Source organism: Pyrgilauda ruficollis, unplaced genomic scaffold (genome assembly GCF_017590135.1).
Source record: "Pyrgilauda ruficollis isolate IOZ18807 unplaced genomic scaffold, ASM1759013v1 scaffold10, whole genome shotgun sequence".
Classification (NCBI taxonomy): Eukaryota; Metazoa; Chordata; class Aves; order Passeriformes; family Passeridae; genus Pyrgilauda; species Pyrgilauda ruficollis.
This window is the reverse complement of record NW_024508101.1, coordinates 5,597,328-5,841,120: the sequence shown is the minus strand read 5'-3', so window position 1 is coordinate 5,841,120 and position 243,793 is coordinate 5,597,328. Positions and strand designations below refer to the sequence as shown.

At 45.2% G+C, this 243,793-nt stretch overlaps 2 protein-coding genes across 2 annotated transcripts; one reads left to right on the top strand and one right to left on the bottom strand.

The window, feature by feature from the left end:
• Positions 1 to 608: 608 nt before the first annotated feature.
• On the top strand, positions 609 to 83,048 carry SLC25A26 (solute carrier family 25 member 26). Its single transcript, XM_041460588.1, has 10 exons — positions 609 to 741; positions 3,964 to 4,120; positions 5,663 to 5,772; positions 19,155 to 19,259; positions 20,457 to 20,504; positions 57,781 to 57,825; positions 68,732 to 68,801; positions 76,652 to 76,716; positions 78,080 to 78,153; positions 82,602 to 83,048. The coding sequence occupies exons 1-10, from the start codon at positions 709 to 711 to the stop codon at positions 82,696 to 82,698; spliced, it is 804 nt and encodes a 267-aa protein (XP_041316522.1). The 5' UTR covers positions 609 to 708; the 3' UTR covers positions 82,699 to 83,048.
• Positions 83,049 to 85,470: 2,422 nt separating this feature from the next.
• Positions 85,471 to 178,146, bottom strand: LRIG1 (leucine rich repeats and immunoglobulin like domains 1). The gene is made up of 19 exons (XM_041460577.1): positions 177,648 to 178,146; positions 142,834 to 142,905; positions 137,997 to 138,071; positions 119,943 to 120,080; positions 118,867 to 119,010; positions 116,524 to 116,667; positions 115,665 to 115,808; positions 110,895 to 111,038; positions 106,646 to 106,726; positions 101,584 to 101,655; positions 100,232 to 100,303; positions 97,993 to 98,156; positions 95,768 to 96,088; positions 94,461 to 94,742; positions 93,092 to 93,511; positions 91,694 to 91,816; positions 90,973 to 91,119; positions 89,583 to 89,879; positions 85,471 to 89,343 (listed from the first exon to the last, which is right to left on the bottom strand). The coding sequence occupies exons 1-19, from the start codon at positions 177,812 to 177,814 to the stop codon at positions 89,114 to 89,116; spliced, it is 3,237 nt and encodes a 1,078-aa protein (XP_041316511.1). The 5' UTR covers positions 177,815 to 178,146; the 3' UTR covers positions 85,471 to 89,113.
• Positions 178,147 to 243,793: the final 65,647 nt, after the last annotated feature.

Genomic DNA, 243,793 nt, shown 5'->3' with positions numbered 1-243,793 from the left:
AAACACTTTTGTTTCCAGAGGAAACATTGTTTATTCCACACAGAGTGCAAAGCGGAAGTTTCCACAAACCAAGCACCCCAAGGGGTAAAATGTTACATCCATTATATAACAAAATTAACACGAACCCGCGTATCTAATATATATTCTCCACCTGCCTGATGCATTTTTATTTGGGTAATATGACCTTACGCCATGCTGGAAACACAAAGTTTTATTGTAAAGTTATCTGAAGTCACCAGTTACATTCACAAAAGGGCAGAAAATTCATCCTGGAGACAGAAAAATCCGCTTTTCAGACATCAACACCAACTGAGGAAAAAGTCGATTTCAGGATTTCAGGACTCTTTTCCCCTCAGGATTTTATTTTTTTTCCAGGGCACACGGAAAATCTGCTTTCCAAACAGATCCCATGCACCTGTGGCGCACGCACCAGCACCTCAGGGGCTTTAGGAAGAGCCGAAAGCGGCTGTGCCGGTATTGCACAACAAAGCTCCGCTAAGCACGAACTAATTAATTAACTCATCGCTAATTGCTGGCAGCTGCCCGCCGTGCGCATGCGCCGGCTTCCGCGCAGGCGCAGAGAGCGCAGCGCCCACGTGACCGCGGGCCGGGGCGGCAATATGGCTGCGCCCATGTGCGCACACGGGGCCTGCCCGGAGCGGCCCCGCTGAGCCCGGCTCGGCCAACAGCCCAGCCCGGCAGCCCTGCATGGAGCCCCGGGAGTCCTGGGCGGCCTTGGCGGTGAGTGAGCGGCCCGAAATGTGTTGTTTTACCTCGGTCCACAAACAGAGTAGGGGTATTTTTAGGGAATATAAATTATGTGTGTATATATTATATATGTATATACACATACATTGATATGCAATATATATTTTTATTTCTACATACATATATTTATGTATATACACACTTTTTTTTAATATATACATACACACACACACGTATATATAGATGTGTGTATATATATATTGTCCTTGTGCAAAAAGGGTCGGTGGCTGTCAAATCCACAAAAATCCAGCACTGCCACCACCAAAACTTTTCAGTATTTCAGCCCTTTACTGAATAAAAGCATTAATGTTCATTGGGTACATATTGCACAGGTTCTCTTCTTAATTAGTATTGTATCTTCTGATGGTTGACGATTCTCTGGCTTGCCATGGTAATTAATCCACAGGCTCAGTCTTTCTCTGCCTTTGGGTCAGTGGGTTTTCTCTGATGTGCCCCTGCTGGAATTACCTTTTACCCCATGGGAGCTGATTCTGCTCAGTTGAGGAGCTGCCTTTATTAGTTTCTTCCTTTTCTTTGGGGTTCTGCCAAATGTCCTTGTGGCCCATAAATTCTGCATCCTTTGTCTCCACCATCAGTGGTACATCCATATTCCCAGCATTTGTTAACCTCCCTCTGGGTCTGACGTTATTGAAACATGCAGCCCTGAACTTCAGCAATTCTACTGATAATTCTGTTTTTGCTTTCTAACAGTGGGCATCACACAGAGCCTGTTGGTTCCTCTGTTTCAACAATTAAATCTCCTTTGTTGTTGATCAGGTTTGAAAGTTACAAAGCTCTAACATGAAGGAAATCCTTTTTTAGGAAAAAGTTTACATATTCCATGTTTTGCAGATGTCCTGCCTGAGCATTGCCAAGGTGGTGAGCTGAGCTGAGGGGTGGCCACAGTTTGTGGATTCAGCAGCCACTCCAGAGCCACAGGGAGCCCCTGACCTTGTCTGTGAGGCATTTCCCACCCTAAAAGCTGCTTTTCCATGGGCTCAGCAATGGGGTGAAGCCCAGTCACCACAGCTGGGCCTCCCTTGGAAACAGCCAGTGGGTTCTGTGTGGAAAATCAGAGCTCTGGTGCCTTGGGGATAGCTGCAGCAGAGGAGGGTTCAGCTGCCTGCCCCAAAGGCTCTGAGGCAGATGGATGTGAGCAGGCAGGTCGTGGCTCCAGGTGTTGGAATTAGGTCCTGGTTTTGCTTGACCATTGTATGGAGTTTATGGGGTTGTTGAATTTCCTGAGTTGGAAGGGACCCACAAGGATCATCCATCGCAGCTCCTGGCCCTGCCCAGGGCACCCCAACAATGCCACCCTGTGCCCAGGAGCATTGTCCAAACCCTCCTGGAGCTCTGGCAGCCTCGGGGCTGTGCCCATTCCCTGGGGAGCCTGGGCAGTGCCAGCTCCCTCTGGGGAGAGCCTTTCCCTGATCCCAGCCTCAACTCCCCTGGCACAGCTCCAGCTGTTCCCTGGCTCCTGTCCCTGATCAGAGAGCAGAGCTTGGAGCTGCCCCTCCACTTCCCTTGGGATTCTGATCCTGCTCCAGCTCCTGGTGAAGGTTCCTTTGATAACCCTGCTGTTACTGACAGCTGGGGGAGGAGTTGTGCTCCAGGTCCCTTATGAACCAAAAGCCATTTATTTCTCTTTTCTGCAGTTGCTGCAAACACACAGCTATTGTCACCCCCTGGCAGGTGCTCTCTTGAATACCTCATGAATTTAAATGACATTTAAGATACAGAACTTTGAGAACTTAAAGAAGCAATTAGTAACTTTTGATTCGTGTTTTAACAGATGGCCAGATTAAATCTGATTAAATCTGATCAATGCTATTTTGAGCAGATAAGGATTTTGATGAAAAAGACTGAAGAAGAATCAATGCATTCAAAATAGCCAACTAGATTAAAAGAGTAATTAACTTATTGATTAAACCTTTAGTGGTAGATAGTGAACACCTCTCTGAATCCTCTGTTACCCTGAAAAAAATTACTGGAGCAACACACATGTGATTTGTTTTCAGGCAGAGGTAAAAATCTGTGCAGCTGTTTCTTGGGTGCTGATCTATATGAGGTAGCCTTCAAACTGTGTTTTCTGAATGTCTCATAATGGATTCATGTTAACTATTGATGGTGTTTTATTTTGAATCAGTTTTTCTGTTTATTTCAGTCTTTTCCTCGTGCTTTTGTGAAATAGTTATTTTCTACAATCAGCCATGTCATGGGGTAATTAAAAATACCAAAAAACCCATCTAGAAACACAGATCATTCAGGCTTTTGTTTTATGAATAAAAACCTTCCCCTTTTCTTTATGACTTTGAAAACTCCTTTATTTAATATGATTTCCAGTACCTTAAGGGAGTCTAAAAGAGAGGTAGAGAGAGCATGTGGTGACAGGACAAGGGGAAGTGTCTTCAAACTGACAGAGGGTAGGTTTAGATTAGATATTAGAGAAAAATTATTGACTCTGAGGGTGGTGAGGCCCTGGCACAGCTGCCCAGGGAAGCTGGGGCTGCCCCATCCCTGGAATTGTCCAAGGCCAGGTTGGATGGGGCTTGGGACAACCTGGGATAGTGGAAGGTGTCCCTGCCCATGGCAGGGGGCTGGAACTAGATCTTTAAGGTCCCTTCCAATCTAAACCTTTCAATGATTTGACCATTTTTTCTTTCTATAGGCTTTTATTAAAAAAGAAATGAAAAAAGAAAGCTTACTTCAGGCTTTGTTCGACAAGGCAGTGAGGGAGTGTGAACACTTTATATGAAAACATCTGCTGGAAAAATGTGAATGTGCTTTCTAGAGATGCCTAAGGGGGAGGAGCAGAATTGCTTCAGTCTTTCCCTGATTTTATCACACAACTGCTGGAGGTGTTGGTCATTCTGTGCTCTCTTCATAAGTGACATCCACTGTCTGGCTTTTCTGTGCATAGGGAGTGTTCCATTGCTTTGATTGCACTGTTCAAAACACCAAGATTGTTTTGAAAATACCTTAAAAATGGTTTAAAAGTTGTAATATCTGTTACTTTCTTTTGTTGAGCCCTCCTTGTGAAAGCTGTTGGGTTGTGTGCAGGACCACCAGTTTATAAACTGATCTGAGGGAGGATTGAGTCAGCAGTGCTTTGGGTTACACATGCCTCAGTTACTCACATAAGCACCACTGATGTGACAATATTCATGCACTTTTCTCCATGGTTTTGTCTTGTAGGCTGGTGGAGTTGCTGGTGTGTGTGTTGACTTGATCCTTTTCCCCCTGGATACTGTAAAAACAAGACTTCAGAGTCCTCAAGGATTTAGGAAAGCTGGTGGTTTTCGTGGCATCTATGCTGGTGTCCCTTCCACTGCAATAGGATCCTTTCCAAATGGTAAATTTTCTTTGGATTGTGCTTTGTCTTTTTTAAGTAGTAATTTATGTCACATGGGACATTTGTGTCTGTGGCTTCCTCTCTTGTGGGTGCCTGGGTTCTGTGAGTCCATGTCCAGCTGTGAAGAGCAGTTTCTAGAGTTCCAGGATTGAGCAAACTTGAGCAAGACTGGGGTGAAGGCTGCTGCAGGCTTGCTCTGGAAATCAACCCTGATTCCTTGGAAGCATTCCTGTATATAAGCCTGTCCTGACTTACAGGAGCACATAAAGCATTTCTAGGTGCTGAGGAGGGCTTGAGTCTTGCTTCTCCTGGACGCTTTTGTCATGAGCCACTCTTTCCTGGCACTGGAAATGAATGGAATTTCAAAGTGCTTGAGCACTGCAGGTGTTTGAGTTAATTGCCCTGGGGATGCTCTGCCCAGCTCCCTGAAACAGCAATGCTTAAATTGTAAAGACATCAGGAAGGCTTTTGAAACTAAGGCTTTACAAAAGTAGATACTTTTAGTCCCTGCAGAGAAAAGGCATCTGAAATTCCTGATGCCTTTGTCCATTTTGTCTTTGTAGGGAGGGATGAAAAAACAGCAGTGTGTGCTGTCGGATGTAAATGTTAGGAGAACTTTGCTGACAAATCCACTGACACCTTCAGATGTTTGATGTCCTTCATAAGGTGATATAAAAAAATTCAGTTCTTTATCTTGGCTGCTCTGTTATCTCCTTTTGAGGTGATAAGCATCTTTTGATTAGTAGAAGGCAATTCACATGGCCCTTCTCCACAATTAAAATCTGTTCCCCCCAAGACATGTCATTTTTTCAGTATTTACATCTCCAAAATCTGCACTGTAGTTTTATCTTTCCAACGTATGACTGAGAACTGAAATTATCTTTAGGAAAAGGAATAACCCTTAAGGTGTAAGTGCCTTTGTAGTTGACTGTTGCAGTGAATAAACAGCTCAAGTTGCTGTGCTCAGTTTAGTTTTGTGCATTTCTTGTTCACTGCACAGAACTTTTACAAATCCTTCAGAAGTTCGGAAAAAATTTTATGGAACTAAATTCAAAATATTTAACTGACAATAACTAGGAAGAAGTTATTAATAAACTGCTACTGAAACAGTTTTGCACATTGCAGGATAGCAGAACTGTACAAATTTTTGCTTTTTGGGTTTGTTTTTCTTTTCAATTAATCAACTGATTTGTTTTTTTTTTCCCTTCCTCCCCCCCTCAAAAAAAGGACCATTCATTCAATTCAACCAAGAGACGATCCCTCTCTATCTATGGATATGGAAGATACCAGTTTTCAAAATGTGCTGGACATCCATGGCTAATTAACACATCTTTCTGTAGCTCACTACTAATTGTGGCCTGGACACTTTTGATATTAATGGGAGGATTACCAGGGATAGCCAGAAGCATAAACTTCTGAAGGAATTCTCTCACAGATTCTGTTGATACTATTGTACTGTTTTGGTGTAAAAATATCCTGGTTTTAACTACAGCCATGTGATGGAGGAACAGTGCAATGATTGCATGTATTCTTAAATTTCAGCTGCTGCTTTTTTTATCACCTACGAGAATGTGAAATCCGTGCTGCCCCATGGATCTTCATCTTACTTGTCCCCTGCAACACACATGGTGGCTGCCTCCCTTGGGGAAGTGGTAAGAAGGAAATTCATCTGTTGTGTGTCCAGGGGAGGGGAGGAAACCATTCAGTTGTAGAAACTGGTTTTTTGTCATATCTTGTGACAGTTCTTACAGCAGCTTCGTTTCTCACTGTTGGCCCAGTGCCTGGGGCTGGGTGTTGAGCTCTGAACACCCCATGCTGTTCCTGCCAGCCCTGGCCACCTCTGCTCTCCTGTTTCTGGCACAGCATGTCCTGGCACTGCACTGATAAAATGAGGTGTAGGTGGTCTCTGCAGATTTGAGGTAAGGAAATGGGCTGTATGGAACTAAGAAGGCTTCTCTGGCCCTTTTGCAACTCAAACTTAGCCTATGGCATGGTGCAGAAAAATCTGTTGTGTCTGTGGTTCCATACTCTGCTTTTATTAACTGACTTTTTTCTTTTCTTTCCCATGGGGGCTTGGCTTAGCTGTATGTTGGTTACCAGGAGTGTGGAGATGCCATTTATTTCAGCTGAACAGCAGGTGCCTCACTACTACAGCAGCACAGCCTGGCTGTTTCCTATGGGAAGCAGCTCAGCTCTCCCTGCTCTCTGTGGGATCAGCTTTCACACCCAAGTAATTTTATTCTTCTGTAGAAATGTTGCTGATTAGACTGAGTGAGATTTAGCCAGGAAACTTAATTTAACATACCAAGTACATGAAGATAGGTGAGTGCAGCACCTATAACCACTCTGGTAGGGGTAGATAGAAGGTGATAGAGGTAGGGCTGGGTGGGATTTGTTTGTGTTGCTGCCTCAGGTGGATTCTTTCTGAGCTTGGTTAGAGCCTGTGCCGTCAGGTTGTAACTTCTAACTTAAGGCAATGCACAGAACTTATTTCCATGAAGATTCTCCAAAGGCTGTTAGAAATCAGCAGGAGGTTATTTACCACCAATGCACAGCCCTAAAACTCCTTGTTTGCCTGACGTGTCATGGAACAGCAGAGCCAGGAGGTGTTTTGAGCTTCTCAAGTGCTATAGCAGAATCAAGCAAAATGACAGTGGGGCTCATGAAGAGGTGCCAGTGCTTTGCAATAAAATTTACCAGAAAAAAAAAAAAAAGTCTCTTCTTTGTGGAATAGGTTATTTATGGTACCTGTGAGTATCCTGTGGGAAAATTACAGCCCAGTAACTGAATCAGCAGTAGCCAAAGCCCAGTTGGCTTCCAAGAGAACCTGTTGCCATTTGTTCCCTGTGCTGGTCTGTGACCTTTACAGCTCAGGCACTTGCTGCTTTCATGCTGGGGCTGGTAGAGGTGGTGCAGCACAGGTAAATGAGCTGCTCAGGGCTGTCTCACCTGCTCTGGCTGCTCTAAGGCCAGAGAAATGTATAATGGTAGCCACTGAAATGGCAGAGTGGCTTTATCATGTGGGAATTACAATGTTGTAACAGCCATTTTCCACCTAATTTTCCACATTTTGATAGCTTTTCTTCTCCTCTTGGAGTGATGAGTGTGAGGAGAGAAATAAACTCTAAAATAACTGAGATAGAGATTTGCTACAACAAATCTGCAATAAAATAGCACAAAGCAAGACCTTCTCATGTATGTTTTATGTAAAGTCTTAGTTGAGCAATAGAAATATATAAACTAGTCCAAATTGCATCTGGCTGAAAGTTATAATTACAGTTTTATTGATTAGTCATTAAGTTTCAATCAGGGCATAACCACTAGGACTATTATTTTGTCAGTAGTTTTTTTGATATGTACTTTTTTTCCATTTTATACTTCATGATTTAAATTGTTTTTAATGTGAAGCATTAAGCCAAAGACTGTCCTGTTAGGATTCTTAAGGCATATCTTTGCATTTCCACACTGGTATTTTACAAAACAGGGAAATAAAAATTTAGAGCCAGGAAGTGTTGATGGATTTCTAGGTTTGCTGTTCCTTCACTGGTGAGTATAAATGAGTCAGATACCTTCTTGTGCATCAATAAAATGTGAGTATGTGCAAAAATTAAAGGTGTGTTTGTGCTGACTAATCTGTTTTGAATGTGACCTGTTAAAAATAATAAAATAGGTAACTTAAAGGTGTGTTTGTGCTGTTTTGAATGTGACCTGTTAAAAATAATAAAATAGGTAAATAGGAAGAGATTCAAAGGTTGCTTCAAGATATGATAAAATGGATGTGAGAAATCGGTCAAATGGGAGCTTTTCATTTTTATAACAGCCACTCTCCTGTACTGTTTACAGGCTGTGGAAATTTACAGGAGAAACAGTCCCCTGGAACTGGTTTGGTCCATTTTTCCAGTTCCAGGCTGGGAGAGATAAAGCCAAGCAATAAAAAGACAGGGGTTGTAGCAGTGTTTTGTTTTGTTTTTTCCTTTTAGGCAGGAGGAATATAGAAAGCTAATCTCATCTCCCAGAGTGAGATAAAGAAAAGTACATACAAAATCTCACCCTGTTATGCATAATTATGTTATTTTTTCCTACAACTGAATCTTGCTGTACAGGGACTCTGAATACCCCATAATATATTAAAAACTGCTTACAAAGGCACATCCAAAACTCTAGAGGGCAGATACATGGTGTATCATCTCATCAAGGAAGGAGAAGGTTGAAGGATACATGAGTTGCCAATGGGGGAAAAGCTCTTATTACACCGCTTGTGTAACTGAAATCTGGAGATGGAAAACACAGTGCATCCAGGACTTTGGAATTTTTCATCTTGACTCTGCTTTGCCCTGTATGTTTAGTCTGCCTGTATCTTCACAGTGAGCTGCCAAATGTGCTTGGAAAACGTGATATCATAGGGAGTGGAAAGGAAAACCAGATGTTTCTGAAATGTTACTTTTAATATTCTAAGGTGGTATAAGTAACTCTGAGAAGGAAAAGTATTTTTAAGCTCCTAGTGACCAGGTGTGTCTTGCAGGCCCAGAGTTAACTGTACAGATTTTTTAATGTCAGTTTAATATGAATGTGTGTATTAATGACAAGAAATTCTGCTGAAGAGAAGTTCCCTGTCTGAACCTCTCCCACCAAGCTCCTGCAAATGTGGTTTTATGGGACAAGTTTAAGATTGTCCCTGTTTGACCAATGAGGTTTCTCTCATTGCCAAACTGGTTGGATTCAGCAGAGCTAATTTGGATTCAGCAGATCTAATTTGGATTCAGCACAGATAATTTTACATCCCTTTTCCATGGAGGTGAGAATAAAGTTTTTTGGCTCATGTTCCAGAGAAGGGAGCTGACAACAGCCCTTTCCCATCTAATATTTAGATATTGTTATGGTTACAGTAGGAGCTTTGCAAGATATTAGTGAAAGTTTTGGGTTGTTGCCTGTAAATTGTGAGTTCACTCTTATCTTTCTGACCTTTTGTTCTTCATTGGCTATTTTTGATGACACTGTCGTTCTTTTTTTTCCCTACTTTGCAAGGCAGCAAACTACCTTGACTTTCAGAGAGGAAGTGAGGGGGAGGACTGAGGACCAGCGTGGGAGGGAGATGTCCTGTTCTTTTGGCAGCTGATGGGAATGACTGTGCTCTGGATCTCCACCAGCTGAGCTCATCGAGCTGCTTTTGTCCTTGTGCAAGTTTCTAGAGTACTTTAGGATTAAAAGTCTGGAGATTTGCAAAGCTCAAAAATTTGTCATTTCAGTGAGGAGAGGGAATCATGTGACTCCACGGGGCAAGGTGAGGACAGGTATTTCAAGGTGAAATTCCAAGCTCACTTGGAATTCCAGTGTGTTACCACTTGAGGTACTTCTGTGATAAGAGCAAAGTGTGTGGTTCATCTATGATTAGCATCTGACCCTTCATATTAATAACTTTGGAATTTTTTTATCTGCTGTTGGGATGTATCAAATAAGAAAACTTCTTAATGCAGGAATTATCTTTCTGGGGAATTCATTTACCCTTCTCTTCTAGTACAAACTTGTTTCTTAGAAGAAGCAAGGTCAAATGCAAGCAAGTTTACAGATTTACAAATCATGATTCTGTAGAATGACATTTTAAGTGTGTTTTTAATTCAAATAAAAGAGGGAATTGTATGTTTTATTTTACATGTTTAATTGTATGTTTGTGGGGGGTGTTTTTCTGCATAAAAAGAGGCATTCTAGACATGATGGACAACACTGTTGTCCCTCTGTCCACAAATCAGCTACTTCATCCCTCTGCCCTGGTAGCATTGCTTGAAACCTTTCATTAGTTTCAGTTTAAGAGAAGAGTGGGAATCTCCAAAAGGATATTGGTGTAAATTCCAGGAGAGTTACTGACTAGGTCAGAGAAGAAAGTTGTTATTAATGCCTGTTCTGAGGAGAAGGCAGAAGCATGAGTCAGACAAATCCGCAGAGTAATGGAATGAAAATCTCCAGCAGGATAATTGGCCAGGGCTTTGCAGATGGTAAGCTCTGGAAGATCAGCTTGCAGGAGCCCAATCTAACAGAGACAAGACAGCTACTCACATCAGACATGAAGTTAAGATTTCAGGTATTTCAAACTCTAAAACTTGCAATGTTGGAAGATATGACTTTTCAGTTCAACAGGAAAATTGGACGCTCTAGGGAGAGCTGATTTTAGTTCAGCAAAGAAGCAATAAAGTACTTATGTATAGACTTTGAGCTAATGGCTTTGAATATTTTAGCTATCCTTTTTCTAAAAGCTGAACTAATAAATGGACAAAACTGTTCTGCGTTTTGTGCTTTGCATCCTATCTCCTCTCAGCCAGTGTGGCATGTGCTGGCAGATCATAGTATGCATAAGTAGTGTGCAAATGACAGCAAAGTATGATGGGACCTTTTCCACAGTACTGAAACTTTTTTTTTCTCTTTTCATTGTGTCTGTCATTTTAGCTGTGACTGTGCCTTTTGTGCTGTGCAAATCTGGCTGCACACAGGCTTTGAGAAAGGGAATACTCCAACCCTGGCAAGATGAGCAGTGGCAGGGAGTGCAGCAACCTAGGTGGTCTTCTGAATTAATCGTGGTGGGGTTTGAAATATTCATACATGAATCTATGTGAGGTCAGGTCTGCAATACAGATGCTGTGGAATTTTTGCCAAATCCTTATGCAGAAGCAGTGGTTAGGAGATGATTGGGAAGGTGAGACTGCTGCCTTTGAGAGGTAGTGGAGAAAGAACAGAGGACGGATGGAAACTCAGAGCAGCAGTTGGGAATTGGTTGTAAATAAAGATGAACAGAGGCATGAATCCACAAATGCTGCCAACAAATTCATCATACAATTAGAGGCTGAAACAGCAAATTAAGAACTGTCAAATACCTAGCCAGCCACCCATACTGATCTTCTCTTGTATGCTCCATGCTAACTGCATGTAGTGCATCTTCTTCATCAGCTGCTCTCCCCACACTGCTTTGTGTAACCTGCTTAGTTCAGGCCTTAGAGAATATGCTGCTTTGCAGTACAGCTTGATGGTTGTCGTGTCTTTTGATCACAGGGCTGATAATCAGTGCATTTAGAAGTATTTGTAGCTCAGAGTGTCTTCAGAGGAAAGCAAATTTGGATTAAAATTATAAGCGAGAAGTAAATAATTTTAAAGTACTTCCTGATGGATTTCCTGACTTGCTGTACCAGTCAGCTTTGGAAATGTTTGAGACACTTTGGAATAAACTTACCTTAACCAATGTTCTATACTGAGTTTGTCAGGAATAACTCTGAATAGCTCCATATGTGGACAAGACCATAATTCTTTAAGTGAAAAGGCTGAAGGAAAGAGTAAGGTATCAATTAAAGGAAAAATACTTAATAAAATACAATGTAGTTGAAATTTCCATATTCTGGGCCAATGTAACCCCAAGAGAGTGAGCAAATTGCAAAATACTAGTCTTCTTTCAACAGGAGACTTAATGTGTTTTCAGAAAATACTGCCTGTGTTCTCTTGCCTGGAATCTCATTACTGTCTGTCCTCCTGTAACTCAGCCTGACCCCACTTGGCTGCTTGGAAGCAGTTTTATGCTGGATAGGATGCACCACACCACTTCTGCTGAAAGAATGGTTTGGCTGCTGGATTTAATGAGTTTCTTAAGCCTTTTAAAATAAATTTAACAGACTTTCATGGTGAAAGTGTTGCTGGAATAGATTGGATCATGCAGATGGTTCTGTACATTGACTTAAGGGTCTATTTTTCTTAGGTTTTAAGGATTTCTGTCTTTAAATGTGGTAGTAATTTATGACTCAAGCATCCACCAGGTTAAGGAAGATTTTTTTTCAAGTTATTCAGCTGCCTGATTTTGCTGCTTGAGTTTAAGCCAACTGCTTGTGATTGTACTGAGGAACTTCAAAATCTCTGTGACACAGTTTGTGCTGGAGTATAAGAAGTGTTTAACATCAGGCTACTTTTGGTAAGTTTTAGGTCTAGTTTTAAAAAGGAAACAAAACTCTACATTGCTTAAATGTTAAAAGACCAATTGGTTTATGCAAAGCACAGAAACTTTAAAAACATCTGCACTGAGAAGTACTTCTGCAAAGAAATTTTTAGTGTCAGACTTGTCAACTTCACAAACTTTCCCTGTTCTCTGCCTGCCAGCTGATGTAACTGGAGTAAGAGTTTCTCCTTGCTGTGAACAGAACTTGGCACAAATTCCCACTGCTGGAGGACAGAAGTTTTCTGAGGTGTATCTGACATGGCTAAAGGAAAGGTAGGCAGGGAACCCACAGCAGGATTTGCTGGGAATAGATCTGGGCAATTGAAGAGCCATGTGTGGGGAAGGAAATCTGAGAGGGGCAGAAGCCCAGTAGCCCTGAGAGGGCTCCTGAAATGATGGATGAGGAGCCAGCTGGGGATTTCAGGCAGCTGAGGTGAAAAGGCTCAGCCAAGATGGCCATTGTGAAGGAACAAGTGTGTGGTGGTGCAGATGATGCTCTGAAGCAGGAAGGAGGCATCTCTGGGAAGGAATAAAACAGAGCTGTCATAGATTTGAAAATGACAGGATGAAATAAATCTGCAAAACAGCTCTGCAGATTCCAGGTAAAGTCATCTAAGGTGGGAATGTGGAAGAAGTTGAAAGTGTTTGTGCAGAAACTCCAGTTTTCCAAATGCTTGTGACATTTGGTCCCTGTGAATGGTCTCATCTCTGAAATAATATGTTTTTAAGCTCTGGGAGGTGCTGAGATCTGAGGGATCTTGCTGGGTGAGATTGTTCTTTGAAGAAATGTTTCCTACCAGCATACAGGGGAACTGCAGTTAAATTAATGAAGACCTTGTTGTGTCAGTCAGGAAAAGATGGGACAAAGAGCTTGGCATTGTGTAAACTTTCCCATCCAGAGCCCATTAGTCAAAACTTGTTCTCTCCACAGGGTTTAAATTAGGAGTGGAGTCACCTGTTGATGACCCCAGCAGCTTTACACAGGACTGAATTTCACTGTGCAGGAAGGGCACTCTGTGCTGTGTGTGGGGAAAACAAGACTTGGCATATTCTGAGGCTTTGTGCTCAAGGTGAACACTTTCCCTGGGGCTGGCATTTAAAGGCAGTGGACAGTACATGTAGGGGGCAGTTTCTGCCACCCCTGGAGACAATTCCCTCATTAAAACAGGAGTTAACACTTCCATTCTGTATTCTCTGTGCTCCAGCAGCTAGCACAGCCTGCTGACAAGCACATGTGCAAGGACTTGTTCACAGCTGCAGTTGTGACCCACAGTGAGTTACTGACCACAGAAACTTGTGGTTTTGTTCTGTCTTGGTCAAAAGGGCAGCAGAGTTCTTTAGATGAAGGTTTATTGGTGGTTGAAATGTTTTGGGTCTGTGATTGCAGCAGTTCAGGTATCCAAGGAATATAAGAACCATATATATGAATATGAGGATATTTCATGTTCCTCCTCTTTTCTGCTCCTTTTCCTGGTGGTGGGAAGGGTGAGACAGTTCATCTTCCATCTCCAGCTCACAGCTCATGCTCCCTGCTAGCTAATGTTTCCAATCCAAGAGCTGTGACCACAGTTAGAAGCAGTTATTTGGAGGATGAAATACTTTGCTAATCTCATAATATTGCAGTCATTTCCCCCTTCTCTTGAAGAGGGGCATCCCAGGGAGAGCTGAAGAACCAAGCATAAATTTTACAGGGTTTGGAGAGGCATGGAAAGCTGCAGTGCTGAATTCAAGTTTTGTTGAGAGCCTTTGACATGAACCCAGAGCGAAATTTCCGCTCTATTCTCCAGATCCAAAGGAAATCAGTGCAATTTAAGATATTTTGATTTTAAACTCACCTATTATTTTAATAATTCAGTTATCTGAGAAAGGAAAAAGGACATCTTTTATGTTTCAGATTAAAAATAGTAACTTCCTACTTGGAAGGGAGCATCTGATATAGAAACAGACATTCAGATTATGACATATTAACCTAATTGGGAAGCAGCATTTTTTTTTTAATATATTAAAAAAACCCCAGAAACAGAACACACAGAAAATCAACAACAAAGCAAACTTGAGCTCCAAGGTAGCTTTTGTCTGCAGCAGTATAGTCAGACCTAATGCAGGTTACACTTAAAAACCCCAAAAATACCAATTTATTGCCACTTCTCTTTGAACAGGGTCTTGGAGTTGTTCTATTTTTCTTGCTTATTTTATATTCTGTTCAGCAGGCAATCGTTCTGACCTTCAGAAATTGGGTGAGAGATTAGGATTTTGTTAGCAGATTGACTGCAGCCTAAACATATGTCCTTTGATAAATCATAGCATCTTTGTTGTTGTCATTTTTGTGAAGCAGCTTTTCCTCCCTAATGGGTTAGTGATTATCTTGCACAGGTATTGTGAGGTTTAGCCTAAAGTTTCTGCTCTCTGGATGCAAAATTTTGTAGTGTCATAAATTATATTCTTACTTGATTAAGAATAAACTTATGCAAATGAAATTTAAGAGAAACTGTCCCCAGGCATATTCCTTTAGTTTTGTGTTAAGTATTGAATTAATATGGTGAACATCAATTAAAGCTTCCTAGACAGATAAGTCCTTAAAACTAACTTCCTGTTTGAGAAATTTAAATATTAAAATCCTTTAGAAAGGGTTGTGAAGGGTTTTAAGCTGCAACTAAAGAAAAGTTTTCTGGAGCTTACTCCATGTTTCTGTACTAAATTTTCAAGTAGGCTGAGCCATGCAAGCCAGAGATTGGCTCAGAGTCACTGAGTGCAGGTTCCTAAATCACCAGCCACTCACAAATTCCATAGCAGGTCTTTGTCCTCAGACTACCCTTCTCCTGCTGTGGAACAGAATGGCTGGCTAATTAATAAGTGGAAAAATATTTGGTCTTGATGCTCACCTAAGCCCAGTGTAGAGAATAGTCCAGCTCATTAGTCAGGAGCTCATCAGGTGCCAGAAATGAGGCTCTTGCTTCAGTGGGCTTACAGCAGGGCTAATGTCTGTCTCTTGTTAAAGACAACAAGTGCTCAGACTCAGTGGCTCTGGCAGCTTTTGGGAGTGTGTGAGTCAGATCATCAGCTGTGCAGGGTGCTGCAGGAGGAGATAAATGCTTCCTCAAGCTGCTTTCCCCAGAGCTGCAAAGCTGAAAGTGTTGTACCAGCTGTGTCCCTGCTTCTGAGGAAACCTGTGCTTAAACCTGTGCCCCAGCCCAGCTTCAATGCCCAGCCTAAACCCTTAACAGCCGTGATGGCACCTGCTCTGTCCTCTTCCAGATGTTCCTGGGTACAGCTCGTGCACAGCTCACAAGGTTAGTGGTCAAGCTCTAGTGGAGGTGCCTAAAAACAAATCTCTGTGTTATCTTTGATTCTCTACCAAACCCTACAAATCCAGCCAGAGGGAAAACACTTTGCCTGGAACACAAAGGGTGGAAGGAAAAGGCTGCTAGTCTGAATAAGATATGTTAATATTTGGATCATAACACAGCACTGGAGACCAGGAATTGTTGTGTTCTTTTCTGAAGATGTTGGCATTGTCCTTTTGCACTGAGCCTCTGTGTAACAGGACTATGCCCCCTCTGTTCTTCTTTATTATACAAAGAAAAGCGCTGGGTACCCCAGTGCTGAATTAGATGAATCTGCCTGATGCTGAACAGCTGCTCCAGCTTTAGGTGGGATTGGCCCTTATGCAGAAGTTCCAGTTTTAAGATCAGGTGTTTCCAGTAAATGTAGGTGAGCCCATAGGAAAGGCGGGTTCCTGGTGCTGTTCCTGGTGCTGTTTACAGCAGATCTGATTTTCTGTTTGCTACAGCCACATTCATACTGAAACAAACTGTTTAAATTGGTGTATATATGACGTTTCATGGCACTTTGGAGACTATTTGCTCTGGTCATTCTTCACAACAGCCAGGACAGTCTGGTTCCAACATAAATCCACCAGGAGATGGCAGCGTTGGCTCGTGCAAGGAGTACCCGAAAGTTAGAACGCTTTTCCCTCAGCTGACAGAGGAAAGGAATTACCTTAATTTAGTTAGAACATACACGGTCTTAGCAATACATAGATAAATGTTAATGAAATACATCTGTTTTTAGCTTTTGTTCCTGACTGGCAAATGCAAGTAGGTAAATTAAAATAAAATTTAAAATACACGTAGATTTTTTTTCTAAATACTGGAGTACCCTCTGACCCAGTAAATGATTTGAAACAAGGATTTTGAAATTCAGTACCCTCTTGCTCAGAAATGGTCATAGCATTAAAAAGCTGGAAAGGTAATAAGTGCTAATATTGTCATTTCTGCACACCTGTTCTGTAAACTATTCATAGCTTTGCTTGTAGCTGTAAAATCAGGTTTCCCTATAGCTTAAATTGGAAAATTCTTGAGCTTTTGTTTCAGTATTATTGTTTTCCTGCCCTTGTGGTATGTATACATGTGCATTGACACTGTTTTACCTGACCTGGTAAATAAGAAAGGAGCTTATAGGGCAGCACCTGAACTTTCCGTCTTGATTCTGTCTTTTTGCTCCCATCAAAAGCTGGGAATAGCAAGCTCCAGAGCTTGCTTGGGAAAAAGTGTATGGCCCCTGTCAATGGGGTGCTGTTGTCTGATGCCCTCATGTCAGCTGGGGTGGCTGAGATTCCCCACTGCTGGACCCTCTCCATGGCTGGCTCTGCAGATGTTCAGCACAGAGCTGATTTGTCACAAGGTCATCCCCAAATCCAGCAGGATGCCCCAGGAATGGCCTGAGCTTGGTGGGCTCTATTGTGCTCTTCTGTGTCAAGCAACAGGCTGTGTGAACAGCCAAGAGATTAAAAAGCAATTTCTCCCTGGGACCTTGGTGACTGGGGAGCTGATAGGGCCCCCTGTGTGAGGCCATATCTGAGTTCTGTCTCTGTTAACCCCGTGGTGGATGCAGGTAAAAGTGTGGGGCAGCTGCACACTGCATCCCTCACTCTCCCTGTGCCATTTGCTCGTAGCTTTCACACCTGAAAATTGAAGTGTGGGCTCTCTTGGTGCAGGGTTACCATACTGGTGGTGCCTGAACACCCTTGTCCAAGAAGGCAAAGCCTGGAGAGGTGCATTGTGTTCTCTTTGGCAGGGTTACCTGGGAGGTGCTGCAGTGATTGGGATCAGAGCGTGATGGAGTTGAGATTCTTCTGCACCCACCAGCCAGGCTGTTACTTTTTTTTTAATAAGACACATGTGAACTTAATCTTGCATACTCTCCTTCAGAGCCCTGTTCTCCACATCAAAAGCCTGCAGGGGTTGTTGTTGACAGGAAGGTGCATGTGTAGGAACAAACAAGGTACCACGCTGTAAGTTCAGGAGCTCAGTGAAAATGTCACCGTGCAGTCTGATGTTGGCAGCTGCAACTCGTGGCTTTTTGAATAGCAGCAGTGCCCTATGGAACCAATCTGACAGCACTGCCCAGGTGACATGAGCCTTTATTTCCTTTCAGAACAGCACAGTGTAATCATTGTTTTTGTTCTTGTGCAGCCACAGAGTCCCTTGTAAGCACAGATTCAAATGGAAGAAACATCAAAGTTAATTTGAAATGAAATGCGCCCCAAGTAGTCAGGGGGAAATGGAGACATGACTTTGTAGCCACCCTTCTCCTGCCAAAACTGCAGCACCCCAGATGTCAGGAAGCCACGCTGAGCTCTTTGTCTGGTCTTGATTGACTAGATTGTTTTCATCCCAGCCTTTTTAAAGCTTTCCTCATGCCTCCATATTTTTAAGGAATAAAAAGCTAATATAAGGACATGGAGTGTTATGAAGCATGAAGTTCTATAAATATTTATGCTGAACTATCAAAAAAACTTGACAGTTCTTATTTTCTTGACAGATTGGGGTCACTTGTTATTTTTGACCCTGAGAATTGAAGAGCACATGGAGTTAGATCTGTTTGTAATGACTTTTGGATATTGTTGTCCAGTAGACTTGTAGGAATATAACAGGATAAAAGATTTTTTTCTTGGTATCTTTGTGAAAATGAAACCTAAACCCTGTACTATGTTACTCAAAAATGACCACTCAAGTTACTGTGCCTGTGCAATCTCCAGTGAATTCCTGTACTTTCTTTGGCACACATGGATTTCCCAGTTAGCTGCTTGGTTTGCCACTTAAGATGGACAGCTTTCACCTGGGCTGCTCTGCACTGAAGCACTCTGTGATCACCTTTGTCTAGGAGCTACAGTGTGTTCCTGAGCCCAGCACAGGATGGTCTCAAGGCAGGCTAAAAATCTGGCAAAGGCCTGTGGGTTCTGCAGTGTTTTGCCAGCAGTCCCATCACTGCTTTAAGTATCCCTGGAGCCAACTGAAGACAAACTCTGCTTAAAATTTTAAGTGCTGATGAATAGACATTTTCTAGAGAGATGAGAGGCTTGTAACTCCCACACTTCAGGATCCTCATTCTGTGAAATGATGTGCACACAAGCTTAATTTAACCCCTACCTCAAGGTGAACATTTAAAATCCAAGCCTGGCTTTTTCAGCAAAGCTGGAGCTTTGTGGCAGCAGCCACGTTATTACGTCCAGCTGCAGAAATTCATTCTGCAGGAAGGGATCAATCCAATGCTTTACCTTGAATGAAGCATGGTGTGTATTTTAAGGTAAAGCTTGGAATATGTCATGTCTAAAGCTGGCCGGAATGGCTCCTGCTATCAGTCACTAGAGGGCACAAAGGAATTACCAAAGAAAGAATTTTGTTGGTCTTATAGTCCTGAATCTCCACTTTAAATCTGTGAAAGTGGGGGGAACAGTCCTGTGGAACGGGAACAGTCCATTCCTGTGACTGCCAAAAGACAGGATGGATTAAAATTTTGGTTTTATCAGTGATTTTCTCAACTCAAATCTACTGCTGCTTTCAAAGTAAAAAATTCCAAGGGTGCTTCCATGCTCTTGTTAGTATAATTTTATGATCAGAAAGTACATGGCTCTCAGAACAAATACATAAGCTGCTCATGAGCACCTTTTAAGTCCTGTAATTACAGACCTGATTTCCTCATTTGTGAGGTTTCTGTTCTTGGAAGCAGTGTTTGCTACATGAAGAGAAGCCAGCAGTTGCTGCCTGACCCCCAGTTCTTTTGCAGGTTGCCTGTCTCATCCGGGTTCCATCCGAGGTTGTCAAGCAAAGGGCCCAGGTTTCTCCTTCCTCGAGCACTCTCCGGATTCTCTCCCACACCTTGTACCATGAGGTGAGTTCAGAGCAATATCCCTCAACATTTTCATCCTTCCCACTCAGTGCCATACACGTCCAGAAGCATTCCTACAACTTTATCCCAGTTCTGTGCTTTCCCAGCACTTTTCCATCTATTCTTCTGTTCTTAAAAGTGATTGGCATGTTATGATTGAGGAAACCAAACCCACACCTCCCCCTGGGGCAAGTTTCAAGCAACTTTTTTTCTTCTCTTTTTATATGAGATACCTATATTTGAAGATGATTGGAAAAAAAAAAAAAAAAAAAAGAGGATTTAGCTTCCAGATTGCAAAGCTGTGCTTGTATTTATGCACACAGTCCTTGTCTGGGGCAGCAGGACATTGAGTCTCTGTGTGCAATTTGCTGAATGGTTCCCAGCTCTTGAAGCTGGCTTTGGAGGAGATGTCTAAAAGGCAGCATTTCAGAGAGGCTCTGGAGGAGCCAGGAGGAGTTCTGGAAATGAGTGCTCATCCAGTATTAGTTACTTTTGAAAAATAAGGGCCTTTGTCTTCTTTTCAGGAGTTGTGCCGATCCCTCCTGTGAAAACCTGTTCACGTCTGTTTTAGCAGAGTTTCACAAGGGGGGATTTTCAAGCTGTGTTCCGTAAGAGAAAGCAGCTCCTAAAAACAGTGTGGAGAAAAATAGTATAATACATTTTCTAAGTGTAAAACCCAGGGAAAGGAAGACATAAATATGACCTTCAAATGATCCACTTGATTTTTATTTGCTTTCCAATGGAAACTGTTGTGATAACCCTGCACCCTTCTTTCTGTGACTTGATTCTGCTTTTAAAGCTGATTCTGTCAAAACCATATGTTTTTCCCTTTCCATATAGCTGGCTAGAGAACCATAAGCCTTGCCAAACACTTGAATTAAGTGCCCTGTAATAATAAACAACATAATTTTATATGCATTTATAAAATAAGTTTTAATTGTTTTGAGTATTTTCAGCTGGTTAAAAATATAAAACATTTGTCTTGATAAAGGCTCTGAATCAAAGCTAAGGAGGTGAAAATAAAACCCTGTGGCACTGTAAATAATGGAATACAGTATACAGTGTTATAATCAATACAGTCTATTTGAAGCTGAGGTGTGACACTTTAGAGCTGTAATGCTTGCCTCATAATCACCAATAAATTGTGGTCTCTGACAAACTCATTCCCCCTGGATGATGCTTTCTTTTGTTGCTTTGCAGGGTATTCAAGGCCTTTATCGGGGTTATAAAAGCACCGTATTAAGAGAGGTAAAACACTTGTCTTTTCTTCTTTTATTTTTTTTTTCTCAATTGCTTCCTTTGCCTCAGTTTTCTCACAAGAGATAATAGTACAATTGAGATCAGTTGCTCTAACCTTAAGCTCTAAATCCCAGCATATTTCATTCTAGGTAAGTTACCAGCCTGAAATTGAAATAAAACACTGATAATGAGCACTAAGAAAACCTTTGATTCGTACAAAAATTCATTTGCCATCCTGTCTCCCAGTTCTGTTGCTGCTGAATTGAAAAAGGACAGAAAGGTATATGTTAACATGAGAAAACCATAAATTAAAGTACTGGAAACTTTCTCAAGTCTTGTGATTGCTTCATGTGAACTATATATGCCAACAATAGTGAACTGGTGGCATCAGGCCAAGTTTAGCACAGACAGATTTAGGCTTTCTTTAAATATATTCGTCAGCAGATGCCAAGGGATTATTTGTCATCTGTATATAGAGAGGATTGTGCTCTCTCTAATTTTTTTTTTAATGTGTGAAAGAAATGCATTTAGTCACCCAGTCTGCAGATTTGATATGGCATTACTTAACTTTAAATCAGAAGTATCAGGAAAAAAAAAAAAAAACCGCTAAAAATATTTTGGCCCACTCAGAAGAAAATAGTTCCTAAACTAAAATCTTTTCATAAATGTACTGTGAATTCCAGGATTAGTGTCATGGAAGTGCTTGATATGCTGTGTGAACTGAGGGCAGATTATAAAAGAAGTAGAAAAATATACCAATAAACTCCCTGTCTAGAATTGTTTCAATATCAGATCCCAGGAGATCATCTTTTGACAAAACAGAAGTTGCCTTCTGTACCTGAAATGGAAAGATCAGTTGGTTCATAGGAAAACATAAAATCACAGAAAGGTTTGGGTTGGAAGGGACCAAAAAACCCATCTTGTTCTACCCCCCACCTTCCACTACCCCAGGCTGCTCCAAGCCCTGTCCAACCTGGCCTTGGACACTTCCAGGGATGGAGCAGCCACAGCTTCCCTGGGCACCCTGTGCCAGGGGCTCCCCACCCTCACAGGGAGGAATTCTTTCCTGGCATGACACAGCCACTGGTGTCCAGGAAGGGCTCTCCATGGGACATTTTGGATCTGCTGTGGGTTTGTCTTCTCCTCATGTAACTCAAGTGGATAAAGGTTAGGTTTGGATACCTAAAGGTAGGTTTGGATCCTCCCTCTTCTGTTTTAAACACGGGCTCAGATCTGTTGTCTGTGTTGCCATTGATGATAAAGCCAGTTGCAGAGGCTTTTTAATCTTCATTCAATAGCTCTGCTTTTTAAAACCTTTCTTCATGCTGCAAACTGTTTTCAGGACAGTTATGTTGGCCAGCTCTTGTTACAAGTACAGAATAAAGATGGGTATTACCTAAAACAAGAAACACCAAATTTAGTGTTCCTTAAAGTGCTGACAAATGCCAATGCACTGCAGTTTATTTTAGCAGTTCTGAGAGTTTAAAAAAAGTAGTTATTAGTGCAAAGATGACACCTGCTTTTCTGAAATGTAACCCCACCATAGCTTTGTCCTGTCCTTATTTTCTGGCTCACTAAACGTGTTATTCACTCAGATTTCATTTGCTGACTGGCAAAAAAGGCGAATGAATAAGAATCATTTTGATTTCTCAGAGGGGTTCTGAATAAATGAATAAATTTAGATCCCACTGAGTACAGATTTTGCATACTAACAGGTAGATAAAGCACATGGTTGCTACTGTGTGCTATTCTCCTTAAAATTTGTTTTGACATATGTCAGGGTGGTAATTAATTTGCAGACCATATTCATGGCACAGTGTGTGACCCTGCTGAGATAACTTTGTTTACTCAAAATGGCAACACTTTGTTGGAAATTTAATGGGAGTCCTCTTCATTTTGTATATTCATAAAAGATCCTTCAGAACTGATTTCAGTTGAAGTATTGCTTTTTGGAAGAATCTGTCCAATAGAATGAGAAATAAATGATTACTAAATGAAATGTGCTTTCTCTTAAAAATGAAGCAAATCATAGGTGATGTTTAAAAAGAAAAAAAAATCTTTGAATTTAACACTGTTAAGACTGTTGCATTTTTCTGACACTAAATTGCAAAGCAATGTCTGCTTGAGTAACAGCTTTTTGCACCTTCATCTGGAGCTGTTGTGAGCCTGACATTTAATCTTGGTGTTTTTCCTTCTCTTTGAGTACACTTCTTCCTTTACGATCTTTATTTTCAGATAAAAATCTGTATTAATTCATTATTAGACACATCCTGGTAGCTACATAGCATATATCACGTGGTACTTAATTCCAGCAGACTTTTATACTTACAAGGTTTTTTTACATGCTTTGGTTCTCTACCTACACAAACCCCTTTGTTTAGTTATAATGGAGTGGGAATTTTTGGATAGAGGTCTTCAATACATGATTTTTCATTTGAAAAATATTGGAAGAGGCTGGGAATATTGATGCTTTTCAGATGATTATATTCTTGTGTTGGCAAAGTTCTTGAGCTGGAGTTTAAGAAAGGTTAATTTTAGCTGTATTGGGATAAAATTTTGTGTATTATATCAAGATTTCTGGACAGGGATCTGTTTGCCAATTGATTGAATTTCAGTGAAAAGAAGTCTGTTTATAAATGGAGTGTGGTGTGGAAGCCTCATCTCTCATCTTCTTGCTTCAGTATAGATCATCTTTTCAGGACAGCCTTACTCTGCTCCATGTAATTGGCTTTAGCTGCTGTGCTGGTGCAAGGTTTCATCCTTCAGTTTTGATTCTCACTCTGACTTATCCCCTTTATCTTCTCAGAATGCTTTCTGAGCAGATGGATATTAGAAGAGAAAGATGATGGCTAAATACATAATGCTTTTGGAAATAACTTTGAGTGAACCTCCAGGCTTGAAAGTTTTGGCTGTGACTCTTTTCACCTTTTTGGTGCCTCTTCTCTCACATCTCCATTACATTTTGGTCTTTACCTCTTCCTTTGATGGAGTTACACTGAACTAATCCTGAAATGGAAAGGGAGGTGAGGTACAGTGCCTCATTCTGTTGGCAGCAGAAGCCTGAAGGACATCTGTGCTCCAAGAGGAAGGCTTTTGTAATAAAGCACAAAGTGGGAGTGTGGTTATTAGGTTGCTCAATGAGACTTTGAATAAATGGCAGAAATCAGAGGCTGTGAAATGATGTGGAATTCCCATGATGTCATTTCCAAAGCAAATCCAAGTGAGAATTGCCCCTTCCTATGGCTGTAGTGTACCAGTGTGCAGCACTGTGGAAACTGGATCATGCTACTAAGATCAGTCAATGAACAGGTAAATTTATTCACATTTTCCACAACAGAGAAAAGTTAACTGGTAAAATTTCCAGCCATCTCATAATAAGGCAGGAGCAGACTATAAATCCACTGCAAATCCTTTAGAATTCCTAAATGGGAATGGAGTTCTGCTGCTGAGATCTTATATAGGCAAATGGAGCCAGATTTTTAATTCCTGCATAATTCATTTTATTAACTATGACCAAGTAGAACATCTGTTAAAATTCCATAATGTTCAGTTCATGGGAAAAAGAAAGAAACCCCTGAGTTCCCACTGGAGCTCTTCCATTTCCCTTCCTGTTACAGGACTCCAGCAGATGTCTTAGAGGACGTTCTTGTAAATGAGGGGACAGCCCAAAAGAAAAGGAAGTGCTTTGTCCAATTTCCCTGTGTACAGTGAGTTACTTCAGTGGCATGTCTGTGTGCAGGTTGCAGCTTCTCAGTAAATCTGGTGTCCCTTCTGTCCTGAATTACCATGGTTTGGAAGAAGTGAGGGAGTCCAGAGTGGGTGTTCCGTGTGCTTTTAATCCAGTTTGTCACTTGTGAAAGTACTGCAGATGGCCTGGCCTCCAGCTTGGAAGTAGATTCAAAAGGAGCTAAATTAATATTGAACTTTCTTTAAGACAAAGGGGATGGAGAATGACTGGCTCTCTGTAACTCACAGATGTCTTGGAAAGAGACTGAGAGTCACTTTCAAATGTCAGTCTTGGCTGTGCAGGTAACCCTGGCTGAGCTTGTCCTCTTGGACTTTCCTGAGACAATTCAAACTCTGCTTGTGTTGGCCTCCATTCAGGTGGAGGTGGCAGTGATGCTTTACTTGTCAGTGTTGTTTCAGATCTCAGAGCTCTGAGTTTGAAAGGAAACCCCTGACAAAGCTGACCCCACTTGGGAACCACACGCTCCTGGCTTTGGTTGAAGTGAGGTAGCCCAGTTGTCACCTTGGGCAGTCCCAGCTCTTTAAGGCAGAGCAGCTGTGGCTTGGTTTGAGGTTTGTGATTTTCCCTTCAGTAAATGCAAGGCAGAGCCCTGAGTGAGTATAGGCACTGCTGCTGTCTTGGGAAGGAGGGAATGGTAGAATAACTTTGGGAGGAGAGGGACAGCCAGTTCAAGGTGTGCCGTGGCAGCAGTGTGGCAAACAGCAGCAGATTCCAGAGAGCCAAGCAGAAGTAACATCTCCTGAGGAGGAGGCACTGCTTGTTGTATGTGTTCCACAGAACTGCTGTCCTTTTACAAGGTGTGTCTCAAAAGGGCTGAGGGGGACCTGCAGTGCAGCCTTTGCAGATGAGGAAGGAGCTGGAAGTAAAAAAAAAAAAAAAATACCAAACCAAAACCAAAGAAAAACCCCACCAAAAAAAAAAAAAAAAAACAAAAAAAAGCACAAAAAAACTCTCTTTGACAACTTACTGTCTAGAATAGGAAAACTAAAGCAACTAGCAGCAAAATGGGCCTTAAAGGCACACCTGCTTGAGTTTTCCTAATTTTAAAGGCTTGGTGAACAAAGGATGCTGAGGGGGTTTGTATAAAAATGTAAAACCCAACTGAGATATGTTGACCCTGTTGACTGAGGGTTGGAGGGGATTTCTGAGGGCTGAGCTCAATAGGGCACACTGCAAACAGGGAGTTTGTTTATCCATTTAAGGTAGTTGTGCATGCTTTTCTTTTGTTAGGACATCTTTATATAAATATCCTGTTCTCTGAGCTGTTAGAGAGGTTTTTTTTTTAGTTTATCTCTGTTGCTGTAGGACAGAAAGAATGTTATTAATACATTCTTCCACTTGCACAATTAGAACTTTGATCTTTTGTCATTCTCTGTGTATTACAGAGCAGATGTCGATAGAAACAGGCAAACAGGACACTATCTTAATACAATATTTGGAAAAATAAACATCCTCCTTAGTGAAATATGTGCAGTATCTGTCTTTTGTTACCTTCTGGAAAACCAAGCTGGCTTTATGTTACTTTGTGACTCTAGATAGGTTAGGTTTAACCAGGAATTTGCCAGGCAGGAGCTGTAACACTGGTTTTTGACTTTTACTGAGCAGCCAGCCTTTCTTTGGCTTGGGTGTTTCCATATAGAGCATCAGCAGTCTCATGAAAGGGATAGGGGCTGTAAAATGGATTAAAGAGCTTTGTGGAAAATTGTGCAGAGCTTATATGACTTCAGGATTAATGGGAGGAAGTTGAAAAATAAGTCCCTGCTTCCCTCTCTAACATCACTTTGTCTTGGAAAGGCCATCACTGGAGTTCTATCAGCTCCTGTACCACTTTTATCATCCTAGGTGTCAACATTCAAGGGATTTTCATTTTGAGGGGGCTGTGAGGTTAAAGGGGATTCCTGAGGGGTGGGAGCAGAGACTAGTCCATGCTCTGGGATAAGTCCTCAGGCACACCCTAGTTTGTGACCTGGAGCAGCAATAAATGGGTAAAATGAATAACTCTGCTGCTGTAGGTTATGCTCATACCTTTTCTCTGCAAATGCTGGAATAGTACTTGGAGATGAAAATGGAGATCTCACAAAGCAGTTGTAAATTACTTTTACAGGCTACAAAATAACCCTGGTTTTCCTAATTTACCAGTTGTGGGAAATAGGTTTTGTGTCACGTCTGAATGGTGGACAGAATCCTAAAGCAAATTCCTTGACTTTTGGGGGGAAGGAATGAGGTTTTTTTGGCTTTTTTTTTGGTTAAGCATGTTTGCAGCCGAGATATTCTGGTTGAACACTCTTGCTCAGGCCAGGTGCAGCATCCATACAGACTGGCCAGAAGCAGGATTCAGCCACCCTTGGTGCCAGGGATGTGCTGTTTACCAGTGGAGCACACGGTCACTGCACCTCTCTGACATCAGGGGGTACATTCAGATGAAAAGAATTCCACATATGCAGAGTATTCCTGTATTTTGAAAGCTACAGCCTTACAACTGGGATCTTTGAAGAGAAAACCACTTGGAAAGCCATGTGCACTCAAAGCACAGGCTGTGATTTGATAATGCAGATTCTTTCCAGCTCAATGTGGGTGCAAGCAGAGTCTTGCAGGAAGCGTGTCCTGCTCCAGGCTTCCAACAAAGATAACATTTCCATACATTCTCAAAGCAGCTTGCTAAAGTGTTTCTGCAAATGCAGCATTCATGGTGTAGGAATGTGTTTTGTGGGTGGGTAGCAGCACTGTGGGCAATAATAAGTTGGGAGGAAAATAATAGTATGAAGAAAAATTTCTGATTTTCTTTGTGCTGTAATATTTTTGTTTCTTTTGTTGTTTTTTTTTTTGTTGATTTGTTTTTGTCTTTTAAATAACCTAGGAACTCTATTTACTACACTGATTGCTTTGATTTCTACATGTTTCAGAATGGTTTGAATTTTTGGCTGAGTGGTGGCTTTTAGTTTTAATTCCTCAGCTGCATTCCAACACAGACAACTGTATTTTGTCTGCGTAAATACTTTCTGTAGGTCTCAGTTCCTGTTTTGCTAAGTTGTAGATCCATCCTGCTGATGGCTGGAGGTTTGCTGGGCTGTTTTTGGTGAAGGCGACATTTCAATGGTGGGAGAAGCAACTTCTGCATGTGTGTGCTGAAGTGGGTAATTCTCTAACCCCAGAAAGATATATATGTGTAGGGCATATGTTTATATCAAATATGTACAAATATACATGTAGACACTTCTATATGTAGAATATGGTATAGCTTTTAATAATTTCTTGTCCAAGGGTCTTGGACTCTCTGAAGCAACTAGTCCTGTAAATGTGTGTGATTGGTCTGGAACAGCAAGCAATTTAGCAATTTCCTGAAAGTACAGGACTGTTTTTCAAGGATGAAATTCTTGCCTGAAGTAGACCAAAACATGATTTTACAGTGGAAGACTTCCACTTGCAGGATCACGCTGCTGTCAATTTTAATAGCACTTAACCTGGTTTTTTCATACTTAGGGTACTATTTTCTGGTTTCTCTGCACCTGCTAAAAGCAGAAGCAGAGTTAAAACAATCAGAAATCCGATACTTGAACCTGTACCCAAAGATTATGCTGAAGGTGTGAAAACGAAATGAGATCTATGGCAGAGAGCTTATGTAATTTATCAATTATGCTAATGATTGGAAGAATGGCAAGAGAAGCACTCGTGAGAGAGTGCCACAAGAACAATTCTTCCAAGTGTTTAAGACACATCATACTTCAATTATTTTGAAAGACTACCTGCTTATTATGTAGCAGGAAATAGGAATTGATCCCACTGTTTTGAGTGCTGGAGGAGTGCCCCTCAAAAGAGAAAATACTGAAAGCCATACCTCGCTTCAGGATATTTTAAGGGCCAGAATTGGCTGATTTTAGCGGATGGAATAAATGAAACAGCTTTCTTAGCTTGGTCAAAGGGGAACCTCGGGAGTGCGGTAGGAATTCACCCTTGCAGTAAAGATTTAGGGCAGGAAAAGGGAAACGGGGAATTGGCGTGGCTCCCTGCCCGCGGCACTGCCCGGCTCGGCCAGCAGAGGGAGCAGCGGCGCCGGCGGAGTTTGGGGCGAAATCCGCGGGTCCGGGGGTGCCGCGTTCATCCCGCGTTCATCCCGCGTTCATCCCGCGTTCATCCCGCCCGCAGAGCCAGCTCAGCAGCTGAAATTGTCCATTTGGTGCTGGGAACCAGCCCTGTGGAACTCCTGGGGACTAACTTGTGTGAGGCTTAGCTTGGGAATGATTTTATGCGCTCCTATTTTTTAGCTCTGATGAGGTTTTCATTTGATGTAAATAGGTTATGTAAGATTTGTAGCCCTCTCCATGTATTCCTGCCCTTGGAATAATGCCCATGTGTCATGAAAAAGAAAAGAGAATGTCTGATCCCAACACCTGGCAGTATGTGTGCTGAGACTTCATGGGCTGTGTAATCTGTTTCAACATCTGTTAGTATTCTGCATTTCTTTAGTTTATCTGTTTCTAAGAAAAATGCAACTAAATTTATAATCTTTGGGATAATGTGGTGTGTGCCTTAATTTGAAAATCTCACATCATTTCTTAGTGATAATATAGTTGCAAATGCAACTATATTGCATTGCATATTCTGGGAGGTGGAGCAGGGTGGTAACGTGATTTTCATAATTTTTATAGAAACTTAGGCAGAGCAGGCCTGGTGTGTGCACTGCAGATGGAAATAGTGCTGTTAAACCAGGCTCTTATCTCACTTTTATTTTTCTGTTAATTTTATGGAAGGCAATAAAGCATAAACTCTGCACATTTTCTTATTATGTTGGTTGAATATGTGAAAATTGTGTTCTTGCTTTTCAAAGCCAGCAGGTCTAGAGTTTGCCCTGAGTGTTTTGGCATGACTCTGCAGTGCTGGGGTCCCTCTGCCAGATCTGGCTATCCCAGGCTTGAATCTTTCCCAGTTAAAGGCTGCTAGTGATGCACAATGTGTGACACAGCTATATTTCTGTCCTGAGGAGACTGAGGCATCTCAGTGCTCTTTCAGACAGAGCAAAGCTTCAAAAAGAGAGAGAATCATAAACCAGGATACTACCCCTGCTTTCCCATGGGAGAACAGCCAGTACATTGTATTCTGTGGTTGCATTTGGCATTGGACAGTCTCTTAATGTAAAAGAGAGGGGCAAATAAAGAAGGTTCCGTGAGCATCAGAATAAATAACATGCTCATACCTCAGTGGGAGGCTATCTGCTCCCTTCTTGCTCTTGCTGATACCAAGTGCAGTAAAACATTTCAGGAGGCTCATGAAATACAAAACCATAAGGCACTCAACTGAATCTTGTCTTGCTGACTTTAATGTACTGAATGCCAATTAAAGCAAAATTTAGCCCATTATTAATTTTGCCTCTGGCTACATACCTCAAAATTTTGGGTGGATGTTTCTTGCCCCAGCATTTTGCCTCCTGGCCTGTGCAGCTGTGCTGCTGATATCCTTTCTATTTCTGGAAATGACCCATGCAGTTAGGTCAGTTTGTTTTAGCCTCACTCCTCGTTGCTGAAGTAGAATAGCACATTTCCCCTAACTGCATGAAATCCAGGGTAGACAGTCTTGATAAATATGATTAATGGCCTCTCTGCTTTGCTGTGCAGCTGAAGGCTTCCTGAGCTCCTGTGTCAGCTGGGCAACAGCTCCCCAAACCAACCTTTACATAGAAAGGTTCAATTGTCTCTCTGTGCCTCAGGTTCAATTATGCTGTTAAAAGTATTCCCTGATTTCCCTGATTTTGTCTTTGCTATTGAAATACAGTAATAAGAGACTGAAGATGTATTATTGGCAGGAAAAGCAGTTCATAAATATGGGTGAGTTTGGATTTCTTAACTCAGTCCTGTTACCTAGAGGTTTGTTTGTTATGGTTCCCAAGACAGAATTGAAATCTGGGGTTAGTGAGGTGTTGAATTCCTTGTCCTGATCAGCAGGACAGGAACTATGACAGGAGACAGTGACAAGTGGTGGCAGCTTTGAGTCAATTATAACCTGTCAATACTTGGCATATATTTCTAAGTTACTGTCATGTTTATCTCCCATATCGTGACTTAAATATGATATTCATGGAATTTGACAGAAGATGCTTTCCAAAGTATTGTCAGAAGGAAAACCAAATTAGTATCATATTATCTTGGTGAAAAATGTTACCTAGAGACTCCAGCAGTTATGCACCTCCTTCACAAATGAAATTAATACGGGGGGGAAAATCCCCATAAAATAAAATGTGTGATTGGTATTAAGGAACACTGAGCTTGTACCTCTCTGTTAATCAGCAAGCTCTCAAATTTGTGAGGGTATTCTGCAAGTTATCCTTAAAATTCAGAGCCCCTGCATGTGGGAATTGCTGGCTGCAGCTCAGGCTGGATCCATCCAGCTTTCCTGATGACTGCTCTGCCATTGTAATTGCAGCACAGCAGCACTCTCAATAATTGAGTACAAGTCTTAATAGCAAATAATCCTCTTGAAGTTGTTCTCCCTCCATTGCAATCAGAGGAGAGCTTTGTTAAGGCATTAACGAACAAATTAGCTACTAAATAGTGGTAATAACCTATTTCCCAAAGATTGCTTTTTAATTATAGCCTAAGCTGTGTGATTCCTGAAATCACTTCTTTGGCAAACCAGTGTTTGTGATAATTTCCAGCCACAGTAAGTAATTGCCAAAAAAAGTAGTTTTTAAGTCTTCACTGATATCTGAACAGACTTTGCTTCTATATTCCTGCCTGCAGAAATACTTTATCAGTGTTTCTTTTCACTGCTGCTAGTATTTTAATTTAAATGTATTAGGCTGTGCTGTGAAATTACTGTTTTACTTCCATGTACAATATGTGGCTTTATTAGATTTTTAGATAGTGTAGATATTTTTTCACTTAACCATTCCAAGAAACTTTTCCTGTGAGGGAGGAGGAATTAACCACTTTATTTTTTTAATGTATTGGTTAATGCAAACTATTTATTTTGCTAATCTTTGTCACAGTAACTAATTAAAAAAGTAAATTATGTTTGGGCATTGGCAAGAAGGGATGTTTTCGGTATATTGATTATTTTTCCTCCCCAGATTTCAGTGAAGGCTGCGCATCTTCCAATATATCATTCCACTTCCCTTCAAACCTGACTTTTTTATAAGGGAGCACAGCCATCAAAATTGGCACGCATTAAGCTTGATAATTAGTTCAATATAGTGACCAATTGTGTGAATTACGAGTTCAAAGCAACACATGGACATGGATGAAATCAGATTTTGGCATTTCTCACTGAGATTGTTTCAGGACACTGCTGGAGCTTCTTTGATCTGTAAATAACAACTGTGGTTCAGTGTCTTGCTTAAAATACATCAAACGCATTCATGACTTTTGCTTTTACATGTAGATCTGACTTCTAGTTCCAGTTTTGGATCAGATTAATAAAACTGTTCATGTTTTGAGATTTCCTAGAGAAAGCTACTGAAGAGAGCTCTTCTCATTCTTTATATTTTAAGAAAAGCAGCAAAGACTTCTCTGGTGTGATGTGCACCCCAGACTAGATCAACAGATGCTTTGTGAAGTCAGAAGTGACCATTTCCTGTGCTGCAGATCCTCTACAGCCTGCTGGCAATGTGTGTCTTCCTCTCCTCTTTCAGCTAAAACAAGTGAACCAAGGCTTTATTTTCTCTGTGCCGTATGGTAATCTCATTTCCCTGCTGTATCTTGCACAGACCAGTGTTTTTGCTAGTTCTGACCTTTTCTGGGGTTTGAACTGTGCTGTGGCAGCCAGCAGACAAGTGGCTGGAGATGACCAGGCAGGCTCTATTTGCTGCTCCTTAAAGATACCCACGGTGCTGCCTAGTCCAGTCAAGAGTCCCTGCCTTGCAATAGCTGGGTATCTGCACTGCCCTGGGCTTTTCAGCTGGTTATAAAAGAGCTGTGTGATTTCTTAGTAGCAAAGGAATGTGGGGAATTGTGGCTTCTCAGTGTTTTACCATCAGCTTTCCTGCTGAGGAACTCCATTCCTCTAATTTGACTCCCAGTGTTTGGCTTAGAAAACTTCAGCATTCAGGGGTGCTGCAGTGGGGTTTTCCTGCTCCAGAGTTCTGTAATTGCTCAAGTTTTCCACACAGACAGAGTAGTGTGAGGTTTGGGGTCTACTGAGGTATAAAGTTCTCCTCCAATACAACCCCTAATACACAGCTCAGTGAAAATTCAGTGCAACCCTCCAGCCCCCTCAAAAATCATAAGCCTGAAACTTAGCTGAAAGACAAGCTTCTTGTCTAAGCACCCCTGTCCCTTTTCTGATTATAATCCCTTGATATCTCACACGTGGAGCTTTTATTTCTGTGCGTGGCAGGAGACAAAACCCAAGCAGGCAGCTTAGATTTTGCCTGATGGGATTAGCCTGTGCAGCATCTTGTCCCTCCCTGGGAGCAGCTGTGGAATCCTCGGGGGAGGCAGGAGGTGGGAAAGGTGCCCTGCTGTGTTTAAGACTCACAGCTGGCAGCTGTTAGAAGACAAGCATTCAGCCCCCCTTCAGTGAGTCCTTGTTCTTACCAGCACCCCTGACAAAATGACTGCAGAAATAGGTACTACAAATCCTAAACTTCCACATTAACCCTTTTAAATGGATGCAGCTGGCTTAGAGTCTCCTTACAGCAATGACTGATACTTTGAGGGGGAGGCAGCTTATATTTATTATATGAGAAAACAAATTATCCTTCCTAGTTATTCCCCATCTCCCTTTCCCTTCAACACTCTGCTCCAAAACGCACTTATTTATTTCTGTATCCTGCCTTGCAAAACATGGATAAACTTTGAATCTCTGAGAGCCCAAATCGTGCTCCCATCACTGTTCTCCTGCTGATTTCCTTCTCAGCAGAGCTGTGGGTGACAAGTTGGGTCAAAATGCAAACCCTGCATGGCAGAGGCTTCTGCAGTGTGGCTGCAGGATGGTCTCTTACCTTTGTTGCAAAATCTTTTGAAAATCGCAGCTCATTGTCCTGAAATAATGATCAGAAGAACTTCTAACAAAGCTGTGGGCAAAGATGTTTCAGAAAGAAATTCTCACCATGAAAATTCTTGGCAGCTTTGGCACAGCTTCATCCCACAGCTGTCCTGCTTGCAGCAGAGGTTTTCACTTTTGTATCAGGGCAGGTAAAAAAGCTGTACACATCCAAAACCCCCTGAGTTATGGAGGTATAGTGTGATATTCCCCAGAGTATTTACCTTTTTGGTGCTCTGAAAACTGCACATTTTCTGTGTGCTTCCAATCCATCCTAAAGTGATAACTAGAAATTCCATTTTGGATTCACAGCTCTGTCACCAATGCTCTTTTATTGTTTTTTCACTTTGCTTGTAAGTCTAGATGTGTGTTTAGTTTGTTCATTTTGAATTTTAGATAGTTGAGAGATGGTTATTCTGAATATTTAATGGTACTAACTGTTGTTTTGAGGGCATGTAGTGTCTGAAGGAATGCAATTAGAAACTAAGCCCAGGAATTTCTGTGGCAGGTCAGGCACTTCTGGCCTCGGCTGTCATTGACTGGAAGAAGAATAAAGCTCACAGTGCCTCTGCAGATCACTGAAGCATCCCCTTCCCTGATGTTATGATACAGGTCATACACTCTGTTGAGAGACAATATGAATGTGCCTGGTGGATGAATGTTCTCTGGGTAAACTTGGATGTTAGTGTTTCTTCTCACCTTTTATGATCCACATCTCTCGGACTGATGTGAGTATGTGAAGTATGAGCTGCTTTGAAAAAACAGAAGTGTGTATACATCTGACAGCCATGGAAAAAATGTCTGAGGCATGAACTGGATGCTGTGGTGAAGCTTCAAACACCAGCCAACAAAAGAGCCCTGATGTGTTTGTTTTCATTCCTGTACTTTTCAGAGCCTGTTTCATGATTGTTGATGCTTGATTCAGAATTTTAGGAGGGTGTTTGAAGAAGGCAGTATAGTTGTGTGGCTTAAGAGGCTGATGAACCACCACGGCCTCTGTGACTGAGGGCAAACTCACCTTGCCTTAGTAGTCCAGACACCTGTGAGAGAAAATAAATGAGGAAAAACAACAATTTGAGAAGAATTTTAAAGACAGTTAAATCTAAATTCTTCAGGTTGGCAAACCATAGGGAGAGAATTCTGCCCAAGTTCCCACTGGGCTGTGCCTTGTTCAGAGAGGTGAAAGGCAAGATGCAAAAGATCTTTAGTTCTTTGTTTTACTCTAATATTTGAGTCAATGTGTGGCACAGATCCACGGGTCAGGTGAACATAAATTGTGCAGTTGGAATTTATCCGGGCATTAAGTTAACCTCTGACTCACCCCAGCAGTGGTGCAGCATTACAAATGTAGCCTTCAAGGAAGGATGAACGAATTTCCTAAGCCATTGGGCACAAACAAAACCTTCAAAATCAGCCAAGAATATCTCCTTGTTCCACTGTTCCCTCACCCCTCATGCCCTGGGATGTATTTATTGTGGCTAATGCCAGGAAAATTCAATCTGTCCATTTGTGCTCAGAGTGACTCAAGGTACCTCTCCTGGTTTTGCCCAGCTCATGTTTAGTTCTGTGTCCTAGAAAAGATTTCCAGATCACCAACTGTGATGAATCTCAGCCTAGCATATGAATATCAGTGGTTTGACAAATTAAGCTCTTTTGTTAATATACTTCAGTAGAAGGGAGCATAAGGAAGGGAATGCAAAATCATGGTTTTCTTGACAGTCCCAGCTGTTTAGGAATTAACTAATTCAGGCCACAGGAATCTTGTGCATTACTAAGTGACCTGAAAAGAATGTGTCCTCTCATCTGTGATTTTATTTTACCTTCATGCTTTCCCAAACTCCATCAGACACACAGCGCTCACTAACAGTGAGGGAGGAGCTTAGAATTTCCAGAAACAAATACAGCTCAAGTATATGAGTTGGAAATGGATCTTGTGTGTTTAAGGGAACTACTCTTATTTATTTTCCTAACAAAAGAATTTCCTTTCTCTGGATTTCCCCCCTCTTTTGAATTTAGAAGGGGAGCAGAGCTGAGTAGCAGTGGCAGGAAGAAGCCAATCAAGGATCCAGTAGGAACTTTGGAAGTTAGCTGGAAGTTCCTTCATGGGTTATGGGGTAGACGCTGAACCATGGGACTTCTTGCTGAGGTTCATGTTTGACCTCTCAATCCCCGTGGAAGTGATGGTCTTAAAAGAAGATGGTCTAGAATTACTTAATGTATTTATTTTCCAAAGGCCCATGAATTTCCAAAATACTCCCATGAACATAGGGAGTACTTTTACTGTAACAAAATACTGTGTATTTAAAGACAATTCCTTTCTTTTGAGGAGAAATATGACCTTGATTAAATTATTTCTATTTTTAATCAACTTTAAGGTCCCTGGAACCTCTGAAGTTCTCAGCAGCTGTTCCTCAGATGTCTCATGGCCTCACAGATTTCCCCATCTCCTTGGGAGAACTGAGGACTCTGAACATCCTAAACTGCCAGAGATAACAATTTGTGGCCAAGAACGACTCAGTGGTGCCCTGAGCTCAGGAAAGCACTCTGTAAATGGTCTCCAGAGCTTCCCCACAGAGGCTGTGTGTTAGAGAACCCTGCTAAAGAGCACTTCAGCCTCAATAGTTGTACACTGATCCCCAAACACTGGATCTTCTTTCTGCTGCCAGTCTTGCTTTTGTGCATTATGTTTCCTCTGAGAGCAGAGTGCAGGCAGAATCTCTTTGGCTCTTGCTGTGCTCTTTAATCCAGCACCACAAACCAGGAATCCTCGAGGTTTAAGCAGCTTCACCATTTATTTACACAGGTCTGCAGCAGCTTTTTGTTTTCTTCGCTGTTTCATCTGTGGTTTTCCCCTCTGCTGTGTTTTGGATGGTTCTATATTCTGGAATTTTGTTTAGGAAATTTGTAGGAAGTTCTGGAATTTTGTTCAGCTGCCTGCATGCAACCTCCCTGTGCATCCAGCTCATCACTTCTGCACATGGTGCAGTGCAGGACCAGCATCCTGCTCCCAAAGCCACCCTCCCTTTCCCTTACTGCTGTAGCTCTGCAAACAGCACAGCCACAGCTTCCTGTGCATCTGTACCCACAGCACCTCTGCCTCCCTGTTGTGCTGACTCAAGCTCTGCTTTTGTGGCCCCAAAACTCCCTCCTGCAGCCCCGAGCTGTTGGTGGAGCAGATGGTGCCAGATGCTGGGCACTTCCCCAGGTGCTGCTTGCCAGCCCAGCAACACCAACAGCTGTTGACTCCTTCTGCACTCTTTCCTGCAAAATGAGGCTGCCAAATTGAGTCTCTTGGCTCAACCAAGATGCCTGCAGATGGGTTTGAGGCGTTTCTTTGATGTTCACATAAGTTTTAGGAGCTCTGTGTTCGCTGCTGTCCTGTTTGCCTAAAATCAGATGATGAGTTCAAAAGCTGAGGAGGAGGGAAAAAGAGGGGAATTCATGCACAACTTCAATAGCACAGCAGTCTAAAAATGGAGCTCTGTACACTCAGAGACAAGATTTCAGTAAATATCCCATTGAATGGCTCATGTTCCATTACTTACTGATACAGCAGTGAAATAATTAGTTTTAGAGCGAGATTATAAGCATATAGTAGAGATGGAAACCTTAGTATTGATTAAGTATTATTATCCCAGTGGTTAACTAAAGGTTTACCATCCAGACATTGTGTAGTTGCAGCTGATGGAAAGCAAAACCCAACAAGGCCAGTGAAATTTTCATCAGGACCATGTAATAATAGTATTGCTAATTGGCAAAAGCATTGGGTTTTACTATATGAACCAAATATTGCCATGTATTGTGTGTCAGGGATCCATTAAAAATACATGGGCTGCAGTCCAAATACCTGTGGAGATTAACAAGTTGAAGTTTAGTTCAGGGGACTCCTGGAACCACTGAGGTATGAAAAATGAGGAATACTTGTTGGTGCAAAATGTCCTCAGACTTCACCAGTGCAGATGTCCTTTCAGGAGTTGTTATAGATAGTCTGTGACCTAACCATGATGCACATCTGAGGCACCACTTTCCTTTTCCTGCTAAATATGAGACTTTAATTGAAGATTTAGTTATGGAATTTTGTCTGTATGAGCAGAATTCCATAGTTTATTATAGTGAAATGCCTGAAATAGCAAAAAAAAAATTAGCCTATAAAGGAGGATCAGGAAGTCTAAAACCAAGATATTAGAGTTGCATGGTGTTGTGTGAGCATTGGGTTGTTGCCTTTAACCAGTGAGAATCAGACTTGCAAATGCTGTGTGCTTGCAGAGGTGGAGTTTTTCCATTGTTGGTTTATTTACAATTAATTGTATCCATGCCAGATAACAGTCACAGGTACTTGAATGGGATTAGATTTTTTTTTTTTTTCTTTTAAGAGATAGCTGGTACTTTGCTGCTTTTAAGCTTTAGCACAGTCAGTAGGGTTTTATGTAAATCTGTCAATGTCATTTCCACCACTGCTGATCTTATTTCTGACTGCAAGCACTGCTATTTCATTCTGTCAAAGGTGTTTCTGTAATTAAATTTATATTGAAGCTTAATAACAGTTCAGAGAACATAAAGCTGCCAATGTGTTTTAATTCTATTTGGAAATGGATACCCAGGCTAGAGCTTGGATCAGAAACAGTGAAATTGTATAGTGTTTTGAGACCCTAAAGTTTTCTGTTCAATCACACCTTGACATTTCATGTCACTGGGTTGGAAAAGATTTTCATACAAGCAGGTTTTGAAGAGTTTTAATACATTGAGAGAAAAAAACCACAGTGAAACAGAACTGTTGGCATTTCTGTGTATCAAGAGCTGTTCTGCTCTCCCAGCTCCTGTTAACTTCAGTGTGAACTGCTTGACTGAGATATTTGCAGGGTCAGGCTGCTTCCAGGCATGGAGATGGAAGATATCCTGGTTTCCTTACTCAATGCAGCTTGTTGAATTATCAGGAAATTACCAGTTCCTTGTTTCTCTCCTTCTTGTATTTTTCCATGAGAATAATCAAAAGATAAAAGAAGTTTGTTGCTTAGCAAAGAAATTATTAAATAGTCCTTTGACTATTTAAAATAAATTACAGCAATAGAAAATCCTGTTGACCAAAAGTATTTTTCAGGTTTTAGGAGCTAAAGTATCATGAATATGGACATAGTGCAAATGCCCAGATGCCACAGCTTGAATAAACTTTTTGATCAAGGATGCAGGTGTATTTTTGGATGAAAGAATGCAGCATTGAGCATTGCTTCCTTTTTAGCCTGAGCTTTACCCCAATATATCCTTTAATGCCTGTGCTCAGACTAACAGAAAACCTTTGATTACTAGTGCCTATAAAGAGCAGATGGTATCTTCTGACTGTGTTTTAATACGAGTATGGATTGAGACTGTGCATATTTTAAATCAACTGTGTCTGTAAACTCCATTCAGTGTTACCTGTGCTTTGAAGAACTTCAGATATTTAATATGGCTACAGACATCCCATAAATTCTTATTCACCCCACCTGCTTCCATGTGCAAAGTTCCTGCTGTTACAAGTAGAGCTTTGATGAATATTTCGATTGCACTATAAAGTTCTTGCCTTCAAAGATATGGATTTTCCTCATGGAAGAAGCTTTGTTTCTGTTCAGAAACACAAGGAGAAAAGGACTATCTTATGTCTGCAGCTCTCTGGCATTGCAGGTGGGGTGGGAATGAATAGTTATTCCTAGAGCTGTAAAGAGCAGCCAATAAAGGCTCCTATTACCCAAAAGACTGGTCAAAATCCCCCAAATTTAGTCTATGCTTTAGATTTTTGGTCCTAAAGGCATCTCTTTCCATAGCTCTGACATGACTGCAGAGTTGCTCTGTGTTTGTGACATACTTGTTAATGCTGTGACCTTCCTCCTGGCTCTCCTCCACCTTTTCAACCATCCATCAGAAGTCCCAGTTATAGGAACCTGGCTGGGCTTTCTTTGTTTTCCCTCTCCAGGAATCAGCTCTTTAGAAGGAGATAGAGTTTTACATATGCAGCTGTGTGAAACTGCAGCACCCTTTCCTGAAAGGGGATGTTTTACTGCCTCATTAATACCAGCTAGAAGTCCAGCTTTGCAGCATTCCTCAACAGGAGCACGGTGGAAACACGAGTAACAGCACTGGGCTGAAGTTTCATTGGTGCTTTTGAGTGTTGTTCCTGTCTTTGTAAAGCTGCAGGGTTCTTGGGAGAGCTGTGTGCCCCATATCTGGCTAGGAGGTTTATAGAACTTTAGATTCATCAGTTATCATCTTGTCTTTCTTCACAAATGACCTCTTTGTGAGGCTCTCCAGTAGAGAGCTCTTTGATCAGAGTTGACTTTGTGAGGTCTCCCCTAGAACTTCCTGGCAGACATCATAATTTAATGGTTTAATTTATGGTTTTATTTTATTTGGGTTCCATGGAGAATCTCTGCTATGTGTGTACATACACCCCTGTAAGAGGAAAGCTGAGATCTTGCAGCTATTAAAGATGTTTGTGCTACAATGTCAGGATCTGACCTTTTACCGTCCTGATTGAGAGCTCGAAAGAAACCTGGATCACATTCTTGCTGGTTTAGGCTTCAAAACCAAACTGGAAATTTGCAGGCATAATATGAATGTTTCCTGTGCTGCTGGCAAATAAGATCCACAGGTGAGATGTATTTTTAAAGAAAATGCTTGTCCAGAAGGTTTTTTCCTTCAGGGAATTAATGCATCTGAGTGCAGCAGTAATTGTGAACGGAAAGGGGTTGTGTTCTCAGGTGGATTTCACGTGTGTTCTCATTGCACATCTGAGCTGGCACATTATGTTTGGGTCCTTCAGCCACTGCTGGAATATGAATAATCCACAGAAATCTGATCAAAAGCGAAGCCTTACTGTTAACTGACTGTCCTCTCAGCAAAAGGTCATCTTTGAGCTGGTGACCTTCTAGTCCAGTGGACAAGATGAAGGGACTGTTTTTCCCAGATGTCAGATCCAGAGAGATTGTGTGCTTTGCTTGAGGATATGCTGTGAACTTCCTATGCAGTTGGGGAATTCTCCTCATTGCCAGAGCAGTTTCAGAAATGAAAGACCGTCCTGCTGCCTCACTTGAGGGTTTTTGTTGTGGTCTAACAGTTGAGCACACACGTGGCATTTTGCAGGGCACTGAGGGTGCAGCTGTCACACTGGCTGACTCTGCTGATGATCTTCTCTGAAATTCAGCATACAGGTGTGGGGACTTCTCTCCTGTTCACTTTTGAGCCCCAGAATAACAAAGCCCTGTAGCTCAGGCTCCTGCTCCACACACAGAGTGCCTCAGACTACACAGGCTTGCACAGACTCTTAGGACTGTACTTGTTTCCCACAATTTTCTGCGTGTTTGTCTCTAAACGAGCCATGAAATGATTCAGTGCCCGCATGTGGTTTTAATAACAAGCGTATGTGGGCAAATGACAAAATACAGAATGTTTGACTGTGGAAGTTTCCAGCACACACAATGGGTTAAAACTGAAGTAGGTTTGTACTACAGTGTTGTCAGAGCTGGTTAATTACTTTGGGTTAGATGATATTTTAGATTATATGTTTCTCTCTAACCTTGTAACAACTGTTGAGTGGTGGAAGACTATGCTTAATTAAGGGCAGCTTTGGAGCAATAATCTCCAGCTTGATCTTTACTGGGATCTGATTGTTTTGCTGGGAAGTTTGTGTCATGTTGTTGGTTTTTCGGCTTTTTTGTTTGGCTGCTGTTGTTGATGGTTGTTGGGGGTTTTGGCTTTTTGAGAAAGAAAGAAAGTGCAGCATGTAGCTTTCTGATTGTGTTTAGCTGCCAGTTATGTCAAGGGCTTATGCTCCCACATCTTGAAAACTACAACTGTTGTAGATCCATCATGGCTACAGGTGGTCTTTTCATAGTCCAGAGCAATCCTCCCTTTGCCATGCATCCTCAGCTTTGCAAAATGCTTCTGAAAAGACTTTGTGTCCCTCATTATTATTTTGTTAGATTGAAATAGGTTCTGAGATTTTTGAACTCTGTTTTTCTGTTCTCTTTTCCCACCTCAGAACGTTCATCTGTGATGTTCCTTCTTCCACACTTTACTGAAGGGACATTTACATCCCACTGCCCTGAGATCAGAAGAAATTTGTTGCCATCAGACGAGAGAATCTCTCAGACTGTTCCGAATTTCTGTTTTCTTTTGCTCCCAGACTTGAAGGGTTAATGTTGGTTTAGACTTAAACAGCTTTTTCTAACAATCTGACTTAAGCTTGCTGATGAAAAGCACAGTGAGAATTGCCTTTGGCAGTCTTTGATGTCCTTGTGCAGGAAAGGGGGGCAAGAGCAATGGAAAAGCCACAGGAAGGTAAAATGATAAATAAAGACAAGTACTTGAAAATTTTCTGCAAGCAGGAGAAGAAAAATCTGTTCCTATGCCCGTGATGAGGAGGTGAAGAAGTAATGACTTAAATTGCTCTGGGGAACTATCCAACAAAGCAGCACCTGAGCTGATCATCTGTGCAGCCCATCCATCAGCAGAGGCTGCTAATGCAGGTTCGACAGCCTGGCTGGGAACAGGCCCTGCCCTTGGTCAGTGGCCTTCAGATCTTATTTTCTCTATCAATGTAATTCCTCTGAAAGGCAGGTGCAGTTGTGAGCGAAAAAGAAATGCCAGGAGCAGAGCAATTCCTCTGACATCTGTACTTCAGGTGTCGTGTAGAATAAGAGACTTAGGTAAAACAGGTGGATAAAGCCTTTAGAGTTTGTTAAATCCCATGTTTCTCCACTTGTGTTGTTGGAAGAGTTGTTTTTCTCTGGGAGTTTTTCCACTGTCTTCAGTGTCCAAGTCCCTGTGAGTGTAGAGGTCCCTGAACTTGGTGCATAGGTGTGTAGGTAAGCTGTGCTGCCTTGGCTTCTTCCCAGTCATCTTGGAGCACCAAACCTGCTTGCAAAGAGGAGCTACATGAGTGTAGGTCTGCTGGAAGCTCTGCTCAGTGTAGAGGTTAGAAATGACAGCACAAAAACTGTGGTAAAATTTGCTGTAAATCCTTCAACCTCTATGTAGCTGACTTCAGTAAAACTTACAAAAAGTGTTCTTGGCCCAGAATTTTGAAACATCTGGGCAGCTGAGCTGGGAAAGGCCCCGTGGTGTGTGTTTTTGGGGGTACAGAAGGTTTCAGGAGCACACTGAGCTGAGGAAGAGCTGTTCCCACAGCTGCTCCTGCTTTCTGTGGAAGTGGATCCAACCCCAGGCATTCTGTGGGACTTCTCACGAAGCAAGAGCTGTAGCATCCAGGCAAATACTTGCATGTTCCAGAAGGGAAATGCACTTCTCTGAGGCACAAACATCCCAAGGTGCTGCAGATGATAACACCTGTATGCAGTTATTTTATCTCTGGGCTCATCGGGCCTTAGGAGCGGAGCCATACCTTAAAGGAGCTGTCACAGCAATCCTTGTTTGCCCCCAAGGTGTCTCCTGAAGTGCTCCTGCAGGTAATTAATCACCTAATAAAACACACTCTTTGACAGTAGGTGGAATTTGGAAATTAATTTGCACCCCTTAAATGAGGCTTCTAAAACTATAATTATCACGAAAGAGAGAAACGAGCTGTGTCAGGTGTATAAATGATTTATTTATCAATAATAAACTGTCACCAAAGTGGCACTTAGCTTGCAGTGTCTGTGCTGCATTTCTTTAAGGTGAATTAAGCAGTGACATTTGCCTTCCTTCCCGTATTTGCAGGTCTTGGGGCAAATCTTCAGTTGTTTGTGCAGTGTTTGGTACAAAAATGACCTGTAACAATATTATATCTGTCTTTCTTTAATATGTGATCACTTCTTGCTGCCCCATCAATCCCTGCTGGATGCCTTATCCACTGAAGAGCCTCTGGCCTCACCAGAACTTGTTCAGCCCAGCTGGCCATTTGGATTTCTCATTATCTCTCCAAATGGTGGATTTTGTGAGTTGGATGTTGGTAGCAACAGGAAATAGAAAAGGGAGGAAGTTTTAACTCGTTGGCTGGACTGCATATGGAATAAGTTACCTGGAATAAGAGGAAATCCAAGATATCTGATTCTCTCTCTCCATGGTTTTTTTATGATACAGGTTTAAAGATGTAGGTTGTGAGAGAACAATTCAAAAAAAATCCAGATAAATGTGAGAACAGTAAGATTTTAAAAGCAAATAGTTTACAAAAGCATTTACCTTCAAAAATACCCTTTCAAAAATGTGTTACCAAAGTGTCTGACTGTGCACCAGAGCATCTGAAGATTTATTTTAGCTGCTTGTGCAAAGGGGGCATGAGCTTCACTGCAGCCTTCCCTGCAAAATTGCCACTAACAACTGTGCTAGTTGCTCCAGCTGAAATATATTTGTTGCTGACAGTGGAACTGGCTGGCTTCAAAGGGCATACGGTGCAGGTCATCTGTGGGACATGGAAGAAAATTGTCTCATTATTACATATTAATCTTACATTATTGGTGCATTTATTTCTGAAAAAGCCCAAGAGGATTTCTATTCATTTGTGTCAGACTGGTTTCTCTAATGCACAGCTCCAGGGAAGGGTCCTGCCTCATTATTTCCCCCATACTTGTTTGCTTGAAGTTGAGTTGACTTGAAAAAGGGGTGAAGGTGCTCAGCATCACTGGCTTGGTTCAAAAGTTCTGCACACAGTGAGATTTCTTGAGTTAAAACCCCTTGAGAAAAAATGGAGCAAGGGTGCAATCAGTTACTGTGCCCTTTTGATTTACATTTTAGCTGTGCCCTTTCCTGCACCACAAGTGACTTCTGCTGCAAAGCATCACAAACACAAACAAAACAGGGTGCCATTTAAAAAAAGCCCCTGTGATTGGATTGGCAATGCCATATTGTAGCTGTGAGAAGTGACAGATTGCAAACAACTCGTGTGAGCAAAAAATACTTGTGATGCTGACTCCTCACTTAGGGGTGTGAGTTGGAATAATGCTCTGCAACATCCTTTCAGTATAAACTAACATATTTCTTCTTTTAAGTTTTACCACAAGGTGTTGTGCTGTATTTCAGAGGTTTTTGGAAATGTACTGGAAATATTTTTCATGCAAACCAAGTGGCAAAAATTAAACGTTCAGGAATGCAGCTGAAGGGGCAGTCCAAGCACCCTGAGCATGTCCTGGTTTGCTTGAAATATGGTTGCCCTTTCCAGGCACTCAATTCATCTTGAGGCCAATTTTAACAGTGCTCAGTGCAGAAATGGCTGTTATGACATGCCCTGAACCAGCTCTGGTTCAGCTTGTGTAAATTCTACATGTGGGGTGCTTTTGGAGCTGACAGGTGGAATTTTATTGTGATCCTATTTAACTATTCTACCACAGTAAAGGCTTTTGGAATTTATCTTACTGAGTTGCTCTGTGTTGCAAAGCAAAAGCACGAGTTTTTTAATTTTTTGTTGTTATTTTTAATCACATCTTGTAAAGGTTCTTTGTCAGGGTGGGATCTCCCCAGTGTTCAGCTGGGCACTCTTCAGCTGGTCTGTGGGCACAAACCATCATGTCAGGGTCTTTTGTGTCTATGGGAAATTTCCAACATAGCAGGCTGTTTTCACCATGTCCATCAGCGTTTCAGAATGAGTTTGGGAACCTCCTTTCCACCTCAGGTTAGTTCTGGGCCTGTGACAATAATGGAAATTCCATGCCCATGGCAGGGGGATTGGAATGAGATGATCTTTAAGATCACTTCCAACCCAAACTGTTCTGTGGGTCTATGACTTCCAGACAAGCTCAGGTCATTCACTGGCATCAGGTCAGCTGAGTTTTTAAAACTGCATGTGAGAACACAGAATCTGCTCAGTTCTGCAGATTTCTTAATTCTTTTCATGATCCCAGAGCCCACTACCAGCACATGGTGATACTATTTAAAGAAAGGTGTTAATGGAATTATATCCTTTGATTGAAAGCCACAGTTGATTTTTGCTCTTGTATGAGTTCTGCAGATTTTGGTTGTTTTGTCTGAAGTGGTCTATTAGCACTTGCCCTGAGATAAAAATTGCTTTTTAAGTGAAGAAAGGATTTTGGCATGAGTCAGAAAATCCCAGGGAAGATAAATGAAAAGTGTAATTAAAATGCCTTAAGGTTGAAACATTACGGGAATTGTAATGTATAGTTTGCTAATCTCATTAGAAAAAATCCTGGTTTAAGTCACCTGGTTATATTATATGCTGCTAGCACCAGCCTGCTCCTTCTCAACCCAAAAAGTTACAAAATTATGCTGTAAAAGGCACTTGCTTTGACATCAGCAAAGCAAGTGTATTAGGCAGTAGCATTTCTTTCCTTCCTTTTCTCTTTGGTTCTTAATTTGCTTGGTAATTTTTCTTTACTGCACTGCCTGGTGCCCAGTTCCCTGAGTCCAAGCTGCACTGCGACTTCTGGGACAACATGTCTTTGATCAGGATGAATATTTTTTATTTCAGATGACACTTCACAGTTTTGTTGAACTAATTTAGGCAGATATATCCCAACCAGGCTCAGGGTGGAAGGAGCATTTTCAGTGCAGTATGGAGATTGAGTAGCACCCAGAATAAGGTATCCAATCCATTCACGAGGCTGCAAGAATAGAAACAGTTCTGGAGACCTAGGGGTAGGTTTCCCAACCCTACTGTCCAGTGAAAAGGTAAAATTCCAGGAGATTCCTCATGGCTAGGGAATGTCTGACTATTTCTCCAAGCAACATTTTTGCATTCATTTTTCTTTCCTCTCAAGTAATGCCTGTTAGCATGAAAATTATTTAATTGCTGACTGCTTCCCAGCTGGAAAACAATTGGGAAGACTGTGGTTCAAATCACATATATGTAAATCCCATTGATTTTGTCTGTGTATTGCAGTCAAAATCCCGCACCTACCCACACAACCTGAGCCACTGCACTGTGAGTTTTGTGAATGTACCTGTGACAGCAGGGAACTGGCAAATCTGCTGTGATGGGCATTTGACATGGCTGCAAAACCAGTGAGGAAAAGAAATCATGCCTGTCAAACCTTCTGGGTGCAGAATTTAAACGAATTGAAGCTGTGAGAGCAGCATTTCCCATCCCGTGGCATTTCCCATCCCGTTCCCTCTGGAGGCCATGCTGCAGTGGGCGTGCGGCTCGGCTTTCTCCTTCTGGTGTCAATGTTTTCCACAGAAGGAGGTTCCTTAAAGGGACCATCAGTGCAGCAGATGCTGTGCTCAGACCTGCTGCGTGAGAGAGGCAGTGGTGGGATCTGATCCCATCCTGGGGCCCTGGCAAGGCACTGCTTGGCTGTGATGCTGAAGCTTCTTGGTGGAGCTCCAGTCATGTTGTTCCCTTGGCTTGTCCTCTCTTGGGTGTTTGAGATCACTTTGGGCTCCTCACTGTGTATCTAAAGGAACACACAGAAAAGATTAGACTGTTAGCTGGCTTTTCTCATCAGTCACCTTGTTGGTTGCAGCCCCAAATTAGCAGAACACTTTGTTCAGGCTTCAGCTCTACAAAACACTTTGGCCCAGCTCCAGCTCTGGAAGAGCTTTTGGATTAAAGGGAAGTTGGGAGTGTGAAGAAGAGCATGGAGTTTTGAGAACTTGTGTTTGGTATTTAACATCTTTAAATGTTGATCTTGTCCCCATTCAGCAATAGTGAAGGCTGTTGTCATGGTTTAACCCCAGCTGGCAGCTCATCCCCACATGGCCACCAGTGAGATGGGGGCAGGACTGGAAGAGAGAAATTGAGAAAACTTTTGAGTGGATACAGACAGTTGAACAGGTACAGCAAAAGCTACAGAAGGGATTCATTCCCTGTGAGGACAGGCAGGTGATCAGCCATCCCCAGGACAGCAGGGACATCACACCTAATGGGGACTTGGAAGAAATGCTGAACATCCCCCCTTCCTGCTTCTTCCCCAGCATGACGCCACGTGGTCTGGGATGTCCCTTGGGATGATTGGGGTCAGCTGTCCCTGCTGTGTGTCCCCTAACTCCTTGTGCACCCCCAGCCCTCTCTCTGGTGGGGTTAGGAGCAGGAAGGGCCGTGTCTCTGTGTGAGCCCTGCCCAGCAATAACTAAAACATCCCTGAGTTATTAACACCATTTCCAGCACAAATCCAAAACACAGCCCCGTACTGGCTGCTGTGAAGAAAATTAGCTCTAGCACAGCTAAGCATGTGCTTAAGTGCTTTGCCAAATGTGGAGGGGATGATTTATATGGTAAAGTGGAAACTTGGTAGCATCTACTTTGGTGATCACAGCTCCAAGCAGGATTTCACAGAAGAAGCATGAGCTGCTGTCGTGCTCTGCAGTTCAGTTCCCTCAGGCCCTGCTGATAGCCCAAAGCTGCTCCTGGGCTGTGTGAACAGGACTGCTGGGTGAGCAAATGAAGAAAATAAGCGTTTGTGTGTGCTGGGATGTTCCAGTTGTTTAATTGTCTTGCCCACCAAAGCACCCTTGTTCCCCTTGATCTTATTCCCAGGCTTTTGTAGCCTGGCACACTTTGCTCCCATCTGAGCTGGGTAACCAAGTGTGAGAATTTGTTCTGGTTTAGCTTTATGGTTAAACATTGTGGCTCTGAGAGATTCTCAAGGCAGACAGAAATGAGGTGCCTGTATAAAGTCATGCAAAGGAGCTCAAAGGCTTATGATGAAAGCATCTCCTCCATAACTGGATTGAAACAAATCACTGAGAGTCACGGCTCTCATTTCCACAGTTCTTACACAGGTGGTGCCATTCTACAAGGAGGGTTTAGGCTCCTTTGAGGCAGCCTGCAAGAGGTTCCTGAGAGCAAAGCCTCCCTGCTCTGTGCTTGCATCCAGCCTGGCTGAAGTTTTTTCCCAGCTTGCTGACAGCAGGAAGTTGGGGGATGCCGGCTTTCCCAGGGGCTGGATTGCCATGGACGAGGCTGCACGTCCACACCTGGGAGGGCAGCAGGTCCCAGGTGGCCCAGCAGTGTCCAACCCAACATCCTACAGCTGCTACCTTGGGGTGGGGGTGGAAGAAATGCTCCATTAGGAGCAGAGTAACTCTCCAGCTGCATCAGCAGGGAGGTCTGCTGGGTCCAGGGGGCTTCCTGTTTAAATAGTTACAGAGTCTGCAGAATTGGTTAAACTGTCAGAAAAGAGTTATAGAGGGTAAAAAAAAAATAATAAAGGAACCATCCTTCCTGTATCTGTACATGCATTGTCTAACTGCTCCTTTGGGATCAGCCAAATGCTTGCTGGGATTTTTCAGTTCACTGTGATGAGTTTTAGATTAGGTCTTTTGTAGTGTAGAATCAGATTAAAGTTTGTAGAATGGTAGCTATAGTGAAGGGAAGTTTTAATATGACTACCTTTGTCATAAGGTAGTAGGTCATTTCACTTCTGCAGGATCATGTCCTGTAGTTGGGTAAAAGCAATGCAACTGTTTATTAAAACAGCTGAAAATGGCACCCACAGAAGGAAACTTAGCAAAGCCCCATTTTGTGAGGTACAAAATTCTGAATCTGAAGTAAAATACCTTTACATGAACAGTATATCCTGAATTTGACATTAGTCTGCATTCTTTCTCTCTGCCACATGATGGAGATAATGGTGTAAGATACACAAACAGTACTGCACAGGCCTTACACTCCAGGGAAAGTTTCAGCTTGGTTTATAGTAGTTGTTCCATTAATGTTGGTTTTGCACTACCACTGATGGAGTAGTTTTCTCAATAGTATCCATGAAGTGTTTTGTTTAAAAAAATGTTTGCATATTTTTCTTTTTGGTACAGTTTGGGTTTTTCTTTTTTTCCTTCTACAAGGGCAAAGAAGCAGGAATACCCTTACCAAATAACCAAGGATGGTGATGCAGCAAAATGCCAAAGTCTGTATTTAGTAAAACATTCAAAAAACTTTGGTTAGCTTACATTAACTGTATTGGGATTTAAAATTGTCCTTAAAAGTTAATGGTTTGAGCTCAGATATAATTAAGGCTGTTGTGCATGTTCTATGAAAGCAAGGAATTTGCAGCAGTTCCTGTTAAACAAGTTTTAAAAAGGGACATCCTAGAGCCTGCTCTCGCCATGAGTGGGGTCTGTGCATCCTGGGAAGGACATGGTAGAATCCAGATTAGTTGATTTTTGTGTTGTGCTGTAGAACCTTTGCATCCACCCTCTCCTCTTTTCTCCACCTTTAGCATCTGTCCTGATCCAGAAGCTGTCAAAGCCACATGTGCAAAATTTCCAGCGATTTCAAGGGCCTTTGGATCAGGCCAATATGCAAAGGCAGAGATGGATTTCCTCTTGGAAATTTTTTTAGTGATACTTAGAAAACTCCTGGCAAAAGATGTAATTTTTATGGTGAGAGCTGCTGTGTGATATTTGTAATCATAATGTAGACATTTTTAACAAAACTGGTATAGGTTGAGATATATCCAAGATGGGAGAAACACATGTTTCTTCCCAGTCTGGTTTTTTTTTGGTTTTGTTTTTTTTTCTTGTGGCTGTTACTCTGAGGACAAGAGTTCCTTTGCTGATGTCAGTGCAATTACAGCTGCACTGTTTCCCAGTTTCTTAGACTGAATATTTGCTGGATGAAGCAATGCTCTCACTCCTCTCCACAGATCCACCTGCCTTGTGAATCAAACATGCTGTCTTTGAGTCCAATCCTGGGTTCAGTTTTGGGCTCCTCACTACAGGAAAGACATTGAGGGGCTGGAGCTTGTCCGGAGAAGGGAAAGGAGCTGGGAAAGGGTCTGGAGCACAAGGAGTGGCTGAAGGAGCTGGGGGTGTTCAACCTGGAGAAAAGGAGCTCAGGTGGGACCTTCTCACTCTCTACAACTCCCTGAAAGGAGCAGCCAGGTTGGGATCAGTCTCTTCTCACAGGTGACAAGTGCCAGGGGGAGAATAAAAGGCCTCAAGCTGGCCAGGGGAGATTCAGATTGAACAGCAGGTAAAATTTATTCCCTGGAGGAGTTGTCAAGCATTGGAAGAGGCTACCCAGGGAAGTGATTGAGTTCCCATCCCTGGAGGGATTTAAAATGTGGCACTTGGGATGTGGTTTAGTGTGTGCTTGGCAGTGCTGGGTTAACAGTTGGACTCAGTGATCATAGAGGTCTTTTCTAACCTAAATGATTCTATGATTTTGTGAGTCTTTGCTGCTTGTTTAATTCCTTGGGCTTAGGTCCTTATATAACCTGTAAAATTTTCACTTGAGGAATTGTTCAACTCTGATACTGCAAATCCATCACTCCAGTGCCCACTAGCGAATGGTTTTTTCTTTAGTTAGAGTTTCCAAGTTTGTATTTAGAGGCTATTCCTTGATAGATACCTTCCATAAGGCATTTAAAAAATTGTATTTACATTTAAAATGCCCCATGTATGAAAAATGTCCATTAAAATGCTCTCAGAGTCAGGGAAGTGACATGCTGCCCAGACTGTGTGTGTGCACCCACGGGTTGTTGTAATAGTTCCTCCAAATGTTGGAAGTTTTTCCTCAGAAGACTTCTTCCAGAAATGCTGCTCTCCATGCTCTTGGGTTCTGCTCCTGTTTCTTTCATGAGAACAAAGATTAGTCCTTCATGCTCCTAAACTCAATGCATGTGCATGACTTAAAGGCATTACCTACCAATAAATAGGAGATTAGCTGCGGCTTGTGCATTTCCTGATCAGTTCAGGTTTTTTCAGATGGCTCGTTGTTATCCCGTTTCCTTTAACGATGGGACACTTTAATGAGTTTGCCATCTGACATACATCTGCTTCCTGTTAAACAATACCTTCATTCTTCTGGAGCTGCTAAACTCATCTTTTATCCTACAAGATTTTTATCTGTGCCTTGAAAACAGCATGTACAAATCGGTGTCAGCATATTCATTTACTTGCTGAGAGGTTTTCTTAATATGTTGTTGAAAATTAATAGCAAAACAGGCATCTCCTTTAATGCTTATTTGTTGGAAAATGGGAGAACATGGATATTATTTGTGTAATTAGGGGCTGGTCAGTCCAGCTCACATTTGAAATCCAATAAAATTGACTTTGTGGCTGACAGTATACAATCTCTAATAGTTATTCTGTTCTCCCAGCAGAGTAAGAAGGGGTGTGGGGTGGAATGTGAGGCTGTTAATGTTGTTTCTTTGAGGAAAGAGCCTTCAATAGCTCAATGATGGTCTGTCTCACGCGTGTGCAAAGTTAGGGCTCTGTGATCATCAGGATCTCTTAAATCAATCCAGCCTGCATTGAGTTTGTGCATCTGCCTCAGTGCCTCTCTTTTTCCATGTTTTGGAAACATGCAGTCGTGCTGGATCTCTGGCTATGTCTTTCCCCTTCGCTGGTCAATATTGCCCCTGCAGAAAAAACAGTTTTTGGTTTATTTTTCTTTGCTTTTTTAATCACAGAACCTTTTTCTCATGGAAGAAAAACTGAATTTTCCTTTTACTTATCTTTACTACATAATATGCCCTACAAGTTGCTTTTACAAGGAGTGTGTGATGCTATTTAAGAGGAAACGTGGATGTGAAGTTCTGCCACGCAGGTCCAAAGGACATCTGTGAGAATGGCTTGTAACCAAATTAAGCAACCCTGTGGGGCACATAATGTTTTGTCTAGGAAAAGAATTTAGTTCCAGCCATTCACATATGCCAGGTGACAAGTGGAAATACTTTGGAGTTAGAGCTGGGAAACGTAGGAAGCAAGGTGCAAATATTTATTTGAGAGTTAGCAGATTCCTGAACCAGAAAAATTACTATAATTCAGGAATTTTGTATTTCTTCCTGTTATAGCTTGCAGTTTTCTCCCAGCTCACACAGGGTTAATGTTATTTGCTTGAAAATGAGGGACTTGCTGATTACTTCAGGTGGCTGCTGGTGCATGATCTGAAACCTTTGTTTTAATTATACTCTTGGCATTGTTGAGATTGATGTTTCTACCACCCTAAACGCCATTCCTTTGCCCCTGGCGGTGCTGCAGAGCTGGTGCTCAGCGCTGAAGGGCTGTGAAAAGTTGTTTGTTGCAAATGCAACTTGATAGTTTTCCCCGTGATGGCTGAGCTTCCCATGGGGTTGCACCTCTCTGGCTTGGTGCAGTCTTACAGGAAGGTGCTGTGTGTGAACTTGGTCCTTCGCTGTTTTCCTTGAGGAGTGAAGCCAAAACCTCTTCCCTAGTCATTGCTATGCCAGCGTTGTTAAACTCGCCTGAAAAGCTTTGTTTGTTTTTGCATCAGTGTTTATTAACAAAGCCCTCCATCATTTGTTTAACATATAAACTTGTGCATTCTTTCACCACGCTCCCAACCTTCCATCTCTCTCACAGAGCTGCAGGAACACAGCTGATGGCTTTGACAGTCTTTCATTCATGTTAAGATTACAAATTACCTTCTTATAATTCAGTTCCTTGTGGAGTCCGCAGTTTTTCAAGGAGGGCCTGAGGGACAATATTAATTGAAGCTTTGCAAGAAAAGAAGTGTACTTTGTCAGCTCTAGGGTATCCCATCAGTGATGAGTCTTAAACACCTTCACCCTCAGTCAGTAGAAAAGCTGTGAAACCTCCAAATCTGCTTATTGGTGGCTATTGCTATGACCTCTGATGTGACCAGGGGCCAGGCTTGCCTCATTTCATGCTGTCTTTTCAAAGCCCATCCTGGGGAAAGTATATCTATAGCTGGAATATCAGTTTATCCTGATCCAGATGTATTGGGCAAGTGTGTGAAGAATTTTAGGAGGGCAAGACACTGAACCAAATTTGCTGGGTTTATTGACAGAGATTTTTAACACCAGTGGGCTGACAGGGTTGTTTTATTCTGCTTTGACTTGAACCTGTTAAAAAACCCCTCTATCCTTTATAGAGAAGCTAGAAAAAATGAATTGTAAAAGGGACTTAAGTAAAGGGAAGATTGTTCTGAAATTTGCTGCCTATGTATCATTAGAAAACAGTATATTTTTGCTATTCAGAAGTGGGTTATTAGACTTTTCTTTGCAATTACAATGGAGAAGGCACAGTTTGGCACAGCAGCTCAGTATTCCTCATAAATACAGCCTTGGACAGTGATGGCCCCTCTGTCCTTGTCATGATAAATGCAGGTGACATGTTGGGTGCAAGTTTGAGAGCTGCCCCTGGAGGATGAAATGGGTTCTCCCTGAATGAGCAGATGTTCATGCTGCTGGCCTTTGAGACATTCATACTCTAAAAATCCTCTTCAGAAGTGTTTGCTTTTCTCCCATTGCTGTTAATGTAGGGAACAGTGGGGGTGTGGGTGAGAGCAGTTTCTGGGATGGAGATGCATTTTCAGGGACACTGAGAAAGCTCTTACAAGGTGAGCCTGTTCCTCCTCGGGCTGTTTATGCCAATCTCTCCTGCAGTATTTATTCTAACGTTTATGAAAATAGATAAGTCTTCTGGAGAGCAAAGCCTGCTGAACTGGGGACAGGGAAAACCTGAATAAACAAACATGTGCCACAGATTAGTAAGAACATCTGTAGGTTTTATATTGTTTTGAGAACACATACCACAGTTTTTCAATTCTTGTGCTTTTCTAGTTTCTCCCTTTCTTCTGTCTCTCTCTTTTCTTCTTTTTAAATATATTGCTAATAAAGGTTGGAGGTAGGAAGCACAGCTGGACTCTGCATGACATGCCACTGTTTAATTTCTAGCTCGGAGGATGAGAAGAAGAGTAGTTTTATTGTATCCTAGAAGAGAATAAAGCCACATGCAAATTCCAGCCATGGACATCTGTTTCCTCTTTGTGTGAAAGAATTCTCATATTTGGAAGGGAATCCCAGTTCTGAAGGGGCTGATGAGGTTTTGTTTTTTGCTTTTGGTTCTTTCCCCCATTCTTTGCCACTCCTTCAGCTTGCTGTCCTTGCTCTGGCTGCTGTTTTCCTCAGGACAATGTCAGCTTGCAATTTACCATCAGATATTGAATGGGTGAATTTTCAGTGTGTTGTATACACAATACTTTAAAGTGTTGTTGTTGTTGTAGTTACAAAGAGCATTATTAAGTTCCTCCTTAAATTTCTTCTATTTAATTAAACAGTATTTGGTGGGAGGACTTTTGCTCTGTCATCAATCTTCAGTACTTACAGGTTGGTATTTTTCTTTAGAAGTGAGATGTGTCTGCTGCTCTGGTGGGGAAGTGCAGCTATTTCTAAAAGTAACTTGTTAAACATAATCATTTAAAATACTTTGTATCAGGGGAATTAAGTAGATGTGTAGGAATAAGCATCTGCAAAGTTCATTGCCTTAAGTTAGGCATCAGGTGCTAAGGACTACAGGGACCAGAGTAAATGATAATTTCACCAACCTATAAAACATTTTAAAATAATTATTTGCAGCTGTCTGGGGGCTTTAAATTTGCCTTTTGTGTGTGTTTAAGGGCTGACTCTGATGAACAAACAGCATAGTTATATAACATTAGGCCAGACATGAGAACTGGTACTCTCTGTCTATTTTATATTAATGTCGAATGAGAGGTTGGTGGAGCTTGCCAGGGTTTCATATTTGCTGGCAGCAAGTTACCCACATGTGTGGACCACATTTTTATTGTTGCCTTAGCCTATTTCAGGCAGAAATATCTCTGCCTAACAGGGTGTGATTCTGTTCATTGCTGAAGAGCTTTTCTTTTAAGAAGCAAAATACAAAAAGGAATGAAATGCTCTAAGTGTTCAAATTAAGAAGTGTCCCCAGACTGCAAGATTTTGTCACGTCTGCCGTGGTGGAAGAATAAAGGGCAATAAGCCATCTAAAGGCTTTTTCATGGTCGGATGAGCTACCCTCACAGAGCTATTTCTTTTTGCATATATTAATGCTACTTTTGGGTGTGGGCTGTTTAGTCTGGTCTCTTAGGGAGACAAGGCTTATGCAAGCAGGGTGTTTGCACACAGGGACACACAGCAGCCTGCACAGCCCTTCCACATCTTGACCACGGAAATGTGCGCAAGGGCAGAGGCTGCGAGGATAAACAGGAGTTCTGATAACTTTCTTGAGGGGAAAATAAAGGTGATTAAAGGGTTTGAGGGAAGGCTTTCAATAGGAGCTGAGCTTTCAACAAGGGCTGTGGAATAGATCTGGAAAAGAAATGTATGTGGTGGAGGTCCCTGTCATGGGAAGATTGCCGAAGGCGGCTTGGAAATGATTTGGCTTCAGAGAATCTGATGACAAAACCCAAATCCACATGAAGACAGACTCCCTTTCATTCCAATACCCATGAAATTGCTTGTGTGGGTTTTGTTTTTAAGTCAGGATGTCAGACAGGATCCAATGGGTGACTGCAATAAATGTAGGACATCTCCTTACGATTTCTTCGTGCAGCAAAGATGCTGCTGCTCTGCTTGGTGGTGCTTCCTATTTTGTCTGGAATCTTTAAACTCTAGTAAAGTGTGACTTATGAATGTTTAGAGCCTTATTCTGCAGCCCTTTTAGAGACGAGGGAGCCCAGTGTCTGTGCAGATCACCCTGACACACATCTGAAATCTGCATCCCATGGGGCACGTGGGGAAAAGGGAAACCCATAATCCCCATCCAGCCCTGAGCAGGACACAGAAAGCAAACACCACTAACCCTGAAAATCAAACAGCACTTTTGAACAAGTTTCCCCTTTGATTGAAATGCTTCTAGCTAAGCGATATAAAGGGAATTATGTCACAAGCTTCCCTTGTTGTCTTATTAACAGCTGCTTAATTTTACCACTCATTCACAAGCATAAAAAAAGCAAAACTTGGAGGCTGTGTTTGAAAGCTTGTTTTGTTTGGTGTACAGCTGGATACAGAGCGTTTCCTTTTCTCTTTTTTAACAAATTTGAAGCAAATGTATTGGTTATTGTTACTTATTTTTCCCTATTTTTTTGGTCTAGATCAAAGATTATGTTACTTTTCATTTAACATTGCAAATAAATCATTCCATATAATGTCAGTTCAACAATGCTGCAGTAGCATGTGGGTGTGTATATATCTTCTCATAAATATATTACCACACATTACTGTCAAAGAGCTGGGCTTTTTCACCCAGTATTAAAAATGAAATTTAATTGCTACACTAAAGTTTCAAGACCCTGATAAATAAGAGCCATGTCTGACCTTTATTGCAGGGCTCTGAGATGCCACCAGGGATATTGCTCGTTGTCCAAGATGACAAACTTCCTCTGAGATTTCAGTTTGTCAGCTCAATGTACAGCAGTGACATTGATTTCTTCTCACTGCCATTTCCTGCCTGAATAGATAACAAATTTTCTGTGGCAGGTGTCTGTCAAGTTTAGTTTTGCCTGGCAGATTAACTTAATAGACTCATTTATTAATCATTACTTGCAGCACAGAGAAGCAGACAATACTCTTGTCTCCTGTGATGTTGAATGGATGTTCCATTTCAGATTCCTTTGTGTAGCCTGAATTTGGGTTTAATAAGCCATTCATATCTCTAGTGAACGTTTTTAACCTGACATCACTCAGAGCAAAGATATCTGCATTAAAGCATGATCCATTTTGAGTATCTACTCCTTTTCATGGTAAAAGATGTGTAAGTGCTTTCTGAGACTAAATAATTTGATATATGAACTGCCAAATCAGCCTAAACAAGGGGGAAAATGAAGAAAGATAAGGTAGTTATCTTAAAGAAGAAAACAGGTAGTTGGAGGAAGATTTGAGCCTGGGGTTGACTGGCTAACAAAGTGGAGGGGATAATGCAGCTTTAGGAAGGGGCAGAGCAGACCTGCAGATGCAGCTGTAGGGCAATCCTAGGACAGGCCAGTGCTTTCCTGGAGACCCTATTCTCTGAAATATCTTGGGAAAATACTCAGCCTGGAGATAGCAAAGGCAGAGTTGGTACCAGAGGTAGGTATTCGACAGGACTTCTCTGAGCGGTGAAGGACAAGGAAGAATTTAGTGGAGGGCTTTGCAAAGGAAGAAATACAATAGAAGGCATGACCTTGGAAAGTGATGTCTCTTGTTGCACAGTGTTTCAGTGTGTTCACAGTGAAAACAGACTGATGAGCTGAGGTTTTTATCAGGGCAGGATCTGTGAAGGACGTGGAGATGCACAGGCACTCCTGGGACAGGAGGCAGCAGGAATGAGCCTAGACAGAGATCCAGGCTGCTGCTGGGCAGGAGAACCCCGTGTCACAGGCAGTGAGAAACACCAAGCTTCTCCCTTTTAGCTGGGCTGTGGTAGCTCCTCACAACCTGCTTTTAATTCTCAAGGGACCTGGTTCATGGGAGATCATGGGACATGTTCAGGAACGTTTTTGCAGCTGATGCCCAAGTGCAGAGCCCTGGTTGCAGCGCAAGAGCTCAGCATCTGTGAGAGTCTGCACTGCTGAGGATGTTTTTTGCCAAGCTGTGTTCCTGGCCTTGGGAACGTGTTTCTTGAGCCATCTTTATGGCTTTCTTGGCTGGCTGACAAACCAAGAATGTCCCTGCACTAGATCACACTGCTTATTGCACTTCTAGGCCACCCTGGTAACAATACATTAACCTCTCAGCAGGGAATGTGATAAACAAAGTAAAACTGCTTTAGTGAAACCAGTCATTTAATGGCAGCATACATAAAGTGTCCGTAAAGATTTGTAAGTGTAATAAGCTGCAGTTCACTGGGAGAACAATAACTGTTCCTAATTTAGCCAGTTGAGGAACATGCTAACCCAATTTACTTTTGTAACATTATGTTGTTGTTCTTTTTTTTTTTTTTCTTTTCCCACCTCTCCAGATTCCTTTCTCTCTGGTACAGTTTCCCCTCTGGGAGTCCTTAAAGGTAAGTTCTCTTTTAGTGATGGAAATAGAAGTTATACATTTTGCAAATGCTTTCCATGGTAACTTATCTAACTCCATTATTGTGATTGTGGGTATGTTCAAGAATCAATAATTACGTGCCAACCTACCTGTGCATGTGAAGATCATATGCCTGAATATCTGAAAAATTACAGGGAATATCTAACCACTGATCTATGGCATGCAGGCTAGATTTTACTCCCAGCATGCCAGAAATTTTATCTTCAGCTCTAACATTTTTAACTGCTTAAAAAGAGGGGGAACCACCTTGTGGTGTGTGATATTTTTTTTTTAAATTTTTTTAGCATTTTGCTCTTCATGGTAAAAGGAAATTGCAAATGAGAAAACTGTTTCAGCCTGGGTTTTGTAAACATCGCTGAAAAGATATTTTAATTGGCTGCGTGTACTTTATTTTAAGGTCATTTAAAGAAGGTGTCAATGATGATGTTTTAAGAGTGCAGTTGTTACCATGGTCAGAGACAGGATCTAGATTTGTGAGTGGAGGATTGGATTTGAAGATGTAATTTTTCCATCCCTCTGTATTTCCTTGAACTCACTGCAAAAGATGAAAGGAAGGGTTTTTCAAGTCCTTGGAGGTCCTGGGGTGGAAGCACAGAGAATTATTGCAGATCATTAAAAACATTGTAGCAGAATATATTTATAAAAGAGGAGCTGGAGAGAGAAACTTTCTTCTTGGTAGGAGTTCTGGACTCCTGAGCAGGCTCAGCACAGAGACCCAGAGTGGGACCTTGAGTGTTGGACAGGGACAGCAGCTTGTCCTCTTGCTGTGTGTCTGTAGCTGGGGCTGTTTGGGGGGGACAAGCCCACAGTGTGAATATTTGCATGAAGAGGCTTCAGGGAGTTCAATTTAAAGGTGAATCCTCAGGCGGGAGGAGCATGAAAATCATCAAGAGCTTTGTTAGAAGTGAGCTGTGCGCGTGGAGGGTTCTGTGGGTGCTCCATGAGCTCAGCCTGCTGTGGGGTCTGGGTATCATCCCACTGCTCAGGGGAGCTGGGGCTGCCTTATTAGGAATCTGCTTTTGTGGCAGTGTCCAGGAATGGCTTTCTGTAAACTCTCTGGCCCAACCTGCTCGTGGTTAGTGCAGCAGCCGTGGGTGGGAGCAAGAGGTGGCAATGCTTAAAGGGGAAAAGTGTGGTGTTCATGCCAAAACCACATAAACCAGCAACATCTTGCAGAATGTAAAGTTGTTTTTACTAATGTCCACGTAGCTGTGACAGTAAAATGTATTGTTTACATTACAGGCTTTAAAGAAGACAGTTTGAATTTAGCTAACTACAGGAGTGAGTCACTCAAGATGAGACATCATGTTTAATCTAAGGAGGTCAGTGCAGATCTGAAGAGAAACAAAACTTGTGTCAGTTTGTTCCACAAACCTGTTGCATTATATTCTTCTGATGTGAAGTCAGGAGTGGAAAACTGCAAAAATTAGTCTGGCATACTCAATCACTTTGGCTCAGCACAGGGAGAGAGCTCAGGGTTTGTCATATCAAAGCCAGGCAGTGAAAGCACAATACATTTTGTTTATCTAAGGGAAGCTCTTAAAAATTGTCCTGACAGTATAACAAAGGAGAAAAATCATTATGGTCCCATCAAGAGGCTGGATGTGGCCAGTAACATCACTGGAGTATGGTTGAGGGTGTAGGGCTCTTCACCTTCTCAGGGGTGCACGAAGGGAGCATGAACAGACAGTAATTACAAAGAAATAGAAATGCAAAGGACAAGAGAAAAATGGCACAAAGCCTGAACAGAAAAGAGTTATTGAGATGATGCCTGAGGGACTGTTCTGCACTGGATTAATAGGATTACTTGAGAAAGTAGCTGTGGGAGCAGTTGTGTATGATGTGTGTGGGCCATCTCACTGAGGAGAGTAGAACAAGAGCTGTGGCTGTGTCATTTTTAAAACCATTACTGTGAAGTGACATAAGCTGATGGAAGAGACTCAGTCCTGATTGCCTGAACAAGCTAATCACCATAAAAATGAGGAAAATCTTCCTACTGTGAAAGGACAGTTAGAGAGGCACATAGAAGAAGAAGAGAGGTTCCTTTTCCTTCAGATATGTGCTGACTGCAGCCAGCAGCAGCATGTTAAGCTTAAAGAAGCCTAATAAAGGCTTGTCATAGGTAGCAAATGGTGTGTTTCTATATGCCACTTTCTCTATCTGCTTTACTCCAAGCTGCTCTGGTTGTTCCTTATGCTTTAGTCACAGAGTTTACATGCACAGTTTTCTCCTGTCTGTGAATGTGCACCAGCTGTCCCCTGTGAGAGCAAACTTGCATGCCATGCACTGAACTATGGTAAAAGAAGAGAGGGCATTGTATAGATTACTGAACTATAGGGTTACACTGGCTGTGGGTGCTGGCAAAGGGAGGATTGCAGTAATTAATAAGAAACAGATACTGCTTCAAATGCAGGCATTACTGATAGTGACTCAGGTGAACACACAATTTAGGAACAGGCAATAGACTCCTTCCTTAGTTCACAGTGATTCAAGAAGCAACAATAAAGAAATTGCGGTGTTTTCAATATAAAAAAGTATTTTCTTTTTTTCTTTTTTTAATTTTTTTTTTTTTTTAGGTAGCATCCACTGCTATATAAGGTGTGCTTAATGTCCTTCCCCTTCCCAATTCTCTATTTTTCCATATTTTATTTGAGGCACAGATGATTGCTATCAACCAAAAGAGAGAAGGAAACTGCTATGGTGTATCAGATTTCAGGACCTTGTACTCTCCAACTAAGTTGAGTTAGTGTAGCTCTTTTCTGTCTCTTTAGTCCAAGCCTTACAGGTAAAACAGTCTTGAATTCTTCTCAGAGTTCAGGGAAAGAAAGGATGTTACAAATTTCATTTACTTTCTGCTACACCAATCATCAGAAGAGCACCATGGTTGAATATTACTGTGACAGTTTGATCAGGTTTAGGTTCTTTTATGTGGGGTTAATGCTTCTGATGCCATCTCAAAGCCAGGTGGCCCTGAAGAAAGGCAACAGAGCGTAGATGTGGTGTGCTTCCCAAACACCAGCCAAGCACAGAGCCTTCCATATTAGTTCAGGTTTTGGAATTAATGTTGTAAGATACAGTCCCCTTGTTTGCTGCCCTGGAATTTCCAGGGTGCCTCAGTAAATTGCTTTGGAAATAGTATATGTGTGTTCCTTACTGTGGGAATTTCACATTGTGGGCTGTGTGTTTGGCATGAAATTGTTGTGGGTTACAGGAGGCTGGTGCAGCTCCTGTGTTCACCCTGCTGCCAGGGCTGTGCAGTCTCTGCTCAGATGACTCTGGCCATGTGGAGCCCATCCCTTCTGTCTTATCTTTTATTCTCTTCTGTTCAGACATTTTATTCAGTGCTTATAATCATCATATCCGAGTTCCTACCAGCAGCACATAAGTGATTTATCATTTGTTTCGTGTTTTAATCCTTCTCTTTTAGAACTAATTGAGAAAAAATAAAACTTTCAGTTCTACTGGGGGGCTATTACAGACATACAGGGCATCAGGTGTTTTGTTTTGGTTTTTTTTTCAATAAAATAGCATTTTAAAACCCTACAGAAAATCAAGAGCCTCTGGTTAGGTTTGAGTCCAGAAACATCTTGTCAAAAATACCTCTTTCTTAAGGCTCAGTGGCAATGGTCAGATCCCTCAGAGAGCAGTGCTGTAAGATAAACCCTTCTCAGGTGAAACAAGACTCAGTCCTCTTGGGTTTTATATTTCTGCATGTTGGCTGTGCTTCAGAGCCTCTGAGAGTTACTCAAATGCAGCTGTACAGGGAGAATGGTCTCTTTATAGACCAAATGTATTGTGTGTCTGCAGAAAAGGCTTTGGCAGCCAGAGAGGAGGGAAGGAGCAGGCAGGACACAGGACATAGGTCTCAAATGAGTTGACTTGAAAAACAAGGGGGTTTTTGTTTGTTTAGTTGGTGGATTTTTTTTAAGGAAAACAAACCTACTGTCCTGGAAACCTTTTGTCTTTCTCATTAGACAGGTCTGACTCTTAAGAGGAGACACTTGGACATTGCTAAGACTGTGGAACATCAGGGTCACTCACTGCCCCTACAAACCCAACCTCTCTGGGAGGGCAGGCACACAGTGTGCTGCTCTCCTGGCCCAGGAGCTTCAAAGAAAGATAAAAATCTTCAGTTGACCATGCTCGAGGTGATGTCTGACTCTTCTGGCACTCAGTAGGGCCAGGATTTCCCTCTTTCAGTGCTGAGCAAAATTTAGAGCTCAGTTCTAGTGAGCCCACATGTTGTTGTTTGTTTTTTTTTGTCGCTGGTTTTAGCAATAAAATAATTTTCTCAGATCTGTAGGTCTCACAAATTAAAAGGTGTTATACAAAAAGTGAATGAGGAGAATCCAGCTGTTCCCCTGTGAGGCTGAGCAGGATCAGAAAATTGGTTGGGTCAGAACAGGAGTTCCATGGGCTGGTTCTGGGCTGGTTTCTGCCCACACAATGAAGAGCAAGTTTGGGATTAGGTCCTTTGTTTTCTGTTCAGGTGCAGCTGTCACTGTAGGCACAAGGCACTTGTGTGGAGGGGATGTGCTGGTGAACTGAACCACGGATCTGGAGGGAAAAGGCTCCTTTCCATGTGCTCCTTTCCTTGGCTCTCTTGGTTCCCTTTCCAGAGAGCTCATCTGGGGGGGGCTGGGATAGGCAGAGGGTGTGAGCTGATTTTAGGGTCAGCTCAGCCTTGCTCTTGGCCATCAGTGCAGATAGATTTTGAGATACATCTTGAAGCTTGCTGAGCAAAGACTGCTTGATGGCTTTCTGGCGAGAGTGAACACTCTAACCTTGGTTGAAGCTCATCGCACCTGATTTTTAAAGTTAATAAGAATGAAAAGTTTACAGAATACTTCTGCCCAGGCAGCTGGGGCTCTCAGCAGTAATATGTGTTTATAACTCCACCATTGAATCCATAAACTACATGCTATTTCCCTCCTAAAATTTACAGTCAGATCTGTTGCTGCTTAACAGGGCAAGCAGAAAATCGAGGCATGTAGCCAAACTGGGCCTTAAATGGCTCTTTCCCTGCTCTACAGGTAGGTGACCATTTTCCTTTTTTCCTGGAGAAGCAGTCTAGTATTTCTTTCCTCTGTGCTCAGCTGCATATAAGTCAAGAGTAAATGAAAGCCAGGCCCAGCTTTAGAGCCATTTCCTCCAGGCAGTGCAGTAAGTGTTCTACCATTCCTTGCTCCCTCTTGGAGTAAGGGTTGGGCTGATTTTGGGATTAAGTCCTGGTGGTTAAATAACACTGTCTGCCATTTGCTTAGGTGCTGAATCAGGAGAACAGCTTTGCACGGGGTGTTGGGGGCGGGCTGTAGCGCGTCCATGCCATGAGCAGAGCGGCTGCATTTTTCTCACAAAGGAACAATGCACCCAACAGCTGTTGAGCAAACAGCCCTGGCTTTATGGCTGCCACAATAAGTGTCATTCACGCCGTCCTGGGGCACAGCCCGAGGAATGCTGCACACCATCTGCACCAAAGGCACAGAAACAAATGCAAGCCTTGCTCACAGCACTGCAGGCACGTTTGGGAAAAGTCAGATGGCCTTGGATCATCAATACAGCATTTCAACAGGGCAGAGGAAAACAGGCTCGCACAGTCTGTGGATACAGAGCCAGATTGTGATGCCCTCTTGGTCATGCCCAGGCCACAAGAGGTTCTCTAGAAGTTGCTAAGCTTGCCAGTGACATCTGGGGATGTTTGAGTATCAAAGATTTGATTTGGACATTGGTTATTTGCTGAAGAATCTTAGCAGATTTATGTAATTCTTCCATGTCATTTGTTCACACACACCTATGAAGCACAGATCTATTAGGTAAGAGCAGTGCAGGTGCTCAAGAAAAGCCCTGCTGCTTTAAAGTGATTTTTCAGAAGTGCATTTTCCCTCCCTATATGTCCCTTTGTGCCATGGAAACTGAGTGTAGCTGTTCTGCCTTGCCATGGGAACACTGCTTCGAAGAATATTTCCTTTAACCAGGCTTTTAGCACATCCATTTTGATTTACATCCAAATGGGTCACAGACATCAATGCAGTATTATATGGGCAGAAAAAAGGAATGAAATGCTTTTAACATGAAAAATATGCTCTTGCATATAGGCCAACTTTTGTTCTCTTTCAATTTATCTAGGATTTGGGTGGGTTTAATTCTAGGACTGAATTCAGTACTGGCATAAGTGAGCACAACTCCATTAGTGCAAATGGAGTCTCAGCATTTATGTCAACAGTGAACTTAGATCATTGAATTTTTCCCATGTTTGGGCTTGCATGTTTCCTGCAAGATAATATACACATGTACTTGCCCATATGCTGCACATATGCACATAAAAATCCACCGAGGAGGACATTTGGCTCTTTGCTCCATGTTGACTTTATGCATAGAAACAGCAATCAGCTTGTGAAGTTTTTGCTTCTCCTGTAGCTAATGTGCCATGCATCTGTAAGGGTCAGCCATGCAGAATGCCACATTGTGAGTAAAATCCCTAGCAGGAAAGGCAAACATGAAAATTGCTTTTCTTTCCTCAGTCTGCAGGACCTCACATGCACAAAGATCCATGTGATTCATTTGTACTGATTTTTTCTCCCCTGTTACCATGAAGTTGAACACTGTTGTGAACAGAGGGGTACACAGAGATACTATAGATACTTATCACTGGAATGAATTGTAATATTTATTCAGCTGCAGGCCTCAAGTGTAGTGTATGCCATGAGTTCTGCTTGAAGAATAGCAAGGCCAAGGCAGAGATGTCTTATTCCCTGCAATGCTTCCTGCAGCATTGGCGGCGTTGGGCTGGTCATCAGGTTTGAGAGGCGTGGGTATTGCATTTTCCTGGATTTCCAAAGCTTGGATGTCCTGAATATAGACCATGACCTGGCTGTGTTGAGAACACAAAGCTGACAGCTGATTTTTGCCACAAACTTTTCCTATAAATGTGTGGCAAAGGTGACAGGCATGCACAGGTAAGAGTTGTGTGCACTGGTCAAAGGTTATTGGCCATCTGGAGGCCAGGTGCCCTCAGCAGTGAGGAGTCCGTATTTGTGGGCACCGAATGCTTCCCCCCAGTATTTAAAAGCAAAGGTAATATATTTCCTTATTTGTTTTTTTTTTTTTTCAGATTGAAGGGCCTTTGGTATATCTTGAGAGTAACTTTTCCAGTGCTCACTCTGCCCAGCAAAATGGGATGTCCTTGTTTTCTCAGTATCAAAAGACTAAATAACATTTGTGGTGAGAATCTGGGGACACTGGCCTATGGAGCAGGATGAAATGGGATCTCTAGGAAGAAAAGTAGGGCTCTGCCCACGTATAAAACTTGACCCTTCTCTGTGAACATTATCCCTGTGAATAATTGGAAATATGCAGCCAGGCTTCCCGCTGTGTGCCATCCCCTGAGGCCACACCCGCTGTATTGCTTTACATGGTGCAGCAATGCACAGTGAGATTTACATATATATCACAGAAAAGTGTTTACAAAAAAAATTACCATGTGATTGAGCTGGGAAGCTGCAGAGGGCCCCAACTGTATGAGTTTCCATGCACTTCAGCCAGAAGATTTATTTCCAATTTGTTATTCATAAGGGAAGAGAGAGAGAGATTGGGATGGGGTCCTTTGAAGTGGAAAACAAAGTCTTCTATTCAGCCTTCAGCTTAATAGAATACACATGACACAGGCTTGGCATGGCGGCCGCTTTCATGTAATGTGCTCCTTGTCATTTTGCTTTCCTAGGCTGTGAATGCTAGTGGGAATGGGTATTGCCCTGGAAAAGTCAGGTTGTTCCCTGCAGCCTTCTGCTGCAGGAGCACAGTGTGAGCAGGTAGAAGCCTTTTTGGTGATGGCAGTGGGGGATCCAGGCTGAGCCAACTGCTGCAGTCGTGCCGCTCGTAATTCCCGGGTTGTGTTTCATCCTGCAGGAGCACGTGGGGAGAGAGCAGTGTTGGGATTTCTGCAGGCATTACATGGGCACTTCTGCCCTGTTTTGGAGCTTCTGAGCTGTGCCCCTTGGGCTCTGAGCTCTCCCCAGTATCCCCCCGAGTGGAAGGCTCTTCTGCTTCTGTGCAGCATCTAGGATGGCAGAGTGTGCCCTAAGCACTGCACCACTGCAATAGCCAGCAATTTTTTTCAAAGTCAGTGTTTTAGGGAGATATGTATATGGATCCTCTGTTTTTTTTCCAGGAACAAGGCCCTGGTTTTATAGTAATCTAACCCCCTTCTGTGCTTTGCCCTGTCTTAATGGTATTAAAACCTGCTCAAAGGGCGAGTGTTTTTGAAGAACTTACAGGCCTGACTTACCAGCCCTGCCCATTAGTTGGTCCATGGGCTATGAGAGAAAACACGTGTGACCTCCAGCACGTCATCCTGGCCCACAGCATCGTGTGGTTAGAAAGAATTTGGACAGGAGTCCTGCCGGTCCTCTTGGCCCTGTGACACTTGTTCCTCTTGGCTTCCTCCAGGATCATGTCCTCGTGCCCTGCTTCCCTCTTGCTCTTCTGCATGTTCAGGTTTGGAGCCCTGGGTGAATCACCGAAATTGGAGATGGAAAGAAACACATGAAGTCATCTCATCCTGCCCTTGCCAGTGCAGGATTATTCCCCACAGCACAGTCTTGAGTGCCTTCTCCAATCTATTTTTAAATGACTCAAAGGAGAGGGCTTTCCTCTCCTCCCTGGGGAGGCTGGCTCTGTGGTTCAGTAGACCTCACTGTTGGGGAATTTGCTTCCTGTTCTCCAGCCTCAATTCTCCTTTTCCCTAATTTAATTGAACTGTTCCTGGCTCCACCCTTTTAAAGCATTTTCCATATTGCATGACTGTTGCAAATACCTGTTGTCAATTTGCAGGCGTAATGGATGGGAATTCATCACCGTTTGCCTTGCTTGGCAGAGGCTCTTTGTGCAGAGCTGCCCTGGTCAGCCAGGCTTTATCAGAAACTAGATTTTAGAGCTACATGCCAAGAAATCAGAATGGCCTTTTCCTTCTTCTTCGGACAATGACATTAACATAAAACCCCATCATGACTGAGAATAGGCTGGGCTTCTGGCAAAGCCATGAATGTCTGTATTAATGGGCTGGTTTCCCTCTTAGTCCTCCAGCAGCTCTTCCACAGTGCATTTTTACATGGCAGCAGTAACTGTTCTGAGTTCTTGGCCTTAGCTGTAGATGTACAGATGTTTGGAGAACGTGTAATTAAAAAAAAAATACAATATTTCTGTTTTTATCAAAAGAAAGCTGTGGCTCTAGTAGCTCAATTTTTAAACCCTGGCTTTCAATTCAAGGTTTCTTAAGCACCTGAAGTGTCTTGCAGATGGGTGCTGAAGGTGGGATTTATGCTTTGAGAGTACCCAGATAGTCTGGAAGGTAGTTTGTCTATGGGAGTGTGTCCTTCCATCAGGATGAGAACTGTATGTCCAAAGACTGTAAGTTATTCCAGAAAAGCATATTATGGTTTTGAAGAATTATGATTCTCTATTTATTTATTTATGAAATGAAAATCAGTTTCTGCTGTGGGTGATGGCAGAATAGCATCCCATACCAAAAACACCAGGAAAAGAATGGCTAGCATTAGAGAGGCTGGAACCCCTTTAGTGCTCTCGTACAGCAGAGCTGCAGCTATTTAGCTGTGGCAGGGTACCAAACAACATTGTGGCTGGCCATTGTTGCTTGAACAGTTTGATTTTTAAAACATTCAACTGAAATATAACCGCCAGCCAAGTTGGAAGAAGCGAGTCACGAGGACAGCATGTTAAATGAAGAGTCAGCAAACGAGAGCAGAGCTCTCCTGCTCCAGTGGAAAGTGCCTGTACTGCAGACCAGGAGCCCAAGAGCAATAATCTCAGCCTAGCACTGCTATCCAGTTGCTTCTAAGAAAATTTTATAGTACAGAAGTAATATGACTTTAAAAAGAAGGAGAATGCCACAGCTATAAAATAAAATTGCTGATTTCTCGGTGGTGGGCATCAGAAGGGCTGTGGATCCCATCCCTTTTTGCTCAGTACTGATCCTCACATCATAAAGCAGAAACCTCCTCCAGAGCTTGTAATGGGAAGTGTCTCAGGAGATGAGAAAGGGGTGATGGAGCAGGGTGCAGGAGGGGAGGACACAGTGACTGTAGCTCCAGGGAAAACCTCTCCCTGCAAACGCTGGCCTTTGCTGCTGATACTCATGGGGCTCATCCAGCTGTGTGATGTGACTTGAGAGGTGGTTTTGGAAGGCACTGTTCTTGTTGGGGCTTTAAATGTGTGTGTTTAAGTGCTGCTGTGAGGAAATGGACGGGAGCAGGGTGTGTGGGAGCCATGGAGAGGAGGGTGTGTGGTCCCTAACAACGCCAAGTGAAAAACAGAGACACACCTGCTTTGGGATATAATGGGAGTGATAAGAGTCATTTCTTAATGATGGGGTTTTTTGGTATGAGGGGAAGGGTTGGTTGAAGAAATGTAGGGGAGCAAACAGGATTTGTGTCTCGTGGAAGTGGGAGCTGTTCAATTTAAATGGGAGCCTTTTGTACATCTGGGCTGAGCTGATATTGGTTCTTGCATGCCGCCCTCACGCTCAGTGTTTTGCTTTGTGCTGTTTTATCTGCCAAAAAGAAAATAAATTCACAAAATATTTGCAAAGTTGCATGGCCACAGGCTTAAATACATACATATGAATTCCCTGAAAGCAATTTGCTTCAAGTCCTCCTCAGTTCCAGACGTCTTTCTCACTCCATCTGCTTGTTCAAGTACACAAGTTCCTTGGGAAAAATCACTTATTACATCACTCAAAAATGCCACAAAAATAGCTTTTCACTTAAGTTCCCATCCTCAGAGTTAACTCACATGGGGATCAGATAGATTCAAACATTTAATAACTTTTTATTTTCCTTTCTCTTTAAACACAGGATCTCTGGTCATGGAAGCAGGGTCACGTGGTGGATTCTTGGCAGTCAGCAGTCTGTGGAGCTTTTGCAGGTGCAAAGGATTATATGTTATACTGGGAAAGACTAAAGAAGAAAGGGAAAAAATGTGCAAATCTATTAAGTATAGCAGAACAACATTCCTTTGTAATTCAAGTTTGTTTAGAAGAAAACGGATCCAGTTGTTGTTTGGAAATGGGAAAGTCAGCAAAGGAAAGAGAAGAAGGGAAAAAAAAAAAAGACTCAACCAGGGTGTCTGTTTGAAAGACAACCAATTTGTTTTTGACAAATTTCTGTTATTTAAAAACTGTGGGCCTGTCAGTCAGGCTTTGTGATTATTTCAAAGTTGATTTGTAAAATCCTCATCCAGGAGAAACTTCGTTTGGGTGGGGGTTTGTGCAGCTGTTCGCTCCGAGCACTTCCCCAGGGGCTGAAGAGATTGCAGAGGCCGTGATTCACCATTCCTGTGACAGCTCTGACAGCCACCTAGATTAACTGGAGGCAGGAGAGCAGAGGGCCAGCACTGCTCAGCCTGGAGGCAAAAGCCTTCTGCAGCAAAAAAACCCAGAGGATGAAACATCTGGGCAATCTCCAGACACTACAACAAGAATAAAGGGTGGCAGAATACAATACTGCACTATTTATTACCAAACAAGCCAGAAGTTAATTGAATTCTTCAGTAGGCTTCTTGCTTGATTTTATCCTACTGTACTTGTTTCCAAAAAAACAAAAAGAGGGAAAAAAAATCAATTAATGACTCATCAGTATAGCTGACAGTTTGAAGGAGGAGAGATTCAACTGCCTTAATAGAAAAAACAGATTAATAGTAAAGGAATGGATAGCCAGAGCTTTTTCCCCAAGGAGCTAAAATACATTTTGAGATTCCAAACTAGTAACAGAATATGTGGAAAAAATAAATCCTGTTTAAAGAGAAATTATAGCATTTCTTGAAATAGAGATTTTCAAAAGCAAAGCTTGTTCTTTGATAACTTACAAACTCGGAGCCATTACATTGTATGTATTTTTTTAAAATAAGTTCTGTTGGGGGAAATGAAGTATTAATAGCAGCAGAATTCCAGCAGACACTGAGGCTTCGTTTGGAGGGCACTGAAACTGCACAGCTGAGGGGAGGCAGCGTGGCTGTGGCTGCACAGAGTTAAGCAGATCGGGTGTGTGAGCAATGAGGGAAGGGTTGAGGTAGAGCTGATTCCATTTTGGGGCCGAGGGAATATTTTAGGTGACCTCTTGTAGTCTTGTCCAGCTGTATTTTTTCTGTTTATGCTGATGGGAAGGGAGTTTTATTCTGCTTAAGATCCTGCTGTTGGATTTTACACTGACTTCATCAATCAGTGCAAACAAAGTAAGAGTGAATGAAGCAGGTCGTTCATTTTCCTTTTGAAACAAATCAAACTAACAGATTAAAATGCTTTAAAATGCAATCTGTATGTCTGCAGGTGTGATGAGGCTCATTAATTTAACACTGTTGAGTTCTTTACAGTTAGATTGATACAAAAACTGTGTTCAGGCTTGTTCAGAGAGCTGGAAAGGTTATCTGATTTACCCAAAGCCTTGCAGAGTAATTTCCTGAGGTCAAATTTGGTGCCTTAGTAGGGAATTTAGCCCAGTGCCTCCAATTCCTTCTCTGTGTCCTGATTCTGACCAGTTGTGCTTGGACTTGCTACTGTTTAATAGATGTTCAGCAGTGTCTGCTCCTTGTCTAGCAGAAATCTTGCAGAAGGAGCCTCCAGAGGCCCAGCTGTGCATGGACGTGTGCTCACTGTCCTTTGCACATGCTGGGGACACCAACACTTGGTGTTGGAGGAGACACCAGGTCCTGGAGACTCCAGAACAAAGACTTCCAGGTCCAAGTGGTGGTAGATGAGACCACCTAGGCTCTATTCTCCCCAAGGACAAATCTTTGCAGAGCAGGAGTCTTATTTTGTAGCTCATTTTGTAATTGGTGAGGATAAATATTCTCTAGGTTACCCTTCCTCCAACCCAGTTTTCCTTCTGTGTTCTTTGTCTCCCTATTATTTCCTTTTCACCAGCAGTATTGTAATCTTCCTTTCTCATGTGTCCTTTGAGGACCTGCTTCAAAGCTCAGGAGGCTGAGCTCTTTTTGGATCAGAACCTTCCCCTCTGTCTCCATTATCTCCCTCTGAGATATGTTAACAAGCTGCCTCTGATATTGATCTGTCTAGTACTGCATCCATTCTGTTTCACTGAAAATATTTAGCCTTCTTGCTGAGGGGAGGTAGTGGAAAATAATTTCCTGCATTCTGAACAATAGATTCCAGAGCTAAAAATTATTAACTACCTACATGTAGCTTCATATGAGGGAAGAAAAGGCCAACCAAACTCTTTATCCCTTTCCTTCCATCCCAAAACAAAAAAATTAAAACATCACCAGTACCCTGTGAATGAAATGAGATGGATGTGTGCATAGAATTGATTTTAAATCATTATGTTATTATCCTTAAAAGGAGAATGTTATCCAAAAAACAACCTTTGCACACAGATATGCCCTCAAATGCCACCATGGTGGTGAAATCACACAGACAGGCTTTTCTCCTGTGTTCTTTGCTTGAATTCAATACTTTCTAAAAATATGTTAGAGGTCCTGAGGGGCAGGGTAATAAGCTGAAAGAAACTGAAAGAAAAGTCCTGTTTAGCTTCCCTTTATGGCACACACACATGTGTGTGTATGAGTTGGTTATAACTATTTGGTGGAGACAGAACCAAGAGCAACAATCTGTTGAATTCCATCCCCAGTGCCTGTGAAATGGCAGCAGTTTCAGCCCTCATATGTAAAATGGATGTATGTGATCCATGGGCTTTTTATGGAAATGTAATAGGCATGCATAAATATTAGAGATTTGGAATCCTCTCTGACTCATAATAATTTAATCCCTCAAGGCCTTGTCCAGCTTTATCATCATCTTTGGCGTTTTAACAGAGGTGTTTGGAGTATTTGGGGAGTGGGAGAAGGTGATACCTGAGCAGCTGGTGGGGAAGAACCCAAGGGTAGATCTAAATGAGACTTCAAGCCTGAGGTTGTGTTTGAACCAAACCTCAGGGCTTAGACTGCCTGGCTGGACCACCCCAGCCCTGCAGAGTACCAAGGCAGGCTGTCCCAGGACAGCTTCTGGGTTTCCTGTGTTCTCCATGCAAGTGGGACAGTGGCAAGGAAATCCTGCCACTGGGTATTAGCTGTTGGAAAAGAAAAGCACTGCCCTGGAGCAGCAAGGTGATCCCCAGCTTGTCAAAGAACCTGAATATCCGTTTAATGGGACTGCTAATTGCCCCCGTTAAAATGCCTTCTTTCTCACTGCCATAAGAAAAAGTGTGGCTTAACATTAATAATTAATGCTCTGTGGTGACAGAGTCACCAAGAATGGAGGTGCAAGTCCAGTGAGTCATAATGCACCAAGGAGAGCTTTTTGCAAATGAACAGGGAGGATTTCCCATCACTTTTGTTTTGATCTAATCGGCTCTGACAAGATTACACACTGTGTCTAAAAGCCTCTTTAACTCTATAGCTCTGAATAAATTTTTGAGTAGTTCTCAAGATTTCACTGCAGAGTCTGCCTGGAACATGCTCCTAGCCCTGAATTGGTTAAATCTCTGGAGGGAGCAGTGCTTTGTCTTGGTATTTCTGCTGAAATCCAAAGAGGTTCTTGGATCACTTTGCTATAGGCAGGTGTCCTTCCCACACCGATAAAGGACCAGAATAAACTTCCTCTTAAAAAAATTCAACATGATACCAATAAAATAAAAGTTCAAATAAGAACTTATTGATTGAAGAGTTCTGAAAAAGACCATTTGTGAACTTGGAAATCAGTCAGTGTAAAAGGATGCTATGAGGTTTAGTGTTGGACCTGAGCCACTCAGTTTTTCAACCCATGTCTTGGTTTTGAGACAAATTTCAGGAGAAAACGCCCTGGAATTAATATTTCCTCTAAAGAGAAAGGCTCCAATAATCCCTTTTTGCCAATGAGAGAAAGGAATACCAGGGTGGAAGTGAAAAAAACCCCTGTTTATTAACAAAAAACAAGGTCCTGGGTAACCTCCAGGTGTCAGTATAGAAAATTATAATGAAGAAAGCCAATAGTGCAGTTTGACCTGAATCATTTTTCTTTTCCTAAGATGGGCTAATTCCAACAAGGAACAAATTCCTGCTTCTTGAAATGAGCTTGACCTACAGAACAGGGCTGGTATTGCAGAAGAGAGAGCAGAGGTCTGGCCACATGACAGGAACTCAGACTCAGGGAGAACCCTGTAATGGCCAGAAGGATTCTCTGAACCCTGCAGAAAAGGTGAGGAGAAGTTAAAATGGTACAGAAAAGCAAGATGCCAAAACTGCATGAGAACTTGTCTTCCTCCCTTCACAGGATCTTATTTGAGGATTGTGTCTAAGTACCTGAGAAACATTTTCCTGTAGCAGCAAATTCTAGAGGCTGTGAGAACCTAGGGTTATGTATTGTTCCCAGGTGAAGTATTTCACTCAGTTCTGATGCTTTTATTTGGGTATGACAGCCAAAATGGTAGAAAATGCCAGCAGCAACCTAGGGGAATATTTTAAGTCTTCAAGTCTTATAAGTCTTTTTATTCTTATTGCCAAATAAAGATAAATCATGCTCTGCAGATGTCTGTCACCAGCACTTCCATCAAGGACTGGTCACTGGGAAAGTGTGAGTAGCAGGGGGATTTTCTGTTTAACACCCTGACTTGGTAAAGTGTGAATATACAGTGACCATTGTAACTTCTTGGGAGATGGGTGATGAAGTTTCCACTGCTGCATGAAGGTTTATTTTCCCAATAGAGGAATTTGTCACTCTGCTAGAAGTATTAATGAGCCAAGAGCCCTCTCTCATGTGAAACTCCATCTTTAAGCCTACTTGCTGAGCCCAAGTCATCCCCAGCTCTGTCTAGGGCAAGGGAGAGAGGAGCCTTCTCCAAGAAAGGGTTGGTGAGTGAGCCTGGACACAGACTCACTGCAGAGCTGCCTTTTTCTCTATCAGCTCTGCAGAGAAACCAGGATGATTTAGGAGTGGGAGGCTCCATGTGTCTGGGCCTTTCTTGTCCATGTGATATTCTGATGCTTTTCCTGGTTGCTGATTAGTGGAGCAGACTCCAGCATCGTGTGGCAGCTCTTGGTGAGTTCAGTGGCAGCAGGAACTGAATAATTATTAAATTAATAAGTGATTTAAAGATCTGTTGGGCCCTATTGTGGATTAGTGCAGTGCACAGCCCTCCTATTTTCAATGAATAGACTGGCTTTAACAGTTTATGTCTGTTGTGTCAATCTGGTGATTGGAACAATCAAGTTTTAAGTTCCTTTATTCTCTTCCGGGATACCTGTGTACTAAGTTTAAGAGGTCACTCTAAAATTATCTTGGACGTTTAGAGTTAAGGCTGGAGAACATTCATTTTGTCAGACTCTCTGCCTTCAATAAAAAGCAGTCCCCAACAAATGCTAGCTTTAATCTCATGTTTTTGTCAAGCATACACAAACTTGCTTTTAATTTAGCCGCTATCCTGCTGCTTGTTGTGCTTATGAAGCATTTTATTGTTGCTGTTGCCATTCTGAACTGATTGGTAAATCTGTACCAAATACTTCCCAGTGATGGAAAAAGAAACATTGAAATGTTAATAATGAAAGAGTAGGGAAGATCCAGATGTCAGCTGGGAAAAAAATGAAAACCAATCAGCCTTGATTAAACTTTTCAGATAAGAATTTGGGAACATCATGTCAGGATAAATTGTGTTTGTTCTAACCATTCTATCAGCCAAGACTGAAGCTGCTGCCAATAAGAAACTCTCAGGAATAAATTAATAAAAAAAGGTACAGAGATCTGATAAGGGACATAAGTTAACCTGACTAAAGTGTTGCCATCAGAGCTGGGTGATGCTTTGAGATTTTTTTGCTTGATACAGGCCTGACAGCCATGTGGTTCACTGTTTAATTTTAGCTTGGTCTGTGGGCAAAGGAAGGGCTTCTACATCCAGACTTGTAAAGCCACTATTTTCCATGGAGATTATTTTTACCATTCTAAAAATACATTGCTGACATGAGTACCAAAGTTTCTATCCGGACCATTCTCAAAGCCTTTTGGTCACTTACGCAAAAACTGGCTCACAATAAAAAGATTTTCTGACCTTAAAGAAGGTCCAAGAATGGAGTGGAATTTAGTTTAACTTGCTCATAGTTTCTGCTTTGACTTCTTGAATACAGCCCATTTTTCTGCTCTTTAGTGAGGTATCACTGCTAGAAAGCTTCCGGCAGAGTGAACCACATGGGCCAACCCTAAGGGAGTGGAAGCTGCTCCTAAAACCAGGCATTTTGGGCTGCTCACTAACTCAGCTTTCCTGCTATTCTTGTTTGAGATCCAGGGGACTGCACATGTGCCTTACTGCATCTCCTGAACTGTCATGGGACGTTCTTTAATTAACTGTAAGAAGTCAAGTAAGGTGCCAGCTGGCCCAGCCTCCTCTGTCGTAAAACAGAGGTTTAATATGTTCAACTTAAGGTGCTTGAGAAAGAGAGATGCAGGTAAAAACACAAGCCAGCAGGGATTTTTTTTTTTTCATTACTTTACAGATTTTAGAAGAAATGCTTTTTTCCCTTCTACCATCCCACAAAAAGAGAGATCAATTTTTCTACATTCCATAAAACTTGGAACAGAAAATAGATTATTTTTAGCTTATTCCCTGGGCACTGTGCAGGCTTCAGTCTTTGGAGTCACTTTGTTCCCGGCTGTAGCAGATACAGGATTTATACAAGCTCCAGAGAAAAGAAAAAATTAGGGGGAAGAAGAAAGACTTCAGAAGAAGTCTCTTGCTCTCTTTTCTTCCCCCCGCTTTCTTCCCCTTTCATTCTTGCATTTTAGAAGTTTCCTTCACTTGGCTCTTCCTCAGCATGAATTACTCTCTTGAAATATTTTGAACAGATGAGGGAAAGATTAGAATTGATTTTAGGATGGGGAAATAAGGGAAAGGAATAAAATCCTGGGAGGAAAAGCAGCAGAGCTGGTCCCTGGATTGCACAAGAGGCCTGGCTGTAGTCACAGGGTTAAAATACAGAGCCAGACACACAGGTTTGGGGGCGAGACATGCAGATGGATAAGCTGAAGATTTCTGGCTTTCAGGAGGAAAGCCACATCTGAGCTGGCTGTGGCAAGTGACAGTAATGAGCTCCAAGGGTGAAGTTTGGGAGAGAGTAGAGAATAAAAATGCCCCTGAGGGTAAGATGGCACTTGAGACAGCAGACTTCAGACAATTTCCTAAGACCCTTGGGCAGCTTCACATTGTTGTTATCCAAAGTGGAGCTGATTTAATCTGTTGGAGATGAGCTCCATCCCAAACAATGACTTGTCTTTTTTCCTTGGAACAGTCCCAGATCCAGTCTGTGTGTATCTAGTGAGGAGCCCAAGCATATGTGTTTCAGATACAGAGCATGGTTCTGTCTTTCCAGCATTTAAATGGTCAGACTTTAATTCTCTAGGCAGAACACAGTGTGACTGGTTTATTTTCCCATCTCTGCAAATGAGTAAGCAGTTTTTTCCTTCCAAACTTGCTGTGGATGTTGGAAGTGGAATCTGCTATCCTTACAACCTTCCTATGTTCATATATGTACAGAGTAGAGAACAAAATGACAGTAATGTCCCTGGGGATGTTTGGATTTACAGTTTAGCAGCAGAGAGCTGTTTTCTGAAGTCAATACACAGTAACAAAAGGTGTGTGTACAGACCTTGGACAGGCGTACCTGGGCTCTGACGTGAGGGAACCTGCTGTAGGCATTAATAACAGAGCAGTGTTGACCACAGCCCTGGGAATTATAGGCAGTGTGGCATTCATATTCACACAACAATGTCTCACTTGTGCTTGGTGTTTTAATTTTCTCAGGTGGATTTGCAGCTGCAGTCACCACACCGCTCGACGTAGCAAAGACAAGAATTATGTTGGCAAAGGTAAGAGGGAAGGAGGCCACCAGACAGGCCAGGCAATGGTCTGGGCATTCCTGTGTTTCTGTAGGGTCCTTACAGAATGAAATCCAGCACCTATTAATAATCATTTCTGCTCTTGTCCTAGAAGGCAGGAGTAGATGTGAACAGGCGCTGCATGCAGAACTAATGAAATTGTTGTGTCCCTTTCCTGTGAATTCTTCTCTGGTCCCTTCCCAAGGGAGCTGGCTGAAACAGACTTGGGCTTGTGCTCAGCTTCTAGACTCTCATGCAGTGTCTTTAGAAGAAAAGCCTTGCAGAGTCAGAGTTAATTCAATGTTAAACTGCCCATCAGGGATTTATTCTGCTGTTTTGATAATTCAGAGTGTGTGTATGTCTTTTCTGAGGAGGGCCTGGTACTGGATTTTCTGCTGTAAAATGTTAAACTATAGAGATTGTGATGGCCAACTTCAGCCAACCAGGGCAAAAGGGAGATTGCTTATAAGATCAGTAAGTTTAATAAGTTTAGAAATTGCTAGTGAGTCTGGTGTTCCCATCATTATCTCACTGACCCAGGGCAGAGCTGACAGCCACGGAGCTGACCCCTCAGCAGGTGGATAAAGCCTTTCCCAGCCCTGAAAAGAGCTGTTGTGTTGGTGAAGGATGGGCATTCTGGACTTTCTGTGGGTGTTTTTTACCCTGTTGCTCACATCTCTCAATTTGGAGTGTTTCTTGTTGCTAACATGCACCTCCCCAGCTGAGTCTCATCTGCTGTGTTATCTGTCATTGCTGGGCTGTGTCTGCTGCAGCTTCTTTGTCTTTGGATAGTGTTGGTGATAAACCTGTAAAAACTGGGTTTCGTCTCTCCTCTCCTCTCTCCTGAGCGACCTGGTAAAGAAATGAGGGTGCTTTGAGACCATTCTGTTTCTATTAGTCATTTCACATTAAGAATTCACACATGGAATTTAAGTGTCTCTAGTCCTGCTGTTTGTCCTCTGTTTTGCACTCAAGACAATTTTCACATGCAATACGCTACTCAGGGTTTTTTTTGTTCTTTTAAATCTGAAGGAGCAGCAGAGTCACTTGGTGCTTTGAGAGTGTTTTTATTAAGGTCTAACTGCAGTGGCAGCTGCTGGATGTAGAGCTGAGTGTAGTGCAGAAGGGACTGGCTGCCCAGTTCTGAACTGACCAGCTCTGGGACCTTGATTTTGGTTCACTTTCCACCCTTTTTTCCATTCCTGGAGATGAGGAGCTTTTGCCTGTGCCTGGGGTAAGGAGGTTATGAGGATGTCTGTAATTCCTGTCATGTAGCACTAACCAGGCACAGGAGCTCAGTAAAGAACTAAACCTCTGCCAACATTTCCAATCTCTCTCTCTCTCTGTGGTGCAGGCTGGTTCCAGCAATGCCAGTGGGAATGTTCTGGCTGCCCTTGGTGGCATCTGGAGGACACAAGGCCTGTCAGGGTAAGGACGTGCTGCACCTCAGGGGTTGTGTTGTCTGTGTGGTTTAGGGGCTGTGAGAGGATGGGATGGGATCTGTTTCTGTTTAAATACTGGCATACAGAAAAGCCTTTTGATTGCTGCACACCTGGGCAGGGAGCAACAGTCAGGGAGCCAAGAACAAATCCCTCAGGGATGTTGAGTGTCCTCACCTTAGCCCTGGCTGGGGGCAGTGTCCAGGGAAGAGTACAGAAAAGAGGCATTGTTGGGAGTATATCCAACCTCTGAACCCAGCTGCAGGTGTCAGAGGCAAGGCTGGCTTTGTGTTAATAACCCATGATGGACTCTTCCCTGTGAGCATTTGTGATTTATATATATTTAAATCCAGGCACATCTCATGGCAGTTTCAGCAGTTTCATTTGAGGGACGTGAATCCCCTCTCCTGAGGTGCCAGGGAAGGTCAGCATAGGACCCACAAGCCCCTTATGGGACAGTTTTTCCTCCTCCTGACAATTTCTTGCAGATTTGAAAGCACCAGCAAGGTCTCCTCTGTTCAATTCCCCATTCTTGTTGTGGAGCACCATGTGAGCAGGCAGTGCCAGCGTGGTGCCAGCAGTGGGACAAGCTGAAGCACAGAGAGGAGCTGTGAGCTTTGAATCTCCTCCTAGAGACCTTGAGCACGTGCCCCCAGATTTTTGCAGTGTGGAACCCATTGCAAAAGTGCAAGTTTCCTGAGCCAGGCTTGAGTACAAAGAGTAGGTGTGAGCAGCCACAGAGCAGCTCTGCAGGGCTTTCCTGCTGTAGCCAGAGTGTAGAAATGTTCTGGGCTTTCCTCTGACCGGCTGTGGAAGGCTGAGGTGATGTCCATCCAGTCTCTTAAGTGCCTCACTTTGTCCAGTCCTGAGACAGAGAATTGCTCCCCTGACCTTGGAGCAGTGTGGGAACACAGAGCCTTCTGCTGGTGTTTCTAGAACATTTGGAGGTGTCAAAATTATTGATTTTTACTGACACTGCTTCACTTACACCACCTTGTCCTCTTTGAGTGCGTGTCTTATACCAGTAGTTGGCCTCTGAAAGTGAATGTATGTCTTAACTTCTCCAGTCCATGAAGCTGATCCTGTGCTGCCTTCAGTAGGGCTTGTGTCTCACCTGTCTTTGGCCTGGAAGAGAAAATCAGGGATTTTTGGAAGGTTTGGGCTTTTCCCCGGTAGTTTCCCCTAGATTTTCAGTCCTCTCACTCTTTCAGGGCACTGTCCTGACCTTTGTTGCACAACACAGCTTTGCAGGGGACAGCTTTCTCTGAACATCTGATCTCTGCTTGCCCAGCTAATGAAAGTTCAACCCTCTTTCTACACATGTGGGAAATAATTCAAAACAAATTGCAGGAAGTTCCTGAACACTGATTCCAGGAAGGCATCCAGCTGTGCCCCCCGGCAGCACTCAGGGATGGGCTGTCTCAGGTTTGCCTCTCGGAGGGGACAAGGTGATGTGGCAGGGGATGAGTTTTGGGCCCTGCGTGGCTTGGTGGACCCTTAAGGCAGGTTTTGAAAGGGACTGGGAGAAGTGAGGCCATGTCTGCTGCTAGTTGAGCTCTGAAGGGTGTGAAGAAGCATGGATTTGACTGAGGAAACCTCCCCCACCCCCCGGCCAGCAGCAGAAAGTAAAAATGTATGTTTGTGTTCTTTTCAGGGTGTTTCAGCAGTGCCCTTTTCTAAACAACCCAGAATTAAACTCTGCCCAAAGATAGCACCAGTGGACCAGGACCAAAGGGAACACAATTCAGTTGAAATCAAAACAATAAGAGATCTGGAGAAAAAGCAACATGTAAAGGAGGCCAAGCTGCGTCAGCTGCGAGGAAAAGGAAGAAAGTCTTGGGAAAAATAAACGCAGAGGCTGCCATGCCTGCTGCCAATTATAAATCTATTAATCAAAACCAATAAAAATGTCGGGCTTTTTTGGCCAGTTACAACATGACATGATTTATGGCTCCTCTAATAAATCTCGTACTTGAAGAGGAGGAATTCTGAGGGCAGAAAGACGCATTGCTTATTGCCACCTTATTAAAACCAGAGCACAGGGCTCAGCTTCCTGGTCTGCACCTAGTAAATCCCTCTGCTTCACGCCAAGAAATTCCACATCCCTTTCTGTCAAGGGAGAGCCAGGACTGGCAGGGGTTAGGATGGGGATGGGGTGAGTGGATCTGTGAACCTCTTTGCTCTTGCCAGGGGAGTAGAGGAATCATTCACAGGAAAGGGGGTTTGCATCTTGTCTAACAGCTTTTCACAAGGAGATAGTGGTGTTTGAAAGCCATGGATGAAGCTTCAGAACTTATTGGTGGGAAACATGAGGGTTATTGGAGGGGTGGTGCTGGTGAGGTGGCTGTGTAGAGCTGGGGATGGAGCTGGTGGTGTTGCACCAGGTGTCCTGTTCCTCCCAAGAACATCCTGGTCAGAGCGGGATTGGCACGTGTGAGGTACTGATTTAATTTTGCAATAGCAATCCCTAGACATTGTTTAGTTTTATTTGTTGAAGTGTAGGTTATGAATCTCAATTTAGTGGAAAAATACCAGAAGGGCACATGCCTCAGCAGTAAGAGCACATGCACAGAGAAAGCCTCTGTTGCTGGGCAGCCCCTCGAGGGGAGGAGAGCAGAGAATTCTCTTGGGGGAGTAGAGAAGGCAGAATTTTACCTGGCAGCCAGGCAGGGTGGAGAAAGCCTCCACCACTGGGCTGCAAGTTACACACAGTGCTTTTTTCAGCACTGGCCCCTCTGTGCTGTGTCCAGGCCCTGCATTGCTTTGCCCTGTTTCCCAGGGAAGTGGTAGAATCAGCATCCCTGGAAGTGTTCAAAACGTGTGTAACTGTGGTGCTTGGGGACGTGGGTTAGAGGGGTGCTTGGTAATGATGGGTTATTTTGGGCTTGTCCTTTTTCAACCTACATGATTCAATGATCCAAAGGGTAACTGCAGGGGTCCTGTTAGTCTCCTGTTAGGAACTGAGGAGTGGCAGGGTGCCAGGTGAAATCTGCAGACACAGACCAAATCAGCTCGACAGCAGACCTCTGCCCACCAGAGCGGCTTCTGATGGGGCCAGCAGAAATAAACCAAATTTATCTCATCTGCTGATGGAGGCAGGCGGAGTCCAGCAGAGACCAGTTTGGATCAGACCTGCCACAGAGCTCTGCTCTTTGGATTTGGGACCTCCCTGCAGCTGTGCAGCTCTGCCCTCACACAGAGAGGGAGCCCATGGGGGAAGCGTGGATTGGAGAGGCCACGGGTGGCAGGTGGGAACAGGAATCTGGGAGAAGCAGGGCCAGGATTCTTGGAAGTGATGGTTAGTAATGGGGGCTGCCAGGGATGCAGCTTCTGGGTAACTCAGTTATGGGCCCCTGTTTGTGTAATAGCTGTGTCTCGAGTGGGCTGTTCTGGAAATGGATGTCTGCCCCTGCTCCCGTAATGAGGCTCCCTAATGCAGCAGGAGAGGGATGCTGTGTGCTGCTCCCTAGGATTTGCCCTATCAGTGCTCTGTCCATACATGCCTTGTACAAATTACTCTGTTTTAAAGCTGTCATTATGGTAATAGGCCCAATTGCTGTCTAGTAAAGCCATAAAATGTTTCCATCTGCCTGTGTGCTCCCGGCTCCTTAGCAGAGCTCATTACTGCCAGAGGTTTCCCAGTGCAGCAGGGAGCTCCTGAGCAGCCAGGTCTCTCCAGGAATTCCAGCCTGTCCCACTGCGGACACCCTGTCAGCAGGGACCATGCAGTGCTTGGCAAAGCCAGGGACAGGATCCCTGTGGAGCCCAGCCAGGCTGAGTGCCATGGATCTGGAAGGGGGGTGGGATGCCAAACAGATTTGAGTTTAATCCTTGCTTGCCACAAAGGAAGCCTGTAATCCTCTGGGAGGATACCCTGGCCTGTCCTGAAGCTGTTAAATCAACTGTGAGTTTAGAGGTGTCAAGCAATTGGCTTTGCACGAGTTTCCTGTTAATTTTTATGAAGATCAGGCACCTAAAAAGGGTGGCAGCTGAAGGTGGAATGGAATGGAATGGAATGGAATGGAATGGAATGGAATGGAATGGAATGGAATATTTCTGCTCCTCACGGCTGTTCCTGGGAAGGAGCCACTGCAGTGAGCAGGGCTGGCTCTGCAAGGGGCAGCCCTGGCCTGAGGGGCAGTGGGGGACAGGATGTCCTCCCCTGTCTGCAGCTCTGTGTGGCCTTGTGCTTGAGCTCCCCATTCCAGTGGCCCGTAATGGCCTCTGCCTTCTCCTTCTGCACCCGAGCAGTGTGGAGAGGGGTTAAAAACCACAAACCTTGGGAGTGCTGTGTTAGGGAAGTCCAGACAGATTCCTGCAGTGAGTGGTGGGGTGGGATTTAAGAAAGCAAGAGAGAGTTTTTCTTGGCTTTGTTTCCCGAAGCCCCTGCATCCGCTCCCTGCTCATCCTCTCAGAGCGCCTTTCCTTTGCCTCCAGCTTGTTCGCAGGTGTTGTCCCACGGATGGCAGCCATCAGCCTGGGAGGCTTCATCTTCCTGGGGACATACGAGAAGACTCGGCAGCTGCTGCTCTGAGGCAGCCCGGCCCGTCCTGCAGAGGGAGAAGCCGGAGGAGGAGCCGGGCTGGGAGCAGAGCCTTCCTCCCGCATCCCTCACAGCAGCTGTCCCGCAGGCTGAGGGCCACTCTCCCTGCTAGAGAAAAGTAAATCCTCCAATAATCCAGTTTCCCAAACATGAAATTTTCCTGCATGGAAAGTGGGTGAGGTAATTTTGAAGAGTTGTGCCAAAAAAGTAATGTTTGGGGGGTAAACAGCTAATTACGGTGGCTGCAAAAGGCATTATTAGAACTCCTGCAGGGAAAGTGTTTTGGAAAGCTCTGGCTTGGGGGCTGAGTGGGGAGGCTGAAATAAAGCAAGTTTTCATCATTCAGTGGCACCTGCCTCGTAACAGGGGAGGGGAAGGGGCTGATAGAGTTACAGCCTGCTGCCTTCCAACAGCACCGAAAGGATCCTGGCTTGGGAGAACTCTTTGTCAAAGACAATCATCCATTTGTTTCTGATTCGAGCTGTATTTATGGAAGTTTATATTCCTGTTTATACCTACAGGTGCTCAGCAAGCATTCCTGTGTGGGAGCCAGTGCAGCTTTATTAATCACACTCATATTTCTCCAGTAAAAGCACAGGCTTGTATTATTTTACAGCTGTGCTTGTGCAAAGACACGGAGCTCTGCCTTCTTTTGGTCTTCATCCCTCAGCAGCAGGAGAATGGCAGTGCTGAAGCTTGGGAGGGCAAGGCAGGGAGAACAGCAGAGTTCTGCTGATGTAGGGGTGGATCCTGAGGGCTCTTGTGGGGCTGCTGGCAGGCAAAATCCTGCTGCTGTTCTCATATAGGAAACACAAGCTGCAGCAGCCAAAACGGTGTGGGGATGAATGAGATGAAAAGACCTTATTGGAATTATTCAAAATTATCACGGTGCTGGGGGTTTACAGCGCCGGCTTGGCCGTGTGGTGGCTGGCAGGTTCAGCTGGGGAGGGTTTGTGTGGGCAGCAGAGCCAGGGGGCTCTGGGGGTGATTGATGGTTCCCTGCATGGCCGTGGGCAGCTCCTCACACGGGGCACAGGAGTGGGTGCCACAGGGCCCTGGGGCCATGCCAGGGCACTCGTCCTGCTGGCACTGTCCCTGCCATCCCAGCACGGATGTGCCAGGGGGGCTGTGCTGCCCTGGCTGCTGTAATTTACCTGTGAGGCTGTTCCCCTCATGAGGACAATGAGTTTGGAGTCCTGGGAGAGGGAGGACAAATGCCAGGCCAGGGCAGTGGCCTGAGCAGGGGACACCAGTGACACCAGAGCCCCTGCCCAGAGTGCCTACAGCACGGGCTGGATGGCTTATTACACTGCTATCCATGACAGAGTTGTAAGACTTTTCAGAGGCCAAAACTTAGAAAATAATTGGCAGACAAGTAAAACATACAGAACAAAGGACATAATTCTTAAAAATAATCTTCAATTAAAATGGGGAATTCGGCCAAGTCCCACATTGGCTGGTTGGTAACACTACTCACTGCCATGGCTTGGTGTAGCTGTGCTTCCTGCCACTTTGAGGCTGTCTCTTTTTATGACATGCTATATATATATACATTTATCACATTCAATTTTAGGGGCTGGGAAGGGAGGGAGATTTATTACTCTGTCTCAAAAAGCTATCACATTTTCTCTTGAAGCTCTTTAAACATGGTGAGGGGGTTAGCACTGCAGTTGATGCATTTAATTACTTGAGCTGTAAATAATCATCTTTATATCACTGGGTCCAAATGGTGCATTTTTTGTTGTTTTTATTTAATATTGCAGAATCAGTTTTTGTCATCACTTTTTTTAAAATTAAAATTAAAAACCCTAACTAAAACCCAACAAAACCCAGCCAAGCAGCCAAATTGTTTTAGCCAACCTGATGGTGGGAGGGGACAGACCTCAAGATTCCCTTTCCCCTGTGCCAGTGGAGCAGCTCTGCACCAAAGGCCAAAGGTACCTGAGAATGGCAGCAGGCAACTGACAGCCCCAGCAGGAGCCAGGGCTGCTCTGCATGCACCAGTTTGCTTAATATGGATGAAAAGGACATTTTTAGTTTTGGGACTGTGGGGAGAAAAAATAGACCAAAAAATACATGGATTGTCCTATGACTGTTTGCCTTAAGTTTTAGCAATGTTTTATTTCAAGTTTACCAAATTTAATGTAGCCCATTACATGGATAAAGTGGGATAACAAATTTTACACCAGGCACCAGCCTCTTAAAACCTCTCTCAATTTTAAAAAATTTTAACTCCTAGATGTGTTAAGGAACTTTGAATATTCTCAGACAACTGCTTTATACCCAAAGTGATAATTTCAAGGGGGAATTAGTTTTAATTTTTTAGAAAAATACAGAAACTGAATTGAGATTTTTAGTTAAAGCAGGAATTCAGGCTTATCTCCAAAGTTACCTGTGGAATTTCCACCCAGGGTGGGGTTGAGGTTTGGGAACAGCAGAGGTTTTCACCACTGCAGCTGGGTCTGGTGCTGTCCTGGCCCTGTTTTTACTTACACACACACCCCCCACCTCATCTTGTTCTGTTCTCACTGCCAAGATAGGGGGACTTGCCAGACACTAAGGCAAGCTGATATATTGGAAATGTATTTCTTACAAGTCCTGTATTGTATTTTTCCATCCAGCCCCAAATTCCACCCCATCCACAGGCCAGGCTGTCAGAGCCTCACGCTGTTCCCCAGGATCTCATGGCCCAATTTCAAGAGCAGGTACTTTGGCAGTTAACCTCCATTTTCATGACAGAAAGACAGAAAAGAGATATAGCAATGGATTAGAATTTTATTTAATTTTCAACTGAAACTCCCAAAAGCTCACTCTCAACAGATCAGCCGTAATATTATAAATGAACCTTTATTAAAGACACTTCAATGCCGTTTGTTAGACACTTCAATATCTTACATGTTTTTCAATGTACAACATTGTACCAAATTCTCTAATAAATAAATAAATTTGTACACAAAAGTAATACTTCCTCTTTCACATTGCCTCTTAGAAGCAGCAAATTCACATATTTAGTGGAAGTCATAACATTAGGCAGTTAACTTTATTCAGAACCATTATTTTCAATGTTAACATGACAAATATACTTTTGTATCTGCACTGGTGATGACATTTCTGCCAGCAAAACGAGCCCATTGAATCATTCCCATCTTCCCCATGTCCCTGGTTCCATGAGTTAGTTCTGGAGCACTTTTCCCTTCAGCAAAGGGAAAACTGTGCTCGGTTTATAATTTTCTAACATCCATTTCCTTTGCTTTGAATAAACTTGGCACTCAACATAATTCGCCACCTGTCTCAAAGTGCAAACGTGTCAATAGTCAGGGACTGGGACAGACAGGTACTGGCTGAATTATGCCTGGCTTCATCCAGGGGCAGCTGCTGCTCTCCCTGACCCTCAGAGCAGGTCCTTCCCCTACAGGAGCTAAGGCTGGGTAGGACCAGCTTGTGATAAAACCAAGGGGCAGCCTGCAGCCACTCCCTGAAACCCCACAGGTGCAGCAGCACCGGGGCAGGTCCCTCAGGGATGGATCTAAAGTGACCATGAAGTGTTTCTGCCCTTATCCCTGCTGCTTGTTCTGAACCACAGTCCTGGCAAAGGTGGATTCCCAGACTCGGCCTCAGTGGAACTGGTATTTGAGTTGCTCCTAAGGAAAAAAGTAACAACACCCCCCTCCCACCCATGATAAACCTGCCCCAAAGTAGTCATCACCAGAGTTAGCAACCTCATGTTAGCAGAACTCAAATCACAAAGAACTGGGAGTCCTCCATCCACAGGTACCAACAAACACCAACAGAAAGCAACCTTTCTATAAATAAAAAGCGTCATTGTGAAGTCAGAAGTGACAAAGATCTGTTTGACTGAGGTGGGCATTTCTTTATCCCCACTCCATTAATGGATGAACTTAAAAGACCACATAAAAACATTTGGGACATCTCCATTTAAATGTCTATTCAACCATGAATCCACAGTTTTCCTTATAAAACAAGTGTATTTCTGACTAGCCCAGAATTGCTACACAAGGCAGCATAACTCACTTGAAGGTGATGTTTTCATATAGAGAGTGTGGCTGTTCAACTACAAAGTGTAATATTGTGTTGCAGGGAAAAAAAAAGTATTGGATGAATTAGTGATACAGCTGTCCCCTTAGGAGTACAGTTTGGTTTTGTTGTCCAAACAGCTCTATGGTTTCAAACCCCCAAAACCCAGATGTGGTTTTGGGGTGTGAAAATGCATTACACTGGCACAGGTTATTTTTTCTAAGCAGGGCAAGGCTGGATTGCTGCACACACCTCAGACAGGTAGAGCTGGGTCCCCTTGGGAGGGGAAGGGCCTGTGGTGAGGGCTGTGGTGCTCAGAGCTGTGCACACATGGCAGGTAAAACCTCTGTGATGACGTGTTTGAGAGGTGCACTGTTATGAGACCACCCCTGGTTTACTGCACAAGTTATTTATTTTGGTAACAACTTCTTCCCAGTCAAAACAGCCTTTTCCTCTGGTTGTTTTGGGGCTCTGCACTGTTGAAGAGTTATTTAGTGCCTCCTGTGTGGTCCACTCTAAAGTCTCACACAATCACAGTTTAAATACTAATTTTTATGAAGTTTTGAAAAATAATGGAATTCAAGTTCTTCCACCAACAGGAAAATATCAGGTTGCTCTGTAATTGCCCACTGCTTTTTTTCTTTATAAATTTCATTTGACACAGTTGAAGATCTCTGTTACTAAATGTGTTAAGTACAATAAATTTCCAAGGGGAACGAAATTTGTGCTAAGTAATCCAAATGAATCACAGAAAATCTTGGGTTGGAAGGGACAGAACCACAGGATTAACTAGGTTGGAAGAGACCTTTGAGATGATCAAGTCCAACCTTTGACCCAACACCACCTTATCATCTAAACCATGGCTAAGTGCCAGACCCAGTCTTTTTTTAAACACGTCCAGGCACAGTGACTCCACCATCTCCCTGGGCAGCCCATTCCAATGTCCAGCCACTTTCTGTGAGGAATTTTTTCCTAATGTCCAGCCTGAACTTCCCCTGGCTCAGCTTAAGGCTGTATCTTCTAATTCTCTCAGTGATTGCCTGGGAGGAGAGCCTGACCCTCACATTTCAGGGAGCTGTGCAGAGTGATAAGGTCACCTCTGAGCCTCCTTTTCTCCAAGCTGAACACCCCCAGCTCCCTCAGTCGTTCCTCACAGGGTTTGTGTCCCAGCCCCTCACCAGCCTCGTTGCCTCCTCTGGACACGCTCCAGCATCTCAACATCCTTCCCAAGCTGAGGGGCCAGAACTCGACGCAGCTCTCCAGGTGTGGCTTCACCAGTGCTGAGTACAGGGGAAGAATGACCTTAAAGATGACCCTGTTCCAACCCCCTGCCATGGGCAGGGAGAGCTTTCATTAGTTCACATTGCTCAGAGGTCCATCCAGCCTGAACACTACAGGGATGGGACATCCACAGTTTCTCTGGCAACCTGTACCAGTGCCTCACCACCCTCACAGGGAAGAATTTCCATTTCTTCTACATCTAACCTAAATTTCCCCTTTTTCAGTTTGAACTCATTACTCCTTACATTGAGAGCACCAGAACTGTGTGCAGAACCCTAGGTGGGGCCTCACCTGAGTGGAGCAGAGGAGCAGAATCTGCTGCCCACAATGTTCTAGATGCACGCCAGGACATGGTTGGATGTCTGGGCTGTGAGCACACATGGCCAGGGCACATCCAGCCTCTGATCCACCAACACCCCCAAATCCCTCTCCACAGGGCTGTTCCTGGTCACTTTTCCACACAACCAGTACCTGGGATTGCCCCAACCCCGCAGTACATGGTGTAAAGGAACTTCCACTGAAAAGAGGACGATCCCTTTGGAACAGTCTGGCTTTTAGAAGTTATGTTTATGCATTTAAGGCACCAGAATTATTTCTCTCACAAAGTTAAACAGCAACCTGATACTGAAAACAATATTGCCAAAATTGTAAAATTTCACTCAGTTTTCCATGCACTAAAGATTAAAATAGCCTCTGTAAAAGATATATATATATTTTTTTATATATATATTTATATATGAAAACTCTTATGTACAATTGTATCAAATACTTTTCTCTTTACACAATAATCCCTTGCATTTATGTGCTTCATATGCAAGTTGACTTTTGAACACTTCATACTTCTCAGGGAAGTTTTAAACTATGTACAATCAGATGACGCTCGAACAGGAGTTTGTTCCCCATACAAGCTTGTTTCTCATACCTCAGTTGGTTGCCTTTGTCAGGCCATCAGTTCAAGATTTGAGGTAGAAGTAAGTAGCCTATATACTCTGTGCAAAAAAAAAAAAAAAAGGAAACAAAAAAACCAAAAAAACTTAAAAAAAAGTAATAGTGTGTTTGTTAATTTGCACATGGCAGTCAGTCTGTGCTCTCAGTCCAGAGACCTGTTGGGCAGCTTGGGCTCGTGAGTGGAGTCGTGGGGCTGGGCTGTGGTGCTGCTGGCCAGGAGAGCCTGCTCCACCTCTGCTTCCCTCTGCAGATCCAGTAGTGCTGGGGATATTTCAGGAAGCACGTTCAGTTGCTTTAATGACCCTCCTGCAGGCGAAGCTCTCACCAAATTAAGGTTGTTAAGCTCTGAAGGCTTTGCTGCTTGTGAAGAGCCTGCAAAACCCCAAAGGAGCAGCATGGTTAGGTGATGCCCAGCCTGCCAAGCACTCCCATCCTCCACGGCCCTGGACGTCTTGCCCAACCTCAATAATTCTATTCTATGCCCAAACCAACCCCACCGCTGCCATCCACGCCTGTGAGCTGGTTGAAAAGGCTGAGGGGAGCATATGGGGTGGTGCTACAACCCTGCTGGTGGCCCTGGGGATCAGAGGTGACCCCGAGGAAGTACGCACCGTGCGCATCCGCGAGCAGCGCGCCGGCCGTGCCCTCTGGCCTTATCCTGTCGTGGTTGCTGGGGTACAGGGTCCCGTCTGTTTCCATCCTCTTGCCACTGGCAATCCCGTTGCAGGGCTGAGCATGAAGAAGGCTGGTGCCTGCACTCCTCTTCCTCTGGTGCTCCCTGCTGCTCAGTGCATTGGGGTGGGTGCTCTCCACAGTCTTTAGGCTCTGGCAGTCCTTGGGGTAGGAGCGGACGGTGACGCTGTCCGTGCTGCCGCTGCACTCCGTGCACACCACGGGCAGCCCGTAGCCTGTGGGGCAGGAAGGGAAAATCAACAAGGTAACAGGAGCAGATGGAAGTGGTCAGCACTGGAGCACACAAATCACGGGAGGGAAGGGCAGCTCTGTGCAGCTCACTGGGGGAATCTCTCGCTAAATAACGTGGACACTTTGTGGTCTCACACAGGGCTATCACACACCCACCATCGCTCAAGGTAGGCCCAACTAACAGCTTTAGTTAGTTAGGGATTCATTTTCTCTCCAAAGTACTTGTAACTTTTTTTTTTTTTTTAAATAACCTATGTATTTATTTCTTTTTCCAGACTTTCTAAATTGGGTAGAAGTGCAAAGTGGAACTTTACTGTAGCTGCTTTAAAATACCAAGTTATCTTTCTTATTTTTGTGCTGCTGCTTTACAGAGAGCAGTAACAGCTTGCATTTTTATCTCAAGATATGTTATTACTGGTAGAGGGAACAACAGATAAGCAGAATTCAAAGCAGCAAGGAGTTTCTGAATGTTGAAAGTGAATTTCCTTAGTGCACTCAACAACTTTGCATTATTAAACTTTACATTAGTTTCTCCTAGAGAGAAAATTTGTTTCATTGGCTGATTTTCAGTGGCTTTTACAATGCAGTGGGAGAACAGAAAGCACATCCTAAAAATAGAAAAGCATGAGTGGAACACCATAGAAATTGGCAAAGAGCAGAGGCAGGTGTAGTGCCCAAAACAACCTTTAAATTTTGAAAATAAATGAAAAAGCTGAGCTTTGAAGTCAACAGCCCTTTTAAAAGAGCATGAAAAAATTTAACACTTTCAGTTTTGAAAGTGCTCTCATAATTTAAGAATACTTAAAATCAAAATTCCCATCAGCCAGCTGCACAGAATGGCAACTGGGAGCTTTACTCTGCCTCTTTCTGACAGTTCCTCAAATTCCAATTATCCAAGCTTGAGAGAGGATCAAAGCAAGCAGGAGAAAGTAAATTTTCTGTGCTTGCACCTGAGAATCATTCTGAGCTTTTTTTTTCTCTGAAGGTAACAATTCCTTGTGATAATGCTGTCTGACTTGGAGGGTTTTGTGATCTGTACAAACACGAAATGCCTTCCCAGATTAATGGGTTTTGTACCTGTCTTATCTGGAACAAGCATTCCATCGGCCATGTCCTCAGTTTTCCAAGTGTCTTTATTATAGCTGATACACAGCTTGGGCTGTCTACAACCTACAGCAGGAGCTTCAACATCTGGACACCTTCCAGTGTCAGCCTGACACATCCCTGTAACAAACAAACCATCTGGGTAAAGATCACAGCCATCTGCTCACACTTAAATGACTTGTTGGTCTTATTTACACTGGAAATGGGAGAAAAAATAGCAATGGAGATAAAAGATAATTTTCAGCAAACATTTAACAGAATAAATGCTGCACAATCTCAGGAGGATCTTAGTTCAGAACTCCTTCCTAATGTGCTGTGTTTAAATAGTGTAAAACCCCAACATTTAATTTCAAAGCCTGAAGGCAGGGACAGGCAATGTTAATGCATTTTCTAGTATGACTGTGGGTAACTCTGCTGCCAAAAGAAGAATCCAAAATTAGCAAAAAACCAGTCCTTAGGGCCTGACTGAGCAGTTTCTGAGGCAGTCAGCTTGTAGGAACACTTACTCCTGGGAGAGGAGAGCTCTGTGAAGTCAAACACAGATCCCTGCTCTGCATAAATGCAGGAGTTACATTATAAAGATCTCCCAGATAACTCAGAACAAACACAAACACAGAAGTACTCTGGGCTGAGATTTCTACCTCCCATATGAAGTTGAGATCCAGCATTACAGAATAATGAAACCACTGCTCACCATTGCTGTCAATGTGCCCATTGGGCTGCTGGGTGTCCACTCCAATGGCCACTTCCTGGCGCTCCGAGAGAGTCCCTTGGGAGGACAAGTAGCTTGGCACATCAGGAGGCACAATAGTCTCATCTAGAGCAATGGGAGAAGGGAAAAGTCAGCTCCCAGCGGATTTTTCAAAGGAAATTCATAGTTTCAAGGGGGATTTGGGACCAGATCTAGAAGTGGTCATTTTCTGTAGGTGCACTGGAAACTGAACTGCATAAATATTCCTTTCCCCTCAGAAGCCCATTCCTGACTTTTCAAAGCTTAAAACTGTGGGAGAGAGTGCTGATAAAGGCACTTTGAGTGCTTGCATGTGCCATGGTCAGTACATAATAGATGGAGTAGAACTATTTATTCAGAATAAGTAAATCCTTCTCTTTCCCCTGAAGTTCAGTCCCTCCTTTGACTCAAGTCTTCTGCCTCCTGAAGTCAGGAGTAAAAGTATTCTGCATAACAGGGTGTTTGATTCTCTTAAGCAGGAAATAAGTCTTAAGCCTCTTGGCTTTCTCCATTTTCTATCAGGCAATTTCAGTTTCCCTTGCCACACAAAAGCAAGTGAAACTCAATTATATCAGGCACGAAGCCCTGGATTTTGAGGACTAAAAAAGGGAATTATAAAAGAATCCCACTAATACATCACACTGCTAATAGGCTATCCAAGACTTCCTACCTAGCCCATGTTTTTAAAAATCCTTTTGTACTCTATCTAAAGCTAAGCATAATGTAGGAAGGCTGGAAATTCCAAGCAGGCTGGGAAAGTCTTAGTCTGGTTCTTCCATACTTCTGTTTTGTTCAGAGGCTGCATAAGGAGGGCAGGAGACTTTATTCTCACTGCAACACTTATTTCAGACCAAATTACCCCCTCTGAGTATCAGGAGAAAGCAATAAGTGCTAATTCTTCCTCTAAAAAGCCACAGATACCTCCCCCATCACCAGGGCTAGCTCTTATACCCAACATGGAAAAAGGGATTCCAGCTTCTAAGTCTAATTTTTCAAGTTTTGACTTCAAAGTTTTTGAAAATACAGATTTCCAAAAACCAAGACAGGTTCCCAGCATCACGGACATCACCCGGACTGTCTCAAGAGTTATCATTTATGGTCATGGAAAACCAAAGCAGCAAAGCAATGGCTGGAACTACAGCCAAGTGGAAAAGACCTTCCTGAAGAGCAAGCCAAGGGGAGAAATGCAGCTCTGAACATGCTTCAGCAGCAAGTGAAAGGTGGTTCCAGCCCAGGAGAACCAGGGAGATAAGCCAGCTGCAGTTCCAGGGGATTGTGAGGCTCCCTGACGAGCCGGCTCAGCCTGGGTGGGATGTCTGGCAGCACGAAAGCTTAGAGGGGGCCTCAGGATGCTGCAGCTACCTGTGTTGGTGACACTGTACTCTTCACTCTTCTTCCTGGTCTGGTAGATGATGCAGACCCAGACGAGGGAGGTGAGCACGATGCTGCAGACCACGGCGATGGTGATGATGCCCACGGTGGTGCGGTCCTTGCGGCAGCCCAGCGACTGCAGGATGCTGACGTGGCTGTGCGCGCGCTCCGTGCCCAGCGTGTTGGACATCTCACACGTGTACTTCCCCGCGTCCTCCAGCACCACGTTCCTGACGATCAGCAGCTGGTTGCCCGAGGTGAAGTGGTGCCTCTCTGTCACCACCAGGGGCTGGTCGCCTTTCAGCCAGGTGATGCGGGGCGGGGGGCTCCCCGTGGCTTTGCACTGGAGAGCCACGGTCTCACCGACAGACACCACATGATCTTCCAACGGATGGACCAAAGATGGTGTCTCTGCAGGAGAACAAACACAGAAATTGAGTTTTAAGGGACAGTGTAACAACAGATTTAACAGCGCTGGATGTTCCTCGTGTTCCTGCAGACACAGCATTGTGCAAAGCAGGAACGTGCTGAGGAATATGGCAGCTGCGCATCACAACAGATCTAGCAACCAACTGGTGTTAAGTTTTCCCAACAAGAAACTTCTGAGGTTGTGGGCCAACAGCTGAAACGTGAATTATTTCACAGAGTGAGAGGGATGAAGTGCAATTTCCTTTTGAAGTCGTTGTCCAAGACAGCAAATAGACTGTTGGGAGGGGCTTCCTCAGCACAAGAGGAGATGCGACTTACAGCTCCTTCTCTTACTTTACAGGTATTTTTCATTAGTGAACTACAGTGTAAAAGAATGAAACAAGACTGACTACCAGACCATTTGACTCTGTCTCTCTTTTATCTGCAGCTGATAAAGAGCTTAACGGCCATCCCTCCCAGTTCCTACTTGCACTTGGCCTCCTGGGGCCCTGGTGATGCCTTTTTGGGACTACCTAACAACAGAGGCCAGACAAAATTAAGGGAATAAAAGCAGTTATATTTATTGAAGGGCCTTCAGGTTCATTTAGGGCAGATGAAGCGCCCCCAGGGACTGCACCCAAAAATGGATGATGGGTCATGGGTTTTCACACTTTTATCAGTTTGATCCATTTACATATTGGGGGTTAATCTTCCAATTTCAGCTTCAGGTAATGAAGTAATTTACCCCAAGTTTGCTTCCCCCACAAGTGACTGTTGTTTCCATCTCTCAGGGCCTGAGGTGGCATTGATTCCCAGGCCTAGAGAGGAATTGCTTTTTCTGACCAAAATGGGAGAACAGCAGCTAACACTCTATATGGAGTTTAGAGTCGTACACTGAAGAACCGCAGGATTACAAACACATGAAAACCATAAAAGCTAGAAGGCATCTCACCCAGCACGGTGAGGGTGGCGTTGGCGAGCACGGAGCCCGCAGAGTTCTGAGCCGTGCAGCTGTAGACCCCCATGTCCTCGACCTTGACGTCGGTGATGAAGAAGACGTCGTCGTCGGGCATGACGTGCATGCGGCGCTCGCGGGCCGCGGGGAAGTCGGTGCCGCCGTCCTTCTGCCAGGCGATCTGCGGCGGCGGGTGGCCCTCGGCCGCGCACTCCAGCCGCGCCGTCGTCCCCGTCCGGCTCGTGATGTCGTGGGGGGTTTTGATAAATGATGGCAGCACTGAGGAAGGAAAAACAAACAAAGGGCATTAGTGATTCCATGGGGAAACGCTGTCTTCTGGGCAGTTCTGTTCTCCTTCCCACAGAGGGATTAAGGTGACAGTTAGCCACAGGCAGGAGGATGGCCACGTGCTTCTGTGGGATAGCTCTGAACTGCTGGGGAGTGACTCCGTGTTTCTACAGAACACACCTGTCTGCAGAGCCCATGACACCCCCAACTCAGATCATTAGAGCTGGGATCAAAGCTAATTTTCTTCTGTGAAAACTTGGGAAAAAAAATCTGTTATCTGTCCTACAGAGAACTTCCAACTGCTACACCCCCCTTCTTTGCATCCTTTGTATTTTTGTTTTCACTGGGCAAAGAATCTACCTGAGCAGCCAAAGAGCAGCAGTTCAAGCTGCTAAGAACACGCATGCTGAAGTGCTTGGCTGGATGGCAGCCAACCCAAAATGGTGTGTGCTCCTCACAGGGCATTTCCCAGCATCCACTGAGATACAAACAGCTGCTGTGCAGAGGCTGAGAGCTCACCATCAGGAATGGACCCTCGGGAGCAAGAAATTGTGTGGCATTCACATTCTCTGGAAAATCCCTTCACCCAGGATTTTTCTCCTGGGAAGCTGAGAAACCTCAGAGAAAAGGGAAACAATTCTTATCTCATTTGCTTCTCATGTGTTTTGCTCATCTGGAATGTGTTTGGAGATTGTTTACCAACAGGTAATTGTTCCATTGGATTCTGCTGTGAGTTGTTTTGACTCTGGCCAATCAGTGCCAAGCTGTGTGGAGAGATTCATGAGTTTTCATTATCTTTTTAGCATTCTGTAAGTATCCTTTCTATATTCTTTAGTATAGTTTAGTATAGCGTTTTTTAATATATTACAGTACCATAAAATAATGAATTAGCCTTCTGAGAACGCGGAGTCAGATTCATCATTCCTTCCTTCATCGGGGCACCCCGCAAACACAACAGAATTGTACCACACCTGAGCTCAGGCTGGGGAGACGAAGAGCAAGCAGTTCCCACTCACCATTGACGGTGAGCCGGGCCTTGTTGGAGTAGGTGGAGCCGAAGTGGTTGGTGATGACGCACTGGTAGCGGCCCTCGTGCGCGAAGGTGACGTGCCGCAGGTGCAGGATGGTGGTGCACTCCATCACCTCCCCGTCCTTGGCCCGCACGTGCGCAAAGTTCTCGATCTCGGCGTTGTGCAGCATCTCGTTGTCCTTCTTCCAGGCAAACACCATAGGGGAGCTGCTGCTGCTGGCCGCCAGGCAGGTGAAGCGGATGTCCTTGCCGAGGACGGCCACCGTCGTCTCGGGCTGGATGATGATCTGTGGCTTGGGGAAATCGTCTGGGAGGAAACAGCAGCAACAGTCAGTGCTGGACTCTGAGGGGAGACTGGAGCAAGCCAAGAGGTGAAATGAGAAATAAGCAATGCCCTGTAGAGCAGGTGTGCCACGCACAGCTCCACTGAGTCGTTGGTTTATGTGGGATTGTGGTTCCTCTGGTCCCTTCAGGGGGCTGAGATGGTCACTGAGTGACCTCAGACACCTACAAGACACCCAGCTCCTTCACCAACTGAATCTGAGAAAGATACTATGGTCTGAAGAAGATATTCAGACCATATTCAGGTTGTCCTTCCTTGTACAATCCAAGCATGAAGAGCACGACTGAACTTAAAACCTCACCTCCAGACCTGTACTGGCATGAAGTAGGAGGGGAGAGGGCACTTAAAAGGCTGCAAGTGTCACCTCCACGGAAAATTGCCCACAGGAGGTTTTAGTGAGGTGGGGATTGGTCTCCCAGACAACAAGACAAGACGCAATGGCCTCAAGTTGTGCCAGGAGAGGTTTAGATTAGCAAGTAGGAAACATTTCTTCCCCAAAAGGGCTGTCAGGCACAAGAACGGGCTGCCCAGGGAGCAGGGAGGTGGTGGAGTCACCATCCCTGAAGGTATTTAAAAGATGTATCAATGTGGTTTAGTGGCGTGTTTGGCTGTAGGAAGTTAATGGTAAGTTAAAGTTAAAAGATCCTAGAGGTCTTCTCCAGCCTAAAGGACTCCATGATGCAGCCCAGGCTGTCAAAGCAGAAGCAGCTGTATTTGCCTGTCACCCGACCAGGGTGGAAAGCTTTGCACACTCTCTCTCTGCCCTGAAGACTGTTGGTTTTAGCAAGGTTCCAAGCAGATTCATTTATTAGGTTTCTACAAATGGTGTAATTTAATATTTGACTAAGGTTTAATTAAACAGCCAGGCCTCTGGAACCAGGACTACTAGTGCCTGGAGGACTTGGCAGGCACTGGGAAGCAAAGCTGCTTTTGCTTTGTGATGTTGCTGTGGGGATGGAGCTTTCAGGATCTCTTCTTCCAGATGAGCACAGCAAGGCTCCCTCCCAGCCTGCTCAGACAGAGGCCACCTAGGCAGAGCCTGTCACTGGGGGATCAGGAGGGACACTGGAACAAAGCTTCTGCTCCGTGTGCAGTGCAAGTCATGCATTCAGCTCAGTTAAATAGTGTTTGCAAAAGCTCATTTTTCCTTCAAACAGCCATGTGCAGCTCCACCCAGGATCCTCACTGGCTCGCTCCACTGCACAGGGCTTGGCTCCCAAACCAGGCCTTTCTTTTCCCCAAAATCTGGATGCCTGAGCAGCACTGATCTGGCCTCTTCTGATGATTTAAATTTCTTTTTCATTATGAGAAAGGCAGTAGATGTTTATGTGTGCTTTGAAACCATAGCTCAGGTGCAGAGTCAACTGCAGTATTTGGGTGGGCCTTACTGGCCCCAAAGAGGCAGCTTTGATGGGGGGATTCTCCTCTGGGTTTTGTTTTTAACTCTTTGTTGTCTCCAAGATGGAGAAAGGATGGGTGAAGAACACAAATCCACAGAAAAGCTTAGAACACTGCAGAAGGAAAAACATTACAGCTGCAGTCTTGATACTACCAAACACAGAGGACTGGGGAAGTGTTTGTGCAGCCCCATCTGGAAGTGGAACAGGCCTTAGTCCCTTTTGATTTAATATTCAGGGAGCCCTGTAAGGAATACTCTGGATGCAAGCAATGCACTGTGTGGTTTTAGTGGGAAATAAATTGTAGCCAATGACAAATTTTTTAAATGCAGGCTTGGGCTTCCTTTGATCCCACTGAATAACAAAACAAAACAGAAACCCTCTCGTAATAACATGCTGGTACTCAAAGAAAATGTTTCCCAAGTGACTCCTACCCTTCATACAACCTCAAAACACGCAGGCAAGACTTACCACACACAAAACTCTCTGGCTGGATGGCAAAAATGCTCTTGCTTTTCAGTGACTCAGGATGGGCACAGGTGGCCACCACAAAGGACTGCAGCTCCTTCTCCACCAACCACTGGGGCAGCCACTTCAGCTGGCAGTCACAGAGGAAGCTGTCGCTGTTAATGTGGCTGCAGGGAAACAAAACCAACACCAGCCTGCTGTGAGTCCTGCACGGAGGGAAGGCTGGGAAACTCACAGCCCTTTCATGTTGAACACATTCCTCCTGCCTCCCCAGCATGGGTGGAAGGAAGAAAAAGGACTGCAGGGATGTCCTTGAGGCACTAAAGATGTTACAGGCATGACACATTTACGCAGCATTTCATCTCCACTAGAGAAACCCCCTCCTGTACTGCAGTGACACTCTGCAGCTCCTGGTAATTATTAACAGCTCCCAGAGTGATCCCCAGGAACAGACAAGACACATCAATGGGCTCCTGCTCTGCCCCTGTGGTTTGAGCCTTTGGTGGGGACCAAATTCAGCATTTAACTGCTGACCAGAGAGAGAGGACACTCAGCTCCCACTGAAAGGCCTCGAGCTCCCTCCATGGCAGAGCAGTAAGCAGAGAGACCCTGCCTTCCATAAGGTGACCCTGGAGTTGTGTTTACTGATTAGAAGCAGCAGTAGAGGAGAAATGACCAAATGTATTTGTGTAAACCCCACAGAAACAGTAACTAGTCTGGAAAACAAAACACATAAACATTTCTCAGTATCCTGAATTCCAACCCCACCATTGTAGGATTCTGTAATTCTCTGATCCAACACTAGCTTAGCACCTTCCGTTAGGAAAAGAGGTGTGGAAAAGGAGCAAAGAACAGGGGAGCTTTGGGATTAATGTGGGATCCTTTTAATATTCTGGGCCAAATTATGGCTCAGCATAGCTCTAAGGCCAGTGAAGAACTGTACATTTACACAAACAGGGCATTCATACTTTGGTCTGGTTTGCAAAACTCAGTCTGATCCTTGGAATTGAATGGGAGGATGCCTCAGAGACTGGGAAAGTGCTCCAGAGAGAGCTCCTGTCCTGCAATCCTACAAGCTATGCAAGAGCAGGGTATCAAGAGCACAGCAGAATCCCAACTCCAGCACTGCACTATAAGATGTGAATATCTTGCTAATTTTCTACCCAATACCTCAGGAAATCCTGAAGTTCAAAATGAGCAGGGAAGGGAAAAAGAAAGAAATTGACTGGAGAGGGAGGGAATATAGGGATTTGACTTTTCAAAGCTGTCCACTTTCCTATTCTAGAAAGATGTGTAGCCTCTAACACATATGATGGCATAAAACCCTCCTGGCTACTTGGGACAGGTCAGGAGATCCTTCAGCACAGTGCATTCTGCATGTAAATGTCCTCTAGCTGAACTTCTCCAGTTTATAAACATTCCTTCACACATTATCTAGGATCTCACTATCTCTTCCTAATAGGATCAGTCTTTCATCTCAATTTTGTTGCAAGTGCCAGTGCAGAAGATAACGTTTTTAATCACACAACAGACACACAGTGTTTATCTTCTTCACTGCCTGTCACTAGTATCAAGTGTCACTACCAGCAGTGACCATCTGATTCCCATTTCCAATGTCAGGAGCAAGAACCTGTACCTGCCCAAATACCAAATAAATGATTTTGTGTTCCACAGACACTGCACTACTCTGGGGCATACCAACACACTGACAATGGATTAAATATTCATGGGGAAGAAGAGAAAAGGAAACCAGGCAAGACTGGAAACAGTGTCTGATAACAGTGCAGAGCCCCAGCCTGGAGCACAAGCAGCAGCTCTGATAACACATCTGTATTTTTACACCAGAAGGCTGAATGACAAGTGGATGCAGTTCAAATGGTGCTTATCACTGCAGTATCAGTCCTGTGTGTGAACCCTAAACATAGGAGCAGCAAGGGAGCAGATGGGAATTAAATCCCTGGTGCTCGTAGCAGGAGAGCTGGCTAACAGGAGCAGGGCTGGACTTCCTGGAGATGAATAATTGCACAGGCACAAACCTGCTGGAAGAACCTGTCCCCATGATCTAATTTCACTCACTATTACATGCAATGACAGCTCCTCGTGTGTAAAAACACCCCACAGAGGAGGATGCAGGCGTGGGGGAAATGAATGAGTGGCAATGTGGATAATGTGCTGCTGCTCAGGTGCAGGGCCAGGAGGATCCCTCCTGCCCAAGGGGGGTGTGAGCAGGGCAATCACTCACAGCTGCCGCAGGCTCCTCATCCTGGCAAAGGCATCAGCTTGGATGGAGCGGATGGCGTTGGCCCCGAGGTTCCTGCAGGCACAACCACAGGCAGTGTCAGCAAAAGAGATGCCATGGCTGGGACAGAGCCTCTCCACACTGATTTAAGCAATAACTCAAGTAAAAGGTGATTTGGTAGCTCCTTGTTAAGGCCTTCAGCACTTACAGCACATAGAAATGTTCCTCGAAACACCTTTGTATTAATAAAGCATAGCTGAACAATAGCCAGCCAACAAAAATTACACTTAACTGAATCACTAAGTCATTCCCTACCCCATCTTCTCACTGCATTTTCTCAGTCTGAGCTACCTCCATCATCCATAGCTCAGAAATTCCTCAGCCCCCTCAATAACCAAAGATAGTCAGGAATGTGGTACCCCAGGCTAGACCTTCAGCAAACATAAAAGAAAGCAAATACTTGCACTAAGCAGCATCTGAGGAATTATTTGAAAGTGACTTGGAGAGGATACTGTTTTAAAAAAATCCCAGTATCTCCAAAGGAAGGGGTTAAAGGCTTCCCTTACAACTATTGCTAATTAAAAAAATTGTTCTCTGAAAAAGCACAGTGTCAGATTTAGGGCTGAAGTTTACTGAGTGACCTGTAGGGCAGATGAGCACTGCCTAAAGAGGACAATTTCAGTACAGAATTAAGGGCACCTTTATTTGGGAATGTACTCCCAGTCAGGCAGCCCAAATCTTTCAGTGTGCTCTTGATGGCCATAACATTTCATACAATCAACAGCCAATAAAACATGTAGAGCACAGTCACATATACTTCAACTTGTCTTAATCCAAGAAAGGAGGTTATTCATGAATCACTGCTGGAGTCATCAGCCTTGGGACACAGAAAAAAATTACACAGAGGCAGCCAAAATTTACTTCTTGCAAATGGCTCTAAGGGGGTTGTGCTGAATGGGCATGTTCAGTGGGGATGCATCAAACCCAGTCATCTGTAACACGTGTCACTGCCAGAGCCTGGGTTCAGGAGGGAGCTGGGGCAAAGGAGGAGAGAGTGCTATGCCTGCACCAGCCTCTTCATGGCTAACAGCCTGCAAAGCACTAATGTGAAAATCAAGGTGATACTCTCAAAAATTAAGAGCATGCAAATTTCCCATATGTTCTATAACTTTGTTCCTGGCACAAAAAAAGGCCAAAGTTGAGGTGGACTTATAATGAGAAGGAAGCAGGTGGCCCCTACAAATGGACTGGCTTCTCAGTTTACAAAGACACTATTAAATTGCTAGCAGATTTCTCAAGCAGCTACTTTTGGCAGACCCCCCTTCCCAAACTCTGAGGCATGGTGGGTTACTCACAGGTGCTCCAGAGCCTCCAACCCTGAGAACGCTTTCTTGGCCACCGACTTGATCTTGTTTCCAAACAGAGTTCTGCAGTTTCCAAACATCCAGTGCCAGATAAATGAAAGAAAATGGGGGGAGAGAGGGGAAAAAAAAAAAAAAAAAAAAAAAAAAAAAAAGAAAAAAAAAAAGGAACACAATTAGTGTGGCTTTATCTGATATACACACTCAGTGTAAGTCCTAGGAAATCTGAACTGCACAGAGATTAAGAGGGCTGAAGCACACTCGCTTTCCTGCTCCTGAAATTAAATCCTTTTATCTGTATTTGAATTTAATAGTGATGACAGCGCAAAAGGGAATGTGCCATATCATGTAAAAAGGCAGGTTTGCTCCTGTGCTTGGGAACCAGCTTGCTGAGTAACAGAAGGTCCCCTCTGTTCTTCACAGGCTGGCTGTGGACAGGATTAAGTGCAGTGACAGTTTAACAAGATATTGGTTTCTCCCCACAAACTTTTCATTTCTGACTTCTACCCAGACAGGAAGGAGAGTGGTGATTTATTCCCTGGTGCTTGGCCCGAGCAGCTATCAGCACACAGAGCTGAGGGCTGCCCCAGGGCTGCACATTCACACAGCAGCTGACTTGGAGGCACTGCTCGTTCCTTCCTGATAAATGCAACAGCAAAGCAACATGGTGCAACAGATCAGAGCCAAGGGATAACTGCAAGGAGAAAAAGGCAGAGCAGGTAATGTGCAGAGCAGAGGAGTGGGCTTGCTTGCATCTGTGACCAGAGAGCATTCCTCTGAATCAGCAGTGGCACGAGGGGGCTATCAGCAGAAAACAGCCAGCTGGAGAGATCCCAGCCCAGCTGTCATCTCCAGAGCAACAGTTCTCCATAAATATTGACCAGTGCTGATGGCCAGGGGCAGGGCTTGTGCCAAATGGATAGTCCTCTCACCTGTTTTAATAAAACATCAACCAGTGTCATTAATTAGGAACTGCTTTCTTCCCCAGGCTCCCTCTAAGGTTTATCCTCCAGGTGCATCTGTTATCACCACGTGGTGGTTCAGGGCACTTCAGATGAAAAAAGGGCACATCTGGTGCTGCATTTGATTTTGAGTTTTCATTCAAGAGCTGTCCTTCAGTATAGGGTGTGAAGGCACTATCAGCACCCCAAAAAGACTTAAAACTATGATGGCCCCACTGCTTGCTTACTGGCCAGGGAAAGGAGTACAGGATGGAGCATGTGCAGCCATTCCACAAGCAAATACATTTCCATGAACTTGTCAATGCTTTCCACAAAGCACTTTTCAAATGTCAGGATAATTTGGTTATATACTGGATGCAGGAAAGCCCAGTCTCAAATACCCTCAGCACCAAAGGATGTGTGCAGTCATGTGTGTCAGCATTTGGTAAAAGGGATGTTGCATTAATGAAGGCTTTGAAAAATCCATTAGAATGATTAATACAGTAAATAATTTATTATATGTAAACTCTGATCAAATGGCTGCATCCATACATACTGATTTCTGCAGCCATATTCCTGTGATATAAGGACAAGGTAAGGATAAAATAAGAACTAAAGGAAATGGCCTCAAGCTGTGCCAGGGGAGGTTTAGATTAGATTTTAGGAAAAATTTCTTCAGAGAAAGCATTGTAAGCATTGAACAGACTGCCCAGGGAAGTGGCAGAGTCGCCATCCCTGGAATTGTTCAAAAACATGCGGATGTGGCACTCCAGGACATGGTTTAATGATGAACATGGTGATGGTGCTAGGTTAATGGTTGGGCTTGATGATCCTAAATACCTTTTCCAACCTTTATGATTGTAATGGAAGTTAGATGGGCAACTGCTGCTGAAAAAATTATGCTGAGCTTGGGTTTGATAGCTGCAGATTTCTATTACTGTTCAATAGATTTTGGTGTTTGAAAATTGGAGATACTGCAGATATCTGTTCAGTTATCTGTGCAGAGATAAGGAGTGCACCTGGGGAAGGGAATACACAGCTACACCACTTGTGTAGGTGCACACAGCACGATGCCTGGACATGAGAAATACCTAACACACACAACAAGTCAGGCCTCAGCAAACTCATTACTCCTTGCAACTAATTTCAATTAAGTGCCTCTAGAAATCTGAGAGTTTGAACCTAGAGGCCCCCATCAAAGGGCTGTGAAGGCTGGAATGTGAAGGCAGCCGAACACAGCCACAATTAGCCATCCCACTGCTGGCCTGAACCTCCTCCACGGGGCAGAGCCAAGCACAAGCTCTCCTGGAGACTGCACCAGGGTAATTACATGCCAAGCACACAATTCATTGCAGTGTTTTCTCCTCCAGCCAGTTTTGCACCTGCAGGAAGATCTCGCTGAGTGAGCCATCAAAAAGCTGGTTACATTTAGCAGCTTGAATAATTAGGAACCTCCTTGTTCCACAGTGATTCCACCGGTGCTTTTTATGCTTCAGTGCTTCTCAACTCCCTCTTTCTTCAAGCAACATTTTAATTTAGGCCTGTGCTCTCCATCCTGGAGAGCTTCATATATAATTCAGAGAAGGCTAAAGTGACTGGCCTCTCCATCTCTGTTTAACACCTTCATGTCAGCGAACAACCCTCTCTGTGCTAAATCCTTTCAGAGGCTAATCTGTGCCAGATCAAAGGGGAATGGCTTTTAAGGCAATCTCCACAGAGCTGAGGTGATTATTAATTCATTGGAAGGTCTCCTCTGAAGTGCCCATTTATTTTTTGTATGCTAATGCATTTAAAGAGGCTGACGGTTTAAACACAGGCCCTAAATCACACAGTGAAATGTTTGCTGAAAGGGCTGATCTTTTATTTACAAAAAAATCCTGATACTCAGTTCAGCCTTAGAAATCACCAGTCTGGGATTTATGTGCTGATAAGCTAAAACAGTTCTGAGGAGATCCCTTTAAAAGTGACCACTCACAAGTATTCTCAAAACGCCTCCAGAAATAAAAATAAAATAATTTTATGTTTAAGTGTTTTTTAGCCTTACATTCTGGCTGACAGTGAATAATCCCAGCAAGTTGTCTGTCCCACAGCAGCTCATTCTGTTAAGTAATCAAACCACTCCTCTCTGCCCCAAACCAACCTGATCCACATGCTCTTCCAGGCTAAGAAATGTGCTGCAATCCCTGCAGAAACCTTCCCTGCACACATCCCTCCGCCAGCCTCACCTCAGAGCTGGCCTGAGTCCACGTGCAATGACAGGCATCAGTCAACAAAGGAAAGAAAGACATAAACCCAACTCCCTTAGACTTGCACAAGCCCTTAGTGCATCCTTGGCTACTGGCAGCCCAAGCCAGGCACCTTTTGGAGGTGCTCCCTGTGCTGGGTGACAAACATCACATCAGGCCACGGCATTTCACAGGGGAGAGCAATAGCTGCTGTGCCCAGAGCTCCCAGCACATAACCCCACAGGCTGCCCCTGCTCCCTTCCTTCCTCCTCCTGCTCCTTGCTGTTCCTCCTGGCCTCTGCCTGACCCCCACACCTCATCAGGGCTCACTGCTCCTGCTTTCCAAGTCAATCCTTCTGCTGAGCTCTTTCCTTCCATGCTGTCTCCTCTGGATTTTTCACCACTCTGTTATCTGCACCCAGCATTTCTAACGATCACTTGGGATCAGGTTTTGCTGGTTTTGCTCCCATGCCTGTGGCCCTGTTGGAGGGATGCACCACCAGGACAGCTCTGTCTGCTCCTTTCCACCACCTTCTGTGCCCTGTCAAAGCAGTACTACAGACGCAGAATCCTCACAGGCTGCAAATCCCACTGGACAGAGTCTCTGCTCCCCTCATCCTTCCAGCTGCTCACATGGTCTCACTCGTTTCTTCAGACAAACCAAACACTTCAGTCAGGCAGCCAAGGACTCTTCTACCCACCACATCTGCTCCTCTGCTTTTTTTCTGGCAGTCATGGGAAGATTCCCTGACTCTGCATGCACAGCAATTCTTACTGACTTTCCTCTCACCCCCACACTGCTTCTGCTTCCCTGCCTGGCTCCCCCTGTCCTTAAATCCTCCTCTGCCTTCTGCCCCACTTTACTGGCAGCTGCAACTTGGTCCCCTCTGCATGGACCCAGCGACTCTCTTCAGCAACAACCAAATGCCATCTCTGTCTGTGATTTCAGGTTTGTCTCCTCTAAGCACTGCATCCTCACAATCCCTGCCATGGCTCATCCTGCTCCCTGAGGAGTCTCTGATGAGAGTGTGACAATATCCCTCCTCCTGCCAGGATTCATTGCAGCCATCTGCTCTCCATCGAGGTGCTTTTACTGCACCTCTGGCTGTGCCATCCCAGCAGCACAGACAGCGGCACGGGGGGCACTGAGAACTTCAACAAAGGCAAGAGGTAATGATTAGAGACTCTTGATTTGTCACAAGCCATCAGAGACTCCTCTGACAGGGCTGATTTATAGCACCCATTTCAAATGGAACGGGGATTGCACAGAGCAATGTGAAACCCTGGCGAAGGCCAAGCAAGCCATAAACATTTGCAAGGCGCATGCTTGCCTTGGGATTCTTTTTATCTCTTCAAGAGCCTGTGCCCCATGGTGCCTTTTATTGTCACTGCACATGGAACTGAGCCCAAAAGATCACTCTCAGAAAGAGTATCCCACAGAAACGAGTCCTGTTTCAATCCTCTGCTGTAACAGGAAGTGGGGTGATTTTTCTCTTCTGTTTATTGTTATTTGCTGCATCAATCAGTGCCTCACTGGAGATTGCAAAGGGGTCGTTTTTGGTCGCTTGTTTGCTTTTAGAAGTGAGGAATGGTTGAATTTTATACATGAAAACAGCTTAAGTTTCTCTCTGTGTCTGAACTGCAGTATGTGGCACCGTCTGTTCACCATTTAGAAAGGAAATAATTGCCCCATACCTGCTTAAAAACATCAGTGCTTGAAAACCACATTTGCACTCTTGCAGTGAGCCTGCAAAACTACCACAGCTCAGATTTTTTGTTGCTCTTTCTCTTGTTCCAAGGTGAGAGAGGCTGCATGAAAAGGGACAGACCCAACCCCACACAGGCACACAACAAAACTGGCTTGCAGAATTCAAGCCCAGGGATACTCACAGCTTGCTCAGGTTTTCCAGGCCTGTAAAGGCTCCATTGGTATCTTCTATTGTGCCTGAGATGTCGTTGTGGTCCAGTTCCCTGGGGAGAGGACAAGAGAGAGCTCAGAATCAGCAACTTAGTCCCAATGTCACTGTTACAAACAAGTGGACAAAGCTGGAGAGTGCCACATGAGAGCTGCCCATTTTCCCCTGACAGTCACCAGAAAATGCAGAGTCCTGCAGCAAAGCAGCACCAATCACTTCTCCTGCCCACACATGGTGCATTCCAGAGCTCTGGCTTGTTCCTAGCTGAAACCCTCTGAGACAGCTACTTTTTACCAAGTAGGTTTCTGTCCTTTTCTAGTTCTGCACATCCAAACAGGAGTAAAATGAAAATAAAGTGCCAAAATTAAACTGAAAGAAACAGCTGTCCTTAAATGCTGCTACCATGAAATAAGATCACTATGGGTATTCCAGTGTGTTTATGTATTTGTCTATAGCTGAATCTTAGGAAGATGATTTGGCATATTTTCTACAAAGCTGCATTTTTTCTGGCAATGAACTTGAAAACTCAACAAAGGAAAGTGCCAGCATCACTAACCAGCCTAACTCTGTATAACCATTTGAAAAAAAACCAAGAGAATTCCTTTTTCAGAGTTAGCTTCTTTTGGCTTTCAAATTGACCATCAATTATAAGAGTCAAAGAGGTCTGAAGAAAAACAAGCACACAGAACAAACACAGAGATCCACAAAAGCTGTTTAAACAGACTGTTTAAAAATCCTTCCCTCCCAGCTTTTAAATCCAGCTAGCAATGAATACCCAGCAACACAGACAGAAATTCATCATTTCCAATGTTAAGTAAAAAGAAAGAAAAACTAAATAGGCTTTGTTGGTTTTGTTACATCACTCAGATTTAAAACCTGGCAAAACACAGCACCAAAGCAAACTTCAGCATCCAGATAACCCCTGAGCCCTCAGGTACTCCTTTCACACCTTTTGAAGATGAGTATCAGAATGTTTCCAGATAAAAAAATATTAAGACCAAATCAAGAAAAACCAAGTCCCCCTGCATTTTGCAACATTCCAGACAGAGGCAATACAGTGTGGCTTCTGGGCAGCACAAATACACAAAAGAAAAACCAAGTCCCCCTGCATTTCCAGACAGAGGCAATACAGTGTGGCTTCTGGGCAGCACAAATACACAGTAACTCACAGGAAGGGAAAACAAATTTTAAAAAAAGCCCCAGTTTCAATATGGGAATGTTCTCCCTCAGCTGGCTCAGTCTTTGCTCCTTTCTCTGCTTTAGGGTGAACTAAAGATGTGAAGGGAGATGGCCAAAAGCCACAATTCCTGTTTCTCAGCTGGCTTAAGCTTGAGACCTGAATCTTATGTCCCTGGAGAGCCCTGGCCTTAGCCAGCATCACTGTGGATGTCAGGGTGACCTGGGGGCTGCTCTGTACCAAAGGCACGGACAAAACCTCAACATCCCCGTGGGGTGTGGGCACACATAATGCTGTGGGGGCCAAGAGATGAGTCCAGGAGAACGCTTTGATGTGCTGGCATTTCCAGCACCATCCTAGTGGGACAGGAGCAAATCCACCCTCCTGGAGCTCAGTTTCTACATTTTCCCTACGCTTGCCAAGCCAATGTCCCTTGTTCTGTTTGTTTTTTAAGGGAAAATCCCTTCTCAGACATTTCTCCTCTTCAGTTTCACCACGGGTTACTGGTCTTTGGAGCAGCAAAACCTTTCCCATGGCAGAGACAGACAAGTGGGAACAGGCTGTAGGAGCTCTGACACACACTTTTATTAATTGACTGCCACACATTGTGTTTTCTTGAAAAAGGGAAAGAAAATGGTATTGGCTTGTTCATCCAGTGGCAACTCAAAGGTTTAGTGTTAGAAAGGAGGAATAAAAAACCTTTTTAACAAATGAGTGAAAATAAGAGAGAGGGAGAAAAAAAGAGTGGGGTATTTTGGCCCAGCTCTCTTTGTATCCCAACTCCTCTCCCAGCCCCTGTTGCCAATTTCCTATTCTTTCTGGCTGGCTGAGCTTGAATGCTCGCAGCCTTGTTAATCATTGTGCTCAGAGGTCTCCGGCCTGACCTCTATTTGAATAGCTCCACATTTCAGCAGTTTCACACCCACCAAAGGCTCCCCAACAATAGCCCATAATTAAAGCATGCTCAGCTCTTTTTCACCAGGTGCAGGACCCAATAGGCCTTTCTCTTTATTAAATTAGAGCTCGCTCACACACTCCCCTCTCCACCTCCCCCCCTCTGCCCTGGACATAAAAGAGGCTCCACATTCACTGCAGAGCAAAGAGAAGGACCAGCTTCCCTTCCCCTCCATTTTTCTTTGGAAACCTTTAGTTCCGGTCTTGACAGCTGCCTCAGAGAAGTCCCTTTCTCAATGCCCAGTGGCTGAAAGGCTTTGGCTTAAGTTTAAAAAAAGCAAACAAAACCCAAACTCACTTTCCAGTCACTTCCTTCACTATGAACTTCAGTAAAGAAAAGAGTAAGATGCAAAAAGTACTGTAAAGAGGGGAGATTTTTCTGTTCCCATTTCCTTTTAATGACTCGGGCCACAATGGGCTTCTGAAGAGGAATAAAAGTATCAAAGTGTGTTTTTTTCTTTTGAAGGAAGAATTAAATCAGTTTGCTGAACCCAACCAGCCTGGGAACGTGTCTGGTGCTGTCACAAGGGCTGTGAGAACTCTGTGGTGTGCCAGATGAAGGTGCTGAGCCTGCAGCTCCCAGAGGAGGAGAGCAGCCAGCAGCCCTGCAGGTTCCAGCAGGGAGACAGAGGCAACACAGCTGCAGGAATGGAACTGGATCCCCATCTTCTGATGTTCGTAAGACAAGCCCAGATGTACTTCAGTCTCACACAGCTCTCAGTGTGTAATGGTACAATGCTACAACTGTGTCACTGTCATATTTTCTGAAAAATCTCTTTGCCCAGCAAAAATGCTACAACTGTGTCACTGCCATATTTTCTGAAAAATCACTTTGCCCAGCATTCTTCTCCTGGGAAGCTGAGAAGCCTCAGAGAAAAAGGAAAACAATAATTATCTGATTCGCTTCTCCTGTGTTTTGCTGCTTTAGAATGTGTTTACACATTGTTTACCAACAGCTGGTTGTTCATTGGTTTCTGCTGTGAATTGTTTTGACTTAATGGCCAATTATAGCCAAGCTGCGTCAGACTCTGAGGAGTCACAAATTTTCATTAGTACCTTTTTAACCTTCTGTCTGTATCCTTTCTCTATTCTTTAGTATAGTTTAGTAGAGTATTATTTAACATAATATAGGACATAAAATAATAAATTAGCCTTCTAAGAACATACAGTCAAATTCATCATTCCTTCCTTCCCTCATCAGGGGTCCCACAAATAAACACAACTGCATCCCACAGGAGGTCACACTGATCTGTCTAATGGGCTCTACTGCTCCTAAAACCTTACAGGCTGGTATTTGGACTAGGCAAGCTCATTTGCAGTATCACATTTCCAGGTATTACATTGTGTCAGTGGCTTTAAAATAAAAGTCTGTGGTAAATGGCCACAGCCAGCACTGGATGGATAATTTCTGCAATTCAGTACTAGGGCTCACAAAACTTTGCCCTTGGCAACTTTTTGGTTTTTCAGGGTTTCCCATGAAAATCAGAGCACAGAATGTTTCCTGGACCCAAATGCATTAAAGACTTCTGCTTATTTGCATGGTACCTGCAAAAGCTTCTTATTTCTATGACTGGACTGAAGGCTGGGTGAAGCTTCATGTGTTGCTACACTTCTGATACAGTCAGACACCAAGCCCAACCTCTACATTACTTTGTTTTCCAATTGTCTTTTTATTAACATCATCTTATAATAATAATTTTATATTTAATCAAAATTTTATATATAATGTTCAGTACAAAAAATAAGTAACAACACAGAAGTGTTCAATAGCACATTTAAGAGGATATTCAAATTTCCAGTGTTGTCAGTGGAAGGAATCATTCCCCGCTCCTTCTGAGTTTCTTTCTTTCCAAAAGAAGCTAAGGTTTTCTAAGAATTTCAATTAAAGTCAATATGATAGCAAGAGAAATACTGCTATTAGCTGCAGGAATAAGACCTCAGGGATTTTTGGTCAGCTGAGGTCTGGCAGTTTCAGGAACCTGAAACTGCCAGACATGGGCACCCAAAGCACCTTCAAAGCAGAACCACCTGTCAGAACACAAACTGTGGAGGGAACATGGGTGTGGTCTGACAAAAGCTGAGAGCAACTTACAGGACACGGAGGTTTTTGAGTCCCCTGAAAGCCCCTTCTGCAATGTGATTGATGGAATTGTGGCTCAGCCGCAGCACGTGCAGTCCCCCAAGGTCTGCCAGGCTTCCCTCGTCCAGCCTCGTCAAGTTGTTGTAGGAGAGTATCCTGAGGGAAAAAAATGCAACAAACAGCTCTGGAGCCAAGCTGCGTCAGACTCTGAGGAGTCACAAATTTTCATTAGTACCTTTTTAACCTTCTGTCTGTATCCTTTCTCTATTCTTTAGTATAGTTTAGTAGAGTATTATTTAACATAATATAGGACATAAAATAATAAATTAGCCTTCTAAGAACATACAGTCAAAATCCGTCTGGTATTTTCCAAACTCCTCTGTGCCAAGCAGTGCCTGCCTCCCACAGGCACCTGACACGAGGTGATGTGCTGGTGGATGAGGAAATAAGATTGATTGAAGTATTGCCCCAAGACACCCATGGGGAAGCCTGGGTGACACTAGGGAGCAGCAGGCAGCTGGTTCCCAGCTATGGGGCAATTTTCTGTGCAGGCTGCAGAGAAAGGCTGCCCCAGGAGTGGCTGAGAGCAACAGCCCAGCACACACACTCTGTCAGCTCCAGCAGGGAGAGCTCCTCCTGCTCCCAAGCAGCTGGCTGAGGGTCTGGCAGCACCAGCCCTGTGTCCCCACAGGCACAGGCAGGGCTCAGGTGGCTGTGCTCAATCCCCACTCCCTCTGAGCTCACAGGGAACAGCAGGCCGTGCTCCCCACGCCCTGCGAGGTGCAGAGTGATGTCACACTGATGGATTCTGGAGCTCACACAGGCTCTTGGCAGGGTCCAGACTGCTGTGCTCAGGAGGTGCCTTATCATTCTGCACTTGTGCACAGCCAGCCCCAGGCTCTGGGTGTGGGTGCCTCAGCTCCACCCCAGTCCAGAGCCAAAAGCATTTCACCACAAGGCAATTGAATGCTTCCTTTCACCCACAGAAAGGAGGTGCCTGTTGTAAACCAGCCACCTTTCCTTCCACTCCCCTTTGTCAAGGAGCACAGTTTGCCTTAAATCCTCTCCACTTACAAGAGACTATTGGAGGGTTGGTTTTTTTTCCTAGTTTTCCATCTGTCTCTTCCCCTTGCCTGCATTATCTCTGGTCTTGGAGATTTTTTTTAAGCACTGCTCCTGTTGCAGTTTGGAAGCTGGCAGGAAGGCAGCTGCTTTTCTCTCCCAGCAAGGTGCAGATGAGGCTTTGGAGATGTGACACTGAGGGCAAGCCTTGGGAAGCTACTGCAGCCACCTCACACACTGTGCAACCACCTTCTATCCAGAATAAAGGCCTGCTGTGGAAGGCCAGCCTGGATTCTCAAATGAGGGACCTCTCAGAGTAGCAGCAGGCACCAGATTTTCAAAACCTCCTTTTTAGTGACCTGGGAGTGCAACTCACTTCAAAAGATGTGAGGGTTTGGGCTGCTCAGCTTTTGAAAAAGTGAAACAGCTTTGAACAAGCACTGAAATTCTTCACTGTACAGACAAGAAAAAAAAAAAAAAAACCAACACTGAGTTCCAAACCTCCAAATTCCTCTTCTAGTACTGCCTGTTAATGAGTCTGCTTAAAAATGTGTCTAGGGCTTGCATGAAATTCACTGCAAAGCCAAAACCTAAGTCCAAACAGACACATACTCCAAAGCACTGAGAGTGTCATTTACTTGGCAAAGGGGCTGTCTATCTTTTAGCTGTTTGAGTGGGCAGAGGGCAAGCTCTGGAAAAAATTCAGCAAAGATTAATGAGTTTGAAGGTATGGGACAACATACTTTCATTCCTAAAGAAGCTATAGTGTTAGTTATGAAGAACTGGCATCTGGTCAAAATTATGTCCTCACCTGCTATTAAAGAATTTGGCTTTTTAAAAAAAAATTGTTCAAAAGTAATCCTAAACCTGGCTGAGAAAATAAATAGTTCCTTTTGATTCCACACATAAGAGTTCCTGCCACAACTGGTGAAGGCATGTTCCCTCTGTTTGTTTGTCACCCCAAGATGGACAGACAGCAGCAGGACATGGGGACTCTCAATGGTGTCACACATGGAAGGTTTCAGGGGCTATTGCACCTGGCAGGGGCCTCTTCAGCATGCCAGAGCTCTGCTTCCTGCCACAGGACAGGCCAATTTGCAAAATCAGGTTTCCCCCCTCAGCTCAGCAGCATGGGTTATCTGGTTGAGAGAAGCCAGCAGATCTCTGCTGCTTCCCTGACCCTGGGATAAATCACTGGAATGAATAAATGGCAATGTTTGTCTACATAGCCCTTCCAGCCTGGCCAGAAGTAGGAGATTTTGAGCACCATGCCAAAATTGGTGCAGAAAGGGGTTAACCAGAACCCTGTTGTGCAACTGGAGCTGCTGCAGCCAGCCTGTTCTGGACCAGGTACATCTAACACACTTCACTGCCACTGACCAAGCTACAGGTAAAAAAGGAAAGACCCAGCAGCCAAGTCACCATTTACCTCTGATGAAATCCTCTGCTCCCACTGTGGTTTTTTCCATGATGCTGATGCTCTAGCACCTGACTGGTGAATACAATCAGCCCTTTCTCATGCTCAGAACAAGGCAAGAGCTTTCTTTCCTTGTCAGCTTTTACATCAGCCCAGAGCCTTGGGTTCACGTTTTGTCCCAGCAACTGAATGAGAGCTAACTCCTCCTTCAGATGATCAACTCCCTCCTTAGAAAACTTTGAAACTCATTCTCTGTACAACCAGAGTGTTTTCTGGTAACTGAAACCCAGTAGATTTAGCAACAGTGGAGGAGAGCAAGGATCTTTCCATCAGGAATGAAACATACACAACTAACAAAGTGCACAGTCTAGATGTATCCATGGCTTCCTTTCCTCACCCTGCATTTCAGCACACACCTCTCCTACAGGTACTCTCCAGCTGTGGGAGTTTCAGTTTGGAGACCTGATGGCTCCCTGCAGCAGCCTTACCCTAAAGGCAACACCTGGAAGAGCTTGTAGCACTTTGCAGGGCTGTGCTAACACCCACACAAATCGCCTTTCCCATCTCAGGCACTGGCCTCAAACTGCAGCACAATCCTGCCTGTCAGGTCAGGCACACCCCAGTGGCTCACACCATCTCACACCACCAGGCATTTTCCAAACCTACCCCATCCTGCACCCCAGTTTCTGCAATCACTGCTTCTAACACAGGACAGCTCACTGTTAGAGCTGCTTGTTGGACGAGATTCTAATCCATACCTCAGAAAAAGGACTCAGCAGAACAAGCAACCTCTAGTCTAAACCTTGAGGGTTTGCAAGACAGTCATGTAGAGAAGACAAGCTTAGCTCTCCCTAAAAGAGTTCTGCCATTAGCCCTGCGAGGTGCAGGTGGGCCTGACCCATCCCATCCAACCCAGGCTGAAATAACTCAGCACAGGCACCAGATGTTTGGTCCTGAGAGCAGAAAGCTCTCAGAGCTGTGCAGTGCAGTGATCCGCATTTGGCTGTTCCAAGAATTCAGCTGTGAGTGTCTTGGCAAGGCAGGTTCCCTTTTCTTGATGCTTCAGATTTTAACAGACCAAAGGCAGAGCACATTTCCAGTTCTGATCTGCTGCCTTGAAGACGTCTCCATTAACACTGCCTTAATCTAGCAAAATATCATGTGAGGATCTCCACATGAAGGAACTGCAGCTGTCCACAGAACTGTGCAAGGCATGGGCAGTTCTGCAGCAATTTGAAAAATGAGGTAATTCAACAATCACGTGTATATTTAATTAAAACAAAAGATAAAGTACTTCCTTGTGCCCCCAAAAAATAACCAACATCTGAACAAATAATTTGGGTTCAACAGAAGACCACAGGGTTAGCATGTTAATTCTAAACATAAAGAAATTACATGTGTCATGTCTATCCATCTCTGAGTCCACAGCCCAAATGTTTCAGGACTCACAGCTGGGTGGGCAGACACCAACCTCCAGTGTGGGAGCAGAGTGAGGCCTCTGGCAGCAGAAAGTTGCTCTACCATACTGCTTTTTGGTGGGTAGGAGACTCCCTAACACTGTTCAACATTTCCCGCAGCAAGCAGAATGAATTCCAGTTCCACTGACCACGTGTACAGTTCACCAAAGCAAAAAGCAAAGCTTTGCATTCCCCACAGAGGGGATGACAGCACCTTCTGTAAATACTGCAAGCATCCCTGTCTCTTCAAAAAGGCATTAAGCAGTGCCACAGACCCAAAAGACAGCCTTGTGGGGCTGCCCTCAGCAGCAAGGCTTTCCTGCATTTGTCAGGCTGCATTCCCAGCACCTCAGGAGAGCAAAACCCACGTATTTACTTTTCAACAACTGAACCCCACAGGAAGGATAAAGTGTAAACAGGAGAAACAAGGAGAACTGCCTTGAAAGGGCCAAATCTCTGCTGGTTGAAAACATGGTTGTTCTTTGTAAATACAGAGGATAAAGCAAAGCCTCCTTCAGGCTGTACAGTTATTATACGGCAAGTTACAAGTCTTTAACTCACTAGCTAAAAACGTTGGCAAGCTGCAGCTCACAAACTCTCCAGGTCTTTTGGCACTGTACACTTTTAGTGGGTTCTAGCCTTTGTTTCTGGTACAAATATGTTTTAACAGAGCATCACAGGTGCTCTGAAGGTCATCATAACATCATAAATAACCAGGGCATCACTTGGGAGCCTGCAGTTCCTGCATTTCTGCAGGTTGATACAGTGGGGGCTATAAGCCCTGAGAAAATTCCTTACTCCCCTCTCACCTGCCAGCATTACACAACACCACAGAAACCAACTTACAGCTCATGCAGCTTCTGGCAGAAGCTCCAGCCATCGGGGTTGATGCGGGATATGGAGTTGTTGCTGAGGTGAAGCTGGTGCAGAGAGGAAAGGCCATAGAGAGAGCCACTGTTCACTTCTGTCAGGCTGTTGTACTCCAGGTGGCTGTGGAGAAAAATCAGAAGGAATTGACAGATATTTGGTCAAATGCTGAAAGAATTTCCAAAAAGAACTGGGATTTCAGCCATTCCTACACACCTTTCTACATACTCATGTGGACACATGCATGTGTGAGAATTTCTTGTCAAACAAAGAAAGAAATTCAAGGACAACACAAAGGAAATGCCCAGAAGGAGATGTGACTGCAGAGAGAAGATCCACTGCAAGTAAAGTAGGCTTAAAGCCCACCCTTCCATCTGGAAGCCAAGGGTGTTGGAAGCTTCAGGTATTTCTCTGCAATGACTAATCAATTTATTCTCTGGTATGGAAAGAAAACATCACCAAGAATGGCCAGCTTGGTTTCTAGGCATCCCATGAGGTGGAATGATACTGTCTGCAGCACAGAGTTTCCATCTATCAGCCAAAACAAATCTGCAGAAGTCAGATGTTTAAAGACCAATTGAGATAAATGCTGAATGTTCAAACTGTCAAACTTTCAAAGGAGTAGTGCCACAGCTTAACAAACAGTGTTGTTTTGACTGAACACCTGCTGAAGCAGTGAGCTTTTGTAAACTGTGGGTCAGCTAAAGTGAAGCTGCTGCAGCTCCTCTGGGCATGCAGGACAAAGAAAGAAGCACAAGAAGTGGCACAGGTGCCCACGGGCACAGAGAAGGATGTGACAGCAGGTGAAAAGGACAAAGAGCCCATTTCTCCAACTTACAGAACTTGCATTTTGGCCAGACCCCAGAAAGCCCCATCAGTCAGTTTGCTGATGTTGTTGCGCTGCAGTTTCAGGACTTCCAGGCTGTCCAGCCCCTGGAACGTCAGGCCCTCAATCAGGCGGATGCGATTCCGGTTCAGCTCCCTGAAACCACCAAGGCCATACAAGTTTATTAAACCCCAGCCCTTTCTCACCAAGTCATCTGTGCAGCACACAATGGGGACAGCAATGCCAACAGCTCCTGTGTCAGTGGTTCCCAGGAGACAGCAGAAGAGCACCGGAAACTTTCAGTCCCAGAGCTGCCCAGGGAAGGCAGCTGGGTGTGATCTCTTAAACAAACTCACCCCAGGACAGGCTTTCACTACAGAGAAATTACAGAGTGCAGCAATTCCTCTTCATCCCTCCTCTCTGCATTTCTTTTCAGCCATTGATCCTTCCCATCAATTTCCACTTTTCATCCTCCCTCAAGCGCAGACACCATTTGAACCAAAGCATTGGCATTACTTCCTTTACAATTCATTGTTTTTATAGGACTTGTAAATGCCCAGTAAAAATGTGCTCTGAAACATGCAGGTGCCCCAAAAGCATGGGCCCAAGAGGAAACTATGGCCAAGTCTGAAAGGAAAGCTTTCAGTCCCCTGTGAAAAATGTAATTTTTTTTTTCCCCTAATATCAGAAATTAATAAAGAGTGAAAGTGTTTCCAGTAACAATGTAGTCTTAGTAGTTGTGTATACAATAGTTTCCAGCTTGGTTCATTAAATTTCTTTTGAGTTTCTCTGGGTGAGGAAGGACCCCTAAATATTTGGCAATATCTTTTTTTCTGAATAGCATTGTGAACATCATCACAGCACACTTTACCAACCTATATCAGTCTTATGGACTACTTGACCCAGACATACCAGCTGAAAATCCAGTTCTGTTAAGTCAGTGGAGAACATCAACACAATGCACTAAAAGCTGAAGCTAAAGCTTTTAAAACTGATACTTTTCCACACGTACAAGATTAAGCTGAGGATAGTTTCCTAGTCAGTGTTTGTGTTGAGGGAAATGGTAGAGGTTACAACATCCAAACTTGTTTTGGAAAAGATGAAGAAGCCATAGAGACTTTAAGCTTACTTTTCAACTGCCTAAAAAAACAATGTTGAACTTGCGCTCAAGTTGAGAATATTTGAAGTCAAGTAAGCAGTAAAGATCTTGCAGGCCTAAAGTCCCTTGTGGTACTGAACTTCCTGGGCTATTAGTGAAACAGGCTTTGCCAGAAAAAGAACTGTACACAAATTCTACAACACACCAATCTGGGTAACTTGCAATTCATTCATGTTTATCTGCAGAGTTAAACAACCAGCTCTGAGGCAGTCATTAAGAGCACCAATTATTCCATCTCTCAGTGCAAACCATATTCCCAAACAGACTGAGTTGTTTTCATTACAGTTTTGCACGTGATGCAGTCAAACACAGTGAATCAGAAGCCCTCACTCAATGGACAGCAACTTCCAACTGAGAGGCAACAGACTTTTCCTATTGTGTCCCCCTATCCCATCCCAAACTGGCTGTAAATCCTGCATGTATGCAGACATAAATGCACACACACTCCTTGGGCACACCCTGGCTTGAGGATTTCTCTCTCTGTCAAGTGGTTGACACTTGGAGGTGTAAGTTCCAACAGCATTTGTGGACTTGATGCTAACAGACAGAGGTGGACCTTTTGTCTATCAAATTTGATGGAAAGATTGCAATGAGCCTTAGGCTGGGCCCATTTCTGTAGCAGCAGAAGGGGAAAGCTCAACCATTAGTGCCACTTTTTTACACATAAAGCATGTTTATAGCTGCAGATGCCTGTGGGGCCCCATGCAAGCAGAACAACAACTGTGTGTGTGTTAACTCATCTGAGCTGCAATTTTCTCTGTCCAAATACCACCTCACAGTTTAACAACCTTCCCTCATTGCTTTTTTTATTGCCACATAAAGAAACACTAACATGACAGCTGAGCTTTGCCACCTTCAGTAGAAACATCTTGTGAACCTCTCTTGCACCACAGACACCAGCAGCTTGCAAGGGAATGGATTTGTCTCACTTTGTCAAGTGCAAAAGATGCTGGTGCCTGCTGCAGCATTCCTCCCTCCCAACCTGATCCAAATAATGACCTGAAAAGCCAAGAGTCAGAAGACAAAACCCTCTCCTAGTGTGTGTTGTAGGAGCTGGCAGAGGACTCCTGCATAGTGGACTCTACATTTCATACGCAGTGGGTGAGGATGCGTGACATTTGCTGTGCATACCCCCAGGATCGTTTTACCTCCATCAAGTGTGGCTGAGCTCAATTAAAGTGGACATTTGTACTCACAGCTGTATCAGCCTGGGCAGCCTGAAGGCCTTGACAGGAAGCTGAGTGATCCTGTTTTTGCTCAGACGGAGTGTCAGCAGGGACCGGGACAGGCTGTCAAAAGCACCAGGCTCCAGGGTGCTGATTCTGTTGCTCCCCAGGTAGCTGCAATAAATCACAGCAGAAAAATGAATGCTTCTGTCAGAAATTACCTTTTATCAGCATTTAGTTGGTCTCCAGACAAGCTGGTGGAACTACAGAGATGGCTTCAAACCAGCTGAATTTCTGGCTGCACAAAGGGCCTTTCCCAGAGCCTGTGATGAATGTGGAGAATTGCTGGGCACTTCCAAAGAGCTCCCTGACATCCTTCTACTTGAACAAGGCAGTCAGGACTGGAAGCCAGAAAGTGGAGACTGTTCCAGTGCAGGATGATGCTATTCATTCCCTATTTTCCGCTCAGTATCTGTCCCAGGAGTCTTTTTTATTTGAATCCTAGTCTGAGACACAGGGGGCTGTTTCTGCAGGACCTCAGTCACAACACCACTCTCTTATACCCTCTTGCATCCAGGAACACAAACTTGGGTGTAAATTTTAATGCAGGCAGACTACTTGCCTGCACCTCTTCAAAGGTACCTAAAATACAGATTATTTCGTGTTTCTCTGAATAGGCAAACATCCTGTGGGAGTGTGTTACTCTGTTTGATCCCATTTTCTTCAAATAATCAGAGACATTTCTGTTCTCGATATTCAGAAAGTCACTTTAATGATTAAATAGGTGTTCTCTCTCCACTCTTCTAGATGCACATGGGTTTGCAGATGTAAAGACACCTACACATGAAGGATGCAGGATACCTGAGAGATACATCTTCTTTAAAACACAATTAATAATAATCTGCATTATTTATAGCTACATCAGAAACCACTCAAAAAATAATTTGACAATAATGACAACGTGCTGCCTTCTAACTCTCCTTTGCACTTAAAATCCTGACAAATAATCCCATACTTCTTACATTCATGACTTTTTTCTCTAAAGGTTTGAGGCCCTTTTCTCTGCTGTGGTAACTCAACAAGAGCAGTTCCCAACAAGAACTCACAGCTCCTTTATGTGCAGTCCCTGTGGAAAGCAGCCGTTTCGGATTTCCGTGATGTCATTGAAGCTCAGGTCCAACGTTTCCAGGGCAACGTAGGGCTGCAGCTGAGTGCCCTCAACGCTGCGGATCCTGTTGTGATGCCTGAAACAGTCAGGAGGAGAAAAAGGGACTGTTGAGTTCTCTTAGAAAAGCAGAAAGAATATCCAAGGCTGCAGCAGGCCCCCAGGCTGGCCCCGAGTTTGTACACTCGGAGTTATGGTGAGTTTTTAACAGCTGCCTGAGGAGAGACCCCTTCCAGAGAGATTCCCTAATCTCTGCTCCTCTGGCTAGAGCCAGCTCACAGGTATCTGCAGGCTTTCTGACACTTTTTACTTTCTACAGAACTATTGACTCCACTCATCAGTTTTTCTTCCATTAATCTGGGCTCTCCTGCAAGCCTGCACTTCCAAACTGGATTTGTCACATACAGGGCTGTTTCTGAATCCCAAAGGCAAGGCGTGCAGATCAGCGGCTCAGCCAACATGCCAAGGTTTTATCCAGAGAATGTGACTTTCAGAGAAGGAAACAAATAAGTAAACACAAACCCAACAGAAGTTACATAACATTCTTAACTCCTAAGGATTCTTCTGAAAATTCCCAGCTTTGCAATGTGCTACAATGATTTATAACACACAGAAATAAGAAGCCTTGCAAATGTTCTTGCTGGCATTTCCTTATCTTTTGCTACTTTAGTCCCACTGTAGGATTAGGACAACTCTGCAGTGTCAGTGCCTGCCCAAGCACCATCTGCAGGATCAGACCCTGCACTGATCACCTGTGTTTGCTGCCTGACCAGGACAGCCTGAGGGATCCAGCCTAAGGTTTTTCTTTAGAGAAAGTCCTACCAACTGCCCTCAGTTTGCTTCCACAGCCACCAAACAGTTAAATACCTTTAGACTTCATCTGTACTCAACAAGGTCTAAGTAAAAAATCACCCCCTCACTGAGCCCTTTCCTCTGACTCCTTTCTGGCCTGAGTCAGTAGAGAACAGTAATCAATTAAAAAAATACATTGTGCATTAGTCACAAGAGGCAGAGCACATGCCTGATGTGAATTTAGACCAGTCACTGATATTACTGGCAAGGCTCTGAGTGAGGCACTCCAAACAGAGACACTCACCAGACACTTGGGAACTTGCTGAATAATAAGAGATAGTAAAGAGAGTTCAGACAAGTCCTGTGCCTCAATCCATCCAGACACCTACTGGGTGAGGAGAGGAGGGGAGAGCAGCCAGTGAAAGCACTCCTGAATCAAGTCCCAGCTCCCCTGACAAAGCACCAGCCCTTTAAACCAAAAAACTGAGGGGTGTCTGACACAGCTTTTCAGACACCTACATCTGTTTAGGAGCCCATCTTCTCCAGCTTCACCCCCACTTCAGGCTCTCCCAGGGGTTCAGACAAGCCCCTTTGGAAGAAAACCTCCTCCCTTTGACAGAAAATGCCAGCAGCACATGGCAAGGGACCTGCTCCCCACACCGTGATCTGCTCCTTTACCCTCCTTGTTATTAAAACCAGATTGTTTCACCACAACCTTTGCTGGTGTCCACAACAGGAAGAGTGAAAAATCTGCAACCCCAGAACAATTTGCTTTTGGGAGACTCGCCCTTTAAACAGCCAGCACATGGCCCTTGCTTAACGCTGGGGAAACAGGCACAGAAACACTACTTTGACTGAAGAGTTTAAATGACAATTAATTCAGTGCAGGCTCAGAAAACACTAAGGACAAATTTTACAGCACTACAGCAGTGTGCTGCTAATACAGTGCAACAAGGTGTCAAGAAAAATCAAAGGGAAGTCATAATTTACATCTCCAAACTGGTTATTCCATGGTTACCTGCACACAGGTCTCCACAACCACAACTGTTTCAAAGATAATAATGTGGCTGCTATCCAAAAGACCAATATTCATTTACAGCTGTGAATAAAGTCTGAATTTTCACATCCATGCACCTAGTAATACAGTGGTGCACTGAATTTATAGCATAGTGAGATTAAAATACAGGAAAAATCTCCATACCCAGAATTTTGTGACCTCCATTAACTGAACACATGGGCAAGGGGAATTTCTTTCCCCCTAGGACTAGGTTTTGGTGGTTTGGTTTTTGGGTGTTTTTTTGCCATTAACTTGATTAGCAGAATCACAAGGTTCAGAAATTTTTAATCTTTTCTTCCTCCTCAAACAAAGAGCACCCATTAAATGTGTATCCTGTGATTCAGGAAAGTACCTCAACACAGACATAACAGAGAGCAAGCCACAAGCACATTTTCTGGAGCTCTCCTGAAGCAGAGGCTGCGAGTTCAGCTCTGATCTCATCTAAGCTGTGATGGCTGAGATCAATCTGGCTGTAAATTAACAGGAAATGAAGGCTTGTACAAACGAACATGGAGAATCTATAAATCACCTGAGAATCCCTACACAGGGCAACTAAGTCTGCAAGGGACTGAGAGCACAGAGTGAATTTGGACATGAAATGCTCTTCAGAAGCCAATGGTTTTTTTGGTTTTTTTTTGCAGTATTAATATTTTTGTGCTTTGGTTGCTCAACATATATCCACTCTGCCCGCCTGCCAGATCTCCCAGCCCATCCCAGAAGACAGACTTGAAGAAGGGAGGAAAAGGACAGGAAAGAACTATTTTGTTTGAGCCGTGTTCGCAGTTTCCAGGTGACTTCTGTCTGTTCGCCTCTCGCTTTTCATGTGCTGCAGCTGGCAGATGAGATGGATACACTATTTTACACAGGCAGAAAAACTGGCTCCTTTCTCTCCCTCTCCCCCTTTCCTTCAAACATGGGCTGACTCCAAATGTAACTCTCAGCTCCAAACAGCATCCCAGGCCAGTCCCAGCTGGGGAATGTCAGACAGTTTGCTGCAAAGCACTGCACCCTCTCATAGCACTGCACTTCAAACAAAGCCTGGGACTTTTCCTATACACAGCATGTGATATGAAGGCAACATAGCCCAAACCTTTTACTAGCTTGATTACAATTTATTTTTCATTCTTTTGGTAAGGGCCCAAATGTGATTTAACCCTTACTGTTACTACTTGGATCCTCTCAGCTCTCCCGCCTTTTTCCCCCTGTTCATCACAAGGGAGTTTTGCAGAAGAAAAAAAAAAGACCAGTGATGTTATGAATTTGCCTCTCCCCTTTATCACTGACTGGAAAAGGGCTGGATTTCTCCCAACCATTTCACACTGGGTTGGCTTCAAATGTGACAGATCAGATTTTAGAACCAATTGCCGAAAGCAGGCGTTAAAGCACAAATAATTGGTGCTTGCCCAACCAACACCTCCAGGTATCCTTTCCTCTCCCCACTCCTTAGGTATCACAGCCTGGAAACAGCTTTCCCTGCCTCACTTCAGCCAGTGTTACCTCAAGAGTATACAATGACAGGGCTTCAATGTGAGATTGTGCAATTAGAGCCTGGAGTGGGAGCCAAGTCTCTTGGTTTCTATTCCCAGCTCTGGCACAGACTCATCTGCCTTGGGCAAGTTCCTTAACCCCTCTCTACCTCTGGCTTTCCAGCGTGCATGGAAAAGGACCATCCAGCTAGGGTGATGCAGCCTTTGCTGAGGACTAAAAACCTGGAGCGAGAGCAGCTCAAGCAAAAAAGAAATCATAGGAACTAAGGAGCCCATCCAAGTCCATTTAGGTTTGTTTATGAATATGGGAGGATCTGGCTAAAACAACTCAACTTCCAAGTTCATACCCAACGTCATTCCCAGAGACACCTCATCTGCAGCGAGCGCAGACCTGGAACTGGAACACCTCTGAGCCAAGCTAAGGTAACTGGCAGTCAGCAGTGCTCACTTCCACACTCTCTGTAACCATGGCACTTGTTCAGGAACTTCTTCACCCTCGGGTCAGCACCAGCTCCAGCCACAGAGGGAGAGGAGAGCTGGGTGGATCCCACTCCAGCCCCTCAGTTTAACCCAGTTCAACACCCCCAGGTAGCACAGCCCTCAGCCTTTGCACTTTGCACCACCCTTGGACAGACCCCTTGGGCTTACAGAGATGTGGATCAACCCCAGCCAGCTCCTTGCTGGACCATGGCCGGGAGGAGCCCATGAGGAAACAAACGCGCGCTCTCCGCTCCTCGGCGCTGAGAAAAACAAGCAGAACGTTCCAGCGAAGCCAAAGCGTGTTTGGGTTTGCTGGGAGTAGGGAGGGAGCTGAAGGGGGTGGCAGGAAAATAACAGGTGGCTCAAAGTCAAAGGCTTGCAGCATTTCCAGGAATCTCAGCTTGTATTTTAGAGGTAAAGTTACACTTTAATCCTGGTGCGTTTCCTCGTTCGAAGCGTCTTTGTGAATATTTATTTGATAAACAGGCTGTGAAACATTTTCCACCAGACCTAATAGGGGAAGAATTCACCTTCCTCTTTGCAGCAAGGAAGGAGAACACCACTCAGTTTAATTTATACCTTAGCTTCAAACTCCTCATGAAATGGATGCAAAGAGCAGCACAAAAACATTCCTTTGTTGTTTGAGCCACATTCACTCTCCCCAGCAGCTGCCCACTCAAAAGCTGACAGCAGAAAATCAAAGAAAGACCCTCAGACAGGAATGCACGAGGAGCTTTGCTTGGGCTGATTTAAATACAATCAGCACAAAACCTCCTGGTTTAGACAAAGCTTGAATTAAGGCTGCCATACTGCTGCAAGTCTGCAGTGTAAATGTTCAGTGTGAAGCGAGGCTAAAGGCAGGCAGAAGTCACATGCCTGGCCTTCATGTAGTGTCAGCTTACAGATCTGGCTGGGCTCACCAGAGAAAAAGGAAAGCTGTAATACAGCAAACCTATTAAACCAGCACCTGTTATAGGCATCAAAAATAAAATCGAGCTTCTAAAGAGGGGCTCTGCACCTCGGGCAGGGCTCTATTAATATGCCAGCACATTTTCAAAATTAGCGTACAAGGGAGATCACAGGACTAGAAAGATTTTAAAAGTTCAGGGTTTGGTTAGTATTTCCATCCTGACAAAGTATTGAAGAAACAAAATGCTGGAGTCAGAAAGAGTTATGGGGTTTGGTACTGAAGGACAGGCAAGGTTTGGTGTCACAGACTGGCTGTGCAAAGAGAGGGAGATCAAAGGCAGCGTAACCAGAGATGGATCACACACACTGTGACTAACACATGCCTGGAACTACCTGCCCTCCTCTTCCTCAGCTCAGAGGAGATGGAGGTCCAGTACTGATCCTTCTAGAAACACTGATGAAGATCAAAGACATGGGTTCCTAAGCTTTCACCTTAAATGATTTGCTATTTAATTTTAGCCTGTCACTCACTACACAAACACAAAAATCATGGTTTCAGAGTGGAGTGCAATGCCTGAGTAATTGTCCTAACAAGGCAAGAAGGGTAACTGATAATCTGGAAGATGAATTTGTATTTACAACAGCAGCAACATAAATATTCCTGCTTTTCCTGGTCATCTTCTTACATTCAATAACCAAAGATCTCCTAAGTGATTTTTAATAACATATGGAAAGAAGGAGGGGGAAAAATGTCATTGGGACCTGCACATCAGCTTTGACTCAAAGTTCAAACAATTTATCAGTGTAGAACTTCTTACATGGTTTTAACATTTTACTCACAAATTTTACTTCCTTTCAGAAAACTTTTTCTTCTCTACTGTAACTCGTGAAATATCTGCCTTGGAGTACAGTGAAGCCATCTCTGCAGTTGGACATGAAGTAAACATGCAGGTGACATGCTGAAAGTCTGTGTCACACCATTCTCTAGTTCTTCACATGAGACCTTCCCAGAAAAATCGAACTGCCTCATGTTTATGAGCCCTCACACTTCCCAAGTGCTCTGGAAAGCCCCACTAGCTGTCTGACACTTTGCGCTGTCATATCAGCCTTTCCAGAATAATCCATGAGGCACAAGATTTTGCATTGTCACAAGAATGTGTATTTTTATCCAACACAAAAGCTGTATTTGCTTATGGGAACTGCCCCACTGTCCTTTCAGAGCAAGGCTGCCTGGGTTGCTGTTTGGACAGGAAGCAAGGATGCATGGAAGCAGCCCCCACTTTTCTCAGATGCTCTGAATCACTCCTTCCCTGAGGAATCCTGGCAGATTCCCAGGCTGTCACAGATACAGCTCTGTTTGTTCAGGTGCTGGCTGCACACACAACAAGAGCAGAGCAGTGGCAAGCCAGGCAGCCACCGCATTTTAGGGTCAGCCACACAAAACAAACCAACCCAACAAACCAAAAAACGCCATCTCCCAAAAAGCCCAAAATAACAACAAAAAAAACCAAACCCCAAACCACTGAAAAAAAAAAAAAGCTACTTGTGTAATTTTTACAGATATCTAAACTTTCCCTTAAAGGTTTATATGCTCTACCTAAGACTGTAAGTCAGGATCTTCCCTCTCCCTAGCACTCCTTCAGGAAAAGGTCTAAGATGAAGCAAACAAAATCCATGACCATTTTACACTGTTTTTCACTTAGAATCATATAAAGGAATAATGCATGAAACAAGCTGACAGAGCTATTCCAACTATACCTAACTACAGCAGAAAATCTGATGTATTCATCTGCTGTACATCAGCTTCAAACCAGATACATTCCAGGGGGCTTTTATTTATCAGGTCATGTTCTCACCCTGTTTTATGGTTTAGGATGGAGTAGCATGAAGCAAACTACCCCCAGCTACACACAGCTGGGACAAGACAGGGGGGTTTAAAAACAATCTGGATTTTGGGGGTTTTTGTGAAGATAGAAGGGGTGGAGAAAAATGCAACCTTTCACAGAGAAGTGACTGTGTCTCTGTTCCAGGTCACAGATGTTTGGAGGCAGAAATCAGTCTGGGAGATGAGATTTGCTAATTCACCCCCTTTGGACCTGGGAGCAGCTGCCACCTGCAGAGGGCTGTGCTATGAACTCTACTCCCACAAGCAAACTCTTACTCACACAAATAGTTCCCCTGCAGTCAACAGGACTGTTCATGTGAGCCCAGTGTGACCCAGGGGCTATGTTTTCACTGTCTGTTATTAAAGGCTACTCTGTGGCCACTCACGGGACCAAGCTCATCTGCCTCTCCCATTGATGGACTGCAAGCACTGACCTGCTGCACTCCCAGTGGCCTCAGAGCACCCTCGTGCCCGGGGTACCCAACCATGGGCAGATGTTATCCTGCTGCCAGGCACACTCCCACAGCTCCTTCATAAGGCAGCCACATGGATAAGAGGAGGGGATCAAGCATTCTCTTTAGAATCTTTCCTAGCAGCTGGACATAAGCAAAGGCCTGGATCTGACAAACAATCTTTAATGGGTTTTGTTGGGTTAAGTATGAATTGCATCAAGGAAAGCTCTTCTCCTGTTGTAACCAAAACCACCACATACCCACTGAGATACATATTCTCTCTGAACATTTCTGAACCAGCACTGTTTATGTAAGCTTTCTGACTTCTTACATGACCTTACACTGTGTGCTAGATCCACTGAGGTAAGTCATGTCATTTTTCTCTCCCTCACTCACTTTGATCTGCATTTCCTTTCACTGGACTTTGACTTGCCACCATATGATTTTGGATATTTTTTGCAAGATACAACTTCCTAAGCCTTCAGCATTCCATTCCATTAAGAGAACAAAATGTGTGGGACAGGTAGGATTAGAATTTAGTCATCTTTAAAACAGAGGCTGTCTTATCTCTTCAGCAGATTACACAACCTGCTGTGACATCAAAGTAAATAAAGATTCCTGAAGACAAGATAGTCTGTGTTATGGGCACAGTCCCCCCATCAGCAACCGGGTGGTTCTAAGAGGACCAGCTCTCTTCTGGTTACACTGGATGCTTCATCAAGATTGTGCTCTGAAGCAGCTTTTAAAATTATGTATTCACAGGGGTCACAGATCCATTAAACAGGCTGTGCAAAGCATCTCTCATTGTCTGGCACAGCTTCTCTGTAACCAGCCTCCCTGAACTTTTATGAACTTGACCCCAAACCATCTCAGAGATGATCTGCAGGGCCCTGAGCACACCCCTCAGTGGAGGATGCACCTGCAAGGGCTGGGGCCAGGTATCTTCAGCAGGGGCTGCCCTACCTGTGATGGAGTTTGGCCAAAGGCACAAGGGAGGGACAGATCCCTAAGCCACTGAACACCCTCACTGCTGGTATTGAAAGGGGCAGTCTGCAAGCACTCAGAGCTGTATGAGCCTTTCACCCCCTCCTCCAGCTCTCTGTCCACGCCACTGCTCCTGTCACTTCTCACATTCCCTGACCTCCATCTGGAGCAAGCACTGAGAATGGCTGCAAAGGAGAGGAGAGGCTCTTCTGAGTACTGAACTCTGCTAAGGAGGAGAATTGTCCCATGGGAATAGAAGGAAGGGAGTTCATATAAGGTAAATGGCAGTTTTCACACAAGAATGCAGGAAACCACAGGGCTCTGCACCAGCTGTCTGAACGGGGTCGTGGCACTCAGCAGAGCCTCTTTGAAGGAAGGGCTGTATCAGTATTTGAAAGGGGTCATTCAGTTGCTGGCAGATGACAGTCAGGTCAGTGTTTCCATGCTCTACATCTCATATCTTTGGTCTGCTACTCTGTTGCTCTGCCACTGGCTTTTCCTCTTGTGCTTCTCTGTCAAGGGCTTTCTTCTGCCACTGATGCATGCCAGCCAAACTCAATTTTCTATCACAAATTAAATGCATAAGCAACTATTTGAAGCCAAGAAAGAGGCTAGCTTCACCCCAGCAGTTTGCTGCTCTGAGGAGTTCCTGCTCTCCACAGCCCCACACCTGTCCATGGCCCATTTCAGGGCTGCTGCCTAGGCCCCCCACCTTATCACTGCCTCAAAGATGAGTCAGGTCTGTGATAAGGAAGAACAGAAACCCAAAAATCAGATCCAGCCCAGATGTCAACTGAACCAGCACAAAGCAAGGGCTGGAGCACAGACAGCAGCTTCCTTTCATTTCATTGCATGCAAGTTTTGTGCTTCTAAATCAACAAGGATGGCATTTCCATTTGAAAGCCAAGAAGATCCAAAAGCACAGGGCATGGAGGCACTTTCATCCTTAAATCCTGATACTGATTTTAGTTTCTCTTTGTGTAATACATGATCAAAGTAAGTAAGATCCACCGCAGCCTAGAGAGCGCATGTGTTTTGTGGGTGGTTTTGTTTTGCTTTTGTCTCTCCACAGGAGTGAGGAGGGGAAAATAACACAAGGGAGAAGCAATTCAAGTGCAAACCAAATGCAATGGCTCTGCCCATGATGCTGCAATTTTCATCCAAATTTTAACTGCAAACAGACTTCTTGATAGCATGGAGTGTCTGTGTCTCTAAGCCACAATGTGACACAGGGGCTTTTTCCACCTTTGACAGGAGCACAATGAAAACAGGAGGATTTAACTACATGGATGATAAGGGAGGTTAAGAAAGGACAACACACTTGAATACATCTTCCACACCATCAAACTCTCAGTCTCATGGAACTTGCAGCAGAAGCTGCTAAAAGACCTGCCTCTTGAGAGAGGCAGCATTTGAAGAAACACATTTTTGACTGGCCAGTCAAACTCCTGTTAACACTTGAGAGATGTAGATAGGCTGGCGTCCTGTCTGCTCCAACATGACACACACTTGTGCTCTGTTGAAAGGGCTTATCTGTCTTGTCAGCAAGGTCACAGGAACAGGGATTGCCTCTGGGCAGACTTCACTGAGCTCTGCTCGGCTCACACTGCTCTGCCTGCAAGAAGGAATAGCTCCCATGTGGAAAAGCAGTGGTCAAGTTAGCAAAGAAAAGAGCTGCTCTTCACAAGAACAGGCACCCTGTTGCTAATAAAGCTCATCAAGTAGGAAGGGTGGCTTTGGGAAATCCCAGAACAAGGCGTCAAAACATGCAAAGAGGAGAGCAAATTTGGGTTTTAGAGCAGAACTGCCTCTGTGCTAAGCCAGGCTGGTGTAAAACAGGCTGTTCAAGCTTCCCTGGTAAAGATCTTGTAAAGTCAAGTGCAAGCATTCACCACCACTTAGCCAGTAAGTTCTTCAAGCTTCTATAGTAAGGCCATTTACATCTTCAGTTCCTCCTATTTTGAAAAACATGACTGCTTTCTCAAGGAAACCACCTTGATGGCAAAAATATCTGGGTAAAATCACCAAAAAATGTTCCTTTTCCAGGGCATCTGAGGGATTACAGAAAGTCCAATCCCTTGGCCTAAGTGCTCATGCTAATCACCACCCTGTTCAGCAGCTGCTTGCACAGAGTGTGTGATCTGCAGTAGATCTGCAGATCTACTGGACAGGAAACGATATTTAAGTCTAAAATCCATGAGCCATTTATAGATTCTTTTGTCATCAACTCTTAATTCTACCTCTCCCCAACTCATTTTATCTGCCCAGATCTGACCACTAACACAGTTGTCTTTTCACTCAGACAGCCTTGCACTCCAGTTTCATTTTCCAGCTACCTTTGCTATTTTCCCTGATGTGCAATTGAACATTAAATGGTTTGACAGGCAGAACATGTACTCACCCAGCCACTTATTCCCAATCAATATTCACGTGGAATTCCTGTTAACAAGCAGGAGTTATGCACACAAATGTGAGGGAGCGTGGCCTCTCAAGTGGTCACTTCATCTGAAGGTGTGACAGATCACTTTCTCATCCATCTTACCCAGCAATCACATTTTCCATGCTGCACACCCCCAGCAGGGCTGCTTTTGCAAGATAATCACTATTGACATGATCTCTATTGTTCACTTCTGCAATTAATTGTGGAATTTGACATGGGTGAAAAATAAGAGAAAATCCAGCACATAGCTGGCTTGTATTCAGTTAGAAATGGACTTTCAGCAGACTTTTGTGCTAATCTCTTCCAAACTTAACCTAGAAGGATGACATTCAAGTGAACATTTTCTTTACCCTACACTATTCCTAATGGTGCCAGTGTTTTATACCACCCAACTTAAACCCCACAATTCTACCCCCACCCCTGTTCTTACTCCTCTCTGGGATCTATTTCGTGCTCTGAGCAAACACCACTGTCTACAGCCAGGATAACTAGCAACTAACTGCTCAGTCTCAGTAGGGATGTGGGAACACATACTGAGAGCTTCTTTATATTGTGCAATTTTGTTAAAAAGCTGAATTGGCTAAGCTTTCAGAGAGGAACACAGAGAGAGAATTTTACCCCAAAATAATTCAACTTGCTTTTACTGTAGCTTCAACTTGACTTTTACTCACCTCTGAGCAAACTTAATTGCCACTGCCAGCAGTTTTTAGGCAGGAAACTCCAATATGCTAAAAAAACTTTCAACTCAGCAAGTTATTTATATTTGAAACCTGCTTGGTCTGTGAAGATTAACAAAGGAATTGCTTTTGTAGACATGTGCTTTATTTGCCATATGCCATTAAATGAGACAGTCAATCCACCGCAGATATTAATAGGAGCAATTTTGGGCTATTCTAAGGCTCAAATATGAAGCTATTTTTCATACTGACCTTAACAAAAGATCATGGTTGCAGATGACCCTAACAACTGATCTAGGCTTGATCTGCAGAGGGACAGAACTTGGAAGCCACTTTGTGCATTGTACATAAAATATGCACCTGCCCTTGGAGATGCTTTACATCCAGGAGTTCCAGCTGCCCTGAGGCAGATGGAGGAAGCAGATCCACCCAAAGGGGAATTTCTTTGGGATATAATGAATATGTGGGACATGCACAAAAAGATCCTCTTCCAGTATTCCAACTCCTAACCTTGTGCTCTGTCCCACAAGACCACTGGTGCCCTCTCCTCCCTCCAGACACAGACTAACCCAGCATGGCCTGCAAAGCAGCACACAGATGCCAGTGCAGGTCTGGCCTAGCTCAAAGCAATTCTCTGCTCACAGAAGAAGCTGCCACGGCTGCACAAAATGCTTGTTATTAAATACATAGTAGAGCAGCCTCCAGGGGTAACTGGTATTTCATGAGCTGCCACCAACTTTCACTATCTTTATCCTCTGGCCAATTTTTACACTCCACTGTATGTGCCCAGATTACTTTCTGATGCTCTTTTGTTGAGTCTGATAACTGTGTGCTTTACTGCTGCTTTTCTAGAAGAAATGATTACTCATTTCCCTGGAATAGCCTCAGATCCTTTGCCATTTCCATGCACTCATGCTATATCTAAAAGCTCAAAGAGGACATGCAAATGATTAGAACAGTTCCAACAGCCCAAAAGAAAAGTCAAAACAGCATATCTTCTGGTGCTTGAGAGTACATGATTAATGAGAGTTTCCTCCACTGGGAAAGGCTCCTGCAGTCTTTGGCCTCAAAAACTTGCAGACTTTACACACCAGAGCCTTAATATGAACTCTGAGCATAACAAACTTCAGAGGTGAGTTTCAGAATATCTTATGCCTGTACATTGCTGCACAATGCCTGTCAGCATTCTTGTAATTTTCCCTTTCCATATTAACGTATTTCACATCCAAACCCAGAAGCTCAGTAGTATAACTCTTAGAAAGCAACTCTCTCCATCTGCAAGGGGAATTGCCTAAGCAAACACTGGAGAACTGGCCCCTGCAGACATTCCACCTCATAGGTGATGCAAGCAGGGGCTGGGGGCGAATCTGCTCCCACTTATCTATCTACACCACTGCGCCTTAGTTCCCAGAGAAAGTTTCTTCTGGGCCAATAATGAGGAAGAGTGGAAGGCAGAGTGGTTTTCTGAGCTGCCCAAGGCACGTCCTGCACACAAGCAGAGGCTGCTGACTTCAACCAGACCCCGCACACGGCTGCCTCTGAGTCATCTGGATTTTGTGCTTATGAGCACAAAACCTCTTGCTGCGACCCAGATGGAATTAACAGAGTAGTCTCCTTATTTCTAATTGTTAGATCATCCCTTTTTAACTCCAGCAAAGATGACTTGCAGATTAAACCCCTTGGGGGTCAAGGCAGTTGTTCTGTTTGTACAGCAATTAGCACAGCAGGATCCCAGGCCACAAATGGCCTCCAAGACTACGTCTGTACTGTCTGTTAGCTCAAACCTCAATCCTCCTGCAAGCCAAACTTCCCAGCTCTCAACACGCCTACACACAGAGGTTTTTACTCTGGCCTAGCCAGGAACACAAAGTGGGCTCACACCTCGTGTAGAGACCAGCTCAGGCTTGAGCTGTGCTCTACGAGCGGCACAGATGGAGCAGCTCTGAGCCCTTCCCTCTAACAGGGTCACCCTGAGAGGCTGCCATGGACAGAGCTGCAGCTGCAGTCCTGATGCTCTACAGACTCTGCAACTTCTTCACTTCATCTTTGCTGTTCAAGTTAAGTCACAGATCTCAACCCCACCTCCACAGCTCCCGGGAAATCTTGCAGAAAGGAAGGTGTATTTGTGAGATCCCACTCAGAGCAGCAGAGCACAGGCTGCTTGCATTGTTTCAGCTCGCAAAGCAAGACACCTTTGTCTTGGGTGGAAGCAAAACAGCAGCTCAAAGAATCCAATGGACCACATGGGTTTTCAGAAAGAGCCTCTGCAAACCCCATCGGACAATACAAGTGAAGCAGTGCAAACAGCACTAAAATAACAGCAGCTTCCCCAAGCCTTCACTGTGGAGGAATGAGACAACAGCTCAATAGTGTGATCCTGATTATGCCACATTATGGTCTTCCAAAACCAGTCAACTTTAATCTAGTACAAAGGTCTAATGAGAGTCAAAGAAAAATCAAAGTTAGACAAGCAACAAGGGTCACAATTTTAACCATGTGGCTAATTTAACCAGAAGTATAAAGAAATCCCCAGCACTTAAGAGCAAAAGCTCTACAAGAAACCATGTAACTCAAATGGAAGAGACTGGCTGAAGTCTTTGACCTGTCTTACCTGACATCCAGCTGGAATAGCACTGAGTATCCTCCTTTCCATGAGGATCATGCTGCCCCAACCAGCATCTGAGCTCATCAGCCCTTTTCCAAGCAGTCCTAGCATGTTCCCTGCCACTCCCAGTTTCCAATTCTCCACATATTTAGTTTTCATATTTTACATGATATATCTTGCCTGGGGCACAGCAGATCACTTACCCTTCTCCTATTAGCTCTCTGTTTAATTACAGTTTAATGTGAATTGATTTTTACATTAATGAGTCTGTAAAGAAGATTGATTTTCTTCAAGAGACTTTTCTGCTCAGTTTGGCAGCAGAGTAGTCCTATTGATTTGCTTTGTCCAGTAAATACACTGCAGTGTCACTGCATCTTCTTGTGAATCAGCTAATCCTATTTCACACTCTTTTGCTCCAAAAATCCCTATTCTGAGTTCCTTGTTATCTGTGCTTATTCAGACCAAGACGATGGGGCCAAAGCATCTCAAACAGCTCTGCCTGTTGCTAACACACAGCTGACTGCTGTGGGTCACTGTCCCCTTTGTTCCTAAATGGCTGGAGGCTTAAAAGACATACAGTGAAAGAAATGAAAGTTATTTTTAAGTGTTTAATCTGTTAACTTCCTTAATTCCCGGCCAGCTAAGGATGTGGCAGAGCGTGGTCTGTTTACCAGGCTTGCTCTAGAGGTCTGGTTAGCACCCTCCACTGAGCCCTACAGCTGCCCAGCAGCCTATGGCAGAGGATGCTGACTGAATCAGGCCTGGAGCCAGGGCAGAGGACAAGGATTCACCTCTATCATCTGTCCAAATGCCCCAAAACCCCTCCAGGGTGCAGTTACTCATGTGCAGGTAGATGCAGCAGCAGTGAAGACAGACCCCAGAGTAAGGGCTGAGCTTGTGGCTGCTCAGGGATTTGTAGGAAACCCATAATAACAGACCAGAGCAGGGCTGATTGCAGCTCCTTTAACCTGGCAGGCCTAAGAGTTCTTCCATGCAAATCAGTGAGGAAGCTGGATATAAACAGACTAAGTTCTGCAAATAAATGGATTCTTCCATCATCCCTTTCCCCACCAGATCAGGTAACAGGGTCTCCTCGAGAGCCTTCAGAGTTAACACACTGTAGCTGCACTGGGATGGGAAATCCTCAGCCAAGAGCATGTCAGTGAAAACATCCTGCCATCAACTCCCAAATGTCCAAGTCTAGGAACTGTAACTAAATTACAAATGCTGTGGGAATTTCAGGCAAGGTTCTCCTCTCAGCTATTCCGATGTAATTTCGGAATGAATCCAGATTCGGGCTCTCCCCCTCCCAGCTGAATTTCCTGGCTTTTGTTTGCACTAACAGATGTTTGCATTTAATGTGTCTTTATTTGGTAACCCGTACATAGATTATTTTTCCCTTCTGTTCTATTAAAAGCCTTATCAAGTCCCTTATGTTTGCTCTTGCTGAAATGAACGACTTTGGCAATATTTTCAACATGCAAGGCAAACAAACTGATTCTTCGAGGAATAACTGCACCAAACTCCATGGCAGTATATCAGGACAAAGCATTTTTGATACATATGTTATGTCTGCATCCATCTGCAGCCTGGGACATCCAAAGGCTTGCAGAAAGCTTTGAGAATTCTCTCTTCAACAGATTCTCACATATATACTTAACTGGCCTTTGGTCCTCACACGTGTGGGGTCAGGGAAGTTCTGGGTGGTGGAGACAGGTACGGAAAACCCAAGAGCAGGGAATGCAAAGCAAAGTTCATTTTTTAAAAAAATTTTAAAAGCAAAACCCAAAAAAACCTCCACACAACCACCAAACTTTATGGGAAATCTGAGTTGGGCAGTATTGCTTCCCCCAGCCCTAAAGGAGAAAAAGTGTTTTCTCCTGTTTAGGAAGAGTAGGAGATGAAATAACTCACTCAAAAGAGATGTTTATGGAGACAGGTACGGAAAACCCAAAAGCAGGGAATGCAAAGCAAAGCTCATTGAAAAAAAAAAAATTAAAAAGCAAAACCCAAAAAAACCTCCACATAACCACCAAACTTTATGGGAAATCTGAGTTGGGCAGTATTGCTTCCCCCAGCCCTAAAGGAGAAAAAGTGTTTTCTCCTGTTTAGGAAGAGTAGGAGATGAAATAACTCACTCAAAAGAGATGTTTTGAGTGACAAATATACAAGCCTTGCTTTTATAATACATTAACAGTCCTTTGGAAATACTTAACCACATGCAATATACAAAACCTACTTCAGAGGTTTGTGAGGTAAACACACTTCACACATTTCTAAACACTGGGAAAAAAAAAGGAAATGTATTTATTTTTCTTTAGCATTAAGAATACACTGTAACACTATACACTTAAACATAAACCAGTTTCTCAGTACACAAGTCTTCATTATGAGTCTTCACCCTGGGTTTGGTTTGGCAGGCTCCCCAATTATTACTTCACAGATTGCAAGGCCAGAAGAAACCAGTATGACCATATAATCTGATTCCTTACATCACACAAGGCTGAACAACTTTACCCACCGATTTGCCTATCAAGCCCATTAACCTAGGGTTGAACTAAAGGCCCATCTTTTAGGAAGCCAACCAATTGATTACAGACTCCCAAAGATGGAGAAAACTTCACTTCCTCAGCAAATGATTCCAATGTGAGTCAGCAACATCGATTGGAGCAGGTACTTTAAAACATCTTTCAGGTTATTTTTGTCTCTGATAAAAATTAAAAGGAAATGCAAGGGGGAAAAGTGGCACTCTCTAATACAAGCTAAACAAAGAGACCCTTCTTGCAGAAGTATGACAGCAGTATTACGAATCCTGCTATCAGAGTTATTTATGTGCAGCAGCTGAGGAGAGCAATTCAGATTTCTGGAAAGTGATACTAAGCAGGTTTATTCAGAATACCATCCTTTTATCATTTGGCTTTGTAGCTTCTCCTTCCTTCTGCACCACTCTGAAATTTCAGATGAGCTGTAAATCTACTGCCTTCCAGAAGTCATTATTCCCCCTTTCCAAACTGCTCATTTCATTTCAGGAATAAAAAACCCAAAGCTCCAGCAATTTGGGTCTTTGCCAATAGCTAAATTAATAGCAAAAATAACAACAGGGGCTTGTGGAACTCAGAGCATTTATAGACTTCATGAGAAAGAGAAGCCGATCTGGGGGGCCTAAAACTATATCCCTGGATGGCAAATTCTATGCAAGCTTTCCATCCATAAATCAGATTTCTGGAGGTCTTTTTCAAACCCTGGCGCACAGCACACATGTGGCAGCACAGTAAGTCAGCTGATAAAGACTGCCTCAGAGTTAAGTCAGAGCCTTTTGAGCAAGAGAGGCCAATCAGCTGGTGGTGTGGTCACAGGCATTTTCCACCACAAGAAGCACCAAATCCATGGAGAGCACAGATACCAGCCTGCAGGTGTACTGTAGGGCCATGCAGGCTGGAAGTCACCACCTGAACTGCTCCAGCATTTTGCTGGAGTCCCTATTAGCCATAAAGAATTCCCAGGAATCTGGGAGGTATCATGCATATCATGCAAAATTCCTTCTCAGTGCAAGTACAAGCAGACACACGCAAAAAATCATTTTAGAAGTCCACACTCTTTAGATACTAAATAGTTTGATATATTAATATTTTATTCCCTTGAGCAGCACCATCAACCCAAGATCTTTGGGGGCCAATACAAAAGAGTTCTCAGGTGTCTGATGCTTCTGTGGTCATCTAAACTACCAAAGTTCTGCACACCATGCTTTACAATCACTGTTCTCTCAAAAGAAAGTGTTAAAAAGAAGTTGAAAAAAATAATAAAAACAGGTCTGGAATGAGTTCCCTAAAAGATACGAATAGTCTCTGGCTTTAAGAGGAAAGAAGAAATTATTAGAACAGTGCCAAGGAAAAAAAAGAACAATAAAGAAAATGTAAAATTTAATAGCACAAGTATGACTTAATGGTTGAAACCCAAAGGCAGATGTGGAAAAAAAAAAGTTTTATTCAACCTGTGGAATTTACTGTCATAAGTTACCACTGATCATAAGCATAACACACAACCTCACACAAATCACACTCCTGATGATGTTTCTTCATTAAGGTTAATTAATTCTTAAATTTCTTAAGAAGCCAAAAACCAAAATCTAGAGTCAGCAGGAATGAGTGTGACACCCACAAAACCCCCAGAAGCAGCTAAACCCTCCCCAGAGAGAGCCCAGAGCCAGAAGAGGAGACAGTGACTTACAGGTGGAGGGAGCGGACGCTGGAAGCAGCAGATCCCAGCGAGGGAATGGCACTCAGCTCGTTGTGGTCCAGCCTCCTGCAAGAAACAGAAATTGAGGGTTGAAGGCAAGCAGCCTGTGCCCAGGAATACAGGAGGAGCAGGGGAGGGCTGGCACTGAGGCAGAAGCCTCCATCTGAAGGGGTTTTTCTCTGATGGCCACACCTTACTCTTTAATACACCACTGGTTCCACCATATTTCCTTTACAAGCTTTTTCCCCCACTGCCACCCACTAAAGCATTGTGCCACAGCCCTCTCCTAGCCTGTGTTACAAATTTGCCTTAGTGAGAAATAAACAAGCCGTGCTTTTATAACACATTAACAGTCCTTTGGAAGTACTTAACCACATGCAACATACAAAACCTACTTCAGAGGTTTCTGCTTCACAGCCCTCCACCAGCCGGTGTTTCCAGAGTCAAACCTGAGGCAGGAGGATTTTGCACCTCAAGGCCACGTGTGCCATGGCTCAGGACAGGAATTTAACCCTTCCCCAAGCAGCAGGCCCTGCTCACACCAGGTCAGGGCCTGGGGGCACAACCTCATGGCATCCTCTCCACAGCAGGCCCAGCTCCGGAAATCCCAGAGGGATTTCCTCACAAAGGCAGCAGAAATGTCACCAGGCACAGCAATGTCACCAGGCACAGCAATGTCACCAGGCACAGGGCCCTGCTCCAGGCAGCTGGGGAGCACACAGAGCCCCTGGTTAATGGCACCACAGGCCATCAGCTCCTGCAGCCACCAGCACAGACACGTCCCCTGCCAGGGCCCAATGCTTCAAGTGTTTTTCTGACTGAAAACAGATCCTTGCCATGTGACTGGCTCTTCCTTGCTTTAAAGAGCCCTTGTTTGTACGGTGAATTAGTCAATTAATTACTGTAACAGTCGCTCGTCTGGCTGCTTGAAAATTACCTAATTTCTCAGTCTCCTTGCCCACTCCCCCCTCTCGCCGCAGTGATCACAGCCAAGCCCTGGCCAGGCTCCCCAGGACCCCCAAAGCCCCCCTGCTCCCACCACTGCTGCCCCAGGCACAGCCTCTGGGTCACCGTGGGCTTTCCAAGTGCTCCCCTTCTGCAGGGCATCCTGGCAAGATCACAATTTGGGTGCAAAGCACAGCATCCCAGAGCCGCACAGCTGAGGGTTGCTAAGTCACAGCCATGAGTAGGGGCAATCTTAAATTATGATGGCTTTCCCCCCCCCCCCCCCCTTCTTTCCTTTTAACACTATTTTTGGCAGGTGGGAGAGGGCAGTGGCACATTTATCCCAGAACTTCCCTTCTGGCTCCTCTGAGAGGAGGCAAGATATTTGATTTCACGAGGAGTTCCAAGCACTGCTGGGATAAAAGCTTTCCTCTGCCTCTGACATTATACCCATGCCTTAAAATGTAAGGGAAAAAAGCCAGATGCATTGCAATTCAGCAAGGAGCTCCACTCTGCAACTAAAAACTCACTGTTGCTCATATTACAACATGGTCTAGAGCTTCCAAAGGTACAAAGCAAGCTGGAAAGAGCATTAAAATGCTTATTTGAGCATGTTTTCATAAACATTTAACTAAGCATCTTGTGGAGAAGAAGGAGCCTGGGTCAGCTCTGGTTAAGCAGCTCTGACACCAACCAGCATCTAACAACTGGTCAAACTCTCCTCTGACATAAGTGTGATATTCATATATCAGCCTCCTGTCATGTCAGGAATCAGTCAGAAGTGGTTCTCCCACCTCATTTTCTCTCTTGGCTCACAGGCACCATTTGCTGACACAGAGGAGACAGCCAAGCCCTGTATTTGCCTGGGATTTCCCACTCATCTTCCCCTTTTCCCTATGTAAAGGAATTGAAAAATAAAAAATAAAAAAAGAGGGGGAAAAAAACCCCTCAAAACAGAGCAGCTGGGCTCAACAACTTTAAAAACTTTCAGTCTCCTTCCCCAGCCCTCACCTTTGACGACACAAACGCTCTGGATGCTGAGGCAGAGGAGGAGGGGGGCCACCCATATAAAATATTTACAGTCCAGTTGCCAGGCTGGTGTCAAGCTGAAATGGAGCCTGCTCAAAAATAGCACAGCTCTCCAGAGCTTTCAGTGAAAGGCACTTTAGAAAAGAAAAGGTGAGTTGTTTGGAGTGGAATTTTAGCATGGTTGCTACTTTCTTTGCTACCAATGGGCCTGGAAAGCCTGAGAGCCACGAAACCATCAGTTTGGTGGATTCCATGATCCATGTGACCTGAGGAAACCCCAGAAATCCCACAGCAGCACCCTCCATCCCTCCAGCCAAGGAATGAGAATGGATTGACACCAGGGGATTGTCACCAGATGAAGGCACCAAAGGGCATGAGAGAAAGATCAAGTGTCCTGAAGGAAAGTAATGTCCCAGTCCAGCCCCTACCCTAAGCCTCAAGCACTTATTTCAGAGCAAGTGGGATCACAGTGTTTTGCATCACCTTGAGCCACTAAATTTCATCCTACACAGACTTAAAACTTTTCTAAAAGCCTCTCATAAATGCCACCAAAACAAAGCACACAAACAACTGCCTAAACTCAGGGAGAAGTGTAGGGTAATTTCTGCTCTGACTTTATCAGAATCTCAATAAAGCAAAGCAGAGCATCGAAGATAAGGGATGAAGTTTAAATCTTTTGGTCTGCAGATATTTTCTTTAAATCAAGGGAAAACAAAATGTTTTCAAAATATACCACACTAATTATTCACATGGAGAGACACACACAGAGTTTTAAGCCTTGTGTAATGCTCAGGAACCACAGACAGCATGTTTGAAGCATCATGGGAGGTTCAGGTCTTATCAATGCATCTATTATTTGGGGCAATCTCTGTCCCTGAGGGTGCCTTCGTTTGCCCAGCACAGCATGCACAGAGAAACACTGACTTGCTCTCGAGACGTGCCACAGCATGATGCTTATTTCATGAATGTTTGTCAAGTGCTTAAAAAAAAACCCGCAGAAAGAAGATGCTCTGGCAATATAGATGTGGTTCTCCTTGTGAAATGAAGTTTATTTCAGTGGTCTGTGGTTTAGCTGTTATTCAAAAGCAACCAAGATTAGTAGATAGGGCTTTTAATAGAGCTTCTCCCTCAGACTTCCTAGAGCCTGCCTTCCAGGCTCTGCTCCAGACCTCTGCCTCCCCTCCAGTCTCCCATTTCTGACTGCTCCCTTTCCCTCCTACCCACTCTTCTGCTCTCTCCCTATTCCCTAAACCTGTCTTTCTGACACAGCAAGCAGCTCTTATCTACCCATTACATCGTGGCTGCATCACTTATCTCCCCAGAAACCCTGACACCTTTTTACAGCATGTAACTGTTCAGTGCAGGGCCTGTCCTGCTCTTACACACATGCACAGTACTTTGTTCAAGGGAATTCCCTACCTGGGGAATCAGAAGCCACACACATTTCTCACCCCGTGCTCCCTAAGTCACACACCTTCTTCAGGCACTCCCATGAATAAAAGCCATTGCTAAGCCACAGTCATGTTAGGATAATTCTAAAGTCTCACAGAATCAGGGCTGCAATTCTCTTCTTTAAGCACAGAGCAATTTAAGGCTTTCCACAGGGAAAAGAGAAGTTGAGGAAACAGATCCTGCAGGCAGTGTTCTGCTGACCCACATCACTTTCTCTCTAAAGATCACACTGAGCTGATTTCAGAGCACTGCAGTCACTTCTGACAGACATTCCTCACTTACTCATGATTCCCAGCAAGTCCCTACTGTTCATGTAAACAGAGGAGCCAGGGGCAATCAGGCCACGAGAGGGATGCTGCATTAATCTCCACAGTCCAATCCAGCAGGCATCAGTCAGAGAAAATTCCACTTTTTGCCTATTTAAGAATCACAGGAACTGGCCCCTCCTTGAGTCCCAGAACCAACACTTAATGAAAACAGACAGAGGACAAGAGAAAATGCTTGATAGAGCACAGTATTGTTTCTGAAAGGAAATGTTTTTTCAGTTTCCCATGAGGCACCAGTAGCTCTTCAAACAGAGCCCAAACCTCAAGTATGCCAGCGATTCACCAGGCAAACACGAGCTCATTACCTCAGCCCACCGCCTGCAATCTAGTCACTTTTGGTTTTTAAACCCCAAAATCACAGCTCCAGGAATCCCTGTGAAGGGCTGACAGTGCAGCCCCTCTCTGAGTGAAACTGCTGAGCCTTCACAGAGACCAGGAGCTTGGAAAACCTGCAGTTCAGTGAAATAGGTTTGTTTTACCAGCAAGGAGGGTCTGGCACAGCCACTCAGACCTTCACCAGCTCCTCTGTTCCCCACCAGAGCAGAAGACAGCTCTGCTGGTTTAGCCTCTTCGAGCAAGACTTCCAACAGAGTTTGTTCTGGTTCCAAAAGGAGCACAAATGTCTGAGAGAGGAGGAGGCACAGTTAAGTGCTTTGTTATCCACTACACTACACCTTTGTTTCCTGGGAGATTTGGGCTAGGTTGGCATCAGGTATCACAATCCAGGCTGCTGTGCCTTGCTTCAGGGTTATGCTTTCAGCAAGGAGCTTTGTGTGTGTGTTCAGGTGTGCTGAGCTGCTGCCTCCAAGCATTGCACAACACCGAGGGAGGAAAACTCCAGTGATTTCCAATAACAGCTCTGCTGTTTTAATTGGGATGTTGTGTTCTGCTCATTGATTAGTTAAAAAAAAACCAGCCCAGATACAATACAGAGGGGAAAAAACTCCACACCAAGTCAGACCTGCTCATTCAACTTAGCTAAAGGAGGTACTGTCTTAGGAAACGAGATATAATTTCCTCAGAGCCCACAAGCTGCCCTGGCAAACTACAATTAAAACCTTTGAAGGAATACTTACACTTCCTGCAGGTTCGACAGCTCTGCAAAGACAGAAGGATCAATCTCTGCCAACTTGTTGTAGCTCAGGTTTCTGTTAAAATAAAAGACAGTGGGATCAGCAAAATACACTCACCCTGCTCAGCAAAACAGTCATCTTAATTATTCTGGATTGCACTGGGAAGGTTTGGGTTTTGTTCTTTTTTAAAAGAGAACTTAAAACAGCACTTTTCTGCTGAATACATGAGTGTATTCACTAATACATTAGTTACACGACAAAAATCTTATCTAGCTCTCCCCAGTCTTCTTCCTCTTTTGCATTAGATTAGTGTGGTTTTAATTTGTCTTCATATTACACAATTGCATTTATTATTCTACTATTGATTATTTCCAACCACAAAACTAATCACAGATGAATAGGATGTTTCCTGACAAATTAAAGTCTGAACTGAAACAATCAACAAACCTTCCACTAAATATTTTATAGCTATATTCACACAGGGTATTTTTTATACCACTGTGTGTTACACACAAAATACACATATTATGTGTATTTTACACATAACATTTTATACATATGTTATTTATATTATTTTTATATAAATAATATATATATTTATATTATTTATTTTTACTATGTGTAAAAATATTTTTTCTAATATTTTTTCTAATTGTCTAATATTTTTAAATTTTTTTTTACATTTTCTAACAAGATGATATAATTAGTCTATCACTACATGGGGTTTTTTTAATCAGTGAATACAGCTTTCAAGCCACATAGTAGTACACACTTTGCTCCTCAACAATCCCAGCCAACACTTTCCAACTATCCAACAGCCCAAACCTAAACCTAAATCATATTCTAGCACCGATGGATGACAAATGGGTTGTGCTGTATTATCTGAAAGCAGCCTGGTGGGAGAGCAGGTCTGCCTCACAGGACATCCCTGATTGGAAACACATCCAGAGCTCAACATGCTGCAGGAAGGAACACACTGGAAGGATTGCTAGGGGTGGCAAACAGGCAAAATAATACAAATTAAGTGCCAACTCCAAGAGCTCTGCCATGCTCTGCTGTAGCATCACACAGTGCAGCAGCAGAGTCTTCCCTCCAAGACATGCACCCTCAGCACACCGCACAGGACAGGTCAAACCTGCAGCTAGGGACTAACCAGATCAATTATGCCCAAGTGACTAATGATGCAGAAAGTAACAAGTGCTTTAATTACCATTCTGTATGCAGTGCTGGCATGTTTCTGTGAGTGTGTAATCTAAAGAGGGAGGAGGCAAATTGATGGGTGGTAGCAGAAAAGCAACCACAGTAAATTGTAAGGAAATTGTGAGGGGGACTTCTTTAATTTTACTTTGCTCCACACCCTGCTCTCGGATATTACCCTGGGTAAAATTCAACCCTCCTGCCTCCTCTGCAGGGAGGTTACACCCTCTTACTGCACCTCTGAACACAACCCAAAAGATTCATGGCCTGATTTTAGATAAGCCCTCAAACATGGAGCTGCTTATTCAAGCCACCAAGCCAGTCTGACTAGAAAACTGGCCAATCCTCCCTGGTTTGGGTTTTTCTTTGCTTTGTGCCCACAGAAAGCAAGCAGGTCTGGAACCCAAACAGGATCTAAGTCACCGAGGCACCTACTGAACTTTTACCAATGCTCCATGACCCAAGAGCTGAGGCACACACAGAGAAAAGGCAGCTGCCAGAAGAGCACGGATGGAAAATATCTCCTGAAGTGCTCACACTAACACACTGCACTCTGTGGCAATGCAGAGAGAAACCCAGGCTCACAGCAGCCTTACAAATACCAAGACTTGAAAGACTACAAAGCTTACCAACTTTGCAGGAAGTGATAAACACCTCTTTTAAGCTAAAAAGCAGATATTGATCACCTGGCCTCTTGTAATGCATTTATGGGAAGTCCTCAAAGCGTTCCCCTGCACAGGGAATCATTTGATGGCTCTCACATCACGCCATTCCCCATCATTTTAGCTCTGAAAGCAGCTCCTTGCATCTTGCCCAAAATGTTCAAGTTTTTTTGCCAATACCTGCTGTGGAAGAATGCTCCACAAATCAACAACACAGGCTGGCTCTTAACAGAGCCTAGAACTGAAGCTATACAGGAGTGTAAAACCTAACCAAGCATCTCAGTTTAAAATATGCTGTCCTGTAAGCCCCTACTGTCTTTTAAAACACTCAAGAGACCTTTAAATCAATACCAGCCTACAGCAGATATCCATTTCACTATGAACTCAAAGGCATTCATCTAAATAAAAGTCAAACTGCAGTTTAAACTCAGAGTGTGTTTGAAAGCCAAGTCCATATTCATAGCACAATTACGAATTAAAGTGCAATTTGCCCACAGATTACATTACTACTTTTTTTTTTTTAACCACACAGTAAGATCAGGTTGGAGCTTGTCCCTGTCTGATCTACAGGCAAAAAGAGAAAATACAACAGCTAACGTCCTACAGGCTCAGCACAATAAAGCTGACACAGAAATACAAGTGACAAACTAAAAGGGGGAAATACAACCAGACATGATGGTGCGTGAATCCATCTGTTTTCATGTATTTCTATGCCTTTTACTACAGCCAGATTTCACATTTTTCAGGCAATGTATTTCTCCTCAACACATTCCTCTGCAATAGACTAAGAAGCTGTTTTATGAAGCAAGAAACAAGAACACATGCACCAGAACTGATTCTCCCTGCACTTGCCAGAGGGACCAGATCCCTGGCTTAGCCTGTGCTCAAGCACTGAGTGATGCTGACATGAACCTCCAAAGTTCACAAGTGAAAAAACAAGATCTCCATAAATTAAAGGATTTCATGGCCACAGTTTAACATCACCCAAAGCGACTTTCTGATTATTGCTGCTGCCATTCAGGACATTTGAACATCAAAAGCTGGCTCTTCAGAGAGCACAGACAGATTTTGCTGCAGCAGCAACAGAAAGACTTCCCAAGAGCTGCTGCAGAAATGCAGGTGAACTCCATCCTCTTGAACAACAAAGTCTTTGGTTCCCCCCACACTACTCACCCCAACCACCAAGCATCCTCACTAAATGTACACTGCACTGCTCAAAAATCAGTGGGGAAATGAAAGCTAGAAATACAGTCAGTACAAAATAAACAGGAGACTTGAAATTACATAGATACGCCAAAATAAAGTTTACTGAGTTTCTGGCACTAGCTGTATTTTAGCTTATATTAAAATATCCAAGAATTTCTAGCCTGAAGCGTTAGTAATCAAAGGATGTGTTTCCCAGAGCTCTGATTCCCTCACTAGGCCGTATGTGGCATGCCAGTCACAGCATTTAAGTGAGAGGAAGAATTAACATGTTTCAATAGATAGATCATTGGGACTGGGAGTCAGGAAACCTCTGTCTATTCCTGGCTCTCTTAATCTCCTGCTGTGTGACCGGGTCATGTCACATCACCTCTCCAGAGCTTTTGTTTCCACAGTCACCCTTTGTCTGTCTTGTCTATTTAGACTGTAAATAAAATTGAGGTAGGTATTGTCTTGGTTTGCCTGATGCTGATGAAATGAGGCCTCAATCGTGGTTGGGCTCCAGTAATGCAAATAAAGAAGGGAGCTCAAAACTTGAGGTCGTGGGGCTCTCCCACCCCTAAGTGTGGGTCCCAAACGTCCATCACTGAAGCACTGCAGGGCTTTAATGTCCCCACCAGGTTGGCCTCTCTGAGCTGAGCAGAGCAGCAGTGGAGGCTGACTGGAGATGCCAAGCCCAGGGACACAGCTGTCCCATCACTGAAAGCTGGCACTTTTGCTGTTCCTCTGTAGCAGAGGATGCATTCCTTCTCGAGGAGCCCTTGGGATGATGCCACAGTTGCCCAATGAATCATCAAACAAATGTTTCTGCCAGTTTTCCAAAATGTCTTCCTCAAAGAAAGAGAGACATCAACTCCCAATACCAAAACCTTGTCCTTCCCCGAATCAGCACCTGCCCAGCCCTCTGAGGTATCTCTCACCCTGAGCACCTCTTCAAAGCCAGTTTATAAAGCATCACCTACAGTGTTTTATGCCAGTTCCAAGAGTCCATGGCTTTGGTGCATATTCTGCCCACTTCCTGGCACCTACATTTGAGGTTAGCTGAGCCCAAAAGTGGGGCTGCCCACAAACTGCCCAGTGCCCTGCTTCTCTGCATGGGTATGTTAAATTACTCATGGAAGGATATTCTGATTCCTCCAAGGCAGCTGTGGAGAGAAAACAGAAGTCAACTAAGGTAAATTCAAGAACCTGAGCTGTGAGTTCAGGGAAGCATCCACCAAAGGTTAGAAGTTCTACAGGTAGCAGAGGAGAAAGAGCAGAACCACCAACCTGAGTGGCCCCTAACACTCAGATTTTTTTTTCATATCAGCTTCTATTGAAAAGGAAAAGATGGTAAATGTTTTTAAACTTTACTCTGATTTACTGGCATGAAAAGTTCTCTACATATTATTTATCCATTACAAACTTCAAGTCTTCCTTGTATTGGCTAATCCAACAATGTAGGGTTTTCCCCTCCTGTCACTAAGATGCCCATGATCAGGAACTGAGAGCCTGTTAAATCAATATGGGAAGGGCCCTGTTCTATCTTTTCAGCCACTGCAGTCTCTAAATAAGAAAGCAGTGTTTGCCTTCAGTTGGCATTGTGGAAGTGGCACTGTGGATCACTGAATTCTGCAGAGACTGAAGTGAAAGTCTTGTTAAATAACTGGGTATGCTCAAACTACCTCCCAAAAGAAACAATGCTGTCACAGAAAGTCCTGCTTGCCCGTGAGGAGGGGTCAGTCAGTTCTTTCACCTGTGAGAGGCCAACCCTGCCCCCTTGGGCAAGGTGCAGGGTAGAACAGGAGTTTATGTCCAAGTTTTGGCTCTGCTTTGGGACCTTGACCAGTGCAGAGAAAAGCCACTCTGTTGAAAACCAGACAAAGGAACAGAGACATACATGGCTCCTGGTCTCTGTCCACCATGATGATGGCTCAATTCTGTTCTGCAAGGTGAAAGTTTCCAACCCTTACATCAAAACCATTAATCTGTCAGTGCAGAAGATTATGTCAAAAGTGTTTCTGCACCTTTTGATGACAGGCATTGGAGAAAAGGAGGATGGCTCGAAATTCTGTCACTGCCAACTGTGGCTTTCATTAAACACTTTGTCAACCGTTGTCATAACACAACTTTTCATTGCGCCTGCACAAAAGGGAGCGAGGGCCCAGAACAATTGAGCCCTGCAGTAGAAATTCCTCTGGCTCATCTGTCGAAAGATAGCTGCCTAGTCTGCAGCTCACTGAATAGGCACCATCCTCTTCCCACATGTTTGTAGATGGCTTTACAGCCCTGGAATGGAGGCCCCATGCACACTTGAGTGGGTATGAAAAGCATGGCTGCAGCTGAATTAGCTTGGGGATGGGGGCCAGGGGAGCAAGAGAGGGAGCACACTGCTCATGCTAAGAGTGTACAGCTGGGCAGGAAGAAAGCATGCTCAGATGTTTCTTTTAAACAAGCTTGTGAGGTGCCAGAGAGATGGCAGGGTCCTTGTAAGCAGTGACAGGTGAGCATTAATGCTGAAGCACAAAGCCATCAGAGATTCTGTGGATTCAGTTGGTTGTATGGACAGCCAGGACAGAAAGAAGTAGCTTTAGTCCATTTTTGATTGCTGTGCATAGGACAGGTCCAAAGTCCACTCCCATGAGGCAAGGGCAGCCAAAGAGCTACTGCAGCCTCTTGTCATTAGAGCTGTGCTGCAGTCCCTTCCTCTGCACGTGCTCCAGCACCTCACTGTGTCCTGAGCGGGGGGCCCAGAACTGAACCCAGGATTCAATGCATGGCCAATGCTGAAGATGATCACGGCCCAGTCCTGCTGGCCACACTACTGCAGGTACAAGCCAGGGTGCCACTGGCCTTGGTCACCTGGGCACTCGCTAGCTCATGTTCAAACAGCTGTCCACCAGCACCTCCTGGTCCTCTTTCACCAGGCAGCTTTTCAGCCACTGTGCCCCAAGCTAAGCCCTTTGTGATTTCTGTTATAGGTACCCCGGGTACAGGGTGCTGCCTACAAGTGCAAAGCACCCAGCTTACACAGACTCTGAAATGCAGCCCAGAAATGGCCCACAGCATGGCAAAGACCAATCTCCTAGAAGGAGGTGAGCACCAAGACACAGGGCACCAGCGAGGGGGATATCCCAGATTGCTGCTCTGAGTGCTTTGAGAGAAGGGGACTCTGCAGGACCCTGAGAGGATACATAGCACCCACATGGGTGACGCTGTGCCCCACCACTGAGAGGTTCTGTTAGTGGCTCGGATGATGTGCTCACTCAGGCTTTACTTATGTCCTTGTTCAAATTAGCAGCAGCAGCATTATATTGGCTTGGGTTAACAGCCTGCTCATATAAGGGGCTTTATGTGCAGGAGGGAGTCAACTTAAGGGCAGCCCTCAAACCATAATATGAGCTAATTTGACAGTGAAGACAAACTTTGAGAGGTCATCCAGACACCAAGAAAACTGCACCATGAATCACTCTCAGTCATGACCAATGATACTGTCTAAAGGAAATTCCTGTAGCATGATCCCCAAAGAATTGATAGCACACGGATCCCAGCAGATGCATGCAGCCATTAATGCAAAGAACACTAATTAAAACCACATCACTGAGAAGTATTGTGCCAGACTACAATTTAATTTAGCGTGTGCTTGGTATGGTTTGAGAAACTTGGAAATGATCTTACCTTCAAGTGACTTTCAGGGACACATTTTCAGCCTTCCAGGGCTGTAAATGTAAATATGTCTGTGGACTGCCAGACTCCAAGAGGCAGCACAGGATGAGCAGGCACACTCTCAGGGCTGAGGAATCCTTTGCAGGAGCACTGGGTAACACTGCAAGGCTGCTGGGGCTTCCCCATCTCCTACACCAAGAATTTTTACAGGCTTATTTGTCTCTTTCAACAGGGCAGTGTCAGGTTATTTTAGGCCCTGTTAGGCTTACACAAATGTGTTTTGACAAAACCTAGGATCCCATTTCCTCCTGTTTTAATAACCTTAGCAAAACTCAAGTAGAGTTCTTATCTGCTTTTTTTCTTTTACTCTTCTTGAAAGATCATTTCCTCCAAAAACCCCTATTTTGTTTCTTAAGACAGAAGGCCTAGATGCAACTTAATCTACATAACCACACATATATAAAAATACTCTGTAACACTTGTAGAAATCACCTGGGTAACTCAGGTACTCATGGACCTCATGCTATGACTCTGCACCATCAGAAGAGACACAAGGATACTCAATTCACCAGAGCTTGATTCTGGCCCACTCAGCAAGTTTTTCTCAGTGTTTCAATTACTCCAAAAATATTGTCCCAGTTGTTCCAAAAAAAAGTGAAGTGAGGTTTCAAGAAGTGAAGTGATTTGGAAGCCATGCAGCGCTGTCAGTGGCAGGGCAGGGTTGTGAGCCCTGTCCCTGCAGTGAGAATCCCCCCAGGCCCCTCTGTTTCCTGGGCACATGGACAGCCCTTCCCAGCACGGACTCGAACCAACAGAGGACAGCAGGGCAGAGGAAGCAGGAATAACAAGGTATTCAACAATGCTTTTTCTGCTTCTGAGCAGAGCACTAGCCACAGGCACACAGCCTGCAGCCTGAGGCTGCACACCCTCCTGTGAGGCACAGGTTCCTGTGCCCCCAGCCAGAGCCCAGTCAAAGGCAGCATTGTGTGCAGGGAACAGGGGATGCTGCAGGGCTCAGGGCAGGCAGGATTTAATTGCAGCAATCTTTCTCTGTATTTGCCTCTTGTATTAAGCTGCACTGCCTGAAGGAGAACAGTCCTCTCCAAAACACACTGAGGCATCAGCTCCAAGGATTGCATCAAAGCAAAAACACCTTTCAAAGGGGGCATGAGCATCTAAATAAGAATAACTGCATTTAATTCAAGTAAAGCAATCCTGCTTTGCCACCTGTGACAGGTAAGCAGCTGGAAGGAAAAGCAGGATGTGGAGGGTTTTTTAACCCACAAATAAAACTCCACCCATCATCTGCCCTGACACCCAGAGGGTTTGTTCTGGGTTTATTGCTTTAATTAAAGTGCTAACTACTGCCATGAGAAAGACATAGCCCTAAAACCAAGAGCCTGCAAGTTGGTTGCTTGACTGTCTGTGACCAAACTCACCTTTTTCTAATTTGATACTTGGTGATTTTGCATCCACAAAGCAAAGCAGACTGTCCTTTAAACCACTGGAGCAAGGGCTGGATAGCCCAGCTCAAACAAAATACTCACCAAACAAATTGCTCCTGCTTCCATCACAGCAGTTTTTCTTGGGTAAATCAATAAAGGCCATGACTTCTTTACTAACATTTTCAATTACGGTTCCCCACTGTGTATTCAACATATTAAACCAATTTATTGAGGATTAATAACTGTGTAATTTACTCTACATATCTACCTTAGAACTGCTCAGCCTCCATTAACAGTAACAAGCTACATTGATAAATCAGCATTAAGTACTATTTACTGTTTCAAAAATGGCTCCTTTTGCAAAGCAAATATTTTCTTCTGAAAGTTGTGCAATTCTTCACAAGTACTCACAGCAGATAAACCATGTTAAACCTTTGGCTTTTTCAGATGTTTGGGAAGACCCACAGCAGCATGTTGGACTGCTAGCAATCAAACCCTCCCACCACATGACTTTGCAAAATCCAGCTGTGGGTTAGAAGCTGAGTGCAGAGAGAACACAGAGAGATAATTCAGAAATTCCTCAAACACTATTCAAGATTTCCATGATTTTAGAAAACTTCCAAGGTCAACCATTCAGTAATACTGAATAATCTGTACTTCAAGTTTTCTCAAAGAACACAGAATTGTAACGTGCTCTGCTCTCTTTGGGAATTCAAATGGTTTCAATCCCATCTGCAAGTGTTCCTGGTAAGCTCAGAGACCTTAACCAGCCAAAATTATATTTTTCCACTGCTCCAACAGCACTTTTTATCAGAAATATTAACTTAGCACATGCACAACCTGGCACAACACTCTGGGTGCCACTACCTAGCAGCACCACATCTGCATTACTGCACACAGGATGGCGGATCCCCAAGCCCTGAGGAAGGAATTTCAGCACAGAGCTGGCATTACCCCTTTGCAGAGCCCACCCTGAGTGAGAGCTGGCCATGGCTGGCCCGGTGACAGCACTGGGCATGGCCCTGCCCAGTCAATCATTAATGCTGGGGACAGGGCACACAACCTCTCCCACTCTGTTTGCTCAGCCACTCTCTCCTGGCTCTTATTAATAGTTAATCAGGAAGGACTGATCTCCCCTCACCAAATCATGAAGTGGCACCAAGGAATATTTGTGCACTGGTTAAAACTAGTCAGGCAAAGAGTGGGGGAAAAGTTTCATAAAAAACCACTGTGCAGATTTTTCCTGTGGCCCAGGCATGGGGGCTCACTCCAGGCTTGCTCCAGCTTCTCCGGCACTTCTCATTCCTGTTTTCCACCCACACTGAGGGGCTGCATCACCTCCTGCTCTCACACAGTGATGGTACCTAAGTGTTTCTAGAAGCTTTTCCCAGAAAGAACCACTGCTGTCCTGTTCTCCCGCTGCCTGGCTGCAATACCCAGCTGTTTCACTGGTGGCTGCTACTCCCCAGTCACCCAGGGCTTGTGCTGTGCTGTCACCAGGAAAACTCTCAGCAGATGGACTGGTGTGAAGCTCTGCCTCCTCAGATGGGCTGCAAAGTTTAACAGACCCAGGGAGCAGAGCCAGCAGAGCCCACCCAGCCGGACCAGCCAGGACACAGGCAGTGGCCAGCTCTGCCCCTCTCCTCCCCTGCAGCAGTGACTCTGATCTCACAGAACACCCAGGCAAACTCTGCAGCTCTGCACAGTGCAAATAAAGGCCTCTCTGATCAGTCCGAGTGGAATTACAACCCTATGCCCACCATAAACTCGCTCAGTTTGAAATCTACCAGAGCAAGGACATTCCTGGCACCTTCCAATGCCACGGGCTGAAACGGAGAGGTGGGCCAAATCCAAACATTTTGTGTGTGGAAAGGAATGATGTATATAACCTCAAACCATCTCAAGGACTAGTTACCCACGGGCTGCCTATGGCTGGCAGCACTGCATGGTGCAGGGCCAGCTCTAATCCCCCAGAGGTGTGAGGAACACATGGCAGACAGCTCCCAATTTCCAGTTTAAAAATAGCTCTTCTCTGTAATAAAGAACAGCATTTTAAGGGCAAAACCTGAAGATTTTAAGCTGAAAAACCCCTAAGCTGGCCATGCTAGCTGGAGGTGTATGGTTTACACAAGCATCCATCCCCTTTCCTTTCGAGTAATCGATGTCCAATCGTAATGCACTTCCACTCCAAGCACTTTCGTACTGCCAACAAAGCACCAAGCAATTTAATGGATTTCTAACCCCAAATTGGAAGCTGTACTACATCCAACTGATCCAATTTGTTCAGCCTTAGAGGAAGCCCTGGGAACAAAATGCTAGAAATAAAACCACAGGCACTGATAACATTACAGAAATAGATACACCAAGAAGCAAATGTTCTGTCCCTTCTATCTGACCTCCAACTTGGTTTAATTGACCTTCAAGATGGAAAAACTGCACTTAAAACTAGCCATTTCCACTTAGATCAAGAGTAATGCAAGTGTGAGTGAGTGTGTAACTGTGTGTGAGTGTGCTCTATAAAAAGCACTTTCCCACCTCAATGTTAACATCGGGGTCAGCTGTCTGAACAATCATTCAGACTTTTCTGGCATAACTCCTGTAGTGGTTTTTGCCACTGGGACAGCAGCAATGTCAAAGCAGAAGCTGAAGTCTCTGCCCAAGGAATGCCATAAAGTCATTGAAGGAACAATTGAAGCTATTGCTGCTTCACATGCCAGCCTTAACATTCCTTACTACACCAGAATCTCACATGTGTGCAGTCATCCTTAAATGACTTACACGTGTACATGACCTTCATGTAAACACAAACACATGCATGTATGCATGAGGCAATACAATTACAGTGATGTACACAGCTAGAAAGGCTTTATCAGGGGAGTTTGGGACAGCTGTACAACTTACAACTGAGTTGTGAAGAGTGCTAGTAAAATATCTTTATTGCACTCTGCCCCAGCATATAATGTCACATCTTTTACAGAAGCACTATTTCAAAAATCTTTGAGAGCTTTACAGCTTTTATTGGTGCTGTTTTTCAGCTCCTTCCACTTACAAAGCCAGATTTCTGTATTAGTGCAACGCAGACTGCAGAAAGGAGAAAAGGTTATAGGCAATTAAATTTTAGCAAGTCCTTCAAATGAGCTTGCTCTTCCCCAAGTCTGGTATCTCACAACTTTGCAGCATTAAAAGTCAGTCCTTGTTTCCACTGGCTGCAGTTTTTTGCTCTTTGGATCTCTTAAACTCTCAGGAGTCCTGGGCAAATGGGGCTCCAGGCAGAGCCAAGGGGAAGCAGCTGCTCACAAGCCCACATTTGCTGCTGCTCCCCACCTCTGTTGGGGGCCACTGCAGCTGAGTTTGAACCCTGCATTAGCATCAGTCAGGCACCAAAGCTCTCTTTCAGATCAGAAAGGTATTTTTTCATCTACTTCAAAGGGCTCTGATGTACTTTGCTGGATGGATGCCTTGATTTATTATTCAATGAACTCCCTTGGATTTGCAGAGTTTCTCAGCTAAAGGCATCACAGCTAATTCAAAGGGAATGTAGATGTTTAAAGTTCAGTCAAAGAACAAACTTTCCCTTCTATAGATTTTTATCCTTTCCACATTGCAGAGGGGAGGGGAGCATTTCCCAATCCTTTTGCTATGGGAAACAATAAAGAACCCACTCTCCCCGCAAAATTGCTCGATTCAGAAGATACTTGAATAAACTAATTTCCTTCTTGTTTTAACTATTATTACTGGAATCATACTGCTCCTCTTGGCATTTCAGGTAAGATTTTTTGTTATAACTGCTTAGTTATAACTTAGTTTCTGCTCACCAGAGGATGTGCATTTGTCACAGGAGCTCCAGTCCCAGCTCCAAGGACAGGGAATCCCTTCATCTGAGGGGTTGCTGCAGTCAAGCAACAAATTCTGCAGGAAGATGTTAAAAGGGAGACAGGTCCTTGCCTCTTGCTTTGAGCCCACCTCACTCAGGCATAACCCAAAGGAGATGCCATCTTAAACTTACCTAATGGCCTCTCAAAATATTTTTTAAAAGTCTCATAATGAAACTCCATGTGGGTGGCCACCTGGCTGCCCTGAAAATAGAAAAGCTAGCACTGCAGTTTGGCCAGGAACAGAATACCCTTCCCCTCTTACGAGTGGTCCTTGTGAGCCCAGGCACCGTGCCAGGGGCACACCATTCACTACACAACCTGCAGCTCTCCCAGGGCCAAGGGCTCCTTGGCTTCACACCAAAACGGGATTATTTGGGGAACATGGATGGAGAAAGTGCTCCCAAGGTTTGTTATTGCACAGCGAGGGACACAGGTGAACTCATTGCTTGGACAATTCAAACCACGTCCTTTAGAGAGGAGACAGATCGATCTCTATGAAAATAATAAATGTCACCATTTCAAAGAAATCAGAGAAAGAAGAGTTAGGGCTTGTGGAAAGCACTGCTGCTCTAAGCACAGACAGCAGTAGGGAAAAGTGCAGCAATTCACATGAAAAGATGGAGAAATCCTGAGATGAACCATGATGGAGAAGCCAAAGCACCCCACAAGAGGGGACATGGAGAGATGGAAGTGGGCAAGCCCAAGGAGACCAGAGGGTGACAGCACCCCCACAGCTGAAAAACCAGAGGAAAGAACCCCTGTGCAATTCATCACCACATCTGTGCAGCCACAAAGGACAGGCAGCTGGAGCAAACTGCCAGGCTGTGACCTGCCTGAAGAAGAAAAACCTCCTCAGTTCTTCCCAAAACTGGGCACTGCCAGGAGCAGGACCCTGGGTCAGATATCAGTGTGGGAGCACAGGCTGTGCACACTCCCTGTCCCAGCCTGGCCAGACTTCAGCAATGCCACATTAAAAAAAAAAAACAACACATTTTCCTCAATTTGTCACAGCAAGTGAGGTATGAAATAAAAAAAAAAAAAAACAACTTTCCAGATCTTCCAAACTCTCCAAGTCTTTGCAAACCAATCAAAATTCTGTAAAAATAAATTGCAGTGCATTTTATAGGGGAAAATAACTCTACTGCAACTGGAAACACATAACCTTGCTTTTCTCTAACAAAACCTACAGGAAATGGCTCTGCAAAAGTTAACTAAGTGATACTGGACTTTCTCCAGAGTGTTGTATAGGAAGTACCTGCAAAAATGACTGCCCAATTTAACCTTTTGTCCAGCCTGCACTACAGAGCCACAGCACAGAGGTATCTGGCTGATGTTAACAATCCTCTGGAGCATTCTCTGGAAGTGCAGCAGAGAGAGCAGGTTATCTCACACATGCTCACCCTTGCCACAGCACAAAGCCCAGGCAGCCAACTGCTGATGGAAAACAGCATTCTACAATTCTCCCTTTCTCGGCCAGCAATTGGTTTTTATTTTGTTTTTTAAAGATGCGAAAAGCAGAGCAGATGCCTGCATGCCCTGCATTCAGACCTGTGCCAGGCTGGCAGTGCTGACACACCAAAGGTGTCCCATCCCTCTGCACATCTGCCAGACAGCCATCCCTTTGGTAAGGATCTCATTAAGCGATATCAGATTATTTGTGGGTGAAACCTTTCTTTAGCACCCACCACTAACACTCACTGAGCTCCTCTCCCTTTACTCACCACCTCCACCACCCCAGGAAGGGCTGCAGAAAGTGCCAGGGAAGGATCTTTTGCTCCCAAGGCACCTCAGGAACAGCACATCTGCCAAGAAACCTGGTGTCAATATTTGTCTGGAGCTGTGCAATCACACAATTCCACAAGCTGAGCCAAGCTGCCCTCCCCATCCTTTCTCCCCCACCATCCACATGGCTCTAGAGTGGGGAAGGTGCTGCTGCAAACACAGGAAACAGGTCTGGTTTTCAGCCTTCATTTCTTCTAGTTGAAAAGGAGGAACTACAGCTTTATACATGCATATATACAGACACATACACATCTACTGAATCCCCAACATTTCAATCAGTCTTCACTTTCCATTAAAAACACTGTACTGGGGAGGGGAAAAAAATCTAAGAAGAAATCAAGGCTTTTCCATATCCCCACAAAGCCTGGGTCCTGGGTAATTGCTTTAACCAGGACACAGCTTCAAGAGCTGCAGAATACTGCTTGATCACATCAGCCAGCAGGAAACCATTTCATGCTTTTTTTTTTTTTTTTAGCAAATTTGACACCACCACCAAAGCTGCTCCAAGACACATAAAAAACACACCAAAAAACCACACCCATAAGGGAGAGAGCCAAAAAATCAGTTTAGAGCAAGGGAGGCTCACAATAAAATACCCCACATGGAATGACACTGAATTCAATATGCTGAAACAGCCACTGGGAGGGAAGCCAATACACAGGAATATTGCAATCAGCCTTGGGAATTAGCTCTAGTAGGTTGTTTCTTTTCCTGCAGCCCCACACTTATGTCAAGTCACGTGAATACAATTACAGAAACTGCACCTTTTCCATGAACACCTTCACTGCGATAAAGCTTCTCATTTTGCTCCACATAAAAACACCCTCCACAGGTTTATAAGCTTTAATTGCTATGAGAACCCATAAAAAGTGCCCAAATAAGTCTATTTAATGGTTACACATTAACCATCATACACCTCCAGGCTTCTGTTATCCACCTATTTGCTAAATCAATAAACTGCTCGTAGGCAAACTTTTGAAAAACATTGCTGCTGCTGGAAATGTTCCATTTCTGTTTACTAATAACTTCCTAAAATTAATTGAAAACTCCTAACCATATCTGAAGTTTTCTGCTTAGTTCTTGTGGGGAAAAAAGCAAGCTGGTTTTCAGCAAAGAATCAACCTCAATTATCTCTCTTGTGCTTGAATTTGGATGCTGGCCCATAAGACAGTGTAAAAGCAGTACAAATCCAGGCTGGGAAGGACTTGGGTCAAGAGAAATACGTGAGTGTGTGTGCCTGCAGAAACAGCTCCTCTGAACCTGAGAAGAACAAGTCTCTAGGAGCTGCAATAAGCCTGGACAGCCAGCAGAAGGGAAGCCGTTCACATGAGCAGGACAAACAGGAAGCATTAGCAAGGGGTTCTAGGACAGCAAGCACCCAAAAAACTTATTGGCAATTAAATCAGGGGCATTGCACTTGGTGGATTCACCCCTCTACCCTCACCTGCCACTGGGTGCAACAGAACAAATGGACACAGCCTTACGAAAACAGCCCCTGAAACAGCCACTTGAGAAAATGCAGAAAATCCCTGCAAGGCTGCCTGGAAAAGCTCTCCTGCAATGCACCAGGCGGAGCAGGGCAGACAGCATTGCAGTTCACTGCCCTGTACCCAAGGGGACACCTGGTGCAGCCCAACCGCTCTCCTCATGGCAATAATGTCCCCTTGGGCACGGACAGATGTCCTGGTGTGCCATCTCCCACCCCACAGACACGTGCAGCTGACAGCAGGGCACAAGGCCAACCTCAGCACCTCCTGCCTCCTCTGGGACTGGGAGAGGAGCAACACTGGGCCAAGCAGCCTGACTGTGATTAAGCGTTGATCAAATCCAACTATTTCATAAAGTTTCTGGTATGCCCAGCCAGCTTCAACAGCCTCTACACTCTGCTGTGAAATCTCGAGGATATTTACGAAAAGCTGGCAAATGGCTCCTTAGACATCTTAGTAAGAAAAACTCAGTTTGAAATCCAGAGATGCACTCTGAAATCCCAGTGTGGCTTTCTTGTCCAAGCACTCCCTGAGCACTCTCAGCACGGGCACCAGAGCCCCACTCTGTGACTTGGATCCCCATGGAGAAGGGACAAGTCTATGGATGGGACCCTGAGCAGCCTGGTCTAGTGGGTGCACAGGCCACAGGGATGGGATCTAAATGGGTTTTAAGGCCCCTGCCAACCCAAGCCTTTCTGTGATTTCAACAATTCCATCACTCTGGAGATGGCTAACACACCACTTTTCCCCTAAGCAGGTCCCCCTGCCCACACCAGCCCCCAGCCCATGTGCAGAGCCACTTCCAGGGGGGCAGACAGACAGCAGGCACTTCGCACCTCCCCACCATAAACCTGCCCAGAGCAATTATCCAGCCCCGTTCCAGCTGGGAACACATTGCTGCCTCTTTTATAGCACCAGGGCTGCGAGGGCAGCAGGCAGCTGGCCCCAGCTATGCACAGAGAGAAGCCAAGGGCCTCCAACAGCAGAGGAAATGCAAACACAGGGGGCTCACACTACCTGCCCCCCTGCCTGTACCCATCTTAAAAATTAATCCCAATTGTAAAAGCTGGAGTGCAGCCTGTATTTCAGGCCAAATAATAAGGCAAGGCCCTTATAAATAAGGAATCGCTTACTATTCAGAGGGAGGGGAAATTATAAAGGTTATTTAAATTAAAAACAAGCCACGCAAACAAATAAACCTCAGTGTCTTTCTCCCCCAGCCCCACGCTGGCGGCCTGCTCTGCACATGTTATCTGCAAACCACAGGGGAAACCGTGCCCTGCTCTGTCCCTGCTGTTTCACAACCTGCTCGCTCTGAACCTTACACCATGTCAGGAATTAAACAAACATTTCCTCCTTCTTCGGGATTTCCCCCTGCCCCATCTAGAGCTGGGCTCCAAAGTCCAGCTGAGCAGCAGGCACAGGACTGAGGTGGAATGGTCAGCTCTGAGCGGTCAGCTCACTGCCCACCAGCCCCAACAGCATCCAGGGGGTGGCTGGTGGTGGGGATGGAGCACAGAGATGCCCTTGCACTGGGAAAAACAGGAGGATATCTGGGGTGGGCAGGTGTCCATTGGAGCCTCCCACAAACAACAGCCCAGAAAACAGGAGAGGATCTCTGTGAAACCCCGAGCATCCATCCCACCGCACCACTAAGAGAGATTGGTGGCTTTGGTGCATCCAATCTCCCTATTTCTCATTTCTGCATGGGCAGTGAAGGGAAGTTGTTTGTAGCCATGCTCAAAAAGGAGAAGGTATGTGGATGTCTGTCCTCTTCCCCAATAAGTTTAAAAGTGGAATAAGACCAGAGGGCTGGGAAGGGTAAGGGAGCTCCTGCCAGGCTGCAGAACCAGGGGCCAGCTCAAGGCCTTCACCCTTGGATGGTCTGGGCTCATCACTGCAGAAGAGAGGAGCCCCCCCACACTCCCAAAATACACCACAGCCAAGGTGGGAAAGGAGGGCAGTAATAAAATATTATCCAGAGATAATACGAACACACTGCAGAAGTCAATTAAAACCTTAGTCAGCCCTGGAGACACAAACCCTCAGGAAATCAGACTTCTTGTGCCCATTTTCATGTGTATTACTGGGATTACAAGTAACTGCAGCAGAAAAATTCCATAAGAAGTCTCCTCTTAATTTGTCCATGTTACCAAACGGGTTTATGTTACAAACTTGGAGTTTACCTTCCTTGGAAAACTCTGGTCATAGCAGGGAACCAGCAAAACGAGAGCATGATTTAAACTGAGGGGCTAAACACTGGGGAACAAAGTCAGGTTGGTTGAATTTTTCTGTGGTTGCTGCTACTTAATGGCAATGCCTCATTAAAATGTGGGATAAAGGAAGCTTTTGTTAATGACCTCCTCTTTCCCTCCCTCACGTACCTTCCCCTCAGGGTTTTGAGATCACATACAAAACACATCCCCAAGCTCCTCAAGGGATTTCTTTTTTTTTTTCCCAGCAAAGCTAAGGCTGACAAGACATTCTTGAAATGTTTAAACGGGGGAAGAGAGAGAAACAACATTTTTTCAAACCCACTTTATGCATCAGAGACAAGCAAAAATTGGCCCAGGGCCAAAAGAAACCCCAAAAAAATTTCAAAAAATATTTGCGAGATCATCTTAAATACTCCCAATGCTCCTGACAGGAAAGTCCCTGGCTGCACAGGGGACCCAAGCCCCCACACTGAATACTGCACATTCCTGGAGGGAGCTATTCCCCACCCAGAGCTGCCAGTCTGTCCCCAAGCACTCCATGGGGACAGTGCCACCGCCAGCATCGCCCGTGGCAGCGCTCAGGCTCTGTGGGGAAGCCTCTATGGGAGGCTTCCAAGCAGGTGGGGAGCCCTAAAAAAACCCCAAAACCCACATCCCTGGGACTTGGTAATGAGCTTGGGATTTGAAAACCAGGCTAATGAAGAGGCAAGAGCCAAGATATCCAATTTCTGCCAAATACCAGGAAAAGCACACTGCTATCAGTAGCCATTATATTAATTAATTCATACACCAGCCTATTTTGTAGCTTTTTCCAGGCTGGGATTTCACTTTCCTGATGCTGTGGGACAGAACTGGGCAAGGGAAAGGGTGCAGATGGAGCACTACAGCTTGCAATAAAACCACTGAGGGTGATACAAACCAGATGTGGATGGTAACCCCATGTGTTGCAGAGGTGTTGCAGCCCCATACGTCAGACACAGCACGTCAAACACTCCAGAGCAAGCACCCACAGCGCCAAAACACACTCAGGAGTGGAGAGCATTCCAAGGGGTACAGAATGGGTTAACAGGAACCCACCGAGCTGCACTGGCCAATTATCCTTCCTCTGGCCAATTATCCTTCCCAAGTTTACTAGCACAGAAATTTGGGCATCAAAGGGGACCACAGTGTTCCACTTGTGCAGTAAACTCCTTTCACCAGCATCACTTCACACTTTCTAGAGTGCAAAGTTCGTGCTGATATTGTTGGCTTTCTTGCTCCCTGCTTTTTGGCACCGTCCCTCCTTCTTGGCTGTTCATTAATATGCAATCAGTACATTAAAGGCTTCGTTCCACAGGCCCAGCCAGGCTGCAACAGCCTTTTCCAGCAAGTGCTGTCTTGTGCAGGACAGACGTGCAAATGCATTTAGGTGCTCCCAAACAGTCAAAATTAAAACCCCAAGCCCTATATTCCCACCAATTGTTGTTTTACAGAACAAGGAATTATCACCATCAGTGCCAAGAGTGTCCAGAGAAAACCTGGAAACGACACTGAATTTACACTTGTTATGCTTTAGTCCTCTCTGCACTGGTTACACTGCTGATGTTTTGCACCATTTACAGAGTGACTGATCGTAGCTTCATGGCAAAGGCTGCCTGAACTCACTGGCAGTGAGAAAGTTTCCACTATTTGCATTTGAATGATGAATCGCTGGGATGCTGTGAACTGTCTTCCAAAAAATACCACCTGTTTTTTCAGCTATCCTCTAATCTTCCAGATTTGAGCAGGAAACAGGACAGCCCTACCTCATTTACCATCACCGTGGCTGCATGGAAAACCATGTCACCATGGATCAAAATAACTCCTGCTCTCTTGGGAGCATTTTCTGAAGGGCTCTGCTCCCCCACATGCCTCACTCCTACCAGCCCCATCACCGAGCAACACTCATTTCAACCAGGAAACCAACTCAGCTCAAGTTCCCCTGGAGTTCTCTACAAAAACAACCCATCAGCTGCTGGCTAACAAGCTCCTCAATTAAACACCTTGTATTTCCTTCACAGCCTCTTCTCCTGCCCCTGGGCTTGACTGTTTCAGCCTCTGGTCCAGCCCATCCCCTCCTGCCCACCGAGCATCATCTCCTGCCCTACTGTCCAAACAGGCACAGAAAACTTACCCCAGCCTCCCATAAGATATTATTAAATCCTGTCTTATTTTTCTTCCCTAGGAGACTAAACATAGGCTCTTAGTTCAATATAAAACTAAGTACATGCTCAAAACAGATCAAACAGTTTAATTGTGAGGAGTACCAGAAAAAGCACTCTGGCCATTTTAAGCCACACTAATAAGTTTTTTGTCCCAGTTTTTCAAGAGTTGCTTATTATGGAGATGAGCCCAACTGGAAAATGAAAATCAAGAATCCCTGAACTCTGCAGGAAGGATTATCTGAGTTTGGGGTCATATCTGCACTGAATGCAGCACAGCCAAATAACATTTTTCCATTACTTTTTATCACTATTGCTTCGTACTCTCCCCCATGAGCACAAGGTCCCATCAAAATTTCTCCAGACGGCCCCCAGTCCCATAAATTATTAGAAATCTGGACTTACATCAGTGGGATTACAGGAGAACAGACAAATGTGCACATGCTGGATGGAAAGGGGACAACACAGCACTTTCAAACTGGAGAGTATTTTTCATTTATAAATAGTTTACATTTTTTGGATCCAGGGGCGGACAACCCTCTCAGTCTGTACTGAAACCAAAGAAGTATCATGTGTGAGCACTAACCACAGTGTAGCAAAGATAATAAACAACAGACAGGCAGCCATATGCAACGAGACTGGTGTCTTTGGTAGGGGAGGCAAATTAAAAGGAGAAGAAACACCAAATCCAGCAACCCAATCACAGTGAGAGGACCTATTAAATTCCAGAGGGACCCTATTGTCCAAATCTGGCTGCAGGAGTAACCTCCAGCAGGGACCCAGCTCCCTGCACCCCACTGCACTAATGCTTTTAGGTCTCAGACCATCATCCTGGCACAAGGGAAAATCAAACCCAGGTACCTGCAGCAAGGAGGGACAAAATGATGCCCAGGTGGTCACACTATAACACAACAAGGAGTGGCACACGAGTCCTGGGGCAATACTCTGGGTTAGCGTGCACAGCACAGTTCAAATTCTGATCCAAGACAGACCTGGTCCGCTCCTCTAAACTTATACAGGAAATTTCTACAACAAACAGAGACCTGATCACACTGTGCACCTTGCAAACGGGTACCGTGTTTGCAAACGTAATCTTCTGGGGCATGAAAACAACAGCTTGTGCTCAGCACCAGGCAAGCAAGGGCTGCTATGGGCAAAGGTTTGCCAGGCTCTTTTGGAATTCCAGCTTCCTGGACTTCACCATGAGAACTGACTGAGCTGGGCTGCAAACCTCCCACACCAGCCTCTGCTGTCTCAGCAAACAAAGCTGAAATGAGTGCCGGCATCTGTATTATCCATGCTTTTACAAATGTTTTCGATATTACGTTGAACAATATCTTTATATCCCACAGAAGAGACGAGTCTTAAAAGGAAGTGGGACAACTCTGCTTGCCAAGCTGAGAAACCTGGACTTGGAGCATCTCTATTGAAATCAGCCTGCCAAGACCAATTTGATGCATTTTATTACTGCAAGGAATTCCACAAATATGCTGGCAACTTTAGAGCATCAGTGTGGGTTCCTAGGTAGGAAAAAACCTCCTTAAAAATACGCATTTTCCAGATTTTGCAAACATTTACCAGATGTAAATTCATTGGGGTAATTCATCTGCCATGACAAGTGTGCAGACATCAAATCTAGCAGAAGAGGCTGAGCACCCACCTCTGTCGTGAGTGAAAGTCAACAGCCAGATATGCCTGGCTGAACAAAGGTTTGTTTTCAATTATATTTCAAATTCTTCTAACAATAACTGTGTGGCGTCTGGCACCAACACATCTGAGCCTTTGAAGTGGTTCTTGACTTCAGCCGGAAAAAGGGGGAGGGCAAAAAAGGGAATCAATCAGCAATTCCAGTCTGAGTCAAACCCCTCCTCTGAAGAGGAGATGTTAATACCAAAATCCCCCAGCACCATGAATGTGCTCACAAAAACAACAAACAACAGCACGAAAACTAAAGCAAAACTTACAGTTGGGCCAAAATAGCCATGGGTCTGCTTTGGGATTTCATCTTTAGGAACAAGGTTATGTGATACACAAATCAGTGGTCCCTCAGGAGTCTCCCTGACTCCCAATCCCCTTCCTGGTCACTCATGGTCATGCCTCTATAAAGAGCTCATGGCAAGGGACATCCAGTGCATAAACCCAATGTTTGGAGCATCCATAACAGACCATGACAGCAACATAGCTGCTGAGCACAAACTGTGGGTTGCTGGTGGCAACACACCCAAATCACCTCTAGGAGAGCATTCAGAGGTGAACATTAAGAGAAGAACATTCCCAGGAGCCTTAAGCAGGTTTGCAGTGCCTGCAGGTGCAGGAGTTGCCACACACCCCCTTACTTCCCTTTCTTTCAAGTCCACTTTGAAGCATCCAAAATGCTTTTCAGATTTAAATGGCACTAAGATCACTGGGGAAGTCGGTGCAAGAACAGGGAAAAGCTCAGTTTTAAAATCTGTATCTTTTTAATCTGGTTTATTCAAATAAGCACAGCGGTGGTTTAAGAACAACAAGGTGGCAGAACACAGCAGCTCTCAAGACTGGGAATGGTGGTTTTGGTCAGAATGATGCTAATTTAAAGAGGGATAAAAATGCCTTATTCATTTTTCCTAAGCCATGCCCAAGTCCTACCAATTTGTTTTTAGGACAGGCAGTTTCTGGAAACATTTTCTGGCTCAAAACATTTGCAAAATTTCAAGAATTTGCTGCACAAATCTTGAGGCTGCTTTGCTCAGGAATGCTGACATGTGGGCAAAGGGAAACCAAAATTTCCTTGAATGCTGCAGAAAACTTTAAACCCTGCCCAAGATGAAAAATGCAAGAGTCAAAACTCTGAAGGAAGTGTGGGTTTTCTGTTCCATTTCAGATCTCATCCTGAACCTGTTCTTCCAGGAGGGGAACATGGCTGTGCCAGGACAGCAAGGCTGATGGCCTCCACGTGCTCCAATCAAAGCAGGCCTGGAGTTAGGAATGAACAAATAAAACAGTCTTCCAGATCAAGTTTTCTTGGCCTTTATAGAGATGATCCTACTGGAAAAAGCTCTGCACAGAATCTCTTCTCCCAAACAGAATCCATCCACATCCCAATGGCCCCCATCCACAAAAGACAAGCCACACTTGCACTTCTGCTTGCATGGCTCCTGGACAGTACTTGACTTGTCCTCTGGAAATACCCACTGCACTCCACAAAACTGAGAAAACGAGATCTCTAGCTTATCCATAAAACCTAATGTTTATAGGTTACATTAGGTGAGATGGATATTCACTGTTTTAATTACAGGGCCATTTTCAGGCTGAGGAGTCTGGCCAAAGCAAGGCCATGTCCTGCCTGCATCAGCTTGGCATTTATTCCTGCCCTGCTTCCCAACAAGTCCCCACAGACACCATAAGGTGAGGGCTGGAGGGATGATCTCAACTGAGGGAGACCAGTGCTGTGGCAGTGAGCTAAACACAGATCAAGGGTGGAAAACAACCACAGTGGCATGCTGGGCATGGGTCAAAGAGCCACATACTGCCCCAAAACACCATCAAATATCACACACAGAGCTGGTTCACCTGGGCCTGAAAGCCCTCAGTGAAGTGGCCAGTGGGATGGTGAAGGCCTGGCAGAGTGAGTGGTGCTGGAGGGCCTGGCTTGTCCCTCCTGCCTTGTCCCCATAGGCCAGACCTAAATGGGCATCCTGCAACCCCTTCCCAACACCACAGGAATGCCAAGAGAAGGACCAGCTCTGCTCTTCCACATTTGGCACAGTCAGGTGGCTCCAAAGCCGCTCAAGTCAAGAGGAATTCTACATTTCAAACCTAAAAAGCAGGAAAACCATCAAAAGGCTTTTCAGTTATGACAGACCATAATCCCCCCCAAAATATTTCAAATGCACATTTTCAATTCACTCCCATTCCCAGGCACATGAGGGCTGTGGCTGTTGTTGTCTATCACACAGCTGTGTTCAGGAAAGTGACTTCCCAGAGGACTGGCAATGTCCCTGCCACCAGCTGCCATCAGCTCAGGGAGCCTGCAGGGATGGGCCAGGGAGCCTGCAGGGATGGGATGGGAGATCTGGGGAATGATGCACCCTGCCATGGCAAGGGAGACTGTTTATAACCAGCAGTCAGAATTACTCAGGAAACCATAGAGGAAGCAATTGGAACTTGTTGGGCAGGGAAACTTCCCTGTTTTCTTTCCAAATGCACAGACACATAAGTCTGTGCTGAATTCCTCTTCTTTTAACCAAGCATCTCACAAACAAAGCAACATTAATTAACACAGCCCCAAGTGTTCAGCTGCCACCTCATCCTCCCCCAAGAGTGGATTTGTGTTTTTTGACTTGAAAAAGAACGATCTGTGACAAACCTTAATGGCTTAACAGTGCACAGCCCTTTCCCCGGCAAGCCTCATGCTGGCATTACGACTTGCAGTGTTTCAAGCCCTGCCTTTCAGCTATTCCCAGCTGGGGAGAGAAGCAAACAAAGTAAACAGCAGGAGACAGAGCCCGGGCAGCCTGAGCACACCATGCTTATCACACCCAGAGGGATGCAGCACAGTCCCAGTGTCCCTGCCAGCTGAAAGGACAGCTCAGGCTCTTGTGAAGCAGACCACAAAGTAGTAACACTTGAGACAAGTGCTAGGAACCACGAGAGAAAAACTGTAGTAAACAGCCCGGGCTGTGATTTGGCATCTCCCAAGGATGCTGCCCAGCTGCATGGCTCTGCCTTCTCCCCACAGGGGCTGTAAATCCCAGACCCCTGGAGTGGCCAGCCAGGGAAGGGGCCCCAGGCAGCAGCCTGAGGGATGCAGACACCCAGGGCCATTCCTTCTCATCCACAGCTGACAGCCCCATGCCCAGCAGGCTGCGAAGGCACTTTCTCCCTGGAAATTCTGCTTCAAGAGGAGCAGCATGTCACCAAAACCAATCTCTAGCTGTGGTAGTGGCAGTCACAAGAGCTTGCAGCTTTGGCTGAGATGCTCCTCCACTGCACTGGTGACATCACTTCAGACACAGAGGAAACCATGCTGGTCCCCAAAGAGGCCAGGATTTGGGTGCTTTCTCCATGGCATCAATCCCCTGTTCACAGGAACAATGCCAGGGGTAACCCAGCACCAAATCCTCTGCTCCTGGCTATGGATATCAGATAACACAGCACCATTCCAGCCAGACTCTGAACACCTCCTCACCAGACTGGTAACAGAGGCAAGCACAGCTTTGTCACCCACTTCTCCTGCAGGGATGGTTGAACAGCACTGCTCTCTACCACAGAGATTCTTTGATTTCTCATACAGGATAATCTCATGCTGCTTCCCTTCCTTCAGTGGGGATACAGCCACTCTCCTCAGCCTGCTGCCCATGGGAGAGGCAGGCATTCCAAATTTGAGTTCACCCCTTAAAAATTGGCCAACAGCACCAAAAGTTCTGGGGGAAGAGTACAGCCACATGGACCACTGCACAACCTCCTTTCTCAGGAAACCTGGGTAAAGCAGAACCTGCCTCAGAGAAATTATTGCACCAGGGAGGAGCAAATCCAAGTGTTGTTTGGAGTAGACATTGTAAGCCTAACACATCCTGTTAGAGCTGTACAAGTTTCTGTCCAAGGAGACTGAGTCAAAGACCAGTACATGTCTCTGCTGGTAGGGTCAGCAAGGATGAAACCAGAGCTCCTGGAAGAGCTCCAGCTCACCAAGGAGCCAGAAGCCAAGCACCTTCACTGGGGAGCTGGACTCAGCCTCACAGAGATCAACAGCAGGAAAACTGGAAACTGCAGGAGCTGAAGGAGTCCCACTGCATCCCTGTGGGATGGAGGGATGGGCTGCCAGCTCCTTGTCCAGCAAGCAAAAGAGGTGACAACTCTGGATAAAAGTGCTTAGAAATCAGGGTGAAGCCTCAGCTCTGCAGACCTCCCCCAAACCAGAGAACTCCTCCTTGTCCATTCACACAGCAAAGGTGGAGTTTGCCTAGGTACCCATTCTAATATTATTTTCTAACCTACTGTAACAGAAAAAGTTTACTTATGAACAGTCATTCAAACCCCTTAATTTAATCAACCTCAACAGCGTTTGGGTGGTCACCACCTCAGTAACAAGGTTGGAAAGTGGGAGAGGAGATACACAAGAGGTTTACAACCATGTGAAACAAAGATGGAACAACTCTCACAAATCCAATTCAGAGAAGTCTAAAAAAAACAAACTATCTTTTATTTACTGATTTATATGCTAAATGCGTGCACTACTCCAAAAGAATCCAAAGGTGCTTGCTTGAAAGCCAGGAATTCTGACTTAGATTACTTGTTTAAGGAGGAAAACGAATGAACAGAGTTGTTTATAGACCAACAGACAGGGACAGCACAAAAATACACTTAGCAAAGAAAAAGCACAAACTATTATGACACCTTTCAAAATAAAACATCACATGGTTTGTTTATATCTCCTAAAACAGGAGAAGTCTCCCCATATTGCCAAAACAAATGAAATACAAGCGTGGATGTGACTCTGCTGCAGTTCAGGAGGGGACAAAGGTTTACAGTGAGTTACATGGACAAACAGAGCCTGGGATGCTCTCCTGGCTCCCAGCAAGGCCAGACCACAGGCAGCCAGCTGCCCTGTGTCACAGCACCTGGCATTTCTGCCCAGGCCTCTGCCACCTCCAGGCAGGTGGGTGAGCAGTGAAATAACTGGGCATGAGAGAAGTAGAACATCCAGGATCAGTATACACCTCCTCACCCTTTGCAAGGAACAGAGGGGTCACTGCCAACATAGGCCATGGACACATCCCTGCCATATCCCTCCATCCTCTCACTCCCCTGAGGCTGCAAAGTCTCCTGAGAGAGGAAGAAAAAAATCCCATGGCTCCATGCACCTCCATCACAAAGCAAGCATCTTGTGCTGGAAACAGCCAAATTCAGGCTGCCTGCCCATGGACTGCTGCAGAGGAGCTCATCCTGTCCAGGCTGCTAGAGGACATTTTTAAAATCCATGCTAAAGGACTGTTTCTGGTACTTTTCCACGGCTCTGAAACCTGGGTGGATGGCAGAGCCACAGCAAAAAGGCAGCAAAGGGTGCCTGGGGCTGCTCCCCAGGCAGCAGCAGAGCTCCAGGCTCCCCCTGCACACAGCACAGGAGGAGAGGCACCAGTGTTTGGACAACTGGAACACATTTAGGGGGCAATTTTTCACAGGGCGTCCAGCCAGGCCGTTTCCTACAATTGCTGTTTTATTACCCAGGACACAATCCATAGACCAGCAGCTCCCTCCCCAAATCTCCCCCCATCCCACTCCTACACAGACACAGACCCACATCACCACAGCCCAGCAGAGTGCACACGCACAGGACGCCTCCAGCACTGCATCCATAAACACAGCTACAAATCAACATCACCAAACCTGTCACCTCCGACTGAATATCCTCCACCAGTGCAGCCCCAGTCCCCATCTGCACTGGGGAGCAGCCCAGCACTGCCACACAGGCTGCACGTCCTGCCCTGCTGGACAGCCAGCACTTCTTAGGAGTATTTTTTAGATGACAGATCACACAGAAAATGTGTGTTTATATTGGCAAGCAGCAGGCTAAAACACACTATAAGTGAAGTTATAAAGCAGACTGAACACCAGCTAGGCAAAGTGTATTTGGAATTTGCAGGTCAGTGTTTTGGAGAGAGGCTTGTGAGTAGCTGGTGTTGATGGTAAACTCTCCAGAGCAGAGGAGCATTCACAGCATGAAAGACAACAGGGTTCTGTGCTGGAAAGTGCCCATCCCAAAATCACAGGCTTTGGGCAACCAGAGAAACATCTCAGTGGTGAGGATGAATCCCTGTCCCTGTGTGTGGGCAAGTGGGAAAGCAGCACTGCCCAGACTTGGCATTCTGAATTTCTCATTTCCTCCTTGCACCTGGTTTGCCTGCCTTCCTATAAGGAAAAAAAAAACCTTAAAAATTGGAGGAGGTGGTCTAGGAAAAGCATTTCAGTTCAAGATTTCACAGCCAAATTGCCACAGAACTCAGGAGGGTGTGTTCTCTAATCCGAAAGGATTCCTCTAAAAACAGGCACCTTCAAAGGGGAAACTTTTGCAATATGCAACCAAGTAAAGTTGAGTAGGATTTATAAGAATTACGTTCAAGACTGAACCTCTGCTAAGTTCAAAAAATAATGAGACTGCCCCAACAGGTCCAAGAGAAGACACCAAAGGAAAATTCACACAAGTTACTGCCCCACTATGAGCAGTAATATCAACACTACCCAAACCCTGCATCCCACCCTGGAAGGGAAAAAAAAAAAAAGACAAATTCTCTTGCATATAAAACTTTTACCTCCAGAACAAAGCTTTATGCAGATAATGCATTTTCAAATGTGACTTCTGTATAACATTTTAACAATCTGTAGCTCTATATCAAATTGTTCAATCATTAAGTCTCCTGTACTTTTCCTCCTGAAATCCACACAGAGCCACTGTGGGAAGCTACAAAACTGCCATGGCAGGTGCAAATAACCAACCATTCTGTCTGCACATCCAGCGTGGTTAATAAAAGCTACACAGATGGCTGCAGTTTGAAGCCTGTCCTTCAGTTCTTACTCAAACTGAAAATGGAACCACGTGGAAGTGAACCCTGCTCCTGGAATTGGATGTGACACGTCATCAGGGCTTGAGAGGTGTCCCCAAAATAGCAGGGCCTGCTTCTAGACATCTCCAAAATTATATGGTTGTGGCCTGAGAGACAGCGTGCTGAAAGCATAATGAGGGAGTGTAACTTATGACATGTGTTGTGGTCCTGCTCTGAAGCCAGAGGAGGCTGGGGCTGTAGGACTTGGGCTGCAGCACAGGACTTGGTTAACTATTAATGGATGACTCAGCTATAACAATAATAGGTATTTCATGTGGTGCATTAGCACAACGGCACCCTGGTCCTTGACTTAGGCCTCTAGCCATGCTAGGAAACAAAAAAAAAAAATATCGCAGTACATCATTTAATAGCTGGACGTACCAGGAAACAGCTATTTTTTCAGGGTGTGCAGGAAGAAACCCTTTGTTTCATTCATCATTCCCCTCACCCTGCATGAGGTGCTAATTCCTGCTCAGCCCAGGTCCTGCAGAGCTGATCAACCTGAAGCCTGGATTTTCCACAGATGGCTCTCCCAAGCAACATTAGTCTAAATTATCTCTGCTGCATTCATCCACATGACCCCATCCAGCTCCACACTGTAAGACAAGGGAGTCACACTGGGTGATTAGGTTAGCAGCACAAAATGATTGTGTTAAAAGCTGATGAGCTGAGCTAACTCAATCCAAGGTGTCTGGCAGGGCAGCCAACGAGATCAATTAAAAGCCCTGCAGCCCTAATTGAGAGTTTCTGGGTGCGGCTAACATACCAGTCAGGGCCAATACACAAATCCCGAGCAGAGCTGGCTACTGAGGAATGAGAGCCATCATCCCAATTTGAAGCCACTCAAACGTCAAGACAAAACCTGAGCCCTTCTTGGATGGATCAAAGCACTCAAAGCCAAAGGCAGGCACTGCTTGGGCATGCCCAGGGTGGCACTCAGCAATTCCCAGCTGCCCTGCAGACCGGTGGGAGATGCTGGTATATTCATGAGCCCAGGTGCACGCACAGCCAGAAGGGGATTTCAGGGACAGTTCTTGGGGGATTTGCCTCAACATGAAACCACCTTGAGCCCTTCCAGCAGGCTCTCCTGAAGCTGCAGTCTGGAACCATCCTTCCAGTGCTCTCGTGCTTCCCTGCACCAGGTGAGGCTCGCACACCAAATAAATCCCACTTCCAAGCGCTTCTACATCTGCACAAATCCGCATCAGAGACAGAACCCCAGCAGCAGCTTAAGCAGGGAAGTGAAATCTCACCCATGCTCGAGGAAGCGTTTAAGTACCTGAAGTGCTTTGTTGAAGTGTCTAGGGTCCCAAACGTATTAGTTTACCACTTTTAGGTTCTTGATGCCAACAAGCAAAGGGATAAGACAATCAACCTCACATTTGCTCCTTAAATACCAAGCAGAAAATCCTGCAAAGCTCAGCCACCCCCAAATTTTACATCTAAAAGACTGTAGAGCACTTTGCACAAAGAAAAAAAAAATATTAAGCTGTATCTAACACATAATAGTTGATTTTTCTAGAGAACACTTGATGGTGTGTTCGTTTTTTGGTTTTGGTTTGTTTTTTTTTTTTTCCTACTGCCTACTCAGACGCTGCTTCCCCTGTCCTGGGAATTTTCCCTCTGCAGCTCCTCCTCCCCCAGCTCCCAGACCATCCATTCTCCCCTTTTCAAACTGCACCCATTGTAAATGGCACTGAATATTAACACAGCCCATTGAGCACTTGCTTCTTTTGTATGGGACCCCTGCGTTTCAAATTGCAGTCGCTGCAGAGAGGAAAAGTCTCAAAGTGATTAAGTGCCGTGAAGTTTCTCAAAAGAGAGAGAAATATGCAGAGGAGGTCCTGGAGCTTTTCACTAGAAGCCAGGGGCTTCTGAGAGAGCCAGAATGGCTTCTAAAGTGGGGATATTTTTTTCTTTATTATCAGTCTCATATTTACTTTTAATCCTAGTCCGATGAGGCAATTTTTGCCCCGGCTGTGGCTCAGTGTGGGATGAAGATGAGGAGCTCACACAGCAGATGCAGAGGGCTTGCTGTTAACTGCTGCCCTGCTGTAGGAACTGATAAATAAATACTGCGGCGTGCTGAGGGTGGTCATCGAATCCACTGACACATGTTCGCACAGGAAGGGTGGATTTACTCGCAAGCACATGTATTTATTTGTGCTTAAGCAGCCGGCCCGGAGAGGCACAGCTTTGCGAGGAGGGGCTCTGCTGTTCCCCAGCAGGGCAGGCACTGCCATCCCGCAGGGCGCAGAGCCCTCCTGCAGCCCTGGGGACTGCCCGGAGCAGGGCCACTGCCAAGGACAGCGCTCCGGGAAACACCAGATCCCTGTGTCACTGCAAGCTCCCAGCACTGTCCCACCTGAACAGGAAAACCTCCTTGGAGCACCACCCAGCACGGAGCCGCTGGCCAGTGTTTGGGTTCCCAGTGTTGCCCCAGGAGGAGGGAGAGGGACCGGCCACCTGCAGCAAGGACATCCCTCTGCCAAGCCATCCTTGCAGCCCCCCGGGCACCGCTGAGCTCCACAGCTGCGCGGGGCCAGGAGCCCGGTGTGACCATTACTTAATCTTTGTTCCATTATTTCAGCGGGCCTGGAAGCGGGACATGCAGGAGAGGCACTGCCAGCAGCACTCCCCACTCCCAGCAGGAGAGTCCCCCACACCTCCTCCTCCTCTCCCTCCAGAGCCCCAGAGCAAGTAATGCCCTTCTCCCAAAAAATCCCATAAACCAGCATCAGCAGAGCCCCTTACCAAGCAAGCAAAGAAGCTACCCTAACATGTGAAAGCACAGATACAGGACCTGACACGTGAAAACGCCAGTTCAGCAAGAAATTTACAGGTAATTTTGAGCACAAACATTAAATTTCATTGAAAAAAATCTTTGTGTGTATGCACTTGAGCCCAGAAAGAGACTGCTCCTGACTCCTCGTTCAAATGCACTTCCAGACGCTGAAACCACTGACAGGCACACACAGGGCTTTAAAAAGCATTCAGACACTTTGCCCTGGTCTCTCCAGAGAGCAGCAGCACCGTGCAAAGAGCCAACACGCACGCAGCTGCTGCCTCGGGGCAGCTTATCCATACAGCCAAAGCCTGGAGCCTTGCTGGGAAACAGAGAGCAGCCCTTAGCCCAGCTCTCCTGGGTACTTGGGGATGCTGCCCTTTCCCAGACATGCCAGGCACATGCACACTGACCCAGAGGCAGAAGGGTCCATGCACAGATGGTCAATATCCCCCAAAATATCTCCTACTCATTTGGGTCAAAAATGCACAATACTTCTGTTTAAAATAACTTCTTTTTTTTTGCTGCAGACCATGCTAACAATGAATTAACTATCCAACCATAGCCTCATCGTCCCTAAATCTTCTCACCAAAAGGTGTACCTAAAATACTGTTGCTTCATCACTAAATAGAAAAGGAAAAAACCCTCCATCATACATGATGCCTAAAGAAAATATTTCTTCTGTGTTCCTCAAAAATCAAGATGCATGGAGAGATAGAAGCAGAGGATGCAGGAGATGTGCCACATCACCAACACTGCTGGAGCCCTGGTTTTTTTGGGGCACGAAGCGTTCTGTACTTAAGCTTAGCCCTAAACTTTATGTCACACGTAACACTACTGTAAAAACAAACTTCAGACTTAAACACCACAAGACACGAAGCACCTCCAAAGGGAGGCACTGCAAAGGAGCTCTGTGCACCCTTCCCAGGATGAGGAATCCTTCCCAGGATCAGGAACCCTCCCCAGCTGCAGCTGGGTGCTGGTTCAAGGACGGGATGTGTCATGGCAGTGTTGCAACGTGCCCTGTGCAGCAAGTCAAGAACACTTATATAACTGGTACACAGTGCTGAGCTGCCTGTTGCTTTTAACAAAAAAAAAAACCAACAAAAACAACCCTGAAAAACATCCATGCCACACTATACAAAATGTGAGCGACTGCAGCCCCTCTGCGTATCAGCTATTCCTTCTGAAAGCTTGGGAGAAAAATTACAACTCCGAGCTCTGCTGCCAGCAGAGAAATAACAATAGTTTCGAAAAGCCCCAGTGCTTTTCCTCGGTACTGATAGTCCTGTTGACAAAATACGCGGCGTGATTAAGTCTGTTCCAGAACCCTCCCCGGCTGCCGAGCCGCATTTCCAAGCCGACAAACAAAAGCTTTATCTCCAACACACTGAAAACCGACTCCAAGCACTGCCTCAGCATTGTGGCACTCGTTAGGAATAAAGATAAACTGCTAAGGAGGGGTTGTTCAATAGAGCCTTAATGAAGTTAAAGCACTGCCACCAGAGTCACTGGAAACTGGATTTTATCTCGTCTCCTATTAGCGATCGAACATGCCCGAGCTTATCACCGCGGGGAGCAAACACCTCCGGCGGGAGCCAGCCTGCCCAGCAGGACCGAGGTGAGGGATGCGCAGCTCCAGCATCGCCTGGCTCTCCCCAATTTATGGCTGGAGAACCCGCACCCCTGGGCTGCGCTCCCGCATCAGCCATGGACCACTGCAGACATTCACATTTGCCTTCTTTTTCTTTAAAAGGGCACATTAAAAAAAAATATACAAAATAGAAAAAGAAACAGAGATACTTGCACAGAGGTAACTTTTCGCTAGTGCATGGTGCTTTTATAGAGAGCATTAAACCAGTGAAGAAGTGAGTTATCAACTCTCTGCACAAAAAATGAACATTTACGATCCCACTAAGCCTGAAAAACATGCTTCATCCTTGTGCTTCTAAACTGAAAAAGGTTATTTTAAGTAATTTTTAATGATTAGAAACAGTATTACTCTAAAAACAAAAGTACTTGCAATAGTTTCAATGTCTTCTTGTTACACTAGCTATGGAGAGGAAAAAAGCCTTAATGTTGCATTTTCAAATACAGTAGGCATCATTTAACCAACTCTTGGTTAGTTTGTAATATACAAAGTTACAAACTGTATTCTACATGTCTAAAAGATCAACAACCCACGGGTCCACAGCAGAAGATTTATACGTGCTTACTTCACCAATAAAATTTGAACTAAACACAAGACACTCCAAAACCTGCTCCATTTGAAAAAGACACTCCTGGGTATTAGCACTCCGGAAAAAAACACATTACAATAAATTTGTTCTGTCTGGGTTATTAACGCGCTTCCCTGCCCAAACAAAGATACACTGTCCTATTTTAAGAGGCGCACGGGAATGCTGGAATTATTAAAAGCTTGCTCTGAAAGGTGAGGGAAAGATCCTTCAGAGCAACAGGTGAATGGGATGAGTCAGGGCTTTAATGCAGAGGCCACACGTTCCTCTCAATGAGACACGATAATTTAATGTAAAACAAGGCATTTCTGCAGCTAAAAGTGAATACCACCAGGAGAACCCGACAAACCTCTAATAATTCTTTTCAATAAGGAGCTGGATGATCTCCAGCAACACTTCAGTGACCGTCCTCTCTCCTGGCCGGGCCGAGGAGTATCTATTACAACCAGGGGTTTCAGAGATTCGATAATTTATGAATCTGTTCAAACAGCAGAAAGGCCCCGCAACAGAAGCGCTGTTTCCCTCTCCTTTTCTGGATACTGATTTTCCGAAGTTAACTAACAGTTCTGGGCACTTATTTTTACAAGTTTGTGAGCACACACAGATACGCTCAGTCCTCCTGGACTGTTAAATCACTCGAACTGTCAAATGCACACTTTTCCCCCCGAATCTCCTGAGCATCAAGTGTCTGATGTTTTATTTCGGCTTCCACGGCCACACAACGGGAGCGGACCCGGGAAATGGCAGAGACACCGTCCTGCGCTTGGACACGAACCTGAGCACTTTAAAACACCCTTCCAGGGATAAAAAAAAAACATCCCACGGGGCTGCAGGAACCACCAGGTGCGGGGTTTTGAGCTCAGCTGCCACCCAGGACATGCGATACACCGCAGCTTAATGCCTGCGCTACACAGCGAGCGCCGCGGGAGCGCAGCCAGCCGCGCCGCCTCGGCTGGAAAACACCTGGATTTTACCGAAACTCCCCAGAAGCCCTCGACTGCCTTTCTCTCCCTGAATTTCACAGCCTAAAAAGCCGGCAGCATTAAAAGCCAGCAGAGCGGGCGCGGCGCTGGGGTCCGGATTCGAGCGCGCCCCGCTCCGCAGCCCCGGCGCGGACGGACGGACAGATGGATGGACGGACGATGCCCTAATAAGGATTCGGAAGCCGAAGCTGGCCGTTATCTCCAGCAGATGCCATGGCTAAGAGACCAAACCCGCTCCCGGGACACCCGGAGGCCAGCCCCGCAAGGGACCGAGGAGCCCCGAGCCGCAGCTTGTCACCGGGGAGCAGCATCGCTCCCGCCGCCTCCATCCCCCCATCGGTGCGTGCCACAGGGGACACCGCATCACGGCACGAGTTCCGCACCGCGCAGCGCCTGCTTCACTTCAATAAACAACCCGGAGTTTCGCGGGGATTTTTATTTAAAGTTCTCCTTGACAACAAGCCAAACCGCGGCGCTTTGGCTGCCCGCACCCCCGCGCCTCGCCCCCGGCCCGTTCCCGCGGGTCCCCCCGGTACTCACACGTGCCGCGGCCAGCGGGGCAGGTCCCGGGGCAGGGCGGGCAGTGCCAGCCCGCCGCAGCTCAGCGTGTCCCCGCCGCAGGCGCAGCCCGCGGGGCAGCCGGCGGCGGCCGAGCGCAGCAGCCCCAGCAGCAGCAGCGCCGCCGCCGCCCGTGACGGCAGCGCCATTTTGTATCCGGCACCGGGGAACGTCCGCGGCGGGAGGAGGCGGCAGGAGCGCTCACGCCGCGGGCGCTCAGCGCCGCTCCGCCGCCCGCAGCATCGCCTCGGCCGCCGGCCCGGCGCGGCGCTACGGCACCGGCATCCACCGGGCAAAGCCGGGCGGGTCGAGTCCGCGTCCCCGCCGCAGGAAGCGCCTCCTACTGCTGCTCCTCCTGCCGCTCTGCGCCGCACGGCTCGGGCTCGGCGGGCGCCGGCCGGTCCCGGTGCGCTCCCGCGGGGTCGGAGCCGCCGCCGCTGCCGCCCGGCCCGAGCGCCGCTCGCCGCGGACCCACGTTGGCGACACCGCAACATGTAGCCGCGCCGCCCCCCGCGCGCCCGCCCATTGGCTGCCGGGCGGCCCCCTCCGCGCCGCCATTGGCCGGGAGCCCCCCCCGCCGCGGCGCCGCGCCGCTCCATTGGTGGCTGCGGCCCGTCAATCACGGGCGCAGGGGTCCGCCCCCGTTTCCCACTCCAGGTGTGAACGCGGGCGCCGCCGCCCCCCCGCGCTGCCCCTCTTAAAGGGGCCGCGCCCGCCGCTCGTCCCCGCGCTCCCAAGCCCTGCCTCCCCTAAATCCCAACAGCTGCGGGAACACCAGGGCCTGGGGGAGTCCCTGCATCCCGGGCTGTCCTTCTCCGGACGCCACGGAGTGGCCGTGGGGCTGGCTGCACGGGGCCGGTGGAGGGGGCAGCCAGCCCGGAGCAGGTCCCAGCCCGGCTCACGGGAGCACCGCGGGCACGGCTCGTTCTGGAGCATCCGTGCGCCCGGGGACCGCTCCGAGAGGCTGCTCCGAGCTCACCGGACGGCACCCGAGCCGCTCGGGTCGAGTTTGGATGCGGCCCAGCACAGCAGCTAGGGAAGGAAGCTCTTGGAGTGCTCAGCGCACCCACGGAGGGCGGGAGTGTGATTTAACCCCTTACGGCAGGAGTTACGTGGGTGTGGATGTTCGAGGGTCCCAGGATGAGGGAAGAGATGAGAATCTTGACTCCATGTTTCAGAAGGCTGATTATTATATTATATTGTATTATATACAGTATATATAATATATACTATATATAATATAGTATATTATGTATAATATATTTATTATATACATTATATTCTATTATATACTCTCTATAATATATTATATACTATATAATATATTATATTGTACATTATATAGTATAGAATATATACTATATTATATATAATATAGTATATCTATTATATATATATTATAGCTATACTAAAACTATCCTAAAAAGAATAGAGCAAAAGGACATATCAGAAAGCTAGAAAGAAAAGGGATGGAATGATGATAAAATCTTGTGACTGGTCACAGCTTCAACACAGGTGGCTGTCATTGGTCATCAAGTAAAAATAATTTCACGTGCTGAATAAATAATTCTCCAAATCACATTTCAAAGGAACAAAACATGGAGAAGCTGAAGCTTCTCAGCTTCTCACAAGAAAAAATCCTAGCAAAAGGATTTTTCATAAAATATGTCTGTGACATATGGGGAGAAAAGGAATATTTTAGAGAAAAACACACATCACAGGTGAATCCTGCTTCTACTACCTTTAATTAAATTTGCAACCTTCTGTTGCAGGTTCCTCCTGCGTGCAGGGACAGAGCAGGATTTCCTGCCCGTAACAGAACGGGGCATTGCACTGCAGGCTGCTCCAGTCATGCTGCTCACCATATAGATCTCTTCCCAAAAAACCAGGCTGCACAAGGGCAATGGCATTTCAGGCTGTTCAGAGCGGGATCAAGGCTGGATTGGTGTCGCCCAGAGGGTAGGTTCAGCTGAGCAAAATAAACAGGTATGATGGTGAATTTGCTGCTAAGCCCAACCAAATAAACTCCATTTGGCCCACAGGTTGTCAAAGTCCCCTATCAAAGCCTCTTCCCCACACAGGACATGGAGTTTTGGCAGCTCCATGAGTAGGATGAGGAGGATGAAGGCACATCTGTTCTCCACATGCATCAGTAAGAACCAGCAGCAAGAAAAGGCAGCACACTGGAGCATTATCAGCAACTGACAGAAGAGGAAGGCAGGTGACAAGCCAGCTTTTAGAGAGCTGAGCAATTTGGCTTTTGAGTGCCTGGGTTTCAGCATTCCTGCCCGTAGTCCCTGGGCAAAAATCTTGCAAGGTCTTTCTGGACCATCAGCATCAGTGATCACGGTGATGAAATGCTGCCTTGAGGGAAGGTGTGAGAGGGGACATATTTTTGGGAAGCTGTCACTCTGGGTGAGGACATTCTCACCCCCTGCCTATTCTCCTTTTCTTTCAGATTTCTTACAAATTGGTCAATGGAGCCATGAATTTTATTTGACACAATGCACAGGGACTTTTTAGCTTCTCAGCCAGCTGCCTGACACAGACAGCAGTCAAGTCTTCTGCTGGACCCAAAAGCACTTTTATGGAGAGGATTTCTCCTGCTCACTAGGGATGGTATCATAGGAATAAAGAGACCCTTTGCTTCTTTTAAAGTGTTTTCAGATTTGACAACCAGGCTTTTCAATTAATTTCATTCATGTCAGTATTTTTCAATATTAGGGCAAAGGGGTAAGTATGGGGTTTCTCATGGAGAGGGAGAGATCCAAAAAGCTTTAGATAACCTTAATAAAACAGAAAGCTAGAAGCAACTCTGCTGGAACCTGGGTCCAACCACCTCAGATGTGCACAAGATATCCTTGCACAGAGAGTAAGGGCAGCTGGAAGGAAATGAGGCTCTTCTCAGTTGTGCTCTCCCTCATCCCCAAGTCAATGCCTGTGCTGGAGTCTGTGTGCAGCATGGAGGATGTTTCTTCCTCAAACCTCATTAAATCTAATTAAATAGCTTATAAAAGTATTTATGAAAACAAATTTTAAAAGGGCAGAGGCATGCCAACACGGAAGATACTTCTAATTCTGCCGGTGTCTTTTTGTGGATTTGGAGTTGGTTCAGAAGTGCACACTTGGAAGGTAATTGCTGACAGCATGCAGAATCCATCAAGCTATAATTAACACTCTACTATTATTCTAATTGCCTCACTCAAGCTTCTGTGTTTTTTAATTGTAGAGCAATTTGCCAATAGAGAATTTAATTGCAATACATATTTTATACATTTTGGGACAAAGTACCATTATTTCCACTTCAGCAAAAACGTTCCTCAGTTTTTAATAGCTTGCTTTATTCCTTCCTGGGATTTTTCAGGTTTGTTTTTTTTTTTTTTTTACCTTATACAGGAATTTGATTGCAACCGCTTGTGAAATTAGCAATGATATAATATCCAGGAGTGCCTGGAGGCTTCAGTTTGGATCATGACTCTATTAAGCTAGGAACTGTACATACATGTATCAGACACAGCCCTGAGGAGCTTGAAATCTAAACAGAGAAGACAAACTGAGGTGAGAACAGAAGTATTATCCTGCTCTACAGCTGGGGAAGCAGCCCCAGATGATTCACCTTGGGTGACCCCTCGCTCCTGGGGCACAGCCAGGAACTCACACGAGCCCCGGGCACCCTTCACCTTCAACATGAGCTGAGTTTCTGCCTCCTGGTTCCTGCAAAACCATCTCCCTCTGGTTTGATTTGCAAGCTAGACCTTCCAATTAACTTCCAACCACCCAGGATCTGCCTTTCACAGATGTCTTGGCTTTCAGAGCAAGACCCAGCACTGAGGAGGAGCCCTGGTGATCTGCAGAGTCCCCAGAGGCGTCACACTGCATGGACAGCAATGGCAATGCTGGCAGGCTTTGGGAAGGATGCATTTGACTTCTCCTGGGGCAGGCTGAAGGTTTGGAGGCAGCAAAATAGAAAAGGATGGACCTTTGCTCTTTTTGGCCACCTTTGCATCTGACATTTTTCATTCACTTCGATTTGCAGGGCTACAGATCCTTCTGTAACAACATTTGTCTTCTTCTAATAACTTTCATGATGGCTTTACACCCAACACCAGTGGTGTTTGAGGTTTGCAAAATCACTGCTGCCATGGCTACAATCCCTTGTATTGTCAGCATGGGTGCACTGAGGTGCCAATCACGATCCAAATGCTTAAAAAAGTTTTCAGCAGGTGTGACAGAGTCACAGTCATTATTCAGCACAGCAACAGTCACATTAATACATCTCTAGCAGTGGCCTTTGGTATTAGATGCTCGTGATTTGGCTCCTGCCATCCCAGTTGCAAGAGATGGCTTCTCTGGTGTAACCAGATCAACCACAGCACCAGCATTCCAGAGGTTTATTATTTGTTCTGGTTACACCAGACCTGCAAGGACAATTTTATGGCTTGTTGCCACCCAGAGCTGGTGTCTTGTCTCTCTTGGATGCCAGCCCCCCTCCTCAGAGCTTGTTTTGTTGGTACAACCTGCAAGATGCATGACGTGATCCACAAGTGCCTGGGAGCAATGACTGCTGATAACATCACTTCTCTCTGCTGAAGTGGGGGGAGCCAATTCAGCCTAGCAGGAGGCAGAATATGACAGTGAGAATTAAAGGAAGAGATGATCAAGTCAAGCTTCAGTACAGGGTCACTAACAGTGCTGACATGAAAGTTTACCTTGGCCTCAAACTCTGAAATTTACCTTGCAATGACACAGAAACCTTTTCTTCCCTTGAAATTAGAGGCTGGTGCTTGAACTCTGGTCCTCCAGGAACATAAGGTCTTTGATCAAGACCAGATCATGCTTCCTTAATGTGAAAGTTCACTCGAGTAGCTGCTGTCATTTCATTTTTCACAGGCAATGAGTTAAATTGCTTTCTCAGCCCAGGACTGACACAGGCAGTTAGTAAAAAATGGTGCAAATAAGTAGATCCAATTAACTACATCCAAGTTCTGTCACAACTTTGCCACCTCAGATTCTTTTTTATCCCATACTGAAGGGCTTCTCATAAACCTGTTGTATAAATGTGTGTGTATTTATCTCATCTTTCTAAAAGCAGGCTATCAAAATAGCACAACAGCAGCTTCTTGTCAAGAAAGAAGGGAGAGAGAAAGAGACAGCACTAGAATATTACCTGTTGTTTGGATGGGCAAAATACATGATAGAAGTGAGGGTTTGAATGTAAACCTGTAGTACTCAAACCTGGAGATTACACTCAATTGCTTTAAAGATTTATTTTTTTTTTGTCCAGTAGACAAGGCAATGGACTGAGTCCAAGTGCAGGAAGAAAGCTGGTAGGCCTGAAGTCTGAACTCTGTCTGCTTGGATCACACATTTCAGCACATTGCACTAATCATGCTTGAACTCCAAAACCCAGAGATTTCCCCAAGCCCAGGGAAAGGTTTGGCCCCATGTGTGAGCTGGCAGGTTTTGGGCTTTGCTCTTCAGATCTGGACTTGGACTCAGATCTGTGCCAAGCCTCCAACAGCAAGAGCAGAGCTGTTCCCAGCTGTGACAAGTGCTAGCAGTGTTTATGCTGTGAGGAGCTCAATGAGCTGGCATAATAACCATAATTACATTGTGCAACTTCTGCTCCTTGCTCTCACCTGTAGGCTGAGAGGGAAGCATGAAGTTCTTGCAGCCCCAGAGGAATGTGTTAGATGAAAAGATGCAAGTGGAACAAGGAAGACTGGAATCCTGCTGCAGATAAAATTGGAGTCACCTGCCTCTGCTCAGAGAATAACAGAAAAAAAAAATTATAAATATTGGAGGAGGAGTTTAATCCCTTTCAGATAGGGATGTTTTAAAACAAGACTATTTTTTCACTCTGGACAAGTCTCTAGAAAGGCTAGGGACTCCTTGTGCAGCTGAAAAACAGCAGGTGCTTTATTTTACTGTAAGTTCTTGCCTCTGTGTAAGTGGGAAAATGAGCCACGAGCTTGCTTAATGAAAGTAGTGGGCTCCAGAGTGTTTCCAGAGCAAAGTTTGTATTTCCTTACTGATGGCTGTTGTCTTGACTTCCAGTGACTTTCAGGGCAAAAAAAAAGGTAACTCACCCTGCCCTCTCTTGTGGGCTCAGATAAGGAAAAACCCACATGGAGTAAATGTAGGGTGCCTGCTTAAAAAAACTGCCAAGCTGAGTATTTATATTAATAACTAAAAAAACATTTAAATATATAATTAATAAACTTATTTATTTACTAGCTCAGTGTCCAGTCTTTATTGTGCAGATGAAGGGCACCATCAGCAGGGGTGGTCTCTGCCTGGCAGGGTTTTCAAGGCAAGCTTAGCTGAGGGTTGCACAAGTTGGGGCTGTTCTCAGAGGTCCAGATCCCATACAACAATCAAAGGAAAATGATTGCAGAATGTCCACAGCAGCCAGGCTCTGGAAGCATCTGGCAAGCAAGCACTGCCTTCACAGGTCAGAGCTAGTTTTTCCCAACTTGTGTCCTTGATCTTTATCCATACTGGAAGTGGGGCAAGATACCTTGTGACAACTTTTATTGGGACTCAATTACTGCCTCTGTGATTACTATGGGCTGTTACTACCAGACTGCCTCTTGTTGCTTCATCTGGCTGGAAGATATTAAGATTTGTCCACTGCTTCATCATACTTTGATCCCTTGTTTAGGAAAGAAATCTGTTTCCTTGCTTGAGTGCCTCATTCTTGGCTGAGGATTGAACTGCAGGCTGATATTTCTGTTTGGCCCTTGAAGCCAACTATTAACCACACTTCTCATCCTGCTGGTACCACCCAGGAGTGCATCAATACTGCAATAGAAATGGCACAGCATCATTATGTGAAGAACAAAATATGTGGCAGGGCCCTGCTGTGGCTTAGAGGCTCTGAGAAGAATCTTTCAAAATATCTTAGACATCTGCCATGTGTAAAATCTCATGATTGTTCTTCAAATTCTTCTGTGGATACATCAGCCTCTCCTCCACTCCTCTCTTGGTCTCCCTGTGCCAACACATGTGTTCTTACCAGCAGCGTGTGACACAAGGCTTGTTTTCCTCCACAGTTATTCTGTTTGTTCAGTACCTGAGGTATTATCCTCTGATTTGGGACACCCTAAATCACTCCCACAGTGCAGCAGTTGGGATGCCATGAAGGATTATGACTTCATGTGGGAATAAGGAAGAGCAGATGAAGGCTTAGTAGACACAGATCCCAGTTTATGCCAATACCATAACTAATTAGAAACAGGGGAAGCAAGTAGATGGAAAATGCCTCAAACTTCTCTCAGAGTCTGCCATGGCACATGAATGAGTCTCTGGCAATGCCACAGCATCACTGCAGTAGCTGGACAGCTTTGTGCACAGCTCCAGTGATGGATGTCTGGAATGTGTGCATAAGCTCCGTGTGTGACACGCATTTCTCAGCACACGCCTTCTTCTCCCACAAGATGTGAGTGACCACAGGAAGTTCCAGGGATGCAGAACAACTGTTTCCATTGTATCCCAGGAGGATTGCATTCCTTTGGCCTTAAAGATGTTGCTTCCATCAGCTCTGCAGAGAGGCACACTGTGATGAAGAGCTCCCACAGAAATAAGAGATTGATTCCCCTACCAGCCTGTGATCTGAGGAAGCACTGTGTGAAGAGGCACAAGTTGCCTTATGCTCCCTGCCACCCAAATGTACAGAAAAAAAAAAACCCCTCAAAACTGAAACACTCCAGCATGATGTGATTTGTCTTTTGGGTCAGAAGAAACTACATAGAACTTTTAGCCTCACACCTCTGCTGTTCCAGAGAGGAGATAAATTTAGCTAGGATTTGTTTTGTTCTTTAGCTTTTATGTTTTTCTTCAAGAGGCCTACATTACTCCCATCCCACCTGGCCAAAACCTCTCCATTCTGGTTGCCCTGGACAATATTTTCTTTTGGATGATCCAAAATCAGACCCCTTTAAGGTAAGGGCAGACCAACCAACCCCCTCTGCTCCTCACAGAGCCATGGCAGCACCATCTGCTCCAGGGGCACCGAGAGGGAGCTCCCTGAGCACAGCTTAGGGGACAAGAAACGGCCAACAGAACCCCCAAGCCAGAAGATGAAAGAAGAAAACAAAAAATGCCAGTCTTACCTTCCACTTACCCCCTTGTGATGAAGTTTTTGCAGTCACTGACTCCAGCTGGCAACAAAGCAGTATAGCCATGTGCCTGTGCACAGGTTTGCTGAGAGGGAGAAGGGGAGCTGAACTCCTTCCCTCCTGCTACATCACCACCACCTGATGCTGCACAGGCCCTTAGCTACACAAACCATCCCTCTTAACCAGGGCTGTCTGCAGCAGAGGTGATCTGTGCTCTCTCCAACATTTATGGGGTGCAGGGTGTCTTTGCTTGGGTTCCTGGATGGGCTACACCTGTGGGGAGAAAACCAGCTGTGAGTTATTAACTTCCCAGGCACCACCTGCACTGTCCCAAGCCTTTATCCTTCCAGGGAGCCCTGAGGGTGAAGTGGCAAGTGCCTTTTATTTTCCATTAAGATCTTGCTGGCTATTTTGCTAGAAATACCAGAGCTATACTTCTGGTGACTTCTTGTTTTTAGCCCTAGGACTTGTCCTTTTTTTGGGAGAATGGAATGCATCTGGGGTGTGCTGGATTTTGAGTGCATGGTGAAGCCTTATGATTCTTGGAATATCTGTCATGGTCCCAAGCTGCAATGCAAGGGGTAAGTAAAAGTGATTTGCTTCTCTTGTTAAATGCTATTTTATCAAGTGCTATCTTGTTTTGGGCTGCTTACCTCCAGTTTGACTAATTATTGCTGAATGGCATTGTTTGAGCTGGTGCCTCTGTGTGAGGTGTTTCCTTGGGACTTCAGGTGCCTTCTGTGTTCCCATACAGGGCCCCCACTTGGATGTGGTCAGGAGGGGTTGCTGGTTCTACAATGGGACCATTTGCAGATTGCTTCCATCAGGACTGATGGTTTTCTTTGGCTGAGAGTTTTGAGGCTTGGGCAGTAGTTGTCCCAAATGTCTTCCTCTGGCAGAATGAAGGCACAGAGGAGGTGTGAGAGAGTGTGTGTGTGTGTTTGTGTGTGTGTGTGTGTGTGTGTGTACCACGGTGCTTCCCAAATGTCTTCCTCTGGCAGAGTGAAGGCACAGAGGAGGTGTGAGAGAGCGTGTGTGTGTGTGTTTGTGTGTGTGTGTGTGTACCACGGTGCTCGTAGGCAGTGCCAAGCGTCACCTGGCTCATCTCTGAGATACCCACATTGTGTAGGCTGGGACAGCTTCCTTACACACGGCAGCCTCCAGGTGACTGGGTCCTCCCACAGATCACCCATAAATTGATAAAAGTTGGCTCTGTACTAACACGAGGCAGCAGGGTGGAAAAGCCATGGATCACAGCAAGGGTCGGTGGCGCTGAGCCGCACCTGCGAGGCTGCAGCCTCGGGAAGCAGCGTTTGGGCAATCTGCAGGGCTCTGACTGAGGGCCTGGCAGCTTTTCCCATTACATCACCACTGGGGCCAGCACAAAGGCTATCTGGGTTGCTCAAGGAAGTGTGTTGTGGAAAACAATTCTACTTTGATGACTGATCCAGGCATTTATTTAGGCAAAGCTGAAGCAGTTGCATTGGCTCATTTGATCTGTGCTGTTAATGGGAGACAACTCAGTGCATGCTTTTGTTATGCTTGCTCTTGCTTGCAGAAGTTCTTGAGATTTTTTTTTTTTTATGAACAAAACTATCTATCCCTTCACATGGCAATCATGCCAGTGTCACAACCTTAATTATCACTCAGATTTTCCAGATGGGATTTTTTTCCAAAATCTGGCTCAGAAGAATTTGCCCAGGTTTAAGGAAGTCACTGAACACGATGCTGAAAACCTAGAAAAGCATCTGTTTGTTACAAGAAAATAAAAGACAGGATGCAGCATGTGCAGGCATGGGGTGAAAATAAAACAGTTACTTGATTTCTAGTTGCATGCTTTGCTTTTACAGCAGGAATGTGTCAGTAGCCCCCTGTGTCCTTTTTGCAGCATGCTGGTTCCCTGAGAGAGAAGGAAATCTGTTACAGGAATCACACTGATCTCTGGGGCTGGAGCACCTTGCAAAATACTTACTTTTCTTTTTCAACATTCTTTCTCTGTTAACATTTCTCATATGTTAGTGGCTGTTTTTAAAGGTTTGATAAATGGTTTGAATGAAAGACTTGCAGAAATAGCCAAGTGACCCCTTTGAAATTTTGTTTACTCTCTATCTAGATATTAATTAAGTAAAATAAACTGACTTTTAAAAAAAATCCCCAAAAACACTAATGGAGCTTTTAACAATGTAATATACAAAAATAAAAGGTGAAACTTGGTGGGAGAAGCTGACAAATGGATGTTTTGCTTTTCTCAGGTTTATATCATATGCTGAAACATGGTGTTACTGCAGGATTTTTCTGTCATAGGCGTTTTATCCTGTTTTAAATCTCTTTTAAGGGTTAATGTTTCTCACCCTCAAAGCTGTGGGAGAGGAAAGGGTTTTCAGCTCCTTATTTTAGAGAAATTCTCAAAATTCTCCTCATTTTAGAGAAAGGCCACTGTAAATAACAAGGCATTACTGGTTGAAATTGCAAGAACCCACAATGAGGAGAAATCTCCTCCACCCTTCATTAAGGTAAAGTCGCAGGAAATAAATCTTTCCTCCCAACCTGGTCCTTCGAAAGTCTCAGCAAGGTTTGTCCATAACTGTTTCTTGCATAAAAGGCAGTTCTGATCCAGCTCTGCACTCACAGCACCTCTCACTACTCCAGCCCTGCCAGGGCAGCTCCAACAGGAATGGGCTTCCTTCCTTTTCTTTCTGCAGCAGCCCAAGCAAGCAGTGGGCACTGAAGGCTTGCAGAGTTTCCAAAAACCAGGAGGGCAACCCATGGCACAGATCCAGCCAGGAGCATCTTCTAAATGCCTCTCCTAAAGCCCTGCACACCCTGATGGGGAGGATGATAAAAGGGGGGTCAGGACAGCTGGAAGTCACGTCTTTGGGATAATGGAGTGTGCAGATTTGCATTGTGGTGTATTTGATCCACACTAAGTGGATCAGCTGGTGTCAGCTCATAAGGGTGCTGACAGAGCCCATGCTGAGAGTCCCCTCCACAATGTCCCTCATCTTTCCCATCCTCTGCCTTCTCTGCTAGATCATTTCTCTGCTTTATGGGCTCCAGCAATGGCACATCACCATCTCTCCCTAGTCCTTGCAATTAATTTTCCACAAACGTTACAGGGTGTGTCTATTTTATTTATTTATTTATTTGTTCAGAAGGGGTTTTTACCTAGCTTTACCACGACCTCAAAAGCCTGCTGCAGTGTGAGGCTGGAGGAAGGCAGCGCTGTGTGCGTGCCTGGTATGGCCTGCATGCACCAGACCCTGCAGCTACTCATTCCTTCTCATGCAGGCAGCTGAGAGCGTGACAATAGCACTTGGATATCATCCCATTTCCTCCCCCTTAAACCTGAGTCTTGTCTTCCAGGTGTTACAGACGTTTTTGAAGTCAAAACACTTGCCAACTCCAATTAAACTTGTGGTTTGCAGACAAATTGGGAGCTGGCCGGAGAGGAAGCTGGCAGGAGAACAGCTTTGTACGGGGTTCCAGGACAGCTGAGTTTCCAAAAATTTTGTAGAAATAGTCATCAGGGCAGAGATGAGACCATAGTGATCTGCCTCTGGTGAGAAAGGTACAAATGCAGAGCTGCATAGTCTGCAGTGAAGGACTCAAGGGTTGGGACCTGCTGTGGTTGGGTAGGGGGAGCTCCTGTTAGAGGTTCAAAATTGGAGAATTCAGATTTCATTCATCCAGCTCGTGGTCCCAAAGCCCAGGCTCAGTGCCACCTCTCTGGCTGTCCTGCTGGGGCACCAGGGGCTGGAAGGAGATTCTGCATGGGCATGGTCTGCTGATGGTTTTTTACAATGAGGGTGGCAAAACACTACCACAGGTTGCACAGCAAGGTGGTGGATACACCATCCTTGGAAACATCCAAGGTCAGGTTGGACAGGGCTCTGAGCAACCAGATCTGGTTGGAGATATCCTTGCTTGTTGCAGGAGGGTTGGACTAGATGATCCCTTCTAACCCAAACTGTGTTATGATATTTTTTTTTTTTTTTTTTTGGTGTGTGAGGGGGTGGTAATCTCTACATTTTCCATCCTTCCCTTTCTATTTTAGCTGCTACAACCTCCAGTCCTTCCTTCTCCCTTATTCAGTCCCACATTCCCCACTTATTCCCTGCAAGACCTGCTCAGAAAAGGGCTGATTTACTCTCACCTCTTTGCAAATGATTTCTGGACATCTGAGGTCTCCTTTTATGCAATGTTAATCAAGTTAAGAGGTAGCTTGGGTCCATTTGTAATGCATTTCTTTAAAATGGAGTGGGAAAGAATTTTCCCAAACTGGGAGTATTTCAGACAGCCTTTGAACAGTGTTTTTCAGATTGCATAGTGACCATGTTCAAACACTTGGGTTTTGTTTGGGGACAAGGGAGAAGTTATTCTGATCCTTTTCCTACTTGCAATGTAGGGAACAGACACATTTTAAACAGCAACATAAAAAAGACCTTCAATTTTGGCACTCACTTGAAATGAGACACTTCACCTGGATTTAAGAAACGGATCAAAATGGCCTCAAAATTAAACATTTCCTGCAAAAATGTTCATTGTGATTTTTTTTTTTTCCGTGGGAAAATATTATATAGTGAGGAAACTGCTCGTTAGTTCTAGCATTTGATACTATTGGAGAAGTCTTTTATAGTTGTTAAAAAAAAATCGCTTTCTTTTTTTTTTTCGTTCACTCTGCCAGCCAAAGTGGAACCTGAGACTGAAGTCAGACACAAAACCAGGAGGAAGCAGTCTGTTAGACTAGGGGTGAGTTTTGCATCTCACTGTCCTGGCTTTAGTGATTTTTCCAACCTGGCTGGCAGCACTGCAGAAGCACCCACAGAAAACGAGTCCCTGGTGTTGCAGTGTTCCTCCCCAGGATCCTGGTGCAGCTCTGGAGGATTTCCAGCCCTCTTGCTGCAGTTTCTTGCTGTTCTCTGCCTGCAGGCACCACAACCAGCTCCCCAAGTGTGTGTGTGCCTTGCCTTGTGCCATTCCCTGTGGGATTGTGCTTGCTGCACCCTGTCTGCCAGGCACAACTCTCATTTACTGCCCCTGCCAGACCTGAAAAACGCCAAGCTGTGCCTCTGAAAGCCTCAGAGTGAGCTGGGCTGTGGCAGAAGAGGAGTGTTTGATTGCCATGGTGAACATGAGGATGAAGAGGATTGGGGAATAGTGTCAAATGACCCTTTAAAAGATACTTTCTACTGCAAATGTAGGATTTTCTATGTTCCTTGTAGGAAGTGTTTCTGGTCCAGGCACCACTGGGGAATTTCAGAGGTCAGAACTGGGAGGTGTGGGGCTCTGATGGCTGGAAACAAACCCACATCCACAGTTCTTCCCACCAGCAAGATTTTTCCTTAGCCATTCCCAGTGTTGGTGGCCATGCAGTATCCCAGGGGGCCAGGCAGCATCTGAGTTTCCAAAATCAGTTGCTTTGAGTGTCCCCCAGTGCCTCACCCTGTGAGCAGGAGCTGTGCCCTGCTGTGTGCCCACCAGCCCAGAAGGACGTGCCGGCCTCCCTGGGTGAGACTTGTTCCTCCTGGAAGCATCTCTCCTCCTGCAGCCTTCTTCCTGACCAGGTTTCTGCTTTTCCTCTCGTCTCTTTCTCCATCCTCCACCTCCCCCTGCCTCCATCTGGTTTCTATCTGGACTAAACAGATGTTTTTCCACTTCTTAAATGTCCTGTACGCTCACCTCGCTGATGTCTAACAGGGGCTGTTCATTCTTCTTTCCCCAGGTGTAAAACTTGAAAAACTGGAGGGGCTGGGGGAGAAGCAGCTTCTCTTAATACCTTGGTGTGCATCTAGTGCTGGTGGAGGGATGAGAGAAACCTTTCCAATTACTCACCTTGCAGCCTAGAACCCTCTTACTCCTTCCAGGTCCCCTTTCCACTGCTAGTGTATACAGAGGATCAGACCTGTGATTTATGCCAGGGCAGTGTGTATAATATTCTCACTTTCATGTTATAAATGTTTAGCAAATCCACAAGGTATCAAAAGAACTTGTGGAGGAGATTTGCTACGAAGGGCTTGTGGATAAACCTTTTGGACTTGGCTGGAAAGCAGACATACACAGTTTATTGCTTCCCCCTGCTGCAGAGTGACAATAGGTTAAATGGAGGCTTTTCCTTAAAATAAAAGTTCCTTGCTTGGCAATTCAATCAAGTGGTATCTGTCATGCTGAGGTCTCATGAAGGATTTATTCCCATTTTAAGTAATGTTTTGGAGGTGCAGGCTCCACATGGAATACATTAGGCAGCAGGAAGGTTTGCTGGCATGCTCGTGGGGCTGGGAAGGTACATGTGCTGTGGGCACAGGGGCTCATCTGTGGGGATCTGCTTTTCCCTCACCCCCTTTCTCTCTTTTCCCCCTTACATGGCTCTGAAGGTCTTTGAGGGAGAGTTTCCCACCCTTCCCAGGGAGGGAGCTGAAGCATCAGAGCCCATTGCTGGGGGCAGGCAGGAGAAGGACTCCAGGTCCCTGTCCACTGAAAGAGGAACCCAGCAGCTCTCCCAGTGACTGTGGGGCAGGAATCCCAATGCTGATCCCAGCCCAGGTCCCTGAGCCAGTGTTGGCCCAGCAGTCCCTAGCCCCTGCAGGCCTTGCTGGGGTTGCAGAGATGGTCTCTGAGCTGCTTTGAGCCCCAAAGGTGGTGGCAGCCACTGGTGCTGCCCTTTCTGCTCAGCTCCCACAGTGGGGACTGAGGTGAACAACCATCTTTTTTTTCTTTTTCTGGAAAAAACAGCTGCTTTCTGTGATGGGAACTGAATGACCAAGTAAAAGAATGTAATTTGGAAGCTGCTCTCTTCTTGGCTTTTGTATTTTTTTTTTTTTTTTTTTTTTTTTTTTTTTTTTTTTTTTTTGTTGGCTGGACTCTTTCTGCAGTGAAAACAGCAACCAGAGATAGGGTGAGCCATCAAGTGCCTGCCAGGTGTCACAGCTCTCTGCCACCTCGGGAGGTGGGTGCTGGCCCCTGGCCACCCTGGCCTCTGGGTCAGGCTCTCCTGCTTTGCTGTAGGTTATGGAAACTGTCCTCCCTGGAGACCATATCTGTGAGCACTGGCATTTTCCATGCTGCCTGCCAAGGGGGCTGTGCAGTGGGGATTAGTGACTGAATGTGAGCACAGCCTGCCCTCCTGGGGAATTTGGCTTTTGTCAGGCTGCTGGGACAAGAGCACCCACATCATTCTCTGCAGGTGCCTAGCTGCAGAGCATTCTTTGCTGGGACACAAGTGAGCTGGGAGAGGTACCCATGGTGTGCTTGGGTGCTGGTGAGGAGCAGCAGGGAGTGGGAATTGCTTCTGCTGTGAATTTGCTCTCAGAGGTGCCCTCTGTAAGATCCATGGTCAGAGGGATGCACCCATTCCATGCAGGTGTGAGCAGTGCTGCACTCTTGGAGGGGCACAGAGACAAAAAACAATGGAGTGCATGGAGTATGAAACCAACCAAATAAAAAGCAGCACCCTGAACAACTTGAGGCCATTTTAATCCAGATTTACCTGTTATGCAGCTATAGGTTTGCAGCATCGTGCACCATGGCACTGCCTTACCATGCTACGTCTAGTCACAAAATCTGCAGGTTCCTGTGGGACTGTGGCATTGGGCACATTCCCTGCCATTGCTGCCAGTCCCAGAAAGAGCAAACACAGTCCCATGTGCCCCAGGGGAAGCCCACAGTGTGGGGGCAAAGGGGAGAGAGGGTTTCAGTAGCTTTTATGAAAGTGCATTGTAACAACAGAGACACTCAGCACTGCAGCCACTGAGCTCCCTTTGGAGAACCCTTCCCCGGGTGAGGCTGTGTGACACCAGCACCACTGATGGCAGCAGATAGGTTTAGCTCTTCACAGAATGCATTTCCCTCAACTTCCTTCTGACCTTGGAGTTTTCAGCCGGAGTTTTGGTATTTTGTGTTCCCCACCCAGTGAAAGCTGAGACTCGGTGCGGAGCGGAGGGCGCGTTACTAATGGGATGTGGAAGTGCCATATGGCCCTGAAACATCACTGTCAGTGAGACAGCCTTGAGCAGCCCCCCTCAGAGGGGCAGGGGGGGAGAGGCCATTAATCATCCTCACCTCCTAATAAGCATGTGAGCTCCAATACCAACCGGTGCTCTCGTTGGAGGGGTGAAACTTCAAAGACTGTGGTGCCCTGCAGATGCACAGGGCAGTGCTGAGCTGGGGCTGTGTCCCACTGGGGTACAGTGTGTGCATCTGAGAGCACTGAAAATCAGTGACAAATGTGATGGGGTTGGCTAGAAATGCTGCCTTTGGGCAGGGATGTTGTGTATTACAGAGCTTCACCAGAGGTGTGCAGCTCACAGCACCCCCTGCTTGTCCCAGCTCTGGTGTCTGGGGGAAACTGTGCTCCTGGAGTGTCCAGCTGGAGAACTTTCACTTCTCTTAAAATGTGAGGGGTCTGTAAAGCAAGGAAGATTCAGCTCCCATGAGCACTTGGTTGTGCTGGCCCCCAAGTTCTGAGTCCTCATCAGATCAGTTGTGAACATGATGCTTAATAAACACAGCTCTGAAGCCCCCAGCTGAGTTTCCCCCACTGGAAAATCAGCAGCTCCTTTTCCTTTTATCTTTAAGCTCTGGCTGGATGAAGCTGAAAGTGGTATTGGGGGGGAAAAAAACCCTGTTTATTCAGGCTTTTCTTACTTTAACAGACTTCCCTTTGTCCCAAACACCTCTATTTCACACACTAGCCTCCTGCAGTACCATCCTCTGGCCATAGACAGGCTTGCTCAGCCCTTGCCACTGTTTTAATTGTACACTTGGTGTCAGGCTGGAAAAGTCTCGAGCTAATAGTGTTTCAGCTCATCCCTACTTCCATTGTTCGTGGATAAAATAATACTTCCAAACCTCACAGCACTTCATAAATATCCCTGCCTGTGTGGAGAGCAGCAGGCACTTTCCAGAGCCCTGTTTGCCAGGCCATGGAGATTTTGAATGTTTGTTGGGAAGCTGGGCTGGATCTGTCCCTGCCCAGGTGCTGCCAGTGGCTGTTTGCTGTGGAGCAGGAGTCAGGGCAAGCTTAGGGCAAGCCTGAGACTTCCAGAAGAGTTTATACATCCAAGTCCATTATCTCTGGAGCAGAGGGATTTGTCCCTCACTGGGCTGGCAAGGAGGCAGTGAGGTGCACAGAGGTGCTGGTGCTGTGAGTGGATGAACAATTCCTGTGTGGATGCACCTCAGTGAGTAAGGATGGCTCTGGGATGAGGATGCTGGTGGAAGAAACCCTTCAAGTGCTTCAGGGAGTTTTTCCCTGCTTTCTATTGAGACTGGGTCTCCAAGAAGGACCTTGGGGGCAGCTTTGAGTTTGTCCTCCTGTGTGTGCCAGCCCTGGATCTCCCTGATGGGCTCAGCCTGGAGGCACAGACCAGCACTGGCACAGCTACTGCAGGAGCCACAGTGCTTCATGTGGGGTACCCAGAATAAAGGAGCTCAAACCAAGCTGTCCTTGGCTCATGTTTAGCTCTGGTTAAGCAAACAGGCTTTGCAAATTCTGTGGTCTGAACAAGCTTCCACTTGTATTTCCACATGCGGCATCGTCCCGCGCGGTAACAAAAAGCAGATCCCACAGAGGCTTGTGTGTGGGAAGACCTCTGCCCAGGCAGGGATCAGCCACCCGTGTCCTCCTCCTGGCAGTGCTGTCTGGGCACAAAGTGCCTGTGCAGCCTGGAGTGGAGAGACCTGGGGGTGAACGTGTGTGGCATGTTGCTTAACCGTAAAAACCAATTCCCAGCCTGGGGGATGGCTTTTGCTGGGATTTTTTTCAGATGTTTGAGCCTAAAAATTTGTGTGTCTGCACACATGTTCTTCTCCCTCTAGTCCACTGTCAGCCCAAAAAGACAATTTCCTTTTCTCACAAACTCTGCCTCTCTCCTGTGCCCAGGAAGGCATCGCTATTCCAAGCAGCACTGCAAAATGGGTGGCTTTGGTTTCCTACGTCCACTCTGCTGTACCTGTGGGGGAAGAATATCCATGTGACGAGCACAATTGTGTCATCAGTCACAGGGAGGGCCCAAGAGCAGCCAAGCTGGAAGCAGCTGATGCTCTGAATGGGTTTTGGAGACCTTCCACTCACTGTGAGGAGGGACACGCGGGATTCGGCTGAGCACACAGGGCTCCAGTTGGGATCCAGCAGCAGCAGTTATATATCAAGTTATTCCTGGCAATTCACCATATCCTAAAAATATAGTTTCATTAAAGCTTCTTGCTGAAGCAGCTCTTGTGTCCCAGTAAAGGGAGGTAGGCTACCGAACCAGCTGTGGGTTTTTTGCGAGCTTGCTTACTGGAGTTTTGAACTCTCTTGCTCAGTTTGCCAACTGCTGTTCTTTCTGATGCTACCCAGTTGTTTTGCATGGCCTTGAAGTGGTTTCCCAGCTATTTGAACTCCCTAAATGACAATGCTTCATTATTGTCTAATGGAGAAGTGGATTCTTCTGTTTATATGTAAAGGTTCCCCTCCTTCCCCCCTACCTCCTTCAACATATGCAAAGGCACTGCAGAAACTGGAACCAGATAAAAAGAAGAAAACAGGCTTTTACAGCAAGTTCTGAAGTGTAAAGATGTGAAGGCCACTTAGAAATCATTGCCTTGTGCTTTCTCCCACACTGTGATTCATTTGGTCCAATCCATCATTGATTCAACATGCTCATGGGCCAGAGCCTTCAAAGGCAACTGTGCATCTGCTTTAGCCATTCATCAAGGAGGAGCACAAAGGAGAAGGGCAAAGGAAAATGTATTGCCAGCTCCCTTTGGTGCTGTTTAATGGGTGTGAAAGAAGGACAGTGGAGAAGCTGGGTTAATGAAAGCCAGGATGACCGAGGAAGTGCCCCCAGGACATATATTTTTTCAGCCTAGGTATGGACCTTGCTGAATTTGATTCTGCAGAGGAACTTCAAACACTAAGCAAGAGAGCCAAAATGAGGTCAACATACAGAAGAATAATCCAGTGCAGGTGGATGTTCTTCCCCAGATGTGGCCACCAGTCTCATGTGGCCACCAAGTGCAGAGTGGCTGGGGACCATGCAGAAACAACAAAGTATTTTCAGATGATGCTCTGCTGCTCCAGAGAGCTGCCATAGCCTGATCCCTCAAGACCTGAGGCTCCTCATTCTGCTGCAGCTCTGCCTGCAAGTGGCTTATCTTGCATGTTTGCTGCAAGGTGGGTCCCTGCAGCACAGCCCTCGTCCCTGGACCATGCCCAGGTGTGTGCACGTAGTGCTGGTGCTGGATCTGAGGGCACCTGAGGGATACCTGAGCTCCCTGACTCCCTGCTTCTGCTCTCTGCTCTGTTCTCTGGGGGACAGGTACCACTGAGCAGCAGCAGCACCTCCTCTGACCAACCCAACGTGGTGGCAAACCCAAATTATGATGGGCTCCAGGGGAATGTTTCTTGTCTTAACACAACCTGGACAATATTTCCTTGAGGTTGCTGGCTTTGTTGCTCATGTCATCTGTGACTCTATGACTTGTCTAGTGATTGAATTAGGGTTGGTTTACCTCATGTGTTTCTATTTATTTTCTTGCCTTCTCACATTGTTTCTCCTGGCCCTCCTTCACTGCCCCATTGTGCTCCCACATTCTCTGTCCCTCCTTCTCATGCACCCTTCTACATGTGGAGTAGAGGAGAAAGAAAGAGACGGCTGGTTTTTAGGAACAGGTTTGATGTTTGTTTGTTCACCTTAAAAACCAGGACATGTTGGAGGTAAAATACTCTTCTTGAAACCCTCAGTTCTGTAGGAAAAGAACAAAAGGAAAAATAAGATTATAACCTGTGAGAGTATCGTGCCATCTGCCTGTACAGCCCCATGACTCTCCATACACACGTGTTCAAATGATGCCAGTGGACAACAGAGAAGAGACTTGGTCTCCACCTTTCCTGTTCCCAAGCAGAGCCACGACTGTGCAGGTGGGAGGTGCATGAGAGGCCCTTGGTGTTTCTGATGCTGAATCCAGAGTGCCACCAGCTGCTCAAGGAGGGTGAATTCACAGATGACCTGAGCTGTTCTTGTGTAACATCTTTCTCAAAGCACATTAGGTACTTGAGATGTGACTGAGCTCTCCTTAGCAAGGACAGTAATTAATATTAACAGGGTATCAGATTTTTTTTCCCTGGGCATCCTTGAAGCTCATCCCAAATTCCTGGGCCAGCCAACCTTTTGCTAACAGAGAGGGATTATTTGTCCTTTTTTACTGTGAGTTTGGCTTGGTGGAGGAAGGTTGTTACGATTTGCACAGGAAAGAAAAAAAAAGGACATTCTGTACAAAACCCCTGGGAAGGCTCTTGGGCAATTTATTGGCTGCTGTGGAGCAGCAAGTGATAGAACATGTCTGATGTTACTTATCTCACTTTTGGGGGAGGTTAAAGCCTCCTGTGTTCTCACCTGATATTATTTATCACTGATATTAAGTTCTTTTCAATCAAAGATACTTTGCCTGAAGTTTTGTGAAGATTCTTCCAAGTAGTTGAGCAACAATTTGTTCTCGGAATAAACCAATTTGCAGCTGGGGCCTGAAACACTTTGAAGAAGATGAGTTTATACTTGCAGGCATTCTGCTTTGTGCTTATCTTGATTTGGCCTTGCAGATCTTAGTCCAGATTTATAGCTGAGTGCAGTCTTCAGCTTCAGCACGGAGAGGGAAAGCACTGTGCTTCCCAACAACATGAGCATGGGTGAGCTCTTGTCCAAAATCCTTCTCCTGTGAGTTCAATAGAGCTTCTGGACTTCACTAATGCATAGTTCAGTCTGTGCTCCTTTCTCTCCTCTCCATACCACAGGATTTAGATGGAAGCTGCTATGAATTATTAATCTTTGTGTTTCTGTTCTGTAAATTGAGAGAGTTTGAGGTTGGAACCTCTGTTAAAAAAGTTTGGAAACTCTGGACAAAAAACCTGTAGGAGTTCTGTGAAGCTTTTTTTTTTTTTTTTTTTTATCAGAGAAACCCTGCTATATCTGTATTTTTATAGTACATTTTCTAGTACAACTGCACAGACTTCCTTTTTTTGAGTCTGTATGCAGCAGGTTGGGATTTGCTTTTCCTGGCTCTCTCCCCTTCAACTTCCCTTATTAATGCCCTTGCTCTAGCTTTTTTTCTCTTGGATTCCCTTGAGTTAGTCCATTTTTGAGCTTTAAAACTAAGAACCAGGACATCTCTGCTAATTTGCTTGCAGCTCAAATCAAACACAGCCACTCTTCTCCACAAGTTCATCATTGTTACAGAAATATTGTAAATCATCCTTGTGAGTATTCAGTTTGCTAATGAAGAAAGCAAGACAATGCCTGCTGCTAAATGAGTGTACTCATGTTAAAAGGCTCTTGATGGGAATCCGGGGCAGTGAAGTCACACAGCCCTAGTCTGGGTGCGGTCAAAATTGTGAGCAGACATCGGGTTTAGATGAAACAGAGTTCTAGCACCAGTGAGCTTTTATTGAAAGTTAGTAGCAGGGATGTTGACCTTATGTTTGGCAAAAGTAGGCTACCCAAAACATGTATGCAAGGCAGATGGGGAATGCGATTTAATTAAAAAAGAAAATATTATGATATTCTGAGAACAAAGTGGTAAAATCTTCTGGCTGCGCAGGAATTTCTTTTGAGAAATGGAAGGCTCTGAAAGGCAGGGAGAGGATGGGATCTGGAACATCCCTCTGCAGTGGGGAGGAAGAAGGACCATCCCAGGGTATCTGGCTGGCAGCAGGGTTATCAGCGACTCCTTGAGCAGGCATGGCTGGAGAGCTTCCAGGCACATTTTTCCGTAGGAGGGTGCCAGCTTGCTGGAGCCCAGGCATTTCACAGGAGAGGGTTTGATTGCAGTGTGATAGTGGCGATGGCTCCCTGCCCTGCTGGCACCCCCAGCCCCATCTGTGCTGCCCACCTGTGCCTGGCCCGGGGCTCTCCCAAGCCCCCGGGTGCTGTGCCAGGAGCTTTGCACCGATGGAACCTCAAGGCACCAGGTGATGTAACGGGGAGGAGAGAGCTCAGTAAACACCAAAGGCCTTCACCCACCCATGCTCCCATGCATCTGGATTTCCCTCTGTCCCTCAGGGACTTCTAATGAAGACCCAGAGCCTGGCACTGCTGGCTCCCAGATCCTCTGCTCCTGGTGGGGAGTGAAGCCCTTTGAAGTGCTGCTGCAGCAAGGCAGGTTTTTGGGACCAGGGCAGCCCCACGGGAGGACAGCTGTGCACTCCTCTCCCGGTGGGAACGATGTGACCCTGGATTCCTGCAGGGTGGGATAGGGCAAGAGAAATCTCCACTTGTGCCCCTGAGGTCTGGCAACCATGCTCTGGTTGCTGCCTGTCCCCTCATGCTGGCCTTCACCCCGTCCAGGGATAAGGCTGCAGCTGCTCCCCGGCCCCACAGGAGCAGGGGGGCAGGAGATGGCTCTGTGTGGGGCAGCTGCAGCACAGAAACAAACTGGGGCTTTCCTGAGGCAGGGAATGCAGCCTCAGCTCTGCTGTGGATCCTCACTACCATGACTGATGTCTCTCTGGGGACCAGAGAAGATTGCTGAGTGGGCAGGAGCTCAGGAAATCAGGCAATTTAAGGGGCTTTTGTGCGGATTGAAGAGCCCCCAGACAGACAACTGCTTCTGAAAATATATGCCAAGGGCACTAGTTGGGTGCAGGATGTGGGAAAGGATCTGTGAGGTTGAGTTGGGCTGAGGCTGCTGCATCAGAGTGGGGTCCCTGAGCCAGAGGGAGCTGGCAGGGGCACAGTTCTGGCTGCAGGTACAAGGTGACCTCCTTGCCTGGCAGAGAGGGTCTCTGGTGGGTGATGGAGACATGCCTCAGCTCAAGGAGGACATCCCTTGCCATGGGGCTGCCTGGGTACAGCCATCAGCCCTGCTCAGAGCATTGACCTCTTGGTGGCTTCTGTCACAGGCTCAGCCCTTCAGGGAAAGATCCCCCAATCTCTGTAGATCTCCAACTCTAGAATGACCTCTGAGACCTGCAGACAGAGCAGTACAGCCCACAGCCCTGCTCTTCCAACCAACCATCCAGTCCTGTGCCTGTGCTGACTCTGGGGGCCTGTGGGGACCAGGGCAAGCAGATCTGGCTGCAGCTTCCAGGCCTTCATTTGTAAATAAGCACCTAGCTGCTATGGAAATGCTTATTTAATTTAGGCTAAGCATTTCTACAGCTGTTCTGGGGGAATCATGCTGCTTTATGCTCATTGTTAATTCGTGGCTGCTCACAGCTGCAGAGTGTTTTGGCCAGGCACGGTCCTAGGGACAGGTTCTGCTGCCTGGTAGGACACAGCCATGAGGGCTGTCCCTGCTTTGGGCTCCATGGGAAGTTCCAATTGCTCCCTAAGACCACCGTACACAGCTTACACCAGACAGAGACAGTACTGATCTGTGCTAGCAAAGCAGGCTGTAAATTCTAGGATACCTAGGGCATTTAAAAAGAAAAAGGATGTGGTACATTTCCCAGATGCAGCTGTCTTTTTTTCCTGCCCTCTGCCCCATCACACTGTGCCAGAATGCATGCTGGGTTTGCCTGCCTCAGTTGCACAGGACTGAATCTCCCCTTGCTCCTCATCCAGGTTTTGAATGACCAGGGTGGGTCAAGGTGCAGAGGTCACGGGGACGGACACTGAGCATGTGGCACAGGCACCTGAGGGACCCCAGGGGTTACAAGCAGTTGGTGATGGCAGGAGGGTGTCAGGGAGCTGCTGGGGGTGGTCCTTGCTTTGGAGCAACCATCAGAGCAGAGCTGCTCCAAAGCTGGCCATGGGAGCCCTGTGCAGCCCTGAGCCAATTCCTCTTCCTTAGAGCTGTGGGGACACAGCAAGCACCCCCAGAGAGCCCACAGAAGCCCTGCTCCACTCTGCAGCACACCAGAGCCACACTGGCTCCGCTGCAGCCGAACCCTCTCCCAGCCATGGGATCCATGGACTCCACGGCTGAAGGGCTGCCAAGGCATCCTGCTGCAGCAGGTGGGCCCTGCTGGTGAGGAGGAGCTGCAGCGAGTGCTCACAGCTCCCAGTGCTGGCTGCTCTGGTGCTGGGAGCAGCTGGGAAGATGCTGCTGTTGGCCAAGTGTGATAAAAGTCTCCCTCCAGCCTCCCCTGGGCTGGGGTGTGTTGGAAAGCCTGGCTTAGTTTGCACTGGGGATGAAGGCACTCTGCAAAAAGCAGATTTTAGAACATGATGGGCTGAAGTCAAGTCTCTGTTGAGGATTTTGGGGCAGGCTATGGGGAGCTGCAGGGTGCTCTGCAGCTGGCAAGGGCTCAAGATGGCCATGGTCCCAGCGTGGTCTCAGGGGACACAAACCTTCGTGCAGGTGAGGTGACCCTGGGCACAAGGGTGCTGTGGACCCCAGGTGGTGGCGGGTCCAGCCATGCTGTGGTTTCATCACCTGAGGTGACCCTGGGTCCAAGCCTGCCATGAACCATGGTGGTTCCAGGCTGCAAGCTGGCCAGGGCCCCAACCATTCTGCAGACCTAACACCAACTCAGGTGGTGAGCAAAGCTTTGCAGAGGTGCTGGGTCCGTGCTTGGGCACACCAACATTTCCATCCACGGCTCCTTTGGACCCCCTGTCATCTCAGGGGGTGCAGAGCTTGCAGAACAAACTTTGCACCCCCGGGATGATGCTGGGTCCATGGCATGCTAAAATGAGCCCGCTCTGCCAGGAGCCCGTGCGTGAGTTGTCTCGCAATCTGTTTATGGCTGGGGTTTGTATCAGAATTTAAACACTGCAGCGAGGAGTAAACGCAGCGAGCCCCACGCGGGCTTTGTTATGACATTTTGTTGCAGGCAGGAGGCAAGCTCCAGCTCCAATAACAAACACCCAGTGTTATGACACTTTTACCTTTCCAACTATTTATGCAAGCGCAAATATTTTATTTTAAGGTTTGAGACACACCGTTAACACAAAGCAGTCTCATTCCTGTCAGTGCAGCCTGGTTCTCGCTTGGGGAGCTGTTGTTTAATGAAAAGGTTAATTGTGTTTTATGGGGCTCTATCGCCTGCCTACCAGTCTCTGGCTTGGAAGGAGGCGAGGTGCGGCTGCTGGTGCTGGTGCCAAGTTATGGGCTGTGAATACAGGCAGTTTCTGGGAAGAAAACAAAATGCATGACAAGAAGTGGCTCAGAAACCACTTGGTTTTGCGGTGCAAATCTGTTTAGGTGCTACGGAATTAATTTCATGTGAAATGATTTCCAACGAGGCTACCCCATAACAACACCCAGCGCAGTGGAGGATGAGAATGGAGTTTCAAAGAGCAAGGGCTGCTTTCTGCTCAGCTGCAAACACACTCAGCCTTTCCCTTCCATAGCTGTACCATGTTAAATCCTGCAAGTATTTTCCTCTCCTGAGGTTGAATTAATTAACTTGAAATTTCTTAACAGACTGTAATGAGTGCAGAGAGCAGAAGGAACCGAAAGTTTAATCTTGACTTGTCAGCAAATTCCTCCTCCAGCAGCTGAAGGAGCAGCAGCCATGCACTTGCATAATGCCCTGGTGTGGCCACCGGACTGTTTTGATTAAATGGATTCTGGGGGTTTAGGAAAACTACCAATTTTATAGCTCTGGTGTTCTCTGCAAAAGTGATGTAAAACATCGTAAAGCTGCCAAACCACCACTGCGGTGCAGGGATCCGTGCTGGCCTCCTCTGCAGCAGGGACTGTCAGCCTCAGAGAGCACTGCTAAGAAAACAATCCAGAGGGAATTGGCAGAACGGTGTGGGGAGGGGAGGTTTGTGCACTGCAAACTTTTGTTCCCTCTTTCTGAACAATTAATGTCTTTTGATCCGTGCCGCTTAGAAGCCACATCTGAATTTGGCCTGGTGTTTGAACTGAACACTGCAGAACCCAGTGCTTCTCTGCAGCAGCATCACTCACAGCAGCAGTAATACCTGAATTTCTCCATTGGAAGAGGTTTAACACCTGTCTGTATCCCAATACTGCCCTTTCTGCCTTCAGAGTGTGTTGAAGATGGATCCAGGGGAAATTGACTGTCTAAACAGTGGTTCCAGAGTAACTGAAAGAAGGTGTTATTGGCCCAAAAACTCATGTAAAGAGTCATCCCCTGCCCAATATCCACCCCATGTTGCCACCTGACAACTGCCCCCAGCAGTTATACCCACTCCAGCTGCTCCTGAAGGTGAACTCTCACCTGGGTGTCTCCATCAAGGATGCTGTCATCCCCAGGTCAGTCTGTGTCCCCTCAAACCTAATCCAGCTGTCAGAGCTTGGTTTTTCACTCATGAGTGGGGTGATGACCTGGTGCCTTGCAGAAGAAACTGGAGTATGGTGCCTTGCAGAACGCTGGAGTATGTATTCTGGCTGTTGGGCTTTGTCAGCTCCCTCTGTTGCAAAGCCTCACAGGTTTGGGCTGGATGGAAGCCCTGGGAATGATGCACCCTCCACTGAGAGTCTGTCTCTGAGCTTTTGGGGAATGCTCCCTCTTTTGGAAAATTTTGATGTGTTTTCCCATGGGTTGGAGAGCTTAAATGCATTTCAGGGTTTCTTAGGGAAAAACTGAATTCCTGAAATCAAATAAATTGCATTAAAATTCTAGTTAAAATGGTAGCCACTCTTTCTTGAGAACAGTACCAGAGGTGTGTGCTGAGTATGACTGATGATTCTAATGGCCAAGACCTGAATATTTCAACATCCCAGGCCCTGAAGAAGAGTCAAACTCAGAGCACAAGGGGAGAAAATGGAGCCCTGTTCACTGCCAAAAAGCAGCATGGAGGATGGGTGGGCACAGAAGTGATGCTCTGGTTAGCACTGCCACCAAACTGTTCACTTGATTCTTTCCTTCTTTTGCTCTTCTTTTACTTTATTCCTTCTTCTTGTCATCAGAGCAAATCCTGCTGCCAGCACCGTTGGGACAAAGTATTCAGTGCTGGTAGGTCACTGGCATGGCGCAGGGCAGGGTTCTGGGCAGCCCAGCTGTGGTCCCAGGTGAGCTCTTGGACCAGCATCATCCCAGGTCCCATCCACACTTGGAGCCAGCCCTGAGACAATGCTGGTCCAAGCCACACTCAGATCCAGCATCACCTCAGATGGCAACAGGACTCGTGGGAGGCAAAACTGTGCTCTGGATGAAACTGGTGGAAAGAATTTAGAATCAAAATACTGTTAAATGCCTCCAATGTAGAAATGTAAGTTCTTTAAACCTGAAGGTTTAATTGATATTTTTTCTTCAAATAATGGACTAATGTCAAGTAATTTAAGCCATTTTACAGCAAAGGCAATTGAATAATTGCTAATGGCTTTCAGCTGAATGTATTTAAAGTCAGGTCACAAATCTGAGCTGATTGAAAGACCAAGGGGCATTCCTTTCTCTTGGAAAAGAATTAGATAACAATGACAATTAGAAGCTGGGATTCAAAGGAAAATTGGAATTTGAGTCTGAGCCTTGGCAGACCAAGAGGGAAAGAACTGACCTGATGAAGAAAACTTGTTGCCAACTATCCTGTGGAGTGATTGAGGAGAGAAAAAGAAAAAAAATCTGAGACTTTGCCATTAAATTTTTGAATTATCTTAATGTGCATTAAGGGGTGAAATAGAAGATTTTTTCAGCTTGGTGCAAGATATCCTGGGCTGTGGCTGCACCTTTCATCCATTCCCAGGCTGGAAAACGATCTGGATGATGAGCACTTTGGCTGGAAGATCCCATGGGCACACCCTGGCATGCAGAGCAGTGCAGACTGGCAGGGCAGCACTGCCACAGGCTGTGTGTCTAGGGGTGGTCACAGGGTGAAGATTTAAAATAACCCCCAAGCTCAGGAGAATTATTCAGAGAAATACTCCTAAATATTTGCACGGGTGTTCTCAGAGCAAATAAACCTCACACTTTTACAAAGAACAATTTATTGATACTGCAGACAAGCTGGAACTGCAGCCTCAAGTTGCTGTTGGGGCAAGTCGTTGTTGTGTTTGTTTTCCTGCTGCTGGCTCAGGAATTTGTTGGCTCTGGGAGCTGGCAGGTGCCTGTCCTCACGTTGCTGCACGTGTGTCACCTGGCACTGAGCACTGCCACGTCTGCTGCCTGCCCTTGCCCTGCTGTGGGGGCTCATCCTGCTGCTGGGGAAGGCATTCCAGCTCTGCAGCAGGCAGAGCCATGCACAGCAGCTCGAAAACTGCTCCACAGAATAATTCCAAGATGTAACGTGCCCAGCCTGGCTCTGAGGGGTAATTCAGGATATTCACACCCATCTCAGCTGCAGTTGTTTCCTGAAGCTAGTGGGGACTTTCAGTGACATCTTACAGCAGTGGCTTCCATGTCCCAGTGATGAGACTGAACAAATCTGTGCCTTTTGCTGCTCTCTGGACTGGTCTTGTTATGGTAGTTCTGGGAGGAGGAAGAGAGGAATTCCTCATCAGCTTTCTTCATATAATAAAAAGTGGATTCCTTTGTCTCATCCTTTTTTGATTCCTTTTAAGGTAACTGGTTCTGGCTCTTCAGAGGGGAACTTACTTTTTACCTCAGTGCTTGTTCACTTCTCTGAATCCTTCTTTGCCCTGTGCCCTCCAAGGATGGAGTGTCCTGTGGCAGAGTGGCACATCCCTGCTTGTGTCTGCCTTGTTCTCCTGGATGGAGTTTCACAGCTGAGCTCTTCCCTGCCCCTTCTGCCTCTGCAGGTCACTCTGTGCCCCGAGCAGGGCTGTGAGCACCTTCCAGCACTGCCTCTCTCAGCACTGAACTTCCATTGCTGTTGCTCTGTGTGCCTAAGGAGATAGTCCTGCCTCTGAACCGTGGCTATCTGGGAGGTTTTACACATCCTGGCCTGCCTTCTGCTGTAATCTTGCTCTTTTCTTCTGCCAGCCATCACACGTGGAGGTGTGATCCATTAGCACACACCTGCACTGAACTTTGTCAGCATCACCCAGGATGTGCTGTGAGCAGATTTTCTGTGACTTGCAGGCCTGGGACTCCTTTCTGGCAGTACAGCAGTGCTCATGGAGTGTTCTTGCAGCCCTTCATTGCTGTTCTCATGGGCTTCCCTTCAGCTCTGTTGGCTCCTGGCAGAAGATCCTTCCTCACTGGATCCCATCTGTTCAGCATCCCAGCTGAGGCAACCTTTGTTCAGGTCTGCTTCCCTGCAGATTCCCTTCTGGATGCTCCTGTTCTCCATCAGACTTTGGCAGCCTTCATCCTGATGTCATTGGGGTGGCTCCTCATCTGAAGTCATGGCTACTCTTCATTTTTTTTCCCTTGTCCTTTTACTTGCTCCCCAAGGCTCTCAAGGCATGTGATAAGGAGAAGCCAAAGAGCAAGCAAAGCTACCAGTGGACTTTTATTATCCTTTTTCCTTAGAAAAGGCACTGGGTGTTTCTCTTTGCTGTTTTTTTGCTGTCACCCAGCTTTCCAGGGCAGTCTAACATGGGAACAGTTCAGCAGTGTAAATAGCAAACAGGTTCATGTGCCTAAGCACTTCCAGATGCCTGAGCAGGTAATGCTTTGAAATGTGTTTTAAATGAGTGCTGAGTTTTGGCCTGCAGGATAAATGCTGGCTGGCATGACACAAATAATACCAATCTTGAAAATTATCTCAAATTATCCCCACTGGTTGTAATGGGGGTAACAGCTTAGGGACTGCCCCTCAGAGGGCGTTTTCCTGCCAGGGTCCTGTAGAGCCCTGCAGTGACTGTCACTGACTTGTACCTTGAATTACCATGTCTCTGCTAATTGTCCCTCTTTCCTCAGGAGGTCTAAATACAAAACTAATTTTTAATTTATTCTCTGTTCATATATCCCTGCTCAGCCACCCCCAATCTCTGCCCTCCTGAACTGGTCCTGAGGAGCTGAGAGCTGCATGTTGAGCACTGCTCCTGCAGAGCTTTTTCCTTTGGTTGACGTTCCTCGTGCAGGGATTTTGCAGCTGGTCCCTGCAGAACAGAGGTGTTCTTTCCCCTCCTCTCCCTTTCATTACAGACCTCTTTTTTTGAGGAGGATGGTGCTTGTTTTGCTGCAAGAACAGCATTGCAAAGCAGTAATAAATCAAGATGCTTACATGTCTTCCCTACAACTCCTGTTTGTAGGCTCCAAACAGCTGAGATGGCTCCAGTACATTGAGGGACATAATTTGGACAGGTTGTGTTTTGTGTTTTCTTTCTTTCAGGAAGAAAATTCTTTGTAACTTCTCACACTTGAATACAGCCTGTAAACCAGAGCAGATCAAACACCATATCAAACTGATTGCAATGTGAAAATATTCTTTTTGCCTATGAAATAGTGGAGAGTGGGTGGAGGTGAAAACCTGGATTCCACTCCTGGATCCTTGAGGAGGACTTCTTGTCCTTTAGAAATCTTGGCATCAAACCCTGACTCCAATCCAATGAACTCATGAGAGACAATTTCTATAGAAATTCTCATTATCTACATGCTCAAAAAATTCCTCTCTGTGTTTACTTTTCCTTTTTTAAAATTTTTCTTTTTCTGCAGAGAATGAGTATTTCATCTTCCACAGGAGAGAAATTTATGGGCAAAAACCCTGAGGTCTGTGTGTGGGATAAACCAGTGAGCTGGACCATACACTCTAGTACTGCAGAGCAAAATCAAACTGTACTTCTAGTAACTGTTTACAAATGCTTGCTTCTTGGAAACTGTATGTGAAATAGGAATTAACCTACCAGTCTAAAATTATTGTGAGAGGGATCGCTTTGCTTTCTGCTGAGTGATAACAAACATCCAACAGAATTTTAGAGCCTTTCCTTCCTCTGGCTGTTAACATTTAAAGTTTAATACTAAAATAAAAACTTTAAATTAATTATTCTCTCTTAACTGCATTCTGTCTGCTCCCACTTTCTCCTGCAATAGCTGTAGGAGACTTTCCCTAATCTTTCCAATTAACTCGGTATTTCCGCAAGGCTGACACTGAAGAGGGTAAGAAAGGAGTGTAAAGCGAGGAAAGACATCTGTCAACTATTGGAAATACTTTCCGTGTTAGAAACTGAAGGGAGCCCACACTGCAGCCAGATGATCTGAGGAGAACAATTGCAGTGTTGGCTTGACAAGAATGTGGGTGATTTGTTATAGCTGTCCTCGCAGTAGGCACCTGGTTGTCATGTTCATATGAGAATACCTTGGAGATATGCTAAACACATATCCTGTTCCAATCAGGAGTGCTGAAGGGCCAGAGCAGGCAAGGTTTGACTTGCATTTTCTGAAAGACATAAATTATCATTTGTTCCTAAATCTCCATCTTTTCAAATTCCTCCTCATTCCTCTTCGCTGTCCCACAACTATTTCAGAGCAAGCAGTGAGAGTTTGTGTGTTGGGTAGGCAACTGAAAATGTGTGTTTTACCAACTGTGGAGGCCCCTGACTGACCCTTTTTGGGGGTAAGGCTGTGTGCAGAAGGGTTTTGGTTGTCTGGTTTTGACTATGAGCTTTATATAATAGGTCAGCAGAGACCCATTTTGGTAGTGCTGCAGTGAAAATATGAAACACTTTCTGGAGAGGGGAAACCCAGTTTTTCAGCTGATCTGACACATAAACTCTTGGATTGTTGTTTGCTTGATTTATTTTTTGATTTACTCTGAAGTCTGAAAATGGCTCCAGTGTAGCTTGAAAATGAGCTGGAACAACAGCTGATGTTTGGGAACCTGGCTCATGTTTGTGAGCCAGGACACGTTGTAATCAGGAAAGGCACTGAAGATTTCCAGGGCTCTCCTACTTCTCTGCTCCTTGCCCAACCCAAAGTAAATTAATTCTAGATGCAGAGAGCAGAACCAGCTTCATCCTTGTAAAAGAAAAAAACAATTTCACTGAGATAGTTTCTGCATCACTTGGTGTCCTCCTCCCTTCCCTGCTCCGATCAAAGCCCAGCTTGTCAGCAGTCCCTCCCCATCCCCATCTCAAAAAGAAGCCTATGAAACAGTTGAGTCATGGCCCCACTAGTTTGTCATTTCACTCTTTTGTTCTCCTGCATTTAATCTCCCTCATTGTGCCAAGCTCCAGGAAAACAGAGAAAACTTCTGTGAACAGCTGGATTAGTTTTAAGGGCAGAGAGTATCGCAAGATCAACAACTGGAAGTTTACATTTCATTAATCACGGGATTTACCAGTCACATTGGCAATGAGCCCAATAACTCTTACTCCAAAATGGCCTGCCAGTGGAGACACCAAGGGATGGAGGCTGTTAGTAGCTGCTTTGTTATCTCTGTGCTTAGTCATGACACTTGAATTGGAGGATGTTCATCTCTAACACAAATCCACACCAGTCCTTCCTGAATTTTGGAAGTGGATGTTACTGTGGGGTAAGAAAATGAGAATTGTGGAGGTCACTGCTGCATGTTTAGGTCCACCAGATCAGCCTGTGCTCTGGATCTCATGCAAAAAGAACAGCCTTGCCTGAGGGTGCAAACTGATCCAGGATTATCCCTGAAAGCACCACATCTCTGTAGTTGTGTCCTCCCCTGCTGGCTCTAACACAGAGGGACCTTTTTTAAGTTGAAACCTTCTGTAAAAACTGTTCAATATGTTCTCCTTCAAAGGGTCAAACCTCTGTCATCTTCTGGGCATTTTCCCTGGAGCTGTGTCTCTCTCTCTCTGGCATTCCAGAATGATGGACCCAGCAAGGACAGGAACTGGTGCAAGGCTTATGTCAGTGCACTGTAGGTGATACTGAGCAGGGAATTTGCTCCAGCCCATGCCTGGACAGGGCTCCTTGTCCAGCATGAGTGGCAGACCTGTCCCACTGCATAATTTATATTATAAATATTTAATCTCTTCCTTTGAGTGTTGCTTTCCTTCAGCCTGTTGGCCTCAGTTGGTTATGTTGACCTGGACTCTTTGGTGGGACATCCTGGCCATCCCCACTTCCAGCCCTTGCCTCCATCCTCAGGATTTAAACTCCTCCCTGCCTTGCACGCCTCCCCGAGTCCAGCCTCATGACATATGTGCTATTTGCAGAAAATGTTTGTCAAGACCAGGTGGTAGAAAGTAAAAATGCCAACAGATCTGCCTTTTGTAACCGTGCAAGCAGCTTGTTAAAATTAGTCCCAGGCTAAGCTGCAGTACATCTGTGCTGTCAGCCTTCCAGAGAGCCATCGATCCCGATCCCGCCCGGCGGGAGCTGTGCTCCAACGCCCATCTGCGGGGCTGCACCAGTGAAATGACTGCTGCAGTCCTTCCCAAAGCCTTCCCCCCTCCTCCAGTCCACAAACCTTTGCCCAAATTTAGCCACGAGCCTCCTTTGAAATGCATAAACACTTGTGTGTCCTGAGTTTCAGATACCGGCAGACAGAGCATCCCAAAACAAAACCTGGGAAATCTCGACACTGGCATTTGCTTTAGAAGAATTTGTACTTGGCTGCTCTGAGAACTTTTTTGTTTTTCACTTAATTGAACAAGGATTGTGATTTCCAGGGTTCTTTGGGGAGTGAGGTACCTAGCTGTCACTAGGAGGATTTATTAAATGTGTGCCTACCTCCTATTTTCTGCTTGTAAAACTGAAAATCAAAATTCCTCCCTGCTGTCGTACAGCTGTCCATGGGAAAACACCAAATCAGCTGGTAATTAATAGCTGTCCCTGGTGTTGGGCAGGAACTATCTGTCCCCACTTTCCATGCAGCACCCAGCACCAAGAACCTTTGGAAACTTCACCTCAGTGAGCTCAGCATGTGGGGTTGAGATGGCAGGGCTGTGCCTCAAACCCTCCTCTTCCTCACGGGGGCTGCCTTTGATGCAAGTCCAAAAAATACAGCTTGGATTGGCTTCTTCAGACCATCGTGCTTAACTGCTCTGTCAACATGCCCCTCTCTACAGACACATGAGCAGTTTGCATGTCTGTCCTGGAGCCAAGGATTTCTTCCCATCCTAACTCTGAAGATTTTTCCTGACGTGCTGTAAACGATGCTGTGCTCACTGTCCAGCATCCCTGCTCCCACCTGCAGGTACTGGCCCCAGCCTGCTCAGCTTGGGAATTGCTGCTCCTCCTCCTGAAGCATAGAAACGTGAGGGGTTTGTTCTCCCACCACTAAAACAGGATTCCCATGAGTTTGACCAAGATTTCTCCCACCACCACCAGCAACAGACCTAACAGTCCACGCTGGCTGGGGAAGGGGAGCACATTGCTCTGGCTTTGCCTGTCTCTGAGCACATTTGGTGCTGACTTCCAGGCATTTTGCACACAATTCCCTGCCTGTGTGAGGGCCCAACGCTGTGCTGGAGGCCGTGAACACAGAACCTTTGTGCTGGGCTATTGTGCTTTTCCCGCGCACGGGCTCTCCGCTCGCACACGCTGTCTGGCCAGCCCTCCGAGCTGCCTCTCTCACATTCCACGCTTTCCTATGGAATTTGGATTCAAATGTGAAAACTCTCTGCCACACAATAAAAGTGGCATTTCCATGCCCTTTAGCACATCAGTCTTTTCTTGTGAATAGAGCCCTGAGTTCTTTGGCTTTCGCCGTATGGAACAATTGATCCCTTCAGTTCACTTGCCAACAGTAATCGGTTTCTTCTAGCCATAAATTTTAGCCATTCTTTTTTTTCCTCCCCTTTTTGGGGGGCATAGGGGTGAATAAAGTAATAAAAAAAGACAGCCATAAAGTAGGCAGCTGTTACTAGCAAGATCTTAGGCTGGGAAAGAAGCAAATCAAATATCAACCAGCATCTTACCTGTGCTGTTTGCTCACAGCTATCAGGACAGGTTGCTCTACAATGGGTTCCACTGCCAAGGTTCCTGTTTCTGCTGTAATGGCTGGTCATGTGCAGTTTTCTTGTATTTAAACAGGAATTACCAATTTGAAGCACCCTGTGGATTTTAGGGTTGTTGATGCAACTAAAGTAATAGAATGTAAGTGGGCAAAGCAGTAGTAAACCAATTTTTTTAGGATGGAAATTTTGTATTAATCACTTTTCTACCTGCTGTCATTATTTGTTTGCCTGTTCTCTGCCTTGCATTGACAGGCTCTGCTTAGGCATTTTAGCCTTTCCTGTTCACTGCAGTATCTGCTCCAGGTCTCCTTGTTCTGGTTGATCCCAGTGAGCTGCAGGTTTCCTGCTGGGTGGCACTGGAAGGGCTCTCCAGAGTACCATGGCATCCTAACACCAATCCCTGCAAAATCTCCCTCTCCTCTCCCGTCCTAGGGACCACATGTGTGTTGTGCTTTCCTTCTGTCTGCAGCTGAGGCAAAAAGGGATGGGAAATGCCAAAGAAAACAGTTCCCCTCTCCCCTCCAAAATGAGTGCTACAGAGTTTACTTTATAGGCTAAACCTAGAGTGTGTCTCAAGAAGGGGTTTATTGAAATAAATTTGTCCTGGAGGCAGATTTCCCATCCATATGGCCCAGTACAGCAAGAGCTGTTTCACACTTCTCTGGTGGTTACAGTAAACTGGGAACACCTGCCTCTGCTGGGCTTGGGAAGAGCTGAGCAGCTCAGAAATTGTTGATAAAATTGTTCTGTGAGAGGATTTGATCTTACTGAGTTTCCTTCCTCTGCTTGCCCAGTGCTCCATGCTGCTGGTATCAGAGAAGGAGGGTGAGGGCCTCTCTTGTGAGCAGCTTATCAGAGGAAACAGATCAGATTTAGAGTCCAATCCCTTGGAATTGCAAAAGAAAACATTCTGCTGCTCTGGAAGGGAGCAGCCTCCTGCTTGAGACCAGCCTGTGCCTCTGCAGCTGCTGCTGCCACTCCAGACACAACCAGGAGACATTAACTAGAAATGTGATGGAGCCTGGGCATGCTGGGCAGCCTGCAGACAACCAGAAAACTCCTGCAGAAAGAGCTGCTCCTTCCCCTGCAGCTGAGGACCTGCAGACATTTGCTTTCTCCCCAGCAGGACTCTGATTCCTACAAAGTCCTTCCAAAGCTGATGTCATCCAGGCAGAGACCTGCCAGATTTTCTGACCCCTTTGACATGCTCCCAGTATCCACATCCCCCAGGGACTCAGTGAGAGGATGTGTGCCAAGGCCAAAGGCCGTGGGGCTGCTGGCCCTCAAGCAGGCACTTGCCTCACAGGCTGCCCCAGGAGAGCCAGCCCAAATATCCAGTTTCCCACCCCAGCCTGGCTAAATCACTCCCACTGAAACCACTTTATTTCCCTAATAACCCTCTGTAAGTACATTTTGATTTTGGAGAGGGTTTAGGTTCCTTTCCACTGCCCCCACTGAGGACTGGAAAGGAATAGATGTATTTTAAACCCCCAGCTTTGGCAGAATCAGCTCTTTCCAGGGCTGTCCCTGTTTGTATGCCAGGTGCCAACATCCAACAGCAGTCAAACCACAATGTCACCTTGTTTCCATCAGTTCAGCATGAGACATTTGTAAAAAAAATCTGGGATAAACCAGGACCACCAAGGAGGTCTGTAGTCATATGTCATTAGACACTTTCTCTTGAGGAGTATTCATTTCAGTGCCTCGTGTAACCACGGGCCCTTTCTTCCACCTTAGACACTGTGCTGGTGTTTGTAGTAAAGCTGGATGACCCCGAGCTCCCCCCTGAGTGTCACCAGCCACACAAAAGAGGTGGATGGTGCTGGAGCACAAATGTGAGGCAGCTGGACCAGCCACATGGGGACAAGCCTGAAAAGCATTGCCTGAGGCTGGACACATCTTGGAGGCATTGCATGCCAAAAATCTTCAGCATTTGTGTGGACATTTCATGCACTACAACAGAATTTGAGATGCTGTTTCAGAATCCTGTTCCAGATCTTGACAGGCTGGAGCCACCTGGGCTGAGTGATGGTTTTCCACCTGCAGGTGCACAAAGTTTGGAGCATGGTCTTGAATCAAGATGAGCTTTTGTTTTTTGTCCATGCCAGGCATCTGCCTGTGTGTGAGGCTTCTGACTTTGTGCAGGGTCTGGTTTGAGAAGAGACCTGCTCAGATGGATCACCAAAATGCTGCTGACACCCAGAGAAGATTAACAAACTCAAGGAAAGGCCAGAAATAATATATACAGTCCCTACTCACATTCTTGTCATGAGCAGTTAAAAGAAATAAATATACACAACAGTGAGTCCACCACAACTGAACACAGTTGTATTATCTGCTCCACTTTCTGATTTATTTGTTAAAGTAGAGCAGTGCACTTAATGCTCTGCACAGCTCAGAGCTGCTCTTTCACAGGCAGCAGAAATGCTTACGCATTCCAGTAGTTAAATGATGCAATATCCAGGTGGATATTTAATGGCCCATGACAAATCTGGAATGACACAGCAGACACCATAAATATCTCAAACAGATAGAACAAAACCTTTTTTATGAAGGCTGTTCCAAATATTTTCCACATCCAAATTTTTAGAATACCCTTTAAGGACAGTCTGGGGAATTGTCCCTGTCCTCCTTGCAGCCTGGTCCCTTCTGAGCTTTTCAGGATGTGGAGCCTGTGGTACTGCAAGAAATGGAGCCTTTCCTATACAACAGATAGTTCTTGGCATTTCTTTACACTCAGAGGAAAACCTGCACAAGTTCATTCACGTGCCCAGTTTGTTCAGGGGAACTCCTCAGGTTTATGCACCTTTGTGGATTTTTCTCAGACTCCTGGAGGTTTCCCAAGCATGTGCTTCTGGGTAAGCTCTGCCTTGGCTGGGGCAAGGTGTTGCAGGATGTCAAGGCTGGCAGTCACTTGTGGCACTGCTGTGTCACCAGTGTCCCTCAGCAAGAGGGTCCTGCAGGTGCAAGAAAGACATGGACAGTGCCCAAACTGATGTCCCTGAGCTTCTCTGAGTCCTGTTGCATACAGGATGCTGCAAAGGAGCTGGCAAACCCTTGAAGAGAAGGACAGGTTTAAAATTAGGTTTTGGATATGTGGAGATCTTGTGAACTAAAGCTGAAGTTGCTGAGCCTTTAATTTTTCTACTAAAGCTTTTTTAAAACCCTGACACTTCATTCTGTCATCCTTCAGATTTGAGTGTATTTCAGAATTTTGAAAGCAGGAAAATATTTTAAAAATAAGCTGAAGTAACTCAAAAGTGATACACACTATTTTATTTTGATTGAAGAAAAACCATGTTATGTGTTATAGACTTTATCTGAAGTTTTTCAAAGGGTAGGGAGGAGAGTGCTTTCCTGAAACATTCCTTTTGGTTTTAGATTAATAGGTATATTTAACTTACTTTGTTTAATCACTCAGTTACTTAAAAATTTTTTGATTTTCTTGACTCTCTTGCTGAAACAGTGTCATGGCATCCTCTGTTTGACGCTTAAATTATGAAGATGCTATTTCCAAGTATGTGAAGCCCCCCAGTGCTGGCACAAACAGAAAACAATTGGGTTGTTGTCAAGTACATCTGAAATTGGATCTTAAAAAGGCAAAAAAATGTGTGAAGGGCAGAACAGGGTGAGGGCTCATAGTGACCAAATCCTGCTGGCCACAATTGCCAGGGCAGAGCTGTGATGGTCCCAGGGACCTGCCAAAGGGATGGAGCGTGGTGAATCCCTGGAATACACCTTGAACAAAGGGAGGTTTTAGGAAGGTTTTGGCATTGCTTAACACAGGATCTGACCCCTTGTGGAGTGCATGGCAGAGCCCACATTACTGATCCCAAACAGGCTATAAAGACCCAGAAGAATGTATCTACTGCTGCTGTCCTTGTTTATGGGCCTTTTTTGTGTACTTCTTTCCAAAACATCTAGAAAGCAGTAGGATTTCATGACTGAGACGTGTGTGCTGAGAGGCAGCTGCTGTGTTCAGTGGAAACACCACTGTTTTAGGTATATTGTAGGTATATTTGTCCCTTTGGACACACAGGTATTAATTAGTCTGTTAAGTTCAGCAGCCCATGCTGTATCTGGTACCTTGGAGCCATTTTTCAAGCCAGACAAGTCTGAAATGCAGGACACTCAGCTTAGTGGACTATGCACAACTCCATGCCTGCACACACTAGAAACTCTCTAGAAACTCTCTATTTATTCTTTGAAATACTTCCTTTATTCATAAACAGTGAGGAACTTGTCAATTTGTCACGGTCTCTATGTGCCCTTCTCCTCCCTGCAGTTAAATCCTTGTTATAGGCTAACACAACTGATCTTTATCTGTTCTTAACCACTTACCCTTTCTGCTATTTTGCAGTCACTTTTACTGATACTGATGTTTATTTCTGTTTAATCTCTAGTGTCAAAGCCCTAGAAATCTCTCTTGGGCTTGAGTTATGGGATACTTGTCTCTACCACAAATTAATGAATGATGTAATCACAGCTGCATCTTGAAGTAGCTGGAAAATGCCTCAGCAGTGCTCTCCAGACAGGAACACGCTGCATTTGCCCTGCAGAAAACCACGTGCTCAGGCCAAGCATCCATGGGAGACCCTCTCAGACATGGACACAGAATCCCAGAATGGGCCAGGTTGGAAGGGACCACAGTGGATCATCAGGTCCAACCTCTCTGCTCAAGCAGAGCTGTCCCAGAGCAGAGGATTGCACCCAGACAGTGCTGGAATATCTTCAGAACAATTGCTCCATCCAGTCAGGGTCTACTGACTGCTCCAGCTGCTCCTGGTGGGGTGCTGGGTTTGTCCCAGGAGTGGCCTTGTCTGATGGCAGATTCCCATCTGGAGAGATGGAGAAAATGTCCTGGCCATGGCTCAGCCTCCCCAGCAGCGATGCTTTCCTTCTCATGGCTTTGAGCTTGCAAACTCCTCTCTCCTCCACCAGGCTTCAATCTTTCACTCTATTGTATGGAAATGTTTGTGTTGCTCTGTGAAACATTGATGATTCTCTTATTTTATTTTTTTTTAAAACATAGACAAAACAACCCTGTTTTCCATGAGCTCATTCTACGAAACACGAGACTTATTTCAAGTGTTTTCCCCCCAAGACTTAGACTGTAGCAGATGCTTGCTTGGAAAATTTAAGCCTCGATAGTGGAATTTTGGCAACAGCAACTGAAAAACCAGTGTCTTGTCACTGAAAGCATCTGACAACCGTAACCATTGAGAAGCGCAACATAAAATAAACGCAGGGAAATCATTTCGTGTGGAGGGGAGGCTATGCACATGAATGAATGGGGAAGGATATCTTCAGGCATGTGGTTTTCTCCTTGATTTTGGACTGTCTACAGTCTCCCACAGGCCAGTGGGGCTGGGCACCACTGGGACAGCCCAGCTGCAACCAAGCCACGCTCTTGCTGTTCAGGGAAGTGTTAGCAGAGCTCCCAGTGATGCACAGCCCCGACCTCGGCTTGGCCAGCATCCCTGTGCTCCATCTCTGCCGGGGCAGCTGCCTCCTCCCCTCCCTTCAAACAGCATTTCCCACAGAACCAGCCAGGCTGCAGGTGTGGACTTGTCCCAGAGCAGGGGCTGCAGCAAGGGCAGGCTGGGCACTGGCAGAGGCTGCCCCCAGCCAGGAGAGATCTTCTAGGGTATGGTTTGACCCTGACTGCCCTACTGAAACACATCTAGAGAGATGCTCAGTCTTCCCAGAACCCTCTGGACCAGCACCAAGACATCAAGGGAGACTGACTGGACCTAATTTAAGTTTGGGGTTTTTTTTTCCTATTAACCCAACTTCACTGATGGCTTCCTTTGCCTATCTTTGTTTTCTTTTTTTCCCCTTTCCTCACTGGTAAGAGTGTAGCCCCTTCCCAGAGCATGGCTGCCTGGCTGGGAAGACTTGAATTTCCATTTCTATCACCCATCATGTGTTTGTCAGGTCCAGTACACAATTCTTGCTTTGTATACCCAAAGTGTTAAATTGCACTTACTATACCAGACACTAAGAGAAAATTGCCAAAGCAGTTGATGGATAATTGTGTTTCTTATATTTTCCCATTTTTCCTCCTGTAGAAAAGATTTGTTTGGTGAAAGGACCTCTACATTTTTATCCAGTTTTTCTCCCACTGTGATGGAGCTGCGCTCTCATTACTAATTCAGTTTTTATCTTTTATGGCAATGAATTTAGGGGGTTTTTGGCCATGAACTCGTTTGTTCTGTCTTTGCCCTGATTAGCTCACATTTTCTTTTCCTTCTCTTCCTGAAAGAACATCTTTTCCTACAAAAAAAATTCATGCGTTTATCTTTAAGGCATTTGTTTGTAAACCTCTAACAGGCCTTTGTACCTAATCCAAAGGAAAAATCCCCAGGATCTCCAGGAGATGTTTGCAATCTGACCACAAAATGGGATCCTGTATGTGGTGGGTGTTAGGACCCTTCTGTGGCTCAGACCAGAGCTTAGCCCTGCCTCGTGTTTGGGACTATGGAGCAGATGCTGAGAGAAAAACCCTAAGGACAAAGCAAAAGGGTCCTGACACCACCCTCAGCATTGTTTTGATCCACAGCAATCGATGGCTTGGGGACTTCACACACCAGAGGTTGCCTGCTGGTATTTAATGTCCATGTCTCTAATCCCAGTTAAACACTGTGTTTAGTAACATTTGTCTGTGTGGTGGCTCACAAAGCCTTCTGTAAGTGGCTTTTTTATTTTCGTTAGCAAAATACTTTTGGGTTCCATAAAACGTTTCCCTTAAAAAAACAAACAGAACAAATCTTGGTAATCTATCAAATTTAGGGCTGTAAAAATCACAGCCATTCCCAAGCCAACCCCATTGTCTTGGGCTCAGCTCAGACTCTCCGACAGTTTTCCTGCAGGAGTTTTCCTGCAGGGGTCTCTGGGGGAACCATGCATGCCCCAAAAATGTGACTTCTCCATGAAGGAGTCATTCTACATGTGCAAAACCTCCACGGGATGGAGTCATGTCCACAGCTCTTCGCTGGAATTTTTCCAAGAAAACTGATTTTTCCAGGTGCTCTTTGTATTGGCCTGAGTTGAAGGTGCTGGTTTTTTTTGCAATGTTGTGGGTGTTCCTTGGGAGACTGTTCTGCTCATGACCCTGCCCAGGATCTGATCTCCTCAAGGGCTTGCCTGTGGCACTGCACAGACCCTCACTGCATCCCGATGATCCCAACTTCTTGTGCCGGAGAGAGGGGACAGTGTTGGGCCCTCTGCCCCTCCTGGTGTCTCCAGGGACATTCTTAGAGGAAAACAAAACCCTTTTCTGAGTTTGCCCCAGGTTGCTCTTTATAGCATTGTTTTCCAGACTGGGATTAATTTCTCCTTGATGCATCAGGTGGTATTTCTCTCCCAAGCAAAATCATAGGATTGTTTAGGTTGGAAAAGACCTCTAAGATCAAGTCCAACCATCAGTCTAACACTTCCTTCTGGTTTTGACTATTCCCCCTGCATCTTTTTTCACCCTTCAAGCAGTTTATTTTCCAGGGTGACTTTTTGGAGTGTCTTCTCTGCTGTTTTAATTTCTTGACTGATAACACCAAATAAGCCTGACCTTTACCACAGCCAAAATCTCTGAACACCTCTTCTACCTTGCCCTGTGGTTCTGCAGCTTGGCTCAGCTTTTCTCATGGCTGTTGGTCTCCAAATGAGTGACTCCTTGGAATTGTCCCACAGCTGGAAACTCAGCCCCAGCCTCAAAGGCTGCTCATGAATATCTGGGAATCAGGCAAGGAGCAGGATGCAGTCCTCTCATCTGTCTGAACCCCATAGGATTTGAATGTCCTCTGCATCTGTCTGTCCATCCCCAGCCTGAATGCAGTGTGGAGCCAAAAAACTCTGCTCTGAGCACTTGGGCAAGAGCCTCTTTTAGGAATTTGCCTGGGTGCCTTGGCAGTGGTGGTTGTTTTCCAACCCTAAGTAAGCCATCAGGGCAACAGATGATGTTTACTTCATGTGACATAATACTCAAGTCAAATATTATTTAGTAGCGCTTGCTTTCATGTCCTGACAACTCTGAAAGTGCCTCTGTATGACAAAAAGCTGTCAAGCAACGTTCTGCAGCTTTGTCTTGTTTTGTGTGTGGAGAGAATATTTGTCTTTTCTTTGGCCAAGTCAGACTGATCCCAGCAGAGCTACATCAGGTCAGACTGAAGCCATTTGCCTTCAGTTTTATCACGTCCCTCAAAAGAGACTGGAAAGGGCTCTGGTGGGTTTTGAACTGGATTTAAGGTCTCCTAGTGTACTTGGTGAAGTGGGAGGGGTGGCAGGAAGAAACCTCATATTATGACCCAAGAAAGGTGTCAGTGCTTCCCAGCTGTGTTCAGAGGTTTGGGCTGAGGTTCCTGCTCCTACTGACATCCTCCACTGGGCACCACTGCCCTGGTGCCAGGTCAGGATTGCATAAATATCTGGTGCAGATTAGCACTGAGAGACACCGTCACTTTCTTGCAGCAGTGGCTGGTTTATTAACCTCTGGTAAACCAAATTTTCACAATGAAACAACACATTTTAAGGACATGACCTGGCATCTTGCAATATCACAAGCTGACTGAATTTACAGAGCCTTTCCTGCTAAAGGTTTGTGGATCCAACAAACCAAACACCCTGGCAATGTGGTGGCTGTGATGTAATGGATGTACTATTTAATTTTTATGGTGTGCTTAAATATATTTTGTCATGTTCACTGCAACAAGCAAACATTATCTGTCTTCATGAAGATGTCTCTCTGGAGATGATATTCCAGGTGGCTGAGGCTGCCAGAGGGAGCTGTGTCTGTTCTTCACCCACAGCCTTTTTCAGCCAACAAGGTTCCCATGAACAAGGAGTAAATATACAAAGATTTTGTTAAAATTTTTGTTGATAAGGGAAAATATTACTCCTAGCATGCCCTCTAGCAGCACCCAGAGGACCTAGCTGAGCTCAGGCTCTCTGCTCTGTGTAAATGCTCTGCAAATCTCTGTGAGAAAGGCAGCCCCCCACTTGCTGTTTGGTGTTTAGCAGAGGAATCAGTGGGTCTGAAATTATATGGAGAGGTTGGTGTTTGCCTTGTGTTTTGAGGCTGCAGGGGTAAAGCACATCAAGGATAACTGCAGGGTACTGGGATTGAGGGTTGTGTTTAGGATGTTTACAGGCTGTGCTGTGTTGGAAAGTAAAGTTTTATTGGTCTTGATTTAGCAGTGAAGGGTTGATAACTCCTGTGTGAAGAGCAAAGCTTTTCCCCTTCCCCACAATTGGCTGTGATGCTGCTGGGAGAAGTCCAAAATGCTGTTGAACGCCACAAAAATGTCATGAATATTCATTGGGATTTTTACATGAATTTGCCTGTGATCACACCCTTTGTATCCATTTTTCACTGATACCCAATCCATCAGGTTTTACTGGCAGCTGCAAGCAAGCATTGAAACCAGGGTGTCATTGCCATAAGTATTTGTAGAAACTGGGCTTTACTTTCCCATGCAGGGAAAAAGAGAAAGAAAAAAATATCAGGAAATATTCAAGATATTGCTGAATAACAACTGCCAGGAAAGTTGGACTCTCAGAGTTGAAATTGACTTTGTGATGGCTTCTGGAGTGCCAAGTACAAAAAGGGTAATAGCCACCAAGTAATAGCTCAGTTTTTGCTAAGCAGCATCCCTGTGCTTGTGAGGGTGGGATGTCTCTGTGTTTTAATTGCCCACATAAAGCTTTCCCCTGGACACCTTAAGCACAGCCCTCTGTGCAACTTGTCAGAATCCAAAATATCCAGAAGCGTCGCATATGTGCAAGCTGTAAATCAGTTTTAAAGCTGAAAAAAAAATCTGCGTGCTCTGGAGTCTCATCAAGCCCTCTCTGTTTTGCTCAGTGCTAACTGTGTGTGGCAGTTCAGGAAAATAAACTCCAGGCCATTAAAGTAGCCTTTGCTAAGAATATTGGACTGACAGAACCTATTTTATTACAATAAAGTTCCTCTTACAGCTGATGCAGATCTGAAGTCACTAATGCTGGTGTGTTTGGAAGAAAGATGTTTGGTCTGCTTTATGGGTTTTATTGTTTTAAGATGATTGATGTTGCAAAAGGCTTTATCATGCTGTCAGCAATAAATGGAGAAAGGACACAGCACATCCACAATCATGGAGCTGGTGGCTCAGTCTGGGTCTCCTGACTTGCAGCTGGGTTCCTCCTCTGCTTGGCCACCCCAGTCTTCTCCAAAGTGCTGGACTTTTGTCAAAGCTCCACAGCGAGCCAAAAGTCCACAGGAAGGAGAGGGATGTCTATCAGCAGCTCTGGTGGGCTCTGCTTTGAGAGCTTCCAACCTTGGGGAATTTTCAAAAGGAGTATTTTCAAACCCAGACAGTGTCCCAGGCTCCACACAGGGCTTCTGCAGAGGCGTTGTAGCTGATTTGACTTCACACTCCGATTGGAGACAGGCAGCACAGTTTAATCCAGAAAAGATGGAGACAGAAGTTCTTTAAAACGGAGTTTATAGAGCTCCCTACTGCTTTAATGCCAGGAGGGGCATTTTAAGGAGACAGAAAGTTGGGTGTCTCTTCCTGTTCTTGCCTCCCATCCTGCACAGCAGGGTGCAGATGTGTCCCCGTGGCTGTGCACACTGCAGGGGCAGTGCCTGGTGTGCCCATTCCCTGGAGCCTGGTGTGCCCATTTCCTGGTGTGCCATTCCCTGGAGTGCCATTCCCTGCTGTGCCCATTCCCTGCTGTGCCTGTTCCCTGCTGTGCCCATTCCCTGCTGTGCCCTTTCCTTGGAGCCTGGTGTGCCCTTTCCCTGCTGTGCCCGTTCCCTGGTGTGCCCATTCCCTGGTGTGCCATGCCCTGAGCCTGCTGTGCAGGGCCAGCCATGGCACACAGACCCCAGTGACCAGCCAGCAATGAGGGGCACCTCTTGCTCTACTTCTCCCTGCCTGCTTTTATAGGGCAGCATTTTTCTGCCACTTTGGCAGCAAGACAAGCTTTGTCTGAACAGGCAGGAGGCAGACTTTGTTGGCAGCTCTCTGTCTCCTTTCTCGTTTCCCCTGGTGCTTTGGCTCTTTCTCCCCTCTCTGTTTATTCCCTCAGGAGCCCAGACACCAGCAGAGCTGTTGAGACTCCAGCAAGGGTGCAGCAGTCACAAACATGCCATTACATTTCTCTCAGCAGAGAGAGAAATAGAGCAGATGCTGCGTGCAGGGAGCTGCCCTGGCGATGGGGACACTGGGGCACATGCAGGGTCAGACCTATGCTGGCACCATTTGACCCGCAGCTCAGGTCATTTCAATGCCACCAACAGTGGAGAGCACTGTCAGCCTCTGACAATGCCAGCCAGGACAGGCCAGGCTGGTGGGATGAAGCTCAGGAACAAACTGCAGTCCTCTTCTCTGTTGGAAAACTTGCAGGGCTACTGTGGGAGCAAATCTGCCCCGCAAGGGAGCATCTGTAAAGTGCCTTTAACTCCCTTGCTGTCTCTTTCTGCCTTTCCTGTCAGGCATTCAGATTTTATATGCTGAAAGGAGAACATGGGGTCTGGATACTCACAGATTTGATTAATTCAAGCAGGGTTTTGAATCCTCTCCCACATAACTGGAAACTGGAGGTGCAGTGGTGTATTGCTGCCTCTTTCCTGTCACAGCAGGAGATGAGGATGTTTGCTTCTTCACTACTCACCTGTAGACCCTGAGACAGTTTTTTGGCTGACACAAGATGCCCCAGGAGCAAGAACTCTTTGTTGGCTTATGCCAGTCTAGGAGCTGCCCATCCCACCTTCCTCTGGAGCTTTTGATATATTTATTCTTCTCCTTAACTGGAAGGGGAATGCTGGTGGGCTGAGCTCTGCCTTTGGAAACCTTCCTGTCCTACAAGCCTGGGACAAACAATGACAGCTAAAATCCTTTGGTTTTCCAAAAAGGAGTTTTTTGGCTTTGAAAGAGATTTTATGAGCTTTTTGTTTGTTTGTTTTTTGGTTTTTTTGTTTGTTTGGTTTTTTTTGTTTGTTTTTTGTTTGTTTGTTTTTTGGGTTTTTTGTTTGTTTGTTTGTTTTTTGTTTTTTTGGGTTTTTTGTTTTGTTTTGTTTTCTATCTAAAGCTATCCAAAACTCAGTTTCTGCTCCATGGAGTACCATGGATCAGGATTCCAAGTCTGTTGGTACACTCTCTGTAGCCCTTCATATATACTTAGCCCCTATTCTCCAAATCATTTTTATCACTGAATTTTCTTTATTTTCTTTCTGCAAGACAGATATAGAAGTATGTAAGATACAAACTAAAAGTGCTATTCTCCTGCTTTTTGTGCTGTATTGCAATTGTGTGAGTGGTGTGTATGAGCAATGGGAGCAATAATAACATGGAAAGCTAAAATAATGAGGAACCTGAAGTCTGAAATCTGAAATTCATCCTTTGCAGGAGGCTCTTGGACCATGGTCAAGGCAAGGAGTCAGATTATTGGAAGGAAAGATCCTTTTATCACAGAACAAGTTGAGAAATGAGGAGTTGGAAGCAGCCAGGTTTGTTTTGATAGACGTGGAGGTGTTAAAGGCTGTACTTATGTTGTCATTGTTGTGCTTGTTGATATGATAGCATATGGGCCTGTCCTTTCAATTGTTATGGAAAATATTCCTGAGTTCATGATTCTGTATCTACCTTGCTCCTAGGCCTGACATTTCAAGCAATACTTTTGAACGTGTGTGGTAGTTCCATCTGCCACAGAAATTCCTGCCAGTCTTGCCCTTGCTCAGATCTAGGTATCATTTTGGTTTGGTATCGTTATCAATTTGAGATACTGCGCAAGAACAGCTTTCACAGCTGTTCTCCAGATCCTGAGATACTGATGGGACTCCTGGGCTATCACAGAGTACTTGAATATTCTTGTATCAGTGTGATCTGCACAGCAGGGTGCAGATGTGTCCCCGTGGCTGTGCACACAGCCAGGGCAGTGCCTGGTGTGCCCATTCCCTGGAGCCTGGTGTGCCCATTTCCTGGTGTGCCATTCCCTGGAGTGCCATTCCCTGCTGTGCCCATTCCCTGCTGTGCCTGTTCCCTGCTGTGCCCATTCCCTGCTGTGCCCTTTCCTTGGAGCCTGGTGTGCCCTTTCCCTGGTGTGCCCGTTCCCTGGTGTGCCCATTCCCTGGTGTGCCATTCCCTGAGCCTGCTGTGCAGGGCCAGCCATGGCACACAGACCCCAGTGACCAGCCAGCAATGAGGGGCACCTCTTGCTCTACTTCTCCCTGCCTGCTTTTATAGGGCAGCATTTTTCTGCCACTTTGGCAGCAAGACAAGCTTTGTCTGAACAGGCAGGAGGCAGACTTTGTTGGCAGCTCTCTGTCTCCTTTCTCGTTTCCCCTGGTGCTTTGGCTCTTTCTCCCCTCTCTGTTTATTCCCTCAGGAGCCCAGACACCAGCAGAGCTGTTGAGACTCCAGCAAGGGTGCAGCAGTCACAAACATGCCATTACATTTCTCTCAGCAGAGAGAGAAATAGAGCAGATGCTGCGTGCAGGGAGCTGCCCTGGCGATGGGGACACTGGGGCACATGCAGGGTCAGACCTATGCTGGCACCATTTGACCCGCAGCTCAGGTCATTTCAATGCCACCAACAGTGGAGAGCACTGTCAGCCTCTGACAATGCCAGCCAGGACAGGCCAGGCTGGTGGGATGAAGCTCAGGAACAAACTGCAGTCCTCTTCTCTGTTGGAAAACTTGCAGGGCTACTGTGGGAGCAAATCTGCCCCGCAAGGGAGCATCTGTAAAGTGCCTTTAACTCCCTTGCTGTCTCTTTCTGCCTTTCCTGTCAGGCATTCAGATTTTATATGCTGAAAGGAGAACATGGGGTCTGGATACTCACAGATTTGATTAATTCAAGCAGGGTTTTGAATCCTCTCCCACATAACTGGAAACTGGAGGTGCAGTGGTGTATTGCTGCCTCTTTCCTGTAACAGCAGGACATGAGGATGTTTGCTTCTTCACTACTCACCTGTAGACCCTGAGACAGTTTTTTGGCTGACACAAGATGACCCAGGAGCAAGAACTCTTTGTTGGCTTATGCCAGTCTAGGAGCTGCCCATCCCACCTTCCTCTGGAGCTTTTGATATATTTATTCTTCTCCTTAACTGGAAGGGGAATGCTGGTGGGCTGAGCTCTGCCTTTGGAAACCTTCCTGTCCTACAAGCCTGGGACAAACAATGACAGCTAAAATCCTTTGGTTTTCCAAAAAGGAGTTTTTTGGCTTTGAAAGAGATTTTATGAGCTTTTTGTTTGTTTGTTTTTTGTGGCAGGAGACAGGATTCAGAGGTCTTTTCCAGTTCTTAATCCTTAAATCCTAAGACTGTAGCTTAAGCATTAGTTTTATCCAGGGGGGCTGGTGTTCCATGTTAAAAAGAAGCACTAAACCAGTACTGACAAGAGGCTTCTCATTTGGCATCACCTGATGTGGCTGTTAGATATATCCCCTCCAAGGGCTCCTGTCAGTGGCACTGACACCACGAGGCCAGCAGCCCTCACAGAGCTCCTGGGGGGGCTCTTGGTGACACTCCAGCAGGACAGATCAGAACCTAGAGCCTCCCTCCCAGGCATGCAGGAGCCCACATCCAGCCCTGGTGGCTCTGCCATCCATCCATGCCTCACAGGGATGACTTTGAACCTCGGCTTAATCTGCCTGGCTCAGGCACCTCCGTGCTCATCCATGGGGAGCATTTGTCATGGGGCTGAGCCGATGTCCCACCCCATGCCTGGCAGGATGGGTGACAGCAGGGAGGGCCAGCTCCTGTGCCCAGGAGCAAAGCACAGAGCTGCTCTCAGCACGGCCCAGCTCCTCCAGGCACAGCCAGCGGGGAGTTTGTCCTCTCCACAAACCACCTCTGAGCGTTTCCCAGGCTGGATCTGGGCTGGAGGCTCGGTGCTTTGAAGGGCAGGACCACACAGGCAGTCTGGCCATCCCAGGCACTCTGCTAATTATCCGTGTCTGCCCGGCTGTCTGGCTACTGCTTGGCAGGAGCCACCCCTGCACACGGAGCAAGGTGGGCTCGAACGTACAGCCCAGGCATCTGCAGGACATGGCAAGGGCAAGCCACTCGTGCTGTAAATTCCCCTATAAATAGCTGAGGAATTACCTTTCTCTTTCTCTCAGGAAGATGTGCTTGGCTAAACAGAGAGCAGCACCGAGGGGTTGCTTTGTTTGTTGACACAGTTGGTCTCCATGCAGTCCGCAGGCTCTGCCAGGTTGGAAACCCCAGCAATATTTTGGTGACATGGAGTTACTAAGCTACTGTCAAACCTCCCTGGGAGAGCGAGCAGAACACCTCCCTGAGCTCAGCACGCTTGCTTGACTTGCCTCTTGTCACTCTGAACCTGTTTTTCTTTTATGGCAACCTAGTGCAGCGGCTTTGTCTGATTCTCCAGAATTCTGGTTGGAATCAGGGTGCTCTTCCCTTCCTCCTGAAGACACCAAGCTGATAATGTTCCTCCCTACAAGGCCCATGGTGGAAGGTGGGACTGGGAGCTGGAGAAGCCTTTTCTTTAGGAAACCCATCCCAGCCAATCCAGCTCCCAGCCTGGCTGTGGTCATCCCACTGGGGGAGCTTTGCTCAAGGCAGGAGAGCCAGGCTTGGCTGAGGGATGTTTTGTTTGTTCTCCTCTCCGTGCTTTGACTTGGAGCCTTGGCAATGCCTGCAAAAATGCCTTGGGGTTAGAAAAGTCTGAAAATGTGTTTGTTTCAAATATTTGGCTGGGCTTTTCCTAGGCAAGGTTCCCAGCACAGGTGTGAACTTTTTTGGGTGCCGGTTGTAATGCAAACAGTGAAGGAAGTGCTCCCAGATGCTCCCTGGATTACATAACGTTCCGGCTCACTTTGGGTTGGTTTTTTTTTTTGACTTGGGGCCTTTGGCAATGTTTGTTTTATTCCTTATTTATACATTTATTACTTAAAAACCACTCGTCCTTCCCGCCCTGCCCCAGTCCTAAGCCACATTTGGGTGCAGGAGAAGCCGTGGTCCCTTGGTAGCTTTGTGTCCCTGTGGGGACATTGCATGGGGTGTCCCTGGGGCTCTCTCTCCCTAGAGCTCTTTGTCTGGGTTTGGCCCTTGAAGAACTACCCATTCAAAAGGGAAACATTTCTTTTTCAGCTCTTCAAAAAGGGTGACAATTCACTGCATTCCCATGCTGGCATTTTGCCTGAATCAGCGGTGGGTGTGTGGAGTGGATTTCTCCTTTAAAAATAGGGCAAAAGTGTACCTGGTTTGCTTTGCCTTTTTTTTTTTCCTCTCCCCAGTTTGATGTAACAATTGAACAGTTTGTTGAAATACAACTTTAAAAGTCAGACAAGCTTTTTCTTGACATGGAAGAGGTCCATGGTGTTCCTGTCAAAACATGGCTTAAGTGAAGGGACGTGGCACTCCACGTTAACTTCCTGTTTCTTTAGAAAATAGTAATGTTAAAAAAAAACAAAACCCCAATACGAGTTTTGGCAGCAGAGCAAATGGACAGAAACAAGCAGAAAATGAGAAGGTTTGTAATACTTAAATGATCAAGTCTGCTGGGGTTGCTGCAGGAGAGGAAACCAAAGAGAGTTGAGGGTTTCAGGAGAGCTTGTGATGCATTTGGAAAGTGTCTTTGTGGAACACAGACTGGTGATATAGGGATATTTAAGGTGCTCAGAGGAGCAGGAGCTCTTGCTTCTTTTTTCTTATTAATTAATGTGAACATTTCCATATTTAAATAAATAGTCTGGTGAGAGCAGCAGGGAGTCCCAGGTTTTTCCCAGACTGCAAAATTTTTATCTTCATTTTGCCCTAATTCATTTAGTTCAGTCTGAAAGACTGGAAGAAACCCCAAACCCTCAAAACATCCTGATGTCCTCAGAGCCCCACACCTCTAGCTGTTGGCTTTGTCTGCCTCTCTTGCTTTTCAAAAGAGACCTGTTTTTTTATGGCACTGCCCAAAGATACCATAGATATTTTGATTTAATGGGAAAAATTCCACAACTTTTAATAAAATAGGTGAGAGTGGGCATCTGGGTATACTGCAACCCTTGGTGCATCATGGGCTCTGGTGTCAAAGGAAAAGTGAGTTAAATTAGCAGCAGGATCAGCCTTGCCCTGCAGACCAAAACTCCTCCTGACTGCTCCAGGACTCAGGGTATGGAGGGTGGGGAGAGGGAGCTGCTAATCTGCTGGAAAGGAGATTTCCTGGAAAATCTCTAATGCAATCAACTCACCAGAGCAATGCAAAGCAGGGACTGCAGTGGGAACAATTCACTTCACTGGAAGAGCTGGGAGGAGAAGTGTGAAATATCCCTGCTGTGGCAGCTCCCTTCAGCCTCACCCTGCTCTGCTGAGGAGAGGCTGCATGGCCCAGGGTCAGTTCAAGGTGCTCCAGGCTCCTTTCAGTCCTCAAACGTGGGCCATGCCTCACTCTCTGCAGTGGTGCAGGGGTCTGGCTGTGCTTTCCAGTGCCTGGCTTTGATCCACCCCAAGGCTGCTGGGAATACCAAACCATGCTACAGATTTTAGGAACTGGGGCAGCACCAGAAAAAGTGGCTCAAGTGGGGAAAGCCAGGCCCCAATTTTCATCCCCTTAGCTCCCAGCCTTCTGCTGCTCTTTGGGGATAAACCATAGGACTCTTTTCCTTCTCAAAGGGTTTTGAGCTCTCACTAAAGGCTCCTTTGAAAAAGAACCAATTATAGCTCTAAGCATCATTTCCTTGCTCAGGCGTGACCCAGAAGTTGTAAGTACTCACATTCTCTATCTGTGCTTCATTTCAGCTTCAATAATAATTCCTGCTTTTAATTTGATGCTGATTGATCGTGAAACTATGTGGAAGCCACATGGCACAGTGTGCACAGCTTTTTACGCCATTCCCATTTTCCAGCAATCATGTCAAATGATTTATGGTGCTTCAGACATGCTTAAGGGACAAAGAGTGGCATTTGTTTTGATTATCTTATTAATGCTTTATTCCATCAAGAGAAGTCACAGTGAATGGGGAACAGACCAAATGTGTACAAACACGACTGCCCAAATTCACGGGGGCCAGCAAGCAGGAAGGAAGGAGGGGCACTTGATAGGGCTTTACACATCTACTTCCCCAAAAAAAAAGGAATTATCTTTGCCAACAAGGCCTGAGAAGCTCTTACTGAAGGCAAGAGACAATTTGCTTTGGCTGTCCCATTTCTGAATGCCATGGGCACAGCTGGTGGGAGCAGTGGTTTGGGCAGGTTGGTGCCCCATGGCCTGGGGGACACGTGGGGATGGGGTGGGCGAGGAGGAGCCCCCAGCTGCTGCCCCATCAGCCTTCAGCCAGCTGGCACTCAGAGCCTTCTCGACCCTGAGCCTGTGGCATTGTGCCAGCTCGAGGTGCCAGGTGCCACCTGGGCCCTGCCTGTGCCACATCCCCCATGGGCAGGGCTGCCCTGGGAGCTGCAGCCTGATCCAGGCTGAGATTCCTGCTTGGCACAGAGCAGTGCTGCCAGCTGCCCGCGGCCTGAGCTCCAGCTGCAATTCCTGCTTTGGCAAGGCTGCACCCAAACCAGCCTGGAACCCCACCATGGGCATGGTGCTTTTGGCCAGCTGTGCTCAAAATCAGGGATTCTGAGTTTCCTCAAAATCTGACAGAGGAGGGAGTCACCTCCTGCTGAACAGATGGAGATGACTGCTCCCATAGCTATGGGCTGGGGCTGCAGCTCTGAAACAAAACTTGTCCTTTTTTCTCTCTGCACGCCTGTGAATGCAGAAGCCACAGGTGCTTAATATGCATGGCCCAGTTTAATCCTGTTCAAAGCAGAAAATAAAATGGTGAAGAGGCAGTAAATCATGACAAATACCAATATTCATCGTAATCTCATTCCTGGCAGTGTCTGGAGCCTTTTATCATAGCCAGGCATCTCAGAAGAGCAATACATATTTAAAAGATTAATTTCTTAAAGGTAAAATGGACATTCAAGACAAAAATAAGGATGAGGGGAGAATCTGGGCTGGAAGCCTCATTCAGACTGGGGTCAAGGTATATAAATATGGTTTCAGTATGAGGTTTGCAAGGATGTTTTAGGGATATAGTACTCATTTCCTGTTTACTTTTAAAGCTGTTGATCACTCACATCCTGCAAACAGCATTTTCTTTTTTGGATAAATGCTGCTTGATTTAGCTATTTAAACAAAGATAATTTTCTTTATGGAGGAGATCCGGTTGGTAAAAATGAGAATATATTCCTTTCTAATAACTTGAATGCCAGTTATTTAGTCAGTTTAAAATCCACTAAACTTTAAATAACACCCCCTATCAGTTTCACACTTTTTTCCAATAAAACCCCATACCTCCTTGCCAAGGATAATGATTAGTCCAATAGTGAATTGGCAGTTGCAGGCATAAAGTGGGACAAGACAATTACATGAGACTGTCACTAGTAAAAGTGCTCCAATCTACTACAGATATTAGAAGTATCTCCTGCCACACTGGGAAATTAGTAGTTACTGACTGTTTTGCCCTGAGGAATGATTTTCTCAATGGCACTAAAATTTTTACCCAATATCAAATACGAAATGGTGCACACACACACACATTATATATATATATTACACATTTCTCATTATTACGTGCACTGTTCTCTTCTAACACGTCAGAGTTAAAAGAAAGAAAATGAAAACAAAACACCAGTTTGCCAGAAAAACCTTTTCAGTTGCACTTTGCCCCAGGGCAACTTTCAGCTGCGCAGCACTGGGAAAGACTTTACCTGCAGGAGAAGTTTATTACAACCTTTCCAAGTGGCTTTTAAAATGAAAAAACTCCAGGAACAGTAAGGTATTCTGAGTGGGATGAGCAGGATGCCCAGACAGGGTGATGACACCTGTGAGCACTGCATTGAGTGTATGGATGTCAACTAAGGGGGGTTTATCTGCAACCAGCAACTGCACTTGTATTAAAGCACTCCTTCATGCTGCTGTCAACAGCCTGTTCTCCCTGGCCTTCTGTCACCAGGTCCAGCTTTTGCTGAAGGCAGCATTTGCCTGCGACTCTGTGCTTCATGCACAGGTGATTATTCACAATTCCAGGAGTCACTTCTCTCCCTCGCAGCAGCGTGGGCAGGACACCCTCCCTGCCCCCTGCTATTTTCCTTTAAGACAAAGCAAAAGCCCAAGCAGGGAATTCAGAGAATGTTTTTTCTTCCAACTAAGGAAATCTCAGGGGCTTCTTCTAAACTGCTGGTGAGTGCCCTGAGCCTGGCTGCAATGTGCAGCATTTCACACTGGCTCAGCCCCTTCACTGGAAAATGTGCCCCATCCTCACAAGCAGCAGCTGGGGAGCAGCTGGGATGGGCCATGCCGGGCTGAGACTCAGAGCCAGAGCAAAGGAGGTTTTCTATATAAGTGGGGGATATTTTTTTGGATGCGTATTGTAGGTGAACTTCCCAGCTGTGTGCTCCTTTTCCTTCAGGGAAACAACTCACGGGCAGAGTTGTTGCTCCTACACCCCTGAACAAAGAGGGTTTGGGCAGAAATCTAGCCCACAGCCAGTGTTGCAATGAGCCAAGGCATCGCCTTGCCAGGTGTGATGGAAGAAACCCTCTGTCATCCTGCTGGGCTCATGCTTTCCTGGTCCCCCATCACTCAAAGTGCTCACTGGAAACAAACATTTTTGGCCTGCCTTTCCCACTGACATTTCCCTGCATTTCCCACTGCTAAAGCTGGATGTTGGTTTGGTTTTCACATAGAGTGTTTGGGAATGGGTGTGTGATGTCTCCTGACTGTCACCACGTCTCCAGGCTCTCCCTGTGTGGCCCTGATGCTCCTCCTGCAGCTTCATTCCTGGGGCAGCCTGAGCCACCCTGGGAGAGACACACACAGTCTGAGCCAAAATGGTCCAGAGCTGGTTCAGAACCCCTGACCCGTCGAATTTATTTATGGAAAAATAAATTTCTCCTCCTCCCACAAGAAAATTCAGTGTTTCTACATGCAATTCAGATTGACTTTATGAGTACCTAAGCTGAAATCTCCCAGCATAAACACAGTGAATTCTTCATGTAAATCTGCAGCAATTTATTTGACTTAAGCCACAGGAAAACCAGCAGAACTTAGCTTCTATATAGATTTTTTTTTTCCATATCAGAGAGGTACAGAAATAGATTTTAATTATTTTTAAAGGAGAAATGGTTAATATCAGAATTGATTGAAGTATTTGCTTTCTGTTAGGAGCAAGGAGTCTTTTGAGGTCTCTTAGGCAAGCTTCAAAAACACCTAAAAGTTGCATGATCGAATTGTTTTCAATTATTCATTTGTTCTCAATATCTGAAGGTCATACAACAGGCTGTGATGGGGAATGCAGCTGTCATTAAAAATTTACTTTCTTTTTGTACTCCAATTAAACTTACAGATAATAGCAGATAAAAACAACCATGTGATTGCTTTCCTGATGAGGGCACTGATTTATTGACACTGGACTTGGCTTCAGTGTACTCACACCAGGGATGAGTTTGTCTGCTAAGGTTTGCTTCCATTTTAGGAAGAAAAAAATTGACAGCTGTAAAACCAGCAGGATGTGATGCTGTCCTTGGTGAGGATTCTCTAGGCAGCATGGCACACACCATGGCATGCCCCATGCCCTCTGAAGATGTGGCCAGCCAATGCTGGTGTGTTATTAGGGATTCAGTCCCTTCTACTCCTTCTGCAGTCAGTGAAAGAGGAAGCAGGTCTGGGTCTCTGATGGGAGTGGAGGAGCTGCCTTCAGAGTCCAAACACTGAACCTGGGAATTTTCCCACATTGAAAGGCAGATCTTTCCAAAGAAATCACCCTCCATTCAGTTTTCTAGACCTGGAGGTTGCTGTTTTAATAGTTCACTGGGCAGTCAGTTGGACAAAGTTATAGAAACGGTGCTTTTGGAAACCCAGCCATGGAATTTTGGCATTTGGACAAAGCCTCCTTTTACAGAAGGAAGAGGAGATGCTGCAGTGGATTGATGCATATCCTGGATATCCTGCACATATCCAACAGATTGACTTACAGGCCAGTAGTACCCAGGAAAACTGCAGAAATACTTGGGATATGCAACAACAATGCAGCCTTTTGCTGTATGTGACCTAAACAAGAAATGAGACCCAGCCTTGTGGCCCAACTTCTGCCTGAGCCAGGGCTGAATTTACAGAGGTTGTGCTCAGCTACAGCCACCTGAGATATTCTTTGACAGAAAATTGGACTGCTACATGAAGACAAACTCTCTAGGAATGACTCCTCCCTTATGACTGATGGTCAAATCTGATTTATACTCAATACATGTGCATAGGTCTGTGGACAAATAGAAAGAAACCTAAATGCAAAAAAGCCCAAAACAATAAAGATTGCATTTGGAAGCAACTGTAAAAGAAGAAGTCACAGTTTATGAAGAAAGATCAAGAGGAGGGAGCTTTGTGTAGAAATAAAACAAGGAATTAATTCTTATGCTGATGTCTCGAGAGTCAGGATTTCCCAGAAAAACCCAGCCATTTTAGATGGAAATGGATCAGACCAAAGACAGCTTCACTCTCACGCCTAAGGCTCTCTTCTTCTAAGTGGTTCTCCCTCTCTTCTTGTGGTATTATTTGTTTTGTTTCTCTCAAAACGATAACTCAGCTTATCAGTAATATTAGGGAGTGATCTAAAGCATTGTATCAAAGGGATCCTTTTACTGTGAGATTCCTTGTCAGCGAGCTTTGACTTCTGTGCAGCAGTTACCCCCACCCACAGCCTCTGCTCTGGAGGGAACTCAGCACCTGTGGGAGGTAAAGAATCAGAAACAAGAGGTAATTTGGTAAATGCTCACTATAAAGTGGGCGTCTAGTTTGGTTAAGAATGCCAGAACTGACGCAAAATCTGCTTAGGATCGGTAACAGGACAGGCAAATTATGGCAGGAATTACACAGATAACAAGGTCCCATTAATTCAGGAGGTTGGATCATTCTCACTGGCCCAAACTTTCATCCCCTTTTCAAACTGCTACTCCAATGTGCTCTGTAGGAGCTTTGAATTTCATGAGGCATCAAAGATGTTCTCACCATGGTGCTCCCAGAAAGAATGATGGTACAGGCTTGCTGTCATCACACTGTCATCCTCCCAAAGTGGCTGGATTGCAATAAATTACAGCTCTGGTCTGACCGAGGAAAGGCTTCTATGTGCTCTTCTGAGGACAAGCTCCTGCTGTAAGCCTGTAAAATGACTAAGATGGATGAGAAGGGCTTAGATTTGAACTCATCTTTAGGTCCTCCTCATGCCTGTAAGCCTGACTGATACAACTACGTGCAATGAGTGAGAACATTGGGTCTGAATTATGAAAACAGCTGCAGCAGAAGGTGGCTCTTAAATCTTCCCAGGATATCTGTGTACGTGTGCATATAGCAGTCAGCTCCATCTTCCTGCTCAGCATCCTTCCAGACAAAGCTTAGGGAACTATTTGCCTCAGAGCTGAGTGGAATTTGATGAGTAATTTCAGCCAAACTCTGGTATAAGGTGAATTTTGTAAGGATTTTAAGTGCCTGATAGAAAGTTTTTGACCAAGAAACAGCTTGTTGTTTGCTATTTTTCATCAGTGTGTGATGCACTGAGTGGAGCAATGGGCCATTTTGACTTTTTGATATTTTTCATACATGGCAGTGCCCAAGCTCAATATACTCACACTGATTTGTCATTAAAGAATACCAGAGTAAGTAGTGTTGTAGCCATGAGGAAAATATTCAACTGGTAGGAATAAGGGTTAAAGAAATGCGAGCACTGAACAAAGAAGAGATCCAGACCACAGCTGAGGTGATGTCTGAGAGACCATGGGTCTGGGATCTCTCCTTACCAGGACAATTGAATGTCCTCATGGAATTGAGCAATGTCTGGGGAAGTCTGTTGGGATTGCCTTTTCATTTTCATGCGATTATTTCTGCACCCAGCCTGTTTTCTGCATATCACTGCCTTGCAAACCCACGAAGTCCCTGTGCCCCACTGAACCCAGGATCCTTTGTCAGAGAGCTGCAGCAGACACAAAACCAGTGCAGCATCCTGAAGTTCAGGGCAGGATTTGCCTGGGATTGAGAGAAGTGCTCAACTTGGTTATTGTACAGACATAAGCAAGAGAGGGTTAAGGATTCTCCCTGTGCAGTTAGAATTTTGCTATGGGCTTTCTGAAATTAAAATAACTTCTGGAATGCATTATTCCTCCTTTTTTTCTGCTGATAAGAATTGTAATACAGGGAATATTTTGTTATCCACAGAATGTTTAATTTCCCGTGTAGACAGGATGTTACATTTTTGCATTTTTTCTTGGATATTCCCAGAAGCAGCCCAAGATCTAGATGCTTGCTAATGTAGGAAAAAAAAAAAAAAAAAAGAAAAGATGAGCAGTATTGGTTTTCCTCCACTGAATTTTCATGAGGTGAAAAGTTAAAAACAGCCTTTAGGGAAAGGACAGTTGTAAAGAGGGCAGCCTAGGAGCATAAGTGCTAATAGCTAATTGAAAGGCACAATTACTTTTAAAATCCTCTTTATCTTACTGCAATGTTAGCATTAGTATAATTTTTTCCCTTTCTGGGAGGCAATGTCACAGCAGGTTGATATTGGTGTGATTAGATAAATGTTACTCTTACATGTGCACCGCCTCAGAGGCTTGTGTGTGTACATTTTTAATGACCCAGGTCTCTTTCCTATTAGAAAATATCCCTTTACACCTTAGCTAATGTAAAAGGACACAGCAAAAGTATCCCATGCTGGGAAGTGCAGTTAAAAGTACTCAAAAAGCTGGAATTTATCAGAATGAGCATATCTAAATGGGGAGTGTAGCTGGTGCAAGGGAAAATCTTTTTGATAGAAAAATGGGAAAACCTTTTTCTGTAGTAAAATGGAAAAACATTCCGCTGGAAAAAATTCAGACTTGGTTTCAATTAGTGAACTGTAAAATTTCCCAGAATTTCTGGGTGGTGTCAGATTTCAATTTTTGGCCTCAGTATTTCAAGTAGGTATTAATTTGCTGATGGAAGAACTCTCCCTGAGCTCAGCAGCAGCACATCTTCCACAGATCCTTTCAGGCAGGGGAGCACTGCCCAAACCCAAAGGAATCAAATCCAAGCCACTTGTACACAGGCACAGGGTAGCACTGGGAGGTGAACATTGTTAAAACAAGCACCCAAATGTCTTCTTCCAGTCCTTCCCCACATATTCCCTGCCTGTGCATTCAGAAAAACTCCGTTCTCATGTGAAAGAGGACAGGAATCTGGGAAGCTGATACCGAGTTTCCAAGCCTTTTCTTCTTTTTTTTTTTTTTTTTTTGCTGCTATTGCAGTTGTCCAGTTACTGTTTCAACAGGAAGGTGTTTAATCAAGGCAAAAGGCACAGAAACGAGCTGGTGATTTCCAGAAGGAGAAAATGTCGGGCTGATTACAGTGTTTCTTTCTCAGGATGGAGTAGACAATACAAAGCGTGTGATAACACGCTCAAGATATGCCTCAGATCCCCAGCAGCAGCAGCAGCAGCAGCCCTGTGAGTGAATGGCACATTTTCTATCAGGGCTTTCACAGTCCCAGGCTGATAAGGAATGTCTGGTGCTGCAGAGAGTATTTGTGCCAGATCCTTGGATACACCTTTGGAAAACCTCAATCTTCTCCCAGGCAACAAGAACGCGAGGAGTCCATAGAGAGGGAGAAGGTCTCTCTGAATTTTTAGCAAGTGAACTTGCTCTATCTACTTTTATTTTTAATATTGGATTATTTTAATATTGGAATATACTGTATTCTCCAGCTCAGACGATGGCAGGAGGACAAGAAGAAAGAGGATATTTCCCTTAAGTTTTGACCCAGAGAAGTGAAATGTTTGGTCTCCAAGTGGGTACAATGTCTTTTTTGTGCTTTAAAATTTGATTGACACTGGCAAAAGGGACATACTATGCACATAGCACATGTAGCCCTTCATATCCTGTTCGATGTGTGACTTGAAGTTGTTAATCTCGTGCATTTCCTATGCTCAGCACTGTGTGCCAAGATGATCAGAAATAGCCAGGGACTTGGGATGCCTCAGCTATTGGGTGTCCAGCTGAAGAAACTTCTAAAGGTCTTGGTTTTCGGAAAGCTTTGAATATCTATCCTCTGAAACTGGGCTTGTAAAATGTCTGGACCCAGTCCTTGGAGGTCTTTGTGGAACAGGTCTTTCACAGTCACAGGTTGGGTTTGGTGGAGCACAAACATCCTCAGATGCTTTTCCAGAGTCATGCTCCATGAGGGCAGAGGGGTTGAGCTCCAAATGTTACCTGGTATACTCTGATGCTTTAGTTTTCCTTGGAATTGTACTTGGCTGGAGTGGGAAAAGGGCAAAATTTCCCCTTGAGATAAAAGCTGTGATCATTAAATATAAAACAAGGGGAAAAAGTACCTTCCTGAGATATCCCAGCCTTATCTTCAGTGGATTGGCAAAGCTGTGGTTGACCTTCATGCTATGAGGTTTAGAGACAGAGCAGTGATGCCTCTGCTGTGTATTAAATTTGCAGACATCAAGTTTAATAGGAATGTCAAGTTCATCTTTTTCTAACTGGTGTTCTACAACATCTATCCTATCCTATCCTATCCTATCCTATCCTATCCTATCCTATCCTATCCTATCCTATCCTATCCTATCCTATCCTATCCTATCCTATCCTATCCTATCCTATCCTATCCTATCCTATCCTATCCTATCCTATCCTATCCTATCCTATCCTATCCTATCCTATCCTATCCTATCCTATCCTATCCTATCCTATCCTATCCTATCCTATCCTATCCTACCCTATCCTATCCTACCCTACCCTATCCTATCCTCTCCCTGTCCTCCTCTCTGCAGCCTCCCAGCAGCTTCTAGTGCTAGTTGGACACGTTTCATAGATGAACTCAAAGGTTAAAAACAGCAGAGAATAAACAATGTGAGGAACAGAACCGGCGTGAACCAGCTTGTCTCAGAGCTACAAAGCTGAATAATACCTGGGTAAACACAGCAGAAATGGCTATTGACAAACCAGCCCCTCAAGAACAGTGGCTGCTGAAATGTTGGGGCCTGCCAGAGTCCAGCAGTGACCAACATGATGAACCACATGCGTTTGAGAGTGAGGGTGTGGGGAGAGATATCAATTACATCCCGGATGCTGCAGTGTCCCACAATCACACCTCTGTTATCTGCAGTGCTGTGTGTATAGCACAGTTACACACACTTAATCTGGGGAATAAATATGTCAAGGGACAGCCAGCTTTCATCTCTCTGCTTCCAATGCTTCCTTCATTCTTTTAAAAAGAGAATAAAATCTGCTCTTCAGGATGTTTGCAGTCAGTTTGGCAGGTTCAAAAGATAATCCTTCACACCTTTTGGCTTTAAATAAATCACCTTTTGTGTAGAGAAAAAAGACAGCCTAGCCTCTTTTTCTGCTTTGAGGAACCAACCCACTGCAGAACCTCCCAGCTATGTAAATGCCATGGCCATCCTGCAAACACATTTCTCAGCTGGGCTGGGGGATAACAGGTTTCTTTCCGTCTCAAGGTCTGAGAGAATAAGGTTTGTTCATTCTGCATGATCTCAAGTAGCCAAACCCTTAACTCTTTGCAAACCTTTTGTGAAGGCAGAGCAAGGATGCTTGTTCATGCCAACAGGCACTGCTGGGTTTGCTTACAGAGTTCTGCAGTTCGCCTTCACGAGCTCATGTAACATGGAGGCCTTGCATTTTTCCTTTCCATATTCTGTTTCCAGATTTTCCACTGTCCTCCTCCCCCTGAAAGCTGCCTTGCACATAGAGTTACTCCTGGAAGTTGGAGGTGCTCATTACCTCAGGCTGGGGATGCACAGTTGGCAGCAATTGCTGCTGTGGATATTGAATGTGCAACACGAGTTGGGTCCTGAGCCCTGTGGAGAGCCTGGACTCCTCTGCCTGCAACAGAGCTACACTGGGGGGAAAAACTGAAATATTACAAGTCCCTGAAAGTGTTTAAAAGAAGTGTGGACACTTTTTAAGGGAAATCTTTAGTGGTGAGCTTGGCTGTGCCAGTTTGGACTTGATGATCTCCAGGGTCTTTTCCAACCCTACTGATAATGATAATGAAAGATGCTGAGGAATAACATGCGTTTCTCAGGGAGTAATATCTGTTGGTTTGTTTGTTTTTTGGGTTTTTTTTTAACCTCTATCCCTGTCTTCCATAGGGAAAAGCAAGATGCTTCTGTACTCAAAGCAGCAAATTTTTTGTCCTGGGAAGACATGTTTCATGACAATGACAGTCACAGTTCTGAATAAGGGTCTTAGTAGGAGAAGTAGGAAATGGGAGAAGGCTCTGTCTCAGTCCAGCTGGGGTTTCTGAAAGATGATTTCGTGACCTCCCCTGTGCCAAAATCAGCCAAAAGAACAAGTCATGTTTATGCTTTATGCAGACCATATGCCACTGATTTTTTTTTCTTTGAAAATGCCAAAATCCTTCACTGGCTAGATGGAAGTGTGTGGATAATGCATTTTTACCAACACCAATGCTTCATGTCTAGAGCAAAGCCTAGATGCCTTTGAAAGCAACTCCTCTAAAGATTTATTTTAACTTGCTCTTACTCCCTGCTTGTCTTTTGGCTCAGGTCTGCACTGAATCCCAATTGATTTTGCTTTTAAACATAGTATCAGATATTTCAAAAAAAACCCTTTTTCCTCCACCAAAATGAAAAAAACCCTCTTCCTCTAAAAAATGAGATATTTATTCTCCTGCTTTTGTGCGAATTCATGTCTGCTTCCTTCCAATTCCTCACTTCTGGCCAGCTGCAATTCACTTTCTCTGCTGAGATGGGGTGGAAGGGAGGCTCTTTTGTGGGACATTTTGAAACAGTTGTTTGCAAGCCCACTGTTAAAAGCTTCTCTTCCTCCTGCTGCTGAGCATGTCCTGTGGAGCCGTGTCCCCTTTCGTGGCTGCAAATCTCATCTTCTCGCCCGCCTGGGGGGTAAACCATTTGACCTGTGACCTTCAGCTGATCCGAAACCTCCATCAATCCTTCTGCAAAGTTTCACTGGAACCAAGGCTTCCAAATGACCCTTTGCATAGTTCCTAAAAGGAAAAGGAAAAAAAGACAATAACCCGCTCAAAAAACCAGCCCCAGTCCTGCGCTGTTTTCTGTTGTTTTAGCAGAAACCAAACATAAGTCATAAAAACACAGGCAAGAAAAATAGAGCACGCTGGCTGCCAGAAAAACAAATCGTAACAGAACATAGAGGGGCCTCTCACAGGGAGGAGGCAGGGAAGAAACACCTGTGATTTCCATTGAAAATCCCCTGATATCTGCATTCCCCCGTTCTGCTTCAATGAAAGTTCTCGTTGCTCTATCTCTGACCCCGGGGCAAGGTCCCGGTGCAGAGAGGTCCCTCCTTGCTGGGCTGCTCAGGCCAGTGAATCACAGCTGAGGAGCACAGAGAGTGCCTGCCAAGTGTCCTCATGTCATTGCTATGGTTATCTCAAAGTGCTCTGCAGATGTTTGCCTGCTTAAAAAACAAAAGGAGAGAAAAAAGGAGCGGAGAGAGAGGAAGATAAAAACAAAGCTTTAAATTTTCCCTCCCAACAGTTACACCACAACTGCTAAAAAGCTTGGATGGAGGCAGAGCTGAAGTTGCTGATTTGGTTTTGGATCCTGATGGTCCCTTGAGGCTCTGGTGGAAGATACCCAGATGGCCCACAGGGACATGCTGAGCACAGCCAGTGACAAGTGAGCAGGGATGGTGCCCAGGACATGTACACAGCTCTTATACAGGCTTGACTCTGCTTTGTCCCTTCCTGGAGCAGGGGGACATTCCCAGGAGCTGTGTTCAGCCCTGTGACATCCCCTCCATAACAGCTTGTAGATCTCTTTGCATAGAAGTTTCCTAAAACTCCTTTATTACAACTGAAATGGGCACTTCAGCTCATGTTGGGCACAAATCCTCCTGGAAGCTGTCAAAAATCAAGCTTTGGTTGTTAGAAAGTATAGCTGTATCAGAACAGCTCCTCACTGGATAAAGAGCCAGCACAGCTGCACTGCCTCCAGGACTCCTCCTAGGATTGCTCTGCAGGATAGACCTGGCCATGGGGTAATCACAGCCCTGAGCTTTAGGACACAAACATCCAGTTTTCAGCACTAAGGCACGTAACCCCACCTGTGGATGGTGTTTGCAAATGCCATCCTTTAGCTGCCTGTTACTGTCCCACTGTGTTCCTGACTACCTTCCCCAAATGCTCCTTAACCAACATGCACAGGGACAGTGGGACTTGGAGAAGAGATTCAAGACATTACAGAGACCTGAACATGGTGATTAAACATTTTTTGCCGTTGTTTAATAACTTTTTCAGACTTGGTGTTTACAGGAGTCAGGAAGATAACTGAAGTGCTGTGGGTGTAATTTGGATGAACAGGAGGACATCAAACAGGCTCTTAAGGAGCCCCTTTGCCTTAGAACTGCTGAAGCACTTGCACTGCTATGTCCAAATGCCACACAGGGGTGTTTTAGGGGTGTCCAGCTCTCCTGGAATCAACAGGAGAATTTTTCCATCAACTTACACGAGCCCTGGGTCATGTTAGAAATGAGTGTGCATGTTCTCAGCAGCAGCACCAGCCTCCTGGGCTTGGGTGTGTTACCACAGGACACAAACCACTGCATGGTGGAATGGCTGTCCCTAAACCATGCTGAAAGAGAAACAGCCTGGGGAGAAAGTTCCCTCTGTTATTCCATGGGTGGTAGGTTCAAGCGCACAGTGTTTTCAAGAATATTTTCTGAGACTGGGGTGGCTAAATGTTGTTTCAAAATAGGGCAATTTCCTTTGCAAAATGGGGTGAAGAATCCTTATCAGGGAAGCAGAGCCCAACTCAGAGCTGAATAGAAAATAGTCTTGCTATAAAAAGCATCATTGCCTCTCTGAAACATAAGCCCAGGCACATAAAGAGCTCAATTCAGCAATACACGTGACCTGGGGTCTCCAAATTGTTTGCCTTGCTGTAGGACAGGAAGAGACCCACGGCTTGAAACAATTTGATAATCCCTTTTTTTGGAGCTGCCTGACTTACCTTCAGCAGGGCAAAAGAGGGAGCTCAAGTTAAAGGAGACAACGAACTGTGCAATAGATCCTGGAATCACGGAATCCTTCAGGCTGGAAAAGTCCTCTGAGAGCATCGAGCCCAACCATGCCCCCAGCACTGCCACGATCACCACTAAAACATGTCCCCCAGGGCCACATCCCTTAAATCCCTCCAGGAATGGCGACTCCACCATTCCCTGGGCAGCCTGTTCCAATACTTTCCAAAACAACTTTTTCTGTGAAGATTTTCCGAAATCCCCACCTAAACCCCCCCCCACCCGGTGCAATTTGAGGCCATTTCTTCTTGTCATATTGCGTATAAAACTTTCTTCCCAGGACAAGGAACATCCCAAGAATTCTGGCACATAAAACTCCCCTAATCTCATCAGATCTACCTGAGCATCTC

Coding starts and splice junctions, on each gene's coding strand:
- SLC25A26 (XM_041460588.1), top strand. CDS start 709: ATGGAGCCCCGGGAGTCCTGGGCGGCCTTGGCG. Junction 19,260..20,456: donor CCCACACCTTGTACCATGAG/GTGAGTTCAGAG, acceptor GTTGCTTTGCAG/GGTATTCAAGGCCTTTATCG. Junction 57,826..68,731: donor CCCTCTGGGAGTCCTTAAAG/GTAAGTTCTCTT, acceptor CTTTAAACACAG/GATCTCTGGTCATGGAAGCA.
- LRIG1 (XM_041460577.1), bottom strand. CDS start 177,814: ATGGCGCTGCCGTCACGGGCGGCGGCGGCGCTGCTGCTGCTGGGGCTG. Junction 96,089..97,992: donor GCCAGAGAGTTTTGTGTGTG/GTAAGTCTTGCC, acceptor GTTTCCTCCCAG/ACGATTTCCCCAAGCCACAG. Junction 94,743..95,767: donor GGCCCGGCTCACCGTCAATG/GTGAGTGGGAAC, acceptor TTCCTTCCTCAG/TGCTGCCATCATTTATCAAA.